Genomic DNA, 223276 nt, shown 5'->3' with positions numbered 1-223276 from the left:
GGATTAAATCAGTGCTCTAGCGGGTGGGGCAGACCCTGGGCCAGCAGGCCTCAGGGAGACTGAGAACTCCAATGGCGTCTGTGTCAGCACGCCCACACCAGGCCACAACAATGGCCGCCGCCAATGTCCCAGTCCCTGGAGAGGTCTCACCCCTCACCAAGATGCACACAGGGCCTATTAGGTGAGTCTCTTTTCACCACAGCACTGTGCACCTTTCTTTCTGGTGGTTTTAGGATGCTTTCTGAAACAGGTGAGTTTGTGCGCAGGCCCTTTAAGAGCCGGTTTTAGTTTCTTTGTGAACCGGGTTTTCTGTTGGTACTCCCCAATGTTTTAGTAGCAGGCAAAGTCAGATATTATGCTGCTGGTCTCGATTGTGCTGGGTCCACAAAATGCCCACAGCGGGGGCGCTCCCTGGCTCGGGGCCCCATGCCTCCAGGGAGGGCTGTGGACCTGTTAGCTGCTCCCGGCAGCCATGAAGCTGGCGGCTTGTGACAGCGGCGTTTTTCCTCTCCAGAAGGGAGTCTCTGCCACTTCTACCTCAGTTAGGATTGTCCGTTGTTGCAGGAGTTCCTCTTATCCAGTTTTCAGTTCTGTCTCAGGGCTAATTTTTCCGCCAGCAGTTGTAAATTGGCTGTGTCCACGGGAGGAGGTGAGTTCCGAGTCTGCTTACGCCGCCATCTTGACTTCCCCCTCTCAACAAATGTTTTGAAGACAAAACTTTTTGCAGTGAGCACATTTGAGTGAACTCTACGTCAGGTTGAATAGAGACTTGCCAGTGGGGTCTTCCAAGGAATCACCAAACAGGTTAAATAATGACATGTCTCTGGAGATGAGGCTTTGAAGGAGCTCCAGTTGAGTTTTGCCCCCCTCTGCTGGCTGCTAGGCTGCTGGTTTTCATTGTGAGTGTGGGCTATTAGTTTTCAAGGCTTCCACAGAAATGGAGAAAGAGGTATGAAAACAGGGCAAGTTAAAATACCACAAAGCTCACTGCTCTTACCAAGATTAAATCATTTTTCTTAAATAAATGTTCCCTGTGTTGCTGAAAGCCTTTGTTTAATTTGCAGTGTTCTGAAAAAGTTGATTCTGACCATTTTTACCAGTTTTATCATTCCTTTTATGGAGAAAATTTTCAACTATTCTCCTCCATTTTTACTTACACCTGACAGCAAAAGTTTATACTAAAATTTTACTGTATATATCAAAGATGTATACTATAACCTCTGAAACATCCACTAAAAGAAAGAAAATAAAGAGTTATATATAATAAGCCAATAAAGAGACAAAATGGAATCAGAATAATAATTCAATTAAACAAAAAAAAGAAGAGAAAGAGGACAAAGGAAACAAAGAAGAAATGGAACAAATAACAAGATGGTAAACTTAAATTCAACCACATCAATAATCACATTATATGTAAATAGTTTAAATACGCCAACTGAAAAGCAGAGACTGTCAGTTTGGATGAAAAAACGAGATCCAATTCTGTGCTGCCTAAGGGAAACTCAATTTAAATATGTAGATATAAAGAAGTTAAAAGTAAAAGGATAGAAGAAGAGATACCATACTAGCACTAATCAAAAGAAAAGTGTAGTAGTTATATCCATATCAGAAAAAGTAGATTTCTCACAGATAATATTACCAGAGATAAAGAGGGTCATTTCATAATGATAAATTAGTTCGTCATTAATTATGCAACTAATTGCGGAGCTTCAAAATACTTGAATCAAAAAAAAAACTGAAGGGAAGAATAGAAAAATCTGCAATTATCATTGGACAGTTTAACACCCTCTCTCAATAATTGATAAAATAAGTGGGCAGAAAATCAGCAAAGATGTAGAACACTTGGAACAAAACTATCAACTAATGCACCTTTGATTGACATATATAGGACACTCTACCCAGCAACAGTAGAATTCACATTCTTTTCAACTGTACTTGGAACATATACCAAGAGAAGCCATATTCTGGGGCATAAAATAAATCTCAATAAAGATAAATTTAAAAAGATTCAAATCATACAAACTACATTTACAATGGAATTATCTTAGTAATCAATAACAAAAAGACACCTGGAAAATTCCAAATAATTGGAATCTCACACTTCAAATTATACATTGGTCAAAGAATAAATCAGAAATTAAATTAAGAAATGTTTTAAACTGAATTAAAATGAAAAAATTTTGTGTGATGAAGCTAAAGCAGTAATTAGAGGAAATTTCATAGCACTAAATGCCTCTTTTGGAAAATAAGTAAAGTCTCAAGTCAATATCTCTTTTGAAAAAGAAGAAAAATCTGAAATCAAGCCTTAAGAATCTACATGAAGGAAAATAAGGTAAAAGTAATCAGAAGAAAGGGAATGATAAAGGTAAGAGCAGAAATAAGAGAAAACATAACATAGAAACACAATAGAGAAAATCAATGAAACAAGAAACTGGATTATTTGAGATCAATAAAATTGATAAACTTCTAGCCAGACTCATTTGGAAAAAAAAGAGAGAAAGAATGAATGACCAATATCAGGAATGAGAGAAAAACATCACTACAGATTCTACAAGTATTAAAAAGACAATAAAAGGATATTAAAAACAACTTTATGCCAATAAATATGACAACTTAAATAAAATGGACAAATTCCTTGAAAAACCCAAACTATGAAAGCTCACTGAAGAAGAATTATGTAACATGAATAGCTCTGTATCTATTAAAGAAATTGAATTTGTAGTTAAAAACATTCCCTCAAAAGAAACTCCAGGTCCAGATGGCTTAACTGATGAATTATACCAAACATATAATAAAGAAATAATACCAATTCTTCACAGACTTTTTCAGAAAAATTGAAAGGGAGGACATACGTGCCTACTCTTCTTATGAGGCCAGTATTACCCTGATACCCAAACCAAAAATGACGTTAAAAAGAAAGAAAACTACGGATATAAATGCAAAAATTCTTAACTATATTTTAGCAAATCAAATCTAGCAACATATAAAAAGGATAATAAACCAGCTTAACCCAAAAACAGAAAAGCCATATGATTATCTAATTAGATTCAGGGCCAAGAGCTGAGGAATGTGGCAGCCTCTAGAACCTGGAAAAGGCAAGCAAATGACCCCTAGAGCCTTCAGAAGGAATGCAGACCTGCCAGTCCATTTTAGATCTCTGACCTACGTAACTGTGAGATATTAAATGGGTGTTGTTTTATGCCTCTAATTTTGTGGTAATTTGTTACATAGCAATAAAAAAACTAGCGCTTTCCCCTATGTTCATTGCAGCATTACTTACTATAGCCAAGAAGTGGAAGCAACCCAAGTGTTCCTAGACTGATGATTGGATCAAGAAGATGTGATATATATATATGTGAGGGAATACTACTCAGCCGTAAAAAAAGACAAAATCGTCCCATTTGCAACAACGTGGATGGACCTGGAGGGTATTATGTTAAGTGAAATAAGCCAGAAAGAGAAAGACAAACACCATATGATCTCACTCATATGTGGAATATAAACCAACACATGGACAGAGAAAACTGTATTGTGGTTACCAGGGGCAATGGGAGTAGGGAGTGGGCACAAGGGGTGAAGGGAGATATGTATATGGTGATTGAAAAAAGTGTACAACCAAAATTTCACAATGTTATAAACTATTAAGACATCAATAAAAAAACAAAAAAACAAAAATCTAGTGCTTCACGTCCAATGTCTAAAAATCATGTTTTCATATGTTTTCTGCAGTTTTTTTAGTTGTTTTATGCATGAGAGTATATCCAATCCCTGTTACCACATCTTAGCCCAAACCTGTACTCTTCTAATTTTTTAATTTGTATGCTTAGTGCATTAATATTTACCCTTTCTATTTTCCATTATAATCCTAAAAGCTATACATTTCCAAGTACTCCTGGAGTTGCTTTCTGCAAATTTTATATTATTTTTGTTATTGTTTAACTTTTATTATCTTCTAATTGCTATTGTGATTTCTTCTTTGACCCATGAGTTATGTAGAATTGTGGTTTTAAATTTCTAAACTTTTTTTGCTTATTTTATTTTGTTGCAGTTTGGTCAGAGAATATGGTCTTTATCAGGGGTTGGAAAACTTTTTCTGTAAAGAGCCAGATTAGCATATAATTTATAAGTTTTGTGGGCCAATTGTTCTCTGCTGCTGCTATTCAACTCTGCCATTGTAGTGCAAAAGCCGCCATAGACAACATATAAACAAATGAGCATGACTTGTTCAAATAAAACTTTATTACAACAGCAGGTTGGCATGCTGGCTTTGGCCCACAGACCATAGTTTTCTGACTTTTCTCGTATATGATACCATTAGTTGAAATTTGTTGAGATGTGCTTTTGCCTAAAGAATATGCATTCTGCAGAAGTGAGATCAAGATTCCATACACCCAATGGGCAAACTTTTCATTTAGTGTTATTCACCTATTATTATCTATTGATCTTTATTGACTTTCTAGAAATTACAGAGAAAGATGTGTGAAAATATCCCATTGTGACAATGGTTCTGTGCATTTCTTCTAGTTTTGTTCATTTTTGCTTTATGTATTTTGAAGCTATCTTATTAGGTGCATGTCATTCTTACAGATTGAACCTTTTATGATAATATAGTAATTTTCTTTTGAGGACTATAAGGCAAAAAGCATATCAAGAGTTAAAGAGGGCCGGCCCTGTGGCTTGCCGGTTGGGTGCACGTGCTCCGCTGCTGGCGGCCCGGGTTCGGATCCTGGGTGCGCACCCACGCACGGCTTGTCTGGCCATGCTGGGGCCGTGTCCCACATGCAGCAGCTGGAAGGACGTGCAGCTGTGACATACAGCTGTCTGCTGGGACTTTGGGGAAAAAAATAAATAAAAAATAAATTAAAAAAAGTTAAAGAACATTAGTTAACTATAAGGTCAAAAACATTCTTCAAATTAATTCTCTCATCAGTGTTGTCTCATTGGTTTGTTGGAATGGCTCATTCCAACTTGTGAGATCTGATTGTTAAATATTCAGGATTTTTATGAGCTGGTTGTTAAACCATGGATAACCGGAAATCAAACATGGTAAGAGGGCCCTGTGGCTTAGAGGTTAAGTGCGTGAGCTCTGGTGCTGGCAGCCCGGGTTCAGATCCCGGGCGCGCACCTACGCACGGCTTCTCCGGCCATGCTGAGGCCGCGTCCCACAGACAGCACCTAGAAGGATGTGCGGCTATGACATACAACTATCTACTGGGCTTTGGGGGAAAAAATAAATAAATAAAATTATAAAAAAAAAAACAAAAAAACACGGTAAGAGTATTTACACCATAGAACTTAGCAAATACTACAAAGCAAGGCCTTTTTCCTCTAAAAGTCAGTACGCCAGCACACCACTGAGTCAATTCTACCTTTTGAACCTTCTATTCAATTTTTTCTTCTTTAAGTAAACTTGTTATTGATATATAAACATACATATAGAAAAGTGTCCAATCATAATTGTTCAGCTCAAATACTTTCCAAAAAGAAAATGTACTGATGTAGCCAGTGTGTGGATAAGGAAAGAGAACATTTATAGTACTGCAGAAGTCCCATTCTATTATTAACCCTCAAGGGTGACCTCTATCTTTTCTTCTAACATCACAGATTAGTTTTTGGACCTTATATTAATGGAGTCATACGTTAGGTACTCCTTTGTGTCTGGCTCCTTTTGCCTGACATCGTGTTTGTGAAATTCATCCGTGTTGTTGCACTTAGTGTAGTTTGCTTGCTTAGTTCATTTTCATTGGTGTAGTCATTATTAAAATATTCTGCAATTTATTTATCCACTCTACTGTTACAATTTTTGGATATTTTGAATAGAGCTCTAGTGACCACCCTTCTACTTATCTTTTGGTGAACATATGTATGAATTTCTGTTGAGTATATATTTATAAATGGAATTTTTGAGTCTTAAGACACCTACATGTTCAGTTTTAGTAGACAGTGCTAAACAGTTTTCCAAAGTGGTGGTGTCCATCCACGCTCCCCCGTACTGTAGGAGTGTTCCAGTTGCTCTACATCCCTGCCAACACTCGGTTGCAATTAGTTTTTAATTTCAATTATAATATGCTTTACTTCTGCCATTTCTACTTCTGTTTAAAATATGTTTGGAAGTTGAAAGATTTCCATAAACTGAAGATAGAGAGTTTGTGTGTGATATTCAAAGAAAAAAATCATAATTATTAATAATTGTATAATATCTAACAATTTACACTACGGGTTTTTACATAAATTTACAAGTTTAATCTTTTGTGTATGTGCACTTTATTTGCTTTATTTTACTTAATTTCACAGTTACACTAAGATGTGCTACATTAGGAACAAACGTTTAGGGGAGGTTAGGATGTTAATGAAGGTCATACAGCTGGTAAGTATGAAACCCAGCAATTTTAGACATAATTCCTAACCATTATGGCATATAATTCTTTTCTGCACACTTGTTTTTTGAATCTGGAATCCTTTTTTCCCCCAACTTTGTTAAGGCATAATTGACAAATAAAATTGTAAAATGTTTAAAGTGTATAACGTGATGATTTGATATACATATACATTGTGAAATGATTACTAAGCTAATTAGCATATCTGTCATCTCATATATTTACCTTTTTTTTTTTTTGGTGAGAACATTTAAGTTCTACTCTCTTAGCAAATTTCAATTACACAATACAGTGTTATCAACTATAGTCACCTTGTTATACATTAGATCCTCAGACCTTATTCATTGTATGACTGAAAATTTGTACCCTTTTTTACCAATCTCTCCTGAGCCCCACCTCCCATCCCCCAGCTCAGCCCCTGGTAACCACTTTTCTACTGTCTGTTTCTATGAGTTCGATTTTTTTTTTTTTTTTTAGATTCCACATATAAATAATGCTATGCAGTATTTGCCTTTCTGTGTCTGGATTATTTCGCTTAGCATAAAGCCCTCCAGGTTCATCCACATCATCCCAAATGACAGATTTCCTTCCTTTTTAAGGCTGAATAGATTGGAGCTTTAATCTTTGTAACAATCCTATGAGATTGAGGGAGTTTGTTATTATCCTCATTTTATAGAAGAGGAAACTGATGCTTGGAGCCTCTGTGATGTGCACAAGACTGAGGCAAAGCTAGACTCCAGTGCAGATTTTCTGAGAGGTCATCCTGTGTGCTTTCCACTTCCCTCTTGACTATTCATATGAACGGACTAAAGAAAAATCAGATGTGCCAATAGTGCAGACAAGCTTGATTCTACTACCTGATCTATTATTGATGGTAAAGTATAATTTTATAGACACAAATATTTTGGGTATTACATTGATTTTTCAAAGACTTTAGATCCTCGGAGGTGACCAAGGTAGACGGGGAATGGTCCATCCATTTTTTTTTTTTTTTTGTGAGGAAGATCAGCCCTGAGCTAACATCCATGCCAATCTTCCTCTTTTTGCTGAGGAAGACCGGCCCTGAGCTAACATCTATTGCCAATCTTCCTCCTTTTTTTTTTCCCCTTCTTCTCCCCAAAGCCCCAGTAGATAGTTGTATGTCATAGTTGCACATCCTTCTAATTGCTGTATGTGGGATGCCGCCTCAGCATGGCCTGACAAGCGGTGCATCGGTGCACGCCCAGGACCCGAACCCGGGCCCCCAGTAGCAGAGTGCGAACACTTAACCGCTAAGCCACGGGGCCGGCCCCTGGTCCATCCATTTTTTAGTTAATGAAAGAGTCAAAAGCATGCCTACACAAACATGATAGACATGTATAGGTGTACTCAGTAATCACAGAAAGAATTAGAATAGATGTTGAATTAGAAATTATGTTGTTGAAAAATCCCACACAATTTACTCAACAAATATTTGAGTTCTTATTATGTGCCCAGCCCTGTTTTAGGCACTGGGAGTTAGCAATAATACGATAAACAAAGTCCTACTCTTTGGAGCTTAGCTTCTAGCGAGGAAAAGAGAATGAGAAAATAAGCACAAATATGTATTAGAATGATTTGGACAGCTATAGTCCCATTAAGAAAAATGACAAGGAATTAATTATAATTCATAAGAATTACTAAAGCTTGGCAGAGAAGAATTGCTAGATTTTTTAAGTTGTTTTTAAAAGGGCAGGGAATTCATTTTCCAAGTTAAAGAATAGTAAATGTGTGAAAATGGGGTTCCACGTGGGGAGGGGAGAATAAACAGACGTGGCCTGAGGCAGGCAGGACCTCCAGGCTGAGGGCTAATAGAAGACAGAAACTAGCTAAAGAATTCATGGTAAGCAAATGAACTGAGACAGAAAGCTAAAAAGTAACACTGTTTCTAACAGGAGAATCAGTCTCACTAAATAGCCCCTTCTTGGAGAATACAAAGTATCTGCCATGTAACTATGAGATTTCTGTTGAGCAGAATTTAACATGTAACAGAATCAGATTAGTGTTTCCAGAGCTGTGTGTGTCACTGAGGTAGATAGACAAGATATTTTTTGAGTACAAGGATAAACATTTTTCTTCCTCGTGGGGAGGGGGGTTCACATTGTCTTAAATCAAGTTCCTCAGAAGCAGATCCAACACAAGAATTTGTGTGCAGGTGATTTCTTAAGGAAGTGCCCCGGGGGAGGTTGGTGCGGAGAAGGTGGGGGTAGAACAGGGAAGGAGTTTAAGGCAAAGTTCTGCAAAGCGTGGCTTCAGCCTCATCTCCCAGGGACCTCTGACAAATTGTGCAGACCCAAGGCAAGGGAGCAGGCTTTCACACTCCCATACCTCTCAGGCTCTGGTTAAATGCCACCCCAGGCCGTGAATTCCAGGCGCCAGGGCTCTGCATGTATGGGCAAAGTGGCTCCGGAGCCAGAGAGCAGTTGGTCAAAGAAAAGTCACAAGTGTTGACTGTCGGAAGCAAAAGCACACTGAAGCCCAGAGAGCACACAAAAATGTTCAAAAATGATCCGAGGGGAAATTGTCCACTACAAATATTGTTGGAAAAATGTAACTAGCACATCAAGACTGAATTTAATTTTTTAAAATGAGTCATTTAAAAGAATAATGTCAAGTATATAGTGGTATAAATAAGTAAGATAAAAATGATTAAATGATTAAATTGGCATAAAGATGCCTGGTTTGGGTGTTTATTTTCATTTGCATGCTGTATTCAGGAGTTGAGGCGTTATTTGGTGGTGGCCATTTCAATCTTCTTTGACATTCTGCATCCCACCTACTATCCCAAGACAGTGCTAATTCCTCCTTCCTCCGTGAACACCTCAGCACTTTATGCATACCGCCAATTTTTGCACTTCCTACATCGCGTAAAAATTATTGACTTAATATTCTTTCCCTAAAGGCTTTGTGAGGTTCTTAGAGCCATGACTGTGTCGTACTCCTGTTTGCATTCCTAAGGTCTGACTCCATGCCTGGCTTATAGCAGGCATTCAGTAAATGTTTGTCGAATGGATGAATACAGAAATTCTTTACAGTCTGTGGAAATTCTAGAAAATAAAATTTATCTCTAGAATAAAGTTTGTATCTTGTATTAATTAGACAAAAGCTATTAAAATTATAAACTCTCTCTAGCATGCCAGTAAAAGTTACTGAGCCTCATCAGATAATTTACATTTGGCACAGAAAAGTTCTTACCTGAAAATGGAAACCTAAAACTTTAGTAGAAAAAAGCATTCTTGATTAAGAGCACTTGATTAAAAAGAGCTCGTTAACGAAAAACAATACTATTTTATAAGGACTAGGCTCCTTTTATCTTGCCCTGGTTTGGTTTCACGCTTCAACAAATAGCACCTTTTGGCAGTCACGGCTCCTTGAGCTGCCAAATGCAGTGTTCATGGCTCTCTTGCCCTTCCTTGACGTCACTCTGGAAGAGGTCGTCAGCTAATTAGCTGCATAAGCTGGTCACCATTATAGCTTCCAAGCTCCAAATGGTGCAGTCTGATGGAATCACAATGGCTTTAAAAAAACAAGTTGATTTTTTTTTAATGGCACAAAAATGCTTCCTAGAACATTGAAACTTAGGACAATTATAATGGAATGTAGCTATCTGATGAAAGGTGACCTATAGATATTCAGGAGAGCAGAAAAAGCTTGCTTGGATAGGATGAATACTTTTGGCTTTTTCTCCAGATTAGACATGGAAAAAATGTCTGTTTCTCAGCTTTTAGCTTCTCCCTCTTCAACTCCCACCTCTCAACGACATATCTGCCATTCTTTCGTATGCTGCCTACTGCTGCTTCTCACAAAAGTGGAATCTGTCTTCTAGGCCCCTTTACTCACATCCTTTTAAATTTTTTCTCTGAAGAGTCAGCACCTCCACTCTGCCCCTTGCCTGCTCGAGCCCCCACACACCCCCTCAAGAGGTCTTGCTTGTCCTGTTTTCTACTTGCGAAGACCGTGCTTTTGTTTTCTAAGGCAATATCTAGTCCATTTGGAATTTGTCATTTATATCCACATAAATCTATTAATGGCTAATCTTTTAATCTTTTTAGATTAAAATTACTTGAAGAAGCAACTCTGTGTGGATTTTATGCTCTATTACAGACTGGAAGGGGAAAGATGATAGAAGAGAGAGGATTCATTTTGAAAGGGCCCCTCGAATTATAGAATAAGTATTTTAGGTCTTATTTCCTTTTCCATTCCTCTTTCTGGGAATGAATTTCCAACGTAGATCTTTTAGCTTTGAAGATTTAAAATTTAAAAAGAGTCAACTAATTCATGATTTCAGCCAAAGGCCATTACAAAATAAAATAGAGTCTTTAAAGTAAGGAATAAAACACAGAATAAAGACTTGACTTGTGGGCACAGCACTCTGTAACAGAATTCTCACATTTATTTGAAATATGTACTCACTTAATCAGAGGATAACTCACTGAGGTGAGAGTTCCATAGTTGGGAAAGGGACTGTATTTTCTTCCTCTTGGTTTCCCTAGGGTGTCCAGCATGGAGCTTCAGATATTTGTTGAACTGAAGTTTTATTAATATTCTTGAGGCAGTTAATACAAATAAGAGATCTCTTTAGGTCACCAACTTTTACATAAAACAGTAATACTCTGAGGAAGTCACTTAGACTGATAAAATCTGCTCTGGAAAGAAGTGATTTCTAGTCTGGTAACCTAGCTCAAGTTACCTCAGTCTGCACATCTGTAAAATGGGACTGCCTCAAAGTGTTGTGGAGGTTAGGTGAGATAACACAAAATGTGTCTGGCCCACAACGAGCACCCACTATATGTAAGTTTCCTTTTCTCTTCTTTCAAGTTTTATCTTGAACAGTCCCAACGCACATGTGATATGGTTGTAGATACATGAGCAAAACAGAAGAGAGTGAAAGATATACCCTAACTCAGGTCCTTCGAATATAGCTACTGACTGCACTAAAAATACCTTACAACCCCTGTTTGTTGAGGTTTATGCTCCTTTTATTGCACTATACCCTATTAGTTAAAGACCCTTGGGGAAAATTATGGTCCAGTCTTAATATTAGAAGTAGATACATTTCTAACAAGCATCTAGTTTGTGTTTTTCTTCAACTATGAATTGTGTAATTGATCACATTTTTCTCTTTCTGTGGCTGGTAGAAAAATTAGAATCAAATTTTTTGTTTAATGTTTAGCAAGTATATAGAACTTCATGGTATAGGTTCTTGCATTAACTTCACTCCTAGTTCTATCTTATATCTCTATCAATTTTTTCCCTTTGCAACATATTTTTACCTACGTTTAATTTATGTAATCTTGGTATATTCTATATTTCTTTATAAGCTGTCTTAAATGCTAGGGAAGAGAGAAGAGGAGACACAGAGAAATATATATATATATAAATCTGTCATCTCCCATGGCAACGAATATCAGTTGGAAAAGGGAAGTTAAAACAAAACAGAAGACCAAAGCACCTGCCCAATTCCTTTGATAAAACCTAATAATGGAGGATTTCCCTGTTCTCTGTGCTATTTTCCCCAGAAAAGCATGCTCATCAAAATTCTTTATATAGCCTTACTGTTCTGCGTTTTTGATTACAAGTAGAAAAGGGATTTATTTAAAGGATATTGGGCAGGTCAGGAAGTCACCGGGAGTGCTGGAGAACCGTGCTTGAGAAACTGTCAGGAACACACGGTGGCCAGGCAGCTGGAAGCAGAGTCCGTGTCACACCAAAAAGCCAGTGCAGGCAGGACGCTGCCACTCTGAACTGTGGACGCTTCTGCTCACACCATCACCTCCACCAGTGGCAATGTGGGACTGCTACCCCTGCTCCCCTTGGAAACGGGGTGTTGCTGCCACTGCTGCCCACAGAATGGATTCACCACAGCCTCCTTTTCTTTATATCACTGCTCCTGATTCAAAGTCCTGGGTGGGAGCCGCTCATTGGCTGAGCCTTAGTCACATGATCATTCTCTAGTTGCAAGGGAAATTGGGAAAATGAGTACTGATTTTTTAAAAATCTTTTTTCTGATTTGATCTTTTTAATCTTTATAGTGAAAGGAAGGTTCTGTGTCTTTCCACACTCACCCAATGGAAAATTTCCTAAACATAAGAGGAAGGTTCCCATCCTGGAGAGCAAAATGATGACCTGTCAACTTCAGTCCACCCCTTTGCCTACCTAACATACACACACGTTTTGTTTCTTTTTCATACCTACATTTTTTAAGAAGGGTATATATCTAACAAAAGTACACAAGAAAAACTACATTTATACTCTTTCTATAAACAGCTTCCTTCCACCTCTAGTTTGGGCACAACTTTGGCCCAATAGTCTACAACCTACTTGAGTTTCACTGTTAATAACACACTCTGTATAAAATAATGTAGAAAAGAGAGAAACTTTCAACTTAATGGAAACATATAAACATATATTCATTTAGTTAAAAGGAAAGGCGATGAGTACTATTCATTCTACAGAAAAACTATCAAGCAAGCTGGAGAAATTTTGATCAATATAGAATCTTTGTGTTCTATTAAAATATACACACATAAAAACAGACTTCAAAACTGTTCATTTCCTGGTTATAATTTGAGTAATAACTCAAATATGGTTATAATTTATCAGCAGAAACATAATTCTGAGCTGCAGTTTGCTCTTGATAGTGTGTTATGTTTTACTGGGATTTATGAATTCATTATTCTTGTAGATGATTTGATTATATAGTCTTGCCTATGTTTTGCAAACAAAATTTCAATAAGTAAAACTTTTAGCATCATAACGGTTCAAACTGAAGCATAAAAGTTGTGGTTAAGTTACATAACTAATAACTTTTTGAAGTATAAAAGCCATATATGATAACCTATCTCCAAGCTGTCTGGCTACTTCAAATAAAAAATATCCTTCTCGGGCCGGCCCTGTGGCTTAGCGGTTAAGTGTGCCGCTCCGCTGCTGGCGGCCCGGGTTCAGATCCTGGGCACGCACCTACGCACTGCTTCTCCGGCCATGCTGAGGCCGCGTCCCACATACAGCAACTAGAAGGATGTGCAGCTATGACATACAACTATCTACTGGGGCTTTGGGGGGAAAAAATAAATAAAAATAAAATCTTTAAAAAAATATCCTTCTCTAAATGTGCAGAGTAAAATTTCTTCTAAAAAATACTCTTCAGAATTGAATAGCATAGGTTTCTGATTTCCTTTTAAAATACTGGAATTACCAGACACATTTCCATGTCTTCCTCTAGAAAAATACTATTGTCAGAGACATTTAATTCCCTACTATGAGGAAAACATTTCACTGGAATCATTAAAAGTTAAAGCTGGAGTAAACCATGGAGATACATAATCCAGTCAAACACCCTCCTACTATAGATAAGAACAGGCCAATAGGATGAGATTAATTTCCCAAGGCCACACTGTTAGCATCAGCATTATTACTCATAGATCTTATGACAGATTCCTCTTGAAATCTTTGTCAGAGATGACAATAGTTGAGCAGACTTGAGTTGAGGACTTGTGAGGCACAATTCCTCTGTGAAGAATTCTGTCCTCTCATAGACCATATCCTCATCTCTGGCATCTTCACCCTATGAAGAATACTGTGGTCCTTGTGTAACCGGACTAAAGAGTCCAATCACTCAGGTTCTTGGTCAGCGTAAGAGAGGAATTCAGACACCGACACAACGGCAACAGCAAGCAAGCAAAGACTTATTAGAGGAAAGGTCCGATACACTCCAAGTGAGGAGAGGGCAGTGCCAGAGAACGCATCTGCCCCATGTCTTGGGTTAGTTTTATTTTTATTTGGGCTGTTTAGAAGGGAATTAGCATTATCTGGTTATCCGCCAATAATGGTTTTTCCTCCACCCACACGTGGGGAGGGGGAGTTCTTGACCTTTTAGGGGAATCTTGGCAACTGTCATGGCAGTCATCCCCCTGCAGAAGGGGGGCTAATGCATATGGAATTCGTATGTAAATTAAAGAAAGGTCAATGTCCTCTAAAGATGTAGAGCAGAAGGCTTTGTATGTGCTGTTTGTGCACTTGTTATCTCCAGTGGTGGCGCCAGGTGAGTCTTAGTTCCCCTTTATCTGTATCTTGTGGGATGCCAGCAAGACACTTATTTGATGTAACAAGGTCTCCAGCTGTGCTTCCCCTGCTCATGTCTGAATGCCAGTAAGATGCTCCATTGATGCAGCAAGATCTCCAGCTATGATCCCCTGCTCATGTCTACCTAGCTACCTGTCTCACTTGGATTGGAATTTTATGGACCTCTGAGAAGAATAACATTAGTAGTATCTTATCTTTCAGAATACTATTTAAATATTTTATTTAGGATCATTGAATTTTTGAGTTGAATTGTGACTTAGACATCTAGTCTACTGGTTCTCAGTCTTTGCTACATAGTAGAATCACCTGGGGAGCTTCAAAAATCATTGATGCTAATTTAACCCCATAGATTCTGATTTAATTGCTCTCAGGTGTGGTCTGGGCGTTAGAATTTTAAAAATATCCCCAGATGATCCTAATGTTCCTTGGGGGTTAAGGACCTCTGATCTAGTCTAGCTACTCCCCAACTCTCCTCCATATTCATTTGTGGATGAAGTGAGACTTGGAGAGTTTGAGCCTTGCTCATAATCACCAGCTGGTTAATGATAGTTTATGACTTAAATTTAGCCCTGTTTTCCTGGCTGAGAAGCAGGGCCAGTGACTGAACTTGAGATTTTCACCAGCAGGACTCCTTTAGGCTGTCAGGATACTGGGAAGGCTCTGTGCTTGAGACTCCTGGAATGACCACACAAGACAAGCCCCCAGTGTTGGATCAAGACATCTCTATGAAGTTGGCATGACTTACCCCCATCTGATTGATGATGAAATTGGTGCTCAGATAGATTTTCATAAGGTCTCATAGTTCTGTTAGTTTCTATGGGAGCTTTTGAATAAAATCCTATTATAATTACCTCTAAAGTACATCCAAATTATTTTGTTTTATTATTAGAAATCATATCTTGTTTCAGCACTTAAAATTTAATTGATTCCCAGCGTCACTCATGAATTAAATAAAAGGAAGCATTCTTAAAATGAGAAATGTATTATTGTATGAAGGGATAAACAGTTTTACCCTCATGCCCATGTGTGGTTAACAAGCGTTTTTTTTGTGCCAATAACTTATTTGTAATGACATCCATGTAACAGGATTTTCTTATAGTAAAATCTCATAGGAAACATAAAATCTAATGGGAAATATCGAATTAGCATGAATAAAATGCATGAGATGATGTGTGAAAAGATCATACAGAAATAACTGCATTTGTAAATCCTATTCTGAGAGTGGGAGGTAATTTTGGTTTCATTGGGAAGGCTTGTTTGAGTCAGCATTGACCAAGCAGCCCACTGGCATTTGGAATACTGTTGGCAGAATGCCCCCATCACCGCTAGCTCTGTGCAGGGCATGGCATTGAAGAGGGGAGAGAGGGACAGAGGAACAATGCCTTTGGTTGATGAGAGGGGGTGAGTGCACAAAAAAGGGCCACTCTTGACTGCTTAATTCATGGCAGCTCACACTCTGACCTCTGACGAGACAGTCACATATTTCACACCATTGCTTCTAATAGCTTTTTATCATAAACCTAATGATTATTGAAAATGTGGCACTCCATAAGGGGCAACCACTTCCTTAGCTCTCCAGTCTCCTTTCAATTGCTGGCCAGACCCAGAAGCTAGTGGGCTTGCCCCTCTGTCAGCCACTGCAGGAGCCCCTGGCCATCTGCCTGCTGAGGGACAGTCCCTATGCCTGATGTTTAGGGTAAATGTAATTGGTTAGAATCTTGGAGATTTGATGAACTGCCCATAAAGCCTACTGCCCCCATCCTTTGTCTATAGTAAAGGTGAGAGAAAAAGGGTGTAAGAGTTGTCTGTCTCGTTCACTGATATTATTAATTTCCAGAAAGTACTGAAATGTATTTCTACGTAGATAAATAACGTAGATAGCTAAATAACACTTCTCTGTCTCTGTTTGTCTCTCAGCAAAGAAAAAAGATTGAAAGAACATACACCAAATTGGTAAATAGTTGTTGTCTCTGGGTGGTAGGTGATTTTTTTTCCCCACTTCTTTGTTACTGTGTTTTCTAAATGTTCTATAATGAGCTGTTTTATTTATACTCACAAAAATAAAATGTCTTCCTGTTAAGTGTAAACTGTCTTATCCCTTTGGCATGTGGCAAACAGTCTAATTAGCTGAAGACTGATTTACCTTAAAACCAAGAAGATGGGTTACTTACAACCCTATTTCTTCACAGATAAAATGAAGGATTGGGTTAGCAAAGAAAGTATGTTTAGAGAAAACTGGGAAGGTTGAAAAGATACTGCTGGCTACAAAAAGGTAACAGGGATCCTGGTGGTCATGGAAATGTTCTGTATTTTGACTGTATTGATGTCAATATCCCAGATGTGACAGTGGACTCTAGTTTTGCAAGACGTCATCATTGGAAAAAACTAAGTGAATGGTACATAGGATCTCTCTGTATTATTTCTTACAACTGTATGTGAATCTACACTTATCTCAAAATAAAAAAGGTTAATTTTTAAAAATCCCCTAAAAGGTATTCCTCTGCTATTTCCTAGCTGCATTTTTGGCAGAAAGGCTTCATCATTATTATCCATCTCAGAGTCATTCTGGAGGTGAATATTTAATATTCTCTCCTTATGATTTTGATGATCAAGTTTTTGTTGTATTGTCTTTTAATACTTTATGCCACAGAAATTCATTTCAAAATAACTGTGAACAACCGGAAGAGTATTCTGTCAAATGAGAACATATATACTGGGAGCCAGTTCTCCATGGGTCTCTTGTGTGTGAGGCACTTGTGACTCTTTGTTCTGGACTAGCTCTTCAAGGAGGATTGTTTAGTGAACAACCTTGGAGGATAGAGTGTCTCCCTTCAGAGCAAAGGACAGGCATGCTCATTGCCTATTTAAAATTATGTACGTTCCCTACGCTCAGAGTTCCTCTCTGTAACACAACCCATTGTGTATGCAGGTATCATCTGGATCTCTTTGTGTCTCCCTGTAGGAATTGGGGCCCAGGGAAACAGTGCAAAAATGCTGACAGGCCACTTCTATTGCTGTAAGTAATAAGTTGTCCTTCGCCCCTGACCCAAGAGTCTCATGTCTTCTACCAGCTTCCATGAAACTGTACCCAGGCTTGTTAAGTTGCAAGTAAGGTGAAAGCTCAGACTCTTCAGAGTTCTTGACAGTTTTGATGGTGAGGCTGGGATGCTAACAGAGATATGACTTTCTGGAATAGGAAGGATGTGGGCCTTGTAAGCTACCTAATGGGATTTGAGGAAAGTCCATGGGAATTGGCAGGAAGCATGCTGATGAAATTTTATAGTCAGCAAGGTAATAAATGGTCTTCCATTTTATTTCCTATTAATGAGGAGAAATTGGGGAGAGGGGTGCAGATAAGGTTGACCTCATCAAGGACGGCTGCCCAATGGTGCCCTGGTTGTTGCTAACTATCCTCCAGATGGAGGATTTCCTTGCCAATCTGGCAGTCAGCCTCGGGTCCACTCCATTGTAACAATTAGCATCAAGATTTGTCCTGGCTGGGCAGAATGTTGTTTCCCCTTCACATAACAGTTACTGAGATCTGCACTTACACTTAGCATGAAAGGAGGGAAATTTATGATTACTATGGGCAGAAATCAGGTAGACCATTAGGACTTTGGCTGGTTTGCATAGGAGATAAGGTACCTTGGAACATATAATGCTTATTAAGAGAGACTAGCAACAGCTGTGTGTCTTATGACCCAACCCCTCCTGCAGTCTATTAGCACAACCTCAGATCCATTTGGAGACAAGAGTAAAAGGTCTCAGAGTTTTTTGCAGTGGGTCCCGGCTGCTATAGAGAAGATTTGGCCATCTCAGAGAGGTTTTCCTGAGACAAACTGACTCCCATAGGAAACCGTAGATGAGGCACTGACTAGCATTTGGGCTCTGACTTCCCTGGATTGGGTTTAAAATGCTGTTGAAGGTGACCAACTGGAGAATGAGAATCTGATTCAGAGAAATTTTAGATAAATTCTTGTGGTCAGTCCTGCCGCCATGGAAAACTCACCTGACCCTGATGTATAAACAAGACAAGAATATGAGATGTTGTCTGAGTAATGGGCTAACCATTGTCTCAGATTAAGATGAACTCCTCGAACAAGGTCACAGCTGTGTGAGCCTCAGTTGAGGTGGCAGAGTGCAAACCCCATGATCCCAGAAAACAAGGCAGCTGTGGCTGTGGCTGCAGAGTCAAGGGTTCCCAAGGCTGAAATACACAGTATCCGTCATGAGAATGTCACCCCCCCTTGTAGAACACCGTGAGGCCAAAATCAATGGAAGTTCATTGGGTTAAGCAATAAGCCACTGCCATGCTATTTGAAACTGAAAGTAAGTGAAAAGCTTTGTTTAATGGACAGAGCCACTGTATTAGTCTGCTTAGGCTGGCATAACAAAATATCACACACTGGGTGGCTTAAACCACAGGAATTTTTTTCTCACAGTTCTGAGGGCTGAAAGTCCAAGATCAAGGTGTGGGCTGATTCAGTTCCTCTTGAGAGCTCTCTTCCTGGCTTGCCTTCTTACTGTGCCCTCACATGTCAGAAAGAGAGCTCTGGTTTCTCCTTGTAAGGATACTAATTCCATCATGAGGGCCCCATCACCATGACCTCATCTAAACCTAGTTACCTCCCAAAGGCCTCATCTCCTAATACCATCACAATGGGGATTAGGGCTTCAACATTTGATTTTTGGAGGACACAAACATTCAGTCCACGAACAGCCACTCTCTGCCTTCATGGCCCTTGATTCCTCCCTCCTACTGTACTACAACTTCAATCACCTTAAGGAGAAAAATAATTGGAAGTGATGCTGGGGTCTCACTGTCTACAAGGGGAAATCGAAGGCTGTACTCACCTATCCAGGTATGCTGGGGATTTGGGGGAAAAGAAGGGACTTAAAATTATATGGATCTGTTGGATATGAGGGTCCAAGGCAATACCTTATCTGGTCCTGTGGGAGGAGAGGACTCCCAATCAACTGATGGAATTTGGGCAGTGGGGAAGGGAAGCTAAAGTGATCTTGTGCCCGGGTCCTTTGGGCTGATTCAGGGCACTATTGTGGATCCACGGCTGCATGTACAATTGTTATTGATGTTTTACCTACTTGTATTGGGAATGTTCATAAAGTCCTGAGGGGATTCTCCTGATAGAAAAGAACTACCTTTAGAGAAGTACTAGCGTGACACGTACATTGCTCCTCAACCCACCTCCTGACCCTCCTGCGTGGTCCCACAGAAACAATACAGAATTCCAGGGGGAGGACAGTATTGATTAAGAATTTAAAGGCAGCAGGGATTGTAAGACATGCAATATCTTAATATAATAGTCCTGTACGGCCAGTGAAAAAAGCTAACAGGAGCTGGAGGCTTACAGTAGATTACTGCCAACTGAATTCAGTCACTGATCCCATAGCCCCAGCTGTTCCAGACATTGTGTAACTGAATCCATTGCACAGACTGATGGCACTTGGCATGCTGAGTTGGATGTTGCCAATGCCTTTTTGCCATACCGCTGGCACCTAAGAATCAAGAACACTTCCCATTCACATTGCAAGGCTTCCAACATATATTTGCAGTATTCCTTCAGGAGTGCCTAAATTTCCCTGCCACGTGCCAATAGTGGGTGGGTCAGAATTTAGTGCCAGTGCCTCTACCTCTCGTGTCCAAAGCTTTCATTATGTAGGTGATGTCCTGTTGGTTGGCAAATGAGAAGCGTCAGTCTCAATGGCCTTGACCGTGATATTATCATACCTCTGCCAGCAGGTGAAACTGATAAACCCTGACAAAATTGAGGAAGTAGCTCACCAAGTAAAGTTTTTTGAGACTTTGTGAGCAGATTTACAATGCTTAGTCATCCCGGCAGTTAGGGAAAAACTGCTGTCTCTTTAGCCTTACCACCACCACCATTCAAAAGGGCACCCAGAACCTTCATGGACTCTTTGGGGGGTGTTGGAAACAGTATGAACCTCACTGGGTATTCAACTTGTTCCTTTATATCAGGATACTTTGAGTGGGTCCTCAACAAAGAGACTGCATTAGCGCCATCCAGCAAGCTGTGACACACTCTCCACCTGGGGGGCTCCACAATCCTAATGAACCCTTTGAGCTGTAAATCTCTGTCACTTATTATTATTGGAGCCTCTGGCAAAAGGAGGCAGCCTCTACCCAGAGTCAGTCCTTGGGATTTTGGACCTGTCACCTCCAGGTGACAGATATTCCTATTTTGAAAACCAACTTTTAACTTGCTTCTAGACTCTTGTTGAAACTGAACGCTTGACCCATGGAGGCATTCATGTGACTTTGCATCTCACTTTGTGGTGGATCAACTTTGACTCAATGACTAACAAGGTGGGAAGGGGCCAACAAGCCTCATTTGTCATATGGGAATGGTACATTCAAGAACCTGGCTCCTGTGACATGTTGGCTTTACAGGAAAAAGCTATTTCTGTGGAGGAAGCTTTATCCCCATTCTATCACCTGCAGCAAAGCTGCTGGCTCAATGGGGTCCTTGACTCACAGTGGTTCCCCTAAGTGCCTGGGTTCACTGATGGTGCCCACTGGGTTGCTATGTCTGTTCAACTTCAGCACCAGCTATGCAGAACCAAGAACAGATGTGGTCGTTCTACTCCGTGGGCAGAAAGCAAGGGTATTTTCATAACTCAGGCCAGTACTCCTCTTGATGAGGAAGTTTGTATTTTTACTGACTCTTGAGCCATTGTGAATGGCCTAGATGCCACTTTGAAAACTACAAATTGGCAGATTAAAGACACCTATCTTTGGAGCTGTGAACTGTGGAAACAAATTGTAGCTGCTGATTGAACCCTGTGGGTCATTCGCATAGATACCCACACTAAGGCCTATTCTCTAATGAGACCAACTGGAGTCAAGCTGCTGATTGAGCCTGCACCTCCCAGATTGCCATCATCACTGCCTGGATCCATCATCATATTAGACATGGCAGCACATCCACCATCAGAGATGTGGCACAAATTAGAAGATTCTGTGTGTGTGATGCAGAGGCCACCACTCATGCCAGGCTTGGGATTCCTCCCGTAAGGTGACCCATTTGTCTTAAGGTGAGAAAGGCCACATTGCATGGAGCGTTACCTCTGTAACCTCCTGGAAGATTGAATCAATTGAACCTTTGATCCTTCTAGAGGCTGTTGGTGATGCCTCAGCATTATTGACACTTTTTTAGGTTACAGTGTTGCTGTGGTAGTCTGAACAGTTGAGTCTGTGCACATCATTATGGCCCTTGAAACTTATCTGTTGCAAGCTTTTGGCTTTCTGGATGATTTAACTCTGACAATGGTGTATCTTCCACCACAAAGCTATTCAGAAAGTGCTGATAGTCAAGGTATTCAATGGATCTTCCATACTCCCTACAATCCATTGGCTTCTGATATTGTTGACCATTGGAATGGCCTCCTCAACACTTAATTCAACAAGATTTCTGAGTCAACCTCCCTCACCTCATCCAGGTTCCCACACCTATCTAAGGCAATATGGTCACTGAATCAGCTGTCCCCAAAAGGTGATCATCTCCCCTTGACTGCTTCCTAAGTAATATCATGACAAAAGTGGTGGGAAGATCTTTTTTGGAAATTCAGGATTCTGCCCAACAATTCCTGGATGTTGTGTGTCTTTCTTTCCCCTAAGAGCAACCCTAGGCTGGCCTGGGTTGTGGCAGCCTGTCCAAAATGGAGTCTTGGGAATTCAATTTACTTCTGGTTCAGATACCTGGATTCTCTTGTTGGATGAACATATCCTAGATCGTCAGGATAATGGCCACTTGGTCGAGTACATTGCTCACTGAGTCTGACTACAATGGCCTACATGAGCCAAAGTGGCGGATATAATGGGTCTCTATAAGTTTTATAAAAATGCCCTTGTCCCTTTGCACCTAACCTGTCTAGACAAAAGTTCTGGGTGCAAGTAGAGAGGATAAGACAGAAGTTAAATAAAGAGGTTATAACTACTGGAATGGACACACTGATTTTGTGGTGGTAGAACCTGGGAAGAGAATATCTCAGACCCTGGAAAATATGAAGGAGGGAAAGACACTAATGATCTTTGTCTTTTGGAATCACCCTGAAGCCCCCATGAAAGAAAGTGCCTTGCCTTTAACTGGCTGCTGGGTCTGCCATCCCCTGCCAGACAACTCTGACCAGAATCTGATCCCCATTCCCTTAACCTTACCAAGAATTTTAATGGAAGCAGCAGGGGATAGTCCCAGTTCTTGCAACACACTGTCAACGACTCTCGATGTCTTCACACTCTCATTCTTTCGAGGCATCACTCGATCATTCCACGTAGTAAACGTATGTCCCCTATCGGTAGCATGGACAAAAGGTCAGGTTGGATCAACTGCTGTCAAGCAGTCTGTCCAAAAACAAGGATTAGACTCAATTATTCTACTTCACTGGCCTGCCCCAATGCCTACCAGCCAGCAAGGCAATCATGTTTGAGGTACAGTTAACTGTGGTTCCCAACTGATATAGGTCCCACTTGAGTGGCATCAACAATTGTAAACAATGTTTTCTTTCTAGGGTACCATGTATATTCCAGAAACTGTAATTCTTATGTGGAAGCCAGGCATTAACTTACCTCCCTCCTGGAAAAATAGTGACGTGCACATTTGGAATAATCAGAAAAGATCTTCAAGTGTTTATGGAAACAAAACTTCAGCCCTAGAAGGTATTCAGATAACTTCAACTCACTGGCCAGGATTGTTAAGAATGATAGAATTGACCAAGACTTCCACTTTGTGCAATTGGTAATATGTCTTGCTGTACTTGGAGTAATGCCTCCAGCCAGGTGGACAAGTCAGAACAGAAAGAGTAAGCCACCTGGATTTCCGAGGTAAACACTGATGGTTTGTATGATTTGTTCAACTTGGGCCTGGGACTCTGGGGGGTATGGTTGAGATTGACTCTGTGAATTGGCCTCATCCTGGTGCTTGCAGTCCTGTTAACAGTAGCTTTAATTAAATACTGTATGAGATAATTTGAATGGATTTGGTCTTAACCTCTGTCAGTCAGATTAATCAACATGACTGACAAAGTGGCATATTCATGGGAAAATTTACCAGAAGTTGAGAAGGTTGGGTTGAAAGGTGGCCCCCAAAAGATATGTCCGTGTCTTAGCCTGCAGAACCTGTAAATGTGACCTTATTTAGAAAAACTGTCTTTGCAGATTAATTAAATTAAGGATCTTGAGATGAGATCATCCTGGATTATCCAGGTAGGTCCTAAATCCAACGACAAGTGTCTTTATAAGACACACACAGAGGAGAGATACAGGAGAGGAAAGGAGAAGGCCACGTGAAGGCAGAGGTTGGAGTGATGTAGCCACAAGCTAAGGTATGCCTTCCAGCCACCCGGAGCTGGAAGAGGCCAGGAAGGATTCTCCCCTAGAGCCTTTCGAGGGAACATGGCTGTGCCAACAGCTTGATTTCAGACTCCTGGGCTCTGTATAAGAATAAGTTTATGTTGTTTTAAGCCACCTAGTTTGTGGTAATTTGTTAGAGCACTCTCAGGAAACTAATGCAACAGTGTTGAAGGGAGGGTTGGATATTTTTGGGAGAAGTTTTTCCATGAGTATCTCGTTTTTCTCTATGTCTTGCAAGCAAGGCACTGACTTGGCTTTACATTATCTTTTCAAGGAGTTTCATTTAAGGAACAGCCTTGGAAGACATAGTGTCTCCCTTCAGAGCAAAGGGCAGGTATGATTATCGCCCCTTGTAAAAGCTTTGGGTTCCCTGTCCTCCGGGTTTCTCCCCTGCAATGCAGTCCACTGTGTGTTCAGGTGTGAGCTGGCCCTCTTCATATCACCTGTGGGAACTGGTGCTATGGGGACTGGTGCGAAATGCTGATACTTTGGCTCCTGCTATTACTGTGAGTAATAAATTGTCTGCTGTCTCTAATCCTAGGAGTCTCATATCTTCTAGCAGCATCCAGGACACTGTGGCAGATTAATTTGTTAATTTGAATATAGGTTACCTCTCAGCCTTGTCACAGTTATTGACAGATATTCTTCTTAAATGTTCTGTAATGAGGCTGTGAGTACCACTTTAGCTCTCTCTCTACCCTCCGTAAATGCCTAATTTAATCCTATCCCCTCCCTCCCAATTCTCTAAAAGTATGTGGACATTATTAGTCAAAGAAGCAGATAGATAAATTGTAAAAAGATTGCTTTATTATAACGTTTTAAATTTTCCTCAGTTAGGGAAGGGGAGTAAATAAGAGGGCAATTTTTGCTTCTGAAAATCTGCCAAGTCAAGGAGTGGAGACACTGATGTGCATAGGAATATGAACAAATTTTATTCTCTGCGCAAAATCAGCTGGAGTCAAGAAGGCTTTAGTTAGACTGTATCGTCCTGACTTGCCCATCACATTAGATGGAGAAATGGCTGCTGCGCAACTTTTCCTCAGGCAGGAGACACCTGTTCACCCCGCTGCCCCCACCAGTCCTGGAGAGCTGAGATGAGGAATCACATTGGTGCACGTCGAACTTCACGAAATGAATAATGGGTGCCATTTGTGGTTGAAGGTCGTAAATGCATCATCGTATCAACAATCCTGTCATCATCCAGAGCTAGGCAGGAGAAACGCGTAGGAAGAATGTCTTAGCTCATAAGCCTACACCAGTCAGGGCAGGCCGTAGGCGGCCGTGAAACGGTCTGAGCTTGTCTCCAGCACCACCCACTCCTTTCCTCCTTTCAGCACCTTTCACAGGGATCTGCGCGCTCTCCTGGCTGCCGCTGGCTATCATCCACGGTGCCAAAGCTCCGGTCCTCCCGCGGTCCCCCACAGACCATCAAAACGTACCTGTCCAAGGATTTCCAAATTGTCCCTGTTGCAAAGTAACAGCACCCCCTTCATCCTTCCTTGCTTTCCAATTAAATCACTCATAGAGAGTCCCAGAAGACCCAAGTTGGCAACATTATAGACTGAAAATGATATGCCAGACCTGGGAACCTGTGTCTTTGATGGGTTGAATTGAGAAATACATCTCTATGTTGTGTAAACTCTGCCTTTTACTTTGAAGAAAGGTGGGGGCATAAAGAAGTGGGAGAATGTTCGGGTCTTGCTATACCTTTCCTTAGCTGGGGTAGGGAGGATGTGAAAACCAGAGGGCCTGACAGCTACTCTATACGGTAGAACTCTCTTCTCAGCCATGCAAACTGTGCCACCTGCCTGCAGGACTCCCCTCTCGACACATTCTTTCTGTGACTTCCACTCCCATCATGCAACATGGCTGAGGGGTGGAGGGTGTGGTGCATCGGGGCCTCTGGAAAGGCTCAAAGGCAGCAGAGGCAGAACAAGTGAATGGAGCCTCTGTTCATTAATCCCTTCTAAAATGGAGGCACAAACCAACCACTCACAACCAACACCGAAATGAAAGGAGTAATCATGGTGTTTATCAAGGGACACAAACCCACACAAACTCACAAACCCACAGTTCAATTAGGGCCGGCCCCGTGGCTTAGTGGTTAAGTGCGGGCACTCCGCTACTGGTGGCCTGGGTTCGGATCCCGGGCACACACCGACATGCCGCTTCTCCGGCCATGCTGAGGCCGTGTCCCACATACAGCAACTAGAAGGATGTGCAGCTATGACATACAACTATCTACTGGGGCTTTGGGGGGAAAAATAAATAAATAAAATTATTAAAAAAAATAGTTCAATTAAAAATGGATTTATTGACTCACATAAAGTCCAGGGGTAGAATATATATCAAAGGCTCAAGAAACCCCAATGATGTCAGTGGTATCCCCCTCTCTCTTTCTGTGTCTCTGCCTCTCTCTCTCCTCTCTGCTTTTCTCTCTCAGCTTCCTTCTTCTCCACTGCATATGGATGTCTTCTCTGTGGTGTGGGGGTCAGAGAGCTCCAGGCATCTATCATCCCTTCTCAGCAATTCTGGAGGAGAGAGAGTGAAATGCTCATATTTAAATCCAAGATAAAGACTCTCAGTTCCAGCTTAGGTCACATACCTATTTGGGAACCACTTTCTGAACTGGGCAGGCCTGGGTCACACGCCCAGTCTTGTGCAGTGATAGCCTCACCAGCACTACGTGGAATGAGGAAGGCTGAGCTCCCCAAAGGATGGCCAGTTCTTTTGGGCAGGGGGAGCATGAGAGTGTTGGGGTGGAGATTCTCACCAGATCTAACAATAGATTCTGCTTCCAAAGGCTTATAAAGATGCAGCTCTGATATGGCTGTGAAGAAGCTTGGTGCTTCCACATCTAGACAGATGGTAGCTTGGAGAGTTCACTGCTTAACCACACAGCTGGCCTGGGTTTAGTCTGCCCATTTCTGGAGTTGTGGCGAATTTCCAATCACTGGTGTCTGGGGTAAGCACTTTACAAGACAGATCCACTGTCAATAACGCTGGGTCATGTGGAACTGAGTCCCTTATAAGCATCAAGGAGGTCAGGGCCCTTTAAGCACTGCTGACTATTGATTTCTTATGCCACACCTGTTGACAGTCATTAAGATAGGGGAAGCAAATAGTGGCGTTCATTCTGCCACTCCCCACTCCCAGGCCCCCAGCAGATATAACTAACTAATCAAAGCACTATTTCCTACTGAGCCAGAAAGGGCCTCAGAATCATTCTCAACAAAGTTCCCCAGGCAGTCACTCCCTGGCATGTGACTTGGCATTGAGACGAGACCTATCTGTTACCCCTGCTCTTTGCTATCTCAAGCCAAGTAATTGATGACCTCTTTTTATCATGCCGTGACCAATCAGCAGAGGGAGGACCCATGTGAAATTTCCAATGGTAAAATGCATATAGACTATACCAGATTGAAAAAGCAGTGTAAGACTGTGCTCTTTGGGAGATGTGGCAAGTGCTGAACATTGTGAAAAAGGCTTTCTTATTAAGGCATTGTGTGGAACATGCATACTAGAGCGATATGTAACCTTTCAGGCACAACAGTGTTAGTCAGGGTAATAGATATCCAGGAGATATCTGGATATTTTCCAATAGTCAATATATATATGATCTTTCCATATTTCCTTATTTTAGGATGAATAAACTGAAGCAGCAACAATATAGGGACCATAAAAACCTTAAAAAGTAGGAAGAGCATTGCCCTGAAGATGCAGAGCAAATTCAAATTTTTAAAGATTTACTATAGGAAAAATGGAAGTCAACCTTGGAAAGCAGCTTCTTTGTGATCTCAAACAACTAAGAGAAAATACTAACTTTACAAAACGATATGCAAGAAACAAAAAAGTAACAGATAAGGATGCAGACTGAGACAAAATAGAGTTGGATGAAAAGGATAAAACAAATGCAAAACATAACAAAACTACTTATTAAGGCAACATAGAGCAAAATTGACAATGTGGAAAATGGAATTTGAAACACAAAAGATAAATTTAAGAATCTTTCCAAAAACACAAAGGCATAGGATCAAGGACAGAGATGATCTGAACAAAACAATTAACAAACTTCAGTTAATGGATGTATATACGAACCTGCACTAGGTCCAGATAGTTTTATAAATGAGTTTTACCAAACATTTAAGAATACATTGTTTCGGAGAATAGAAAAAAGAGAAAGTTTCCCCAACTCTGAGACTACAAAGATTCTTAATATCAAAACCAGACAAGAACAGGAAGAGAAAAGAAAATTATAGGACAATTTTACTAATAAACATAGATTTAAAAAACTCTCAATAAAATGTTAGTAAATCAAATCCAGTGATGTATAAAACAATAATACATCACAACCAATGCAAGGATGTAGGATGTTTTAATATTAGGAAATCTAATATAATTCAACCCATTAACAGATTAAAGAAGATAAACCATCTCATTAAAGCAGAAAATGCTCTAGATAAAATTCAGCACTTATTCCTAATTTATAAAAAGAGAAATTTAGTAAACTAAGACGAGAAGGGAATTTCCTTAAAATAGTAAAAAGTATCAGTCAAAAATATACATCACATATGATACTTAATGTTGAAATGGTAAGTCTTTCCTTTTAAAAGTCAGGTACAAAAAAGCCAACTATCAACACATCTATTCGCTACTGCATTCTTGGTCTCAGCTGTATAGTAAGATCCGAGGAAAACAAGAGAAGGGATAAGGCCTAGAAAGGAAGAAGTCAAACTATCATTATTCACAGATAACATTAGTTTCTAGATTATTTCTAGTTATAGATCCAAGAGAATCTATAGAAAAAATATTAACATGTATTAAATGCTTTGTATGTTATATATTGGTATGCACATGTGTGTTTAGTGAATAAGATTGAATGCTACCCTCTGCCAGGTACTGTGCTACATGTGAAGTATAGAGTGACAAACAAAAGAGATTTGGACTCTGCCTTCACAGCTTACAAGGAGTGAAGGAGATAGGCAGTTAAACAAAAAGATAATAATACAGTGAGATAAGTGTTATGATGGGGGAGAATTTGAGATTATATCCTGCGCAAAGAGAGGCAGGGGGTCAAATAAATCTTCCCAAAGGAGTTGAAATATGAGCTGAAGTTTGAAAGCTGAAATTTGGTTAGGCAAAGAGCCTGGGAAGAGTGTTCCAGCCGAGATAGTGCCATTCCAAGGAGCAGAGCACGGTTAAAAGGTCCCAATAGCTGGAGGTGGGGAGACAGAGGTGAGGTGGGAGCTGTGAGGTGAAGGTTCTGGGAAGCCATGGTAAGTAGTTTGAGCATTTGCCTAGGGGCAACGGAAGCCATCCAAGGAATTTAAGCAGTTTGCATTTTAGAAAAACTACTCTGGCTGCAGTGTGGAGAATGAATAGAGAGAGAGTATGCCAGACTGAAGCTAAGGAGACTGGTTAGGGGGAAATTGCAGTAACCCAGCTAAGAGATGATGGTAGCCTATATGAGGGTAGAGGCTGGGTGGAACGGGATAGATTTGGTATACATTCCAGAGACAGGGTCATAGGACTGGGAGAAGGGTTGGATGCACCATGCGAGGGTAGGATGACATTCAAGTTTCTTGCTAGGGTGCACCAAAGCCTGGAAGGAAATGCACCAAAATGTTAAAATTATCTATTAGTTGTGAAGTTATGGATGATTTTTGTTTTCTTCTTTATGTTCTTTATTTCCCAGTTTTCAATTAGTTATAAAAAGTTATAAAGGATGTATTACTTTCATAAGAAAAGGTTATGAATAACTATTTTCTTGTTCCTAACATCCATTCCTTAGGACTAAACTCTCTTCTAGGAAAACTATTATAACGCATGCCAGCAGAATAATGGGTTGGCCTTGTGCTATTCTCCCATGTAAAATATTTTGCTTTTTATTGGAGGTTTCTGATGGCAATTTGTAATCCCGAAGGACCGTGTGGTTTGGAAGCTAGAAAGCTGTATGAGAAAGTGGGAAAAGCCCAAGTTTTGCAAAAACAGGGACCTCTACTGCTTACCAGCTTAGTGGTTTGGGGAAAGTTACCCAACCTCCCTGGATAAATGACCCATTACACTTTCAGTGTTAAGTGTAATAACGTGTGTGAAAGCACTTGTCAAACACTCTACAGATGATAGTAGTTATGTGGCATTGCCTACAGGTAAAGTTCAAACTCCTTTCCTGGCACTTAGGTCCCTGAACAACCTTCCTGAAATTGACCCTCCAATTATATCCTCTCATACTTCACTCTTGCGTTAAGTACTCTCTGTAACTACACTTCACTTTCTCCAACCTTTGTACATTTGATTCTTTGCAAAGACTGAGGTGGTGGTGCACATATTTTCAAGATGATACCTTATCGTTTAAGTGATCATATGTCTGGGTTTGCCTGTTGTCCTGGTATCTCATGCATTTTACACTTATCCTAAATAACCGTGCTCAGCTTTAGGAACTTCAGATCTACCTGGTCTGCTAAATCCCAGTGGACTTTGGATTCCATCCCATGGGACTCAGACTTTGGACAAATGATCTCTCCCTGAACTTCAGTTTACTCATCTGTAAATTGGAAATAATAATACGCACTTTGTGGTGATTAGAAATTATATTCATAAGGCGGCTGGCACTTAGTAGGTGCTCAAGAAATCAGGACCATTATTCCAGAGGTGCTGTAGTCATTAGTCTGGTGATTCTGTATTTTCCAAAACAAGCGAAAATACATCATTGTCATCAATATGACCAGCTTTTTGGCGAAGGAGGAATATAGATTTATATTTAAAATAATGTTATACAAATTTTCATACAAGGTACAATTTTCTGTGCCCAGTCTATTAATTCTTTCACAAATTCACTAGATTTAACCCAAGTAAAGGCCAACTATTCAATCAAGACAAGAAGTCCCCCAAATATTTAGCACACATTGAATAAGTTATCTAAGAGAAAACTTCATCCTTTCACCCATTACTCCTCTCAACACATTTTGTAGTTCAAACTAGATGTTTAGATGTGATGGATAAAACTCGGTGAGGCTAGGGGGAAGGAAAGGTGGAGCGTTAACAACCAGAGGAAAATCTCTCCGTCAACCGTCATCCCTTCCCAACATAGGATGACATACAATTTAAATTAACGTGCCCCTGGGAAGCACCGATTAAAAAGAACCATGCATTGTGTAAATAAATACAAAATGCTTCTTTAAAGTTATATTAAAATTAGTTTTCACCCTTTCAAACACCTAGACTCTGAGCTGGGTCTCAAAACCTTCGGAAGCTACTTCCTCCCTTGGGATAAGGAAGTGCCAATAGTAGCAGCTGCAAGCGCTTCAAAGGGCTGAGCTGAGATAAGGGATGCCTGCCCCTGCACAGGTCAGTCAGCAAGGGAGACCAAGGAGCAGGAGGCGCTGATTGACGCTTAGCAGTGGGGAAGGTCCAGGGCTGGACTTCTGGGGCAACAAGACATTTTTCAGTCGGCCTTTGGGGGAAGCAAACATTTCTTTGCCCTTTTCTAAGACCAGGGAAGCAAAATTCCATTGTTCCTAAAATTCTGGCAAGAAGTGGTATCCTGCCTTGTGGGGACATTCGGCCAGGAAGCAGGTCCACAAATAAGACAGAACTGCACAGGCACACGCCATGTGAGGAAAATCCCAAAGAACCAGTCAGCGTAGACATGATCTTGCTTGCATAAGCGGCAATGTTCCTTCCGAGTCCCTTTCCTAGGTCCTTTCCCAGATTCCCATCCCAGAGATGATTTAGCTTTATCTCTTGGCAAAATAATTCCCTTCCCTATGTCTGCTTGGGCAGCCCTGTGAAAATAAGTCAAATTAAACTATTGATATGGCCACATTAAGCTTATTCTCATCTTTTCTGAGAGCTATAGGTTGTCTTGCCCATAATCTACTGGGGTAATTTCAAGAAATTATTCCACTTTTAATTTCTTTTTCTACTTTCTGATATCTCCCTTTGACATTTAAGAAAATAATTTATTTACAAACAGGAATGGTTTGCAGATGGTTTTTTTCCCAGGAGAGAAATTTCCAGAATAGGCTGTAAATTAAGATAATCAGATGCACTGTTTCCCAGAGATGAATCTCAGGATTTTAGATGATTGGGAGACTTTATACAGAGCTTTTAAGACCCTCCAAACTATGTCTTCATCTCACCTCTATTTTTAGAGTTGGAAGGGTGAAGACACTTGTCTATAAAAAATGAAATGGGATCCTTGAGAATTAGATATCCGTGGGTCTCCAGGAGAGCACATTCTGTAGCAGAAACACTAGCACGCCAGTCACATATTCAGGTAATGAGTCCGAGAGTGTTTGGCTACAATTCAAGGGAGCATATCGCTGGCCTGGAGCCAGAATCATGAGCTGCAGAAACCGTTTGCACTTTGGAGTGCCTGGAAAGTGCCAGTGGATTTTGAAGCATGCACATACAGGTAACCTCTGTAGGGCTCATGTACTTTCTACTTGAAGTCCAGAACCACATGTTCTTTCTTTTCCTACTCTGTGAATTTAGGCATATTCCCATTTCTATGCTTCATTTTTTAACAGAAGAATTGGCACAACACCTATATTCCTACACTTCACTGCAAGAGAGGTATTTGCATAGATTTTATTAATTTACGAGCTGAAAAACCATATAAACTGTTTATAGTTCCTTGGGTGAGACATGAAGTCAAGAAGTGACATTTTACGTGCATCAGAGGCCTGAGGAGTGAGTTCTTTGGTTTTGATATTTCTTTGTTTTACCATGTCATGAAGGATCGAAGGGGCAGGATGTTTAAAAAGCACAGGCTTTGGAGACAAAAACAGCTCTACTGCTTATCAACTGCGTGCTCTCTGGTAAGTAACTTCTTTGTGCTCACCTGTTCATTGGGGATAATAACATGGAATCTCCTTAGGTTGTTGTGAGGATCGGCTTTTAACAATACCTGGCCTGTGGTGGGCAGTCAGTAAATATTAGGTTCCTTCCTTTACCCCAAGTTTCGACTCGACAGCTCTGGAAGATGTTATTCCAGCGTATTTGTTAACATAAATAAAAACCAAATGATCTTTGAACACCAGAAATGCACAGGAGCACAAACATAATCCTCATCATGTGCTCAGTACTGTCAGGCACACTGAGGAATCTTTTAAAACTATTTTAAGATATATAAATAACACAACTCAAGCAAAAGACAACTCAATTATCCTGAATGTATAAAGAACTACAACTCAACAACAAAAAGAAAAACAACCCAATTAAAAAATGGGCAAAAGATCTAAATAGACATTTCTCCGAAGAAGACGGCCAATAAGCACATGGAAAGATGCTCAACTTCACTGGCCATCAGGGAAATGCAAACCCAAATCACAATGAGATACCACTTCACATCCACTAAGATGGCGTTAACTAAAGAAACAGGTAATGAGTATTGGAAAGGATGTGGATAAATTGGTGCTCTCATACACTGCTGTTGGGAATGTAACATGGTGCAGCTACTTTGGAAAACAGCATGGCATTCCCTCAAAAAGTTAAATAAGAGTTACCATATGGCTCAGCAATCCCATTCCCAGGTATTTACTCAAGAGAAATGAACACATGTCCACACAAAAACTTGTACGTGAATCTTCATAGCAGCGTTATTCATAACAGCCAAAAGTGGAAACAACCCAAATGCCCATCAACTGATGAATGGATAAACAAAATGTGGTATACCATTATAATTGAATACCATTTAGCAATAAAAAGGCATGAAGTACTGATACATACTACAACATGGATGAACCTTATACTAAGTGAAAACATTATAAGTGAAAGATCACATGTTGTATAATTCCATTTATATAAAATGTCCAGAATACATTAATCTATAAAGACAGAAAGTAGATTAGTAATGGTTGCCTAGTGAAGGGTCGAGGAGGGTTCTTGGGGAGTGTATTAGTTTCCTAGGGCTGCCATAACAAAGAACCACAAATTGGGTGGCTTAAAACAGAAACTTATCATCTCACAGTTCTGGAAGTCAGAAGTCCAAAATCAGTGTTGTCAGGGCTATGCTCCCTCCGAAGGACCTGGGGAAGAATCCTCCCTTACCTCATCTAGCTTCTGGTTGTCTGCAATCCTTGTCTTTCCTTGGTTTGTAGAAGCATCATTCCAATTCTGTCTCAGTCTTCACATGGCCTTTTCCCCCATGTGTCTGTGTCTCTTCATCCAAGTTTCCCTCTTCTTATAAGGTCACCAGTCATATTGGATTTAGGGCCCACCCTAATCCAGTATGACCTCATCTTAACTTGATTACATCTGCAAAGACCCTGTTTCCATATTAGGTCACTTTCACAGGTTCTGGGGGTCAGGAGTTGAACATATCTCTGGGGGACACAATTCAACCCACAACATGGAGAAATGGGGAGTGACTGCTAATGGGTACAGTGTTTCTTTTTGAGATGATGATGTCCTAAAATTGATTGTGATGATCGTTGCCCAACTGTACAAATATACTAAAACTCACTGAATTGGACACTTTAAATAGGTGAATTGTATGGTATGTGAGTTATATCTCAATAAAGCTGTGTTCCTATGAAACAAGTGAACAAGTCACTATAGAATGAAATGTCAAGTCATGCAACATGATGATAGATACTGTAGATGCTTAGAAAAGGAGATGCATGAGAGCAGCATAATTCCCAGAAAATGTCATAGATGAGGTGTGATTCAAATAGAACCTTGAAATATGAATGGGATTTAAAATTACTTCTCTGGGGATTTAGAATGGCTCAAAATTCCCTCCCTACCTGATGCTCTTTTGTCTCCAGGCATTTACAGGGCGTATCCCCTCTGCCCTGAATGCTCAGTCCTCCCACCCTCTCTCGCTTGCTCCTTGGGGCGACCTCTAACTTTGGAGCTGGGTCCCAGTGGGAGGCCGGTTGTGGGGGGGGGTGCGGTCCTTCCGAGGCCCTTGCGGAGACCCTGCCGCTCTCCCCGGCCCACGGTCCTGAAATTGCCTGGATCGCAGTGTGGGATGGACGTCCCTGGGTCTCCCCTTTCTGCACCCCCCGGGGCGGGGGGAGGGGGGACTTTGCTAAAACAGAGACTTCGAGTGAATGGCTGATCCTTGGGAGACGGTTTGCTGGTCTTTTACATGCTCCACTGGGAAGAATCAGAGACCAAAATCCTCCCTCTGCAACCGGCAGTGAGAAGCAGTCAGGCCCCGTCTCTTGCGAGGAGTCAGGACTCCTGGAGGGACGAGTGGGAAGAAAGCGTTTGGTGGGGAGAGAAGAGGAGAGGAGAAGAAAAGGAGGAAGCCCAGGGACCCACGTGGTTTTTAGAGGACCCTCGGTTTGCTCCTGTGTGGACTAAAGAGATTCATTTCCCTGAGGAGAGTGAAGAATCGTTCTTGCATCATTTTCTGGACTCCATGTGGCTAATAGATGATTTTCTTTCTGGCAATGGCCTGTACCTGCGGCCTGGCCAGATGCCGTGGGTGCAACTGAGGGGTTTCGCCTGTTTACCTGTCTACATTTCCCGCTAGACCATAAGCAACTGAGGGCAGGAACTCAGTCTTGTCCCTTACGGTGTCTCCCCGAGAAAGTGCAGCTCCCGGAGCATAGTGGCTCTCAATAAGTAGCTTATTGAACAAATACGTTATTCAGGTTTTTCCTACCTCTTAGGCACTGATTTTTTTTGTTTTACTTAATACGCTCAATACTGTCTTAATTTCTGAAGAAAAAGTAATAGGTACTTATTGTAGAACACTGTGAACATAAATCTTGATAGAGAACAAGTTTCATACATTTTTCATACATTGTACAAAGGTCAAGTAAAAATTGAAATAATACCTTAATAGTTATTTTAAATAATGCTGTTAACATTACCTGAAGGCCATCGTCATCATATTATATAGGAGATTTTCTAATATCAATTTATACCATTTGTCTAAATACTGTATTCTTCAAAGAAAAATATGGGGTATTTTAAAACAAATAACATATAGGGGCCAGCCCCGTGGCATAATGGTTAAGTGCGTGCGCTCCGCTGCTGGCAGCCTGGGTTCGGAACCCCGGGCGCGCACCAAGGCACCATTTGTCAGGACATGCTATGACGGCGTCCCACATAACGTGGAGGAAGATGGGCACAGATGTTAGCTCAGGGCCAGTCTTCCTCAGCAAAAAGAGGAGGATTGGCATGGATGTTAGCTCAGGGCTGATCTTCCTCACAAAATAAATAAATAAATAAATAACATAAAACAAATAACATATAAGAATGGGCCAGTGACTCTCAAACTGAACTGAGCATTAGGATACCTGGGATGTTTGTGTAAAATGAAAATTCCTGAGTTCCGTTTCTAGAGATTCTGATTAATATGCCTGCTGAGGGGCCCAGGAATCAGCATTTTTAAGAAACACCTACAGTGATTCTGATGCAAGTGGTTCCCAGACCACATTTTGAGAAACATTGCAATAGAATCCCACAACTGAAAATCAGGATCAAAGAGTAGAAAGCATATAAAAATGGTAACTGAAAGGCTCAATACAGTGTCTCTAATATAGGTTAAATTTATTTTGAGGTTTTTGGCAACTCTTTCAAAAAAGGAGAGAGATGATCATTTACATGGCTCTCATTACTGGAAAAGTGGAAGTGTGCTATTTCTTAGGAGAAAAGTGTTTTCCTAACACTAGATACTAGAAAAGATTTTTTATATGTGGTCATTACACAAGAGGTGCCCAGGTTTACTCGTAGGGTGCTGGCAAGGCTGGGCCCAGAAAAGAATATTTGCTGAGTGGGAGGTTGTTACCAGTGGCTCCGTTCTCAGGAATGCAGCAGCAGGAGCAATGATAAAGCCAAATGCAGATAAGTTCTGTTCAACAAATATTTATTTGCCATTGACTATGTGCCAGCTACTCTACTAAAAGCTATGAAACAGAGAGTAAGATAGAGCCCTCCTAGAGCCCTGCTCCTGAGAGGCTGATGGCCATGTGACGCAGAAGCTGGCTGGAGAAGCCAGAGATCGTGAGTGGAGCAGGCAGCTCACTGACAAATGGCAGAGTTCAAGTCTAGGAAGTGGGCCATAGACTGTATGGGAGAGTCGCCTGACACGTGAGCAGGTAATGCCGAGTGGGTTGGACGGAGGCAGGAAACTGCGCCTTTCAGTAGGATGAGTTTTCAAGTAAGTCTTAGCTCAGCTCACAGATTTAGGGGCCTGGCCTGACAGGAGCCCCACCAGGTCAGAGAGCACACCCTAAGTGATGATGTCCAGTGTGAGTGGTCTTCCACATGAGTTAGGTTCTGGATTAGGGTATAAGAAAAATTATATTTAACCAAAATTATTCTTGCAAAATTCCTTATAAGGTCCACAAAATAAAGTGTACATATATATAACATATGTAGAACTATGCAGTATGTAATAAATAGAACATATGCAAAGTGTAATTTTCACTTATTTTAAATTATATCATTTAAATAATTTCCTTCCTTCTACCCACTTTCCAAGCACACATGACACCCACAACCAAGCATACATGGTTGCTTCACATAAGTTAGAAATCATGTATAGTGAGATGCCACTGACGTGGATAATGTCCTCAATAGGATTTTTCTTTTTTTTTGCAACAAATACAAAAGTAAATTTCATATAAGTGGTACTTACAGCCCTCTTCAATAAAACCTGAATGCTAAACATCAAAGTATAACTCAGTCAAGATGATTCTAGTATGAAGCACTGAGTTAATGGTGTCTACAATATCATGTTCAGTGGGCTGACTTGAATTAAGGTAGAATTTAGAGAGCCTAGAATTACTGGATACTTCGTCCCTATGACGTTTCCAAAATACTGCCCCTCTTTGTAAGAGTTGGGTGGCAAATAGTTTAATCATTTGCTACCTGGTAAGGGCTGCAGTGCTGGTCTTTTCTGTTTCTGATTGAGGTCAGTTCCTTTAGGAAAACAAAAGAGGAGATTATAGAGATGATGCTCAAATATGAAAGTTGTGGAGCCTAACCAATGTTTTTGCCAGAGTAGAAGGCTATCCCACATTTCCAAAGAGGGTGGCCACACAAATATAGATTTTTCTCAGGAAAAGCTCTGGGCCCACCTTAGTCCTTAAATACATGTTACTCTGAGACGCTGAGATCCTCCCCGTAAAGCATGGCAGAAATAGTTTTGGTCTGAAAAATTTTCAGAGCAAAAGCTACCGGTTGCCCACTATGGACATAGAAAACCTTCAGGAGTGGATTGTCTGATGGTAAGCAGCATGGCGTATCTCATATGGCCGGTAGAATAAGTTAGTCGTAAAATGTATTAGGGTTCTGACCCCAGTCTGTCTCCAACTTGCTTTCATTTCATGGCTGGGTTTTGACCTCATGTCCACACTCTCCCTGATGCCTGAACCTCGGCCGCCCTTGTGTTAGGGTCCTGCCTTTTCAGTGTTGACAGCTCACAGTGACCTCACTTTGCTCAACAGCAGAGATAGGCTAGCTCCTTTAAAGCTAATCATCTATGAATGGAATTCCAGGACAGCATTGTCCCAGAGAGTCTGAATTACAGAATGTAAGTCTCAGAGATGCTTTACGCTATCATAGAACAATTCTGTTACTTTCATACTTCTTAATACAAATTTTCCCTGTGCAACATTATCTTACCCTGATAATAAAGAGTAGCTGTTAATTGTGATTTGGCTTATATAAGAGGTTTACTTAATTATTTACATTTGAGGTGATTATGCTCTTAATTTGTTTTCACGCTTGCATGTTTTTACCAAGTTTGACATATACATGCAGGTTGGCTGCGTTTGAAGTCAATCTGCTGGGCCAACTTAATGGTTTGAATTTCTCTGGCACCTGCTTTGAGGTACCCTTGGGTCTTTACTGACAAGGTCCCTGGAGCAGGCTTAAGGTAGAGTCTTTCTTGGCATATAATCTAATTAATGCATGAGACCAGTCCATCACAAAGAGGTAAGTCTGGTTAGAGGTGACGCGGGTGGTTCTAAAGCTAAAAGCGTTTTTCCAAGATGTAATTACTTGTTTCAAAGGCTTCGTAAATAGGGCATGGCTCCAGTCTTCCTACAAAATAGTGAGCCCACAGTGTCCATGGACTGATCTTTGATAAGCTTGGAGATGCCAAACTGAACTGGGTTCACTACAGAGCAGATAGAGCTCCTGACACTGCTTGCAAGTGGCACCGGAGCCTCAGAGGTGGGAGTTGCCTGTAGACCCACCTGCACTGCATCTGAAAGGGGAAATGTGGACATGAATTCAACACTTAGGCGCCCTTTCTTTACCATATCTACCACTAGGTCCTCTGCACATTAGTTCATTAAGCCTGATGACATATGTAAGATTTGATACCTCTGATAGATCAGGAAACTAAGGCTCAAGAACACTGGTAACTTGCCTAAAGTCGTTTATCTAGTAGGTGGCAGAGCCAGAATACAGATCTGGAACTGTCTTCACAGTGCCACATCGGCCTGTCATCCTGGGAATATTGAGAAAATTTATAGCTACCTTAGTAATTCTTATAAGGAACTAATATATGAAAAAAAAATTGTGTTTTTGTGTGTGTAGATAGATAGATGCTTACTTTACAAATGTTTTCTATAGGTTTTACTTATACAAAAGTGCCTTTGCTAGGCACGTGAAGGAGTTTAGGACCTGACTTCTACCATTCCTTGCTCTTTCCCTCTAGGGCTTTCACAAATAGAAAGGCTAGATGTAAGAATCACCAGTCAAATGAGGATCACAGCATAACATTTATATAATTAATGGTTTTAATATAATAAATGGTATTATGTTAATAAATGGCTGAGCAGGGTTTCCAGAAAACCATGTTGGAGAATGAGGCTTATAACTGATGCCTGTCAGGGTCTTCTGCTCCCTCTTGAGATGTAGACTTTCTGGGGCCCACTCAGCCCTCTTACAGAGCAGCCACAGAGAACCTCAAGCTGGCCTCACCCTCCCCACTGCCTGAAGGGGAAGGAAGGAGGGAAGAAGGAGAACTTTACACACTGGGGACAGGAAGTGAAAGGGAGGTCACAGGCTGTCTGATGGCCAGCAGGTCCAAGAGAGCCACAGGCTGGGCCACCTGTGACCTGAGACACATGATCCCATCTTCTAGCAAGGCACGGCCCAGGGAATGCCAGCCCCTCACCCACTGTATCAGCCACCCCCTCCCCGGCACGGGAAGGACAGCAGGTGTCCTCACTCCATGCTCCCCCTCTCAGGGCAGGGAACAGCAAATCCTGTCCTCACTGGAAACATGAACAGGGATGATAAATGTTCTTGAGCATTTGAGCTATGCCATAAGCATGACTGAGAACCAGAAATAAACAAGGGGCTTTGAGCCAAGATGAGGTCATAGTGACAACCTCATTGTCCAAGCAAACTTCATGCTCAGAGGATTTCGGGGTCTTTTGAGTGCCTGCTCAGAAGCAGGTGGCATCATGTTCTCTCAACACAAAGGTTTTCTTAGTATTTGTTTGGTATAAATCTATATTCAGCTTGCTCTTAAATTTTCTTATTTTTTCAGTGAAATATAGTCCTTTATTGGAACGTATTGTCCTATTTTGTGTAAAATGATTCCAAATACATTATTTTACTGCTTAGTTTACACTAACTTGCAGAGTTTTCAAGTAGCTGTGTCAACACAGCAAACACTGAAGTTGCAGCTACTACCAAATACAGTAGCTAAAGGAATATTTTTGGTTTTGCATTTTATTTTTGTAGTAATACAGTTTTTTACAGTAATTGAAAATTTACATCCTCCCTATTACCAATTTGTAGTTTATAGTTTTATTTATTTATTTTTTTATTTCCCCCCCCAAAGCCCCAGTGGAGATAGTTGCATGTCATAGCTGCACATCCTTCTAGTTGCTGTATGTGGGACGCGGCCTCAGCATGGCCGGAGAAGTGGTACGTCGGTACGCACCCGGGATCCGAACCGGGGCCGCCAGCAGCAGAGCGCTCGTACTCAACCGCTAAGCCACGGGGCCCGCCCCCATTACCAATTTGATGCTTGAGCTTACTTTTCCAATAATACAAAGTATGGCTGTCACTCATTAATTACATTAGCTAACACTTATATGGCGCTCACCATGTGCCAGGCACTGCTCTCTATTCTTAATTCATTTAATCCTGCCCACGATCCTTTAAGGTACTTGCTGTTATTAGCTTCACTTTACAGAGTGGCAAGTAAAAAAAAAAGAGAGGCAAGTAAAAGTTTTGAAACCTATTGTGCTTTTATATCAAGATCTGGGGATATAGTCTACATTACATACAAACACACACATACAGACGCACTGCTTTTCCTCACTAGCCAAAAGTGTGTGTGTACATAAAAAAAATATATGTAATATATATAATATATATAATAGACTTTATTTCCCATATGCCCCTGTCCCACACATGCATAGTCTCCCCCGTTATCAACATCCCCCACCAGAGTGGTACATTTGTTACAATTGATGAATCTACATTAACACATCATTATCACCCAGAGGTCTGGTTTACATTAGGGTTTACTCTTGGTATTGTACACTCTAGGGGTTTGGACAAATTTATAATGACATGTATCCACCATTATAGTATCATACAGAGTAGCTTGACTACCCCCAAAACCCTCTATGCTCTGCCTATTCGTCCTTCCCTTGCCCTAACTCTTGTCAACCACTGACCTTTTTACTGTCTCCATAGTTTTGCCGTTTTCAGAATGTCAAATAGTTGGAGTCATACAGTATGCAGCCTTTTTAGATTGGCTTCTTTCACTTAGTAAAATGCATTTAAGGTTCTTCCATGTCTTTTCATGGCTTGATGGATCATTTCTTTTTTAGTGCTGAGTAATATTCCATTGTCTGGATGTACCACAGTTTATTTATCCATTCACCTACTGAAGGACATTTTGGTTGCTTCCAAGTTTTGGCAATTATGAAAAAAGCTGCTATAAACTACATGAGCATGTTTTTGTGTAGACATAAGCTTTTGGTACCTTTGGGTAAATACCAAGGAGCAAGCTAGATCATGTGGTAAGAGCATGTTTAGTTTTTTAAGAAACAACCAAACTGTCTTCCAAAGTGGCTATACCATTTTGCATTCTCACCAGCAATTAATGAGACTTCCTGTTGCTCCACATCCTTGACAACATCTGATGTTGTCAGTGTTCTGGCTTTTGGCTATTCTAATAGGTGTGTGGTGGTAAATCATTGTTGTTTTGATTTGCATTTTCATGATGACACATGATGTGGAGCATCTTTTTATATGCTTATTTGCCATCTGTATATTTTCTTTGGTGAGGTATGTGCTAAGGTCTTTGGCCTGTTTTTTAATTGGGTTGTTTGTTTCCTATTGTTGAGTTTTAAGAGTTCTTTGTATATTTTGCATAACAAACCTTTATCCGATATGTCTTTTGCAAATATTTTTTGCTAGTCTGTAGCTTATCTGTCATTCTCTTGACATTGTCTTTCATAGAACAGAAATGTTTACTTTAATGAAGTTCATCTTATCAAGTTTTTCTTTCACGATTGTGCCCTTGGTGTTGTATCAAAAAGTCATCACCAAACCCAAGGCCATTTGAATTTTCTGCTATGTTATCTTCTAGGAATTTTATAGTTTTGCACTGTAAATTTAGGTTTGTGATCCATTTTCAGTTAATTTTTGTGAAAAGTGTAAAGTTTGTTTCTAGATAAATTTTTTTGCCTGTGGATGTCCAGTTGTTCTAGCACAGTTTGTTTAAAAGACTACCTTTGTGCCATTGTAATGCCTTTGCTCTGTTGTCAAAAATCAGTTGACTATATTTAGGAAGGTCTATTTCTGGGCTCTCTATCCTTTTCCATTGATCTATTTGTATATTCTTCCACCAATACCTCAATGTCTTAATTCCTATAGTTTTATAGTAAGTCTTAAAATTGGATAGTGTCAGTCCTCTGACTTTTTTTCCTTCATATTGTATTGGCTGTTCTGAGTCTTTTGCCTCTCCACATAAATTTTAGAATCAGTTTGTCAATATCCACAAAATAAATTGCTAGGATTTTGATTGGGATTGCATTGATTCTGTAGATCAAGTTGGGAATAACTGACATCTTGACAATATTGTCTTCCTATCCATGAAGATGGGAACATCTCTTTATTTGTTTAGTTCTTGATTTCTTTCATCAGAGCTTGGAAGTTTTCTGCATATAGATCTTGGACATATTTTGTTAGATTTATATCTAAGTATTCCATTTTGGGGGGTGCTAATGTAAATAGTATTGTGCTTTTAATTTCAGTTCCACTTGTTCATTGCTGGTATATAGGAAAGCAATTTACTTTTAACCTTGTATCCTGCAACCCTGCTACAGTCACTGATTAGTTCCAGGAGTTTTCTTGTCAATTCTATTAGATTTTCTACATAGATAATCATGTCATCTGTGAACAAAGACAGTTTTCTTTCTTCCTTCTCAATCTATATACCTTTACTTCCTTTTCTTGTCTTATTGCATTAGCTAGGACTTCCAGTATGATGTTGAAAAGAAGTGATGAGAGGGGACATTCTTGCCTTGTACATGATCTTAACAGGAATGCTTCAATTTTCTCACCATTAAGTATGATGTTAGCTGTGGGGTTTTTGTAGATCTTATTTATCAAGTTGAGGAAGTTCCCCTCTATTCATAGTTTACTGAGAGTTTTGTCATGAATGGTTGTTGGATTTTGTCAAATACTTTTTCTGCATCTATTGATACAACTGCATGATTTTTCTTCTTTAGCCTATTGGTGTGATGGATTACATTAATTTCAAATGTTGAACCACTCTTGCATACTTGGGATAAATCCCACTTGGTCATGGTATATAATTCTTTTCATATCTTGTTAGATTCCATGTGCTATTTTGTTGAGGAATTTGCACGTATGTTCATGAGAGATTTTGGTTTTTAGTTTTCTTTTCTTTTAATGTCTTTGCATGGTTTTGGTATTAGGGTAATGCTGGCCTCATAATATGAGTTAGAAAGTATTCCTTCTGCTTCTATCCTCTGAAGGACATTGTAGAGAATTGATAAAATTTCTTCCTTAAATGTTTAGTATAATTCACCAGTGAGACCATCTGGGCCTGGTGCTTTCTGTTTTGGAAGGTTATTAATTATTGAATCAATTTCTTTAATAGACATAGCCCTATTCAGATTGTCTACTTCTTCTTGTATGAGTTTTAGTAAATTGTGTCTTTCAAGGAATTGGTCCATTTCCTCTAGATTATCAAATTTGTGGGCATAGAGTTGTTTATAATATTCCTTCATAATCCTTTTAATGTTCATGGGATCTGTAGAAATGTCCCCTCTTTCATTTCTGATATTAGTAATTTGTATAGTGTCTCTTTTTTTCTTAATTAGCCTGGCTAGAGTCTTATCAATTTTAGTGATCTCTTTAAAGAACCAGCTTTTGATTTCATTGATTTTTCTCTATAAATTTCCTGTTTTCCTAACTGCTTTAATTAATTAATTTTATTTATTCAATAATTTATTCCAGTTATTGTTTTCCTATCTGCTTTAATACTTATTATTTCTTTTCTTCTGCTTACTTTGGATTTAGTTTGTTTTATTTTTCTAGTTTTCTTAGCTGGAAGTATAGATGATAGATTTTATTTTTTATTTTTTTTCTATTTTTATTTTTATTTATTTATTTTTATTTTTATTTTTTTTGTGAGGGAGATCAGCCCTGAGCTAACATCTGTGTTAATCCTCCTCCTTTTGCTGAGGAAGACCGGCTCTGAGCTAACATCTATTGCCAATCCTCCTCCTTTTTTTTTCTTCCCCAAAGCCCCAGTAGATAGTTGCATGTCATAGTTGCACATCCTTCTAGTTGCTGTATGTGGGACGCAGCCTCAGCATGGCTGGAGAAGCGGTGCGTCAGTGCCTGCCCAGATCCAAACCCGGGCCGCCAGTAGTGGAGCACATGCACTTAACTGCTAAGCCACTGGGCCCACCTGATGATTGATTTTAGATATTTCTTGTTTTCTAATGTACGCATTCAATATTATAAATTTCCCTCTAAGCACTGCTTTTGCTGAATCCCACAAAGTTTGATAAATTGTATTTTCATGTAGTTCAAAATATTTTTAAATTTCTCTTAAGATTTCTTCTTTGATCCATGTGTTATTTAGAAGTTTGTTGTTTAATCTTCAAGTATTTTGGGATTTTCCAGATATCTTTCTGTTGTTGATTTCTAGTTTGTTTCTATTGTGGTCTGAGAGTAGACATTGTATGATTTCTATTCTTCTAAATTTGTGAAGGTGTGTTTTATGGTTGAAAACATGGTCCATCTTGGTGAATGTTCCAGAGGAGCTTGATAATAATGTGTATTCTGCTGTTGTTGGATGAAATAGTCTATAGAGGTCCATTATATCTGGTTGATTGATGTGATTGTTCAGTTCAGCTATGTCCTTACTGATTTTCTGCCTGCTGGATCTATTTCTGATAGAAATGAAGTCGCCAACTATAATAGTAGATTCATATATTTCTCCTTTCAGTTCTATCAGTTTTTGCCTCACATATTGTGAAACTCTGTTGTTAGGCACGTACACATTAAGGATTATTATGTGTCATAGAGAATTGACCCCTTTACCATTATGTAATGCCCTTCTTTATCTCTGATAACTTTCCTTAGTTTGAAGTCCACTTGGTCTGAAATTAATATAGCTATTCCTGCTTTCTTTTATTTAGTATTTACATAGTATATCTTTCTTCATCCATTTACTTTTAATCTATATGTGTCTGTATATTTGAAGTGGGATTCTTGTAGACAATGTATAGTTGGGTCTTGTTTTTTGATCCACTTTGACAATCTCTGTCTTTTAATTGGTGCATTTAGATCACTGACATTCAAAGTGATTATTGACATAGTTGGATTAATATCTACCATATTTTTTACTGTTTTCTATTTATGCCCTTATTCTTTGTTCCTATTTTTGTCTTCTACTCTTTTCTTGTGGTTTAAATTGAGCATTTTATGTGATCCCATTTTCTCTCCTTTCTTAGCATATCAGTTACACTTCTTTTTTTTCACTTTTTACTTTTCTAATGGTTGCCCTAGAGTGTGCAATATACATTTACAACTAATCCAAGTCCACTTTCAAAAACACTATGCTGCTTCACAGGTAGTGTGAGTAATTTATATAGCCAATAATCCTAATTTCTCCCTCCTGTCCCTTGCCTTATTGCTGTCATTCATTTCACTTACACAAAAGCATACATAGCATTTTATTTTTTTTTATTTTTTATTTTTTTGTGAGGAAGATCAGCCCTGAGCTAACATCCATGCCAATCCTCCTCTTTTTGCTGAGGAAGACCGACTCTGAGCTAACATCTATTGCCAATCCTCCTCCTCTTTTTCCCCCAAAGCCCCAGTAGATAGTTGTATGTCATAGTTGCACATCCGTCTAGTTGCTGTATGTGGGATGCAGCCTCAGCATGGCCGGAGAAGTGGTGCATCGGTGCGCAGCCAGGATCTGAACCTGGGCTGCCAGTAGCGGAGTGCGTGCACTTAACCGCTAAGCTACGGAGCTGGCCCCAAGCATTTTAAATATACATACATATTGAAGAGGAGGAAGACTATCCTCTACCCACTCTGGGTCCTTTCTGGCTGGAGTATGAATTAAATTGACATGAGACCAAATAGCAGGAGAAAATCAAACAAAGCTTTATAACATGTATACATGGAAGAGAGCCAGGAAAGACTGGGTAACTTGACAAAATGGTGGAGGTTCTCATCTTAAATACTATCTTCAGCTAAAGACAAAGGAGGATATTGGGGGTGGAGGGAGCCAGTTATGGGAGATTACCAGAAAAGTACAGTAAACAAGAATAAGGTTATTATGCAGATTTAAGGCCTCACCTTCTACATTGATAAGTTTCTAGAGATGAGGTCATCTCCCCTTCTTCCCAGTACAGAGAGGGAGATACCTTTACAATTGGGGATTTCCCTTAAAAACATAAATGTTTGGTAAACAGAATTTTGATAAGAATGGGCTTAGCAAGGACCCTCCCAGTCTACCCTACCCAGAGTTATCTATGGTGATGACCTGTTCTGGGGACAGGCCTTCTATCTTAAATTCTTCTAGGCAGTTAGTAGGGTGGGCGGAGGAGGTCAAAGTTTCTTTCAGAGTCTTCTGAGCCTTTATTGTCTTCAGCTTGAAATAATCCACGCACCACAGTGGCACATCTTGGGGTGGTCTGCCCTGAACCTCATCAGTAGATACATACATAATCCATTATTGTTGCTATTATTACTTTGAACCTCCCAAACTGAGTAGCCTGAAAATGTTATGCCTAGGTATAGTTTTTTGGCATTTATCTTACTTTGTGTTCTCTGAGCTTCATGGATCTGTAGTTAAGTATCCAACATTAATTTAGGGGACATTCTCAATCATTATTGTTCAAACATTTCTTCTGTTCCTTTCTTTCTTCCCCAGGTCAGTTAGCCTCTGATAAAACCCATGACATTAGGCTCTGGTTAAATAGTTTCACCTGAGGGCAGACCTTGTTAGGAAGAACAGAGTGCTCGGCTGCATTTTAAAATGGTTCCTTTCTCCTACCCCTGCCAGAAACAGAGGGGATTTTGTCTGATCTTTTGTGAGAACCTGGTAGAGCTCCAGAAGTTAAAACTCACAAAATTGTGCCCCACACCCCTTGTCCAAACTCAGTCTCCAGCAATTTGTCAATTACAATTCAAGCTTTCCTCTCCCAGTTGCTGGTTTCCGTGGAGGTTTCAGCTGTGGATTTTGCTCCAGTAAGTTATAATTCTGTGTATTCACCTGTCTGTCTCTCCAATCTTGGAGGCAGTGGTTTGCCCTGTTCCCTCACTTCTCTCACAGATCTAAGGAGAGTTGTTGATTTTTCCATTTGTTCACCTTTTTCCTTGTTGTTAGAATGGAGTGGCAACTTCCAAGCTCCTTAGATCCAGACCAGAACCAAAAATATGTTTTTTAGTTTGGTTTTCTTCTTCTTTTTTTTTTTTTTTTGCTGGGAAAGAGTCCCTCTGAGCTAACATCTGTTGCCAATTTTCCTTTTTTTTTTCTCCCCAAAGCCCCAGTACATAGCTGTAGATTCTAATTGTAAGTCCCTCTAGTTCTTCTATGTGAGTTGCTGCCACAGCATGGCTACTGACAGATGAGTGGTATGGTTCCACGCCCAGGAACCAAACCTGGGCTGGTGAAGCGAAGCATGCTGAACTTTAACCATTAGGCCATCAGGGCTGGCTCTAGTTTGGTTTTCTGTAGCTGGAATGAGTGAAGGCAGAACAAAAGTGGGAACTCGTTTTGAAATGAATTCTTTTGAAATCTCAGAAGTCTGAATTTGAGAATTTATTGCATTGATTGGCCTTTAACATTCTGCAGATACCTCATTCTTCAGATATTGGTTTGATTTCTCTTGACCGTGGGGGTATGAATCTGAACAGGATCAACCGTGAGTGAGATCACTGATGTGAACAGCCCTGAATGATCTGACAAAAACTGACTGGAAAGACTTGGACTGTCTGTCTTTTATCGCCATATCTATATATTCTTCCATTATCTCACATACACTATTTAATGTATGGATATCTCCCTTCTGTAGTCCTGTCCTTCAACTCCAATTTGGCCTGATTCCTCTCCAGGCCAACTGCACAGCTAATACTCTGGAACTTCCCTTCACTGTGCTCCTTGGTTTAACCCACTCTTTTCCAGATCCCATATCTTCTTCTTTCTTGTTTTACTTCCTTGTTTGCATTACTTCCTCAGAAAAAAACTTAAGAGATAGGCTGTCTGAGTGCCTGCAGCTTTGAAAATATTTTTGCCTGTATTCTACATAATCGATAGATTGGCTGGCTACAGAGCTCTAGGATAAAAATCATTTTCCTCATGTGTTCTATGAGAGCTGCCTAAATGTGCCCCTCCGCAGTACTCTCTCCTCTCAGCTCACTGTAACTGTGAACTCCTTCTCGAGTGGAGCCCAGGAGATGGGAAGGGAGGATATGCAGGGCCTCTGGTGTTGTGAGGATCAATGTGGAGAGAGACTGTACCTGACATGGACCTTGACATCCTCCAGGCCAGAGACAGTTTGGAGCCTCAGAAGGGTGCCTAGAGGCAAGGGTCAGAGCTGCATAGTTACTGGACAGAGCTTGGCCGAAGGGATCCATAGATAGAAGGAAAGATTAGGGCGAGAACAGTTCAGCTGACTAGGGTGCCCAGATTTAGCCAGAGGGAGAAGGAGAAAGAGAGAGTGAGAGAAATACAGGATACCCAGTTAAATTTTAATTTCAGACAAACAATGAATAATTCTTTTAGTACAAGTATGTCCCATGTAATATATTTTATCTGGCAACCCTACAGCTGACACAACTGCCCCTGGAGGACCTGCTGGTCTCTCTGGCCCTCACAGAGTGGCGGATGAGTTAACAGGTGAGCTGAAGCCTCTGTATCTCTGAGGATGGGAGAAAAACTAACGTTTGTAGCTGAGGAAACTGGGGAGCAGAGAAGCTTGGATGAGAAACTCAGAATTTTCCAGCTGATACCTTGTCTGTCCACAGGAGTGGAGACCACTGAGTCTTCCATAACCCATGGGATAGCTGTTGCTTAAGACTTGGCCCCAGGGTGAATAATACTGCAGGCAGGCAAAGTAACAACAAAGCCAGAGAGGGGAAGAATGACCAGAGCACCCTGGGCGGGCAGCTGCCAGTAAAATGGATCGGCTGGAGGAGTGCACGGCAATTTGAAGGAAAAAAGGAAATTAGTACAATCAGGGGGCTACAGTTAGAGCATTGAACTGCTATCACTGGAACTCAAGAACATGATTTTTAAGTTTAAAAATATAGCAGATGTATTGAAAAAGAGTATGGCAACTGATGAGGAGTGAACAGAGGCCTGGAAGAACAAGTGGAAAAAAAACCTCTCAAAACAGCCAAAATTTAAAGACAGAAACCATGAAAGCAAATACAAGAGAACCAGAAGATAAGTCCGGAAGTTTTAATGTATAAATGAACAGGAATTTCGGAAGGAGAAAAAGCAATGGAGGGAAGACAGGCAATGTTTAAACAAATAGGTAAAGAAATCTTGCAGAGTTGAAGAAATACTTGAATCTTCAGATAGAAAGAATTCTTTGAGTTCCAAGGAAGGAGTGACCAAAAAGGAAATGTCCTAATTCCAGTAAAATGTCCTAATTCCAAGGATAATAACAAAGTTCTACAGTCTTCCAGCAGGAAGAACCAGTTATTGACACAGAACAAGAATCAAACTGGATCTAGATTTCTATCTGAAACTCTGAAATCAGAAGGCAGCAGGATAACATCTACTGACAACTGTCACTTTGGGTGAGAAAGCAAAACCCAACCACATGCTACTTAGGAAACCCACTTTAAATAAAGTGATACAGGTTGAAATTCAGATGTTGTAAAAAGATACCATCAGATAAATATAAATGAAAAGAAGCCAAGGCTGGCAATATTAATATTTGAACAAACAAGATAAATATTGATATTATGTAATGATAAAAAGAAAATTTATAAAATAGGTATGACAACCATAAACCATGTTCACCAATCAATACAGTGGATAAATAAATAAAACAAAAAGTATTATGAGAATGTAGTAAAAATACAATTATAATACAGGATTTTAATACACCTTTTTTCAGAATCAGACAAATCTAGCAGACAAAAACACCAAATAGGAACAGAGGAACAGACTAAAACAACAAACAAATTTGACCTAAAAAAATGTATGGAACATTACATCTCATAGCTATATCTCTTTTGTATTTTAATGGAACATTTACAAAAGTTAATCTTGTCTTTGCTTCCAAAGAACATCTAGGGTATGTAAGCCGATTCACAAAAGTAGAGATTTTATAGGTCACATTTCTGAATGTAATTTAAGAAAAAAGAATAAATAATGAAAAGTGGATACCTCCCACAAACAACTTTCTAATTACTTGGAACTAAGAAACAACAACCTAAACTCTTCGTGGAAATGTAAATTAAACTGAAATTACAAACCACCTGTAATTTGAAATTATAAAGCAATGATGGAGAAAACTTCATCCCAAACATACATGACATAGCTCAAGCTATTCTTATTGGGAATTTATAGCCTTACGTGCTTTATTATTGAAGAAAAAAGAGAAAAATAAACCTAGAGCTCAATCTAAGAAATTAGAACAAGAACAAAATGAACCAAAGAAAATGTTAGAAGAGAGAATGAAGACAGAAATTAATAGAAAACAAACCAAATAGAAAAGACAAGTACATCTAAAAGCTGATTGTTATGAAAGAATCCCATAAATAAAGTCCCAGCCTGATGAAGGAAAATGAAAGAGATCTAATGAACACTAGTGTAACAACAGGCTTATTGAACTGGCCGGGCTTCGTAGGCTATGGTCAGGAAACAGCTTTATTTTCTCCCACCACTGCCTCACACTTTTTTTTTGTCAGAAATATTTCCTTGGGGCCGGCCCCTGGCTTAGCGGTTAAGTGCGCATGCTCCGCTACTGGCGGCCCGGGTTCAGATCCCGGGCGCTCACCAACGCACCGCTTCTCCGGCCATGCTGAGGCTGCATCCCACATACAGCAACTAGAAGGATGTGCAGCTATGACATACAACTACCTACTGGGGCTTTGGGGGAAAAATAAATTAATTAAATTATATATAAAAAAAAGAAAAGAAATATTTCCTTGCTCTTGGTAACATTTCTGGTAGATCCCATGGCTTTTCACCCACTTTTGATTCTAAAAACAGTCCCATTTTTAGATATTTTGTAGTTTGATCCAATGTAAATGAAAACCTCAGGGGCTGGCCCTGTGGCATAGCGGTTACATGCGCGCCTTCCGCTGTTGGCGGCCCAGGGTTCAGATCCCCGGCGTGCACCAATGCATTGCTTGTCAGGCCATGCTGTGGCGGCATCCCATATAAAGTGGAGGAAGATGGGCACAGATGTTAGCCCAGGGCCAGTCTTCCTCAGCAAAAAGAGGAGGATTGGCAGATGTTAGCTCAGGGCTGATCTTCCTCACAAAATAAATGAATGAATGGAAACCTCAATATTTCTTTTTTTTTTTTTTGTGAGGAAGATCAGCCCTGAGCTAACATCTGCCAATCCTCCTCTTTTTGCTGAGGAAGACTGGCCCTGGGCTAACATCCATGCCCATCTTCCTCCACTTTATATGGGATGCCGCCACAGCATGGTTTGACAACTGGTGCGTCAGTGCGTGCCCCGGATCCGAACTGGCAAACCCCAGGCCGCCGCAGCAGAGCACGTACACTTAACTGCTTGTGCCACCGGGCCGGCCCCTGAAAACCTCAATATTTCATCAATTCAATGCTTTTCCTCTCCTCCCAGCTCAGGCCTCATCCACTGCTTCTAGGCCAGAGCTGAGGAAGGGGTGTGATTGCCCACTTTACCTCCATCCCCTCTCCCGACATTGCCTCCTCTAGAGGTGAGGCAGGGAGGGTGTGGAGAGGGAGAGGACTCACCAGCCGGCACCATTTGTACTACATATTTCCTGTCCGTCATACACCCTCTCTCATGACACATTTTCAAGTTCTGGTTCTTTCATGGTGTGCAGCAGTTGAGTCTTTGGAGATTTCCCTTGGAGCCCTCCACACCTGCGTCTTTCCCCAGAGTAGCTGGTACACTCACCAGCTGACCTCTGAAGCACCTCAGCCGCCCCTAGCCTCTGCCCTCTGGTGATATACCACGCCTTTTGTTTTTGTGTGTTTTTTGTTTTTTGGAATTCAATTCACTCTGGAAAGTTGCCCTCTTTCTAGGCATCATTTCAAGATGACTCAAGCCTTGCTCTCTAATGGTATATGAAAAAAACATAAGCATCCTTTTGCTGTTAGGTGGTGGAAACACACCTTATCCTATCGCAACCCTCTCTGCCCGCCCTGTTGTAGGGACCGCCCCAGTGGTCTGCCTCCCCCAGACTCCTCTAGGAAAGAGACAAGCTCTAGCACTATAAAGTGACCCTCAAACTTTGGGAGACACAAGTGAAGCTCTCCTAATGACCCTCCTACTGCTCTGCCTGGTCCCACAGCCCAGCAGAGAAATGCCAGCCTCCTTTTCTATCAAACATCCACTTCTACAAACATATTTCTTAAAGCTTGCTTCACTCGGCTGTGGAGGGAAGTGAGGGAACTGAGAGCACCCCTCAACACTCCCATCTAGGCTGGCAAATTCTTCCTGGCTGATTCTCTTCAGTCCCACTTTTGAATTTCTAGTTTTCTCTTTTATCAACTGGAGGAGTATGTCGAGGTAAGCGATGCTGCACAACCGGCCATCCCTCCGGAATAAAATGGTAAATATTATGCCATAATAAAAAATAAATTTCAGATCATTAAAGACTTAAATTTAAAAAAAAAGAACATTTAGGGGGCTATAACCTAGGATTTGGGGAGACTTTTCAAATAAGACAGAAGAAAATCTAGAAGCTATAAATAAAAAGACTGACATATTTGAATACAGAAGAAAGAAATAAAGAGCTCTTTCCTTTCCCTCGCCTTCCCTTTCTTACCTGAATAATTCAGTCCTAAAGTCATGAGGTGAAACCGAGAGAGGTGGATGCCCACAGGTGGGGGTAGAGAGGAGCCTCATGGTAGCTCAGAAAGGGCTGAGTGGTGTGAGGAGGGCGTGGGTGGGGAGGAGTGTCCCAGCACAGGAGGATAGAACCTGGGCAGGATGATGGGGAAGCTGTCCCGACGAAGCAGCAGGCTGGAGTCAGAGATCTAGTGAGGTGAGGAGGGCTGCTGTGTAGAAGGGCGGACCAGAAGGAGATGTTAGAACCTGAGCAGGGCAAAGAAGCTGTCCACGTGGAGGAGCGGCCAGGCGTGAATTGCCAGAGACCAAGCAGGGTCAAGAGTGTGTCTGAATGGGAGGGTTCACACTGGGAGATGTGCCAGTGTGGGACGTCAGGGCCCAAGCAAGGTGAGGAGGGGGTCTGCACAGGAGGATGTCATGGTGCAGGGTATCAGAGAACATTTGGGGTGAAGAAGTTGCCCTCACAGGGGGATGGCCTGGCCCGAGGTTTTGGAGCCTGAGCTAGGTAGGGAGGATGTCCTGTGTGGGAGCAGGATGGCAGAGCATGGGGCAGTGAGAGGGGTTTCTTCAAGGAATGGCCAGCATAGGGTATGGGAGGTTGGTTACATACAAGAGGATTGATCAAAGAAGTAAATATACTGAGGAAAATGGGAATCAGGTGGAGGGAGTAATAAATATGGAAAGGGAGAAAATAGAATCAGCCCTGTGGTATTGATTGGAATTGGAAGTATCTTGAGTTCATGGATTTCAATAGACATAGATATAGAAATAAATATACATGCAACTGTGTATGTGTTTGTGTGTGTATTCCTTACCAGTCCAAGAGGGCCTGAGACCAAGATACTCCAAAAGCAATGAGCACAGTAGTACTAGGATCTTGTTTTCTAAAAGGAGCCAGGGCTCCTTGGACAAATGAGATTCCAGGGCTGGGACAGGGTAAATCCAAAAGGAACCTGGAACATCTTATAGTGCCAAAAAGCAAAGAGATGCTCAAAGAATTTGGGAACATAGCAAGAGGATACAGAAGCCAGCTTGAAGAGATGCCCACAAATCTGGGACAAATTAAGCATCAAAATAACTAATGATAGAAATGCGTAAAACCCTTTGAATGAAATTGAAAACCATGAGAGTATATGTGTGTGTGTGTGTGTGTGTGTGTGTGTGTGTGTGTGTATGCAAGAGTAAGTTGGAAGCTTGATAAGTAGAATATTTACTTAGTATCAAAATACTTCCTAAGAAAATTCTACAGAGAGAAAACATTATAGTGGAGAAGTCTAGAAGACACCATCTTAAACAAGTTATCAAATTGGACAACACCAATCCAAATCAGGTGCCACCTGATAGGATGCCATAAGAAGTGCACAACATCACTTCTGTGAATTTTTTTCCAAAGGTGTATAACCTGAATCTAATAATGAGGAATAGTTTCAAACCCAAATTCTACAAAATATCTTGCCTATAATCTTCAAAAGAATTCAAGAATGAGAAATGTTTTCCAAGTTGATGGAGATTAGAGAGGCATGGTAGCTAAATGCAATGTGTGACTCTGAACTGGATGAGTTTTTGCTCCAAAAGGATATTACTGGGGCTTACTATTATTGACAAAACTTACTGGTGGTAATGTATGAATGTCAATGTTCCAATTTTGATGGTTGTACTGTGGTTGAGTAGGAGAATGTCTGTGAGGTGATGGGGCATGATGTTGACAACTTACTCTCAGATGGTTCAGGAAAATGAAAATTCTTTATATTGCACCTTTTCTGTAAATTGGAGATTGTTTCAAAATTTTAAAAAATTAAAAAGTTGTAGAGAAAATGAAAAGACTGGGAAAGATTGGGGAAAATATTAGCAATGCCAATGTCAGATAAATAAATGGCTAATATCTTTGACGTACAGAGGGCTCTTATTAAACTGATGAGATAAAGACTAACAAACTCAAATAAGAGAAAATCCAAATGACAAGTGACAGTAAATAAAAAGAGCTTACCCCATTAGTCGTCAGGGACATGCAATTTAAAATATTAATCAGATATCATAAGACACCTATCAAAATATTAAAAATTGAAAAGAATGATAGCCAGAAAGTGTGATTTGGGGATGTGCAATGAGTATTTTCATACTTTTTTTTTTTTTTTTTGTGAGGATGATCAGCCCTGAGCTAACATCCGTTGCCAATCCTCCTCTTTTTTTGCTGAGGAAGATTGGCCCTGGGCTAACATCTGTGCCCATCTTCCTCTGCTTTATATGGGACGCCGCCACATCCTGGCTTGACAAGTGGTGCGTTGGTGCATGCCTGGGATCCGAACCTATGAACCCCGGGCTGCCAAAGCGGAGTGTGCCCACTTAACCGCTGCGCCACTGGGCCGGCCCCTGAGTATTTTCATACTTTGATTGTAGAAATCTAAATTGTGTAGTTTTTGTGGAATGAAATCTGGCAATATCTGTTAAAAATAGGCATTCCATTGCAGCTGGTAGATAAATACGTTCTGGAGATTTAATGCACAATGTAGTGATTATAGTCAATATATAATAATGTATCATAAACTTCAAAGTTACTAAGAGACTAGATCTTAATTGTTCTTAACCCCCCAAAAATGATAATTATGTGATGTGATAATGGTGTTAGCTAATGCTACTGTAGTAATCATATTGCAATATACAAATGTATCAAACCAACATGTTGTACACCTCAAACTTACACAATATTATATGGCAATAAAAAAAAAATTTAATGCATTTTCCTTGACCCAGAAATTCCATCCTAGGGAATCTATTCTCTACATAAGGATATGGAAACAAGAATGTTTATTGCAGCTTAGTTTTTAGTATAAAAAACCAAAATAGTGAATGACAATTAATAGGAAAATGATTGAGATACAACCATTCCACAGAAAACTATGCAAACATTATAAAGAATGTTAGCTCTGTGCCCATTGACTAAAAGGGATTCCTACAATATGTTTTCTAGAGGAAAAAAAGCAAGATGCAGAGAAATAAGTAAGATATAATCTTATTTTTTAAACAAAGTTAACTCCCCAGTATATGTATGTATATTTTATATATGGTTACATGAGCATGTGGAAGGATATGGAAGCATACCCACATGGCTTCTATATCATACATTGGTTTGGGGGGAGGCATGGATACAGATAAGAAGGAGATGAACTTTGATGGTATTGCTCCACTTTAATTTCTATTGCTCTACACATGGTTCTTACAATCTGGGTTAATTGACTACTGTGATGTTAGCAGTTTGATAAATTAATTGAGAAAGATAGCTACTGTGAAAATAGTGAGAAGTAATAGTCTGTAGATCTACTGCCAAGCCCCAACTGAGAAGGCTGGAATCTGAGGAAACCAGCAGTTGGAAGCAGGACAAATGACTAACATGCTCCGAAAACAATTTATGAGAATGGAGGTCCAAGAAGAGTCTAAGAAAAAATCCACAGGGCCGGCCCCGTGGCTTAGCGGTTAAGTGCGCGCGCTCCACTACTGGCGGCCTGGGTTCGGATCTCAGGCGCACACCAACGCACCGCTTCTCCGGCCATGCTGTGGCCGCGTCCCACATGCAGCAACTAGAAGGATGTGCAACTATGACATACAACTATCTACTGGGGATCTGGGGGGGAAAAAAAGGAGGAGGATTGGCAACAGATGTTAGCTCAGAGCCGGTCTTCCTCAGCAAAAAGAGAAGGATTGGCATGGATGTTAGCTCAGGGCTGGTCTTCCTCACAAAAAAAAAAAAAAAGAAAGACTACATACAACATTTAAAAAAAAAAAGAAAAATGAAAAAATCCACAGGTGATGATTATTTACCAAAAGTGGGTGAGGAGGTGGTGAGTAGGAGAGAAAGATTCCAAACATGAGAGTCAAGCATCAGAGGGTATTGCAGGCTGAGAATGTGTGAAGACTTAGGATCAAGTTCTTATGGCGAGAGTCATGTAAGTGGAAGATGGGTCTGGGGCTTGGTGATATCTCAGAGAAGTAAAGGTGCTGACAAAGCTGTGTAGTCAGGGTGGTTCTCACTCACTCTTCCTCCCGAATGGCGCTTCCAAACCCTCACCATTAAAAGGTTGGGGCAGCTTCTAGTGCCAATAGAAAAGGAAGAAAGACAAAAACAAAAAAAGATAAACACAAGATTTAAAAACATAGAATTCTGATGTTATTAAGAGAAAAATGCTCCTAAATACCTCAATGTAAAATAATCATGTCAATACTACTAATAATACTAATATTAACACTAGGACTAGTTAAGCTTTAGCCAACCCTGCTGGTCCAATGGTTAAGATTAGGCACTCTCACCACCATGGCCTGGGTTTGTTTCCTGGTCAGGGAACCACACCACCCATTTGTTGTCAAACTGTGGTGGCTGTGTTGCTGTGATGCTGAAATCTATGCCACCAGTATTTTCAAAATACCAGCAGGGTCACCCATGCTGGACAGCAGGTTTCAGCAGAGCTTCCAGACTAAGACAGACTAGGAAAAAGGACAGGCCACCAACTTCCGAAAAATTGGCCATGAAAACTCTATGAATAGCAGTAGAGCGTTATCTGATACAGCGCCGAAAGGTGAGAGAATGGCAGAAAAAGACCCTGCGCGGTTCAGCTCCGCTGTACACAGGGTCGCTAAGAGTCAGAATCCACCCCATGGCACTAACAACGAAGTTAAGCTTTACTGAGTTCTTACTGAGTACCATGTAAATATATTAAACACAGATGTATTATCTCTTTTAAGCTTCACAACAATCTATGAGGTAGGTACCCTTATCTCCATTTTATAGATGATGAAACTAAGGCTGACAGAGGTTAAATGACTTTCTTAAAAGTCACATAAGTAAAAATTCTCAGAGCCAGGACTCAAACCCAAGTCTGTCTGACTCCACAGTCTTAACTATTCTGTTTGTACAGTAATTGATATTTATAATGATGGCCTGGAGTCATCCATAAATGTTAACTACTTATGTCTTTTTTTAAAAAATCAGGGAAACTTATATCTCAAATATTTTCATCCAAATAAAAGTTGGTTTTCCAGAGTGACCCAGTCGTCAAGATTTCTGGATAGCTGAAGCTTTAACTGTACTTTGCAGCTTCTTACTAAATTTCAGTAATTAGAGCTCTACAAATTGATTGAAATTGAGTTGCAAATAAAATTTTATGAAATGCTACAAAATATATTGGTTGTAAATTCTGGGTATTACATAAATTCTAACTATTGCGTTTTCTTGTTAACTTCAATTTTTAAAAAGCTTTTTAAATGTTTTGGCAGGATTTTTTTCTAAATAATACTTCAATATAGACTTTTTCTTGGCAATCCATGTGATTTCCTGGAAGTTCCTGCTGAGTATACACTTACTACGTAAACATAAAACTTGATGCCCCTGGTAAAGCATCAACCATTTGCAAATGCCAATAGGCTTTGTAAGCAGTTTGCAGCCTGTGAGTAAGGTCATCCTTTTTTCCCCACATTTTCTCTATTGCTTGCAGTATGGGCCACAGAACTCTTAGTAAGGCTATTTGCGAATTCTTTGCTTTAAGACCTCTCCACCTTTTGACTAAACATTCCTTCATTTTCCTGGAGTAAAGAATCTGATTTAAAAACTCTAGCCAGCTTACCTGATCACATTTCCTCCAATATGTCAACTTAGCCATAACTGCTTTGAACATCTAACCTTTCCTTAACCCCCGTCACATTCATACAACTACATATGACAATATACACAGTTCCTCTTCATTTATCAAAAGAAAGAATCCTTGGGGAATAAAGATTTGACAGCTCCTGTTACAAGCTAATTGTAATACTTAAAAAAAAGAGAGAAAGAGAGATGAGACAGATGGTGTACACTGGAGACATGTGGAAGTTTGCTTGAAAAATAGCTTCAGAAATTCAATTGAGACTGAAAGGAAATTATGCAAATCATCATTTTTGCATAAAAGCATCATGGAAAACAAGGAAATTATCTTAATCTTTAGTCTTCCACAATCTTGTCAAAGAGAAAGACTGTCAACTGGACTGATACCATCTTGGTTTCCTATTTTTAAAATACGCGGCAGCCATTCATTTTTAGTTACAGGGAAAAGAGATTATTTTGAGTGAGATGATTAAAAACACTGTCTTCTATATTGCTATACTTAGGTCTAATTCATTAACATCAACCATTAATACATTCAGCACTTTTATTTATATATCATATAATTTACATGGGGAATGTTCTATAATAAATTTATTAGATATTCCATCAGATTAATTTATATGGCCTAAAATGATGAATGGAAATTTAATCTTAAAAATTACATTTATTACTTAAAAAAAAGATTTTCAAATTGCCCCTTTATACTTTATACACTTGTCTGATTCATACATCACACAAAATTTAAAAAAAAAAAAGAAGAAAACATGTATAAGAAACTCTGAGGACAGAAATTCTAAGGAACAATGTGAAGGTTGGGATGAAAATTTTGGTGGTACAGGTTAAGGGGAATGAGGGGCAGAAATATAGTAAGGAAATTGACTTCAGTGAAAGGAGGAAAACCACTTACTGAATTCAGGCAAGTTTTCAGAAAAATAGGTTTGAAGTGTAGCATGATCAGTACCTGGTATGATGATAATTATGCTTTTAAAAACAAGAATAAATACTCATTTTATTTAGGAGCAAGAAAGAGAGAAGGTGAAATTTTAGCTATAGACAAGAGTAGATGTTATGGCATCATTTCTACTCATTATGGAATCAAAGAATATGGGCTTGTATTTGAGTACACATGTGAATTAGGGTGGATAAATTGAGAAAAGCCCACACCTTTTGCCCACTATTATAATGAAGAAAGAAACCTGGGTCATATATTATGAGTCTCTAGTGAATTCATGTACGTTTTCCTTGTGTATGTGTTTTTAAGCTGGCCTATTTGAATGCATTAGAAAAGTCAACCTTTATCTTTAAATTTGATCAGAAAAAAAGAATTCTGAAAACTGATAAACAACCTTTAATATATAAAGATGAGTTACCAAGAAAGATTATGGAATTTCATTTCCCGAAGATGGTTAGGTAAAGTGATGGATATTTATCTACTCTCTCTCTAAGAGTTTGGGTTAGGTAAAGTTTGCTTAGAAGCAAAAGACCACTTCAAGGTTTAAACTTTTGAAATGATAAGGAATTTGACAAGAGAAAGTATTTTTAATAGAAAGGAAGGAATCCTATTATATTATTCCCATATAGGTTAAATTTATCTTTGAACTTGGGTCACAAATATATTAGGGGCATCTAGTTTTTCAGGCATTGAAGTTGAACAGTACCAAGCAACAGGACCTTCTGAGCTTCATGTGGGTGACCCTGGTCCACATTTGGGGTCCTGGGGTAACTTGGGGCCAGTCACGTGTGTTTTTCTGGGCAGGCTAATATTTTGACTCCTTTTTAAACTGATATTCTTTAAAAATCTGTCCAGCATTTATTAAGAGGAAAGGCTGAGCACTGCATGGAATGGGCATGGAAGAGGGAGGCCGACTGGAGGTGGCAACACTCAGTCACTCTCCTGTTGTCCTCAGCAAACCAGCAATGGCTTCAAGCTCCCATATCCTTCGTAACAAAACCAAAGCCCTAGATGGCCCTTTATAGATTAGTTTCCCTTGTCAGCACCTGGGGTATCTCTCTTTTAATGTTCCTCTGGGTGACTTGAGTTTAGTATTTCTCAAATTGTGGTCCCAGCATCACCCACATTAGAATCACCTGATTCTTGAACCCATGCTAGACCTACTAAGTGAGCATCTCTAGGGATGAGGCTAGGCTGTCTGCATTTTTAATGAGGTTTGCAGGTATTCTGACTGCACTAAACCTCAAGAACCACTCCCTGAAGGCTGGGTTAGAATTCGAGTCAGCTTAGAGAACTCCAGCTCTCCCCACCCCAGGTGTTCTGCTGTCAAACAGCTCTTCAAATGTTCAGACCTGTTTCAAGAAGGTTGGAGGAAGAAGCGGTTCAGTTACCTCCCACTCATCAGTTTTTCTCCTTAGCATCCATTCTGACTGAACTGAAATCCTTGCGGAGTGCCTATAAATACTCCATCTGTTCAGATTTTTTGCCAGACAGGGGAGTGTGCACCACCTTCCCACTACTGCAGACCAAAATAGCTTCTCTGGGTTTGCCTGACTCTAACAGCCCATTTCCTGACAACTATGGTGCCTCATGACCACTTGGCTTTTTACAAGGGGATTTCATTGTCTTTAGATGTCCTTTGTGCAATTAGGATGGAGATAAACTTTTAATGCTAGAAAGAACCTTAGAGAGAATCCAATCCACTCTCTAATTAGAAATAGATGCAGATAGATACATAGGAAAGGAGGCAGGAAACGAACATTTTATTGAGTCCCCACTATGTGCCAGAAAGGCTCTGTGCTAGATTTTTCAATGAGTTTTGTCATCAACTTTATACAACAAGCTTTCAAAGTGGATAACATACCCATTTGTATAGATAAGGAAGTTGAAAGTCAGAAAATTAAAGAAATTTGGAAAGTCGTTCAGTTAACAAGTAATAGATCCAGGATTGAATCTAGATTCTAATAAAAATAATAATATTAGCTGTCATTTATTAAGCACTTACCATGTGTTGGGCATAGTTCAAAGCATTCTATTTGTATTAACTTATGTAAAATCTCCACAAAATCCCTGAGGTAAGTAGTAGTATTATGCCCACTTTAGAACTCAGGCACAGAAGACTAGAAACTTGCCCAGTTAGTAGATGAAAGAGCCTTCGACTCCAAAGCTGTCTCCAGAATCAAGTACCCTGGAGAGACTGAAAGCAGGGAAAGTAGTTATTGTTCAAGTAGGAGATAAACAGGCGTGAAATAAAGATTGGGAGGAAGGGACAGGTGTAAGAAGCATTTCTGATGAACTCTGGATCATCTATCTGGATGGGAGGTAGGGGAGGGAGCAGAGAGAGAAGGAAGAATTGAAGATAACTTTGCATTTTTCTTGCTTGCTTGGGGAACTCAGTAGATGGTGACACCATTAACTAAGATCTAGAATGAAGACAAACTGGTATTCCATTATGTTCTCTGTTATATAGCTGGCATTTCTCTAGCCTAACTGTGAAATATAAGAGGACGAATCATGTGTCCTCTTCTTCTACGTAAAAACTAGTAGAAGAATGACTCAATGGAATTTGGAACATTGTCTGCCTGATTTCCTCTCTGTAGGGCAATGAAGTACTAAGTATATATGTAGCTTTAGGACAGTAACAAATATAATTCTATACTTAATTTCCTCTCTGAGAATTATTCACTGGTACTCACTATTGGTTGGCTGTCAAGGATACAATGGTGAAGAAGACAGATCCAGTCCATGCCTTCAGGGAGCTTATATCCAGGTAAGGGAGATAGGCAATAAATAAGGAATCAAAAAATTAGACTGTAAAAAGTACTATAAAGAAGATAAATGGAGCGCCGTGGTAGAGCATGATGGTGCAGCGTCCAGGTGACATAGCGGCTCCTAAGACGTGGAAGGCATTTGATTTTTATTCCAAGTATAATGGGAAGAAATTGACGGGTTTCGAGAAAGGGAGTAACAACATATCTGTTACGCATTTTTTGTAGCTTGCCCTGAATGTCACTACATTCAGGGCAAGATTGTGGGAACAGGGCTGGAAGCAGAGAAGCTGGCTAGGAGGACCAGAGGCAAAGAGTGATGGTGGCTTAAATAAAGGTGCAATGGAGGCAGAGGGAAGTGGGTAGAAATTGAAATATAATTTGGGGGTAGCTGGCAGACTTGTTGATGGAGAGGGATAGAGAGGAATAGGGAGAAATCAAAGATGATCCCTAGATTTTTAGTTTAAACAACTGGGTAAATAGTGCTGCCATCTACCAATATTGTGGCAACTGGAGGAGGAGTAAGTTTTGAAGGAAAATGATGATCAGACACGTATATATATGCATGTGTAAACATGACACCCAAGTTCACAAAAGAGTGCTCTGGACTGGGAATTTAAAAGCCTAATTTGTGTCATAAGATCACTAAGAGCAATAACTTCTCTATACCTCATTTTTTCCCATCTGCAACATGGGGATGATTATATCTGTCTTTACTGCTTCGGAGGGATGCTGAGAACATAAATAACATATATGAAAGTACTCTGACGTCTCAGGAGGATAAGAACTGTATAAATCCAAGCTGCCATTTTTATGTACAGAGTGTGTTTGTATTTTTCATAGATCTACTCAAAGTCACAGGGACCATAAGTATATCTTGCTTACATTCTTTTCTTCAGTTCAGTTCCCAGAAATGGTAAGATGTACATACTTCTCTTTCCCCAACTGTCCCTTTTCCTATAGTATTCTCTTGACAGGATTTTGCAATTAGTGTTGTCTCAAACTTTTTTAAGACCCTGGGAAGAAAGGATTTTGCCCAGGATAACTCTGTCTGGGTAATTCTTGGCAGATAATGACAATGATGGTATCTTTCTTTAATAGAGATGTACAGATTACAAAGATCTAGCACATTGTCTCACTGAATCCTCCAAGAACACTCAAAGAAAGGTATTATTTTTTCACCATTTGCCAGAAGGAAGTTGGTGATGAATAAATGAAAAGCAATAAGATAAATTGGAGTATTTGAGGAACCCATTTTGTTTAAAAATAACTTGGCCTGACCTTGTTCTTCCAAAGGGGCCTGATGTGGTCTGTTGAGCATGCATTGTACATCTGCTTTAAACGTCTACAATGTCCCAAAGACAAGAATGATGCCCTTTAAAGATAGGGATAGGGATGTAGCTTTCCCCTATATCAGCATTTCTTTAAGGATAAGCATCTCTTCCTAAAAACTAAGGATTAATTACCAAACTGCTGTGCTCACCTTGTGACCACTGACCTGCTGTGCCAGCTAAGCATCTTATGACAGTAGTAAAAGAGATATTCCTGTCATATTTGATGTCCCAAGACAGTATATAACCACTCTGTACACTCCATTTCTGGGGTGTGCTTCTTTCCTTGGGAAAGGAAGCCCCCCGGGCTATAGTCCTCAGACCTGACTCATAATAAACTCACCCCAAATTTTGATTTATAGATTGATTATGGATTATTTGCATTGACAATGGCTCAAGAAATTAATGTAATTTTCCTAAAAATTCATATTACAGCTAGAGTAATTAGGCTAATAAAAGAGTTGTGTTCTAAAAAATATAGTGAACTGGCATCAGGGATGTTCAAAGAACTGCAGCTATGTTCCAGGTAATATTCATGGGATGTGTGCGGGTTTCTTTGATGACTGCAGTCTTAGTCACTATCTTCAGCTCTTTGATAATGGGTGTGACTACTGATTTTCTTGGCTAGTTTCAAGAGCTGCACCATTCCACACATGACTTTGTATTCTGTTCTCCGTAAAAACAAAAAACCAAAATCACTAAACAAAAATTGTCCCTTGCTCTTCAGAGTAACCTCATGATTGACAGTGTCATCTTTCCCTTGGGAGAAGACATAGTTAACTTGGTTTTGCCTGAGGTGATGTGTAAAAGAGAGGGGACTTGGCATCTAGAGACCTGAGGCTGAGTCTTGGTCCAATATTACTTATCGAATGTGTGATGTGGGGATGAAGTGAACCTATGTGAGCTTCAGTTTTAATAACTGTAAACTGCATGTAATAATATTTATCTGTTTACTGACTGTAACTTTCCAGTCAGACTCTCCTTCATCTGCACAGTTCCAGATGCAGTATATGGGCTAAGTAGTCACTTTCACAGTGCCTTGTTTGTAGATTACTGGATTAAAAATTTTCCATTGTGTTCATTCCTTCCCTTGCTTTCTCAGCTCAAATGCATGTGTATTTGCTCACTTCTAATGGAGGGGGAATTGGGCTATTATTTCTGGTATTCACACAGTATGGCTCTCAGCATGCTAATCTACTTGAACAAAGCTAAGGGGGGATGACGTACAGGGTTGCAATGAGGATTAAATTAATGCATGTAAAATGTTTAGTGCAGTGACTGGCATACAGTGAATGACCAATAATTGTTAGCTATTATAATTTTTTCTTACTAGGTGATTCTCATCTGTCTTGAATGGTTTAGCTGTGGCCCTGGCCAGAGAGTGGAGATAATCTGGCTCCTCTTCAAAATGTCAGCCTGGTTAGTGGCCAGGCAGGGATTTCTTGCATAATATCTGTAACCCCTTCTCCTTGTTTTCACCTAGTTTCTGTACACCTTTGAGGAAGGGTATTTGGGATAGCTTTTTGTAAGCTGATGGTAAATGTAAATAAAATAATAACGTCTTGGAGATAATGACAAAATTTTGTTTTCCCTCTAAATTGAGTCTGAAAAACAAACCTCAAAACCTGTGGACAGGTTTTTCAAAACTGCATTTCAGAGCTTACAGGTGTGTGCCTGGGGCAACCAAAACAAAGATTACAGTGATGGTTACGGCTGCCTCCCAGGCTCAGATAAAAGAGGCGCCTCTCAGCTGGCTTCGCGGTGCCAGCTCACCTGAGGTCAGACTTTGAATTTTCCCTTTTTAGGGCGGGTATAACAAGGCCTCCCAGGGCTGGGTTTTAAACCCACACTGCTGTTTTCCTAGCCTCTCTCCCTGCCCATTTTGAGTTTCTGGGGCAGCAATCCTCCCAGCTTGCTCGGGTTTGTGTCCCGGCGGAGGCGGCGTGATGCCTGGGAGCAGGCAGATGGGGGAGCAATGCTGGGCGGCGGCGGCCGGGGACTCGGCGGGTGGACGGCTGCCCTGGGACTGTCCCGCCACGGATTCAACATGCCTCTCCGGGTCCTAAGGGGGTAACAGCTCTTCGCTCGTCCTCTCCCAACTGGCTCTCCAGGGCTGGGCGAACAGAGGCAGCGCAAAGTGGGCTGAGTTCCCGCCAGGGCTGCTCCCGCCCTTTCCCGGGACCCAGCCCCTCCCGCGCCGCGCGGGGCCCGCCCCGATCGTCCGTCGCGGGCCGCCGGGCACCGCCGGGCAGGAGGACGACGTGGCCGCTCCTGCCCTGTGGCGCCTGCCTTCTTCCCTCAGCTGCCCCTCCCCACGCTCTCCTTCGGTTGCTCCATTTTTCAGGCGTGTTTTCCTCAGACGGCGGCGTCTGTCCCCAAACCTTCCCCCTCACTCCCCTCGGGGACCCCGCTTCTCGGACTCTCGGCGCTCGCAGCGCCCCCTTAGGCGGCCGCCCCAGCCGCCCCCGGGCACCGGCGGGGCCAGGCGCGCAGGTACCTCAGCGCCGGCAGGAAGGCGCGGCCGGCCCGGGGGGAGGCGCTGTGCTGCGGGGCCGCCCCCTCGCGCCCCGGGCGCCGGCTGCGGCCCGGCCTCCCCCTCGTCCTCCTCGTCCTCCTCCTCTTCCTCCGCCCTCCTGGGCTGGGAGAGTGGGAGGCGGCGGCGGCGGCGGCGGCTGCGTGTGCGCGCGGGAGGGGGGCGGCAGAGAGGAGTCTCCCGGTGCCGCGGCGGCGTCAGAGACACTGCGAGCGACGAGCGCGGCGGGGCCGCATCTGCCTCGGCCGCCGCCGCCGCCGCGGGGCCACGAACAAAGAGGAGGAGCCGAGGCGCGAGGTAGGGCGCGGGGGGGCGCGGGGACCCGAGGAGGCGGTGGTCGGGGGCCCCCCCCGCGCTGGTCAGTCTCTCGGTCCCCCAGCCGCGGGGCCCCGTGGGCCCGGAGCCGGGGCCTCGCTCCCTCTCCCGGCAGGAAGCTGCCCGGGCTCGGTGCCGCGGTCTCCCGGGCGCAGCCCAGCGCCCCCTGCTCTCCGCTGGCCCGGTCTCTCTGGGGACTCCCGCCTCCTCTCTGCGGGCTTTTGGCTCTTTCCCGCTGGCACTTGATGGGGCTGACTTGCGCAACTTAAGGCTGCGAATTCATCTTTAAGTCCTTGAAAACTTCCCGCAGTCGCGCGGGGGGATTTTTGTGTCCGGCCTGACCCAAAGGGAGGCGGAGATGAGGCTGCTGAAGGAGAGCCCCGTTCCGGCCCCGCCGGGCCGCAGCCCCAGCCCAGGACCCTCCCCGGCCCCGTGTCGCCGACACCTGGCTCCGGGCTGTGTCTGCGGCGGCCGCCCGCCGCGCCTCCTGCGGTCCGGAGTACCTGTGCCGGGCAGCGTGGGAGAGGGGCGCCGCCAGGGCTTCCCCCGCCCCGACACTGTCAAGAACAGCTGTTAATGCTCCCATCAAAATCCTTTTACCCCCTTTCTCCTAGGCATTTACGTTTACATTGATTCTGGTGGTGGGGGCAGAGCGGCGCAGTCACTGGTTTAAATGCTTTTTCTTGAATGGCCCCATTTTCGTATTATGCTCACAGTTTTCAGGCCAGCATTCCATTGTCAAATTCTTTGGGTGGTAATTTTGCCAGATTTTCTGAATGGGATTAGGACAGGCCGTTCAGAAATCCGTTTCAGAGTTTGTCAACCACTGCTCTGAAGGGTGCCTTTATATTTTAGCTGCTTTCAAGCCAATGTTGAGTTGTGTCCTTTAGAATTGTCAACCTTCAGCTCATTTTGGTTGGGCAAGATTAGACAGTTCTGTTTTTAAGACCAGTGAAGAAGCATATGTATTTAATAATATTGGGGTCATTAACCACAACCCATCACGTGAGGCATGGTTTCTTAAATACTAAAGTGGCTTAAATATTGGGAACTTTGTTAGATTTAAAAGTAATTTCAGGTGGAGGAAACTTTCCATTGCTTCTGTTCAGCTTCTCATATGAGTTGAGGACTTTATTAAGGCAGCTGTTATAACTTTGAGAGCTGAAGAAATTATATTCTTTATTGCATTGCATAAAACCTATTTATTGCAGGAATCCTGTATGGTACTTGATAGCCATTTCTGCACAGTGAACTCCTAGATATCTTTAGGAGTTAATTTTGAATTGTTTAAAAAGCCTATTTTGTTTTTAATTGTTGACTTTGGAGTTCAGGAACCACATTCCAAAGCAAAGCTACACTATTCAGAGGAAGCCCTTTTGTGTACTTTTTGGTTCTTGGCTCCTCTGTGAGCCTTTTCCCCAGATAACGATACTGATTTTCTGTCTTTTCTCCCTCTCCCCCCATGGCTCCAGAGCAAAGTCTGAAATGGATGTTACATGAATCACTTTAAGGGGTGCCCACAACTATGAACATTTCTGAAGCGGTTTCTGCAGTAAACTAGATAAAGATGGATGAATCTGCCTTGTTGGATCTTCTGGAGTGTCCTGTTTGTCTAGAGCGGCTTGATGCTTCTGCAAAGGTCTTGCCTTGCCAGCATACGTTTTGCAAACGATGTTTGCTGGGGATCGTAGGTTCCCGAAATGAACTCAGATGTCCCGAGTGCAGGACTCTTGTTGGCTCGGGTGTTGAGGAGCTTCCAAGTAACATCTTGCTGGTCCGACTTCTGGATGGCATCAAGCAGAGGCCTTGGAAACCTGGCCCTGGTGGGGGCAGTGGGACGAACTGCACAAATGCATTAAGGGCTCAGAGCAGCACGGTGGCTAATTGTAGCTCAAAAGATCTGCAGAGCTCCCAGAGTGGACAGCAGCCACGGGTGCAAGCCTGGAGCCCCCCTGTGAGGGTGAGTAGCCTGCAGAAGCAGTTTGGGGCATAAAGGTGGTGATGACCACATTTTTTTTCTTTATTCTTTAGCTTGATGTTTTCTAAATCAGCTCATTGCTAAGGAAGCCACAGTTACTGGAACATATAGGAAATGATGCCTCAGGAAAATTTTTTTCCTTTTGGAATGAGATTGGATATAAAAAATTTTCTTGTTTTTAAAATTCTCTCTAGATAGTCTCTATTACCTTTTAAGATAAATTTTGGGAAATAGGTGGCAATTATTCAATGAAATCTAAAGCAGCAGTTTTTTATGCCCATTTTAAAACGGAAATTTGGTTGGGTTTTACCTTTTTGGTGGAGTTGGGAGAGCCATAATTATGTATGTATGTGTACATATATGTATACATGTTATAAATATGCACGGGGCAAATCATAAGTAGGAAATCAAGCCTTCATTTTTATGTTGCTTAGAGCCATTCTATTGGTTTTATGAATGCACAGCACAGAATTTACTGGTTGGAGGAATTCTTGACAAAGCATGGCCACAGGTAGCAGAGTTTCGTTTCCGTAGCAACGAAATGTCATTTAGTACTATGCTAAAACAGCAGAGAATCTAGCTTTATGTTGGGTTTAACAGGGAGTGAAATGAACTGTTTCCATCAAAATGATTTTTCTTGGGTTTTGGGTTTGGGCTGAAATAATTTTAAGTGAAGCTAAGTATTTCGACAGTTACAATAACTTAAAAAATTTCTAGACGGTAAGGTATTCTGAATAACTCTAAATTATGTTGTGGCTAATGGTACCCTAATAAGGCATGCTGTTCTCATTTTTGTAAAAATAAAAAGTAGTTATGGACATCAGATAATTAAAACAATTCTGTTTTTGTTGGAAGAAACAATTTTGATAATTGACCGAACTGATAGAATCTATTTTTTTTTTTTTTCTGATAGAATCTATTTTTAAAGAACGGTTGATCTGGATGAGAATATTTTTTTCAAATATTCATAGTAAACACTCAAAACTGACTTCTTCCATTTAATGTAGGAACAACCACTTGGGATGGCATTAGATAGTGTAAATTCACAGATGTGAATGACAGACAGCTCTAACAGAGTAACTGCCTTATAACCTTTCCCTTACTTCCTTCTCAAGCTCATCTTTTACAAATGATGTAAAGTATTTACATCACTAGATGTAAAGTATATAAAGCATTTTAATCACTAGAAAACATTTTTCATCGCTAAGCTATCAGATTTCTTTTGATTCATATTTAATTTTTTTTTAAAGATAGTGAGTACTTTGGGTTAGGGAGATTTTCTTTCCATATTTGAAGCCCACATGTTGGGAAATTGGTTTGCTTATAGCACTTTTCTTAGATTCCCTTTTTTTTATGGAGTTTACTGGTGCCTTGATTAGTGTATATGGACTCATGAATATTTTAACCTCAGAACCAGTGATCAGGTTGATCATTTCTGAGACACCTGACCCAGGTCTGCCTAGCTTAATTAGGGAGTAGATTTCCTTCTTTGGAGAGATTTTGTTTCCTTGTTAATTAGACTAGAGAAGGCATAGCTTCTGGCTATGAGTAGAAGTAGCTTAGTTGTTGACACATCACCTTACCTGTTGTAAGGAATGCATTGAATGTTTGATTACTGATAAAAAGGAATTTAAGAAGAAGGCTCAAGCATTCAACTTAACATACTTTGAATTTAACTTCTCTTTCTAACATAGAAATTGACTATGTAATGCTGTAATGTTCATTTATTTGAACTGCTAAGCTCCCAAAATAGAGCTTCACTTTCTTAGGTAAATTATTTTGAGATTTTTATGATGTTAGTATTCTTTTTCTGGCTTATGATTTTCCTAATTTAGTTCATGTTTCTTCTTCAGCATGAGAAAAATTACTTGCCAAGAAGCCCAACTGAACTTGAGCCTTTTAACTTGGATAAAATAGTTGAGATTGATAAAACAGGAGATAATGTCTGTTACTTTGGGAAGGAGCACGGAGAGTGGAGGACAAAACCACGAACAAAATTATTCAGTAATCTGAGTTGATGCAAATGCTGCAATCCTTATAAAAAGAACAGTTTTTCCCTAGTCTAAGGTAATTTCTCATTAGCAGTTACTAGCACTTTCTGCTTTCAATTATTCAAAACAGACAGTGCTACACAAATAGTCCAAGCACCTGAAAGATAAATACATCTCAGAAAATACTCCTAAAAGCAAGGAATCTGTAACGTACAGACATATGGAGGCTGTAATGCACTCCTTCGGACACTTCCCTGATGTGAGTGACCATAATAAATCTCAAACATGCATCCTCCTCCCTTAGATGTTCTGACATGACCAAGTGGTGCGTGAGCAGTTTGCACATGTTGCGCAAAGCTGAGAGTGATAACATGTGGAATGTTGCTTCAGTTTATTAGTTATGTTCTACCTTCCATTAGATTGTGACCATGTGGCTTCCTCATGTGTTTAGCTGAGGTAGATTGAGTGTTATCACCAGATATGAACATTTCCAATGTGTGACAACACATCGCGTTCCCAGAATTTTAGTGTTTCCTGCCTAATATGAAGGAGAAAATGAAAAAGTGTTGGGTTGGAATCACCATGGGAATCCATCCGTTCTTTACCCCAAGTAAAGAATTCCTGTTGGTTTTAGGCCAAAGTCAAGCAGTGGAGTGAGCCACAGGGAGATGATGACTGCAGCTATCTGTTTCAGTGGACTGAAAAATAGCTGCAGAAGATCGGTTTTATATATATACGTGTAAAATTAGATATGGAAAACATGTTTAAGGAATTCCTGTAGAATTGTGACCTAATAGAATAGTTAAATTTCTCGTTTTTATGTGGTTCCATTGGTTCAAGATCTGTTAATATCTGTGCCTGTATCTATCTAGGGTATTATTAATGATTTCTTACTGCCTCTACCTCAAAGTGAGTTTATGCAGCAAAAATAGGTCACGTGACCACTGATTTACGCTTCATTTATTCTTTCCTTTAGCAACAAATACTTATTGAGCACCTACTAGGCCCAGGCACTGCCCTAGCTGCTGGACAGGTAATGATGGGCAAACCAGATACAGATTCTGCTTATGGCCTTAGGAGTGTCAGTATCATGGGAGAGACACACATTAATAACATGATAACCATGCAGGTGTGTAATTAAAGGTGATAAGTGTTATGACAGAGAGCTAGGGGAGAGGAGAGGAGAAGAACCCGTGTTTAGTGTGAGGGTAAATGTGTGTGTGTGGGGAGCCTTCAAAAGCTGCCTTGAGGAAGAGGCATTTGAGCTGAGGTCTTAAGGTTGAAATGATATTACTGTAATTAGTTGAGAGGGGGCTGAGCAGGGGAGGGGCCCTGACCTGCAGTGGACGGGGATGGCTCCTGGGAAGAACCAAGGGAAGGGGAGAGTGAACTAAGCGAGGGACGGGGATAAGACCTAAGACGAGACCTCCAGTGCAATAATGTGCAGGTATTAAGAGCCACTGCAAGGCGACGTCAGGTTAAGGGCCAGATGAATGCCATAGCTAGTTAAGTGCTCTGCCTTTGAGATTGAAAGGTGAATCATTGGGACTGAGATGATCAGCAAGGCTCAGAACAGAGATGGGATTGGTGTTTGGGGTCAAAGGATTGAGAGACAGAGAAGAACGGTAGGGAATTCTAGACATGGGGAAACACAGGTGAAATTTTCTTTCTCCTGCAAATGCTGAGTATGCTTTCATTTCTCGAGAGCCACACTCCCACATCCCTTCTCTCCCTCTCTCTCTTGCTGACTGTTATGGGCCGAATTGTGTTCCCTACAATTCATGTTGAAGTCCTGTCCCTCAGTACCTCAGAATGTGATTGTATTTGGGGACAGCACCTTTAAAGAGGTGGTTAAGGTAAAATGAGGTCATTTGGGTGGGCCCTAATCTGCGGTGTGGCTGGTGTCTTAATAAGAAGAGGAGATTAGGACACAGATACAGAGGGAAGACCATATGAAGACACATGGAGAAGACACACGGCCATTTGCAAAAGGAGGAGAGAGGCCTTCAGAAGAAACCAACCCTGTTGACACCTTGATCTTAGACTTCTAGCCTCCAGAACTGTGAGGAAATAGATTTCTGTTGTTAAACCGGGCAGTCTGTGATACTTTGTCACGGCAGCCCTAGCAAGTTAATAGACTAACTGTGCATATATTCCTAAAGGTGAGTCCCTCGAGTGGCCTCTCGGTCCACTGCCAGTCCCTTCAGTCCTGGTTTCCCCACAGACCTGCGGTGGTCCAGCCCTTCTGTGCTCTTTACTCTCGAGGTGCAATAACCCTGAGAAGTTGTTCAGTCCCTCCCTACCGCCTCCACTGCCCAAAGGGCCTGGCATAGTTTCATAAAATAGACAGGAGGTTTATGGGACAATATACCGGGTACGCAGAAAGTTTTGGAGGAGAGGGAAGGAAATACCAGGAGGAGAGAACTACTACTTTCTTATCTCTCACAAGTTCCTCTGTAAGTATAGGCTGGAGAGGGTGCTGTATCGGATGTAGTGGTGTCTGAGACATTACCCAAAGGAAAGGCAGCAGAAAGAGAATTGAAGGAAGGGTAGGGGAGAAAGGCAAGACACAGGGTGGCTCCAGGTAGGGTGTGGAAAGCTAGTGCTAGCTATGAATTGCCCTGTGGGTCATCTTTGATTCCAGTCAGTGAATGAGTACCTGAGGAGAGCTGCTTTCAGGCTCAGTTGTGTGCTACGATCTGTACCAGGAGAAAGATGGCATTAATGCATGTTTCTGTTGAAAAAGAGTTTATATTTTGGGGATGTAAAACACACAAGAAACAACAAATCAGGCAGCATTTAGTGAAGCACCGAACTATAGGATAAGATATGGAATAAGTCTCTACAGTGAGGTTCCTGTTGAATGGTCCCTGGGTTAAGTGCCTGGTCAAAGGGTGGAGTAAGTGGATTAGAGTGGTCAGGGGCACAGCAGGACACACTCCCCGGTGTGGAAGGTTCAGTCCAAGACTGTCTGCACAGGTGGGGACGAGGGTCTCTATTAATCCATGTTGGACCTAAGCAAGACGTTTCATGTAGTGGTTTGGATGAGGGAGACGTTTTAATGTTTCCGAATGGCTGAGTTTAAAAAGAAAAAAGTGTTTTTGTTTGTTTTGCCAAATAATGTGTATTGCAGACATTCTTGACCTTTTATTTTATTTATCACCTCCTGCTTGACCCCTGCTTCAGTCCTCATGTCCACCTCATCTCTGGCCTTTACTTTATTCCTGAGTTAGGCCCAATGGCGAGGCTCGAGGCTTGGGGTGGAAGGCAGGGATGGGCGAGGGAGTGTGTAGTGCACACTGACTGGAAATTTAAAATAAGAAATGCTTAATGATTCTTTTTTATATCACTTAAAGTATCATGTAATCATTATCATGTAAATCTCACAACAACCCTCTGGGGTGAAGTATTATTATTATTTAAAAAATTAAAAAGAATGTCAATTTCAAAATGAGTTCCTAAAAATATTCCGGTTATAAAAAAAGATTCAACATTATAGAAGAATATGTTATTAAGTGTGTATATCCTTTCAGATCTGTTCGTATATATTTATATGTGTGTGCAGATAGTTTTTCTTTTGGTTTTTCACATAAATGGAATTTCATCCTCTGCATGCGTACTCTGCATTTGATGACGTGATAGTTCATTTAATATATCTGGGAAATCTTTTCATGTCTGAGCACATATATTTGCCTCATTAAAAGAAACCTCTTTATTGAGGTATGATATACATACAGGAAAGTGCACATATTGTAGGTATAGAATCATTGAATTATCATGCTTCATTCTTTTTCAATGATTATATAGTATTTTTCTCTCAATTTAAAAATTAAAGGTAACACATGCTCATAGTAAGAAATTTAATGGTAGAAAAGGATGAAAAGGAGAAAGTCAAGACTTCTCATCTCTCTATTCCTCATCTCGGAGGTGACCACTGTGAAGAGGTTTTTGTGTGTGTTTTTTTCCCAGAAAAAAAAATTAATAGAAATAGTGTTACCGGCATATTGGGTCCTTGTTGTCCGCCAGGATAGAAATCAAGAGAGACAACAAATGGGAGTAGAAAAGTAAACGTTTATTAGTTTGTGCACAGGAGAGGCACAAGGGAGCTGGTGTTGTAAGGAAAGGGGCAGGTGACAGCTCCTTAGGGAGCGGGATTATGGGGCTTTTATTAGGCAAAGGCTGGGGAGGGGTGCCTTGTCATGGCACGTAGAGGCGGGGTTTTTCTTGCTCTTGCACTGTTGTTGGACGTGCCACCACATGCGTAGCATGTATCGTTAGCATGCTAGCTCTGCACCCCTGGGTGTGATTTTTACTATGGTAGTGGGGCCAAGATCACCTTCAGATAACTCCTGGGTGCTTGGGCACGTGCGTAAGTCCAGGAATGTCCCGAAGCTGCCTATTGTGGATCTTGGTGGTCTCTATCTGATTCTCTTTTGTCGATTGGTTAGGGGCCTTATCTTGTTAGGCCAGGGGCCTTGTGGATGACCCTATTTCGTTAGGCTGGTACCTGTATCAATAGGATCACATTATATGGGCTATTCTGCAATTTGAGGTTTTCTATTTAACTGTCTATCTTTCATAGCTTTCCAGATTGACTCTCATTGATCTGCAAGAGGGCATATGTGTGTGTGTTTTTTGACTACACACACAGTTTTTTGACTTCGCTATCATTCTCATTTTACGGATGTAGAAAGGATGGCTGAAAGAGGCCAAATAACGTGTCCAAGGTCCCCTAGCTAGTAAGTGACAGAGGTAGGATTCCCTGCTAGGCTTGTCTGATCCCAAGCACTTCCTTTCTTTAACCACACTCTACTTAAGTGACAATATTCTCCCTGGGTCCCCATGCCTCTTGCAGCAGGGAAAGCTTTTCTTAGTTGTAACTAGTGGAGATCTTTTCTCCTCACTGTCCTAGCTGCATGGTTTTTTGTTTCTGATAAAAAAGGGACGTATGAAGCTCCTTTACAGTAACAGTGGACCAGGAAAACAGACCTTGTTTAGCATGGAGTATGGGAGGAGTGTGGTTTGGAGATCAGAAGTTGTGGCCTCTGGTTCCAACACTGCCATCAACTGGCTGTTTGGCTTCTCTGGGCTTCATTTCTTCAGCACAGAAACACAGAACCTTAGGGCACTAAAGTCCATGCAGGGAGTGGGGGGACAAGGAATGCTGAATCTGGTTGGTCTTTGAGTCATCAGAGGCCTTTGTGGTGTCTGGCACCTAGTACTCACTCAAAAGAGGTTGCCTGAAATCAAGGTGTTGGCAGAGCCACGCTCTCTGAAACCTTCAGGGGAGAATCCTTCCTTGCCTCTTCCTAGCTTCTGGTGGTTCCTGGAATCCTTGGTATTCCTTGGTTTGTAGATGCATCGCTCCAAACTCTCCCTTCATCTTCATGTGGCCTTCTGCCCTTGTGCGTCTGTGTCCAAATTTCCCACTTATGAAGACACCAGTCATGGATCAGGGCTCACCCTAGACTAGTATGACTTCAACTTGATTACATCTGCTAGACCCTATTTCCAAATAAGGTCACATTCACAGGTAGTGGGGGTTAGGACTTGAACGTGTCTTCGGAGGGGAAACAGTTCAATCCATAACAGAATGAATGAATGCATGAATGAATGAATGAGTGATGTGAATTCTAACCACCCTGTAGGGATCCTTACCTCTAGATTCTCTCAACAATTTATGTGTACTAACCCCTTTCTTTGTGCTGTTTCCTCATGATCTGTAAAATAGGGTTAACACTTGCTCTGCTTATTAGTAAGTTGTCTTGTGGATGGATGCAAAAAATGATGTACAAACATTTTGAAAATTATAAAGTCAATGTAAATAGATGTATTATTATTTTAGTATCATTATTATAAAAATTATCCGTCTTCCTCACCAAGGAACATAATATCATTTCTACTTGGGGTGACAAGAACCAAAGTAACTGAAAAGAAATGTAAAAGATCACAAAAGGGATGTAGAGCTACACAAAATGGGGACATGAGCTTGGTTAGTTTGGTCCCTTCCAAGTGAGAAACAGCACGAGGAATGTCCAGTCTCTTTGGCTGTCCTGGGGGTTTGGTTCCCCCTTTTCCTCATTTTTATCACCATTCCCTCAGCCCTTTCTTACTTCTCCTCTGGGAGACTGATAGAGGAAGGCAAGGGGAGATTATTCTATTTTTGCCGGCTGGGCAGAGAAAGGGAGGAAAAGGAGATAAAATCTAGTTTTGCTGTAGTCATAGGTCCCTGCTGTTCTTGCTGCTCTCTGAGAAGTCCCACCTCTGCCCCCTGGTTCTCTGGCCTCAGCCCGTCACCCCTGGCTCCTGCATCTGCTGGTGTGGAACCTCTGTAGTTCACTTTCCTGCCTTCCAGCTACCTTGCATTGCTCTTCCTACAACCATGGTCTGCATCTTCCGAGCGGCTAAGAGGGGGAAGGTGGGAGAAATGGTAGAACCGAAAGGGGGAGAAGGAGAGCAGGACTCCTGTGCTGTTCCATTTCCTTCCTTGAATTGCTTTTCCAGGTTGCTTTCTCAAATTGCTTTTTTTGCCCCATAATTATTCTCTGGGCTTGTGAAGAGGAAGAATAAAAACAGAGGCATGAGGGTTGGGGCAATCTGTCAGTTCCTACCTCTGACCATCTTTCTGTTGCCTGTGGTGTCTTGCTCACCATTCCAAGAGCCCCTGGCTCCTCTTTGCATGCCTCCATTCCTTAACTCTCCACCTCTGCCGGGAAGGATGCCTGCTTTCCCGCCTCCAGTCAGACACTCACTCTGTTTATTAATCCATCCTGTCTCCTGTCCATTGCTTTAACATGGTTTAAGCAAACCTGAGACAACACATGAAAAGCCTTTTTCATTTTAAGGTCAAAAGGCAAATGACTTTGTAATTCACTTTCTAGCAGGATTTTTCATGAGGATCCACAATAGTAGAGCAACATAGTATACATAGTATAATGAGGCATATTTGTGATAGAAATATTACACATAGCAACATAGTCTAGTGAGGAACTCAGATATCAGATGAGGCAGGCCTCATTTACATAGCAACATAGTATAGGGAGTTATACTTGTGATAGAAATATTACACTTGGAAACAGCTTTGCCAGCAAGGCTCCCTCACTGTGGAACTCAGACCCCTCACCCTCCCAAAGCTTTTATCATAAAGAGTGTGAAAATCTCCCCACTTTTTTTTTTTTCTGTGAATTTCAGAGACTTCTGAAAGTAGTAACCTTAAAAAGAAAAATTTGGAGCCCCAGCCACCCTTTCTGTGGCCCTGCAATCGTCTGCAGGGTGTGCCTGCCGATGCCTCGTCAAGAGGATGGAGACGGTTGCTTCATGAATGGTGACATATGGGTAGCTGTAAACACAGCCATTTTAAAGATAGATGTGTGAGTGGGCTCTTTCTGGGTAGCTGGGAAGGGAATGGAGGTGCCATTTCAAATGGTTGACAGTAGCAGTTAAGTAGTAGATTATTTGAGTTGTAAAACATGGAAAAAGAGAGCAGTAGGAGGGTGTGCAAATGAATTTTTAAGTTACGTTAAATATAGTGCGGAAAGGCAAGGACTGTCGAGTTTGACCATTTTTCTGTTAGCCTAAGGAAATAAAAAATTCCTTAAAGTACTTTTTTGCGAGAAAAAAATCATTTTGAACACTGCATGTTCACTGTTTATAAGTCAGCTGTGAATGAACAGGAGTGAATTTTCATTATTTTAAAATGTAGTGAGTGGTCCTAAGCAATGAGGAATTATACTGAAATGAAATTAAAATTTATTATAGGGTTTTTTAAAAATTGACTATCTAGTTTTAATTTATGTGCGGTACTCCCCCCCCGCAATAATAGAATAGCAATGGAGTAAGAATATCAATGTGGGTTACCAATAGCCCTGGCATCTGTATAAGGTTCCTGGAGGTGTATTTGTGCACTGTTGTTTAAAAGTTGAACATTTGATTTGTTATAAGGAGATTGAATTCCTATAGAGCTAAAAATATTTGTACACTCCTAATTATATAAGTGCTTAGTTTTTAAAGAACTTTAAAAGTTCTTTAACACACTAAACACATAGATTAAACATTATTGTATATTACATACAATATCAATAGAAAATACAAAATTAAATTTTCATTTGCCCAGCTTATTGAAAGTAACGTTTAATTAGCAAATCTCTCAGTTTTTTCCATTGTTAAACTTGTCTTTTAAGCACACTCTTTCATGAATTATTTCCAGCATTTCACGTTCTTACTTTTTCTCCCCACAGTTGAGCACAATTGAAGAGCTAAAGTCTGTGAGGCTAAATATTTTTGGTAGGCCTAATTATTTTCTTTCAATATTATGTATTTCATAATACATAATGCTATGTACTAGTATTAGCACTTTTGTTTTTTTATTTTCTACTCATTTTTATAAAACAAGTCCAGAGTATTAGAAGATATTGAAAGCCTTAATTCTGTTGTACAAAGGCAGTGAAGTTGCTGAAACTGAAGTGTTGGTTGAAAGGCACCATCACGTGACAGCTTGAAAATTTTACATATTAACTATTCCAAGAAAGTCCAACTCTGGCACCAGAAAAGTGTTGTGTCTCAACGTATGAGGTATGAAAATGTGTGATGTATGGAAGTTGAGGGTACCTATTTGGTGGCAAGAATGACGGAGACCTGGTTTCTGGTCCTGGCGTTGTGACTTTAAGCCAGTGATTTCTCTCCCATAGGCCATAGTTTCCTCTTCTATAAAATGAGGGCTTGTTTGATATCTGAGTTCCTTGGCAGCTCTGGCATTTTTAAATAATTGCCCTCCAAAGGCCAACTTTGATACTGAACATTTAGACAAAACTGAGATTGGTGTCTGGATATCATCTTGTTGTAATGAGATGAAGATGTGTCTCACAGTCACCCATGGACACCAGTTTTCAGCATTTAATTCCCCATAAAAGCACACACTGTGCCTGCTACGGGAACCTTCAGATGAACCTTCAGATGAGCTGTTGGATAATCTGGGCTTTTAGAAGTGAGGCAGAGTAGAAAAGCAAGAACAGCTTGGGAGCCTGACTGAGGATCAAGCTCCAATTGGGCAGGGCTGCTTTGCTTGATGGGCCTCCTCTGCCTAGAATGATCTGTTTCTGTTCTGCCTGAATATTATCTTCATGTAAAATTGTCACACTGCCTGAAATTCCAACAATTAGAGATAGAAGGTCCACATATTAAAATGGTCTGCTCTTTGGAAGAGAATGGATTCATCTAACCATACTTCTTTCTCCGTTCTTACTGACTTGGGAACATCTACTCTGATGGACAGGATGTGGAGGCTGAAAGGGAGAGATGGAAGTAACTGAGCTTCTTTGGGGTCAGACAAGCCTGGATGGGGGGAGTGCAATCAGGACCTTAGCAGAGGTGATTTATCCTCTATATAGGGACACTTTTGAGAGTGAAAAGGGATGCTGTTGATAATTTTGCAGAGTCAACAGGAGTAAATCGGGACTGTCTGGGGCAAACAGGGCCATATGGTCACCCTAGCTGAGGGCAGTGTGAGCGAGCCCAGGGTATAGAAGAAGGTTTCATCAAGTGTGGGGAAGATGCCAAAGAATACAGAAGCTCTTTCAGAAATTTTCAGGAGAAATGTAGGGGAATTGATTTCTTCCTCTGAATGCTCCTTCTGTGTGCTCTGTGGTTTTTGCTGGAGAGAAAATGTGATGTAATAGAAGAGACAGGGGATTTAGAATCAGGCAGACCTCCCTTTATTCTTTGTAATCTATGTGGCTTTTGGGAATGTTACTTCCTTAGTCTAATTTCTTCATTTGTAAAATGATGAAGATCTGCTTTCCAGGGTTGTGAAGATTAAATGAGATAAGGAATCTTAAGTGACTGGGACCTAGTAGTTGTTCAATAAATGTTAGTACCTTCTATTTTTTCTCTTTCCAGAAATTAGAACTTCTAGTACCACATATCAGTCATATTGTGAAATAAAGTGTTTGTGTGTGGACATGCATGCATGTGAGCCCATGTAGTCTGGTAATTTAATCAGTCAACATTTATAATATTAACGCCATAGGACATTTTGTTCTTTTTAAAGAACCAACTTAAACTTTAGGTACACAAGCTATTCATCAGTTAGTGTCTACAAATGATGCTAAATTTGTGATTTAGTCCTGGTTCTACCACTAACTGTGGTGTGACACTGGTTTTCTGGGCCTCATGTGTAAAAGGAGATGGTGAGCAACATTATCTCTTGCGACTCATCCTGTTCTCTCACCCTATGGTAAGAGACCCGGCCAGCAGAATTCATTATATATTAGACCATCTGTGACTGTTTTTGTTGCCTCTCTCCTTCCCTCTTTCCCTTCCTTCCTTCCTTCCTTTTGATGATATAAGGAAAACAATAGCTCAAATAATTTAAAATACTTATCTTTTGACCCTGTTCTTTGGCTTAGTATTGAAAAGACTTAGATCCCTAAGACTTTCTCTAAGGGAAACTAGATGTGGTTTGTAGTATAGTTCTAATTTTTAAAAATTGGTGTTAGGAAAGATTGTTAGCCCTCGCATGGGTTTTTTAGTGCTATTGTTGGATATAGAGTGTGTGTATGTGTGTTTATTCCTCTGTGGCTGATTTTTGTTTTCCCCTCCCACCCTTTCCCACCCCTCCTTCTCTAGCATCAATTTTATGTTCCTTAAATAGACATTACTGGTCAGTTTATCCATATTTTGATTATTTTTATCTCCTATCTGGAGCAACTGATTGCTTTTTTTATGTGACTAGAACCATCTCTGGCTAAATAAGTGCATTTATGTAACTGATAACTTGCTGATGAGTTTTGAAAATGCAGCAACAGTGAAGAACCTTGCTGTGCTTCAACTTGCAATAAGTTTGTATGTTTTTTTTTAATGGAGCTTCTATTTATAGTTAAAATATTCACTTCTTGATTTTGTAGAGTAAGAAAGGGCACTGAGTGAGCATTTTGTGAAGATGGTCATCTACTGTATTTTAAAAAGTCTCTTGAAAAGGACATTTCAAAAGCTCGTTAGTAACTTATTCCAGGGCCTTGCAATCTTCATAGCCAGGAAGTTCTTTTTTTTTGTATCAAATACAAATCCCTGCCCTTGCAACTTAATCGCATACCTCTCGTCCCATCCTTAATGGAAGAGCTCTCCCTTGTACACTCTGTCATAACCTTGTGGGCTGTTGTGCAGCCAGACCTCCTCCCTAGGCATCTTTTATCTGCCCTAAATAACTGTGTTTCCTTTACGTGTCCTCTTCGGACCCATCTCCTAACATTTTAATCATTTTAGTCTCTCTCCTTTTGGCCGCTCTCCAACTTCTGCTCGTCTTGCTTGGCTTCAGGTCCAGAATAGCTCTTAGCGTGGTAGTGAAGTTCTGAATAGAACATCGTGCTGTGGAAGTGCTGTCACGTGATCCTCCTGAGCACGCTGCGTGTTTTTATATCCTGATGCTGTGGATCTTTAAAAAGAACTCACTATATTGCTGACTCATACTTTGCCTAGGCCCTCAGATTTTCTGTTTTATATAAATTTGGTTTTCTCCCACCTCTTATTTGAGCAGTTAGTTTTTACTACCTTGCAAATTAAACTGCCTTGTGTTGTTTCCATAATCCTTATGGTAGTGTCAGCAGTTTGCAACTACCAATGGGACTGAAAAATGTCGATCCGAAATGCTGTTTCTTTAACAGGTATTTGTAATTATATGGATGCTTGACCTTAAACACATACATAACTTGTTTATTACATTTATTTTGAGTATCCTCTGCCCCATTTGGTATTTGATTGTTTTCTAATTAATTATGTTTTAGTTTCGTATCTTTTACCAAGTTATAAGTAACTTGAGAGCAGGAACTGTGTTTTACACCTCTTTTCTGTTGAAAAAGTAGTAGGTGTTCAGTTCGGTAAATACATCTTGATTGATTGATAGATTGTTCACGTTCCAGAATCCTAAGGTCATTTGGACACGTTCACATCTTCATAAGAGAGAATGCCTAACCACATGTATATTTTTGGTGTGCTTAATCATACTCATTTCTCTATTATTTAAGTCGGCAATGAAAGTATTACCCAGCAATGAAAGGCTGGGTAAACCCTTGTGAAACTTGGCTGTAATTAGATCTGAGTAACAGTTCTCTTGAGGGTGACCCGGGAAACATTTGTGTCACACCCACCATGGTGGTCTAGAAATCATGTTTTCCTAGTTTATTAGGAAGAATGTTCTGGTGAATTGAACCAAAAGGCTTATGAAGGTTAAAACATGTGATCTGTTACCTCCTCTCCTCCAGACACATCATCATTCTGACATAGAGGAAGATGAAATGGATCTAATAGGAATTAGCTATGCAACAGTCATGTTGATCTTTACCAAACACCTTGTGATTTCTCTGCTTGCAAATCTACTTTTGGACTGAAAATGTTATGTGTAATAAAGGCTTCTGTTTTGATGCAGATGATCTATATGCTAAGTTATATATATATATTATATATTGGATACTATATACTGAGTAATTCCTGTAATAGGTAATCCTATGGATGGTAGGAAGCACAGGTAATGATGTGCTTAGTAATAATAGCACCTGTACATTCTAAATCCCATGAAAGGCAACATGCACATTCAGAATAAAAGTAAAATTCTTGAGAATGAAATGGAAAGGGGGAAGAAAAGGACAGTTAGAAGAATAAATTAACCCCAAGGGACTCTTTGCAATTCTCGAACCATAAGCCAGACAGCTATGATATGAAACATGACAAGGACCCCAGGCTCTCTAGTTCAGACACTTGCAAGGCTGATTCTCTGTGATTGTTAATGTATCAAATATTTAACTATAATGTGTGGGAATACCTTGAGTTATTATTACCTCTCTCAAGAGACTAAGCTATGTGATAGCCGCAAATAAGTAACACTAGATCTACCTACCATTTCATTATAGATGAAAGAGAATGGTGTATCCTGAGGAGTAACACCTTAGAAAGGCTTGGTAACTTTAGAAATGTGTCACGCTGTGGGTTTTAGGTATGCTGTGAATGAAGAGCTTTGTGTGGAAGGAGTGGGAATGCTACGTGAATATTTATTATGTAAATTCAAATGTGTTGTTAGATTTATTTAAGTTTCTTCTTTGTGATCCTAGCTTTCTTGATTTCCTGGACTGAGAGGCAAGTTTATTTTTCACATTAACCTGATATGTAAATTTCTAAGCCCCTGCTGGTGGTTTTTTTCTCCTTCCAATTTAGCGGTATCAGGTCAGTATCTGGGCAGGGGGAACCCATTATTAACAGTTAGCTAGTGCCTTTCTTTGTTTAACTGCAGCCAGGCTGTAATCTACCCATCTGTCCTGTAACTGGGGGGTGTTGCCCTGTTTTGGATTTATTTAACATTGTGTTCAGTGATGTATGTTGAAATTTAGAATGTATGAAAACAGAGGTTATGTTTTGCTCATGCGTGTATCAGTCGTTCAGTACACATATCTTCTCTGTGTCTGGACTCAAAGGTCACCATTTCTTGGCACTGTTACCAGACACGCTGAGATATTAAGCCAGAGAATAGACTAGGTGGGTTAAAGATGGATTCAGGCCAAAATTGATTTACAGTTTGATACTTAATACCAATTTTTCTAGTCAGTTGAGTGTTATCTGACAAGTATGCACCGTTGCTAATTATTGGCAGCCATGGACTGGATAATACAATTCTCGAAGTTGAGAGTAATTAGATCGTAACTGTCTATCAGTAGCTTTAGGATGAAAAGAGTATCAATTTTAGTTTGACAACAAAACCACTTTTAAATGGTCATGAAGTCATTTTAAGAGTTGATCCTATGGAATAATGTATGTCTGATTCAAGAAAGTAAATTCTTGACTGCCTGACCTTGGGTGAAAATATGTAACAAGATGTTTTGTGATACTGAAAGAGTGAAGTGATATTTTGGTAACTTTGTGTTCAGTTTGTTGCATCTAGGTTAGCCATGAATGAATTTATTCTGTTCTCGGAGAACTTGTTTTGCATTGATATGATGGTTTGAGAAAGGAAGCTATGATAAATTTCTTAGGCTGGAAAACTCAACATGCCCTAAAATGTGAAAATGTAGAGCTTCCTTTTATTTATTAAGTTCATCCTGAAACATTGGGTTAATTGCCTTTACCTTCCACATCTCACGTGGTTCTTGTGTCTCTGCAAAGCATACCAGAGTCCTTACCCCTGTAGACATACAATCTATCATTTACAGTCTCCAACTGGTAAATACAGTTATTTGGCACAAACACATATGCTCAAAGGTGATCTGAACAATATATAGTTTTGTTTAATGAATATGCGAGGCTTTTCTTTAAGGTTTGAACAAAGAATGATATCACAGTTTTGTTAATAATATAAATAGAGGTTAAAGACTGGAACTATTTCTAGTAGACTGTGCAGCCCTAAATCATTCAAAAGTAATGAAGCAGGTTTCTGAAACAGATTGTGTTTCCCTATGAAGGAAGCCACCTTTGTTCCATGTCACTGATGCATTCCTTATAGGTGAGGTCACTCTGCATTGCTGATATCTTTTTCCTTTCATAAAGGGAGATGTGGACCGCTCCCAGTGCATTCCCTTTCTCACAGTCCGTAAAATAAGGCTTAAATGTACCTGTGCATTAAAAGCTTGTGCAGGACGAAAGCCAACCTGAGAGGCTTTGTGAACCATGAATTGACAATAAAACACGGTATGCTTCTGTTTTTCAAATAGCTTGTTTAAGGACAAAAGAACTATTCACTCCTACATGACTTTCATGTAGTTATCATAAAAGAGAGGAGGATGGTCACCTTGTTTTGTGCATGATTTTAAGGCTGCTTGACTGAGATTATTTGAAACAATAGTTTTCAATTATTCAAACTAATAAACTCTGAGAGGGATGTGTGTTATAGAGTGTATAAACGTCTTTATGTCTCTTTAGATAGAATTACATTTAAGAAGTAGCTCCCCACCCCAGCAAAATCTAAAGGGTGAAAGCATTTAGAAAGTATCAGGTTAAGGTCTAACTATTGAAATGGTCTCCTAACTAAAGCCCCTGTTCCACTCGTGTCTCCTAGAGTCGATCCCTTGCATCTCAGTTAGTGTGACATGACACTCTTGTTCAAAACTATATAATGGTCCATTAGACTGAAGCAATATAACTGAGCCATGCCTCTTCTTCCACGTTATCTTTCAAGCTTATATATTTTGCTCCAGCCGTACAAGTTTTTTTGCTGTTTGTCATAGCACCAAGCCCTGGGGGCTTTGTACCTTCTCTTTGCCCTGCCTGGAAGGAAGGTCTGCTTTTACCCGGATCTTGACATGGCTTGCTCCTTTACTTCAGTTTGATCTCTTCTCAAATGTCACTCCCTTAGAAGGGTCTTCTTTGACCAAAAAAGCCCCTCTCCCTACTCCTGTCAATCTTCAAGCCTTGCCCTGCTTTATTTTTCTTTGTAGCATTTCTGCCCATTTATTTGTCCCTCCCCGCCAATAGACAGTAAGCTCTGTGAGGGCCAGGACTTTGATAAACTTACTCCTGTCTGTATCCCCAGCAGCTAGAACACTGCCTGGCACATAGTAGGCCCTCAGTAGGAATTTGTTATATTAACGAATCAGTGAATGAGTTTCACTTGATGTATGTTGGGCTTAATTACTTTGTAAACCTCATGTTGAAAAAAATATGGCAAATAGAAAAATTATTGTTAATCATTCAGATGTTTAAGTTGGAACTGAGAATGTTTACAAATGAGTAAGTTAAAGTGTCATATTTGCTTATTTGGTGATTCATTTTGTATTGTTTTATTTTATGAAGATAAATGTGGAATGATTTAAAAAATAATCTTGCCATGAGCCTTTTTCCTTCAACCCGAGAGACAAGCAACATGATTTCAAACTATAGCAGCATCTCTGTTTTTAGCTTTCGGAAATGAATACACACACTTTATAACTGACAGCGTCGGTGTACTTGAGTACTCATACTTTTAAAGCTACCCAGAACACCAGATAATGAGAGCATGAGAAGGAACACTGTCTTTTTCATGTATTTCTGCAAACTCCTATGCTTAACATATTCTTGGGAAGAGAAGTGACATTGTTTTTTGTACCTAAAACTGTTTCAGGAGTGGGTGGAAAACAGCTATTAATCTTGGCTGTGTCGTGACTTGAGCATATTTTCTCATAAGATGTGCGATTCAAATTAGCCTTAAGATATCCTTTATTTTTCCTTTGCAAGATAATACAACCAAGTTGTGGGTTGATTCTGTGGAGTGTCCTGAGCCTGCTGATTGATGCCAGGAATGAATTTCCTTTTTCTAATCTAATCATGGCTATATATATGACAAGTAAAATTCTCTTAAGTGTCTCTGTGTAGGCACTCATAAACATGACACAGTCACATGTTTTACCAGTTACCATACTTGAATCCGCATGCGTTTTCTCCGGCTTATTGAGTCGGGGAGGCACAGCTTGCTGAAAATTTATTCTTCCCTTGTTGCCCTGTGTGCTTTCAACAGGGGAATGGATCTTTTTATTTTTTTCAGTAACAGATAATTCTATGCTTTACCACGGTACTTGGTCTGTTTTCCACGTAGACTTAGAGAATGTCCCGCCTACCCCCTCTAATGGAGAATCACCAAAAATGATTTGGGGCAGTTCTCCAAGGTCACTGTGGGTAGGCAGTGCAGTTCACACTGGAGGAACTCTTGATGTCTTGTCCGGATGATCACAGACATCTGCCAGGTGAGCAGCTCCAAGCCCTGCGTTGGGACACAGGACTGTCTATGTGGGTGTTTCCCTTTCCTATATCTATTCCTGTTGTCAGCTCCAGGATTTCCATTATCTGCAGGAATGTCATGATAACTCCTCAGACTCAGATCACAGGATCAAAACCCCCTTTGTTGTCTTCAGGACAGTGATACTATTCTCTGTGGCCCCAGTGCAAGATTGTTCGTTCCCCTCCCTACCACCACCATGTATTACTATCATTTGTCAAGTGAGGCCACCTTCTTCACCTCTCTAGATTCCAACCTTCCTCCTGAACTCAGGGTCAGACCTCAAGACAGATCATGGTAATCTAGAGTCTGCCTGCCTGACCTCCCATTCTCCAAGCTCTATCTCCCACTTCAGACTTGCCTCACATTGATACCAGGCCTGCAGATGTGACTCCGTAGCTTCCCTCACTCATTGCGTGTCAATCACTGTCCACTGGATGAAGTACACACCTCTAATGTTGCTGTGGACGCTGGCTACCATTCATTCACTCAGTAAATATTTATTTGGGAGAAAATCCCTAAGCTGGTTTGACCGCCTTGCTTCTCTCTGTGTCTAAACTTATCAAACTTGCTTTTTCTCTTTTCCACCCTTTTCACTTGGTGTTTGCTTGCTCTTGTCCCCCCTCCCACCCCCTCCCAGGGCCATCTCTAGTTTCAGTGTCTGAGCCTTTGTCTTCAGTCATCACCCTTTTCCCAATCAGCCCATCATGTCTTACTCAGTTAAAATAGCCCCTAAGGTCCCTTCTTAATTCCTTAACTACATTTGATTTATGGTAGAAAAACCAGTGGAGAATAAAGCACATGGTAAAGGTGGCATTAATAGTATACTTATCTAATTTTCCTGCAAAATGGAACTTTCTCTCCTTCCTCCTTCCTTTTTTAGATGAAGAGCTATGAGATTATTCAAGTTTTTCTATAGCAGATTTGCAAGATTGTCATATTTACCAGGGAATTATTTTATAGATGAAAAAATTTGAATTGGCTTTTAGTTTCAGAGTAAAATAATTGCTAGTTAAATGACTTACATTAGTGGATCAGACCCAGTTAATGTAAGTTTGTGTCTCTTAAAATAAAAGTTGAAAAATTAAATTTGTTCCTTGGTAATTTGATTTGTAGGAAGTGGGGAACAAAGGATTCCAAACAGGGCTTTTAAAATCAGTTCTAATTAATTGCGTGTGCAGATGCATCAGCTACGATTGGGAGGCAATTAGTCTAATTATATTTAAAATACAGTGGCATGCTTAAATAGATAATCACACCCTCAGGCCTGCCTATCTTTTTCTACTTTCTCCTATAGGCGCATAGTGAATTTTTTGGCCATTAAGCATGACCTCATCAGTGTCCATGGAGCAGAACAAAGTGACAGAATGCAGATGGGCAGGATTGCACATCCTTCTAACTCAGAATTTGATACTTCAATGATAATACCTACCCGGCATACTTAGATGGAAAGATTAAAATATGCTGGGGAAAATTTATGTTCTCTAGCTGACCTCCCCCCCCCCTTTTAAATCTTAATTTTGGAAAGCTGAGCTCTCTCCAGGAAATATCTTTCTCATGCTCCAATTTGGAGTAAACTATGTCTGAATCCTATTCTGAATGTTATGAAATAATTTGAGTTTCAGAGTAAAACTTGAATAAGTAACGCTTGGCCTGACAAGGTAGCGTTAGCATGAAAGACTCAGTTGCGGACAAGGTAGAGGGGCCAGGTAAAAATGTCATCTGGGCTGCTGAAGTAGCTTCATACCCACCAGGTCTTCAGTTGCTGCAATTTATAATGGATGTGACACCCCTGACAAAACTGTTTTTCTTTTCGACTTAAGCAGTTGATATTTGTACAGGTGAATGAACTGAGATGTTTTCCCTGCCTTTCATTAAAAACTAATGTGACTGCTTTTCTGTTCAGTAGATTCAGTTTTATTGGGAGAATCAGTTGAAGGTGGTCTTGTGTAAAGACTCCCCTATTGCCCTTCCTTTGGTTTCCGGTAGTATTAAAAATGATTTATAAATTACATGTTCATTTTATAGGATATCCTGCAGTTACAAGACTACAGTCTTTATTACCAACCTACCACAGCGATTTTGCTTTTTATTTCAGCTGCGTTTGCTGTATTTCTGACCATATTGTTTGTAGCAGAAACTGAGGTTTACTATCATTGCTGTATTTATAGCTGGATTGTGTGGTTTTCTCCATGTAGGCAAGAACAGGATCTTGAGGATAGATAGCTGGTGATTTTAGGCCAGTGGGATCTTTGTTTTCTGGACTGTTTTTGCTAATCCTGGTATGGAACATCAGTTTACTTTATCTGTGGCTATCAAAATACAATGGGTTTAGGTGGACGATAGACAAACTTAGATGGAGATTTGAAACAAATATTTGAATATGTAGATTATTCGTCAATATGGCTTGTGCTATGACTTGAGTATGCACGATTGTTAACCTTTTTTCACATTTCATCCATAGACATGGCTTAAATCTAAGTAGATTTGTTCAGAGGTGACAGTTCCTTTTTACTTCCTTCTTTGAGGTTACCCTGTCAGAGTTGGTAGAGTTAAAGTTGGGTTTGAAGTTTATTCTTCCTTTAATCTTTGAAACAAACTAGTCTTCTTCTTATAGTAAAGATAAGCAAATTAATGTGACATCTAGACCAATTTAGGAATTTCATTTATAATACAGCGAAAGATAAATGTATTTTTTAAGCAGATGTCTGATGACAATCATGCTATCATGATGGAATATCTGCTTACAGAATATGGGTAAGTTTACTGTAGTGTATTTACCTCCATGTGTCAAGTGATCTATATAAAATGTATTTTTATGTGTTCTGCATAACATACTAAAAATTGGGTAATTCACGTTTTTGATTTGTTATAATTTCAGTTCCTCTTTTCATGTGGAGCCTTATCTACTACCCTTTTTGTTTCTTATTAACAAAATGTTATACACAACTTAAAGATATTAAAGGAATTAACAGGTTATAACGACAGAACTGAAAACTTGAGAAAAGCTTAACATTGTGTCTCGGTTAAATATGTGCAACATAAAAGAAATCATTATTCTGTCCTATGTATTATTTTATTAGACATCCTTCACATATCAGTTTATCTTAAATATTCCACATGCATTTTAGTTAGTTAGGACACTGGATTCTGTGTGTCTTTACCCTTCAAGTAATGCTGGTTATAGTTAGATAAATTTAAATTATTAACTTACGGTCTAGGAGAATTTAGATTGATTGACATGCTGGCATTGGCAGTATATTGTATTCTTGAGTCCACAAAAAAGATGTATTGTGAAACTCTAGAATTGGGTAGAAAGAGATCGTCTGTGTAGTAGCTTTAAAAAAAAACTGGGAAGAGCTTTTACAAAAGCAGCAGGAAGTACTTACTGAATCAGCACTGGTCCATTGTGTGGAAGGGTTTGCAGATTTCTAATTAAGCCGCTGAATACTTTCAGTCCTCAATTCACACGGAAAAATTTTAAAATGGTGGTGAGGCGCGCCGCGCGTACGTCTGTGTGTTTGTGTAGGGCAGCTGCATGTAATGACATGATAGTGAAAATTAGAAAAAAATATGTGTGTGGAAACAGCAAGAAAAATTGAAATAGAGTGTCTTAAAAAAAAAAGTAGAACAACAACCAAAAAGTCACTCCATGTAATTTCGAGATCAGACAAAAGGATGGCCAGAGCATAATGGGAGCATGTTGAAGCCTGTTGCTAAATCAGAAATGAACAGGAATGCAGTTCAAAACCTCATTTACTACTCTTTAGTCTGTTGCCCTAGAGACAGACTTCACATATTGACTTTGGCAACTCCAGGGTAGCTTGCCATGTCTGCAACTATTTAAGTGAAAATATTAATTTGTGATTTAAAAATATAAGTTTACTGTAGTCCGTGCAACAAAGTACGTTTGCGGTTGGGTGGGAATTTCCAGGAGGTTGTAAGTCATCTTTTGGAAAATGATGAAATAAATGGATCAAATAAGGAATTCGGATTCTAAAAAGTTCAAATAGTAAAAATGCAGTAAATGAAAGCAAGACTTATTGAAAACCCAGGCTGAGACTGATTTAAATTTCAGGCATCATCTCACTTTGTAGTATGAATTAGGTATCTGGAGAGTGTAGATAACAAAATTAGTAGTCAGGGGAGTGCTTAAAATATTGTTTAAAGATTAAAATGAGAGAATGAACCTAGAATGATCAAGATCCCATCCAGTTCTAATTTTAAATGGTTCCTTAGAGCAAGCGAGCTTTCCAGCTTTCTCTTACTCTGCTCTGCTTTGCCTTTTGGTGTTATTGTTATTCTGTAGTTGCAGTGAAAATGACATTTCAAAGATTTTCCTTGAAAAACGCTAATCCAACTAGACATTGTTTAAAAAGTGTCAAATGAAAAAAAAGTCATGGAGTTGGGAGAAGGGGCTTGAAGACTAGACACCTGTAATGAAAATGAATTCTCTTCCCTGCAGTGCTGTTTCTCAAGACGATCTGCATCAGAAACACCGGGGTGCTTATTAAAAATGCAGGTGACTAGTCCTACCCCAGCCCCATTGATTTTAATTTCCTGGGGCTGGGACACAGAAATCCGAATTTTGAACTAGTTCTCGTGCACACTAATGTTTGAGGGAAAACACTTCCAAAGTGTAAGTGCGAATCCGAGCTATAAAGACATAAATTTAATGTTTAAAATCTCTCTCTCCTCTGGGCATAATTTTGAAACTGATATTTCATCCTGAAAACGTTGCTTGATAGGAAAAGATTACATAGATACTAGAACTTGGGCCACTGCACAAGTGGGGTGTCTGTATGGGGAGAAAAGTTTTCGTGGAGAGCAGTTTTATATTTGCGATTGTCACACATCAGATTCGTGATTGAAATGGGTTTAGGCAGAGTATTTCCCCTTTGGGGAGCATGACAGAATCATTTAGCATTATAATTTTTACTCCTCTGTTAAAAAAATAAGTATTCTAATTGAAGTAGAAAAATATTTGATTAAGAATCAAATCCCTCTCTTCCCACTAAAGAATCCTATTTATAATATTTTGGGCTTATAATATAAGCTTTATTGTTCATATATATAATCTGCAGATTTTATTTAAAATATGAATGACCTGAAACTCAAATGACCTGAAACTTGACCTTTTTTTTTTGGTGAGGAAGATTGGCCCTAAGCTAACATCCATTACCAATCCTCCTCTTTTTGCTGAGGAAGGTTGCCTCTGAGCTAATATCTGTGCTCATCTTCCTCCATTTTTGTAAGTGGGATGCCACTACAGCATGGCTTGATGAGCAGTGCGTCGGTCCTTGCCTGGGGCTCAAACCTGCAAACGCTGGGCCACCGAAGCAGAGTGCGCAAACTTAACCACTGCACCAGTGGGCCAGCCCCATTGACCTCATATTTTTTAAAAACAGTTTTTGATGCTATGCTTTTTGCTGTTTAACTACCTGGTCAACAGACTTAGGGACCCCGGCCAAAAGGGCCAGAGAAACCCTCATAGACTGCCAAACATCAGAGAGCCTCATAGGAGAGAACTACCTCCTATGTCCCTAGAAGTGCTGTTGTATTTCAGTAATCATGCTACCTGGTCAGGTTGCCTGAATGACATTTCAGCAGGATCTCAGCCTGTGCTTTTGATTTTTCACTTTAGAAAGATAGCTACATTCCCCTTTTGGTTTAGATGTATTCCGGGAGCAGCTCTACTTGGGCCCTACCCCAGGATGTGCTGGCTTTCTCGCTGTCTGCTTGGATGGAGTTCAGGTGTGCCTGTGTTGGCGGTGGGCCAGTGCCAAAGCAAATCTTGTTTGCTCACGTGCTTTCCAACCTTTCTCTGCCCCTAAGGGCTTTACTGTAGTGGATGGTGATTTAAAATGCAAACAGAACCCCAACACAATCATACCAAACAATCCTATATAGAATTGGGGGTGAAGTTCACTGCCTGTCTGCTGAAAGGTGAATTTGTTGAAGACAAAGTCCTTTCTAAATAGTAGTATTTAGCATGTGTTTCTTGTATTAATTGGAATGTTTAAGCTTAGGTCCATTTCACATAGACTTGAGCAGTGGCATAGGTTTAAATTTTTTTAGTCCCTAGTAAAAGTTTTAAAAAGAATACTTCACTCTCTTCAAGAAGGTCCCTCTGCAATGAGAGAGATGCTTGCGTGATGTTCAGTTAAGTCTTGTAAGCACATGGATCATTGTACTGAATGAGGGTCTTGTGTACAAGCGGCGTAAGTCATTCATGAATATAGCAGGTTAGTATCCTAAGTTGAACACAATTTCTTAAACTGCTTCCTTCAATAATTAAGTGAAACTGAGTTTATTATAAAATGCCTTGAGAAGTTTTAATTGACTTTCAAAAAGTTGATCATCTTAAGATTCTACTTTTAGATGTTCCAGTGTCTGAGAGTCTGTGCTTTGTAATTCTCATTGTAGGTCTCAATTATTTCTAAAGAAAAGGTTTTCATTGATAGTTCTTGTGTTATAATGTGCAGTTAATTAATTGCAGTTATTCTGAGTACTTCCTTAAAATAATGTGCTCATTTCATTAAGATAGAAATGTTTGATAATGAGGTGGACATTGCTAAAGCTGGAGTGGTTAAAAGTTTTAAACCTTCTACTATGCCTTTTAATTTCTTCAGAAAAGTCTTTGAACAGTTATTTAATAAAAGCATGTACATACCCGTTGACTGAGGAGCAGTGGCTAGTTCCGAGGTTGATTCTTGCAGATGTCTATTTTCTGAACAACACTTGTGACTCAGAGCTCACTTCATTAACCTCTCATTATTTCCGTCTATGCTTGACTTCTTGAACATCAGCTTTTTTCTTTACGTTGCTTGTGCACTTAGCCTGCATTATATCCTTCATGATTTAATGGAGATATGTGATGGTAACAAAAATATTCCCTTTATGTGAGGTAGGTAGATTTATAACCTTTCTTATTGGCGCCATCTTGGCCAAAACAGTGACCTACATATGGTGGTGAAAAGACAAAAATTCCACATTGAAGAGGGAGATAAATTAAAAAAAAAAAAAAGAATGAGAGGCCGGCCCCATGGCTTAGCGGTTAAGTGCGCGCACTCTGCTGCTGGCGGCCCAGGTTCGGGCCCCGGGCTCTCACCGACACACTGCTTCTCCGGCCATGCTGAGGCCGCGTCCCACGTACAGCAACTAGCAGGATGTGCAACTATGACATACAACTATCTAGTGGGGCTTTGGGGGAAAAAAAGGAGGAGGATTGGCAATAGATGTTAGCTCAGAGCCAGTCTTCCTCAGCAAAAAGAGGAGGATTGGCATGGATGTTAGCTCAGGGCTGATCTTCCTCACAAAAAAAAAATAAATTAAAAAAAAAATGAATGAAGCATTATTTAAATGAGCCAAATGGATCTCGTATATTCTAGTATTTAAGAATTCACCAAGGACAGTACTGAGCAATTAAGCTATCATTTTTGAGAGTGCATGAAACGTCCTGTATGGTGTCTTGAAACTGGAAAAGGGCAAAGGAGGAAAAGAAAAAAAGTTAGCTTGGGAATTATTTGCCTGTCAATTTTTATGCCTCAGATAGTTAAATAGATAGCCTGAAAATCAAATAGGAAGAAAAAGGATAAGGAAGCTATACATGCTGCCTCTGAAGTGATGGGAAGCAGAACTAAGTGTGAGGCAGGAGGGAATGGAAGGAAGATGGTGATAAAAGAGTTCTTTATAGAAATATATTAGCATAGCCAAAATGTTTTCAGAGTGGAAGTGAATATTCCCTAAGCTCACGAGCCTGTGATAATTTTTATTTAGCAGTTAGATGATGTGGAGGAATAAACCCTGGCAGTGTAGTTGGCTGGGTTGTGCCAGAATAAAGGAGGCAATGACTTGTTTCTTGTGAAAGGAGCACAGAGCTGATTCTTGACCTTTCTGGTGTCAAATCTGATCTTGAGAAAGTCATTTGACCCTGATAGACCACAGTCCATAATTCTCAGCTTTCTCAACCTCACAGGCATCTATTAGGACAGATCTGTAAGAATGTACTGTGTGTTTGGAACAGAGGCGTCCCATAGATTCACAGTGTTGGTAAACTGGGAGGGCAGCAGGATATCTATGGCAACTCAACACTGTCTTTTTCGTAGTGGTGAAGACGGTTTATGGGGCCTCACTTCTTTTGGCCAGGGTCAGAATTCCCCATACCTTTCCACTCCCAGGACACCTGGTGGGCTCCTTTCCCCTCTGCTGTGATGAATTTTACCAGTGCAGGCTGGGCTTGGGCTGCTGTTCCAATTCTGGACAGGCTTGGAGATACTCTCAATTCTCAACTTTTTTTTTTAACCCCTAGTCTCAGTATTGTCATTTCTCACCAATCATACTGTGGAAAAAACCTGTGGAAAAAAATACGGTATTTGAGCAGTATTTTTCTAAAGGTGTCTTGGAATGGTGGCCAAGGGCTTACAGAGGATGTGTAGTCCGATGAGCTCTTCTCTTTGTTCTGATGTTCAGTCTCTGGTCAAACTGTTGATGTTAACTTCCCATCTTTTAGTTTCTAGGGGAGAAAGTTTCTATTCTATTTCCTCATTTCTTCTCCTCACCTTTGACATAAATCTAGAGTGTCTAGAAACCTCTGATATTTTTTCTTTCTTCTGAGTTTGTGTGAAGAATTCTGTGTGTATATGCATTTTCTTTTTTTTTTCTGGAAAGAGGTTCCACACACTTTCCTCAGACTCTTCTAGGGCTACATAACCCCAAAATGGTAAGAACCACAGGTCTTGAATAAGCTTATTTCTTGTTTCCTGATTAGGACGATAGGTATTCTCTCTCTTCAGTCTTATTACTAATTCCTTATCAGTAATACATATCCATCTGACTTTCATCTTCATTATCTTGTATCTTCTTGTTGACCTTTGTGGTCTCAGGGCACTCTAATTTTTTCAAAACTTTATAACTCGCCAAAACCAAGCTTCACGTGACTCAGCTGGATGTATCTTTCCCTTCCATTAGCCACATTGAGGGCCTTATAATGCAAATCTGCATTTAAAAATATGTAAAACTCCACATATACGTTACACCAGTCCCCTGACTAGGTTATTTTTTGATAGAGTAGAATATTTTCTCAATATGTAAGTGTGGCTCTTCTCTCAACCTTTAAGAAAATCTTCTCTCTCTGTTTTCTTCACCAAAATTATATCTAATAAATACTTCAGAATCTAGTGTTTATATCCTGCTAGTTGTTGATGTGGGCCACCACCTCATGGGTACGTACAACCATTTCTCCTCCTGAAATCAGTTTTACTTCTCTCTTGAGTAAATAAAGATCGTCACCTGGTGAAAATCACCTTTGGATGGTTATGCTCTTTAAAGTGTTCCATGATTTCAAGCATTACCCTCTTCCTAACCAAGTCACCTTCCGTCTGTGTCTAGGAACATTCCAGGTTGGTTTTCCACATCACATCACTCCTTTTCTCTCTGCTTATTGTGTTCCTGGCTACTAGACATCAGGTGCTGGTTCATTAGCAGACATTACTGTGCATGTCACACAGCCAGTTGGCACCACATTTTTGGCTCCTTCTGATGAATCTCTTTCTAGTTGGCTGGCAAATTAAATCTGTTCATTGAGAAGAGCGTGTGTGTGTGTGTTTGTGTTTGTTTATATGTGTATTACTGGCAGAGGATGTGGCAGAAGCAAAAGTTGGTGTGGTTAAATACAGTCATCTCTCTTCTATTTGCTTTCTTTTTTTTTCTCTTCATTTTTTTAGCAGAGGAGATCCTGGGTTTTGTTATTCGGTTTTTGTGCCTGTCAGTCAATTATTTGTTAGCTTTTGAGCTCTGCATATTTAGCATTTTATTATTAGAATAGTAAGAAACAATATAGAAACAATATATGTATTTACATATCCATTCCTCATATTGTAGAGACCCGTGACCATAGTGATAATGTGAATTAGCTTGCATGAGAATATTTAGAATAAATAGTAGCTTCTTACTGTATGCCAGGCAATGTTCTGGGTGCTTTATACATGTATTAACTTGTTTAATTCTCACAGCAACACAATGAGGCAGTTGATATTATTATCTCTATTTTACAGATGAGGAAATAGACACAGAGAGGTTAAGTAACTTGTTTAAGGTCACACAGCTAACAACTAACTGTATCGTTTAGAATAGATTAAGCTATGGTATAGTAACCACCCTCAAATTTGAGAGGCTGAACACCACAAAGACTTATTTCTCACTCATACATGTCCATTGTGGGACCACAGTGGGGCTGTACTCATGGTGGTTACTCAGAGACTCAGGCCGACACAGGCTCCGTCTCAACACGTACTTCTAGGAAGGGAACTGGTGCGTCAAGCTCTGGCTTTTAAAGCTTCCATCTGGAAGTGACACATTTTACTTCTCACATTTCATTGTCCAAACCAAGTCACTTGGCCATGACTCTGTTTAAAGGAAGTAGGGAAGTGCAGTCCTGCCACGTGCGCAGAGGGAGAGAAGAACTGGAATGTTTGTGAACAGCCCTAATAATTACCACAGTGGTGGAGCCAGGACTGGAATCCAGGCACTTGGGCTACAAAGGCTGTGCCGTTATTATAGCGCAATGACCATGACTGTAAGAAACTACATGGCAAGTATCCTGAGGCGTATATTGTCCAGAACAGTTTTGTCACTTAGGATGAGACAGCATGTCATTGAAAGAAATTAAGTAAAATTCCCCTATAATATGCTCATTATTATATGATTTGTAATTATTATGACATGCTATTATACAATAAGTAGTGTAGCATAATAGGTAAGAACATGGATTCTGGAGTTAGGCTGCTTGGATTGAAATGCCAGCTCTGTAACAGATTACCTATGTGACCTTGGATGAGTTACTTAACTGCTCTGTGCTTCAATTGCCTCATATTTAAGTGGGAATAGTAATAGCACCTATCATATAGAGTTATCATGTCATCAAAAGGGATTTTTAAAATTGTGTGTGTGTGTTATGTGTATTGCTATTAAATCACAGATATGGAATTCATAGTAAATATTGAATAAATGTTAGCTATTATTTTTCCTTATGAATTTGGTCATGCCACAGAGTAAGTGACATCTCTAAAAACTTTAAGCAAAAAAGTTTGAGGACCAGGTTAGTCTGTAAGGATATTACTGTGTTGTTATGTAAACCAGATGATCATAATGCTTGGGTACTGTTTAATGTTTATAAAGTTACATGTGTTCATTAAGAATTAGAGAAATGGTATACTGAGTCTTGTTTTCCACAGTAGGATTATAGGAGGAATCCTGTTTTAAGAATCTCAACATAAAAGAGCTTGTTGATTAAGTTATTAAATATATTTGTACCAGCAAACCTAATATATGAAAATCTAGACATGGAAAACTTAAATTTGAGGGTTTTTGTTTCTTTGTTTTAGCTCTAGAACAGTGGTTGTCAATGGGGGCTTGGGAGTTATTTTGTCCCCCAGGGGACACTTGGCAATGTCTGGAGACATTTGTCATACTAGACTGGGGGAGGTGGTACTACTGTCATCTAGTGAGTAGAGGACAGAGATGTTGCTAAACATTCTACAATGCATTGGGCAGCCACCCTCCCCAACAAAGAATAATCACGCCCCAGTGTCAATAGTGCCAAGGCTGAGAAACTGTGACTTGGAAATAGAAATCAATTTACTGTGGATTGCTTTAAATAGAAGGGATCCTGAGAGTACGGGTAGATTCCTGTTGTAGTCAATCCCCTTGTAATGACTTATTGGAAATAGTATGAGGCTGTTTCTGGACACTGCCAGGCAGCTCATTCTAGCAAAGCTGTGCTGGGAGGTAGAGCAAAGTCTGCTAAATGAAAAGTCTAGTGTTTGAAGTGTGTTAATTAATCCTCACCCACGAAAGCAGCTATTAGGATATCTCCATGTAGATGTAGTAAATGTTCTTCACCAAAGCTGATATTCTTTGACCGCTATGGCAGTATATTTGAAGAGTTATATGTTAATTTGCTTCCTGTGAGAACCAGAAGATTGTGGCACATGATCTGAGATCATATTCTAGATCAGGGTTTCTCAACCTCACACCATTGACATTTTGGGCTAGATAATTCTTTTTTTGTGGGAGTTTGTTCTGTGCATTGTAGGATATTTAGCAGCATCCCTGAAATCTACCCACTAGATACCAGTAGCACACTCCACTCCAATCCCTTCCACCTGACCAGTAGGGCAGTAAAAAATTTGGCATTGCCAAATCAGGTGGACTAAATGGACAGGTTTAGCAGAGTGAGAGAGGGACAGTAAAACAACAGACCAGGAGGACTTTTCAGCTTTAGGGACAGAGAGAATCAGAGAATCAGAATGACAGTTGGAGAGTATTTCAGAGTACAGGATGGGGAAGCAGATGGTAACTGTCAGGCACAGAATATGTTTTACAGCTGCTCTGGGACAGGGGTAAAAATAGAGAAATTGAGGGGGAAGGAAGACCCTCAGACTTACCTGAAAGCTAGATTTTCAATTACGTCCCTTAATGAAATGTCAGCTTGTAAGGGCAGAGCTGACAAGTATGAAAGAGTAATGGTTCTGTGAAATAATAGGGTAGAGGGAAGCGGTTTGCTGATTAAGTTACTCATTATCTGGAGGCTATGAAGAAAATTAGTCAATGAATTATTGTGGTGAAATATAACTTTCATTTTTCTGGAAGCCAAACCACCAAAAAAAAAAAAAAAATCTAAAATAACTAGATTTGTTTTTCATGACTTAAAATGACAGTTCTTGTTTACCAACAAGTTAATGAGGTAAAGTGTAATGCAGTGAGTTAATAGATAAAAAACACTTAGAAGAGTACTTGCTCCATAGTAAGCTTTCAATAAATGTTAGTTATCATTTGTTGTTAAAATGAAGACCAATGAATAATCATATTTAGTACGGTTTTAATTTTAAATTATTTTATTCTAATTTTTTGAAAATTGGTAATTCATCTATGATATATACACTATAGTCAGAATATTAGATTAACTAGAACATCCCATTTACCAACTACTGAGTAAACCAGAGTTTTATTATAATCTTCTAGAATATTAAGACTTAGTATTTCCAACCAGGTGGTTTCGACCATTGATCAGATTTGGAGATTATATCATGTTCAGAGTTTAGGGATTAAACTAAAATCCTGCTTAATTGTTTGATGGGCATGAACCTTATTTGGGGGTTTGAGCACATCACCAAAGAAGGGTAAAAAATATCTAGTAGTAGCCAACTTTCAGGATGAAAGAATGGTTTATAAAAATTTATAAATCAATAAATTTTCAATCAAGTATCTGATTAGTCAGATTCAGTTCATTTGCCCCAGCTAAACCGGATTCGCTACTACTCTAGGATGTGATATGTCCAAAGTTTGCCTTTTATTTTAACCTCAAGGGGTTGAGGAGAAAGGGTCAGGGGAATGAGAAGACCTGGATTGGAGGAGCCATTGTGGCCATTATTTCATCATTATGTGACCTTGGGCTAGTCCTTTGATCCTGTTGAAGCTCAGTTTCCGACGTTCAGTGGGAGTAATGATGCCCACCCCACACAAAGTTATTGTAAGAGTGAACTAATTTTGAAGGCACTATGAAAATCATGAAGCTGGATGACTTGGTCTACCTGTTTTTTCTAGTTTCTACTTCCACTATTTTGTTCTCCATATTGCTACAGTGATCTTTCCAAATTGAATCTGAACGCTAACTCTCCTGTGTAAATCTTTTCAGAGCTGTCTGTGGAATAGAGAATAAAGTGCAAAAATTTTAGCACAGTCTGCAAGAGCCTGTTGGGTCTGACATCCACTTACTGTCACCTCACAGGTCCTTACGAGCGCCCCCACTGGCCGTCCAGTATTTCGAATACGCGGAGCCAGTTGCTGCGTGTCTGCCTTTGTGCAAGCCATCCCCTCTATGCCCTTGTCCACCTGACCACCTCCCTGGCCTGGCACTCTCTCCCCTCAGCAAGGCGGTCAGGTCTTCCTTTTTGCCAGTACTGTACTATGTCTTGGATATATTTCCGTTTTAGAATTTTTTAAACTGTTGAAATATTTTTTTTTCATGTTTCTTCTAGACTAATAGGATTTTAAAGACACGACCTGATACCTGTATATCCTTATATTTCTAATGTCAAACAGTGCCTGAGGTGTAGTAGGCATTTGATGAATATAGTTGGATGAATCAATAATTGAAGAGAGATGGTTCATGCAGAAGTAGAAAAAGGCATTGATTGTCCAGGACTCTGATGGGAACAGAAAAGGGTCGTTGGTGGTGACTGACGGGTAGCTGGTGGAAGCATAAGTATCCTGTCACAGCTCTGGGCAAAACCTAATCTCGGCGATTTAGTGTCTTGAGTGTAGGAGAAATTTATTTTCTTTTTTATTTATGGATAACAAATTTGGGGCAACAAACATGATTAGATAGAGTGTAGTAAAAGCAACAATAATAAAAGAAACAGGACACATTTGTTGAATGCCTGTGTGCCAGTACTATTTTAAGTGCTTGGCGTAATAACGCGGTTAATTCTCACAACAACCCCATGAGGTAGGTGTTATTACCCTCTCCCATTTATAAATGAAGAAATGTGGGACTGAGAAGAGAAGTAAGCCCAGAGCACACAGCTGCTGTGAGGCAGAGCTGGGATCCCACCCCAGGCCCTGGAGCTCGTGGTCTTGACGCTGTATCTTACCACCTCACAGGAGCGGGACACTCATTGACCAAAGACACTGTTTGTCAACCTGTTGAGCCTAGTGTATTGTTTTTACTTAATGACTATAAACTTAAGGAAGTATATCTCATTTTTGAGGAATTTTTTAAAAAGTAAAGTCAGTAATATTTGAGTAACTACTAAATTGTAAGTTAAAGTTGACATTTTTAATTTAGATTGAAATATTTCTAGGGTTTTATTGAAAAACAGGGTGAAAAGCATTTAAAAGGAATTTTCTGGAGCGACCCTCTTGCTCCTGTCCCTGATAGATTCTCCTGTCCGGGTCACTGGGACGCTTGTACCCATGGCTGGACCCTTGCTGACCATGCTGTCCCAGGTGGTACTTTCTGCTGCCGCCACAGCAGCCACCTCTCTGAAGAACGCAGTCCTCCTTGGTCCAGGCGTATTGCAGGCAAGAAGGATCTTTCACACGGGGCAGCCAAGTCTTGCCCCTATACCACCTCTTCCTGAATATGGAGAAAAGTTCGTTTGAGGCTGATCCCTGAGGAATTCTTCCAGTTCCTTTATCTTGAAACCAGTGAAACAGGACCCTGTGTGCTCAGAACTGAGCTTGTCTTGTATTTTCTATCCAAAGAAATATATGTGATTACTCCAGAGACCATCTCTGCCACATCAACAATAGAGTTTCTTGTCTAGGTAATTAAAAAATACGGTGCCTCTATTGGAGAATTTGCTGATAAACTTAATGAGAAAAAAATTGCGCAATTAGAAAGAGGTGAAGCAGGCTTCCATCAAACATCCAGGATGCGGCTGATCTGGAGAAGTCACAGCAGGCACGGGTTCAAAAGCTCCGTTACCTTTTTGATCTCCAGAGGAATAACATTGCTATGGCCTTGGAGTTACTTACCAGGAACGTTGCATAGAGTATACAGGAAGTAAGGAATCGCCTGTACTATCATATCTCTGTGCAGAATATGATGCGTCAAAGGAACAAGAGCACATGATAAAGTGGGTGGAGAATCACGTGGTACAGAGCATCTCTACACGGCAGGAAAAGGAGACAATTGCCAAGTGCATTTCAGATCTAAAGCTGCTCTCAAAGAAGGCTCAACTACAGCCAGTTCTGTAAGTGTATCTGTCCCAATTGAGAGAGCCAGGAGCAGTTGACTGACTAAATGGAAACTAGTCTATATGACAAAATATTTCTGTATTGCTGTCTACTGAAGTTACAGTTTACCTTTCCTAAAAATCAAAAGTTTGAGTTTCATATAGTGAGAGAATTAAAACAATCTATTGGCCAGTGAGATATTTCTCATCCTTCTTGCTCTGCATTTTGAGTTATCCCATGATCACTTTTGAGTAAGCAGTTTGCTTTTAATATAATTTGGTGCCTGACTAAAGATTACCAAATTATAGTTTAAATTTGTAATTAATTCTACCATCTTGCAATAAAGTGACAGTTGAAACAAGAAAAAGAAAAGGAATTTCCCATCCCTTCAAAATTAACCTCAATTTATTTTAATTATTATTATTTTTGATTAACTCAGTGGATGAAGAAAAAAACCTTTGAAATGCCTTTTGTGAATCTGTTGTGTATATAGAATGGATGGAACATCCATGGCTCCATTTGAGGGCCAGCATTTTGAGTCAGATACATTTTGACTATTTATAAACATGGTGTGGTTTGTTTAGACTTGGATCATTTAAAGTCATATTGAGTTAAACATTATTTCTTTTAAATGACCCATCTGTATAAATACAATTAGATGCTCCAGTACATTATTATATTTGTATTGTTTCAAGTAAATCTTAATCATAGTTGCAATTTGGCGTTGATTCTACATTTGACATTTGCAAATATATCTTATAAACTCTCATGAGCTAAATTAGGGTTGGTTTTGTTCCCAACTATGATGAGAATGCTCTCAGTGCTCAATAAGTAGTACTCTATGGAGATATTTCCTACATTAGTATTCTCTTCTCGCTCTCCTGCCTCAGCCCAGGATATTTATAGGGGTGTTAGGAAAACTTTCTGAAAACAGTGAGGTTGAACAGTTAGAGATTTCAGTGCTTTGGGACTTAAGAGTTATAAACAGTTAATGTGCGTTGTCATGCTCTAAAAGCGGGGTATAGTATACATCCTTTCCCAAATGTATGTGACCATAGAAAAGGGTTTCTTGTTTTTTTTTTTTTTAAGGTATACCAATTTGCATTTCCAAGTGCAAGAAACACAGTCAGTTTGCAGAACAAAAAAGTCATGTATTGGGCTGGCCCCGTGGCTTAGCGGTTAAGTGCGCGTGCTCCGCTACTGGCGGCCCGGGTTCGGATCCTGAGCGCGCACCGATGCACCGCTTCTCCAGCCATGCTGAGGTTGCACCCCACATACAGCAACTAGAAGGATGTGCAACTATGACGTACAACTATCTACTGGGGCTTTGGGGAAAAAAAAAAAGGAGGAGGATTGGCAATAGATGTTAGCTCAGAGCCGGTCTTCCTCAGCAAAAAGAAGATTAGCATGGATGTTAGCTCAGGGCTGATCTTCCTCACAAAAAAAAAAAAAAGAAGTATTAGAGAATTGATTTGAGGTTGACAAAAGAAGCATTCTTAATTAAATTCAAATATTTTAATTATTCAATGTAATAATAATTTTTTATCTTTTTATCTTTTTCTCATTTGATAAAAGAAGGAGAATTGTAAAGATGAGTCCATTTTCCCACAACTGAGGTTGGAATTAAAATCATGATTTATTTTTATTGGAAAGCAGTGACAGTTGAGATAGAGTTCAGATATCTTTGGTTAACTGGAGACCTTTAGAGTTTCTGGAAAAACTCACTCTTTTTAGATAAAGTAAAATTAACAAAAATGTAGCCATAGGTCCACTTGCCTATAGCAGAGTGAATTATAACTACGGACAGGAGCCTTAGGACCTTTCTATATTAAGCCCTGAAATGGAATTGTGGTAGATATCAAACCATTTGTGAACCTAAAAGAGCTCTTCTGGTGGGGCTGTTTTGCTTTTATTATTATTAATCAAAGTAAGACTTTTTTGGTTTGCACTCTTGGAACCATCTGGAATTTCTTTCAAGAACAGATTTTTTTAAAAAGTAAAATTTTAACACTATAAAGTTATAAGAGATGTTTGTGGAACTATTCAGCAGAGTTAGTCAAGAATTCATAAAGTAGAACAGGGAAATCCAAAGAATTTTTTTGAGTGTAGATATAGTGTATGTCTGTGTGTCTGTATGAAAAAATAAAATGATGTGTGTACTAGTAGATGATTACAAATTGTGGCAGGCAGAATAATGTCCCCATCCCCCAAAGATGTCCACATCCTCTCTCTGGAACCTGTGAATATGTTGTTACATGGCAAGGGGGAATTAAAATTGTTAATCAGCTGACCTTGAGATGAGGACATGATCCTAGAGTATTCACATGGGTCCAGTATAATCACAAGGGCCTTTAGAAGTGGAAGAGGGAAGCAGAGGGGAAGGTCAGAGTGATGCCAGGTGAGAAAGACTCAACGCACTGTTGCTGACTTTGAAGATGGAAGAAGGACCCATGAGCCAAATAATGTGGGCAAGCTCTATAAGCTGGTAAAGGCAAGAAAATGGATTCTTCCCTAGAGCCTCCAGAAAGGAATGCAGTCCTGCTGACACCTTGATTTTAGCCCAGTGAGACCCATTTTAGACTTCTGACCTCCAGAACTGTAAGATACTAAATTTGTGTTATTTTAAGGCACCAAGTTTGTAGTAATTTGCTACAGCAGCCATAGAAAACTAATATACGTGTATGCTGAAATCTTTTTAGGTGGACTGCCTGTTTTTGAAGATCACCTGATTTTATAGCCAATATTTTTCTAGTGCAGATTTTTAGTTCTTATAGAAAACATACGTTTAGAATATGTATTCATGATGACCTGCTTACCGCTCCTGGAAACAGTTTAGAAAATGGAATAGTGAAACAATTTGTTGAAGAAAGATAAGAATTGAGACTGCATTATGTTACTTTGATAGGAAATAAAATCCTTAATAAAGTTCAAATAAGGCATTTGGGATTCAGAATCACTTCACGACTACAGGATTTATGGACTTTCCTTCTTTCGCTCTTGTGGCATTATTTTTTTAAAGTTTTCCTTATGCGTTTCCTGAATGGAAGCATTTTGGGATGCAGTAGATTCTGCTCTGGTATCTAGGGATGGTATGTTTCCCTGTGGAAGATTCTGTTAATAGCTATCCCGCTGTCCTTTGCCAATCCTCTTAAAAGTAGCTGGGTCTGTCTTGATGGGCACTATTCTGCTCCCTGGGGATATATCGTCTCTCTACTCTCACATTGTTTCCAGTCCACTGGTGGAGAAAGGCACACACAGAGAGTAATTATAGATCAATATGGTAGTCTAGTAAAATAAATAATGCATAGATGTTATGGAACACCCAGGGATCCCAGCTACCCCTGCCAAATGTTGCTTCAGAATATAAAATGCTAATTCAGATTTCAAAAGAAACATTATGTTGCTGTGGGCTCCATTACAAGTTGTAAAGCATGAATTCCAACTTGACACCTGACAACTGTTAAGAAAACCACATATTTTTGTAGCCATGGATGGTCTCTATGAATCATTTTGCCATATACCTGTCAGTGAAAGATGAACTATTTGGTGACAGATATGGTTTATTCAAGAGGAATATTTTTTAAATGTGTGAAATAGGGACTAGTTCTTTGTTTCTCATTTGCCATTTCAAACCTTTTTAGTGTTTAATAAATTAAGCGTTTTTTGAAAATAGGTTATTGATTGATGTTATAGTCTAGGGTGTTTTTTTTTATTCTTTCCTATTCTTATCATTTTGTAATCAGAATTAATTGACGTCTTGATTCTTTTTTATGTGGTTTTAAAACCAGTCTGGTAGTTGAGGTAGTATAACGTATATTTAGAATTAGGGGTGACTAATACTGTTTTAACTCATTCAGTTCGTCACCCAATCACAGTTATTATAAGACCTTAGCTTCACTGATAGTTCTGGCGCGCTGTATGACATATGGTTACAAAGATACATTTTCATTATCTACGGTAGTTTCCTGTAAAATTGATGGTGCATTATAGCCAATTATTTAAAAAGCTGTTGACCTAAAGACATTTGCTGCTGGCTTATGCTTTTTCTGTCCCTCCCTTTTTTGGAGGGAGGAGTGGTTAAATGAGATTAGCATGAGCTGTGATTATCTCATTACTTACATAGTTCGTCTATGTAGTCTGTTCTTTCCTGCTCCTTTTTAAATCAAGCCCCATCAAATTTTTCCTCGTTACTGCATTCTGTATATTTTGCTTTTCACTGCTATAGAATGGTGGTGTTACAGTGACCAGTGAAAAACTTGATGTACAGACATGACAGCTGCGGTGAAAAGCAGAATCGTTTCGATTTATGAATTTAAAACTGAATGGTAAATGTTAAGTGATTGTAAAAGGCCAACTAAGTAGGAGTTTAAATTAATTTCAGAAACAAAATATATTCTTTTATATATAGCATGTTTTGCATTGTCTAGAAGGTTCTTCTTCATTCACTTAGCAAAGGTACTTAACCACCCACCTCTTTCATTCATGTTAAGTGCGCTGAACAAAAGAGACAAACTGTGAGTCACAGCATTTGTTTGCTCTGATGTCATGACATTAACTAGAATAATGGCATTAGTCAGAATATTGTTTCTCCTAAAAGTGATTATTGGAAGTGTATTGCTACATATGGCTTTATTCCTTGTCTCATGGGTCACCCCATAGTGTCACGTAGTGTTGACTCCAGTCTGTTATGTTCAGAGGGGCTGTCAGCAGCATGGCAGCCACTCTGGGTCACAGGCCTGACCATCTTCCCTAGTTTGCCAGAGGAAGGAGTGTCCCTTCTCCTCTCCAAAGGTAAGCTGTCTCTGCCCATCTCTTCTGTTATCTTGCTCCTTAGTAGATGCTGTGGTCCTGCAATTTCAGTCTCTCCCTTTCCACTGGGTTCTTCTCGTTAAGCTCCTCAAATTAATTCTCACCCTTAAGACACACACACGCACACACACACACTCAGTCACACAACGTCCCCCAACACTGCTACTCCCTCACGCTACCACCCTTTTATGTCCTGCCTTTTATAACCGGGCCTTGGCAGATAGTGTACACCCATCTGCATTTCCTAGGCTGACTCACTTCCTTTAGCACTCTGCAGTCACCCATCTCTCTTGATGAAACTGCACTCTTGACAGTTCCTGACTCTTCTTAGTCACAAAATCCTTTGGCTTTTTCTCAGTGTTTATCCTTTACATCTGTGCATTTGACCTTGTTGCATACAGCTGGATTCTTGAAACCGCCTCTTTCCTTTCTGCTGTGCCTGGCATTCTCTCCAGGGTTTTCTCTCTGACCTCTCTGGGGGTGACCCTATTTCAGTCTTATGACTGTAGTGGTCACCACCTTGCTGATGACTCCCAATGATCTCCAGCCGTAACTGGTGCTGGAGCTCTCAGTCCTACATAGTCAGCTGACTTTCCTACCTGTGATCAGCCCCAATTTCCCATTCCAAGTCTTTGACTTCCCCCTTCAGTACCCTGTTCCAGTTGAGTGAAGCCCCATTAGGCAAATTCTGATGGCTCTGTCTTCAGAATACCTCTAATCTTGCTACTTTTCAACACCACCACCCTAACCTCCCCAGTCAAGCTGTCATAATCTCCTGGATTACTGCAATAGCCTTGAACCCGGTTACCCTGAGGCTACTTTTACTTCCTAGAGTCGGTTTTCCATGCAGTTGGTAGAGACATCTTTTAAAAATAAAATTCAGATCATAGCTCTGTAGAAATAGACAATATGCCATTTCCTCTGTTCACAATTCTCTGGTGGCTTCTCCCTTACACTTAGGACAAAATCGTATCAACTATTTATGACAATAAGGCCATATAGGATCTAGCTCAGTGGTTCTCAGTGGGAGGTACTGCTCCCTTTCTGTCACCTGTAGGAGTGTTTGGAAACGTGGTGGCTTCTTTGGTTGTTACAAGGATGGTGCTATTGGCATTCAGTGTCTCAAGGGCCATGATGCTAAGTGGGAATAAGACCACATTATCCTTCCCCAAATGACAGTAGTGTCCTTATTGAGAAACGCTCATTCTTACCTCTACTTACCTTTCCAGCAGCATCTCTTCTCTCTCTCTGCTTTAATATTCTACTCCAGCCACTTTGGTCTTCTAGCTTGTCTTAGAACTAGCTAACTGTTCTAACTGTGCCAAACTGTTCTGCCTCAGGGCCTTTGCTCATGCTTTCCCATCTTTCCTCTGTTTGAATCACTTCTTTTCTCACTTGATTCAGGTCTCTGCTCCCATATCACCTTCTCATTGATCACTCTTATAGAAATCTCCCCAAATCACTGTGCCCTTAGCCTGCTTTATTTTTCTTCTTTGTACTTATCACTACCTGACACTAACTTTTATATTTATTTGTGGATCTGTTTGTCCATCTTCTCCACCAGAGAGCAGTGACTTTGCCTGTCTTCTTCACAGTGTATCCCCAACACCTAGAACCGTGCCTGTGACTGCATAGTGTTCAGTAAACGTTTATCAACTGAGTGATTTTTAGATATGAATCACTTTAGGCCATGGAATGGAATCGACTGAATGAGTGGATATCTTACACTTGCCTCACTCGTGCTGTGGTGTCCCCTCTTTCCTCACCTATTTAGAGTCTACTCTATTTACACCTCCAATTCCTACCCATCTTTTTAGGGCCTTTTCAGCTGTCGTCTCTTGCACAATGCTTTCTCTGATCTTGCCAACTCCTCGGAACTCTGATAGAATGTTATGTATATTTCTTATTATATGTGCTGCCTTCTGCTGGGAGGTGTGATGATTTCTTTATGTTTCTGTCTCCCTTGCTGGTCCATGCTCAGTGTCCATTTCATTCTGTTATCCTTATGTGTGGAACGCAGCATCTTGCACTCAGTGGATGTCCATCACCTCTTAGTTGAACAGGTGTCCTTTTGTGTCTCCCTGAGACAAGGGTCCCCCCTTGAGTTTTCGTGCCTGGAAGGCCCTGGAGGAGTGCCATCAAGTAGTCTACATGTTGGAGGACTGATGCCACTTGGCAATATTGTGTGTACGTCACCTTTGTGAAGGTCTGCAGCTGGGCAGGCCATGTGAGGCATGACACTGCACCCGATAAGAATCCACATGAGGGCTGGCCCCGTGGCTCAGCGGTTAAGCGTGCGCGCTCCACTACTGGTGGCCCAGGTTCGGATCCTGGGTGTGCACCGAGTCACTGCTTGTCCAGCCATGCTGAGGCCGTGTCCCACATACAGCAACTAGAAGGACGTGCAACTACGACACTCAACTATCTACTGGGGCTTTGGGGAGAAAAAGGGGAAAAAAAAAGAAAAAGGAGGAGGATTGGCAATAGATGTTAGCTCAGGGCCAGTCTTCCTCAGCAAAAAAAAAAAAAAAAGAGAAAGATTGGCATGGATGTTAGCTCAGGGCCGATCTTCCTCAAAAAAAAAAAATGAATCCACACTAGTCCAGGGATGCTGTCCACACAGGCATTTCCTGCAGCCCACTTGGCATCATAGTCAGGCAGCTCAGAACGTTCTGTTTTAGACTGAGTTTTCTCAGCTGAACTTGTGTGTTGGAGGTGTGGTGGGGAGCAGGACGGAACACGAGGAATAAACATGTTCCATAAAAGTTAAAGTGTCACAAAGTAAAGAGTTGTTAACCTAAGTTCTTTCTCAGTTTTAGTTGTAAAATGCATTTTAGAAGGTGAAAGATTAACAAGGGAAGCAATAAACTGACTGAAATTTATCCTCAGATTACGATTCCACTTTTACTGAAGCAGACTTTGTTATTATTTTGTTATGGTATTTATCTAACAATGTTGTTAATTTGGAGTTAAATTATTTTATCTTAAATCCCTGTTAGGAAGGTGTCAAATATACAGAACGACCAATGACTTATAATTTAAAAGTATGTAATCATCGCCACGTTTCTGGTTTCATATTGCAATATATTTTTCCTTGTCAGGAAAACAAGTCAACTTAAAAAAAAAACAAGCAAATGGGAGAAATGTATATTATTATCACATAGTAGATGTCTACACTTAATATTATTACAGGGAAAAACTAGTGGTAGAGTATTTTTTGGATGAGTGAGGGGAAGATGACTTACTTAAGGATGAATTATATAGTTTATTATTGTTGTTTATCCAGTAAGCACTAAGGTTATGCTTTAGCTTAGCAGTTTGCTGTATGTGCTATATAAAGACTTAGGATCCTTTTAAGAAAAAGCTATCAGAATTGTAGAATACAGATATTATGTGAATGCTGAATTTTAAAAATCGTGGCAAATTTTAGGGAGTAAAAGATGAAGTGTTATGTCATCTTGGGTTTAACAGCTACGTTCTTTTATTATAAGACATAAAAGATGTCACCTTTAATTGTAGATTATAAGGTATGTTACAAGGACTGTAGTGTTTATATGTTAAAATGAAATGCTATCATGAAGAAGGTTTTAGCCTAGTGCATATTTCTGGCTCTGAACCTTCTTTTCCAATGTTAATGTTTTCTAAATTTTCCCAGACCACAGTTGTTAGTATAGATGATTATGGTAAATCTTAAGTTATACATTATTTTTCTTTGATGGAGATCAAACCCAACAATTTGGGCAATTTTTGAGTTTTATTTTTGTGGAAAGTAGGTCTTAAAAGTGCTTCCAAATCCATGTCTGCTGGATGAGCACTCAGCTGGTTGACTGTCTATCACAGTTTGTTGGAAAGACTTATTTTTTTATGTTCAGATGCTTCTCAGAGTTCTGTTTATAAACACTGTCAGAAGCAGAGAGTGTTAGGAATCTTCCACTTGAAAGAAAAATGACACAAAGAATAAAATCATTACTTGACTTCCCTGTGGTTTCGTGCTCAGCCTCTCATCTTAATGCCATTGAGAATTACTCTTGCTCACTAGTGAGCACAGAATGTTGTGGTATCAGCAAATTGAAAATAGTATAAAATGCAGTGTGTGCCTCTCATTTCTGATTAACCACTTGAGATCTTTTGGTATTATTATTATTATTATTTTTTTTGGCGAGGAAGCCTGGCCCTGAGCTAACATCTCTTGCCAGTCCTCTTTTTGCTGAGGAAGATTGGCCGTGAGCTGACATCTGTGCCCATCTTCTTCCACTTTGTGTGTGGGACGCCGCCACAGCATGGCTTGATGAATGGTGAATCGGTCTGCACCCAGGATTCGAACCTGTGAATCCCGGGCCGCCAAAGCAGAGTGTGCGAACTTAACCGCTACGCCATGGAGCCGGCCCCCGAAACCCTTTGTAATTAAAGTTAAGTTGTGTTTAAACTATTTTGACACATGACGTTCAAAGAGTAGGTACTTTTAACTGAACCAGAATTGTTTGCCTGCTAAACTTTGCCTGTTACCTTTAAGACAAATTTAACCTGTGACTGACCTTCATTCTCATTAACTTTAATAATAATCAAAACCTCTGCAGTGACTTTGTTCTTGGAAATTATAAATACTAACTTCATAAAATGTTTGGATTTGTAGATTCTTACTTCAGATTGCATTTTTATGTAATTTCAAGTTCCTGTGTGCATTACATACCAATAAATAATAAGAGATTGTTAGTACGTTCAAGCTTTGTGATGCATGATGGTGAACTCGAGAGCTTTGCGGGTCGGTTGTTTGATCGAGGGTTCCTGTGTAGTGAAAGCTAACCCCGCTGGAGCTGGGTGCCCAGGTGCCCAGACTGCTGGAAGGTGGGCAGGACTGCGAACTGCTAAAATTGCCAAAGACCAGACGATGTTGTTCTTGAAACAGAGTGAGTGTCCCTCACCCCCAACAGCTGCCCCACTCCTCAACGACCTTGCCAAAATATGCACTCTTAAAGTATTAGTAAAAGGAATATTTATCCTGTGGAGGAGAGGATCAAACAGAAGTTCATTTGGTTCATTCATTTTTGACTGAAGAAAGCTAGGGTAAATATTTAATCATGGAACTTGTGAAATAACATGTATTTAAAATGAAATTTATTCTTTGTCGGTCTTCATGTGAAGAGTTGGTTAGCTGTGGACACCACTTGCCGTTTTCCTTCCAGTTGTAAGAAGTTCGTAGTAAAGAAAGAAAATTATGTCAATTTCATTATTAAAACAATAAAAATTATGCACAGTTTATAACAAAACTATTTCCTGCGTTAGTTACTTTTCATTATAGATAGGCAATGAAACGTGAGGCATGCTGGTAGACAGATGATTCACTTTGACTGATTTGCAGTAATTTTAGTACTTCTTTGAAGCGTAAACCAAAAGTTCCTCTTTTCTCTTTTTTTCTTTCCTCCCTTCTGTCTTTCCCCGAGTTTAGATTACCACAGACTAATTTGAATTGATTGCATGGATGTTGATTGTTAATAACAAATTGTCTATTCAAGTATCTTTTTAGTCAGCTGAGACAAAATAAAAATCTGGGAATAAAAAGCATGACATTTAAGTGAATAAAATGATTTTACACAGGGTGACAAGGAAATCATTGATTCTGATGATTGCTTGATAAGGAAAAATAATAGAGGGGCACAAATGAAGAAGTAGTCTCATCTTCAAAATTTGAAACCTCTTATTTCAACAACAACAAGGCATGAACATGGTTCTTGAGTTTGGGCTCTTTGAGGAATCAGAGCTGCTGTCTGCTGGCTCTCTGCCTGCAAATAGGCCTAAAGGAAACAGAAAAGAGTGGACAAGGAAGAACACAAGGTGCCCCTTATGCACACCCCTCAAATATTTGGTAAGGGATTTCAGAGGAGAGTCCGTTAGTTTTTTCGCAGACAATCTTTGATAGCATTGAAATGGGTTCTTTTAGGAAAAACAGCTTGAAAATAAAGCAAGGGCTCCTTTATTTGACATTGCTTAGGAAATAAGGTCTTCTCATGGGTGAATATTTAGCCAACTGGAGTTTATTACGTCAAATACTAGAACCCTTTTTATTTTTGTAATTTTTATTCAGTCTTTCCTTAAATACATCAAGCACTCCCTGCATTGATTGAACAAAGACTACACAGCGTGGATTAACCCTTTCCTGAGGAAGTAGGATTACCATTCCATACGCTCATTATTACCCCGTGACTTAACACAGTCCAGAGTCTGGTCTTTTCCTGTCTTGTGTAGAGGGCAGGCTGTCAGTTATCACCTCTTCCACATTATTATGCTCGTGTCTATCAGCTCCTCTTTCTACTTTTTTGTAAGTTGAGAAATCAGATAACTGGGTTTACTGTGACTTCTCTGTTGTGTAAGGAAGGGGGATTAAGGAGTTGAGTATGAGGCTTTGTGGTAAATTGTGTTTGGGTGAGGGAATCCTCCTTCTTTGCTCAGAGCTGTATTTTAGAGGGTGGATCTGCCGAAAGTCTGACTTCCAAATACTGTAAATTACTTTGTGTTTAAGGCACCTTGAAAGAATGGTTAACACCTAATTACCTGAAGCAAAATTTTACTTCTAGTTTACCTTTACTTAACATTTTTTATTCTTAGATGCGTCCTCCTGTTGATTAATTAATTCATGTGTTTATTAGACACTACACTACCTACTTTGCATACTACAAATGCATTTTAGTACTAGCTTCAACCAGCTGTAATTAGGCATTTAACACTGCTCTAATACTTAAATTAAAAATAAATGACTTTATGGGCCGGCCTCGTGGCTTAGCGGTTAAGTGCGCGCGCTCCGCTGCTGGCGGCCAGGGTTCGGATCCCGGGCGCGCACCGACCACCGCTTGTCGGGCCATGCTGAGGCCGCGTCCCACATACAGCAACTAGAAGGATGTGCAACTACGATGTACAACTATCCACTGGGGCTTTGGGGAAAAAAAAAAATAAATAAAATTATAAAAAAAAAAATAAACAAGTGACTTTAGCTTTATCTGCATCTTGGATCATGAGTGTTTTTCCCTTTTGGTCCCTGCTCTGCAGCCTTTCCTCCCTACTTCAAGAGTGGCTGAACCTTCATCCTCAGGCTCCTGGTCCCAGCTCCAGGGAAACACGTGAAAGGAGTTTTAGTTCAGGCCAGTGATTTTATAGGGAGAGGGGCAAATATTTTATTATTTAAAATATTTAAATATTTATATTTAATATTACTAATTATCATATTTATTAATCACTAACAATATATTAATATTATAATTATTAAAATATAATATTTAAATATTTTAAATAATAAAATATTTGCCCCCCAAAATGTATGTATGTGTATATATGTATATATTTGTATATTTTTATGTGTGTATATACAGATATGTATGGATATGGATATATATGTATGTACACACACATTTAAAATAAAGACTCGATTCTGGTGCAAACCCTGGCTACTGCTTATTCTCCTGAGGGATAAAAGCATTCACATTTGAATTAATTTCTTGCTGGAAGTTCAATCTGTAGATTATTCTTTGCGTGGTGGTGATTTGGAGGATCATAGGATGTTTCTTAGGGAAATTGAAGAGACCCAGTATTTTTGACCAAGGATGCTAGAAAACATTTTTTCTCTCATTTTTGAATAATTTATTTTTATTGTAGTGAAATATACATAACATAAAATGTACCATTTTAAAGCATACAATTCTGTGACATTAAGTACATTTCACGTTGTTGTGCATCCATCCACACAACTTTTTCATCTTCCCCAACTGCAGCTCTGTTACACATTGGACAATAACTCCCTATTCTGTCCCCCTGTGTCCAGGCCAGTATTTTACTGTTCACCATCGAGTCACATCTGAAGCTCATCTAGCTGGGACCTTGTAGCTTTGTCCTTTGTTGGGAAGCCCTGGTGTAGTAACCTGTCTTGTACGCCTCCAGGTTTGGACTCTACCTTTCTGTCTCTAGTGCTTCTTCCCCTTTCAACTACCCCTGAGCTCCAAATGAGTGTCCTGGCTCTTTTGCCACCTGACTTTTTCTGATTTTGTCAGCCATTACCTACCTGGATTTCCTGTTTCTCTGATTCACCCCCTGGTGACAGCCATTCCTGATGGTGACAGCTTTGTTGGATCATTTCCCTGTTATCCAGCCATTGGCTTTGGTGTTCTACCTGCTAGCTTCCAGACTTTGTCCCAGGTCAGTCTGTTCTTCCCGCAACTGCCTTTACTGGCCTTCATCCTGTCTGGCCAGGCCAGCTCATGGTGGTTAACCAAGCCTTGCCTGACCATGAGGAAATAATATCAGGTAGATTTTAAATTTGACACTAGCTTCTTTTATTGAAGACTATGGGAAATCTAATGTGGAAAGTACTGAATGGTATTTTACTTTATTATGATGTGTAACATTGAAAAATGAAATACTAAATGTATTTATTTCATTTACCAAAAATGTAAATAGCAGGAAAAACACTGAAGACTGTTAATTAGCTTTCTAAAAATAATTTTTGAGTTAGCAATTAATGGCTAATACAAAAGGGATAGAAAAATAATTCCCTTTAATAAATTTGACTACAGGGCCGGCCCCATGGCTTAGCGGTTAAGTGCACGTGCTCTGCTACCGGGGGCCGGGCTCGGATCCCGGGCGCGCACCGACGCGCCGCTTCTCCGGCCATGCTGAGGCCGTGTCCCACATACAGCAACTAGAAGGATGTGCAACTATGACATACAACTATCTACTGGGGCTTTGGGGGGAAAATAAATAAATAAATAAAATTATAAAAAAAAAAACTGGGCAAAAGACCTGAACAGACACCTCACCAGAGAAGATATAGAGATGGCAAATAAGCATATGGAAAAATGCTCCACATTATACGTCATCAGGGAAATACAAATTAAAACAACAATGAGATACCACTACACACCTGTTAGAATGGCCCAAATCCAGAAGACTGACAACACCAAAATCGGTTGAGAATGTGGAGAAATAGAAACTCTTATTCATTGCTGGTGGGAATGCAAAATGGTACAACCACTTTGGAAGACAGTTTGGCAATCGCTTCCAAAACTAAACATACTCTTAGCATATGATCAAGCCATTGTGCTCCTTAGTATTTCCCAAATGAGTCAAAACTTATGTTCACACGGATGTTTATAGCAGCTTTATTGGTAGTTGCCAAAACTTGGAAGCAATCAAGATATCCTTCAGTAGGTGAATGGATAAATAAACTGTGATACACCCAGACAATGAAATATTATTCAGCACTAAAAAGAAATGAGCTATCAAGCCATGAAAAGACATGGAAGAACCTTAAATGCATATTACTAAGTGAAAGAAGCCAATCTGAAAAAGCTACATATTGTATGATTCCAACTATATGACATTCTGGAAAAGGCAAAACTATTTAGACAGTAAAAAGGTCAGTAGTTGCCAGGGGTTATGGGGGAGGGATGAAGGAATTTTGGAGCAGTGAAACTATATTCTGTATGATACTATAATGGTGTGTGTCATTATACGTTTGTCAGAACCCATAAAATGTATATCAAGAGTGAACCCTAATGTAAACTTTGGACTTAGGGTGATAAAGATGTGTCAATGTAGGTTCATTGATTGTAACAAATGTACCCCTCTGGTGGGGGATGTTGATAGCGGGGAGTCTGTGCATGTGTGGGGGCAAAGAGTATATGGGAACTCCCTTATACTTTCTGTTCAGTTTTTTCTGTGAACTTAAAACTGCTCTAAAAAGTAGTCTATTTAAAAGGAAACAAAAATGGAAAGAAATGATGAAAAAATAATAATTATATAGATACTTGCTTAAATATTACAGAGCCCTGAGGTTATTGTGTCATTCTATTGCTTCCAACTAGAAATTTGTACTTATTCTTTGGTAATGATTATAATATTTCAGAGACTATTTTAGAAACTAGACAAATAAGATATCACAGATACATTTATTTATTTCTCTTCAGCACTATTCATGAAAGGCTAAGTAGTGAGTTGAAGGGTGGAAAGATTAATTAGCTACCTTTGGGAAGAAGTATCTAAAACTGGATTTTGCAGTTTTTCTTATATTTTTGGTATTAGGGTGTAAAACAGATCATAAGTTAATATCAGTTTGAAAAGCCACCCCTGTGGAAGTTGGAGTCAGGAATGGTGACTATCCAGGTAGTGACTATCCAGATGGTGACTTTGGATGGGGTCAGCATGATGTTGTACTGGTTTCCTTGGCATCTGCAAATTCCGATGTACATGGAAATAAAACTTCTGAATGCTTTTCATCCACCAGCCAGACACATACATTTCTACATTTGTTATCTAGGCTTGAATTGTCCATGGAGCTTTCCCCTTTTACTTATGAAAAATGCTGTAGAAGCACACAGGCCTTCATTCAAATTGAAGCAACTCGCTGGCTAAGAACAGTTCAACCTTATTCCTCGTTCATGGTAGACAAGTGCTGATGTGATAACCTGCTTATTTTGAGTTCTCCAGTGAATGGTGGCAGCACGGCGATCTTGGATTTAGTTCCTTCTTTAGAGAAAGAGTTGAAATACCAAAACCTGCTCACTGATGGATGATAGAGTGGAGACTTTTTATGGGACTTTGGATTTAAGGATATGTGTTTTGTCTTTCATTCTTATTTACATTGTCCTCTGAAAATAAATAATTCTGTGTTGATTAAAGGTTTTTTTTTGAGAGTTTAACATTGAAGCATCACAAAAGTACAATAATAATTATGCCAAGTTGTGCATGTTATTATGAAAAGAAAATATTTTTCATAAACTTTTTAAGTAAATGCAATTCTATTTCAGTAGTTTTTTGTTTTTTTAAAGTTTTAAACACTCCATTAGGCTTAGACCTCTTTTGGAAATAATAAACTAAAGTCTACATAATGTTTCATTATAATTTTGAAATTAGCATTTACTTCGATTTTTGCATCATACTGCAAATAATAATGGGTTAAAACATTTCTAGAGTTTGAGCCAAGCAGTCTTATAAAACGTTTTGTCTTCGTGTGAATTAGAAGGTAAAGTTTACAGTTTTCTAGTGCAAATGATCCTTCCTAGAAAGAAGATAGAATAAACAGCAAGGCAAATACAGAAAGAGGAGCAAGAGAGAAAAACAAGAGAGGGGAAAAGGGCAAAATGACAGAAAGGCTCATAAAAGATGGAGGTGAGAGGGAGAGGTTTTAGTGAGGGAGGAAGGCAGGAAGGGACCTATCAGTATTGGAGGTATTTGAGGGCTAATGAAAAGGCATTCAGAAAGGAAAACATTTAACACTTACTGAGTGCCATGAATTGTGCCAGCACTTCTGCTATATTATAATATTGTGTATTCTTATATCCGTTTTGCAGGTAAGGAAACTTAGTATCTTTATGTCACAGTGTGAGTGAATGGTAGAACTAGTATTTGAACTTATATTATTTAATTTTTCTAGTAATATTTACTGACTCTCATCATGGGCCGAGCTTGATATTGAGAATACTACAATGACAAGCTAGATATGGTCCCTGTCCTCACACAGCCTAAATTCCAGTGGGCAAGGTGGACAAGTAACTATACAGCTACAATGTAGAGTGATAAATGCTGTGCTTAGGGGAATGTAGTAGGAGAATTTGGGGTGACAGGACCTCAATCAGACTTGGCATCAGAGAAAGCTTCCTGGATGTAGTAGATCCTTGTTTGGGAACTGAAGGACAGATTGACAAAGACCACTCTCCTCTCCTATAACAAACTGCATCATTTAAAAATTTTGTTTGGTGTGTTTTTCATCTCTTTCCTCATTTCTGTTTTTTTCCCCCAATCCCTTGCTTATTTTTTGGCCGTAGAAACTAGAGTCTTGAGAAAAGTTCTGGTATCTTGACTCATGCCTGGGGGTTGATGCATGGTTGGGGCTCACAGCGTACTTCTTGGCTTTGTTCCTTGAATTGCAGTAGTCCCTTCTTATCCATGGTCTTGCTTCCTAAGGTTTCAGTTACCCGCGGTTAACCGTGGTCCAAAAATACCAAATGGAAAATTCCAGAAATAAACAATTCACAAGTTTTAAAGTGTGCCCCATTCTGAGTAGCGTGATGAAGTCTTTCCCTGCCCCACTCTGTACTGCCCAGGGCGTGAATCATCCCTTTGTCCAGCATATCCACACCGTATACACAACCCGTCTGTTAATCACTTAGTTAGTCTCGGTTATCAGATCGACTGTTGCGGTATCACAGTGCTTGTCTTCAGGTAACCCTTATTTTACGTAATAATAGCCCTAAAGCGCAACAGTAGTGATGCTGGCAATTCGGATATGCCAAAGAAAAGCCGTGAAGTGCTTCCTTTAAGTGAAAAGGTGCAAGTTCTCGACTTAATAAGGAAAGAAAAAGATCGTATGCTGAAGTTGCTAAGATCTACGGTAACTTATTACAGTATATTGTTATAATTTTTGTATTTTATTATTAGTTATTGTTGTTAATCTCTTACCGTGCCTAATTTAAAAATTGTATTTTATCAGAGGTATGTATGTATAGGAAAAACATAGTGTATATATAGGGTTCAGTACTATCCTCGGTTTCAGGCATCCACTGGGGGTCTCAGAACATATCTCCCGTGGATAAGGGAGAATACTGTACAAATGACTTGGAATGAATGTTAGGCAGCTCTCTAGGAGCTGGACCTGAATGGAGGAGATAGAAAAGGCAGGCCTGATGCAGCTTCAGACTGGATATTTGATGCTTGACTCAAAACGCAGTATGTCTCATTTGTCCTTGCAGTGCTAGGACAGGGTAAAATTGGTATAACTAAGATGGCCAATTGTCATTTACTGGCCTTTTAGTTGTGTGTACTTAATTTAATAGTTAGGAATAAAAATAATTGTTTACTAAATCATTAGGAAAGAAATATTTGCCTTGATGGTAATTTTTCGAGTTTTGTTAAAACTAACATCCAATAGATTCTGTGTTTGTGTCTGTGTCTCTGTGTGTGTATATACACATGTATGTTTTTTAGAAACTTATGTGTCTGTCTTACTAAAAAGGAAGTTTAGGGGCCGGCCCCGTGGCTTAGTGGTTAAGTGCGCGCGCTCCGCTGCTGGTGGGCCGGGTTCGGATCCCACACCACTTGTACGGCCATTCTGAGGCTGCGTCCCACATACAGCAACTAGAAGGATGTGCAACTATGACATACGACTATCTACTGGGGCTTTGGGGAAAAAAGAGGAGGAGGATTGGCATGGATGTTAGCTCAGGGCTGGTCTTCCTCACACACACAAAAAAAGAAGTTGTTAGCTTTATGGTATTAAAATTTATTTTTCATCTTTTGTACCCCCCCCACAGTGATAACTATTTCCTTTCTCTATTAAGAGTTTCTTTAGGAGAATAATTAAAAGTGAGAGGGAAAATGATGGCACAATGGGTTTCAGTGAGTAAAGAAAGGATGAATGGAATTCCTATAGAAGATAAAGTGGGTGGAAGGGCAAAAGTCATTTAAACTCTGGACAGAAACTGCTAATACTTGGGGTCAGGCAGCGAGGGCGTGGATGAAGGAGGGTTAGTGAAGGAATGTGGTTTCCTTTTAGGAAAAAAAACAAAACCAGAGGCCTTAAATAAGCAAGTCGGAGCTAAATCTTTACGTTTCTAAATAAAAGTTCTTTTACTTTAGTGTGTTTCATTTTATCTGCTGCATATCCGCAGACATGAAAACCCGGCAAATCAGACTAGAGGTTATACCCACCAGATTTTGTTTGGGTTTTTTCCCCCAGGCTCTGCCCCTCTCTTTGATGCAGGATCCGCCCACCCCCACCCACATCCCCCCTTGGTGTCGTCATTAGGCCTGTGATCTGAGTCCAGCCCTGCAGGGAGCATTGCTCCTGTGAGTGCCCTTTGCAAAGTGGCACCTGTGTAAACAACCATCTCCTGGTGTCCTCTGTTACACGTCGTGGAGGTTTTTGACACAGTAGACAAGCAGTTAAGGAAAAGGGAACTTTCTAAACAAATGTCCTCCACAGAGGTGGATTGGCTGGAACTGGCCCAGCTATCACATTCTGCTGTTGGATTTATCTTCCCAGCAGAGCTCGCAGCAGCCGGAACCTGGAGGGCTGAGCTTCAAGAGTGTGGAAGACCACCGCAGAGCTGACCACGTCAGTGGACAGAGCTCTGAGCTTTTTGGTTTTTCTTGTGGTAGTATTGATTCAGAAGCCAGAGTCAATCCTAAACAGTTTTAGTATATCATGGTGACTTGTTTTAAATGTAGGAATTTTGGTTTAGCAGATAGTTTAATATTCAGAAGGTAGCAGATCTCATTTCTTTTTTATTTATTTGTTTATTTTGAGGTAACATTGGTTTATAACATTATATGGATTTCAAGTGTACATCATTATATTTCGATTTCTATGTAGACTACATCATGTTCACCACCCAAAGACTAATCACCATCTGTCACTGTACACAGGTGCCCTATCACCCCTTTCGCCCTCCTCCTTCCCCCTTTCCCCTCTGGTAACCACCAATCTAATCTGTGTCTATGTGTTTGTTTGTTGTTGTGTTGTTTTTATCTTCTAGTTATGAGTGAAATCATGCAGTATTTGACTTTTTCCATCTGACTTATTTCGCTTAGCGTAAGACCCTCATGGTCCATCCATGTTGTCGCACCTGGAAAGATTTCATTTTTTTTTTTTTATAGCTGAGTAGTATTCCATTGTGTATCATTTCTTTTAAGATTGCTGCCCCATTCACTTTGTCCCAGACTGTTTCTTCATTTCCCATCGGTAAAATGACAACAGTACTAAACATAATTTTCTTACATCTGCCACGGCTTGGTGTATTTTCCACTGCAGATACAGGTTGGACCTTCCCTGCCGCCAGAGTATCCTGAGAGCTTGGAGTGGGGATTCGCCGTATAACTTGTCTTCATAGCAGCCTTGTGGAACACCGCACATCGCCAGTGCTTGACCCGGACATTTCTTGACTTCGTTTATTTAATTTGATTGAATCCTGTGAGCAGCCTTTTTGGACATTAGACTCTGGGGCAGTGTTGGCAGACCCCTGGGTGGGGACTGGTCGCTAGATTATTGCAAGAGGTTGTGAATCCAGTGGAACTTGAGCATCCCCTGTAACCAGAATCAAGTGTATGGCACACAAAGCTATCATCTTCAAATATTTGAAAGTGCTGTGTCATTTATAGCAGTAAATATTTCATAGGTTTTGTCATATTTTCTCAATGTTCTCTTGTAGTTCTGATATTCAAGAGTGCTCTTTAGAACCACTGTTCTAAATTCCTTGAAATTATAGATCTGAGAGACACTGGGTGCTGTGCCTCTCAGGTTGCTGCATTTGCTGTGTTCCAGAATTGTATCACTATTTATTCCATTTAAAAACATGAATTAAAAAAATTTATTTATTGTTCTTGTATTGGCAGTGAGGAGGAGAACCAATTGTACAAGGCTCGAAACTCTAAGCATCACTAAAATGTAAATGTCCCCAGTGAGCTGAAATTGCTTTTTCAGAGGCTATTTTTGCCAAAGGTGATTTGAGAACTCCTTTGGATATGGTTTGCTTGTTTTCTCAAGTCAGAATATGGATTTTTCCTCTGTGTGTGTGTGTGTGTGTTGTTAAGAAATTATTTAAATATTCCTAATGTTCTCTTTTCTTTCCTTGAGTCAGAAAAATTTCACTCAGTGTCAGTATGATGTTTTGGCAAATTTCAAGAGAATGAAAGATAGAAATTTATTAATCCCGTTAAGGATGTCATTGGACACCTCTCAGTGTTACTGGCTATGTTACTAAGTGAAAAGATATGCTGGAAGATATTTCTGACAAGTGAATATTTGTCAACATTTTAATGAGATCAAATGGCTTAAAAATAGCTCAAGAAGGATGTTGCTTAGTGCTACACTCTGCCCCTCAGTTTAGGGCAGTCTATTTGACATGCCTGGAAATTGGCCTGCATTTTTAGGTGATTTGATCTTATTTTTACAAAATCACAGTTAATAATATAAGAGAGATAGCACTTGGGGGAGTTTGCCATGCTTATTCCTGCCTTATCAGTGGATTACAAAAATATAAATTAGTTTTTATGATAGAAATCTGACAAGTCATTTCTGTGTCTCCACATCTATACATGTGGTATTAATTTTGACCTGATTCATAGGTCCTCTGATACTCTAACACACAAAAAATGTGTGTAAAATAGCTAGACTTATTAGCATTAACTTTCTTGCAGCTCTTGCCAACAAAGAAATACTATGTACTAAATTTGAATCTGGTTTCAAAACAAATGTCAAAATTTTAAAACACTGGATTTACTGGAACGTAAATAGCGCATTTAATGAAGCTGTTTCTCTCCACTCCCTTGTTATTCTGTCAGCACATCAGGTAACTCCACGTTCCTAGTGAATTTCCATTTTAAAATACGATTCCCATCTTTTCTTCGTGCACTAGTGACTGATTGACACAGAGAAAGGAAATTCAGCCCTCTTATGGAAGTCTTTTAATCAGCAAATCAACTCCTCAACATTATAAATTGCTTCAAATTCCGGAAACAAGATAAGTATGAGCCCAGACTTTTCAAAGGGGAGAAGCTGATATCTGTGATAACCAAAGATTCAATATTATTTGTGTAAATTAGGTGTGTAGTAAATACCTAAATTTTACCTAAATACCTAGGTATTCAATACCTAAAAACTCCATACTCTAATTGTTTTTAGCATATGTAGAACATTAAACTTGGTTTACTTTGGGAAATTTTTATGTTTGAGGATTGTTGGAGGAAAGAGACAATATATTATTTTATTGTAGAAGTATGCTGTTTTGATTTTGAGGATGATAAAGCCTTTGACAGGGAAGAAGGTAATTTAATGAAATTATGTGCTGGAAATTTCCTTGAATTAGTTTAAAAGAAGGCATATACAATGTTAAAGGAAACTACTCAAGACCTTTAGGAACACGGATAGGGAATAGTATTACAATCTTTAGAGACTAATTCTTTATTTTATTGTATTCAGTGTGGGGTTTGTTTTGGCTTACTTCATCTCACTTAATAGTCCACCATGAAGTTTTACTTATCCCTTGAGTTTGTTTTTCCTCAGGGTTTAAATTAGGGAAAAGTAAGTTAGAATGAGGGAGAAAGAGAGAGATGACTGGTATTCTTTGAGTCTTTCCATATATCAAGATTATGCCAGGCACTTTCTTCACAGTAGTCTTGTGGGATAAAAACAGTTTTAATTCCTGTTTTGCAAAAAGTCAGTGCTCAAGATCACACAGCTAGTTAGTAGCGCAACCCACTTTAAGGTCTTTCTGTTTAGCAGCAAGGTCTGTGTTCTTTCTTCTGTAATGTGCTCCTAAATATCTGATTTCATAGAGTCACGGATCACTGGTAGCTCTTAGGGAGTCTGGAAGAGCAGATCAGAAGAGTTATCTCTTGACTAGAATTGAGGAAAAAAAAGGATTATTTAATCATTCATTCAACAAATATTTTTATATGCTAGATACTGTTCTAGGTATATCCTCACGAAACAGTCAAGACAGCTTCCATTCTTATATCATTTAGCTATGATTTATACATCTATAGAAGAGAAGTCTTATTTCTCCTAGGGATTGTTGAGCAATTAGAGAACAACCCCAGAATATCTTTATTTTGAGGGAACTACAAACAGCAAAATGTTTTGAGTTGTGAGTTAATACTCTGTGGTGCACTTTATATATCTAGTAACTATGTTAATATATGGCATAGTGAGAAAGTACTAAATAACAGTATTTCTTTCAGTGTGTTCTGTGGGGTATTTGGTCAAATAATTTTGGGAAATGCATGGTTAAATACAATTAAACATATTTCTTTACTGCAAAACTTCTTAGAGCCCTTAATATGCTAATGTACATTGTCAGTCTGGTGCAGTATTTGCCAAGCTTATTTGACCATAGACCTTTTTTCCTAAGAGCTATCTAGCCCAAATAGTGTTCAGGAGAACTTAATATTACTATTTGATATAGAATGCTGTGTCTTCTTCCTTTACTTTTTTTTTTTTTTTTGGCTTTCCTTCTCAGAAAGCACACATTTCAAGGTTCCTTTTATTGAAGACCACCTCAGTGTTTCTAATGGTAAATTTATTAAGCTTTACTCTATGTGCAAAATTTAACTACCTGATGACAACCGTGTATCTAAGGACCTCCAAGGGGATTAGACTTTCATTTGGTCATGAACTGCTTCTCCGCTTGTCATGAAGTTGCTAGGTAAAATTATTATGTTATTTCTTTAGAAATAGGCACTTACACAGGCCTGGAATTAACTGATAACTTTGGTTTCCGAAGGTAGGTATTTGCTACCGTTGTGTTTTCAGAGGTTCAGGCAATTGTCACTATGCTTTAAACCCAAATAATAATTAGAAGCTGGCTGCAAGCTGAAGATTTTTATTCACTTTAAATTACCCTTGAAAAAGAACCACATCCCTCCTTCAGATGAGATGGTAGATTGAAATAGTACTGCCCACCATTGGACTCCATTTCTCATCTACACAGAGGCTCACTGTTTGAGGTTGTTAAATGTGTGCTCTATTTGCCTGGATGTGTGGGCACAAGAGAAAATAGAGAGGGCGGCGACTCAAGGTTGATCTCATACCAGGAACCAGCCTCCTACAGAGGGAGGTAAGCATTAAACTGAAGCAGCAGGGTAAAGAAACAGTTTTTTATTAGGGCCACAGCACAAACACTTTCTTTATCTTCCCAGCACCCAGGCACTGTGTGGCACAAAGTAGCCACTCAGAAAATATTTGCTGAATGATTTCCTCTTTAATTCTGTATCCTGAGGTCAGAGATAACTGTGTAAGTTCTGGGAACTCGAAATGGTTTCTTTTTTAAGTTAACATTTGCCAGGTGCTATGCTATTTTTAAATATAGTTTTATGTGCATTGTGTTTATGTACATTGTTTTTATATACATTGTCTCATTTAATTTTCATAACCACCAAATGAAGTACTTTTCCGTTTTAGAGATGGGTAAACTGAAGCTTGGGAACGTTAGATACTGTGCCCAAAGACCCGTATCTCCTAACTGGTGGAGTCTGGCCATGAATCCAAGTAGACTGAGTCTGGTACTTGCGGTTTTAACCAGTATCCTGTGCTACTAGGTTTCTCTACATGCTGCTGTAGTGATGACAGATGAGGTTTGTATTTTAAGACCTTATCCCCAGAACTTTTAATAGTAAACGTTTTGTTTACATTGGAAAGAATAAAATCACTGTATGATTTTGCCTGGGAAATCAGAGCTGCAGGGGAAGTCAGTAGTGTTTTCTCTGTGACATCACAAGAAGTTACCATGGAAATGATGATGGTATTACGAATACAGAATTATAACCTTGAGTGGGAAATAAGCTGCCTTAGGAGGCAAAATGCTGAGGAACATCAAAGTCATTGTCATGAAAGTGCCTTTTAGATTTTAGATGAACAAATTTAGCAACATGAGGTCTAAATGTCTACTCTCTTTCAGCATTCCCAAAACATCAGTGTTAAATTACTCTTTTAACTCTCCCTGGTTTTGTTACTAGTTTCAGAACTTGTTGAAAGTAAAATAATTCCCATGTGTGCATATGTGTTTTTAGTTTAGCAAATATTGTTTTTTTTCAGATCTTCCCTTCCCCAGCCCCCCTCTAATCCCTTCTTTAAGATAGTCCCAGTGGAGATAAACTGTTTCCTGGTTTTTGCATCAACAAATTCCCTGTAGAGTAAGTTAGCACTGGTATTTGTTAATTGTTAAAGCCAGTTCTGGCAGTTGGATGGAGGGTGTGTGGTAAAAAACAGTGTTATTTTTCCAATAGAAACTTTAATTCCAAATTTCATCGTTTCTATTGCTGTTCAGTAAATGCAATCCTTTAAAAAATGCTTATATGAAATATATGACATGGGTCATATATTTTAAATCTTGTCATAGAAAATTTTTTTAGATAGCCAGTAATTGGAAGTGGTGACAGTACTGTATTATTGTTCACCATCTTAATTTCTTTATATTTGGAATCCTCTAGTGTTTTTATTTATTTAACTAACGTTGTGTCTGACTTGCTCCAGGGCACACTGAAGACTTGTTTTCTCTTACTGCTGTCATTTTACTTTGAAAGGGCTAATGATTCTAGACAGGAACCTCATAGTTATTCTGGCCCCTTAAGCTCTAGAAACTTGTCCATTTACTCATTTCAGTTAGTACCACACATTACTCTGGGATCCCAAGTATCTTTCTCTCTAGTCTATTCTGGGATCTGAAGTAATTTCTCTAATCTGTATTAGGTAGAGAATAATGAATAGTGGTAGAGTTTTCTTTTAAATAAATGGGAATTTTAAAATGGTAAAAGGAACACAGAGAGAGTCTAATAGGTCACAGATGTATGAGCCAGTGTATCAGAAGTAGTAATATTTGATGCATATGAAAGACTATGTCAGGTATATGTGTTATGAAACTTACATATATAGTGATGAACCTATCACCCAATTTAAGAGTCAGAATGTTACCATTTCCAGTGAGGTTACTAATATGTTCTTTCACTGTTCCATACCTCTAACAATTTGTGTTTAACATTCACTGGTCTTATAAAAATAGCGTTGTGTAGTTTACCATGTAAGTACAAATAGTTTTGAAGATATGGTAACACATTAGTCATAGCAATTGGTTTTTTTGATTCAATATTGTGCTTCTTATTCATCCATGTTGTTGTGAGCTGTGGTTCATTCTTACAGATGAATAAATTTCCTTTCCAATCTTTACTTTGACTTATGGGTTATTTAGAAATGTTTTTAAAATTTCCCAACATATGGGGATTTTAAATTTATCTTTATATTATTGATTTTTTAACTTAATTGCTTTGTGATTTGGGGACATGGTCTATATAATACCCGTTCTTGGAAATCCATTGAGAGTTGTTTTGTGGCTTAGCAAATATAAAATTTTTGAAAATGTGTATGTGAAAACAATGTGTACTCTCATTATTTGGTGCACTACATGTGTCCACTACATTGAACATGTTTCGGAATCGCCTACTACATGGTGGATTTATTAATTTCTCCTGTGTTTTTATTAAATTTTGCTCTATACCTATTTGAGGCTATTTTAATAGATGTATACCTATGTAGAATTGTTATACCTTCCTGTTAAGTTAAATTTTTTTTATCGTTGTGTAGATGCTCTCTTTATTCCTTTAAATTTTTTTGTTGTGAAGTTCGTTTAAAAAAGGTAACTAATATATTTTAATAACCTTTATTTAGATTAATATTTGCCTGGTATATTTTTTCCATGTTTTCAACCTTTCACATCTTTATGTTTTAGGTATGTCTCTTGTAAACAGTATATTGCTAGATTTTATTATTATTATTTTAAAATATATTATAACAGTCTCTAACATTAAACTGGCAGGTTAATTTACATTTATTATGATTACTGATAGGTTTGGTGTTGTTACCAGCATTTTACCTTATACTTTCTATTTGTCTCACTTCTTAGCCCTTCTCTTTTCTCCTTTGTTGTCCTTTTTTTTTAATTGGTTAAATTTTGTTTGTTTTATTATTCCACTGCCCTATACCACTGATTTGGAACTGTGATGAAGACTCATAGCTGAGCTCCTAAACATATATCCTCCTCTTATTCATTTTTTTTTTGGTGAGGAACATAGGCCCTGAGCTAACATCTGTTGCCAATCCTCTTTTTGTTTGAGGAAGATTGTCCCTGAGCTAACATCTGTGCCAGTCTTACTCTATTTTTTTTTGTACGTGGGACAATGCCACAGCATGGCTTGATGAGCCAGGTGTAGGTCTGCACTTAGGATCTGAACCCTCGAACCCCGGGCTCCCGAAGCAGAGCACGCAAACAGCCCCTACACCACTGGGGCGGCCCCTCCTCCTCCTCTTGTTCTTGAGCACACGACTAAACTACATTTCCCATCCTCCCTTGCTCTTGCATATTACCACGTGACTGAGGTCTAGCCAACAGAATTTGAACAGAAGTGATGTATGCCATTTTGGGCCAGGGCTTTTAAAGAGAACCTGAATCACATCCGTATTCTCTTTCACCTTCTGCTTTCTGGATGCAGAAAGATGGTGAGACCCTAAAGATCGGTGGAGCCACAAGATGGAAGGAAGCTGAGACCCTGAATCTCTGTGTGGAGGAAAACCACTTGCCAACCAAACATTAGACTATTTTGAGAAATACTGTGTTATGCCACTGAAATCTAGGGGTTTGTTATAGCAGCTAATATTTTCCTGAATAATGTAGAAATTATACACTGTTTTTATTCTTTTAGTAGTCCTCTTGAAATTGCCTGTGTATACCTAGCAGAACCTAAAGTTAAGCCTGATTTTAAACCCTCCCAAATAGTTCAAGGATCTTAGAACACAACTCCAGTTGCCTCCCTCTGATCTTACATTCTGTCCTTTGTTTCAAACCCTAGACATCATTATTGTTTTATTGATTGTTTAGATTTGCCTCCATTTTACTAATTTATTTGCTTACCTTTCCTTTTTCAACTCAGACTTGCTTTCTAGAGTCATTTTTCTTCTTGAAGCATGTCCTTTAGAAGCTCTAGTGGGTAAAACTCTACTGGTAATAAATCCTCTCACTTTTTATCTGCCTGAATATGTCTTCATTTTTCTCTTGTTCTTTTAAGTCTAGGTTGATGGCTAAGCACTTTAAAGATATTTTCACTAACTTTTGGCCTCCATTGTTTCTGTTTCCATTGAAATCTGTTTTCAGCCTAATGGTCATTCCTTTGTTAGATGTTTTCTACCTTTTTTCTCTTTTAAAGGCTTATCTTTCTTTGATGTTCTGTGATTTCATTATAACATGTTTAGTGTGATTTCTTTTTATTTATCCTCTTTAGTATTCGTTTAGCTTAATGTATTTATTAATACGTTTATAAAGATTTATACAAATTGGATGATCTAAAAAAAGGTCAATTGTTTTATTTCCATAGAGAATGCATTATTTCTAATAACATTAATTTTAATTTTTTTCTATATATTATATAAATCGGGATTCATGTGTTGGTAGATATATATTATATTGAACATGATATAAAAAATAGGAGCAAAAACAAATATATATATTTTTGGACATTTACAAAGGTGTATAGTTTCAAATACACATTTATATTGACCAACCCTATGAAAAATTACAGCATATAAAGAATTAAGAACCTGGTGATCTAACACTCTTCTATATGTAGATTATATGTAGTGCAGAAGGAGAACACTAATATTAATATAACTAGGGATGTTAAAAGTGTTCATTTGCCTACATTCTAAGCATTAGGTCTTTCCTTTGTGGTTTAAAGTGTTGAAAGCTACAGTAATCTGACAATCAATTTCTGATTATAGAAAGCAAATGAAAGGTGGAGACAGAGGACTTTGTTTTGGATCTTTCCATAAGGTAATTTACCTTTTTCTCCAGCCCAAAAATATTGCTAGAAGTGGTAGAACATCTTATTAGATGCAATAATTTTGGACCAATTGATTTTCTAAAGCACTATTATGAAACATTTTCATTTCTCAAAGGAGAACATTCTGATTTTGAGGGTCACTTTGTATTTTTAGCAGTCCGTGCAGGTATATCAACTATGGTTTTCTCATACAGCAAAGAAAACAGCTGAAACTTCTAATATTTTCTCTTGATCAATGTCATATAGTCAAGTGTCAACTTTTAGTCGTATTTTAAAAGGATACAATATTATTTTAACCAAAAAGTGCTAGAGAAATTTCATCATTTATTAGTTGTAAGAATATTAAGTCTGTTTAATTTGTGATTTTAATGTAAAATGTCAATAACTTTATTTATATTTAAAGGGTTATTATACCGTTCCAAATGCAGTTTGTTTTACAAAACACGATACAATAAGCATAGTTATTCTGGGATGGGCCTTTGTATAATTAAAAAGTTATAGAACTATAGATGATTTTTCTTTTACTTGTTTTTTATTTAAACAACAAAAATTTACTTCCATACGGTTCTGGAGACTAGAAGTATAAGACCAGGTGTCAGCAGGATTGGTTTCTTCTGAGGGCCTCTCTCCTTGGCTTATAGATAGCCAACTTTCCATGTCTTTACCTGGTCTTCCCTCTGTGTCTTCTTTTACTTGAGTGTTGTTTTGTTTTGTTTTACTTTGAGTGTTTCTTTTGCCGTATTTTTAAAGTAACATAGTCAAACTATTTTAAGGACTTAAAAAAGTAAAGAATAATGTGTCTTGTTGGATAAAACAAAGCAATAGTAGACAAATTCACGGGTTAATATATGGGTAGGCTTTGAGGAAATACAGTATAGGAACAGCTTGTTAAAGTAAAACACGGGGCCAGGGTGATGGACTAGGTAATTTGGGTTAACCTTCCTGCAGAGGAAGACTAGAAAAGCAAGTTAAAATATAAAAAAGTCTCCGTGGAACAACCAAGATGTCTTTCAGTGGGTGAATGGATAAATAGACTGTTACATCCAAGTATTGGAATATTATTCAATGCTAAAAAGAAACAGGCTCTCAAGCCATGAAAAGACATGGTGGAATCTTAAATGCATATTGCTAAGTGAAGGAAGCCAATCTGAAAAGACTACTTACTGTATTATTCCAACTATATGACATTCTAGAATAGAAAAAACTTTTGAGATAGTTAAAAGATCATTGTTTGTCAGAGGGTGAGGGGTGAGGGAGGATGAATAGGTAGAGCACATAGGATTTTTAGGGCTGTGAAAACACTCTATATTGTACTATAATGGTGGATACATGTCACTGTACATTTGTCCAAACCCACAGAACGTATAACACCAAGAGTGAACCATAATGTAATGGACTTTGGGTGATTATGATGTGTAAATGTAGGTTTATCAATTGTAACAAATGTACCACTCTGGTGGGAGATGTTGATAATGGGCAGGGGAAGCCATACATGTGTAGACAGGAGATATATGGGAAATCTCTGTACCTCCTTCTCAATTTTGCTGTGAACCTAAAACTGCTCTAAAAAAATAAAGTCTTTAAGTTAATTTTAAAAAATTCTGCTTGGAAATATTGAGGAGGTTATAAGATAGTGAAGAATTTTGGGACCAGAATCAGGGAGAATAGAGGTCCAGTTTTTAATCATTGTATTCCCTGAAATTAGGTTAAGGTGATTCTAGAGTACTAGTCCCCTGGGTGTCTGGCAGAAACAAGCTTAAGTCCCCTGTCAAAGAATATAACTTTATGCTAGTCCTCAAATTATTTTTGCTAACAATTTTGCAAATCAACACCTGACAATCAAAAATAAACAAACACTTGAGGAAAGACCTTAGCAAAACCCAGGAAAACAATAGCAATAGAAAAATGCACTGAAACTTCATACATCGGCGTTATCAGAAACAGACTTTAAAACTGTTATGTTTACTATTTTCAAGGAAAGACAAGAATTCAAGAGAACTGGAAAGTATAAATAAGAACCAAATGGAAATTCTAGAACTGCAAATTACAATAACCAAAATGAACAACTCATTAGATAGGTTTAACAACAGATTAGATATAACCAAAGACAGAATTCACAAACTGAAAAATAGGTGAAAGAAAATATGCAAAATAAAACACAGGGAGCAAAAGGATGAAAAATACAGAAGACAGGTTAAGAGACATAAAGGATGTGGTAAGAAGTTTTAACATACTTGCAGTTGGAATCTTGGAAGAAAATGAGAGCTACAGTGGAGCACAGCAATATTGAATAGAAAATGGCTCGGATCTTTCTAACTGATAAATAACCTCCATCTACAAACTCAAGAAATCCTGTGAACTCCAAGAAGGATAAATAAAAAGAAACTCATACCAAGACATATCATTGTAAAACTGATGAAAACAAAAACAAAGAGATCTTTTTTTTAAAGATTTTATTTATTTATTTTTTCCCCCAAAGCCCCAGTAGATAGTCGTATGTCATAGCTGCACATCCTTCTAGTTGCTGTATGTGGGACTCAGCCTCAGGATGGACAGGGAAGTGGTGCCTCGGTGTGCACCCGGGATCCGAACGCGGGCCGCCAGCATCGGAGCGCGCGCACTTAACCACCAAGCCACGGGGCCGGCCCCAAAGAGAAGATCTTAAAAGCAACCAGAGAAAAAAAGACAAATTACTTCCAAGGAGCTACACTTATATTAACAGCTGACTTCTTAGCAGAAACAGTGGAAGCCAGAAGGCAATGGAATGCTATCTTAAAAGTGTGGAAAGAGGGGCTGGCCTGGTGGCATAGTGGTTGGGTTCACACACTCTGCTTTGGCAGCCCGGAGTTCGTGGGTTCAGATCCTGGGCATGGACCTATGCACTGCTCATCAAGCCATGCTGGGCTGGCATCCCATATGTAAAGTAGAGGAGGATTGGCACAGATATTAGCTCTGTGACAATCTTCTTCAAGCATAAAGGGGAGAATTGGCAACAGATGTTAGCTCAGGGCCACTCTTCCTTACCAAAAAAAAAAAAAAGTGTGGAAAGAAAATAACTGCCAACTTAGAGTTCTCTGCCCAACAAAAATATTCTTCAGGGTGCTGGCCTGGTGGCATAGCAGTTAAGTTTGCATGCTCCGCTTTGGTGGCCCAGGGTTTGCCAGTTCGGATCCTAGGCTCAGACCTACGCACTGCTCATCAAGCTGTGCTGAGGCAGCATCCCACATAAAGCAACTAGAAGGATGTACAACGATGACATACGACTATCTACTGGGGCTTTGGGGAGAAAAAAGGTAAAAAAGAGGGGGATTGACAACAGATATTAGCTCAATCTTTCTCAAAAAATAGTATTCTTCAAGTATGAGAGTGAAATAAAGACATTTTCAGACAAAACTTGAAAGACTTTGTCACCAACAGATTTTAGTGAAAGAAAATATTAAAGGGTGTTATTTAGGTAGAAGAAAAATTATCCCAGATGGTCAGAAATGCAACTATAAATATGACTATGCAGATAAATCTAATAGCTATTGACTGTATAAAATAGTAACAATGTCTTGTTGGGTTTAAAATATACAAAGTGTTAAACACATGACAAATAGGTTTTGAAAAAGTGCTCAACATAATTTGTTAGAAGGAAATGGGAGATAGAACCACAGTGAGACACACTGCAACCCACCAAGTGTTGCAAGGATATGGGGCGACTGGAGCTTTCACAAACTGCTGGTGGGGAACATGAACTGGTCCAGCCACTTTACGAAAGTGGTATAACCTACAAAACTTTATGGTATGCATACCCTATGATCTAGCAATTCCACTCTTTAGTAAACATTTAACAGAAATGTATACAAAAGACACATTTAAGAATGTTGATAACAGCACCATTCATAATAACTAAAACCTGGAAAGAACTCAAATGTTCACCAAAATTAGACGGACAGTGGAATATGCATCAATGAAAAGGAATAAACTGACACTACATGTAACCACCTGGATAAATTTCACAAACATAATGTGGGGCAAAAGAAGCTAGACACAGAAAAGTACAGACTGTATGATTCACTTAAAGCAAATGGAACCATAGTGTCTAAGGATATGTATTTAGGCAAAAGTCAGGATGGTAGTTGCCTTTTGGGAAAGGGAGGGGCTAGTTAGTAGTAGGATCATGAGGGAGGCTTCTAGATTCTGGCAAGTTCTATTTCTTGACCCGGTAGTGGTTACATGAGTGTTTCCCTTTGTGATACATCTTTGAACTGCATCCTGCTTTGTGGATATTTTTGTGGATGCTCTATTTCACAACAAAAAGGGTTATAATATGTAGTCGTACAATTTTTGAACTATACAGAAAAATTTTTAGATGGAGAACTATCTTAACTTCATATTTTCTGAATGTGTATGTGTCTTTCTATGTCTGTCTCTCTTTTAAAAAAAAGCGTATTTTGGAGGTTCTCTTGGTACAGTTTTCGTTCCCTACTCCCCTTTTACAGCTCTGGCCCAAATATGAGCAAAATTCCCATCCCTTAGATTGCCTTAGCACAGCTGAAAAAGAAGATTTTACCAAATATCCAGGGAGGAAAAGGCAGAAAAAATACCAGTGACGACAAAGGAACATAAACTTGAAAAAGTCTCTTTTGTCCAGATTTTGAATCTAACAGCTAATTTATTCCCAAGGCTTGTATACTGCCCTTTTCCATCACTGAGAGAGTGTCTATTAACTCTAAATAGAGACCTCATACTTGGTTCCAGTTCCCAGGCCAAGGGACCTTTTCTTCGGGTGACTGACAGGGCTGTGGTGAGTCCTTGCCTCCTTATTCTATCAGTGGAGTGATGTGTTCCCTGACAGGGCCTACGCTGTAATAATCACTTAGCTATACAATAAGCCAAGCATCCTTAGTAACAGGGCAAAGTCTATTTATTTGTCCTAGAGGGAACAGTTTTGAAATGACAGTTTTAACTTGCAGACTTAATATCGGTGTATACTGAAGCAGAACATAACAGCCCTGGAATAGCTTCAGGCACTTATTTATGTTTAAAAGAAAAAATATGCCCCAAATAACTCTCTGGGGGTGGAGTCCTTTGGCTCTGTCTGTTGGAGGCTGGCACATCTGTAGTGTTTCTGCTGAAACTTAAAACTTAAACCTAAACCTAGCTGGAGGAAGGGGGAGAAGACGAAAAGGAGGCAACATTTCTTGAGTGTAGCAGACCTCTGTAGCCTTAGGTGCTTGGCGTACTTGCCCTCCCTTCAGCCTCACAGCTCTCAAATGAAGAAACAGAACTTGGGGAAAGTTGAGCAGCTTGCCTAAGAGCACAAAGCTAAGCGTGGTGAAGCGGGGAGATGTCCCAAAGCTTGTTCTTTTCCCATGCGCTCTACTTTCTTTTACAGCCTGGAGAAATACTGATTTTATTTTTAACCTAGGGTGTTGCACTGATGGGCCTTGAAACAGAAAATTTGTGACTGTTGAAAGATCTGTAGAGGAGTCTCTGGTTCTTTTGCACCCAATTCTTTCTCTGCCCTAACACCAGTCTTGTTCTGGCTTTTCACGTCTAGAGCTGTGATGAGGAGTAAGAAAACTCATGCTAACTCACCGTAACTTCTGCCCCTCTTGGCCCCACGTGGCACCCATCGGAACAGAAGACCAGATCTTTAAAGGAGAGTGTTTTAATGGGACTAAAATAACAGCAAAATATCAGCATTAGGTGCTGACGGCTTTACTGCTTTTATAACAGACTTGACTAATTGCAGCGAGTCCTTTCTGAATTGATGTGAATGGTTTGGGGAGGGTATTGCTTTCATTATTGTGATAAATGTTAGCTTTATTCTGGGGGCACTTGAATGTAGCATCAGTGAAAATAGAATTGTGAAAACCACAATGTGCTTCATCTTAGATGTGTAGAAAACCATCTACTTGAACTAGTAAGAGTCTCTTCAGAACTATTTAAGCCAAAGCCATCTTTACTAAAATGAGACTGTTTAATTGTATCCCCAGAAATTTTTGTTTCATGTGTGTGTGTGAATATATATATGTGTGTGTATATATATATATTTTTGCTATTCCACTATAGCTAACTTGTTGAAAATGTCAAGGTGACTACATAATTCCATAGAAAAAGTCAGTTACAAGTGGTATGCTGATAAACTATTTCCTTAGTGATGCAGCCACCAAAATATTGGAGAAGAAAAGAGCATGTGTTTAACACTCCTTGCTGAAAGCTTGAAACACACACAAAAAATTGATATAGGGAGTATGGAAGAAATTATTTTGCCAGTTTTGGCCACTTTTGCACAAAGCTTTTCATTTAGAATTTATTGAGCTGCGGCAGGCAGGTTGAAATTATTAAATAAGTCAGAAAAGCTTTAAAGATTTTGAGTATGTCAAAGTTTTTAGATGTGGGCTTTTTTCCTGTCAGATTTTCAGTGAATTATAATGATTACAACTACATTTTCATTACTTTTTGTACTGTCAATAAGGGAAGGGTTTTCAGAAATGATTAGAGAAAAACAGTATATCATTCCTCAATGGTTATACTGTTAGAATAACATGCTTATATAGTGCCTTTTATTTTCGTAGTTCAGTTTTGCTTTTCCCTTGTATCAGTCTAAGAGTACAAAGAGCTGCCTGAATGTATGACCACCATGATTTACAATGAAAGTGATGAAGGAAATGTAAAGATTGTGCTGTTCTTAATATTAAGTAAGAATTTGCACTAGTATTATATATCTTTGCTGCGTTAGTATTGCCCTTTAAGAATGAATGGTTATGGGAAAGCTATTTTTCTCCAATCATGCCTTTTAGTCAAAGATATTATATTAGTTTCCTAGGGCTACTGTAACAAATTACCACAAACTGAGTAGCTTAAAACAACAGAAATTTATTCTCTCACAGTTCTAAAGGTGAGAAGTCTGAAATCAAGGTGTTGGCAGGGCCCTGCTCCCTCAGAATGCTCTTGGGAAGAATCCTTCTTCTGTCTTCCTAGCTTCTGGTGATTGCCAACGATCTTTGGTGTTCTTTGGCTGATACCGTCATCACTTCCAAGTCTGCCTCTGATGTCACAGGGCCTTCTTCCCTCTGTGTATGTCTCTCTGTGTCTTCACATGGCCTTGGTATAAGGACACCAGACATTGGATTTAGAGCCCAGACGAATCCAATATGACCTCATTTTAACAAATTACATCTGCAAAGACCCTATGTCCAAATAAGGTCACATTCTAAGGTTCCAGGTAGACATGAATTTTGGACTGTTTAACCCAGTATTGATGCCCTTCCTTATTTGTTCCAAAGCACATTTAGTTCATTTTATTGGCACTTTATTTATATCTGGTATTAACGTGTTTAAAAATTTTAATTTATAGGCTGCAGATGCCTGATTAATTAGTTTTTTTGGTTTTGTTTTTGTTTTTTTGCTGAGGAAGATTTGCCCTGAGCTAACATCTGTTGCCAATCTTCCTCTCCATTTTTGCTTGAGGAAGATTCACCCTGAGCTAACATCTGTGCCAGTCTTCCTCTACTTTGTATGTGGGTTGCTGCCACAGTATGGCCGCTGATGAGCGGTGTAGGTCCACACTGGGGAATTGAACTCAGGCTGCCGAAGCGGAGCGTGCTGAAGTCAAATGCTAGGCCATGGGGCCGGCCCCCAGGATAGTTAGTTTTTAGTAAGACCTTGACTACTTTGTTATAGCTGGACCTTGCTCTTGTGAAAAAGGGAATAAGCCTAAACAAGTTGCTTGTCAACTAGAAGAGACAGAGATTTGTCATCAAGAAAATAAAACTATATGAAACAGGCTAATTTAAAGCTTTTAACTAGGAACTAGAAAAATAGTTGTTAGTAGCCCTAATAGTTTAAAAAATATCAAAAAGAATCCTTTTGTGTAAAACAGAGACCTTGAGGTTTTAGAGAGAATCTTAATTTACCCTGGAGTGGAGATGATGCTATAAACTGAATTTAAAGACAGATTCTTTATAGATAGGATAGGATATTTTAATAGTCAAGAAAATGTGTCTGTGGAAATACTATTTTATTATTAACATTGGTATTTTCTATAGAATACTTTGGAATATATTAAGTTAAAGGGGTCCTTTAAAAATAGTAAGTGCAATTTTCATTATTTCTTGCACCTAAAGTAACAGGCTACTTTATAATGGAATCAAAAAGAAAATAGGACTTGATATAAACAATTGTTTTATAGTCAGTCTTTGAGAAGAAATAACTTCCATTTTATAAAGTGAGATACCTAAACTGTTTAAATAAATTCCTGACAATAAGTTTAGGCACTTTCCAGCTACCACTCCACTTAAAGTTAAGTACTCAGAAAATAGGGCAGTCATTTCTTGTGTTGGGAGAGGGAATCGTTTCTTTACTTGTACTAAATTTTCTATATAACCTGTAGATCCCTAAGTCTTTCAGCTCCATAACATTTCTCTTTCCTTAGTAGTTAAATAAAAGGGCTGCAGTCCCCATTCTGTGTATTTTGGGAAGTCCAGTGATCTCTCTTTTGTTCTGAGGATCTTGGGGAGGAGGTGGACAGTGGAGGGGATGTTGGTGGAGGTGTGTGTGGAGGAAGCTTGTGATGTGCATTTTTCTGGTCTCTGTAACCTTGGAGTCCTGCTCCCATTGGGTTCTGATTGCCCTGTGATTGCTGCCCTCTCTTAGACCTCATTGCCTCAAGCAGGGAAAAAATCACCTCCCCTCTCCCTCATTCCTCAAAGCACCATTTACCCAAAGCTGTTGAGTCTAACAGACTCTACTACAGGCTTAGGGGATAGAGGAGGCTGAATTAGAACATAGTTTAAAACAGACAATTTAACACCTTCAAGGTCCTATCACTCTTGAAACTTAGGGCTCAGGGCTGTGACTGTGGTGTTGGACTCATCCCCACCCTCCTACCCCCACCTAGACCAATTTTCCCCTGGACTCTGGGCCTTCATCCTGCCTTCTTCCCCTCAGTTCCCTCCTGGGTGGCAGAGCCTGAACAGCTCTCCAGTGCCTCTTACCTAATTATGTAGAATGTTAACTCTCTTTCTCTCTCTTCTTTCCTCTCCACACCAGCTTTAAGGGTGGGAATTGGCAGTTGGTAATCACCTTTTAACTAAAATGTTTTCCTAAAAGAAAAGATTAATGCTCTCTAACAGTAATATTTCTTTTCTGTACAGCTAAAGAGATCAACTGAGACTGCAACTACTCACTTTTAAAATTTTAGAATTCTTTCTCTCCACTACATCTAGAATATTTCAACTGTTTGAGAAGGTCTGGAGTCAAAGGTTACGATTCCTCCTGCCACTGTTCTCTCTTGGCAGTTGTCCCTGAACTCAGATGTGGGCTCCCGAACTCCAGAGGTTGTATCTTTCTTATTCCTCATTTTATCTTCGGTGTCTAGCATGGTGCTTGGTGTGGGGTAGGTACCTAATAAATATTTGTGGGGTGAATGAGAAAAATGAAAGGACAACCTCTTTATATAATGGGAAGGAAATCTTGCAATACCTATTAAAACTTGTCCCTTTCAATTGAAACTTCATCGTAGGAAGCAGATAACACTTTTCTGAGCGTATTATTTGGAATAAGGAGACTTTTATCTTGGTGGTCCTGCAACATTGCTATCTGAAAACTAAGATGAGCCGCAAAGAATTTGAGCTAGGAAATAAAATCCTTCATCTTGCAGATAATCCCTCACATGTATTATCTTGTCCACTGCTGTCCGTTTTCTCCTGCTTAGTCTGGTTTATTTTAGGTGATGCTATTCAAGGTATAATTTAGATTGTACACCCTAGGGCACAGACTTTGTCTTGACATATTCGACACTTAACCAGTGTGCAAAGAATAACAAAACTCTGTGACCTCAGGTAATTGGGAAGTTAGGAACCTTTTCTCTACCAGCCTTCATCATCGAGAGATAGGCATCGTCTTTTCAGTGGTGCATAGTGAATTAGGGGTTGCTGTGGACTGCATTTAAAGGTCATGAGGCTTAGCTCTCTTTGGAATATTATTACATTGTTAAATTTGAATGGCTCAAAAGGAAAAGAATACCTCTCCTCATGTGAGGCTTAGAAAAGTGAAGTAACTTGTGATGAAGTGAAGCAGCCTGGATCGAAGCCCAGGTCTGATCCACTTCATAGCCCATGTTGGTTATGCGCTGCTCCATGGCCTCACCATCCAGTTTTCTAGAATCTACAGGCATGGAAGGTCAGATCCGTTTTGTTATGTGCATGTGTGATGTGCCATGGTATTGCTGATGGAGCTAGAGACGCCTAAAGTTTAGAGTTGAATAAAGAGTGTTGCTGTAAAGCATTCAGTAGATAATTCACTCTGAAAATATAGATATCCTGCAGGAGATCTCCTGTTATATCGAATGGATTTTGGGGGTAGGGGATGTAGGCTCACAGTCAGCCTGCTGATGGAGTGCCCTGGGTCTAGTATCTTCTGTGAGTGAATTTCCATTAGTCACCAAGAATTGTTTGCTAATGCCCTGCGGCCTCCTTACTACTACATGCCAGGTGACAGATTTAGGCGAAAAGAATGACATGAGCTATTACTGCTTTTAAAAACAAACAAACCTTCCTGTTAGCCCTGCTAATGGAGAAAATCTATCAGCTTTATCTTTGTAGTCTCATAAACTTCATGACTTTATAGAAATAAAAAGTCTCTTTCCTACGTTCCTATTATCTTAGCAAAAGCTTCCAACAAGTAGTCATGTCCTAACTCATTTGTTTCTTTCAGCAGTTGTTAAAAAGTCTTGGGAAAAAAAACTACTAAAAGCCACCTTTATTCTGTCCTTTTATGATAGAAAAGAGCAATTCTTTACCTCCTAACCTATTTCATAGCGTAGTCTCTTTAAGGAAACAGAGTAAACACCCCAATATTTGGATAGTCAGGGTATTGGTATTCTTTACACTTGACCGCTTTGCATCCTCTTTTTGCAATAGAATCTGCTATGAAGAGAGGCAGGAAAGGAATGGTGATCATTAACAGGGAGCTGAAACTAATCATTTGTGTTCAGGAAAAACATTTCCCATGAGTCCTTTGTAAGTCACATTAGAGCAAGATTGGATCTAAAAATCCCAAACTTAGTCTATGAGCCAACCAACTGTGGAGGTTGCTTTTTATGTTATGTTAGTTTCCATACTCTCGAAGTCTCCATCAAAATATTTTTGAGGAGTTTTGAATTTTCTGGGTAATGTTAGGAAATTAAGAATACTTTGAGAAGAGAGAATATTTTGGCATTCTCAATTATACGTGTGTTGAAATACATGGATCATGCTACACAATGTCCTCATATACAAGCAATTGCTCAGTAAATGATTTTATTGGTCATCTTCTTTTGTAAATGGTTGTGTTTTACCTGGTTTGAATATAAAAATCAGCTATTTCTAACAAATCAGTTGTAATAATGTATTATCTTTCTTTTCATTTATAGAGTAAGACACAAAAAACTTTAAAATTATTAAATTGATTTCATTGAATCAAGGATATACAGTGTAAGTATGGCAATCATATATTTGCATTTTTCAGAATAGTCTCCATTTCAAATATTCTATTTCCATTCTCCCACGTAAGCCACAAAAACTCCATTTATTCATCCAATGAAAACTGAGTACTTAACACTTTGCCAAGCACAGCTCTAGGCACCGAGGATACAACAGAAATAAAACAAATATGGTCCCTCCTCTCATTTTGATAGGAGAGACATAATATGCAGCAAAAAATAGATATCTAATAGAATATCATATATGTGTACAGGTGGATATGCAATGGACTGTAAGTACTATAAAGAAAAATGAAGCAGAATAAGGAGACTTAGAGACGAGTGGGAACATAAATATCAGACCATTTTTGTCAGACTGTGCATCTTAATTTTTAGTTTGAAGAATTTATTCAGGAAGATGGCTATCGAGGAATGGCTTTTGGCAGTAGGGTTGGTGAAACTCTGAAGGGAGAAATGAACTCACTCAAGCCCCTCAGACCACTTGCAGGAATGACCAGCTTGAGTGACAACCTTGTTTTCAACTCCAAGAGCCAGAGGCTTAAGGTCTCAGGTGTCGTGGCCTCATGCTGGTCTCCATCCTGCACTTCTCTGGCCCCACAATATTAGAAGAATGGGAATAATAGGACAACAGTGGCAGAGTTTCAAAAGGACAATGGGAAAGATAGTGGATTTTAAGGGTATAAAGTTTCAGTTATGCAAGATGAATAAGTTCTAGAGATCTGCTGTACAAGATTGTGCCTATGGTTAACAATACTGTATTGTACACTTAAAAATTTAAGAGTATAGATGTCATGTTAACTGTTCTTAGCACAATAAAATAAAAAATAAAAATTAGACAAAATAAGGAGTTAAATTTATATGAATATAATAGATAATTATCCACATGATATAGATAGAAGAGTGCTGGGGGGACTTGGACACACAAATATCATCAGAGTGCCTCAGATTTCACCAATATCTTCATTTCTTCACTACCTAAAAGATCTTAGTAATCTTCAGGAGTCCTCTATTAAAAGATTTTTTCCAAAGTGAATGTTTGCTAAAAGAATTTTGGATATGGGACACAGGTAGGGAGGAATGAGGAGAAGATGAGGTACCAACCACATAAGGAAGGAAGGAAGCAGGATAAATCACACAGAAAGCCTGTCATTTTAAATATGACTCCCCGAAGGAACGTGAGCCACAGCTTCTGTTCTTGCCCTTTCCCTGGGACGGCAGCGGGAGGAACTGGCCCACCCTGAAATGCTCAGCGTAGCAGGGTTTTGTGGTTTAATTTCAACAGGGGAGAAAAGATACTGTAAAACAAGAGTGGAATAGATGTTCTCCAAACTTCCTTCCAGATTTAATAGTTCATAGGACTGTGGTCTCAAACAATTGTACAGAAATACTTGGCATCCCAATGGAAGGACTGAGCATTCCTGTACAGTACGTCTAAGAATGTTCAGAATTTTGAATGTGATTTTCCTGAATATCTGGGTTAGGCTACATTTCAGATTTACTTGACTAAGAAAAGAATACAGCGCCCTCCGTTCCCTAGAGCAAATGTGCAATTAAAGAGAAAAGAAAGGGTCACTGGCAGGTGAAACTTCCTCTGGCCTGTGAGGGGAATGCTAATAGGTGCCTGAGACATCTGAGGATTTTTTTTTAAAGTATTTGTTAGTTTGTTTGTTTAGATTAGAATTTTAAAAACTTGAAGAGTAAAAGTGTCTGTAAATGTTGGGTTTAAGTTGTTTTTTGGGAGGGAGGGTTCTGTTCAAGTTTATGAAGCTGAAGAATAAAAGCGTCTTGAGTTTGTTTCATGTGTACACTAATCTGATGTAAATTAATATATTTTTTTTACTATATCACAGTGTAGATGAGGTGGTTTTAAAATGTTATTTACTTAAGTAGCAACAACCAAAGGCTGAACCAACTAAATAAAAACAAAAAACAAATGGGGCGGGGGAGGGGGAACCCAGGAACTCAAATCCTGGATGGACCAGACTCCTCTTGGTTACTCTGCATACTAAACATTCATCTCTTTTCTTCGCCCCTTTTTGCTTTGAAGCTCAGCACAAATGTAGCTGGTGACAGGCAATTCACTAGAGTAGTTAAAATTCCTCCAGTTGTAGCAGTGTGTTAAGCTGTAGTGTTATTATTGTAACTGGCTAATTATGTAATGTCAACAGTTCAGTGAGGTGGAGGATCAGTATTTATATAAGCGGGGCTTGGAACATGAGCCTTTGGACTCTCTGGTTTGGGCACATTTTTCTCATCTATACGTTTTCAGTTTAACTCCTTTTTTTTCCCCACACTACTTTATTCTTCATGGATAGTCCCTTCCCATATCGAGACACATTAAGTTGGAAATTGGAAAGGAAAGAATCAGTTAAGGCTTGGGTCGCATTTTGCTGCCTTTGCTTCTTTTGCTTTTACTGTTATGCAGATGGTCTGGCTTTGGTTGTTCAGCGCTAGAACTAAGTTTTCCTTTCAATTCTGCTTGCCTCTTCATGCAATGCATATGGCCAAGGTTGATGCAGGTTGCCTTTGCATTAAATTTAAGGTATTTGATATATTTACACCTTCATCTAAGAAGCTTATTGCAGAATGGGAATCTAGGGGATTTGTGTTCACACTGTAATCTACCATGATTACCAAGGCTTCTGGTATGACTTAGTGGGTGGAATATGCCTTTGGAAAAAAATACATAATTCTGACAAGATGCTTTTTGAAAAGTCCAACCAGCTGTTTCAAGTAGAACACTGTAAAATTTATTCAAAGTCAATTTTATTTCACTTGGAAGCAAATGTACTTCAAAGAATGAGCTAAAATAAACAGTGAAGTTTAACGCACTCCAAGTTTGTGCAGTGTTGTCTTTGTATAGGGCTTTCAGCAGCCTTCTTCTCTGTAGTCAAGCTGTGCACCATTCTACTCAGGTTATCCTCGTATAACCTGAGAGGGCTGGGAAGTTCCCCAAAGAGAGATGTGGTGTAAGGCTAGGTCTGTCCCATGTAGCGTTGGGCATCAGACTGGCCAAGGGTTGAGAATGTTGGATATTTATTCACATGGTCAGTTAGTTTTCTCTTGCTGCTGTAACATGTTGCTGCAAATTTAGTGGCTTAAAGCAACACAAATTTATTATCTTACAATTTTGTAGGTCACAAGTCCAACACGGGTCTCACTGGGCTAAAACCAAGGCATAGGCAAGGATCTGTTGCCTTCTGGAGGCTCTAGGAGAGAATCTGCTTCCCTGCCTTTTCCACTGGCTAGAGGCTACACACGTTCTGTGGCTTGTGGTCTTCTTCCTCGGTCTTCATAGCCAGCAACGTTGCATCTCTCTGACCATTCTTCCATAGTCACATCTGCTTCTGACTCTGAACTCAGCTGGGAGTGTTTTCTGATTTTAAGGACCCTGTAATTCCATTCGGCCCACCTAGATAATTCAGGATAACTGCTCCATCCCAGGGTTCTTAACTCATCACGTTTACAGTCTCTTTTGTCTTGTAAGGTAACATCTTCTCACGTTTTAGGGTCTTAGCTTTGCCACTAACCAGCTGTGTGACTTTGGGCATTCAGTTCACCCTCCTGTCCTGATGTGTGGGATTGGGCTAAATAATTCTTCTTTTTTTGTGTGTGTGTGTGAGGAAGATCAGCCCTGAGCTAACATCCATGCGAATCCTCATCTTTTTGCTGAGGAAGACTGGCCCTGAGCTAACATCTGTGCCCATCTTCCTCCACTTTATGTGGGATGCCGCCACAGCATGGCCTGACAAGCGGTGCATCAGTGCGCACCCGGGATCCGAACCCCGGGCCGCCAGCAGCGGAGCGTGCGCGCTTAACCACTATACCATGGGGGCCGGCCCCTAGGCTAAATAATTCTTAAGGTCCCTTTTAGCCCCGGCATCCCGTGATTCTCTGTTTCAAAACAGGGTCAGGTTCATAGTTTCTAAATTTTTTTTTTTGACCCGCAAGAATCTCATCTGTGAGAACCAAGGCCGTAGCACCTTTATTTATCAGCTTTGTAAGTGAGTATCTGTGTTCACATTAGATACACACATATGTAATGTTTTACATTCAAATATACAGGGAACTGTATCTATGAACTACATATAGGCTCACTCTTCCGTCTTTTAACCCCTTAACTCCATGGAAGCCTGTTTACATATATGTAAAGCAACATATATAGAGATGAAAATATAGAGATATTTTAAAACATCTGAATATTTTCTTTATTTTTAAAATAGTAGATCACACAGTTAACATGTGCCTCATTGTAAAATTATTAACATGTAAAATAGCTTTTATTAGACTACTCCTGGTACTGATAGGGACATATATAATGGATTATGAATATTCTGGTTTATTTAATAAACTTTAATTGCATTTACAAATTTATTGTGTGTCCATTAAAATCAGTGTGGGGATCTTTCAGTGCTTACTTTTGTAACTTCTCTTTGTTTCTGTTTTTGCAAGTGTTGTCCTTTGTTTAGTTTATGTCTTATTTAATTAGAGGATGAAAAATGTCTCCTTTGGTACAAGTGAGTGTTTATAGAGTAAAGATCTCTAGGTACAAGCTGAGGAAATTTTTAGGAAAAGAGCTATGTTTTCTGAAAGAATTTAAAATTGGAGGCAAAGAGGTAAGCAAAACCCCTAATTATGAGTACACTTGTGTCCACCAGGCAGCTGTGTGCAGGGTTGACATCAGATGGCATAACATCCCTTATTTGTTTTATAATAATTGAATTATATACAAGTACTGTACTTAAAGATGGCTTATTGTCCTTTCAGATGTAACTAGCTAACACTGCTTTGAAGAGTTGTAAAAATTACCATTCAGTGTTCTTTGCTGTGGGTTTGAAGTAAGTGTTTAGATAGAAAAGGAAATGTATTGTTGAATAGTGCTGAGAGGAGGAAGGGACCCGCAAACTGGCCATTTTCTGGGAAGCATACTGACAGATCGCTAGCCACCCTCCACTTGAATAGTTGCCATTGACTAGGATCTCATTATTAGAAAAATTCTTCCTTACATTGGAAATAAATGTAGCCCCTTGTCACTTTCCTCTGTTAGTATAGTTTCAGGCTCTAGAACTATGAAGAATAAGTCTAATATTGCTCCATTATGTCAACCTTTCGAGTTTTTAAGGACTACCTCCTGATTGTGAGTGTGAGCTCTGGAAGCAAACCACACCACTTACCAGATGTGTAGCATTGAGTACATTGCACAACCTCTCTGGGCCTTGGTTTCTGCAGTTGTTAAATGGGAATAATAATGATACCTACCTCATAAACGTATTGTTTGTATGAATGTCTGTATGGCATATTGAAAATGCTCAACAACTACTAACCATTGTTATCTTAACTTTCTAGTTGGTTTTTTCTTTGAGGCTTTATGGCTTTCAGACATAGGTTCTCTAGCATGATTTCTAGACCATTCACCCTTCTATATTTAGAGATCATTTTACTAATATTCCTCTTAAACAGAACTGAACAAGATTCTTTGGATATTATTGATCATTCGGTAGATGGAAGGACTGTCTCTTTCCCTGACTGTCATCAGCAATTTTACTCATGCAGGCTAATGTCACTATTAATTTTCATAGTAACCATGTTACCTGTGACTTATATTGAACTTGTAGACAGCAAAAGCACTTGAGTCTTTTTCATTCAATCTGCTGTTGAGGTCTTCTGTAGTTTCCTGTACCTGTGAAAGTGGTTTTAAACAATGAAATACACGAGTTTATGTTCATCCCAGTAAATGTTTGCTTTGTTTGGTCAGTATTGATCATTGGTGAAAATCTTTCAAAATAATATTTCTATCATCCAACATATTAGTTAGCCAGCTCTCCCTCTAGGTTTGTGTCACTGGCAAATTAATCATGCACTAAATACCTTCATGCAAATAATTGATAAAAATTCTGGACATCCCAAAGGATGGACAGTTACAGAGCTTAGAGGCACATCACAGAGCGCTCCATCCAGGTTACGTTCTGTTGAGTTATTTATTCATTTTACCAATGTCTTAGCAGTTTGGGCTACTATAACAAGGTGCCACAGACTGGGTATCTTAAACAACAGACTTTTATTTCTCACAATTCTGGAGGCTGAGAAGTCCAAGATCAAGGTTCTGGCAGATTTGGTTCTTGGTGAGGGCTTGCTTCCTGGCTTGTAGATGGCCACCTTCTTCTTGTGTGCTCACATGGCTTTTCCTCATCGCTCATGTGTGGAGAGAGAGGAAGAGGAAGCAAGCTCTCTGGTGTCTCCCCTTATAAGGACACTAATCCCACCATGAGAGTACCACCCTCCTGACCTCATCTATTTTCTCTTCTTTAGTTCTTCTACTGGTTACCTTTATAACCTCAAATAATATGTTTCTGTTTGTTGATTTCTTAGCCTTAGACAATATCAATTTCAGATACCAAGTGGTAAAATTTAGATTACTTCTGCCTCCTACCTCCTCTTCCCTAACTCCTGATTTTTGTTCAGTACATTATTTTTTTATATTATCAGAGTGTATAACATCCTCTTCTGTAGCTATAATTAATTCTTATTTGCTGTGTGTAGAAATTGATTCTAAAAATTGAAACCCCATAAAAACAGCATTTGCAGTATTATGATTATATAAACATTATTCACTGCAATGTGGTTGGATCCATAAAGAAGAAAATGTCACCAGATCCTGCCCCACTACAGCTGGGGTGAATCCAGCTTCTACGTCCAGTGGATCCTCTTTAAATTTCTTTTCCATTTTCTTCATGTCTTCTAGACCATATTCGAATAGTCATCCATGTTTCTTATATCATCTCTCTAGGAGTCTTGTGTGTCTTGGGGGGCGCTGGGAGGATGGAAAGTACCTCCCTGAATAATTTTTTTTTCATTTGAAATGCACAGGGGATAAACTTTCTGAGATTTTACATGTTAAAAAATGTCTTTATTTTGTCTATGCACATATTTAACAGTTTAGCTGGCTAAGTTTTTCTAAATCATTTTGTCTTAGAAATTTAAAGGCATTGCTCTGTTCTCCTCTTTTATCCTATTGCTGCCAAGAAGTCAGAATCTAGTTCCATAAAGGTAAACTCTTTTGCCTAAATCTTTTAGAATTTTTTCCTTATCTTCGGAGTTTTGGAATGTAATGAGATGTGTCTGAATTTGAATCCTTTTTTTCCTTACTAATCCTGCCTGGTAGTTAATGAGACTGTTCTATTGAGATCTTGGGTGTCTTGAATGCATGAAAATTTTCTTCCATTACTATGTTTCTTTCATGATTCTCCTCCCTCTTTTTGTCTCTACTCTCTCTTTATGAAACTCACTTTGGATGGATATTGGACCTTTTTAGAGTGTTCTTTCATATCTCTTAAGTTTTTTTCATCTCTCTCTCTTTTGTCCCTATGTTCCGGGCTATATACTTGACTCCATGAGGAAGGTCACCACCTTGGTCTTTAGACTTGCCCTATGTAGTTTTCAATCCAGCCATTGAAATTTTGCTGATTCCATTTACTTTCACTCTTCTAGAAGTTCCTAAAATTTTTTTGTATGCCAATGGATGTTTTCCCTATTTTCTAGAACTGTAATGATTTTATTTAAAAAAAAAAAAAAAAGCTTTTTGCTATTTCAATATGTCCTTAGAAGGGAAGCCACTCAAGCAATTAAACACATATGTTTAGCCCAGCACTGCAAACTACTGCCTTGACTTAAGTCTCTTCCTTTGATTTCCTTGCCTACTTCAGGTAAAATAACAAAAAATACAGACACCCATATCAGTGCCCTGACCTTCAGCTTGGTTGGTACATATAGGCAGATACCATATGGGCCACTCGACTAATTTCCTAGGCAGAATTCCTTAGAGTAGAGCACCAGACACAGACTGCCAGCTTGAATAGAGGGTGCAAGATAAGAGTGGAGAAGCTTTTTCTTCTTTCTTAGAATTATGTAGTAGGTGGGAAGAAGAATGCCTAGTGGGGATTGATTCATTTCAGTAAATATGCTTACTGTATATAAGGTACAGTACTAGTGATTCAAGAAGGCATAAGAGACCATCCCTGCCCTCAAAGGGATTTCAGTCTGGTAGTTATTAGTTAAGTACTCAAATGTATATAATAAAAGGTACAATAAAGGCAACCGAGAACTATAAAAAAACCTTCTGTGGTTCAAAAGGAGAATATACATCTGTATTAGGGAATAATGAAGGGGCTTGGAAAATGTAGTATTTGAGTTGTCTTGAAGGGTGGATGGACTTCTGACAAGCGGACTTTGGATCTGGGGAAGAGGGCTTTTTGGGTGGAGAGAATGTCAGAGAAAAGTCCGAAAGGTAAAAAGAGAAACCATATTCGGGGAACTAGAGGGAATCTAGTTGGGTTAGAATATTGGATACTTTTTGGAAAAGAGTGAAGTATTTGAGAAAATAGTTTGGGGTGAGATTGTGGGCATCTTCCGTGCCAAAGAGAAGGGTTTGAACTGAGATTGCTAGAAAGAGAATTAGAAAAAAGTTGATCAGACAGATGATCTGATAAAAGCTATATTGTAAGAAGATTAGTCTGGCAGATCTCTATAGGATGGAATGAAGTAAGAGGCAGCAGAAGAGCAGCCATCTAACGAGTCGATTCTGTGCCATGCATTGGACTGTCAGGATACAAAGATGAATGAGATCCAGTCCCTGCCCTCAAGTTCTTACAGCCTGGTGAACATGAGAAACTAGTTGCTTTGCCCAAAGAAACATTTAAACAATTTTTTAAAAACATACAGATATTGCATATTAGTAGATGTTTTAAAACTGTAATCTGTTGTCATGGCCATCTCAGGTGATCAATTTTCTTTTTCTTTTTTTTTTTTTGTTGAGAAAGATTGGCCCTGAGCTAACATCTGTTGCCAATCCTCCTCTTTTTGCTGAGGAAGATTGGCTGTGAGCTAGCATCTGTGCCAATCTTCCTCTATTTTGTATATGTAATGCCGCCACAGCATGGCTTGATGAGTGGCGTGTATGTCTGCACCCGGGATCCGAACCTGTGAACCCCGGCCCGCCAAAGTGGAGTGAGGGAACTTAACCACTATGCCACTGGGCCAGCCCCCTCAATTTTTTTATTATCTCAAATTTTCTATTATTATTAATACAACTAGAATGATGTTATCCGCATATGCAGTACATGTTAAATGCTTAATGAAAGTCTCAGATGCACCCATATGGACCCACGCTTAATTTTATATTCTTTGCTGTGTATTTAATCACCTAGAAATGTAAAAAATAATATATCATTTTTATATAAGGATTCATGTCGGTTGAAAATACCTGTAATTCATATCCTTCTATTTAATTATTTAGGGGAAAATAAAAGAGTTGCATTTGGGCTTGTCCAAATTGGCTTAGTTAGTAAATCTTTTCCCTTTAAATTTTTCTTATTTCTTATTTTTGGTGATCAGTATTCTTGAACTGGAATACTTTTTTTTTTTTTTTTATCAAGGGGGAGCTTCAATAAAGCTGCTTATTTTAAAATAATTATTTATTGGTAAAATTATTCATTGCAAATGGATTTTTTTCCTTTATAGTAGTATTTCTTGTGTAGTCATATAATGGAGAAATTAGATAGTAAAGGCAATTAGTGTTTTCTAGTAACATGCATTTTAGTACCACAGAATATTTAAAGGTATTTTTAAGCATTATTTTACAACAGACTTAATCAAAGGTGAAATAGCCTACCTGAAAAAACTATAAGATTATGTGTACATTCAGTTAATACTTTTAATACTTTTTGAAAATCAAAATTCTAAAGCATATGCAATATAGATAGATTTTTTTTAAGTGAAAAGACTTAATTATGTTTTAAAGACCTTGGTTCTACCATGTGGGTTTCACAGGGCTGGTTTTATATCCTTATAATAGATTTATTTCAGAGCAAGAGGATGTTATCCTGCAGTAATTATTTAATCTTCACTATGTAAACTTCACATTTAATTGACTAGCAGGACACTCCTTTGAAGAGTAGTAACAGTAATACACACATATTTTGTATTACTTTTTTGACATAAGCAAAAATAATGAGATAAAAGGCAGCTTGGTGTGCCTGACCACAGCTGAGCCTTCCTCTCCTTTTCCTAATGACATTGTAACAAATCGTGATAGACTTTGGAGGACTGAGGCTGGCCTGATTTGATTTCTGCAGGCTAATTCATAATCTCATTTTGTCTTCTTTCCAAATGTCTCCTCCCTGGTCATTCTCCCATACTTCATAGCTACCCTTGTTCTTGAGATTCCGCCACTAAAAAAGAAACAGGACAAAATCATCAAGACTAAAATTATTCTTTCAAATGATCTGATTGCCAAAGAAATCCTAGCATTACTAGAGATCATAAGTCATAATCTGTTCCTTTGCCTTTGGGCAGAACCAAACTTGTGAGACTGTCCAATTTTAAAAGTCTCCAGTGAAAGAGATGTCATAATCCATTGCAATATTTAACAACTCTCACTGTCAGGAGATTCTTTTATCCAACTTAAATAATGCATGCATCAGTTTAAGCCTGTATTTTGGTCAATGATTATGAGCAGACTTATTTTCTCTGTGTAAGACCTTTTCATTGTATTTGAAGACTTACTTTAATATTGCCCCACTAATACATCTCAGTTTCTGCGTCTTGTCTGTCATAATATTTTCCAACACTTTTATCATCTATATCTCTCCCCAGTGAATACGCTGCAGTTCTCTTTTCCTTTTGTTCGTGGGATCAGAATATATCTCAGACATTTGGTGAGAGGCTGACTGGTGCTCAGTGTAGGGTCACATTACAGCAGAAACTCTGCATTATGTATACCCATTTCTGTATATCAGTGGTGGATTTCCTTTTAGAAAAGTAGCCATCTTTCTAGGCACTAATCTCCATACTTCTGGACTTCAGATTTCTTGCTTTTCTAGTTTTACCATTCTTTTTTTTTTTTTTTTTTAAAGATTTTATTTATTTATTTATTTTCCCCCACAAAGCCCCAGTAGATAGTTGTATGTCATAGCTGCACATCCTTCCAGTTGCTGTACGTGGGACGCGGCCTCAGCATGGTCGGAGAATTGGTGCGTCGGTGCGCACCCGGGATCCGAACCCCGGGCCGCCGGCAGCGGAGAGCGTGCACTTAACCGCTAAGCCACGGGGCCGGCTTCTAGTTTTACCATTATTTTGATTGACAGTGTAGCTTGTTATTCTCTGTGATACTTTGTGTCTTTTCCTCCATGTGCATACATAGTCACCTATCTGGTATATGTGGTCGTTTTTTTATTTTAAGTGCTGCTACCAGTTTATTTTTTAAACATTTTAATATTGAGGTAAAATTTACACTATGTGAATTGCAGTTCTTAAGTGTGGAATCTAATAAGTTTTGACACATTTCCAAACCTGGATAACCAACGTCCCAGTCAAGACATAGAATAAAATATATCTGTAATCTCAAAAATTTTCCCTATGCCCCCTTCATTCATTCCCCACCCTCTATTGACAACTACTGTTACTATTTCTACAATAGATTGGTTTTACCTATTCTTTTTTTCTTTTTACTTTAATCATTCAGCAAATGTTTATTAGGTGACAAATTTAAGCCAAACTTTTCATTTTCAAATTTTAAGCCCAGTGTATCATTCTTGCTGTTTTTCCTCCCTGATTTTGAGAACCTTTGCACCAGAAAGCTGCCCTAACCAGCCTGGTTTGACCTATTCTTGAAATCATGTAAATGTAATCATACAGTATTTGTTGTGATTTTTTTCACTCACGTGTATCAGAAATTCATTCCTTTTTCTTTCCTATAGCTGAAGATTTCAGTGTTCATTCATTTGCCTATTGATGGACATTTGGGTTTTCAGTTTTTGGTATAATGAATAGTGCTGCAATGAGCATTTCTGTACAAGTCTTTGTGTGGACACATGTCTTCATTTCTTGGGTTAATACCTAGCATTGGAATTGTTGAGTTATAGACCAGGTGTATGTATAATTTTATAAGAAACTGTCAAACATTTTTCCAAAGCGGTTGTACCATTTTAGACTCCCGCTAGCAATGTCTGTGAGTTCTGTTTGCTGTATATCTTTAACATTTTCTGTTGGCAGTCTTTAATTTTAATCATTTTAAGGGTATGAAATAATATCTCATGGTTTTATTTTGCATTTCCCTGGTGACTAATGACGTTGAGTACCTTTTCATGGCTGTATACATATCTTCCTTTTTGACGTGTGTGTTCAAATCCTTTTGCCTGTTTTTAAATTGGGTTTGTTGTTGACTTGTAGGTGTTCTTTATATTTCTGGATTCAAGTCCTTTGTCAGATATATGTATTGCAAATGTTTTTCCTTATGTGTGGCTTGCATTTTCATTTTCTTAATTGTATCTTTTGACAAACAGAATTTTTCAGTTTTGATGAAGTCTAATTTATAAATTTTTATGGTTAGGCTCTTTTTTTTTTTTTTTGGCATGCCTCATCTCTAAGATATTCTATTGTGTTTTCTCCTAGAAAACTTACAGTTTTAGCTTTTACATTTGATTCTAGGATTCTTCTCAAATTAATTTTTGTATATGATGTGAGGTAGGAGTCAAGACTCATTTTTTCCCCCATGGGCTTCTAATTGTTCCAGAACCATCTGTTGAAAAGACTTTCTTTTCCCCAATTGAATTGCCTTGGCACTGTTGTCTAATTGTCCATATACGTGTGGGTCTATTCCAATGTTTTAATTCTGTAACTTTGAACTGTCTTTCACATACAATGTCATGTTTAAGTTATATGAACACAGTCTTTCCAGAATATTAATGAAAACACTGGACAAAAAATCTAAAACCAGGCAATTGCATTACTTCAAGGCCTTACCTCACCTTTCTATTTAATGTTAAACCTGCTCCCACACACCCTTCTCCCTCTGTGTTTCTGACTTTCCCTACTGTCCTGTGTTTCTGTAAGGATTAGACAAGGGCCATACAGAGTTTCTCGTGTGTGGTCATTCCTCTCTGTGGACTCCCATGCCCCCAGGGGCAGGGGCAGATGCCTCCGAGGAATCAAACTGTTTCCCTAATTGATAGAAACTTGGCCTTTTACCAGGAGATATCTCTCATCCTGCCCTGAGTCCTCAAGATGGTAGCTCAAGTTACTGCAGGGAATTTTCCCAGTAAATTTTCCTCGTCTTTGCAAAATACTATTGTAATTATTAAACATGTGATGGAACAGAAAACTAATATTCAGGGCAATGAGAGACATGAATTTCCTGCATTTTATTTCAGTGACTGCATTCTCCATAGCTTTCTTCCCTTAGAGAAATTCATAAGGTTTGCTTTCTTTCATAATTTGTCTTCAGTTGGGTACTCCCTTTTTAAGGCCAGCCAAGAAAAAAGCTATATATCAGCTACATGACTATTTCCTCATAACCGTCAAATGAGTTTGTAAGGAAAATATTTGTTTGCTGTACAATTTGTTTCACATTTTTCAAATGCCAACAGTTTGCTTAGTACAAAGTAATCAACTGCCCGTTTCCAGAACATATCGTGTTTTTAGTTGTGTTTCCAGAGCATGTTGAAGTGGACACCAGTCAGCAGTACTAGCTCTCATTTCCCCAGGTTTCTCTATAGTACCTTCGTGTGCCCCAGGTTTCGCAGCAACCTTGGGGAATGGAGAATGAAAGTCCTCCTTCAGGGTTCCTGCTCCTGCATGCCTCAGTGTTGAGTGCCCACCATGTGCTGTGTGCCACAGGAACCACTAAGGATGGTTTCAAAAAGATAGGCTCACAGTCTGCCGTTCACGAGGAGTACCAGAGGCGCATAAATACGTGAGTGCCTATATTGTGCAACATATTTAAAGCTGGTGAGCCTGGCTATCCAAAGAATTGTCTTTTAAGTTGCTTTTCCTTTGGAAATGGTATTTTTTCACTTAGCTATCCACACCTTACCACTCAGCCCACTAGAGATAATATTCATTTTTTTCACTCATTCATCCAGCAAAGAATTTATTCGCTGACACTGAGGTAGATGCTCATGATAAAAGATGGATAATACATAGTCCCAGATCTCCTCGGGGTTACGGTCTAGTAGGGGAAGCAGGTTGTAAACTGAGTGGCGTGAAGGCCATAACAACATTATGCATGAGATACTCTGGGTGTGCGTAAGGCAACACCTTCTCCAGACTTGGGTGGGGGAAGGTTGGGAGAATCTTTCCCAAGGAGGCCTGCGCTGGGTCCTAAAGAAGAAGTGGGCATTACATCTGGGAAACAGAGTCTGTCCTATTGAATCAGTCTCTGATCTTGGTCTTATTTACATCTGATTCCAAACAACAGAAGCCATCACCCTAGGTAGATAAAAAAAAAAATAAAATGTAAGTCAAAGAAATACAGTGCAGTTGTCAACTACAGTTGTACAATGATACATATATAAGAGCTGGGGACTCTCAAGGTAGGATAGTGGAGGGAGATGGGCTGCTCTTGATGAATTTTAGTGGAGGAGTATATTAGTCTGTTTGGGCTGCTATAAAAAAAACCACAGACTGGGTGGATTATAAACAACAGAAATTATTTCTCACAGTTCTGGAGGCTGGGAAGTCCAAGATCAAGCCACCAGCATGGTCAGTCTGGTGGAGGCCCTCTTCCTGGTGCACAGCTGGCTCCATCTCACTGTATCCTCACAGGGTGGAAGGGGCGAGGGAGCTCTGTGAGTCTCTTTTATAAGAGCACTGATCCCGTTCATGAGGGCTCCACCCTCATGACCTAAGTACCTCCCAAAGGCCTCACCTCCTAATACCATCACCTTTGGGGGTTATGATTTCAACATATTAATTTTGGGGGGACACAAACATGCAGCCAATAGCAAGGAGGAATGGCATGTTTGGGGCTGGAGGTGATGACAGCAGACTGGTTTGTTTGCTGAGGGTGGAAAATATGAAGTGGAATGGTCAGTCCAAATGGAGGGCCATAAACCTCACAATTTACAACATTAATTTGATTGAAGAGGTAATTGGGAGTCATCTCCAGATTTATAAAGACATAGGTGATGTGGATAAGACCATGCTTCAAGAATTATTCTTGCTACTATGGGTCTCTTCCTACTGCTCTAGTTCTTAGGAGTTTTTTATCCCCTAAATATAGGTATTTCCTAAACAATGCCCCTTAGTCCACTTCTTCCCCTACAAGATTGCCGTTCAAACTGTGCCCCTAGTTGCCCCCTCAGATTCTCCTAGACAAGTAGGAGAGGGGAACAAGGGGGTGGGCCTAATTCCACCTCATGTAGATGCATTTATTTGTTCTCTACATTGTAGTTCCTAAAAAAAAAAAAAAAATAACAGAGTCTCCTATCATTTTTTCTTAAGTTTGGAAAATTCTGCTCTTCATTTTCTCTCTGAATGTTTGAACATAATCTTTTGACCTCAACTAACTGTTAGGTATTTACATTTGGTTGTGTATTTGATCAAGTATTGATTAAGTAACTAATTACGTGTTATTTGATTAAAGTAGCTGTGCGTGCAGTCCAGGGAAATGGGTGAGAAAGCAGCTGCTTTGTTTGCTGTCCTTTTACCCCTAGTTTTTATTTCTACCTCTATCCCTTCCCTAAACCATGAATACCACTAAAACAGTAAGGCTGAAAACTATAGCTGGCTGATTGCTATTTGGTCACAAGTTGGTGTAGAAATTCCATGAGCGTTGGAGGATAGGATTGCAGGAGCTGAGTGTGCAGAGGGGAGTGGATAGAGAGCGTGTGGAGTGTGAGCAGGCGCTGAGCGTGCAGAGGGCAGCGGGTAGTGTACGGAGTGTGAGCAGGAGCTGAGTGTGCACAGGGGAGCGGGTAGTGTACGGAGTGTGAGCAGGTGGTGAGCGTGCACAGGGGAGCGGGTAGTGTACGGAGTGTGAGCAGGCGGTGAGCGTGCACAGGGGAGCGGGTAGTGTAGGAGCGTGAGCAGGCGGTGAGCGTGCACAGGGGAGCGGGTAGTCTACGGAGTGTGAGCAGGTGCTGAGCATGCACAGGGGAGCGGGTAGTGTACAGAGTGTGAGCAGGCGCCGAATGCACCAAGGTAGTGCAGAGCCGGGGCTTGGGCAGCCCACTTGCTTGAGGCAGGGAGAAACTGGAACCAGGTCTGGAGTAGAGGAGGAAGGTTGCCAGGCTGGGAAGGGTCTACTTAAGAGAGAGCTGAGGGAAATGAGTAGGCAAGAGAAGGGGACAGTGGGCTAGCAGAATAAGGACAAAAAAGAATAAATGTGAATGAAGCGACTGCCGTCCTCAAAGTGCTGGTAAATAGGGTTAAAGTTAGTCTGAGAGAAAATTTTATGTGGCAAATTTGGGGTGGATGGAAGTTGGAAGCTTAAGAAAGTGAACATCAGATAAAAATGCCCCAGCACTGTGCTGTTGACAAATAAATATTAAAGGAAAGAACAAATAAAAAGATGAACTTTTGTGGGATTATGAGATTCTCAGTCCGTTCTGATATTGCTTTGGAAAAATAACTTGTAATATTCATCCTGGATGTTTGTTAGATTGAAAGTGAAACATTTCAAGTGAGGGTCAAATAATATTTGAGTGGTAATCCAACCTAGACATCTTGAGAACAATACTTAAGACTTATTAACTATTAAAGAATCAGCATTTTTATGAAATACTATTATTATATCCTGATAGATATTTCACTTTGTAGAGAAAAGCCAACATGTATTTTGTTGTACAAACGACATTTAAAAACATTCTTTCCTCAGCCCATTTTGCTGCTTGTTACTCTGTGTGCGGCACTTCCCGTTAGTATGATTTCTTTGTGCCTCAGTTCTTCCTGGAAAGTTTTTGAAAGTCAAGTTGGAATCAGCCAACATTTCTGCCAATTTAGATATAACTAAATTATTAGATTGTACCCATTTTATTGCTGTTCCCATGACAAGAGTATCTTTTAGATATTCTTTTTAGTAGGTCATTGAATCTTTTTTACTTTATGAAGCAGTAAGAAATGCATGAAGGAATTTGAATTTAAAGAGGCTGTCTTGCATATATATCTGAGCATTGGCATTTAGAGTCTATAAAATAAATTGGCAGTGAATGTTTTATTTACCTGTTAGAATCTCAGCTAGATCATCAAGTAGTACTTTGCCAGATACATTGGAATACACTTGATGGTAAAGAAATGGAGAGTAAAGCATTTAATCAAAAATATTTGTGTGTAGGTCTCATGAGGATTTTAATGTCATATAAAATACCTGTATATGTAACATAGAATCAAAAATTATTTGAAAAGTAAAACTAGCCCACTGTAATATTTATTCTTTTTTTATATGAGCAAAATAGTCACTGTTTATTGAAATGTATTTTAGATTAAGAATCATTATAATATTTCACCTGTCTAAATTGCCAAGGTTTTTGATAAAGCTGGTTGGCGTGAGTGACAACTGCAAACCCAAGGTTAGACTGCAGAGTCGGTTTCTCTCTGGCTTTTTCTCCCTTTGAGCCTCCCTTTTATGTGTAGCCAAGTGAAATGTAAGCTCTGCGGATCCTCGGGGGCCTTGGCCTGATGAGAGGATACAGAAGAAAGGCAGCAGTTTGGAAAGCCTGCCGAAGACACGGAGGGCAGAGGGCCCGGGTGATGACATGACTCCCAGACCTTTCCAAGGAGATGAATGAGAAGGCAGGGCCTCCGTGGGCTCCAGACGTGTTTTACCCACAGGAGTAGGCCTAGGCTATCAAACCAATTGTTTTGGCTTTATCCTTCAGATATTGCAAAAGGAAAATGCATTCTTTTATTGCTCTTCCAAGTTAACCGTTTATCCTTAATCATCTGCGGGCTGTGTGGGAATAAGTCTTTTAAAGATCACTGAACTTTGCTTGATTTGAAATCAGAGTAGAATTCATTTTATTTAATGTGGGAAACCTTCTTTGGAGAAACTTGACACAAACTGGCTTTTTAGCCTCTTCGAATTTAATTGAAAAAGAACACCATAGAAAAACACAGCCAGATGCACTAATGTCTCCTTGTGGGTTAGATTGCCATAAGCTTTATGATTCTTTCCCTGTGGTTATTGGTCATTGAAATAACATTAGCAGTCAAGATTTAGCAACTCAATGTGAATTAATGAATTTTAGGTTGCAGTCACAGGGATGTAACTGGGCTAACCATAATTTATATCACCATTGTCTGTTGTATTCTTGCCACTCATTTTGGTAAGAATGTTTGATGATTTTAGGAACACTTAATAGATTTGCTTTGGTGGAAAAGTTAATAAGTTCGTTAGGCTACTGGTGTGTAGCAGTGATCTGTAAAGAAATAAATTCCTTCAGTTCCCACATCAGCATATCACAAAAGAACCATACTGTGGGTTGTTTGGAACTTTATAGATCTTTTCAAGGAGCAGTTCAGAATGGTTTCTAAGAGTGCTAAATCTGTATCTTGGTGCATGGATTTGGCTGGCTTGGATTTGGACAGAGTGGGCCAAACAGAGCAAATTGAGGTGGGGAAAAAATCAAGACAACAGGCCATTATTGTGAATAGAGTTATTTGTCACAGAGTTTGTAATAGGATTTTCAGTTAATTCATGCAGGCTTCCAGTGCCTTACATTAGCCCTGTCAAGATGAACTACAGCCACATCTCAAATGCCATCCCCTATTAAATGGTGCATGTCAGGGAATTTGTAATTTCTTCTGTTCAACCAGAAGATGAATGGATTCCACTTAAAAAACAAATGTGTGCTTCAGAAACGCACATTTCGAAATCCCGAACACTTCCTAGGAGGAACATTCTTTGCATTGTTATACAGTGAATATGTGTTAAAAATGTAATTGCTATGTGAATTCATCCAACAGGAAAAGCATCCAGCTACATAGAGACAAATACATTTTCAGGTGCTGTGTTTCACTGGTGACATGCTTTTCATACTGGGCAGTGACGATGATGATGATAGTCCATGCATGTAGCACTTCCTACCTGCTGGGCCATTTGGAGTGGTTTACATATATTAATTCACTAAATCTGAACAACAACCAAGATGAAGAAATTGAGGTACGGAGAGGTTAGCCTGCTCAAGATCACACAGCTAATAAGTGGCTGAGCTGGGATTCAAACCCAGGCGTTCTGGTTTTGGAGTCTGTGCTTCCACCCCTTACCCTATCCTGCCTGACTATGGTCCTATCATCTGTGTTCCAAGAATTGGTTTACCACACTACTTGTGGGTTCTCTGTCTCTGGCTTCATCACTCTTTCTCTCTCATAGTAACATTTATTGCTGTGTTTATTTCCTCAAACCTATCTTGGGAAATATTGTTAAACTGTGATAACCAGACTTCAAGAAATACATAGTAGAGAATGTAGTGAGGCACCTCTGTGAGGGTAGACAAAAATTAGAATCCTTCCACAAAGTTGGACACAGAATGGAATATGACCAAAGTTCACAGGATTGTGAAGCACCAGAGTTCCTGATGGCCATTTCCGTTCTGGGGAAAGCAAAGGGCACAGAATTGTTTACAAGATTAAGTCAAGACTGGATAACAGGAGTCATGCCATTAGAGGCAGGATCTTAAGGCAGGGTCCAAAAGTCAGAGGGCACGTGAGGGTTTCAGGACTTCTGGAAGGCTCAACTCCTGTCTTCCCAGGATATTGGCCTCTAGAGCAGCTCTGATTAACCAAACACAGCATCACGTGGACGAAGCCAAGCCAAGATGACTGCCAGTAGCATTTTGAGAGCCAAGAATTGGCTCTTCCTCTTAAGCCAAACAAAAATATTTAACAAAAAAAGTTTGACTTATGAGTAGACCAGACTCTAAATCTCTGTCTAGAAACCAAACTAATTTTTAAAAACTATATTATGAAGTTCTGTTGCCGTCAAGAGTATAAAACTTTGATTCACTTTTTTGGGGAGAGGGGAGGCAAGGAGAGGGCAGTAATATGAGTAATGCTCTCTGTTCTTTTTCATTAGAAAAATTAAACTTAAAAAAAAAATTTCAACTAGTTTAGGCCTGTGCTTTGCACATAGCTGTCCGCCTGCCCGCCCACTTCCTGTCCATTTTCCACCCTACTGCCAGACTCATCTGTCTGACACATGGTTCTGACTATTGCCATCTGTACTGCAAACCCATGGGTGGCTTATCATTGCCTGAAGGACACAGCAATTGCAACTCTTTAATATGTCATTAAAGACCCTCATGGGCTAGCCTCTGCCTACCTCTCTTACACTTTATGTTCCATAATTCCTCTCAAGGAACACTGCATTCTTTATAAAACCCCAGTCCCTCTGCACAACATGCTCCATGTCTTTGCTGGTGCTATCTTCTCTGCCTGGAATGCCCTCACTTTTCTCTTTCATTCTTCCACTCCAGCTTTGTCTGGCTAACTCCTATGTATTCTTTAAGACTTGGCTCATGTGTTGCTTCCTCCAGGAAGTGTTTCATTTTCCCACCCATGAAACCCAGAGACCTATGCTCTCTACTCCTCTATCATATCTCTATCATTGCATTCACTACACTGTATTATAATGATTTCTAATATTTTATTCCTTAATGATAAGAACTGTACCCTATTCCTCTTTAAATGCTCAGCACTAGCACATTGCCTGATAAAAAGTAAAAGTGGCGTAGTGGTCAAGTTTGCTTGCTCCGCTTTGGCAGCCCGGGGTTCGCAGATTCAGATCCCGGGCATGGACCTACGCACTGCTTATCAAGCTGTGCTGTGGCAGGCGTCCCACATACAAAATAGAGGGAGATGGGCACAGCTGTTAGCTCAGGGCCAATCTTCCTCAGAAGAAAGAGGAGAATTGGCAATGGATGATAGCTCAGGGCTAATCTTCCTCACCAAAAAGAAAAAAAAGTAAAAGCTCAATAAATGTTTTCTGGATGAATGAATAAATTATTTAAGTACATGAAGAGCAGGAGCCCAATAATCTCATTCAGTGAATTACTATATGTATGTTTGATTTGCCATTTATTCTCTGAGTCAGTGATAGGCAGCAGTGTCCCAGAGAGCCCAGAGATCTTAAAATGAAAACTGATGCTCAAGAATGGGTACCTCATGCCACCAGGAAGTATCATATTTAACCCATTTGATAATTAGATTGCCTTAGGGCTACACACACATTTTTAAACCTGTCATTTAAAACCATAATGCAATGCAGTAACATTTAACGCCTCATCTGTTCGCATATCAACCTAACAGTGCTCTCTAACCAGGAAAGAGCGAAGTCAAATGCTCCTATACAAATTGTAAAAGAGCATATGTTTCTATGATTACAGATGATAAACCCTGAGAGGGCAGTGACTGTGACTGTCTTACTCACTGTTGTTGTGTCAGACCCTGGCACATAGTAGACCCTCAATAAATACTTGTTGAGTTCATGAAAGAATAAGAACTACTGCCCACATTAAAAGCAGTAGGAAAAGTTTTGCCCAAAAGCCAAACTCTGCTTCTTATCAATCAAGCTTAAAAGTAGTTAGTAGATTAATGAATTGTGCTTCTGTTTAAATTTTTTTCTCAGTTTTTATCAATTTTCCTGCTGAATAAAGTAGTTAATGTCGGAAATTCATTTTGTTATGATTTTTTGATTTTACACCAGGGAGCCAAACTCAGTTGTTGTACTTCCATGTACTAAAACGCCCGAACAAGGCAAAATCCCCTGCTAAATTAAACTTGGGAATAGAAAGCTAAATTGCAGAGGGTGCATGGATGATCCACTGTGACATTTGTTTGTGTTTGCTGTTTCTTAGTGACACACATACATAGTTTTTTATGTGAGATTTTCTTCCTAGGGCAAAGTGGTGATATGACCTTGACTTAAAAACAATGACAATACAGTTAAATTTTCAGACATTTTTGGACCATTCTGTCTCTAAAACTCATCTTTTTTCCTTCAGGGTATACCTCAGTTACCATGTGCCAAAGCATTATACAACTACGAAGGGAAAGAGCCCGGAGACCTTAAGTTCAGCAAAGGTGACATCATCATTTTGCGGCGACAAGTGGATGAAAATTGGTACCACGGGGAAGTCAACGGGATCCATGGCTTTTTCCCCACCAACTTTGTGCAGATTATCAAACCGTTACCTCAGCCCCCACCTCAGTGCAAAGCACTTTACGACTTTGAAGTGAAAGACAAGGAAGCAGACAAAGATTGCCTTCCGTTTGCAAAGGTAAAGTTAGAAGGAGATGGTTTTCCATTTGCCTGCTCTTCCTCTGTACCTGGATACGTGGGAATATGGCTTGTATTTCCTTTTGCAAAAAGATAACAGTATTTTTATGTGAACTATCTCACTGTGCTTCTAAAAATATCTGGAAGTTCTTCTTAAAGTCACAAAGTAATTTTCTGCATAAACTGTTCTTACATGAAAGATAATTTTGGTTGCTGCTCTATGTGGTATCATTTTCATATTTAGGGCCTAAATTTAATTCTAAACTACTTTACAGGGTCTTTGTGCCACTCAGCAATTTTAATTCACTGAATTATGAATAACAAAATGAAACATCATTACTTGCTTATTTTATATGTAAATGTCTTTGCTGAAAAGCACACAGGAATCTATCTATTGAATTGATAAAATGCTTTGAAATTTTAAGCAGCATACTGTGTTTTTTGTAAAGAAATCAGTAGGGTATGCCCTTAAATGGGCATTTGGTGTATTATTAGAGAGAAAGGGAGAAGAGATTGAGAAGTAATCCAAAACAAAAGTTCAAGAGGCTGGGATGGGTAGCATTTGAGGTTGCAATTCATGGATCTAAACAAAATAAGCAGCCAACTCGTTGTACAGAAAGGTTCATAGTTTTACCACTGTCTGAAAAGACAGCAGGTTGACTGATAGTTACTGTTTAATTCTTGAAAGTGTTGGATTCATATACTAAAGATGTGTCATATCGTTTTTATTCATGTACTCTTAAAACTTGAGTGTCTTTACTGAAAAGAAAAATTAAGTCACAAGCTTAATGGGATCAGGTAGACTAATGTTTGTTGTTTTTTCAGGATGATGTTCTGACTGTGATCCGCAGAGTGGATGAAAACTGGGCTGAAGGAATGCTGGCAGACAAAATAGGAATATTTCCAATTTCATATGTTGAGGTAACTTATTCTGTGGAAACTTCAGTCATGTTAGTCTTCAGCTTAGTAAATAAATCTTAATTATGCAATTTGAGTATTAAGAAGTTCTCACAACCATTTTGCAGTATATACATACATCAAATCATTATGTTGTACACCTTAAACTAATACAATGTTATATCTCAGTTATATCAATTATATCTCAATAAAACTGGTGGTGAGGGGGACAAAAACCTAGCCTATTGGAAAAAAAAAAAGTTCTCAAACACAAAGTACAAAGAATGCCCTGTTCCAGATCATTGGATGGATTAGGAAGAATTCCTTCATCCTGTCCTTCGATTACTAAAGACTGAAAAGTGTGAAACTCTTTACTTTGTCCCCCTGCTTGAAGTATTCCTGTGTCTTATTAAATGTTACTGTATTCTTCCTATCAGTACCTGTACTATTTCCAGGTGTTCTATTCCATTTGCTAACTTTGGGATCTGCTGGTTGATAAAGTTCCTGAGTAAGGTGGGAGATGAGTATATCTGTTTATTTACTTATTTTTTTCATTATCTGCCACATCATCAGAACTACAATAGTAATTCACAGAGTAGGCCTCCAATAAACATTAAATAAATGAATGAATCTCCCTCCATCCCAACCCAGCAACTACTTAGCCCTCCCTCCCCGGTTTTTTTTTTTTTTTTTTTTTTTGTGAGGAGATCAGCCCTGAGCTAACATCCGCCAATCCTCCTCTTTTTTTGCTGAGGAAGACGGCCCTGGGCTAACATCTGTGCCTATCTTCCTCCACTTTATACGGGACGCCGCCACAGCGTGGCTTACCAAGCAGTGCGTCTGTGCGCACCCGGGATCCGAACCAGCGAACCCCGGGCCGCCGCAGCGGAGCGCGCGCACTTAACCGCTTGCGCCACCGGGCCATCCCCTCCCTCCCCGTTTTTAATTAGCTTTATTCAGAAAGGTTATGGCCAACCTGCCTCAGTGAAGTCTTTTTAGAGAATATGTATAAAGTAACGTGATTCTGTTATTTTAAAGAATAACACAAAAATGAACTAGGAGGTTACAATTTGCAATAGGCCTTCATTACGTCATATATCATAAACTTTCATGTAATTTAGTCATAAGAATTTCTTGCTGAAAACAAAATTGAAGGCATTTTCAAAGAATGATACACAGCCCAAGCAACCCTGCAAGGTCAGCTGAGGTCACTGGAGGCTTCTGGGAAGAAGTGGGGTCTTAGTGGATATCTATGTGTTGGATAAATAGGGGTTAACCAAGAGAAATGAAAGAGGTGCTTTTTATGTCAGAAAGAACATCTATGCAGGAAGACTAGCATGTGTGAAAGGCAAAAAGTAAGAGAGAGCACAGACTGTTTGGGGAATTGAAAGCAATTCTGTTGTTTAAGACATCAAAGCATGTATCTTTTGCCAGCTCTTTTTTTGCCATGCCAAAGCATGTAAAAAAGAAAAACCACCATCGCTTATTTTCCCATCTTTTTATCTGAGGCATTTGTTTTGGCATGATTCTGAAAACTAAAATGACAAATTGTGTCATTGTAGCCGGCACTCAGTTTCCTCCATAGACAGTGAGATTGCCAAAGTTTTTATAAAAAATCAGTTTGACTACCGTATATCCATGGAAAAGTAATTCAAACCATGTACGAGCCTTGAATTTTATCCATACTCTTCAGATGTTCCTGTTTATTGAAATATTTTTCCTCTTTTGAAAGTAAACAACAGAAAAAAATTCTTAACTCTCAGGCAATCCTTCCTGTACATTATTTATACGTTCTAACTGTGGTTCATGGAAAATTACAAGTTTTTCCAAGTATTTGAATAGTTACACTGAAGAGCGTGGGTAAGCAAAAGATTAGTCGTGAAAGCCTGTCTTTACTTGTTAGGTGTTATCAATATTACATGCCAAAACTTGGTTTGTGAAGCATGAAAAAGGATTGCTATACTTTTGTTATTGGGCAAGTGTAGAATTACGCAGACAGGCATAAAAGATGCACCCATGGCAAATCCAGAGTCACTTAGAGTCACTCAAGTCATTAGGATTATTTACTCTGACTTAAGTTGGAAAGATAAACTTCTGCCCAAATGCAAAATATATTCATTCTTCTGACTCTTTTCTTTCAAATGAGTATTTTCCTCATTTGAACCAGAATTTTGCCAGTTGAGACGAGGTAAACAAATTGTCTATCTCTGGGAGACTATGAACATTTCTCTCATGTCCGGCCATCAGATTGACGTTTCTCGTAGGGGCAGAGCATCTGGGTATTAGAGATGCCTGGTTTAGCCTTTAGAGGAAGAAAGGGCAGGCAGATTTCAGTAGCAACCTACCAGCATTCAACTATTTAAATAAAGTATAGACTGTCTTACAAGGCAGTTGCATCAGATAAAGCCAACTATATGAATCAAGGCCTTTTTCCTGAATATAGTCTTTCTCTTGCTCTGTAAACCACTCAGGGCCCCTACTGTCCCCAATGAAGAAACAGGCTGCGTTACAAACATTCATGTGTAAATCATTTTCTTATATCTTGTAAACATACATTTAAGTCTCCGTCCATGTTAGGGCTTTTGCTTTTTTCACAGTGCTGCCAAAAACTGTTACCCTCCACATGTTTTGAGATCGAATGTGATAACATATGTCAACGGATCTGGCACTGCTATGTCTTATGCATAGTGGTTTGGAGCTCAGATAAGACCGTGACCTAGAGTATGCCAGAATATAAGAATGATCAAATAAAAGTGTCTCACCACCACGTATAATGAGGGAAATGAGCTCAGAATTGAATTCCAAGTCTCCAGAGTGACATCTTTGCCACAGGCCTGTCAGCAGGAGCTAGAACTCCCCCTACACTCCTACTGGTTGGCTTTGGTAATGGAAATTCCCAAGGAACTTGGTTGTGGCAGAAACTCTAAACAAGATGAGCTTGGGGGTAGGATTGTGAGTAGAATCTCGGGTCAATGGTTCGGCTGTGGAATTAGGGGTTGGGGTAAATTGAAAGGAGCTGAGTGTTAGAGGTGGATAAAGAGAGAATTGAATGGGAGGATTGAGATAGTGAGAAATGCTGCTGGAATAGTTTGTCCTCCCTTCTTGTCTTCAGTTATCCTTTCTCTTCTCCCTCAACATCCCATAACTGTGAACTACAATCTCCACCTGTACTAGAATAAGGTGATAAAATGGTGATGGTGTATAGTACTTGCAAACAAATGACCTCTTATTTATTTATTTTTTTTATTGTGAGGAAGATCAGTCCTGAGCTAACATCCATGCCAATCCTCCTCTTTTTTTGCTGAGGAAGACTGGCCCTGGGCTAACATCTGTGCCCATCTTCCTTCACCTTATATGGGACGCTGCCACAGCACGGCCTGACAAGGCGGTGCATTGGTGCGCCCCTGGGATCCAAACCCGGGCTGCCAGCAACGGAGCGTGTGCACTTAACTGCTATGCCACGGGGCCGGCCCCTGACCTCTTATTAAAGTACAAAATTCCTTTACGTTTGAATAGGGGAGATTCTCTGGTTGGTGAGAGTGAGTAGGGGAAAGAATGGCTGTATAAGTAGCCTTGAATTCTGTCCCTTGGAGTCTTTGTTTAAGCTCTTAGTATTAGGATTGTCTTGCTTTGATCGCATTCACTTTTCCCCTCTGGAGAGTCTCTCATCAGACCCCTCTCTAGTTGAGCTGGAGAGTTTGTGGATTCTATTCTATTTAGACAGGATTCTCCTAGACTTGAGTGAGCTGGATGGTAGTGAGGGGTAGGAGTTTCTTGGGGGAAATCCAGGGAATTCTTGAAGACACTGTGTCAGGATATATATAAAAGAGTATATTTGTCAAGGACTGAATGCAGTTTAAAAAAGAAATCAGTAGCTTGCTTCTTTCTTTGTTCAAAAATACCAGTCTTCTACAAAATAGAATGGAAGATTTTAACAACCTCATAAATTTGGAGCTGACTCACTCAAGTTTAGCAGTCATTTGGACAAGGATGACTTGATTCTTAGCAAGCAAAAAGTTTGAATGAAGTAAGTGCTAAATGTGGGATTTTGGACGTTTTCAAACACTATTTTGTAGTGTAGGCTTATGGTGAACTATAAATTTTTCTTAAGTTTATCATTTTATTTTGATCCCTAGTCATTCATTTGAAATATCACTTGCCCAGTTTTTTAAGCAACAAAAATAATTATTTAGCTACTTGCTCCTCTGCTATAGATATAATATAAAAATAAACATTCCTTTTGTACAGATGGCATGAAGTAGGTATGGCCTGATAGACAACTATTCTTACTCTTTAGTTACCACCAGAAACACACACACACACACACACACACACACACACACACACACACACACACAGTGGCCTCACGGTGGAAATGCTAGCTTCCTCACCTACAGAGGCAGGGAATTGGGAGATGTCTGTGTTCCAAGGAATAAGAAGTGGAGGTTTAGGTACATAGTTTGAAGTCACCAAGGTGACCCTTGGAGGGGCTAAGAATAGCAATGTTAACTTTATTTCTTAACTTAAAGCCTTTGCTCTAGAGACTAATGAGAGCAGAAGACCAAAATAATAGTGCTTGATTTACTAATCAGAGAGAGTTGATTGAACAGTATAAAAAGATATTCTATCATTTGTGTTTTGGGATGTATTCTTTTCCCTTAAAATTAAAAAGTGAAGTGTTCAATTGATTGAAATAATTTTTTATAAATGAAATGTAGAAAAATTTGGGGGAAGTTGGAAAGAATTACTATATTGCTTAGCATCCAAATTTCCCCTTCAATTCTAAAGTAAATGAATTTTTTAAAAGAAATTTAGAGAAATTGTTGAAAAGTCAGAAAGGCAGAATTACTGTGTTGCTTACCACACTGAACTTTCTCCTTCAATTCTGAAGTAAATTAATTTTTATAAATGAAGTTTAGAGATATTGGTGAGAAATCAGTAAGGGAGAATTGCTCTGTTGCTTAGCATCATACTTGCATCTTTAATTCGGATTGACTGAGTACATTGGATCTGCTGTTGAGTAGCTTTTTTTTTTTTTTTTAGCACAGTGGGCTCTCTCCCATGGTGTGGGTTTTCATATTGTCTGAATGTTATCAGCTTGATACAAGTAATTGTTGCCTTCTGTTCGGCCACAATGGTAGAAGGAAAAATGAGCGCTGGCTTCTGAATTTCTAAGGGCAAAGGCAGGTGTCTTCTGGACTCCCAGAACAACTGCTTAGTACATATGGCTAGAAGCAACTTGACTAGACTCCATCTGAAAGGAGTCTTGAAATTAGGTAAGAAACTTTATTTAGGGCAGTTTACACTCCATCTGTTATTCAGCAGCCTCTTTCTAATTTAAGAGTTTCCTTTTGTTTTCCATTAGGAAAACGTTTAGGGAGCTGAGATTCTAAAGATCAGGTTAATGTTTATTGAGTTCTCACTGCATGAATGGACAGTTTCCGGTACTCTGGGTAGTTTTATAGAAGATGAAAATGTAGGTCTCCCATAGAGTCTTAATCAGAGGGTGAGGATAATGACAAAATGGTGTCTAATGTCCACAATGATTCCTCAAGGAATCCTCAAATTCTTTAGCTTGGTCATATTCCCCTACACATACCCAGGGCCCTAGCTAAGTGGTCTAATGATCATTAGAGCTGGAAAACATACCTTGGAATTGCTACCTTTACAGCTCATCTGAGATGTTTCTTTGTTTGTATATCTGCAGAAAGCTCACCCTTTCTTCAATGTCCAAATGAAGACTATCATTTCTCATGAAGCCTTTCTTTCCTAATTCTCCTACACAGAAGCAAAACAAAATAACCTTCTCCTTGCTTTGAACTTCTGCAATACTCAGTTTGTACCATTCTTATAGACCTGGCACATGCTAAGAATATAGTTATGTGTGTAGATGATTTAATATTTTCCTGTGTTCCTTGAGAGCCACATATAGAATATTTTCTTACATATATAATATTTTTAATGATTTTATTTCTATAATATAATCACATTCTAGAAAAGTTGGAAAGGAAACAAGTAACCGTTAGTCCCATCATATATAATTTTGGTAAATATCCTTCCATTCTTTTTCCTTATGCTTTAATGATCCTACACACGTGATTTTGCCTTTCTCTACATAATTATAGGACTACTAACCATCAGTTTTTAGGACTACATAATAAACATTCTAGTAGCTAAACCATAATTTAGTTAATTCTTTCTTCCATTTTTTAAACAAGTTAAGTGTCTTGTTTAGGGACACACAGCCAGTAATTGAGAAGTGAAGTGTGGTCTTTATCCAGCAGTCCACTGCTGCCCGTGACTCCTGCCCTGCACCAGCCTCTGAGCACATACGATGATAGTGTTCCTAACGTTGGTGAATCACTATTATTATCAAGCTTCGCTTAAGAAGTGTAGAAGACATTTTGATTTTTCATCAAGAATAATGACAACTTTTCAGGTTCTAGCACTTAAAAAGTTAATTTTTCAGAAACGGTTAATTATTCAACAATTTCAAATATCTGAGATTGCCTTTTTTAAGAGAAAAATCACAAATTAATTAAAACCGTAATATTTTAAGGTCAATTAAGTTTTATTATTTGTTATTTAAAAATTTTATTACATTGCTATATACCTCCTAAATTTTGCTAGTAACTAAGGCTTTAAGAAGAAAATTTTAATTAACCAAGTGTTAAGTCGTGTCTTGTGTCCTGAAAAAGACTAAGTAAATGTTCTGTACTATTCTGTGCATTTGTATGTATATGTGCCATATAAATGACATAAATAGAAGCATCTTGATTATTAAACCAATGGGGAACAAGCTTCTCTATAATGAAATAGAATGTGTTTCAGGAAAACTATTCCCAAGTGTTGTAAAACAACGTAGCCTTTTATAATAGAGTTAAGTGGCAATGTACCTATTAGGCTTCACATTTGTATGGAGAAAAATTTCTCTATATGCTGAGAAGAAGGAAAATCTTAAATGAAAGTGCAAAGTCATGGTGGTCAATATTCTCAGTATTCTCCTTCTGTGCCAGATTCCTTCTTGGTGATCACCCTCCTCTCCACTCCCTATATACACCACAGACACACACATGCACAGGCACACACACACAGGCACACACACACTTACTTTAGGTACCGGGGCAGGAGAAATATTCGTTCAATGGTTTATTACCTGATTACACATCACTGTGGAATGTCTGTCCGTGTGTCATTTCATGCTGACAAACTTTTACTTAGATTTTAATGACAATTCCATATCCTTAACCTCCTAAGATATATGTATATTCTGTAGTATTCCTACATCTGGTAATGAGGTCCTTGAAAATAAAGTGTCATTGGAATGTGTCTTTGGTTTATAGACATTTCATACTTAGGCCGAGTATTTGGTGAACAAATACCAAATAGAAACATTCACAAAACCTAGTGTGTTGTCGGATCCAATAAGCACAATGAACTGAACTGAGCCCGATTTTTTTTTCTTTTTTTTTTTTTGGTGAGCAAGATTAGCCTTGAGCTCTGTTGCCAGTCCTCTTCTTTTTGCTGAGGAAGACTGGCCCTGAGCTAACATCTGTGCTCATCTTCCTCTATTTTATATGTAGGAACCCTGCCACAGCATGGCTTGATAAGCAGTGCATAGGTCAGCACCCAGGAACCGAACCCACGAACCCCAGGCTGCCGAAGCAGAGCACGTGAACACAACCACTATGCCACCAGGCCAGCCCCAGTGCCCAATTTTTAAATTATCCACTGGTTTCTCTCCTCAGCACCACGATTAGATTGTAGATCTGTTGCTTCAGAAGTACGAGATTACTTGTATTATTAAGTATTACTATCTTTTGAATCGTAATTTTCAGAACAGAGCTTTCCTCTCTCTAAATCTTTCTGCCTATTCCCTGTTCACAGTCTCTCTCTCACCTTGGCACATGGAGTGCTTCTCTTCCTTTGCAGTTGCCGTCTCCTCCTGCCAGGTCTTTCGTCCTCCAGGAACGTGATCACATCATGTATGTCTTTTCTGTTTTGCATTTCAGTTATTCACTCTCCCCTGGCTCCCCTTAATGTGGGAAACTGATCAGCTATTTATCTGCCCCAAAACTATACTCCTTGACTGTGCTCCCCTCAAGTTATGGTTCTATCTCTTTCCTTCCTGTCTCTGCCAAAATTCTCACAAGAATTGCTCCCCCCACTCACTGCCTCTGCTTTTGCTCCCTGCAGTTAGCCTTTGGCCCTTCCAGTCCCTGCAAGTGCCCTCCTGGCTGCTGACTAACAGCCTTTCCTTAGCTCTTGTTTGTTTTATTCTCCCAGTGACATCTACCACTATTCTTTCTTTTCTTTTTTTTCCCCATAAAATTAACCGTCACAACCACCAGTCTTAATCTCCCTGAAACTCTTTGCCCTTTTCATTTCTGGAGCATTGGTTGGATGGTTGGTCTGGGAAACCATGCCAGGTCTTTCTGTAGCCTGAAGTTCTGCGTGCCTTTCACTTTTCCTCCTACGTCTGCTATCTTCTCTGCTTTTTTCCTCCCTAAGTCGGAGAATGCCAACTAGTATGACCCCATGTGACTTTTATGCTTGGCTCGCAGAGTGGTTTTGTTTTAATTAGTTGTTAAGATGGAAAAAAATCAGGAGATTTTACATAGGCCTAAATTTCTGGCTTTCCTCAAAAAAAAAAAAAAAAAAAATGAGCTGACAGAGGCAAGCAGCTGCCCTTTGAGAGAGCAGACACTCCCCAGTTCGCCATAGTGTCCACCACTCCCTGTTGGTCTCTATCCAGCCTTCTTCATTCATTGACCTCACCTGCCCGAGTTCTGCAGACACGTGGATTTGCACCTCCTACCTGCCATGTTAGAAACCCATGGTACTATTTCCTAGATCCTCTTTTCTCGCACGTCAGAGGGGATGTTTCTCTGTTTCCTTCTCTCCCCCACCCCGTGCTGTGACTGGCTGATAATAGTCACTCAAAAAACGTTTGGATGGAAGGCTCCATTAGGTTTGATTCTTGTCACTGTGGACCTGAGGGCTCTAACTTGACACAGAGGTCTCTGCCTCTGAGTATTTTGAATGGGATATTTTTGTTTTGGGTCCAGAAAAGGTATTTGTACCTTGCATAGGCATAAACCTTTACAGATCATTAAGTTCAACTTCATGTTACATATGAGAAATTGGAGACGCATACAAGATAAAGCGATTTGCCCAAGGCAACAAAACAAGTTAAGGACTAGGACTTTTCTGTGAATGGTGAGAATAACTCACATTCATATAGCACTTTATAGATTACAAAGCACTTTAACCCATACTCATTGCTCCCTGGCAGATACAGAATTGATATTACCTTTCCGTTTTATACAGCTAAACAAACTGAAGCCATGGAATTTAAATGGTCCACCCAAGATTACTCAATCAGTGAGGGCAGAGACCTGACTCCAACCTAGACCTTTCACTTCAAGTTCAGAGCTTTTCCTGTGGTTTTCTCTGATGATCCTTTATTCAGCTCCCTAAGCTAAAATTCTTCTTAGGCTTTCCGTGAAGTGTAATCTCTCTTCGTCCCTTATATTTCAAAGTTGACACCTGAAAAAGAAAATTCTAGTTTATTTATTTTGTAACAGCTGGGGCGAACAGAGGTGAAGATAATTAAAATAAGTGAGGAGCTAAGTAACTGATGTTTCATCTTCCTAACCTAGGGCAGTGAGGCAGTTACTTTGAAAATCCTTTTCCCTCGGCAGGATGTCATGAGAGTTGCATTATGAGTCTGTGTGTCCTCACTGTCCTACCGCGTAAAGGAGTGACCTTGTTGTCATTACCAGTAAACTACTTCAGGGCTCGGGAGGCTTCAGAAATGTGGGCCGTGGGAGGTCAGGGGAGTAGTTTCAGTCGTCCTTTCTCTGTTCAGCAAATTCGTGTGGTTAATGAGCCTCGGGAGATGGCCACCTTGGATGCAGTTCCACTCCCCTCCTGAGCTCCTGAGGGTCTAGAGCCACGCTATCCAATACGTGTGGCTGTTGAGCACTTGAAATGTGGCTAGTCCAGATTGAGATGTGATGTAAGTCCACATTGCACACTGGGTTGCAAAGACTCAGTACAAAAATAAAAAAGAATGTAACCATCTCAATAATTTTTTCTGTTGATTACATATTGAAGTGATAATATCTTGGATATACTGGGTTAAATAAAATATATTATTAAAATTAATTTTACCTGTTTCTTTTTATCTTTTTAAATGTAGCTATTAGAAAATTTAAAATTATACATGTGGCTCATATTATACTTCAATTGGACAGTGCTGGTCTTGAGGCAGCCCTCCCTTCCCTTGATAGTTCTAAGAGACCAACATTTTTATTCATTCGGCAAATATTTATGGAGGTGTAAATGGAGCTGCTACCTGAGGGAGGCTTTTGGATCAATTTAAAAAGACTCCTGAGTAATCCCTTCAGTATCTTTAATTATTCCTTTTCTGTCAGGGGAGTCTTGTATTATTAATGAAGACTGAGCTTGGTTTTCTATCTGGATCATTCAAAAACAAAAAACTTGTTACCTAAATTGCGTGAAAGAATAGAAGACTAATGGAAATACAAATTCCTCATTGTCATTATGTAAAAAACATTTTGCAGAGGACTATAATGTGAGACAAATATTTTCATTTCTGCTAAGAGGAGGTAAATGGCATGAATGTCCATCCCATAGCATTCATTCACTGGTTTTTTTCCCAAGTGTCTGACTGTCTAGGGAAGTAACGTTGGACCTAGCAATGCAGCAGAATGGTGGAGTACTACATTTAAAACATGGCTTTATGAAGGTGGTATTTTAAACCACTGAGGAAAAGATAGACTGTTAGATAAATGGTGATGGGACAGCTGCTGAGCCATGTGGAAAAAACAAAGCACTATCCCTACCTTATTGTTTATACAAAACCAAATGTTCACATGGTTCAAAGACTGAGATGTAAAAAGAAAGGATGGAACCATGAAAATCCTAGAAAAAAATTAGACTTTCTTTTTGCATATAATTATGGAATAAGAAGATTTTTAAAGCATGCTAAGTTGAGATGCCATAATGGAAAAGATTGATAAACTTGGCACATCAAATAAAAATTTATGTTTAATAAACATATATCAAGGTAAAAAATAAATTGGGACAATATTTATAACTTGATGAATATATACACATACATTCATACATACCTATCTATTAAAAATTATTTACATAATATATAAAGAACACATAAATCTGTAGGAAAAATACCAATAACCCAATAGGAAAATGGATAAAGTGTGGGAGTAAGCAAATCTTAGAAAAAGAAAATGGATGTTTAATCTCATTAATAGAGAAATACAAATTAAAACAATATCATATAGTTTCTTACTCTCCAACTAACGGAGATTTAAAAAAATGATTGATAACACCTAATACTATAAACAATGGGGGGAAACAGGGAGGTGATGAAAACTTGACACCTTTTTGGAGAGCAATTTGGCAATATCCTTCAAAAAAGTGTTTTAAGCTTACACTTTGATCCAACAATTTCAGTTTTAGGAGTTTATCCTGCAGATATGCTTGCACAAATATGCCAGGGTATATTAAATGATGACATCTCTGTACAGTGGAATACCATGCTGTCAACTTGTCTCTATTGACATGGAGAGATAGTCATGAGATACTGTTAGGGGAGAGACTAGTATGTACTGCTTGGTTTCATTTGTGTTAAAAATTAATAAAGTAGATAGGTATTTAACAACATCTACATAGCAAATGTATGGAAGAATGTGTTCTGAACTGTTAAATGGAGATATATCTGGTAAGTGGGTTGTGGGGAGACAGATGTGGGAAACTGGCTGAGACCTTTCACTTTTTACTTCATAATATTCTATACTATTTCCTTTTTTAAAAATAATGAACATATATTACTTTCATAATATATTTTTAAAAGTCTTTGTTTGCCTTTTATCAAAAGAATATTGTGTTCAGGGACATTCTAATGGATTGTGATTTAGAATAAGTTCCTCTCCTCAAACCTACTATTTGTATTCCCTAGTGCTCAAAAACTAGAGGCTGATTCATCTGTAAAGCTTCATACAAAATAGTGACTATTCAACTTAATTCTCATTAAGATTTTTTTCTCTTTAAAAAACTTTGTCTCGTCTTTTAAAAAGGCCAAAGTCTTCTTTAGCAAAGAGGAGAACCACGCATAAGAAATTATTTTGATATTTTTAAAACTGCCTTTTTGTTGTTGTTATTATTTTGTCAGTGTTTCCTTTCTCATGTTTATTTATACTTCTGATAATTCTCTTTCTAAATTTTAGGGTTTCTTAAGAGGAGACATTAGAGTTTTAAGATCAACAAATCCTGTCAGTCCCTGCTGTTGGCTCCAGTGTACTGAATTTTACCTTGTATCCAACCTAGGTCTCACCCTTCCTAAGTGCTCGGAAGAAGGTATTTTAGGATACAAATTTATTTTGCAGGTGATGAGTGCACTCCTAAACTTAAAGATCATGCTAGATAAATGTCATGGAAAGCCTACATGACTGAGCTCAAACATTCAAAAATGAACTTTATCAAAATTCCATTAAAAGCTGTCAGATCCTTGCTTTCTTGTTGTTACTGAAGGTTGAGTTACACTTACAACAAAAGTCTCTCTAAGTTTCTGCCCCATTTCTTAATTGGTAAAGTTTACCAAAGTCTTAACTTTATGATTTTCTTTGTAACTTATAAAGGCAACAAATAACATTTTTTAATACTAACCTCTCTGCTGCTTCAGAAGAAGTCTAAAGTAATTTTAAAGTATGGCAACATCCTGCTAACAAATATTACTGTCCATGTGGAAAAATGGAATGCAGGAAAAATATACCAGGCTATTTAGAGGAATAGAGATGAAATAGAAAAATGAACTCTATCTGTTTAAAGTGAGATCCTGCATTATACTTGTGAAGAACTGAAAGAGACAAAAAGATCGTTGGCTCCAACTTTTTCATTTCATAGATGAGGAAGCTGCAATCAAGAGAGGTAAAATGGTTCCCTGAAGGTCACAAAGTTAGTTAAGGGTTGTGCTAGGACTAGCACTGTGGTCTTCTGTCTGCAATTTGCTACTTCCACCACACCATGATGTGTCTACCTGCATACACATGCTTTTGCATATAGACTATATTTTTCTAAACCTGCCAACCCTATGGCCCAGAAGTTCCACTCCTGGGCATATACGCAATATCCAGATTTGTGCTTATGTTTGGTGGCAAAAGACATGCACAAGATTATTCCTGGCAGCATTATTCTTAATAGCCAAAATCTGTAGAAAGGAAGGAGAAAGGGTGAGGGGAGAGGAGGGAAGGGGAACCCAAATATAAATCAACAATAGAATGAATAAATAAATTGTGGTATATCCACACAATGGAATATTACACAGCAATTTAAAAAAATATGGCTGATTCATGGAACAATATGGGTAAATCTCAAAAAGCATATTGTTGAGTGAAAGAAGCCAGACACAGGAAATTATAGAGAGCACTTGTGTTATTTATGTGTCGGTTTATAAGCTCATTAAGGGCAGGGACCATTTCTCTGCATCTATAGATCTCCAACACCTAGCATATTATTTGGCACATAAACACATGATCAATTTGTATTTGTTTTGATGGAAAGTATATGACACAGAAAAAGATACAAAGGAAGCACCTGATTAGAAAAACATCAGAAAATATAGGGAATGATACTTTATTTCTCAGGTGTTGTTTATACCAGAGCACAGCGTATGGAGACCTGAAATGTTAATACAATGTTATCTGTAACCAACACTTGGCTAGGTATGAGCATGACTAGACTATGGTACTGTTTTAGACAATTTGAAAACAGACACTGCTAATGGAGTGTACGGTCTGACCCCAGAATTAACCATGATATCAAGTAGAAGCAATAGTTTTCTCTATTCATATTTTTGGCCTCAATGGCGAGGAAGTCTTCTCACCTCCTTCACCTGTTTCTTACTCAATGCAACAGGAATGCTGAGTTAATTGGTCAGATTCCAGCACCCTGATTAGGTCATGCTTTTGAGGATTGGTTCCTTGGGGTCTAAATGAGCTTATAATGAAGAGGGCATTCTCTGACACCTTTTCCTCTGGCATTGTTGGGTGCGCTGGCCTTTCATCTCATTGGGTGATAAGTTTGGGATGAGGGAAATGGAGTAGCTTTTCTGTCTGCTGTGATTTCAGACTCCTTACACCCAGTCTATGTAGGAAAGAGGACCCTACCACTACATGGTTTGCTACAGTTTATCAGAGCTCTACAGTGAGGTTTGGGCCACTCCTATCATAATAATAAAACATTACATTGCTTCCTGTGGGCATTGATTCTCTTGGGGACCCCTCAGAAGGTGGGATGGCTAGACCAAGGTAAGATTTGTAAATTCTGGATCTCTTGGTCAAATGCCATTATAACGCTATAATAAGACCACCCTTTAATAGTGCCTCATTTCTTCATCCCTAGACACATAACACAAAGAATCCTTATGATCTTCTTTCTCCCACCATTGGTACTTCAGGCATTGATAGGTGTTATTGTGGCATTACTGCCTATTATTCTTGAAAGTTTATCATGTGGAAAATATCCTTGAAGACTGAAGGAGAGGTATACTCATGTTTGAAAAAGATGAACCCTACTAATTATAGATCAGACCAGGCCAGATGAATTTGATTCCCTGAGGAGCCACAGGAACAAATTGTTAATCAATTTGCAATCATCTGTAGAAGCACTGGCTACTGAGCTGCAGTTAATACGGCTTTGTGAGCAGCCAGTTGTGCCAAAGCAAGTTCACTTCGTTAAATATTGACTGACAGGATTTCTAGTCTTCTAGTAGCACATTCTTCTCAACAGAGTGAGAAGACATGGTCCTAACCATTTAGGTGGGTAGAAAATAACACGATGATGTTATTTTATCTAAAGGCATTTGTGAAGTGCTGAGCATGCAATGATGAGATAGGGAAATCTCCATTATCCCTAATATCACCTAAATTACCTTTTAAAAGTTTATTATTTTTCATCTTAATGGTTTTTATGAGAGGTTAAACTATGCTCTGTGTTTTCCATTATTGTAATGTCTAGTAAGTTATATGCAGCTTGTTAGCATTGAGGCTCTCTTGAAGAGAACGTTATCATTGTAATGTTATATTTTACCTCAGGGAGAACAAAACGCTTGTGTTCTTTGTCTTCTTGGTGGTGTTATCAGCTCAGTGCAGAGCTTGTGACCCCTTGTACCCTTACTTTACATTCAGACAACTTTTCAGATAGATAAGTTAGCTTGCCAACAGGACTTGAATTTCGTGTCTTAGCCTGTTATGATTTAGAATTTTAGCACATGTGAAAATAAAACTGACACAATGACATGGCAAAACTATATCAGGAACTTCTACCAACTTTTTTGTGAGGTTCCCTCAAAATACATAAAGGTAGGAGGTAAATTTACATGGATGTGTATGAGTTAACATTTAATGGTTTTATAGTTTGAGTTCTTGCTCATTTTTACCAAACCCAAAAGTTGTCCCTTCAGTGTTCTCTTGTGCTCTGAGCAAATACTCAGCTGTAATTGGGCAACAGAGTATTCAGTTAGACAAATGTATGTACCCTTTTAATTGCTCTTCTCTAAATTTCATCAGTGAGTTGAAATAAATCTTAATTTTTTACTGGCAAGTTTTAAAATGAGATATTCTAAAAATTCTTGGAAAAAAAATTTTTTTTACCTTATCAGTCTTGCAGTGGATTTGTTTTAACAGCTATCTGTGACAGAGATACAATGAAATCCCTGTATTGACAGAAAAGACATCTCACATGGGAAAAAATATATACTTGCATATGCAGACTTTAAAGTGGTGATGTTAAATTTTAGATAAAAGCTGTTGAAAATAAATCTCAGTGAGTCCTTGAGAATTGGCTAACCTCCTTGTGCCAATTTGTTGGTTTGTAGTTTAACTCAGCCGCCAAGCAGCTGATAGAATGGGATAAGCCTCCCGTGCCAGGAGTTGACGCTGGAGAATGTCCCTCAGCGGCGGCCCAGAGCAGCACTGCCCCAAAGCATTCTGACACCAAGAAGAACACCAAAAAGCGACACTCCTTCACCTCCCTCACCATGGCCAGCAAATCCTCCCAGGCGTCCCAGAACCGCCACTCCATGGAGATCAGCCCGCCTGTCCTCATCAGCTCCAGCAACCCCACGGCTGCCGCTCGGATCAGCGAGCTGTCCGGGCTGTCCTGCAGTGCCCCTTCTCAGGTAAATCATCCAAAAGGCATGAAAAGAGCTCGGCCGCAAAATGATCTGCTCACAAACACGTTTGTTCACCAGCTGAAAAATACTGTTTATTTTCGCCTTCAGAAGATAGGAGCTTTCCTGGGAAGCAAAGCCTTTTCTTCATTTTGTAGGTGGAAAAATGGAGAAGGGAAAACTAACTTGAGTGCATTAACCCAGACTACTCAATCATTTTCAAAGGCAAGATCAGAAACTACAAGATGATTTATATACTGTCAGTTTCACCAAGCAATGGCTCCGTTTTATAGAACCTTCTCACGAAGCTGCTTTGGGACATCTTGCCAATGTAAACTTTCTCTCCATACAAACTGAAGATGCTGTGGTTGAAACTCATCAAGTTTGCAGTTGCCTGCAAACTTGTCTGTGTAACTTACCTTGATATTTAGGCTTCCCAGAGTGGTAGAGAAAGGACATGAAGAAGCATTTAGTTTAAATTAGAAACTGGCCTAGCATTTTTTTAAAGCTTATTAGTTCATCAAGACTTGGGACTGTCTTAAAAAATAGCTACACATTATTCTTGTGTTAATAAAAATACACAACATGATTGGAAACATTCATTCATTCATTTGGCAAACATTTGAGTACCTTATTATTAGACCTTTCTAGGCCCTGTGTATGCTAAGATGAATAAGATATAGGACCTCCCTATCTTAGACCTTAATTCTGGACTGCAAAATGAGCCTAACTGTGGCGCTGCCTAAGTCACAGGGCTGCTGTAATTATTCAGTTAGATGACAACTGTATTTTCCTCAACTCAAAGGTCAAAGAGCCTAGTCCAAAGCAGTCTGCCACAAGTGGAGAACTTTTTTTCAAGTCTCATGTTTCATTTTTAAAATTCACATAGATTTTATATTCTACTCCACAATATAGCTGTGGTTTTGTAAAAAATTTAAAAATAAATATTTTCCTTTAAAGAAAAAAAAGAAACAAACAAACATATACATGGTTCTAGTCCTCAAGAAGTTTATAGTCTAGTAAGTGCCTGTTTTGGACCACAGAATAAAAATTTGCAGTACAGTTTTTGGTATTTCTTGACAATTTTATTAAAAATAATTTTCTCTCAGCCTCATTTATTTGACGCAACTCCTTTAGATTCATACTGCATGTTGTGAGTTAAATGCATTCGCTTTCTGAGTGGGATTGTGCTTCCTGAATGGGGTTGGCATTTTTTAGGTAGTAAGTCCATGAAACTTTCGATCTTATGAGGGAAATAGGGTACACACACACACATCCCTCTAGAACAAGACTGCGATGAGGGCAGAAGTCTTTGTTTGCTGATACATCCCAAATGTCAGACATACAATAAGCACTCAATAAATATTTGTTGAATGAATGAGTCACTTGAAAAATGTGTAGAGAGGAGAACCATGTTATTTTACGTGTAGCTAATAATACCCATGTGAAAAGTAGACATGAATTATAGGTCAGAGTAAGAAGTACCAAATGAGGTTACCCTGGAAAGGTTCAGAACTAAAGAGTTTTGAATAAGGTTCTGACGGAGGGGGCTAGTAAAGATGGCCATTCACTAATAGAAAATTGAATCATTTGACCACATTTTTTATTTTTTGACCTAGCAACATTTGCACAATGATGTTTTCTTGAAATAAAAGATAAAGCTTCTACTAAGATTTGTGGGAACTCAGAATGGAAATAGCTTTAAAAGAATGGATAATGATCTTTTGGCAGTAGAGAAAAGTCAAGGAGAAAGGAAGATCAACTTAGCGTTTACCTCTTTTGCAGAGAACTCAGCAGTCAGGTGTGAGCATGTCTGACGCTGTCTCACCAGAGCTTGGAATGAAGACTATAAAAGTAGAGCTATTTTCGTTTTGGTTAAGTAACTTAGGAAACAAGGCTCTTTCTGTGTTCCATTAAAACAGTTTCCCTTTCAACCATTCCACCCCTCCTCCCATATTCTAATTCCTTCTGTTTTCAGTGCTAATGTGTTGCCTCAGGGAGAAGTTATTTCTAGAAGAGGATGGGAGATGTTTGAAGTGCTGCCTGGTTTCTCCAGCCTAGGTTTACAGAAAACACTACTTGTCTAGGGTTCTGTGTACATTGGAGAGAATCACAGTCCACAATAAAGCAATGAGTGTGGTAGCATATGTGACAGGCAGACACTCTCCTAACCATGGAGATCAGTGGATATGGGAAAAAGATTCATGTGAGACTGTTTAAAATAGGGCTTTCCTTTTCCCCTGCCCAGCAAAGGACCTATCAGTAGATTTGACTGAGGCCCATTGCTGAATGTGTCTCCTACTATGGGCCGATTTCTGTCTTGCTTTTCCTTACTCATGCCCACCTTTACCCTCAAGGTTCTTTCCATTTTTTTTTCTCTTATGTATTCGTTAGGATTAGGTTTGTTTGCATTTATTAGAAAATCCAAAGTAAGGGGCCTAAAGAAATGAGTGTTCATTTTCTCTCACCTGAATGAAATCCACATGTAACCAGTTCAGTGCTGGTGTGACGGTGCCCTCCGGTTCACCTTTCCACCAGATGGTTAGGTCCTTATCTTCATGTTTCTATTTGGCAGTTAGAGATCTTACTGTCAGATCCAAATTCTAGACAACAGGATGGGGAAATGGACAGAAGAAGGAAGCAAAGGGCTTGTTTGATATTGTATTTGGTGACTATTGAGTGATGGCTGAACTTTCAAATATATAAACTGGAAGATTATTTATAGGCTGTGCTGTCTAGGTGAATCACCAGAACAGACGTACACAGATGTCTGCGATTGACATCTGTAAAGGTACATGATGCTACAAGCAACCAAGACATTTTATCTGCTCGTCTGGCCACACCCATAATATTTTTTGGCCTCTGCCAGCTGGAGAAGTGATTCATAATATTAAGTGTTTCTGTGGCGTTTTTGTATTGCCAGTGGCTTCAGGGGAAGCATGAAGATCGACCTACTCGTTCCCATTTGCTTTCCCCAGCTCTTTCCCTGCTCCTCCTTGTAGAGGAGACCGAACTAATTTGCAGTTCCACGAGAAATGACCGTGCACAGCAGAAAGTCAGGTTGTCTCTATTCGGGGCGTTTATTCTGAACATGCTCACCCTTGGCCTGTTTACTTCTGCTTCTTCTTTTTCTGCGTTTAGTCATTCTTGGGTGCCTTCTGTCTCTTCCTTTACTCAAGTGCCAGGAGCAGCCCCCTGTTAAACTGGTACTTGCAGGATCCTCCGTGTTCAATGCTTCACTCCTGCGTCTGTGACGGCAGAGACCTTGGGGAGCCTCTGGTCCAGTGCTTCACGGGGCTCCAGAGATGTGAAGTGACTTGTCCAAGACCATGAGCTCATTAGCAGCTAATTATCCTGACTCCCAGTCTGGGGCTTTTAGAGAAACATCAGTCAATAGAGAGACCTTTGTCAGTTATTTGTAGGGTCAGGCCCAGGAAGCTGTATTTTGGTAATTTTTTTTCTGCCCCAAAGCTTCCTTGATAATGATTTGCACTTTGAAGTGAGCTTCATTGTATCTTCTAAGAAAGAATCCATCTTTTATGTGGTGCCAACTTGCAGATGTCCTTGGAGTATGTATATAAACAGATTTATTGGATAAAATAGCTAAAGACCATTGGGTTTTATCCTAGAATGAAAAATCAGTGTGTTTCCCATTAGAAATTAATTGGAAATAGACTAGTTCACAGGAGAGACAGAAAATGAGGGTTTAGAGAGAAACTCTTTATTAGTGACATCGCTTGGATCTACTTAGATTCGAGCCTGAGGTTCAATCAATATATGAGCTAACAGGTGCAGATGTAATTTTAAAAGGATGTGGATTCCATGTATAACATGGATTTATTTGTGAAAATAAATTGTATACAGTGGTGCTGATCATCCTCGGTCTTGGCAGGGCCTAACCCAGTGGGAAACTGAAAGTTTCCTTCCAGCCCTCTGGGAACTAATCTTTGAGCTTTCCTTTGTCCTGATCATCTTTTTCTTAATTTATGGGAATTGAGGAAACCATGTTTGGGATTAGGTTTTTATTACAGAAAGCCTAGGATTTTTGGTGTATCATTGTTTCTTTGGGGAAGCAAGGTAACAGCCAGCCACATTTCCTTTAATAGTGGAGGAAAAACATCCCATTTGCACAGGAACCCACATCCCTACTTCTGCAGCATCAAGTAATACCACGGCATTCTGCAGTTGGACCTGATATGCAGCTTGAGTGAAATTGATCCAGTAACCGAACACAGGCAATAAAATGACCTGAATAACTCAGTTTCTGTCTGGTAAATTCATCTTGGGTAATATTGTGGATGAGACACCTTTGAAAATAGCTAATTTGGCTTGACGTTGTTTCTTGAAAGGTTTTATAAATAATTACCTGCTATAGGTATATCTAGGCAGCTGCATTTTTTTTATGTGTTATAATAGTTTATAACATTGTGAGATTCCAGTTGTACATTATTGTTTGTCAATCACCATATAAATGCGCCCCTTCACCCCTTGTGCCCACCCCCCAACTCACTTCCCCCTGGTAACCACCAAACTGTTGTCTCTGTCCGTGTATTAGTTTATATTCCACGTATGAGTGAAGTCATACAGTGTATGTCTTTCTCTGTCTGGCTGATTTCACTTAACATAATACCCTCCAGGTCCATCCATGTTGTTGCAAATGGGACGATTTTGTCTTTTTCTATGGCTGGGCTGTATTCCATTGTATATATATACCACATCTTCCTTATCCAATCATCTGTTGATGGACACTTGGGTTGCTTCCACTTCTTGGCTATAGGGAATAATTAGGCAGCTGCATTTTCATTATGTGTCCCCAGTGAAAGGCAGAAGTCATGAAAAATGATCCCCAAAATAGCAAAATACCTTAGGCATTTCACATAGATTTAACGTATTGATAGACAGGTGAGTATTCAGCCACAACCTACCTTAACAGGGTCTGGAGGGAAATTGCTAGGAGGCTAGTCGAGCATCAGGCTCACCATCTGAAAGGTCAGTTTGGTTCACAGTAGCGTCCCAAGCAAGGCAGCATGTTATTGTGAAAGCCAACAGCAGTTGCATTCTGCATGTAAGACACTGTGGTGGCCACTATTTAATCACGTGACTCTCCAGGGTCTAATACAAACTAGGTAATCAGTAAATTTGGGTTGAATAAACTGAAAGGGATTCAGCCTTCCCAAAATAATAGAAGCTATAGATTTTTCTTTTAAATCATGACTTGCTTTCCTTCCCAAGGTTTAGCCAGTATAATCTGTTGTATTAAATATAGTTTTCTTTTTATTAACTTTTTTTTTTTTTCTTGGCAGGTTCACATAAGTACCACTGGGTTAATTGTGACCCCACCCCCAAGCAGCCCAGTGACAACTGGCCCTTCATTCACTTTCCCATCAGATGTTCCCTACCCAGCTGCCCTCGGAGTGAGTATAGCTTCTCCCATCTCTCTTTCTCTCTTCGGTATTCAGTCATGTTAGTCTGGCACACTCCACCACCTAACACCCACAGTTTACGTTGACACTTGCTAGGTAGGGTGGATCTTTCATCTATCTCTGTGAATCTTACAAAAAATTAGAAAGTCTCTTGCCTGCAGCCTGCAGATTTTTTAACAGTGAGGATCAGGGCCTGAAGCTCTTAGAAGGGCTCTGTAAAATACTTCTAATTTTCGTTAAAGTTCAGCCTAATTTCCTGAGAGTTTCACCTTTATTTCTTTTGAGTTTCTAAACCTTGCTTATTTTTTACAAAGACACATTTATAGAAATACTGAGGAAACTGAGATCCTGTAGGCTAAATGGTTTGCTTTGAGTTACACAGTAAGTGGATTCCAAATCTCTACATTTACGATTCACCTTTTAGTTTCTTTTCTTCTGTTGGTACAGCCATAGCTGTGGATGCCAAAGATCCCTGCTGCCTTGGAAGGCTACCTCAGATGATGTTGATTTTCCTTCTGAAAACAGCATCCTGCAGACAGTGCCTAAAAACTAAGTGCTTTAAAACATCCTAACAGGGGAAATTAATAGGAAGAAAGAGGGCAACCTGGGGAGAGAGATACAAAGAAGAAGAACGCTATGGAGAGAAAATTAAAAGGCAAGAAACAAGCAAATACAACCTTTTGTGGCAGAGACACAACAGTTTAAATCCCTGTTTCCTAAAATTGCAGGCAGTTGAACTGGAAGGAATAAACAATGGTGAGACATCTCTCATCCAGGCCAGTGCCTTGGCTTATACTTTCAGACTATTTCTTCCAGTGCTAAGTTGAATGAGGATAGAAAAGTTCTGTTAATCAGATCTCCCCAGTGGACCCCAGTAACTGTAAAGTAACTGTAAGTTACTTTACAAAATCTCACCTGATTGTGATGGTCTCAGAGAAACAGTGTGCCCAATGGTGGGGGCACAGACCTGGGTGAGAAGCCTAGCTCAGCCATTTGTTTTATGACCATGAAAAGTTACTCAGTCTCTTTAAGCTTTCATGTCCCTACCTATAAAATGAGGCTAATAGTGTCTACTTTGTAGAGTTAGCACCGTGCCTAGAATGTAGAAAGGGATGACTATTATTGTCTCGTTATTGACTCTATTGAGGACTATTGCAAGGTGGGCCTGTGACATGTGCCACTGGTTTATTCTCAGAATACCTTGGAGGTCCTGGTTCATTTTGTTATGGTTTCTTTGCTCCCTGTACTAGGAATAGTGAGGCTTCTAAGCAGCTGGTTTGTTTTTAGGTTGTGGATTTTATATATGTTGTAAAGATTATGTTTCCCTCTGCTAGAATGCTTAGAGCCAAAATTGCACCCCCTCCAGCAAGGACCTCACAACGTATTAGTCAAAATGTTGGCTCCATCTAGTTTTATTGTCCTCATTTACCTTTTGCCTCATTTTTCTTATTTTATATTTATTTTGTCTTGATACATTTTATAAATAATTGAAAAGTGACTTTGAAACAAGGTGGGATGTAAATAAATGCAGAGTTATTACCTAGCTTGAGTTAGACTTTTGAAAACTTTTTATAGAGTTAATCATGTTCTTGAATTTGAATGGAAGTTAATAATGTTCTGGTTACAAGTTAAAGCTTTTTTTTTTTTTTTTTTATGTTCCCAGAATGATTATAGCTTCCTTGACAGTACAATTGTTTGGTGCAGGAGGAGAAGTTGCATTGATTCATCTGGGGAGAAGATGAAATTCAGTTAACTTTTATTGAAATGTGGTTTCCCTGAGATTCCATCGGCCCTGGGTGTTTTGACCAGAGCCAAGTTCCTTAATCATCCTGCCCTCCCATCTCCAGAGAAGACTCTCCTTCCCTTCCCACCCCAATACATACACAACCAGTTGGTATTTCCATTTCCAGATGACTGCTTCACATGGAAAAATTCTAACTTGATTTCTTAAGGGAAAAAGCCTGACTTTTCTGATCTTAGAAAAATTAATTAGTGGAAAAGACGTTAAGAGCTGGCTGAATTTCAGCCGTTGTGGGCTGAAAATTTTAGAATATAATAAATGGCCAGTTGCTCTTAGCTAGAGGTGCACTCTAGGGCAAATCAATGGGACAGGTCACAAGAGAGCATGAACATACAAAAATTAACTCACATTCAACGATTTCGTCCTAGGATTATATAAGAAAGCTTGCATGTTAAGTAAGAGGAAGGTTTATTAAACAGTATGTCTACTGTGCCAATTCCATTTAATGAAAAACTAATTATAAACAGGCCTGTCTGTCATCCCAGGAGATGTCTAGATCTCAAAGTCCCTGATAGCTTGGCAGAAATGTTTTGGATTTAATATGTTAGGTTTAAGTGGAAAAAATCTCAGTAGCATGTGCCCTCTGCGTCTTACATGAATCATGGCAAGTATCCTATTTAAAATTTGAAATATGTCCCAAGACTTTGAGCACTATCACAGCAGTCGTATGCAGCTTGGTAGAAAGGAAACCATGCTTTTCATGGTGTGGATTTATAGGTAATAAATGCCACCACTAGAATTGGAAATGAAAATTATTTCTAGTACTCTTTTAGTGAATTGAGACTTTTTAATCTTTTATGCAGAATGAAATTATGAGCATATTGTTCCCTACATCTCACATATAACAGTTAAAATGTTAATATCTAATTTTAGGAGCAAAACTGGTATTATACCGATCTAATTCAGACATCAGACTATTAACAGTAGTGAGGGTTTTTTTTCCAACTAATTTTGTGAGGGGAGGAGGGTGAAGATCTTAGTCCTGTATCTTCTGCACAGTGGCAGAACTTTTAAAACAAGTGATTAATAATCTCTTATCCTCTGTACCAGCTGAGAAGTGTTTAGCTGCAAGATGTCACAAGGTAAACAGGTCAATGAAGGCCAAGTATAGCCATGGCCAACTTATAAACAGATTGCATTCCAAAAATGTGTAGCCCTAACTAAAAAAATTTTGCACATACACATTGTGTATGTGTGTGTGTGTGTGTGTGTGTGTGTGTGTATTTAAAGAAACAAAATTAAATGATGTCAGGTTCTCAGAATAGCCACTGTGTATTTAGTCCATTGTGGCCCATTGTGGAAGGCTAAGCAGAACTTAACTGCTGTCGGCAGGATCAAGGAAGGGCTCTGGAAGTAGGGGAGTGGGACTGCCAGCCTTAGAATTGGCAGGAGTTCTGAAAATTAGGATGAGGGGTAGGACATGGTCAAAACTTTCATCACAACAACAGAAAAGGACTCTAGCATCTCAGGAACTGAGGCTTCTTGGTCCACATCATATTGTTCTAAGATGGGTTGAAGCACAGAAGGTTTTCTCATTTGTGAAACACTCATTGAGAATCTCTTACCTTCTGTCTGCAAAGCTAAGTGACAGTAATACAAAGGTGAGTAAGACAGTCTGAAGTCTGACTTCACAGTTTCATGAATCATAACAATACCTTCCATGTACCGTATTGAGCTTCCGCTGTGCTCCAGGGCACTAGGAAAGGCAGCTTACCTAAACTATTTCTAATTATAACTCCACCTCACAGATGGGTATATTAAGGCATAGAGACTTTATTTGATATATACAAAGTCAATTAACTAGTATAGATATCTCTTCTTACAAATTAAGTATAGAACATACACCTACAATTTGCGAGGGAAATTCTATTCCCAGAGAGATTTTTTAAAATTACCAAATTTTTAATTATATCTTCCCCTTTAGACATAGTCTTCTAAGCAGCTATGTCTAGCACTTTTGATATATTCTTTAATTTTTTCTTTTTCTTCATTGCTGTACCCACAATTGACTGACTTAATTTCAGTGTGCATCCAGGTGAAACTAAAGACTCACTACTTTCCATCTTTATCTTAATTTTATTAAATTCTGAAACCTAAGGTGTTTTTTCTTTTAATCACTAGCATCAGTACTTCCATTTTCTACTTCCTACTCATTGTCATAAAAAATAAAGTAAAATACTAAAATAATTGCACAAACACTGCTGTATGCAGGTGGTAATGCTGCTGAAATTGGTAACACTGTTGACTTGGGGAGCATGACCACACAGCGGCTTGAACTGTGCCCTCTTTGGCCATGTATGTGCGTCTGAGTTCAGTACACAGAAAGACTGTTTAGAGATGTTGATGTGAAGTTGAAAGTGGGTTGATTGGAAATCAGTTGTATAGAAAGAAATGATGATGGGATTGGGGATATTAAATGGTAGTTGCCCAAGGGACCCAGAAATGCCCAAAGTCTAGCCTGCCAGTCACTTTCCTACCCTGGGATTGGGAGGTGTGTGAGGGAGATGCACACATAAAGGGCAGCTGGAAAGAAAATGAACCGTTTATTGTCAGTGCAACTTTTGCCCCAAACTCCAATGCAAAGCGCTTTACCAGTAAGCTGGCCTGCAGCCCTCAGTCTAGGCTTAAGACCTAACGGATCTTGGCACCTATCCTTAGCCAAATCCAGCTCTAACCACTAGGCTGGTTCCATGAAAGGGCAAAAGGAGGAAAGAGCCTCAGAGAGGAGGGGTTTCACACCCACATACTTGAACTTTTCACTCGCAGTGTCCCCTAGCAAATGTGGCCTGTCAGTGGCCTGGAATCCAGCCCACTCAAAGAGAGGACAGTTCTTTCCTGGTGCTCACTCCCACAAAGGAGGGAAATTGAGGACTGCCCTAAAGGGCTAGGCTAGGGCTGGAATCTGTCAAAGCCCATGCTGCTTCTACAGTGTGAAGCTGCCTCTTCTTTCAAGATCAGTGGGTCAGGGCAACAGAACCTGGACATGGCAAAATATGACCATTTCACATTAGCAGACCACTAAGTCCTGTACTTAAGCTAAGTGTTATTCAGAAATAGTAATTCTTGTGTCAGCCCATGACCACATAGTGGTAAACAGAAGGTCTGAATCTACAGAAGCACAAGGAGGAAGCTCATTTTTAATGAATATCAGAATAACATCCAGTTTTCTGCATCAGTATTTCTGTGGCCTGGGCCATAGCTATAGACAACTTTACTTTGATAATAAAGACTGCTGCATTTCCATAAAGCTAGAACTATAGGTGATGAGTGCATTTCAAGCCCCTATTTAGCATGCAGTATCTAGTGAAAATGGCATTTAAGTATGATATTTGGTTCTGAACAATATTAAGTTAACAAAATATTGTTAGCAAAATGTGACCTACTGCTTCCAGCAGGTCCATAGATATTTTTTGCTGCTGGTAGAGAATGCATCTTGGCCTCTGGTGCCTGGGCTGGCCTGGGCTATGAAATAATAGGCAGGTCTCCAGGTCAGCTCTGGGTGAATGAAAGGCTGTGGTTTGCTCTGTTGAAATGTCAGGTCTTGCAGGATAGCAGACTGCCTGAAGCACAACACGCAGTGGATTACCTTTTGAACTTCCACATCACCAGATTATTTCAGTTTGGGTTGTTTATAAAGCAACCCACAGAACTTCCTAGTCTCTCACAGCCCTGAACTCACCAGAGCCCTATCATTTTACCAACCCCACAGTGCTGAGCAACATCTAGGAATCTGATTTTAATCAGACTTTCTCTCTTGGTCTTTGTCTGGGTGCTTCTCTACTCACAAATACACATGCACACACACATGTACATCTCCCCAAAGATATGTAACACAGCATTGGGAACAAAATCTGCCCAATTTTATTAAGACCGTCTATGTTTCAACCACAAAAAAAGAGAAATAACTGTGTTTTCTCTCAAGCACAACCTTTGGGATCTTTCAGAATATCCTCTTTTATGCCATATCTCAAATGCCTACTAACTGGCTCTTTGTAAAAGTAAGGAAACATTTGTTTACTGTATTTTTTAACTATAAGAGGTGACTTTTGTTTTTACATTTTGTTAACAAAACATGACCTAGGTTTTTATCAGGTCCATAGATATTTTTTGCCTTTTTCTTCTTAGGGCCAATTTAGTACAGCCTCTGTTTTAATAGTTAAGCTATAACAGACAATTTTAATTTCCTTTCCTCTTGAAATAGAATTCTACTTAGAGTGTGAAATGGAGCCTTTTGGTTCTGTGCCTCAGGTTCTGTTTTAAGTAATTTCCAGGAGCAGTTATTGTCTGGCTCCTTGTTGAGCACGTGCCATTTGTTTTCTGCCTTTCCACAGCCATGCTGTTTTGAGATTGGATTTAGGAAGATTTAAATGGAAATCAGTTCAGTGGTAATTTTACAGTCTCTGTATATTATCCGATGTATAGTCTAGACTTGCCATCGCACCCGTCAGGCCACTGATGTGTTATTCCCCATGAACTGCCCCGGTCACACGTGCGGAGTGTTTTACCAGGATTATCTTTATTTTTCTCTACTTTGTCACTGGGAGGAGACCGAATGGAATGAATGCTTGACCTTCTCCTGGTTAAAGGTTTTGAAGGCTCCAAGCCCCAGTACACACAAATTCCAGAGCTGTAACAAATCTTAATGCTGTCACGTTTTGTACGGAGAACGTGAGTAACGTTCATGAAGTTCTCACTCTTTGGACTGACCTCTGCCTTGTCCAAGTTAGCACTCTGTAAGCAGCTCTGTACCTCATTTATTTCTGCACTGAATGTTCTGCAACAACTCAGCTGCAGGATGGGAAAAATCCTTCTTGGAAGTCAGGTTAGCAAAAAGTAAATATACTGTGTGAAACAGTTGCAACATATGTCTAGAAATTTGAAAATTTTTTCTACTCAGTTTATTATGTTTCTGGAACCATGTACATTAACAGGCAGATAAAGTATGTGTTTATGAGATTCAAATTTTTATTCCAAAAAATAGAAACAGTGACTATTATAAACTATGTTTAGAGATCATTGGCTTTTTCTTATTAATTTGCTCATATGTGGAAGCCATTTACACTTTCCTAGGTGCATTCTTTAGTATCCTTATTTCTCCTTTGATTCAGTTTTTACATCTAGTGGTTCAAAGATGTGGGCAGGGCTAAGTGGGGGTTCAGGTGGGTCTTTGTGTGCCTGCTTTCCCAGGAGTTTCAGTGTACAGACCCTAAAGAATTATCTGAGGTTTATAGATCAGAAGGTAACAATTGCTCCATTGATTTTCAAAGGGCATAGAATCCTGTAGGCAGAACCCCATTAGTCTGTGCCCATAAAGGAACCAGCAGCTTTTCACTGGTGTACTTGTTAAAGATTACCAGCCTTGATAGTACTAAATTTCAAAAGCTGGCAAAGTTAAAAAAAGAATAAGCAAAAGTAGCAACAATAGCCCAGTGATTGTGCCTTGCTATTGTTTGGGCTTTTTGGAGACCAGGCATCAAAGAAAATTTTCTTCTGAAGGAGTGGTTTGAGATAGAGTGCAGCTAAATTGTTTTATGTTGTGTTTAAGTTTCATGTTACAGAAACAATCACAAATTAATTCCTAGCAAGCACTGTGACATTATAGCTGCCCCCTTGAAAGGCATTTGGATTCTTGTCCAAGTCTGTACTTAGAAGTGCTATTAATCTTAAAATGACATGCAATTGTTTCATTTTTACTTTCCCTCCTCCCCAGTGCAATTACCTGTTTGCTAAAAAGGCTGCTGTGGCTTTAATATCTGTACAGGAGAACAAGAAATGAGGTTTAAAAAAGGAGGCTTTCATGGGAGGTAGCCTGCTGGTTCTGCTCTGTGTGGATGCCATTCAAGTCTTTTTCCATTGATTTCTGACTCATTTTCTCTCCCACCTTCCATAGAAGATGTAAATAAATATTTTGTTCCTTCCTTTTTCTTTTCTTATACCAGACTATGAATCCTCCTCTTCCCCCACCCCCTCTCCTGGCCTCTACACCTCCGGGCGCTGCTGCTGCTGCTGCTGCTGGGATGGGACCAAGGCCCACCACAGGACCCACTGACCAGATTGCACATTTACGGCCTCAGACTCGCCCCAGTGTGTAAGTGAGGGTGTCATTTGTTACTGCATAAATGTTCATTTCAAACTAAGCCCAAAGGGCAGAGGTAGAGAAACACCTTTCTGACATGAGCTGGTGACAGGCTTACGGCTCATCAAACTGGTTGGTGTCCTGCAAACTTCTACCCAGTCATGCATATAATTCGGCAACTGCTGAAACAAAATGGGCCTAATACATGAGCTCGCCAGGCAGCCATCCTGCTGAGTGAAGGCCTTTCAGAGTTTAGGAAAACGTAGCTGTTTGCTTCTTCACAATGTTGTATGTGTATGGAACTGCCTTTTTTACAACTCCTGTGTGAGCTTTTTGTCTTCATTTTCATTCCTTGCATTGGATATTAAGGAATAGAAAGATATTCCACACAAATCAGATCTAGTTGTAGTATGCATGTGAAAAACTATAAATCTCTAGCAATAAGTATCCAGAAAAGTCTAATTATCTTATTCTGAGTTTACCGATGGGAGAATACAGCTAGATTTTTTGTGGATCCTGCATTGTGTGAATTTATACATGGAACAGTTTAGAACTATTGGTAAAAACTATTAGTTTTGCCTGCCTGGTTTCCATATGTTGGTAGCACAATCACCTTGCACTGTGGGGTTGTTGTGCACTCTCTATGATCTGGACTTTCTTTCCCTTTGATTTTTTAAATTCAGCATTTTTCCTGGCTGGGCATACAAAAAGTAGGTGCAGCCCACGCCTCTAGTTTCGACTTATGTGTGGGAGGCGGCACGTTTTCTTCCCTGTGGGATTTCATACCATATGTTGTCATTTGGGGCTACTTCCCGAGTCTAACAAGTGCCATTTGAAGAGCTCAGTTTTTCCAGTGGGGACCTAATCCCCTGCAGCAGGTTGGACCCTCTGGGAAGCTGCATTCATTCTTTGACACCACACGAAAACCATTTGGTGGGATAGTCACCTTCACACTGGGAGGACCAGGCTGGCAGTGCTTAATCAGGAAGGCCTCTGCCTTTTAAATATAGGTGGCAAAACCTCTTTCAATGGAGAATTACCAATGGTACTTACATGTTAAAGGATTATACTTTCTGCTTACATTAGTACAAAATATTCAAGACTGTACCAAGGAAGAGTTTTGAGCATCTTGGGTTTTGTGTGCTACTCAGCCTGAAGTCAAATATCCTTTTCTATTCTAGCTATGTTGCTATATATCCATACACTCCCCGGAAGGAGGATGAGCTGGAGCTGAGAAAAGGGGAGATGTTTTTAGTGTTTGAGCGTTGCCAAGACGGCTGGTTCAAAGGGACTTCGATGCACACCAGCAAGATCGGGGTTTTTCCTGGCAATTACGTGGCACCGGTCACGAGGTATGGTTTTGAATAAATGGTTTACTAAGTTCTAAACAGAGCAGCTTTGTTCTTGCCCATGGTTTTCAGCCTATCCAGATTCCTTCTCACATTATAATTGCCTGTTACAGAGCCAACATTTAAAAAATCCATATCTATGTTTGCTGAAATCTCCTTCTAACTGTAAAATTCTTAGGTTACTTTTCACATGGATATATGTGAAATTACAGGTTTCTACCAATAAATGTACTGCGTTTTGTTATTTGCTTGAAGTTCTATGTTGGAAAGACACAACTACACAGTTTTCAACATTTTTCTGCTAGAAAAAAAAAAGTGTAGTGTTTAATATAAACAAAAGGTTATATTACTAATACTTACATGTTTATATAATGCTTACTATCTGCCAGGCATGCAGATTTCTAAACGCATTGCACGTATTGACCCTTAAGTCCTTAAACAGCTCATTGATGTAGGTGTTACTATTATCCTCACTTAATAGATGAGGAAATAGAGGCAGAGAGAGATTAAATAACCGTCTGAGCTCACACAGTGACGTGCCCAAACCCAGGTGGTCTGCTGTGTATTTATTTATTCCGAAATAGCTTGATGATTACCTCTGAATTCTGGCAATTAATTTCTGTAATACAGTCAGAAATAAAATTTCTTAAATATGACCTAGATCCTTCATTCTTCTCAACTGAGGGCAGTTTTGCTCCCCAGGGAAATTTGGCAATGTCTGGACACATCTCTGATTATCGCTACAGAGTAGGCTGGGGAAGGAGGTTGCTATTGACGTCTAGAGCATAGAAACAAGGACGCTGCTGAACATCCTACAGTACACAGAACAGCCTCCCACAGAAAGGTTATCTAGCTCAAAATGCAGCCGAGGGTGAGAAGCTCTGTTATAGGGTAATAGGAAGTAAGAGTGTTAGATATACAAAATTTTCTTTATTTTATTTAAAGATAGTCTACCTTCTGGTCATTGAGGAAAGTAGCCTTGGAAACTGAAAGAAATGACCTATAACGGCACCAACATTGAGGAAGCCCCAGTTTTTGGCCACTGGCTCTGAATAAATGGTCCAGGTTTTAACTGTGTTAAATCATTCCTCAAACCCCCTGATTTTAAATAAATGGCTTAATGAACTGACATGTTTGTCAGCTATTGGCCTTGATTTATAGGTTGGCCAGCAGCCTAATCAAATGAAAATCACTATTGTTGCAGATGGTGACAGAATGTTAGCTTTAATTTGACTTGCAGATTTTTAATCAGTATAAACCTTCTTTTCTGTATATGTTAAAATCTGCATTCAAGATTCAGCCCATCCAGAAGACAGCAGATATACCCTCCCTGGTGGAAAACAAACAAGCAAACAAACATACGACAACAACTAAGGGAAATAAAACAAATCAGACAACAACAAAAATTTAAGTTAATGAAGGAAAACATTTTCATAAGATTCAAAAACAAATTATTAAAAGTCTCTGGAGAGATGCTAACCTACAGTAAATTCTCGTTATTCATGGTGGTAAATAATAAGGTCATTCAAGTTAATGAAGTATTTTACTTAGTGGAAAGTTACTGTATATAGAATTGTTGTTTAAATAAATTTAGAATATCAAGAAAATACATTACACCAAACGACATTGAACCTAATTTAATTAAATTCAGCTAGTACGTATTAGTTTAGAGCTGGCTGTACCCCTATATCTGTGCAAATACTGGAGGAATGGAAAAGAACCATTTCACACTGGCCCTGCTTTCAATGAACTTTTACTGGATCAGGAGTATTTAATAAGGAATTCACTAAAAAAAAATAATACACTACATTTTGTAATCAAGGGCCTCAGAAAGAAGAAATCCACATGAAATAGAACAGAATCATACTCTTAAGCCTGAGCCTTAGGCAAGGCTTCTTGAAATGACAGGATTTCTGCTGGATCTTGAAACATAAATGAGATTAGAATAGGTCAATAGAAGCCAGAGAGGACGTTGCAAGAGTGTGTATATGCATATGTACATGGGCGCTTGTACACAGGCACTTGTGTGATGCAGGACTGGGGGCAATTAGGGAAAGGGCAGAAAACATGAGCAAGGCAATGGAAATGTAGATATTGTAAGGTAACAAACCTGGCTTCTTCAGTAGATGAAGCAGAAGAATCCAAGGCCTTAAAGTCAGCAGAGAGGTTTGGCCTTGATGTGGAAAGCTGAACTCAGTAACTGTATATTCTTGAGCAAACTATGTGTGATTTTCTGTGACTCAGAATACATTTTAAGACCTTTCTCTGCCTCAGGGACATGGTTTCTTTGAATTTGCTATTCTTACGTTTTGTAAAAATAATTCCATTCATTTTTTAAAATGTTCTGTCTTTAAGCTCTGAGTCATTTTTCTTGCATTTAATTGTTCTGTCTCCCATTTTGCTGATGGATTGGGCTTTCTGTCTGTGTTTCTGTCTTGGCAGGGCGGTGACAAATGCTTCCCAAGCTAAAGTCCCTATGTCTACTGCTGGTCAGACCAGTCGGGGGGTGACCATGGTCAGTCCTTCCACTGCAGGGGGGCCTGCCCAGAAGCTCCAGGGAAATGGTATGGCTGCGAGTCCCAGTGTTGTCCCCACAGCCGTGGTGTCAGCAGCTCACATCCAGAGCAGTCCTCAGGCTAAGGTCTTGTTGCACATGACTGGGCAGATGACAGTCAGCCAGGCCCGCAATGCTGTGAGGACAGGTAAGGAGGAAACCAGACCAGACAGCGTCAGGAGAAGGGGTTGCCTGCCTAATACCAGATCTTTTATGACAGATGTTGAGACAAGCAGATGTAATATGAAAATAATGGATAACATTAGGAACGAGAAGCAGGCACAGTCTAGTCAGTGGCGCTTTACATCTGCTTATTTTGGCTAAGCCTGCCCTGCACGTTAATTCAAGCCTGAGCTACAGATCGACAGTCTGAAAGAAATTAGGCTGATCCTGAGAATGTCAACAGTACTTGAAAATCTGACCTCTGCAGTCAAGATCCCGTGATCTCAAATCTCACTGCTGCCAGCTGCAGCACTGTGACCACTCTGTGTTACTCTGCTCACTGGTGTACTGATTATTTTTGATGAACTTAGTCACAAGTCTATTTTAGACCCAGTGGGATCTTAAATAGCTTTCTTCTTTCTATAGCATTGAAAACCTACCAAGAGTCTTACGTAATGATGGTGGGGTAAACATGTGACTCTATCAGAAAAACCAAAAGAAAGAAAATGGTTAATAAGAAAAGGGAGAATAATAAAAAAAAGGGCTGGAGACCAACCTAGTTTGACACTATAGAGTACCATCAGAAATGAGCTCTGTGTCTCTTAATTCAGTGGAAAGGCCTTCTGTCTAGCTGAAGGGCCCCAGGATAATAGCTCAGCTTCAAGCACTCAACAGCCTCGGGCTGATCTGGAAGGAAAATTGTGTCCAGGGACCCAGCTAAGATTAAGTGCTTTCTAAACCACCATACATGCATTATCTATTATAATAAGTGCAATAGCAACCTTTCATTATGGTCTGATGCAGTGAAATGACTCATGTTTAGGTAAGTAGCGTTTATTAGAAAGTCGAATTTTGCCGTGTTCCCTCCTGTCATCTTACCAGTTGCGGCACACAACCAAGAACGCCCTACGGCAGCCGTGACGCCCATCCAGGTACAGAACGCCGCCTGCCTGGGCCCCGCGTCTGTGGGCCTGCCCCACCATCCCTTGGCCTCCTCACAACCTCCACCTTCAATGGCAGGCCCTGCCACCCACGTCGCTGCCGTCAATATGGGTCGAGTCAATGCCCCCCTGGCCTGTGCTGCAGCTGCTTCGCTGACCTCCTCGAGCATCAACACCACCTCCCTGGAGACTGAGCCCAGTGGCCGGACAGTGACCATTCTCCCCGGACTTCCCACCTCTTCTGACAGCGCTTTATCAGCTTGTGGGAACAGTTCAGCAGCTAAGCCAGACAAGGATAGTAAAGTAAGACCAACATCTTTTTTTCTGCTTATGCTGTGTGCCATGCTTTCTAGCAACAAAAGGACTGGTTGTTCAACAATCCTTCAGTGCACCATGTGTGAGTCACTGTGCCAGGTGCCAGGGCCATGTTTCTCTGCATTTAAATGCCCACTAGTTGCCAGGCCCTGTGTTGGATGTTCAGGAGACCAAAGTGAATAAGACTTAGTCACTTCTCCTCATGCAGCTTACATCTCATGGAGGAATTTCCTTTCCCCTTTAGTTACTCATTCTTCCTGTTCAGTCAGTTTGGCTTCTTGTTAATAGTTCTGCAAAAATATATTTAATATACAAAGGGGTTGGAACTGTTGATCAAAAGTGTTATTTGTGGATTTATTTTTTCTACAGTACATTTGATTATAATCAGAATGGACAGTTTTTCTCTTGACTTGAAATATAGGGGAAAATTTATTAACTAAATCCTTAGATCTTTTAAAAATCTCTCATTTGAGGCTGAATTTCAAAGAAAATATAAACAGAAAGCTGTGTTTGAAAGACTAACCCATGGTTGGGTTTGGAGACAGGTGGTTGGAGGCAAGGGAAATTGATGGTGATTAAATGTGAACAGAAAGAGAAGAGTGATGACAAAGTCTGGATAATTGTATTGTAATCATGACTTTTTCCTCAGTATTTCATACATTTCTCCTAAAGCTATAGCCCAGTTCTGGGAAGCTCAAAGGTAATCATAAACTCTTGGCCACCTGGTTCAGTGATGATGTATGTCGCTCTACTTAAATGGTTAGGTAAGCCTGTAAATAGGGGTTTATAAGGAAATAAACTTTACAGCCTACTAAAAAGTTAATATTTAATTGTTAGTTTAACATGAGCGTTTTTGAAAAAGATTGGTATCTGTTCAGTGTTTATAATTAACTACACTAGACTTGTACTCAAGCTGACATGTTCAACTTTGTCAATATCTTTAAAAGAATTATTTTATAGTTTAGAGTTTAAGGTTTCGGGACAGTGTGTCTCAGGTCCCTTGTCCCTGAGCAGAACAGGGACTCTTGAGCCCCTGCCCTCCCAGGAAAGAATACACTGAATCTCTGAGGTTTGAAAGGGACCCGCGCTAGACAGAATAATGGCTCCCCAAAGATGTCCACATCCTAAATTTGAGAGTTTATTTCCTTATATAGCAAAAGGGATTTTACAGGTGTGATTAAATTAAAAGTCTTGAGGTGAGGGGATTATCCTGGTGGGCTCAATATAAGCACAAGGACCTTCATGAAAGGGAGGCAGGAGGATCAGGCCAGAGAAGGAGATGTGACATCAAAATCAAAGATGAGAGTGATGCGAGGAAGGAGCCACAAGCTAAGAAATGCAAGCAGCTTCTAGAATCTGGAAAAGGCAAGGAAAGAGAGTCTTCCCTAGGGCCTCTAGAAAGAATGCAGCCCTGTTACATGTTGATTTTAGGACCTGATTCTTAGCACGAACTTTGTGGTAATTTGTTACAGCAACAACTGCTACAGGACCTTACAGGTTATCCTGTTGAGTCCTGATCCTTGACAGATGGCCACTGGCCTCTGCTTGGACAGCCTATTGACCACAAATGCCCTAGCTCCAAAGTGTCTTATGCCATTTTCTTTATTTTGAGTGAGTACGTAGAAAGTGATCTTCTTTCCATATGATGCCATGAGGTATTTCAGGTTTATCTTCTTTTTTTTAAGGCTACATTCTTGATGTTTTTTTCACTATTCCTTATGTCACAGATTTCAAATTTTCCCTTCCTAAATCTACTACCTCATTTAATGTTCCAAGTCCACTAAAGAGACTTCTCCTGGTTGATAGAAATTCAATAATTCCATGATTAACGTGACTGGAATGTCATTTAGCCCCCACATTCCTCACGTCTATAAGGATGTCATGGGAGAACTTATCAGATGCCTGTTGAGATCCAAACGTCTTTTACATTCTCCCATCCAAACAATTCCCCGGTTGCCCCATCGTTTTAACTGTTACTTACTGTTGGCAAGTGTCTCCTGGAGGAGTCTCCTCTTCAGAGTCTCATTTCCTTTCCTAAGTCCACCTTTCATTTAATACACTGTTCCAGAATTTTCCAAACCACCTGCAAAGTGTGTCATGGTCTTTGTTTTGAAATTTAGGACTACACATGCCCTTCTTTGGCCTGTTGAGTTGACCTGATCCCAGATTCACCAGGATCTGTCAAAGATTATTGGTTGCATTTCGGCTGTTAATTTTGTCTGCTCCTGGGGTGAATTCAACCTGTCAAGTAGTCATTTGATCTCTAAATCCCAATCTCTTCATCCATTTCCCTTTTATCAAGGTTTGTTCTTCCTTTCCAGTCTGAAGATTATCCTTCCCTTTCTTCATACCGTCTGAGAATCACCATCCATCCCAAACAGCAGGTGTATGTCTTTCTTGTTCTTCTCATTTCAAACATAACTTTGAAGCAGCCCCTCCACATTTTTTTTTTTTTTTTATCTTTGGCATTTTTGCAAGTTTAAGCTCATTCTGCTCTTTAGCCTTCTTGAATTGCTATGGGCCATGATATGTTCTTTCTGAAGGCCCTTCTTTTGATCTTTTTGTGGGAGTCCTTTAAAAATTTGAGCCCTTCAGGCTGCTCCCTGGGGGATCACATCGGTACCTTCAGATGCCTCTTCATTTTCATCTGCTGGGGTAATTTGCAATTGTATGGTTAGAATTTCATTCTGGAGAGCCCTCTCATTCTTCTTGAAGTGTCTTTCTTTTTGAGTTTTAGGTCAAGCATATATTTTCTTTGAACTTTTAAAATCAGTTCTTTTAAACTTTAGAGTTCAAACCTGACTCTAGCCAACTTCTCTTTGGGTGCTTACCTCCAAGTCCTCGACATTTCTGCTTCACCGGCTGAACTTCTGCACCCCCTACCCTTACCTGGTCTCTACCTTTCCCCTAGTTGATCAGAATTAGATCCCAAGGTGCAGTTTGCTCAACTTTCTGTGAGATCAAATTATCAGCAGGTCAAGGAAAAAGTGTATCATAGATTCTAAGTGTATCAGAGATTCTACTTTTAGTTGAGACTTCCACCAAATATCTAGGTATTGGACAATTCCCTCGTTATTTCTATCTTCCCTTGTCATCATGTGATCAGCATCATCCATTTACATAAACTCTCCAGGCAGTACACAGGCTATCACCCAAATGATGGCTTGATGACTGCCTGCTCCTTTTCTCTGTACCCAGATGCTCTGCGGTGGGCTACCACCGGTGTCCACAGAGGCCTGTATCTTTTCCATGTACACACAGGACTATTGCAGCTCCTTGCTTAGCTGGGCTGTTCCTTCTGAACAATATTTTATTTGGAAGTCCTATCTCACGAAGTCCCAGAAATGTGTTTTCGTCCCTGACTTGAAATTTCTAGCTAACTTTGTCTGGTAACTGCATTCTGTAGTTTGATAAATAGGCATTTGAAACTCGTCTAATATGTCATCTCAGTTATCAACCATCATCTCAGTTATTTCTTGTTTGAAATCCTGGGCCTTTCTATCATTATTACTCTTCTTTCTATGATATCCCTGACATCTTTTACAGTTACCAGTTTAACAGTTTTATCTGGACATTTTTCTAACTTCATACTCAATTTAAAGGCTTCATTATTTAATCAGCTAGTCTCCAGGCAGATGTGTTTCCCAGTCCTATGAGAGACTCATGTATATGTGTGTGTGTGTGTATTTATATTATTGTTTTCTTATTATAAAAAATTTTTAATTATACTTATTTCTTTAGAAGTTAGAGAAAATCGGGACATCCAAACAGAAAACTTAAGTATGATACAAGATTTCAGAGAAAACCACTAATATTATGATGTACATATGCTTTCCCCCCATATACTAAAATATAACAAATATTATTTTAGTATATTCAGCTTTCATCTAGAAAATAAAATCTTTTTCTTCAGCACCAATTATGTAATTGACTGTTCTTATATTCTCTAAGGTCTGTTAAAAGATAAACTGAGGGGGCCAGCCCCGTGGCATAGTGGTTAAGTTCAGCGCACTCCGCTTTGGTGGCCCAGGTTCACGGGTTCAGATCCTGGGCATGGACCTACACCACTTGTCAGCAATGCTGTGGCAGCGACCCACATACAAAATAGAGGAACATTGGCACAGATGTACTCAGGGGAATCATCCTCAGCAAAAAAAATAAATAAAAAGATAAACTGAGGCATATTAAAAATTTTAAGAGTTTATTTGAGCAAAAATCTGTACAAATCAGGCAGCACCAAACTGAAAGTGGTTAGAAGCAGTCCGCTGACAGAAGCTACGGGTAAGACTTTCACAGAGAAGATGTGGAAGCAAAGCAAGGAAGTTATTTGATTGGCTATAGCTTAGGTGGTTACCTTATTTGGGAAAGCCCAGTTGGCTTTTTGTGATTGGTTATCCTTAGGTTTTTATTTCTTAACCTTGAGGCATTTACAGGCTCAGGTTTTGGTTTGCTAATATATGCCTCTAAGGCATTAGAACCACCTCAGTCTAATGGCTTCTAATTAAACCTCGAATGTTTAATTACTTTAACAGTTTTAACCCTCACATCAGATAAAGAGAAGAAAACACCTCTACCTCAGTACTTCCATTTCCTACCTCAGCCTTCGTAGTTTGGAGATGCTTCGTGAGTCTTCTCTGACAGTGTCGTTTATTCTCATACGAATCAGTAGGAGGGGTGTTGGTTCTCATGCTCTCCGCCACATCCTGGAGGTGTTCCTGAAAGATAGCTTTCCTACAAGTGGGCCACAAAAGGTCAACATCTAGTGCTTCAAACCTTCCACCCCCAAATTCCTAATGACTCTCTCCCTTAAGGAGCCAACCACAAGTTTTCTTCAATCAGTCTGCTGATGTTTGAGGAGTTTTGCCATTATTCTTGGTTTTTCTTAAGCAGAGGATCTATCTAGTTTCTTTGTTTTTGTTTTTGTTTTTTTGCTGAGGAAGATTAGTCCTGAGCTAATATCTGTGCCAGTCTTCCTCTACTTTATATGTGGGTCACCGCCACAGCATGGCTGATGAGTAGTGTAGGTCCGTGCCCAAGATCCAAACCCATGAACCTGGGCCGCCGAAGCGGAGCATGCCACACTTAACCACTAGGCCATGGGGCCAGCCCCCCATCTAGTTTTTTAAATGCTCATTTTCTTCTATTCTGAACACTTGTCTAACGTCCCTACTGATCACTTTTCTTTGCTCACGTGATTTTCCTCTCTCCCAGTTCTTATTTCCGTGTCAAAAACAAGATGGTCTGTGTGCTTTGCCATTTCGTTTTCTTAAGGAGAAGCCCACTCTCCCTGTTAAGTGGTCAGAGTTGCTGTTCCTGCCCCTGCTGACAGCTGGGATCCAGACCAGGTCTGGACAGTGCAGATTTACACATAGAGTTCAGCTCCAAATGGCCTTTATGATCTGCAGCCCATCAGTAAATGGATCTGCTCTTCTCATTCCACAGAGTAGATGTGCTTCCAGAGATGTTGCCTGTGCTGAACTCACAGGAGAGCAGGGGTTTGGTTCAAATCCCACCTCCAGCCCTTACAAGCTGTGTGATGTTAGGCAAGCTTAGAAAGGTTTAGGCAATGAGAATAATATTGATTTCTATCTCATCAGGTGGGTGTGAGGAGTAAATGTGGAAATCCTTGTAAAAGCATTTAACAAGATTCTTGAACCCAGTGGTGTTTAACTATCTCTAGAATTTCACATGGCCTTTCCCTCCTATCTACTTCCTTTAAAAAGCCTTTCCTGAGCCCCCCATCTCAGCCAGCACCCCCAGTCATTCTCTCTCCCCCAACTCTGCTTTATTTTTTTTTGCAGAGCGCCTGTTTTACAGCCATGCTAGAGAATGTGAACTGCTTGTTGTCTTATTCACTGTTGTATTCCCAGAGGCTAGCATGTTGTTGGGTCATATTAGACACTCAATAAATATTTGTTGAAAAATGAGTGATTATTATTAGACAATCATATGAATTAAGTTTCTGAGATGCCTCACCTAAGAACAACAACTCTGATTATTGGAAGCCTGACTATGTAGATTTTTGATGACCTATGGCCCAGGAAGACAGTTGATCTTTTGCTACTTTCTTTGTGCATCTGAGAGCAAAGAGAGGAATAAAGAGGAGGACACAGTGGGGAGAAATGAAATTTATTTTTTGCTTGGGAAGGAGCCATGACTTGATGTTTCCCATATTGTACTCATCTCTGTTATATAACTAATAGAAAGTTATTAAGTTAATGTTCAGAAATTATTTTTATATGTAAAAATTACTCTTTCTAGTTTGATTATTTTCTGATGTAAATAGTTCTTTTTTTTTAATATGAGCTGTGGTTTTAAATCATCAAATCTTCTGAAGAGAAAATTATGACTGTAAAAACATTATTTTGTCTAGGAATAATTTCTTGGAAAACCCACAGGAGAAGAATTATTAAGGTTTATGTTAAAGGATATGCCCCTTTTTCAAGCATGCTAACATTACATTCAAAAAATTGCTTTGCTAAAGTGTAGTCTTTATTAATTCATCTGTAGTTTTCATTTCTGCTGTTGGATTTTGAAAAAACAAAAGTGCCCTTAGATGATAAGTGTCTGAGTTTGCAAAATTATCTCTCTCAAGTGGCACATTTCTGCTAATGCAGAAAACATCAGAAGATGATATTAAAAGCACAGCTCCTTGGAACCAGGGCAGCCTCTTTTCCATGTTAGCACCCCTACTTTCCCTGCACCCTGCCCTTACACCTAATCCCCTCCCTTCTGCACTGTGGGTAGTTGGCAACGGCTAATGATGATAACACGTCCCTTAGAAGTCATTAAAGCAAGCTGTATTTAATGTGTTTAATCATTTTAGATGAACCAAGTCATCTTTCTTCTTAATCACTTTAGAGGCTGTTCCCTGAGCACCATTCAGTTAACTGATATTTTTCTCCGTGCCCAGCACTGAGCTTTTAAGAAACATCTTTAGCTGTGGCTTGCTGAGATTATAATTTATCAGTGGACTTGATGTTCACACTGGAGCTGTGGGGGTCCAGGGATTAGAGTGTGCTTTCTTACATCATGGCAGGAATAGCTGGAAGTTGTGGCTGACTGCTCCTTAGAAGGGTAAGCTATTGAACATTATTCTTTCCTAGCTCCTTTCTCGGCCCTCCAGACCTTAGGCTCCCTTCAAGAAGTGTGGCAGCAGCTGTGGCAGGTTTCATTAGCCCACTTCATTGGCCATTGTGTCAGGGAAATCTTTATCGTACTGGATTTGGGAAATCCAAAATATCCTCTCTTATTTCCTTAGCCCTGGGACTAGCTCAATATTTTCCCCTCGTCCACCTGTCTCATCCTCTTCCAGTCTTTGCCTCTCAGCTCAGTAGGTCCAGGGCTCTGCGTTAGACACTGGGTGTGATACAGGGGTGTAAGAGGTATGGGTACTGCACTCAAGGAGGAGACCAAGTTTATAGAGTCATTTATTGGAATGCATATAGCAGCCCCTTGGAAAATGTGAAGCTGAATGAAGCAAAAGCCAGTAAGGTGAGTTGAGGCCAGGCCTTGAAGAGAAATGCAAAAGAATCTTCCTCAGGTTGGGGTGGAGAGAAGGGGGGCCAGGGGAGGGAGAGATTGATTGGCCCTGCTCATGGGCAGCCTGAGTTGAGCGTGTAGAGAAATGACTTTAGCTTTCCCATCCTCTGTTTCTAACCTATGGGTTAACACGTACATACTGTGAGCAGCATTAGGTAAATGGGACCTGGGTGCAGTTTCTCTGGGATGCTTTTTCATCATCTAATAAATTATTGTGTCTCTTCGTTTTTTCTGCCGCTGTGTCTCTAATGGAGCTGTTTTATTATGGCTTCAGACTCTTTTCCCCAAGGGAATTTTACTGAGTATGAACTAACTCATTCCCAAGAAAAATTCCTCAATGTTATATCTCCTCGTGGGCCCCTCTTAATTCTATTTCCCTCTTAGTGGACCTTAATAATTCCAATTTTCCTATAGAGTTTTCTCAAGAATTATTTTTCTATGAAATAATTTTATTTTCAAGCAATGTTTCCATTCAGAGGACTTTATGATGTAGGTGACATCTTAGTAAAACAGTTTAAAATGATGGTCATTATCTGTGCTTGGTCATCGGAAAGAACATTGACACTCAGGGTTTGGAATGAAGGAGAGCTAGCCTAGATCTGGTTTTCCTTGCAGAGCAAAGAGCAGAAGTGTCAAAACAGACAAGAGAGAGTTTCTGTGGAGTGAGATTGCTGGGAATTTTTTTGTATATTTGCTTGCAAAAAGAGACATAATGTTTTTGATTATATTGAAGCCTTATTTAAAATTTTGTGGAGTTGTTTTTGGCTTTCAAATCCAGGAGATACTTATACAATGGAAATGATTTGACTTCTGTTATTATTGGCTTGTTAAATTTCATCAGGTGGTGACATGTGAGAAGTGGTTTAGCCTTAACCTTGATAAGACATCACTACCTATAAATGGTAGGAATCAAGTCTGTGGGTGGGGAGTAAATTGCTATTAGGTTTATGTTTAATTCAGCATACAAGAATTTGAGATAGGATAGATAGAATTTCAGGAAATTAAATCCATAATCTGAAATTTCCATTTTGTCCTAAAATGTCTACTTCTGCCTTCACCAAGCCAGATATGCGAATTGGGGAGTTTTTTGTTTTACATTTTTTTATCTGCTTATCCTCCCGCAGTAGAAGATAGGGATGAACAGTGGAATATCCAAAACAAGCAAAAACACGCAGGCAGAAAGGGAGAAAGAGAAGCCAAAGGTCAGGTTAACACCGTACGGAAAGTGGTAGCTAGATCATGAATAACCAAATATCCACAGAAATAGTTTTAGAAGATCACATCAAAAATTGGAACTGCAGCGCACTATAGATTACAATAGCAACAGTACCGACAGTCTCCAACTAATGTACTTTTTTTTTTTCTAGAAAGAAAAAAAGGGTTTGTTGAAGTTGCTTTCTGGCGCGTCCACTAAACGTAAGCCGCGAGTGTCCCCTCCAGCCTCGCCTACCTTGGAAGTGGAGCTGGGTGGCGGCGAGTTTCCTCTGCAGGGAGCGGTGGGTCCTGAGATGCCGCTAGGGGGCGCCCACGGGAGGGCGGGCTCCTGCCCTGCGGATGGGGATGGCCCGCCCACAGCCGCGGCTGCAGGAGCGCCTCTGGCCCAGGATGCCCTTCATCGCAAGGCTAGCTCCCTGGACTCGGCGGTTCCCATCGTTCCACCTCCTCGTCAGCCGTGCTCGTCCTTGGGCCCTGTCATGAATGAGTCTAGGCCTGTTGTTTGTGAAAGGTGAGTTCAGTGTTGTTCCAGGAGAAAACGAAGAAATGCATAGCAGGCTTTATGCTGGAATATTTATTCTGATATTTAAGATATCTTTCCACATCCTTCTAAAAATGTTTTAACTGAATTTGTAATAACAATCTAACACCTGGCTTTCTTTTACCACTTGCTGCAACATACTCTAGTGTCTACTTTTTCCTCCCGTATTTCTTACACGGGTTAGGCCCCCGTCCTTTTTTTCATGTAATTTCTTTAGACAACCACTTCAGAACTGTATCTGGATGAAATTTGTCAATCACTGGAAACCTATTTGCATCTACTTCCTTCCTGCTCCTCCTCCATTGTCAGCAATTGCTTTCTTGTTTCTTCCTTTGCCTTTTTTTTTATTAAAGGTTTACATCAATACCTGCTAGTTGTAAAGCAACTGGAGAATTCTGCCAACTAAGAGAATTCTCTTTTCTTCTTCCTGAACCACAAGAGTCTGGCTGAGTTTTCAGAGACCTGACTCTCCTCCTTACCCAGTGACTTGGTTCCGTTACACTCAGAACAATGGGCCCTGTTTTAGTGATTCTGGCCTTGAATAATGATTACAAATGGGAGCACTTCTGTTTGATACAGCCACTGGGGTTCTAGGAGTGCATTAGGAGAGAAAATATATATAATATGACAAATATCTGCTGAGATTATATGAATTAAAAGTGAAGCACTGGGGCCGGCCCATGGCTTAGCGGTTAAGTGTGTGCGCTCCGCTGCTGGCGGCCTGGGTTCGTAACCCCGGGCGTGCACCAAGGCACTGCTTCTCTGGTCATGCTGAGGCCGTGTCCCACATACACCACCTAGAAGGATATGCAGCTATGACATACAGCTATCTACTGGGGCTTTGGGGGAAAAATAAATAAATAAAAATTAAAAAAAAAAAAAAAAGTGAAGCACTGTTTGTTGCCCAGAAAAACATCGTGAAGTACACTAAAAATAGTGGACTGTTTTCACATAATGCATAAATAGATAAACATTTGTTTTAAAAAGTGTCATCTGTTTTATTGTTTCTGTAAGCTTTATTCCCTCTGTACCTGCATTTCATAAATAAAGCAAATTTCTAATTTGTGGAGGTGTTGCCATTTAGGTAGCATTTTCTATGTTACTGATTTGAAATCTTACTGTGAAGTGTTATACTTTTAAATGACTTAAATTCACTTAACTCAGTATTTCAGATGAACATTTCTATCCACCAAAATCTGAGCCCTTCATTCATGTGATTTTGGGGGCATACTTTTTTACTGAAAAATAAACTGGAAAAGAATAAACTTCATACTACCTATGTGCATTAAGTACAAAGTACACAATTTATTACACATTTTTATAGTGAGGTGAAATAATTTTATGTAGTTCTAATCCTTATAAAACAAGTTTTGAAATGAGACATTATCCTAAAAAGTGTTCCTTCCCCACAAATAAAATCATTCTCTCTTTCCCCTCGTCTATTGTGCTTTTAGTAAATCTTTGAAATTTTGTCCTAAACTCACTTAATCCTTTATTTGGAGAGTCACCCCTTTTTCCTGCAGTATTCCTCTGCTTTCCAGGGATCATGGCTTCTGTCCCTCGAGTTAGTCCAGTGACTTGTTTACTTTCTTTTGGTCACAAAGGCTCCTCTTCTCCCCCCAGGCATTGACCTTCGGGTTTTCCTTCATGCCCTGCGTCTCTCTCTTCTTTCCCTGTCATTTGTGGTGTTTGTGGGACTCGTCTGAGTGAGGGTTTACTTTGCCCAGCTGCTCCCTAGGCACTGGCTAGGGCACTGCTGCCTCCCTCCCCCATTATACATTCCTTTTCAGTTGCCAGATGTCCTCAATTGCTGGGGCTTCTGCATTCCAGCCCCTTCTTCTTAGAGGAGCTCATTTCTAACAGCAGGCTCCTGCTGTTCAGCGCATCTGAAAAGGAGAAATTGCTAATGCAGACAGGTGGCGGCAGTTCAGGGAGCGGGGGATGCACATCAGATAGGGAATATGGAGAGTTTAATGATGGGACAAATGGGCATAGGCCCCCTGAAACTCTGGCAGGTTTTTTATATAACATTTCAATTTTTACAAGTGGGAAAGGGGTCTTTGGAGAAGATTTCTGCCTGAGTTTATATTTTTATAATCCACATGTTTGATGGAATATTAAATATAATAGCCAGCCTGATCAACTTTTCACAGTCCTTTTGCCTTCATACAATGATGGTGATAGTAGTTATTTGCGTAGGTCTGCCTGACTATAAAAACAACAGGAAAAATGTGTGGAAACAAGTAGTATAGGAAAACATTCTATTATCCACTGGGAATGAAATGTTTTGGTTAATAGAAAGCTACCAAGTATATCATTTAGGGATTACCTGGTTTAATATTTCAAAAATTTCAACACAATAGAAAGTACTTAATGCTAAAAATGAAGGACAGATTAACTTTCATATCAGTATGATTCAGAAATCGTTTCAGGATCTTAGATTCCTTGATTCACAATGTAAATATCCACAACTGTTGCCCTGGCCGAGTGCAGAGGAAGCCTGGGGTTCTTTTGGTAAATTTTTACTGATAGAATTTCATAGAAATATTTTTCAGTGCATAATATTGGTACAGTGTGAGATAAGATTCACCTTCAGATTACAGTGAGAACAAGCATAAAATTTCCTTTCAAACCATGACTCTGTCCCATAAATCTAAAGTGAAAGAATGTGACTAGGGCAGCCAGTGCTGGCAGTGGAAAGAAGCATTCACGTGATGTAAAGACTTAAGCAATCTCACAACAAGGAGGATGAGCCTTCAAGTGTGTTGACAGGTCTTGGTGTCAGCTGAGACAATTCTCTAAGAAACAAAAGAATTCTTTTGTGTTTGTTAGAGAGTCTGAAGAAAACAAGCAAGAAATAACACTATCTCCTGGAGGCAGAAAATGTATAATTGATGACAGCAGAAATAATAGAACTAATATTTTAGGCTATATTTTAGAAGGATTGAGGAAAAATAATTAGGAAATTGCCAAGAGAAAATAGATATAAAATATTTCAGAAGGGATGGCAAATAAAAGTATATGACAGGTTTTTTTTTTATTCTACTAAAAAAAATGTACAGATAAAGGGCTTAAGGAGACACAACAAATCATCTCTATCTGTGTAGATTTTTAAGTTTAGGAATTAAACTGATAACCACATACCTATAAGCCCGTCTCCTAAATTGGAAAAGAACCTATGATCTTTGATCAGGGATTAAGCTAGAATACTTGGAAACATACAAATTGGATAGAGATAGATTTACAGAAAGGCAGTCGAGCTTAACCAGTATGATTAATTTGAGTCAGTGACAATGAACCCACTGGGTAAAGCAATCGACATAATTTACTTGGACTTGAAGCAAGCTACAAAGCGAGCTAGTATGGTTTTGCCAGTGAAATACTTAATTGGATATTAGATTGCTGTAGCAACTGGCAGAAAGCAGTAAATGGTTACCCACCCAGACCAAGGTGATGGGCAGAGTGCCTCCCAGAGCCACAGGGGGTCCAATTTGGGCTATAGCAGAGGAAATTAGAAACAAGAATGTATGAACTACAGAGAACACAAGAGAGGCCAGAAAAATAAAGGACATAGAAAATTTATACTAATAAAAGATTCTAGGTACCCGTTTAGATAGAAGCCAGAATACTGTAGCCCAATCCAGGAAGATTGGGGTTGGGATGTCAGTGGAGCCTCTTTATATAGCAAGCCTCTGTTTCTTGAATTCCACCCTGGTAACTTTCACCAAAAACTGAGTCAGGGTCACATAGCCACCAAGAAGGAGAGGCCCATTCAAGGCCGGGTCTGTGAGCCACACTGTACACTCCACACTACCTTCCAGGCACTCTGTTCACAAGGTGCAGGAGGTACTTTCCAACAACCAAGTCACCACTCAGCTTTGGATGTTGTTGGTTGGTTGGTTGGTTGGGTTTTTTTTGGTGAGGAAGATTGATCCTAAGCTACCATTCATTGCCAATCTTCTTCTTTTTACTGGAGGAAGATTGTCACTGAGCTAAAATCTGTGCCAATCTTCCTCTATTCTGTATGTGGGACGCTGCCACAGCATGGCTTAATGAGCGGTGTATAGGTCTGTGCCCAGGATCTGAACCCGCAAACCTCGGGCCACCGAAGGGGAGCACGTGAACTTAACCACTATACTCCCGGGTCTGCCCCTGTTTGTTTTTCTAACTAATCTTTCCATTCTTTTTCTTTTTCTTTCTTTTTTGTTTTTTTTTTTGGTGAAGAAGATTGACCCTGAGCTAACATCTGTGCCAATCTTCCTCTTTTTTGCTTGAGGAAGAGTGTCCCTGAGCTAACATCTGTGCCAGTCTTCCTCTATTTTGTATGTGGGACGCAGCCACAGCGTGGCTTGTTGAGCAGTGTGTAGGTCCACACTCAGGATCCGAACCTGCGAGCCCTGGGCTGCAGAAGCGGAGTGCACGAACTTAACCACTATGCCACCGGGCCGGCCCCTCTTTCTATTATTTTTATTTACTCAATTATTCATTCATCTTATTTTATTTTTTTGAGGAAGATCAGCCCTGAGCTAACATCTGCCAATCCTCCTCTTTTTGCTGAGGAAGACTGGCCCTGGGCTAACATCCATGCCCATCTTCCTCCACTTTATATGGGACACCTGCCACAGCATGGCCTGACAAGCAGTGCGTCGGTGCGCGCCCAGGATCCGAACCTGCGAACCTCAGGCTGCCACAGCAGAGCACGCGCACTTAACCGCTTGCGCCACCGGGCCAGCCCCCATTCATCTTGTTTTTTAACATTGTAAAATATACATAAAATTTAGCATTTCAAGTGTACAATTCAGTAGGATCAAGTACATTCATATTATTGTATAACCATCACCACTATCCATTTCTAGAAGTTTTTCATCATCTCAAAGTAAAACTCTGCACCCCTGAAACAATAATTCCCCATTCCCTCTTTCCCCCTAGTCCCTGACAACCACCATTCTACTCTCTGTCTCTCTGTTCTGACTGTTCTGTATACCTCATAAGTGGAAGTGTGTGATATTTGTCCTTTTGTGTGTGGCTTATTTCACTTAGCATAAAGTTTTCAAGGTTCATCCATGTTGTAGCATTTGTTGGAATTTCATTCCTTTTTTTTTTTTTGTGAGGAGATCAGCCCTGAGCTAACATCCGCCAATCCTCCTCTTTTTTTTTTGCTGAGGAAGACGGCCCTGGGCTAACATCGGTGCCCATCTTCCTCCACTTTATATGGGACGCCGCCACAGCATGGCTTACCAAGCAGTGCGTCGGTGCGTGCCCGGGATCCGAACCAGCGAACCCCGGGCCGCCGCAGTGGAGCGCGCGCACCTAACCGCTTACGCCACCGGGCCGGCCCCAGAATTTCATTCCTTTTTAAGGAGCTTTGCGCATTTTGAAAATTAGTCTTATACAAGTCGGCCTTTTCTTTTTGTTATTCAACATGCTTATTAAGAATTATCATATGTACTGTACTAAGTGGTGTGAGGCATGTAAAGGAATTGACCATCATCTTGCCCCTCAAGCAGCTTACAGTCTGATAGAATAAATGAGACAGGGATGCAGATGGTAATGATTCAGTGTAGAATCACTGAGTGCCGTAAAAAATATACATGAGGCCTCTGGGGTCTGGTCAAGCGTGAAATGACTTCCAGCCGTGGGGCTAGAGAAGATTTCACAGGGGGGGATTGGAGTGAGGGTTTAAGAGGCTGATTGGGTGTGGATGGGCAGAGGGGTCGTCACGGGAGGTTCCCAGGCGAAGGAACTGCATAAGCCAGGGTATGGAGTGAGGGAGGTAAAGGCTGTATTTGGGGGACATGTTCAGGTTTAGAGGAGTGTTTGGTACATTCTTGGAGATAACAGTAACTATAGCTGTAAGGAGAGATTGAAGCCAGATCGCTGAGGGCTTTACGTACCAGGCTGAGGATTAACCTTACTCACAGGCATTGAGAAGCCAGTAAATGATTTTTGAGCAATAGCTAGCTACAAGTAGAGTTGCCAGTTAAGAAAATTAATCTGTTGGTTCTGTGTAGAATGGAATGAGAACAGGAAGAGATTTGAGGTGGGAGGACAGGTAGGTTATTTGCAGGTGGAAGGTAATGAGTTCATCCACCAGGATGGTGGCAGTGGCGGTGAAGAGGAGGGGATGGGGTGCAGATTTTGAGGGTGGATCAGCAGGTCCCATGGAGGTCACAGGAGAGTAGTCTTTGACTCCTGAGATTCAGAACTTCCCAAAGCCCTATTCAAATAAAGACAAGCATAATCCGAGTGAGGCCGAGGGTAGAGCAGCAGTTGTGAAGGGCCTCTGCAGCTGCGCCTTACATCTGTTTGTTGGTCTGTAAACATTCTGCTTGGAAAGCCTTTCCATGCCTGAGATAGTTGGCCAGTGGTGCCCAGTATTTGGCCTTAAGAGTCTGTATTAGAAATCTGTATGCAAACTACCTCACAAGGCTCAAGGCCAGCATCTGAGCTGGAGATTTCTAAGTAGAGTCTGTTACCACTGCACCTGGTAGTCTTCATACAATCAAGACTGTGTCACAGTTTCCATTATGCACATGGTTTCTCATTCCACCCCCCAGAGGTTTATAGCTTAGCAATGAAAATTTGCTCCCACTGGGAACTTGGCAGGAAGATTATGTTCTTAGCCCAGCAGCAGTTCTAGTTCAAAAAAACTTTTAACAAAATTGGTTTAGTGCATTTTATAAAATGCAAATATTAATCTCATTCACTTCAAGTCTTTCAAGAACTATTTTTGTTCCATTTCACCTTTAAGGCAACTCACAGAGAACCGATGGGGAATACATTTCATCAGAGATCTACTCTGAATATGGTTTGAATCACGTGTACACTTTTTTCCAGAATTATAAAGCTTTGCTCAAATTTTAACTTGTCCCAAATGGCAACTTTTTACGTTGCCTTTTACATAGATTTTCAGCATGCTGGCGTCAGACTTGAGAATTCTTCTTATCTGGATTCCTTCCTTCAGATAAGTCCATGAAGAAATTGTTTGTCCCGCTTTTAGAAATGTCAGAGAAGGGATTCCAAAACACTAACTATGTCATTCGAAAGTTTGTCCAGTCTTATTATCAGGCAGTTATTCTCTAGATGGTGGCCTGAGTCCATTTCCTGAGTAGAGGTGGCCAGCTACTGATGGGCCCATCCTTCCCCTCCTTGAAGCACCAGGCCTGAGCCATATGATCATAATGGGAGCTAGCATTTTGGGGTGTGAACTATGTGACAGACACCATACTAAGACCATCACACAGTCTCACTGCATTACATGATAGTACATGTTTAATTCACTACAATCCTATTCTACAGGTGGGGAAACTGAGGCTGAGAGAACTGAGATAACTGGCCAGAAGTTAAGCTGCTCCAAATGACCTTAAAGGCGGTGTCAACCTGTAGGCTGGGGCTTCCCCCCACAATGCCAGTCCTCCTCCCTCATGCCATGCTTGATTGTACCCTGAGCCTGGTGATCTATAAATATTCATATTTTATTAGCTGAACCTTTCTTGGAAATGATAAGCCCAGGCTCCATGCTGTGCTTTCATTTCAGATTTTGGGGGATGATTTGGTCCCTGTGCCCAGAGTAGCTCAGGAATTATTTGGGCAGCCACTTGGCCTTTGCAGAGATGCCGTCTTTAATAGAGTAATAGGCTGAGACACTTGCTGTGGTCCTTCCTTATGTGAGTGGATTCTGGTTTTTATGAAATGGAGATGGGTGAATCTTCTGAGAGGACTAGGCTCTAATGGGTTTCATGAGTTTGGGGGCAGTTCTATAGTATTTGTTCTATCTTTTTTTTTTTGCTAAGGAAGATTCACCCTGAGCTAACATCCATGCCAGTCTTCCTCTGTTTTTTAGTATGTGGGCCACCGGCACAGCATGGCTACTAACAGAGTGGTGTAGGTCCATGCCCAGGAACTGAACGGGGCTGCCAAAGCAGAGCACACTGAACTTAACCACTAGGCCACTGGGGCCGGCCCCCTCACTGTCATCTTTTAAACCATAACATTCTTTACTTGCAGTCGAGAGTCGGTCCTATGAGGTTCTAAATTCACTTTCTGACTTTGAAAACCAAATGAAACTAGAAACTTGAAATCACCATTATGACTGAAGACTCACTACTTAGCGTCAAACAGAGAAAGATGTATATCTACATTTATTAGTTATCTATTGCTGTGTAACAAATTACCCCCAAAACTTAGTGGCTTAAAACAGCAATAAACATTTATCATCTCACACTCTCTGTGGGTCAGCAACCTGGGAGCAGCTTATCTGGGTGGTTCTGGCTCAGGGTATTTCTTGAGATTACAGTCCAGCTGACAACATGAGCTGCAGTCATCTGAAGGCCTGACTCGGGCTGGAGGCCTGCTTCCAAGGTGATTCACTCCCATCGCTATTGGCTAGTTGGCTTTAGCTTTTGGAAAGAGACCACCATGGGGTCCTCTCCATAGAGATACTGAGTTTTCTTAGAAGATGGTAGCCAATTTTTCCAGAGCAAGTGATCCAAGAGAAAGTGAAGTAGAAGCCGCAATGCCTTTTATGACCCAGCCTCAGAAATCACAGACTGTCATTGTCACAGTATTTTATTGGTCACGGGTCATCCCTGTGCACTGTGGGATGCATAGGTTGGCTACTATACACCACCATTTTTTTTCTCCCTTTGGTTGGGAAAGCAAGAGAGGAATAAAGGAGGGTAATAATGCTGGAAAATAGAGAAGGATATAAGGATATGGAGCATAAAACAAGTTACCTCCCTCTGGCTTCCATGGCTACTAACCATAATTTTGCAGAAGGAGACTAAGGAGCATGGAAAAAGGAGGATAGATAATATTAAACTGTCTAGGCTTCTGGGTGATAATTATGTGATAATTACACCTTTCCCCACTGATATCTGCATTGAGAACCAATGGAAAAACAGACACAGATATCAGACTAACGGAGATCAGAATGTCAACCTCATTACTGGTGGTGTTGGATTGAATTTGTGGCCACCATCCTCCCCTCCATGTCTGGACGTTAGGACAACCTTCCAGAGGGAGAATTTGGGTATATAGGGCAGATGAACTTCCTTAGAATTGGTGCCTCGTCCATGTCAAGCCCCCGTGTAAGGGACACAGAGACACTTCCAGACCCACTTCCAGAAGGCAGGCCTGACCCTTGACCCCTGACTACTCTGTGCTTACAACGCGGAAGCAGAGGCAGAGCAGGGCCCGCTCAGCCTGGAGGCAGGCAGTTCAGAGAGGGCTGAACCCACCTGCCTACCTGTTTCTTCCAATCTCACCAATCAAATAAATCCACTCCTTTCTTCTTGGAGAAGACGGAAGGACAGAGATGGTTCCCCTCCTGGGAAATGGAACAAAACTTTCCTTCCATATGGCCAACATACAAACATTGTGAGGGGACAGGAATGGCTCTCCCCATAAAGGTCACTCAAATAAACCAGTCTGGGTCATCAATAGTGGACTGCTACGCATATCCAAACTCGGATAATACCAAGACTCCACTAGACAGAGAATAGTGGTATTTTGAGTTGTTTTATAAATGTAAAAAAACTCCTGCTGCTTCCTGTTCTGTTGATGTCTAAAGCTATGCAGACTAATAGTACACCGTTTTTATCACTACTTTGAATGGCCTGAACTAAAATCTCTCTCTCTTTTCTAGGCACAGGGTGGTGGTTTCCTATCCTCCTCAGAGTGAGGCAGAACTTGAACTTAAAGAAGGAGATATTGTGTTTGTTCATAAAAAACGAGAGGATGGCTGGTTCAAAGGCACGTTACAACGTAATGGGAAAACTGGCCTTTTCCCAGGAAGCTTTGTGGAAAACATCTGAGGAGACGAACATTGAGAATGCTTAAAGTCACATCACACAACAAAATAGCACAAAGCAGTTTAATGGAAAGAGCACACTTGTGGACTTCCAGATGGTCAGGAGATGAGCAAAGGATTGGCGTGTGACCCCAGTGCCCCCAGCACAGTTAGACCAGCGAAAAGCATGAAGAAGGCGTGTGTGTGGGTGTTATCACTCTGGATTCTGATGTGTAAGGTGTGCCTTGTACTGATTTACTATACAGAGAAACCTTTTTTTTAAAAAAGATATATAGCTAAAATGGACAATTGTTTACAAGGCTTAACTAATTTATTTGCTTTTTTAAACTTGAACTTTTCTTGTAATAGATAAATTCTTTGGATTATGATTTTAAGAAATTATTAATTTATGAAATGATAGCTAAGGAGAAGCTGGATTATCTCCTGTTGAAAGCAAGAGATTCTTTTTGACATAGAATGAACCGCCCCCCACCCCGAACCCCCCCCCCCTTGCAATGTTATATTTTGTTCTTTAAGACAGAAATACCAATTCTGTAATTTGTCTTTCCTCTTTGGGAAACCAAAACACACAACTGAATCCGTATCAATAAGGGCCTGGGGTAGGGAGACAGAAACTTGGGAGAAAAGAAGTTCGTGATTCCCTGTCTTTCTGGTTTGGTCGGGAATCACCTGTGAGATGTAGTCCTCCATTTAATTTTGTGGGTTTTTAATTTCCCTAGAATGCAGTCAATGGAGGGATACAGAAGAAGAAAGCACAACCCTGAACAAAAATGTATTCAGAAATATATTTAGTTTTCTAACAGAAGCAGCTCAATTTATTGGTTGGCAATTAGGAAAATTGAAGTTGTACTCCTGTCTGAGAATGGCTCTGACATGTAATTGCCCGTTTTACCCTAAGTCATCTGCATGCCCAGGACACAATAAAACGTTTGTGAGATAGCGGTGGTAAGTGATGCCCTCGTGCTAAGTCAAAGGCTATAAGGAACACTGTGAAAAGTTTATGTTCATCCATTGTGATTCTTTTCTCACCGTCTTGCATGTATTACTGGATTCCCACAGTAATCTAGACTGTGCATGGTGTGTTTATTTCATTGCAATTTCCTGTTGAAATGAGTTTGTGCTCAGGATTGACCAGTGCAGGAGGTGTAAAATAAACATACTATTTTCTCTACCCCAAAGCCACTACTGACCAAGGTCTCTAGTGCACTCGCTCCCTCCCTGGCTAAGGCATCCATCAGCCATTACACAAATCATCCATGAAAATGCTCCTTTACGTCCTCCCAGCTGACAGATGTAAAGGATGCGCCGGGAGACTGCTCCTGTGACTGTTCTCTTGCAGCTCTGGGAGGCTTGGTGTGAGTGAAAGTGTCCACACCTTACAATTGGGGCAGGATCCAGCTGAGCCCATCTTTTTATATCCGTTCTTTGATGTCATTGGCCTCTTCTCCCAATTTCATTCTGGTGCCACGCAGTCGTGGGTATGGGTAGTCCTAAAAACAAAAGGAGGGAAGACAGCCTACTAATGAATGAGATCGTTGCCACAGTTTTCTCATAAAAAAACAACAAAAAAATAAAACCGTTACATTTTTTACTTTTTAGAATTACAACTGGGAAACGGAAACATGAACTGAAAAGTCTCCTTGCAATAGCAAGAGTTCTCATGGTCTTAAAAAGATATATTATGTGGTTGAAATGAAATCATTCCTAAATTAACCATTTTTTTTTTTATAAAACACTGTACATTATGTTCCTGTGTGTTGAATTTTTAAAGATTCTTTACTTGGATATTCATGTAATATATAAAGGTTTGGTGAAATGAACTTTCGTTAGAGAAAAAAGCTGACATCAGCTTTCATCTGTGTAAGTTGACACCAATGTGTCATAATATTCTTTATTTTGGGAAATTAGTGTATTTTATAAAAATTTTAAAAAGTAAAAAGACTACTACAGGTTAAGATAATTTTTTTACCTGTCTTTTCTCCATATTTTAAGCTATGTGATTGAAGTACCTCTGTTAATAGTTTCCTGGTATGAAGTTGGTTAAAATTTCATCTGTTAATAGATCACTTAGATAATATAATGTATGGGTTTTCTATTGGTTTTTTGGAAACAGTAGATGGAGATTTTGTAACAAGGGCTTGTTACGCAGCAATGGTAATGATAAAATTGCAATTTATCATTCCTTTTCATGTTAGTAATTTGAAGACTGGAGAAAAGGTTCAAGATTAAAATTTGATGTTCAACCATTATGGTGTCCCTCATGTCAATCCTTAAAATTTTGCTTTTTTTTTTTTTTTTAACTTGGAACACATTTGACTTAATTTGTACTTCATAAAAATTCTTTGTATATACCTCAGTTTGGTGGTTATGATACATTTTACCCCTCCAAATAACAAACCTTATTTGGTTAGTTCCCCAAGAAGTTTAAAGTCTTCTTAAAAGAATTTGTGGAGTCTCACCAGGGACTATGTAACACTTCCGCTCCTCTCTCCCCCTTCCAGGTGACTAAATTAGTCTAGTGAGTGCTATAAGTTTTATCTTAGCCATAGAAGGAGTACGAGACCTATAACCAACTTTACGATAACCCGTAGGTCTCAGCAAGGCTTGGCAACATAATCTTTAGACTCACCATGATTTTAATCTTCCATGGAATGCCAATAAGTCATTTAAAAGGACTATGTATGTCATGTTAAAAAACATTTTCCTATTTTAACTTTTAGTTCCTATCAAATTACTTATCAGAATTAAAAATCAAGAATTCTAGCTTGTATCATAGCTTTGCCAAAAACTACCTCTGTGACCACCTGGGCAAATCAGTTATTACTTAGTTTCCCCTTGTTGCTGCCCCACCTCACTGGGGGAAGGTGAGGAGCAAAGGAGACAATGTCACTGATTTGAAAAGCGCTTTTTAATATGTGACATTATTTTCATCTCTGGTTTCAAATACTTCATCTTACTCTCTTGGAGTAGATGCGTATAATGCTTTACTGGGTCTAACTGGATTTAGAAGGGACAAATTACGGTGATGTTTCCAACTGCTATGCATTTAATTTTCTATTCCTAGTGAGAATAGGAGCCAGCTCTGGTGGTCTAGTGGTTAAGATGCTGTGCTTTCACCCCCCGACCTGGGTTCGTTTTGCGGTCAGGGAACCACACCACCATCAGTCGGTTGTCATGCTGTGGTGGCTGCACGTCGCTGTGATGCTGAGAGCTATGCCACAGGTATTTCAGATACCAGCACAGTCACCCATGGTGGACAGGTTTCAGTGGAGCTTCCAGACTAAGACAGACTGGGAAGAAGGACCTGGTCACCCACTTCCGAAAAAGTTGTCCATGAAAACCCTGTAAATAGCAGCAGAGCATTGTCTGATACAGCGCTGGAAGGGGAGAGGATGGCGCAAAAAGACGGGGCAGAGTTCTGCTCTGCTGTGCACAGGGTCAC

General features: G+C 39.7%; 1 protein-coding gene and 1 pseudogene across 3 annotated transcripts; both read left to right on the top strand.

Moving 5' to 3' along the window:
• Positions 1–65942: 65942 nt before the first annotated feature.
• Positions 65943–222081, top strand: SH3RF1 (SH3 domain containing ring finger 1). Of its 3 annotated transcripts, none has more exons than XM_058550327.1 (12): positions 65943–66086; positions 68337–68824; positions 164714–164989; positions 165814–165909; positions 181811–182113; positions 187408–187518; positions 195268–195416; positions 196586–196756; positions 199196–199455; positions 200352–200713; positions 209635–209993; positions 219670–222081. In XM_058550327.1, exons 2-12 carry the CDS (start codon positions 68432–68434, stop codon positions 219836–219838), a joined length of 2649 nt encoding a protein of 882 aa, XP_058406310.1. In that variant the 5' UTR covers positions 65943–66086; positions 68337–68431; the 3' UTR covers positions 219839–222081. The 3 variants fall into 3 exon arrangements, with proteins under 3 accessions (XP_058406310.1, XP_058406311.1, XP_058406309.1); XM_058550326.1 differs by lacking the exon at positions 65943–66086 and adding an exon at positions 66146–66846; XM_058550328.1 differs by lacking the exons at positions 65943–66086; positions 181811–182113 and adding an exon at positions 66144–66846.
• Positions 102462–104015, top strand: LOC131411461 (ATP synthase F(0) complex subunit B1, mitochondrial-like; annotated as a pseudogene).
• Positions 222082–223276: the final 1195 nt, after the last annotated feature.

The sequence above is a fragment of the Diceros bicornis genome, chromosome 11 (genome assembly GCF_020826845.1).
Source record: "Diceros bicornis minor isolate mBicDic1 chromosome 11, mDicBic1.mat.cur, whole genome shotgun sequence".
In the NCBI taxonomy this organism is placed as follows: Eukaryota; Metazoa; Chordata; class Mammalia; order Perissodactyla; family Rhinocerotidae; genus Diceros; species Diceros bicornis.
The sequence above is the reverse complement of the archived record's forward strand: the minus strand, read 5'-3'. Positions and strand labels throughout refer to the sequence as shown.

Bases quoted from the DNA above. Each gene is read 5' to 3' on its own strand.
- SH3RF1 (XM_058550327.1), top strand. From the start codon at position 68,432: ATGGATGAATCTGCCTTGTTGGATCTTCTGGAGTGTCCTGTTTGTCTA. The intron at 165,910-181,810 runs GTAACTTATTCT...GTTGGTTTGTAG, and splicing joins TTCCAATTTCATATGTTGAG to TTTAACTCAGCCGCCAAGCA. The intron at 187,519-195,267 runs GTGAGTATAGCT...TTCTTATACCAG, and splicing joins CCTACCCAGCTGCCCTCGGA to ACTATGAATCCTCCTCTTCC.